At 45.7% G+C, this 288,358-nt stretch overlaps 3 protein-coding genes across 6 annotated transcripts; 2 read left to right on the forward strand and 1 right to left on the reverse strand.

Annotated features, from left to right (window-relative positions):
• Positions 1-19,938: 19,938 nt before the first annotated feature.
• Positions 19,939-31,626, reverse strand: PFDN4 (prefoldin subunit 4). 2 transcript variants are annotated; one of them, XM_080814440.1, is made up of 4 exons: positions 31,372-31,626; positions 25,165-25,272; positions 23,736-23,876; positions 19,939-20,340 (listed from the first exon to the last, which is right to left on the reverse strand). In XM_080814440.1, the coding sequence occupies exons 1-4, from the start codon at positions 31,393-31,395 to the stop codon at positions 20,209-20,211; spliced, it is 405 nt and encodes a 134-aa protein (XP_080670566.1). In that variant the 5' UTR covers positions 31,396-31,626; the 3' UTR covers positions 19,939-20,208. The 2 variants fall into 2 exon arrangements, with proteins under 2 accessions (XP_080670566.1, XP_080670565.1); XM_080814439.1 differs by lacking the exon at positions 31,372-31,626 and adding an exon at positions 30,904-31,017.
• Positions 31,627-55,873: 24,247 nt separating this feature from the next.
• Positions 55,874-73,053, forward strand: CYP24A1 (cytochrome P450 family 24 subfamily A member 1). Its single transcript, XM_080814393.1, has 12 exons — positions 55,874-56,546; positions 56,754-56,944; positions 58,161-58,254; positions 60,068-60,164; positions 62,597-62,688; positions 63,339-63,450; positions 64,917-65,062; positions 68,336-68,502; positions 69,522-69,600; positions 70,083-70,280; positions 70,377-70,496; positions 71,611-73,053. Exons 1-11 carry the CDS (start codon positions 56,289-56,291, stop codon positions 70,485-70,487), a joined length of 1,545 nt encoding a protein of 514 aa, XP_080670519.1. The 5' UTR covers positions 55,874-56,288; the 3' UTR covers positions 70,488-70,496; positions 71,611-73,053.
• A 54,127-nt stretch (positions 73,054-127,180) lies between these two features.
• Positions 127,181-220,780, forward strand: BCAS1 (brain enriched myelin associated protein 1). Of its 3 annotated transcripts, XM_080813847.1 has the most exons (13): positions 127,214-127,370; positions 137,434-137,510; positions 139,862-139,940; positions 160,393-160,964; positions 180,574-180,732; positions 181,686-181,730; positions 184,091-184,225; positions 188,766-188,942; positions 195,194-195,235; positions 202,787-202,960; positions 210,693-210,758; positions 215,913-216,176; positions 220,048-220,780. In XM_080813847.1, the coding sequence occupies exons 2-13, from the start codon at positions 137,439-137,441 to the stop codon at positions 220,120-220,122; spliced, it is 1,860 nt and encodes a 619-aa protein (XP_080669973.1). In that variant the 5' UTR covers positions 127,214-127,370; positions 137,434-137,438; the 3' UTR covers positions 220,123-220,780. The 3 variants fall into 3 exon arrangements, with proteins under 3 accessions (XP_080669971.1, XP_080669973.1, XP_080669972.1); XM_080813845.1 differs by lacking the exons at positions 184,091-184,225; positions 202,787-202,960 and having other exon boundaries at positions 127,181-127,370; XM_080813846.1 differs by lacking the exons at positions 184,091-184,225; positions 195,194-195,235; positions 202,787-202,960.
• Positions 220,781-288,358: the final 67,578 nt, after the last annotated feature.

Genomic DNA, 288,358 nt, shown 5'->3' on the forward strand with positions numbered 1-288,358 from the left:
CCAAACAAAGCTGCCCAAGGATTGTCAGGGGGCCTTCCAGGAAGAGATGATGCTTCAACTGGGTTTTGAATGGTAAGTGGAAATTTATCTCTGGGGAGGATATTTGGTGGAGGTTATTTGGTGGAGGTTCTTGGTATAGGATTTGGAATGCATTCCACAAACTATATGGCACCCTCTCTCTGTGTTAACCATGATAATAGGGCAGGACCACTCCTGACAGTCGGGGCTGTGTAACTCTCTGTTGTGAGGGGCTGTCTTATATGTTAGCAGCATCTCTGACCTCTACCCACTAAATGCCGGCAGTACCCACCCCAACCCCTCTCCAGCTGCAACAACCAAAAATGTCTCCAAACATTGCAAATGTTTCTCAGGGAGCAAAGTCAACACCACCATGCCCCAAATCACTACAGGAGGGGCCTGGGGACAAAATGATAAGTGAGACTTCTTCCCTAAAGATGCTGACCATCTCATCGCAGGGAGAAAAAAAGTGAATAGGACTTATTCTGAGCTGGTGTGTGTTACAGATTGTGTGTGTGTGTGCATGTGTGTGTGCACATACACATAGACATTTTAAGTTAGATAGGTCTGCATAGGATGGTGGTTCGATATGCAGGATCTAGAGAACTGAAGACAGGCTCCCAGCGTCTAAGTTTGAGCCCTACCACTTAGAAAATATGTGATCTGGGGGGACATTTCACTTAAGCACTGTATGCCCCCAGCTTCTCTGTTTGCAGAATATGGGGCAGAAACAGAACCGCCATCAGGAAAAACATTAAATAACTACAGATTGAAAATACAGTGTCCCAGACATGGTAAGGACTCAATCAATGAACTCAATAAATGTGAGTTGTTGTTAATTTCTCCCATTGCAGGCTAAAAGGGTCTTGAAAGGTGGTAACAAGTTGTGCATGATATGCCTTAAGGATAGTAGATAGTTCGTAAATATTTGAGGGAAGGGGGAGGGAATACATAAATAAAAATATTCGCTGGCTCTAAGTTTCTCATCTCTAAAACAAGCCTAGGCGTATCTATTTATCAGAGTGGTGGCGAGAATGAAATCTTTGCAAAGTATTCAGCACGGTGCCTTCAGTAGTGGCTGTTACTAGTAGTGGTGTTATCTTGCAGGGGTTAATCAAAAGATCTTAACTGGGTGAGGTTCTTCTGGAAAAGATCCTTTGATTCTGAACTCCTCTTCATAGACCTTAATCTTTCAAAAACATACCAGAAAGATTCCCTTGTGCTTACCAGCCAGGGAGCGAGGTCTCTGTGATGCCACTGATTGAAGCCGAGAGGGAGGAGAAGAGTTGGGACTGATGGCAAGTGTTTTGGCATTAAGCTAAAACACTCGCCCACTCAGGCCATCTGTCTGCTTATGTTCTGGTTTCACTGAACATTATGGAGATGAAGAATCAAGAAGATAAAGAAAAATAAAAACATGTGGAACTTCTGACGATGTGGAGGGCTGTCACTCTACCCAAGCGTACTCTCTGCACGTCTGAAGGACATGCGTTTCCTCATCTGAGGTCGGTGATGGAGGCAGGAGTACAGGTGGAAAGAGAAGGTGGGACGGAGAAGGAGGCTGCCGTCTTTGCATGTTGTGGCTGCTGGGCGTGCGGTGCAGATGTGAAAGTGTCTGGTCAGGAAGAGTCAGAGAAGAGCGATGAGAGGGAGCAAGAGAAGCACAGAAAACTGCCCCTTCCATCCTTCGCTTCATTTTCATTAACACTTTCCACTGTGGACTGGATGTACGTGTCTTCCCAAAGTTCTTATGTAGAAGCCCTCGACCTCCGGCGGGATGGTATTAGGAGGCGAGACTTTTGGGGAGGTGACTGAGGTTAGGTGACGTCACGGGGATGGGGCCCTCAGGATAAGACTAATGTCCTTATCAGAAGAGACACCAGAGGGCTTGCTCTTTTTCTCTCCCTACCATGTGAAGGCACGACAAGAAGGTGGCCATCCACAAGTCAGCAGGAGAGCTCTCGTCAGAAACCAACCACACTGGCACCCTGACCTTGGACTGCCAGCCTCTGGAATTGTGAGAAAATTAATTTCTGTTGTTAGGTCAGCCAGTCTGGGGTATTTCACTAAGGTAGCCTGAGTGGACGGAGAGAGCTCCTCCTCTAGATCTCAAGTTGAAGAGCTCATTCTTAAGTATCCTTTTGTCATCCAGCGGATGACAGAAGGACATTCAGCTAATTGTTCTTGTTGAACAGTGGCTTTTTCCAAAGTCGTCCTATATGATGGGTGGGAATGTTCCAATGACGTCTATTCCCCCCCACCCCCATCTCTACTGACCTGGAATCTCCCTGAGGACAGGACCACATATGTTTGGGATCAACCCTCTATACCTAGCATTAGCATACCAGATCAATATACATTTGTTTGGGGAACTTGGAGAACCGAAAGACTAAGACATATTATCCCACAAAGATGTCCAGCCTTGCTTACCGTCTTTCAACTGCTGAATCAGATGCTATTTCCACAATAAACACGGCATTCTGGGTCATATTCGCAGTCTCCAGACTGCTACCTCTCTTGCCTACACCGACTTCACGCCGCTTTGCACTTCCGATGCCACCAATGGCAAGAGGATTCAAACCCTCATTTCTTTCCTCGTATCACTCTTTATATCTGATTCATGTGTTTATCTTCCTGATCAATACCAGGAATTTGGCTCTGTACAGGGAGCTGTCCTTCAACACAAGCATTGTAAATATTTATGCATCTAGCAACAGTTTCCAAATATATGCAGCCAAACTGATAGAAATCACAGGAGAAATAGACAAACCCGTAATTGTAGTGAGAGATTTCAATATCCCTCTCCCAAAAATTGATGGGATAAGTAGACAGAAGATCAATATGGATATACATGACTTGAGTTAATTATCAACCAACTTGCTCTCATTGACATTATTGACACTCCAACCAAGACCAGAAGAACACACATCGTTTTCAAGGGCACGCGGAGCATGTCAAGGGCACATGGAAGTTCTTGAGGACGTCAAGGGGAAAAGGAAAAACTCAAGAGATCCAAGCCTGGACCACTACCTGCATTTGTTTTCATAGTCCATATAAGCTCATTTCAAATCCTGCTATGGTTAATCAAGCAGAGATTAATAAAGCAGTGATTACCTTTAGTAAAATAAATAGCAGACAATGAAGGAGACTTAAAAGGCAGACAAAGATGAAGACAATGTGGAACCAAGCCCACAAGCTCATTATCAAAGCCAAAAAGAGACAGAGAAATCTACTCATTATAATTACAAATAACAGTTTTCTCTGAATTAAGGTTTCTTCAAGAAGTCATTGCATTCCTAAGTATCCAATTAGATAAGTAATAACTCTGAAGCATCTTAAAACCCTTTCAAGATTTGGAGCGCTAAAGAAAATTCCATGTAAACATCTGGAAAGAGAATGGTACCTGTGTGTCTATAATTCCTGGCTCATCTTAGCTGTCAATAACTCTCTGTTTCTTGTTTATTTTGCAGATGGGTTCAGCCAAACAGCAGACATACAGATTCTTTGGTGCATGTGTGCATATGTGTGTGTGTACGTGTGTGTGTGTGTGTGTGTGTGTGTGTGTGTATCAATGTGAATGAATTCTGTTCTTTGAAGAAAACCATTTGGGGAAAATACACCTTGGAAATGATAAATTAAACATCAGAAATAGATATTTATGTGTAGATCATTTTTCATCTATTTTTTCTTCTATCTCTTTTTCAGTTTCCTCTCTCATCAGCTCACCTTTGCCCTCCAAAGATGCGATCAGTTACTGCTTTTCGTCTTAAATCAATATGTCTCACAGAAAAGGAAAATTGTTTTTTCTTATAGACTATAAATCAATCACATTATGCTACATAATACAAGGTGTTCACATTCTGTTTAAACGTGTTGTTTAAAAGATCCTGTTATAGCTATATCTTGGATAACTAGAAAATATAATAAAATACAACTGCAATTTGTGAGTTTGAGCCAATGATTTCTTGATGAACAATGAAAAACATAAGATTCGTTCTGCCTCATGATCTTCTCTCTTTCTTAGGGAACATTCTTCCTAATATCAGAGACATTCTAAAGAAGGTACAGGTTTCAATGCTTTGTAGAAGCACAGTGATTACAGTCACCTTCCTGGTCTTTCTCTCCTTTTCTGGGATTGGTTTTGAATGTACTTTGTGAACACTGATCACATGGAAACCATAAACACTCAGTGACGACTTCTCTTCCCCTTCCTCTCTCTATTTCCCTACATGTCTCACCCTATCTTTTTGTTTTTAGTTCACATTTTAACTGGAAACGACTTTTCATTTCCTAAGCCCTTTTTGGCATTTTAAGCTCTGCTAAGGGTTTTCCTTAAACTTCAATGCATTTCATTAGAAGGATAAAATAAAGCAATCTTACCATCCTTTATGGATAATTAGTGACTTAGAAACAAGCCTTGGAGCCATGAAGATTTCACTGGAAGGTAGTGAAATGATAAAAATACACCAAAGCATATACTTTGATGCACTTTAAAGAAATCATCATAGACTAATAATATGGTATCTCAAAGGAACAGATCAGACTGACGGGAAAATTACTTTTCAGGAAACAAAGTAGCTATGACATTTATAGCAACCTTTATAAAGGTTTGTAGCAAAAGAAAAATAAGAAATTTAATTCCATTATTTCCATGTGCCTTATAAGCAACCCCAGTCAAAAGGAAAGCTCCCACATGCACGTGCGCGCGCGCACACACACACACACACACACACAGCTTTAGAACGAATACATTTCCTTTGACTCCTAAGCATAAAGAAGAACGAATAACTTTCTAGCTGATGTTACTCCTTCCTTTCCTAGAAAAGGCAAACTTCGAATAGAATCAAAACCATGTTAACATGCCAAAGTGAAAACTGGTAGAGATGCCTTGTGCCAACCCATTTATATGACATTTTTCATCTCTATAACCCCACTTTCTATAAAACTTAACACAACAGTGTTTTCTTATGTTGTGTAGCCTTTGTTAATTCATTCAGACATTGCCAACTTGCCTCCTTTCCATTTCTCTTCAAGATTATTTATTTGTACAAAGCCATAAAGTGGATCCTATGAAACTGAAAGTCATTTCTTCAGTAGGTGATTCCACAGTTCTGTGGGTTTTTTTTTTTTCTATTTTTCTACTCCCAAAGTAAAACCAGAAATCACCAAATACTAAGGTCTTTTCAGATGAAATAAATAATTAAGCTAGTTTTTGTTTTTTTTTTTTTACTCAAACAGGGTCAATCTGGTTGGCTAGACAGGAAAAAAAAAAAGTCAATCTGATTTTGAAAAATAAAGGCTCATATGGTTATCACAGGAATTTGGTAGAAACGCTTACCTTGCAGGCTAGTGTCTTTGGTTGCCTTAGAGATCCAGTTGTCCTATAACACAACCCTCTTAGAGAGGTGAATGGGCAGCATGCTCAGAGGGACTCCCAATGAGCCTGTCTCTTGGTTTTCCAGTATTGCTTCCCATGGGGAATCCCCTCCCCTTGAGTATGAACTGGACTTACCGACCTGCTTCTAATGAAAAGAATACGACAGAAGTGATAGATTGTCATTTCTGAGACTAGATTACAAAAAACCTATGGCTTCTGTATTGGAGGCTCTCTCTCCCTCTTTCCTGCATTGCTTTCTCTGGAGGAAGCCAGGTACCATGTTGGGAGGCACACCCATGGAGGGGTCCATGTGAGTAAAACATGGGTGCATATCTTCTGAGGCCTGACAATGGCCACCTAAGTGACCTTGGAAGAAGGCCCTCCCCCAGCTGAGCCCTGTGCTGGCAGTATCACTGGCTGATGACCAGGGATAGTCATGGGAGACCTGGTCCAGAGGCCTCCCAGTCCAGATTTCGGACTTACAGAAAGTGTGAGATACTATATGTCTGTAGTTTCCAGTGGCTAACTTTGGGGATAAGTTGTTACACAGCTATAGATACCAGTACAAGATATAACTGAATCCCTTATACGATGTCCAAGATATGTCAACCTTATAAAGGAATCAACCATGAATTGTGTCGTGCAAAGGGGCGGTGCGGTTGTTCATTGAACTGGTTTCCATGCTGATGTAATTTTGTTAGGTATTCACCTCCTTCGTATGCCAAGAATTCATCTCATTTTCCTCTTGTTTCAAATGACATATAAATATAGGAGGAGAGAGAGATGTAAGACACTTTAAAAGGTTAAACAAGAAAACTAAGGAATAATTATAAAGTCTCTATCTGTCTGCAGTAGGCACACCCCCAGTCAATTCTTACCTATACAAAAAAGGACTTGTTAAAATAACTTACTGTAAAAACAAGTACATATACGTACGTACATAAAGTAATTTATTATACATGAAGAGTCGTATTAGGAAGCTGACTGCTAAGAGGAATGATCAAAAAGGACATACACAGAAGAAAAAAGCAAGGACCAAAACGACGCAAAGCTCGTACATTCACTCTACCTAAAAGGCATCTGCTATCAAATATGTAGATATTTGGAGGCTTTCTCCCTTTCTAGTGAGCATTCACCATTTGTCTCCCTGATACCAATTCCCACTTCTTTGTATCCCCCTCCCTGCTCTCAGCTCATGCATCTGCGTGTGGCTCTACCCGCACCTGAGGTCAGAGCGCAGGACCCAAGCTAGTGAATGAAACCCGTACAGCCCTGCTATTGGTCAGTGATGAGCACGTGACCTAAGCCAGTCCAATCAAAAGGAACCTCCGTTTCCTTTGAGCACTTCCAAGGAGGCTGTCATCTCCGCAGGTGGCTTCAACCTAGAGATGGAGGAAGGTAGAGCCACCAAAGCCATCCATCTGGGGTGATGCGAGGGGCTGGGTGCTATTGCCTGTATTCTCAGAATAAAGGGCATCAGAAAAAAATCCAGAGGACCCTGTATGAACCCTGAATCCACCCCGCCTGAAGCCCATCCTGCCTCTGAGTGTTATTATGCACCAATAAATCTCTCTCTCTTTTTTTTTTTTTTAGCTTAAATCAGTGAAAGGCAAAATTTTTGGCTGGCTGTTTGTTTTTGTTTTGTTTGTGTTTGTTTCAGATCACTTGTGATAGAAAATTTACTAATAATTTTCTTAATTATTTATTAAGGTATTAAGGCAATTAATAATTATTTATTAAGGTATTAATTAAATACCTCCAGGCCCAGGCATTTTGAAAATATTAGCCTTTTCAAGCTTGATGGATAGGGTTTGAGTGCTTTGGGTCAGCTCTCCTCAAAACATCCAGGATTTTTGTTCTATAAAGGATCCGCTGCTACCAACCAATTCAACAATGGAGGTATGATAATCATCCTAAGATATTTTATAATCATTTTTATAATAATCGTTACCTTTTATAATCATCATTTCTACCACCATTACCATCACTATCATCACATGAACCACAGACTGAGCACTTAACACGCATCAGGTACTGTGCTAAGCACTTAACATATATTATCCCATCATTCATTTTCCTACAAACAGGAGACTACTTAAAATAGAGACTCCAGAAGCCAAACACCCCAGATGTAAATCTTTTTTTTCTGCCAATTTCTGCCAGTGTGACCCTGTTTAAAATCTCTACCTCAGATTGCTTGTATATAAAATAGATGCTACAGTTTTCATCAGGAAGTTGTGAGGATTAAAGGAATTAATATCTACAAAGTGCTTAGCATAGTGCTTGGCACACACAAAGCACGACTTCTGTAACGTGTCTGTTAACGTGTCTGTTAACGTGTCTCGTCTCTTACAATAATCCAATAACGTAATCATTCTGATGTTCTTTTTTCCCAACAAAGAATTTGGTCTTTACTGGTCTTTACAGAAATATTTTCATCTTCTACCCAAGATGGCCACTTAAAAATTCAGTTCCTTTACTGAAGCAAAATTCTGTGAGAATAAGGATTCTGCCACTCTCATCTTTGTATCCCGGACATGACCTAGTACAGTGTCCTGGTAGTGATTATTAATAGGATGTGGACAGGGGCACCTGGGTGGCTCAGCCAGTTAAGTGTCTGGCTCTAGATTTCGGCTCAGATTATGATCTCAGGGTCATGCGACTGAGCCCTGACTCAGGCTCCACACTCAGCAAGGAGTCTGCTTGAGTTCCTCTCTCTCCCTCTCCCTCTGCGGCTCCCTGCCATGCTCTCTCTCTCAAAATGGATAAATAAATCTTTTTTATTTTTATTTCTTTAAAATATTTTATTTATTTATTAGAGAGGGTGAGAGAGAGACATGAACAGAGGGGAGGAGTACAGGGAGAAGCAGGCTCCCCACTGAGCAGGGAGCCCAATGTGGGGCTTGATCCCAAAACCCTGGGATCATGACCTGAGCCAAATGCACACGCTTAACAGGCTGAGCCACCCAGCTGCCCTAAATAAATCTTTTTTTTTAAAAGGAGGGGGACAAAGTAATTGAAAAAATATATACAAAGAATGTAAAGACAGACAACTGGACAAAGAACAGAGGCATAAGACTCAACAGCCCTGGGATGCTGTGTTAGTTATCTATTGCTACGTAACAAATTTCCCCCCAAAACTTAGCAGCTGAAAATAACATGCAGATATCACCTCCAGTTTCTGTGGGTTAGACATTCATCACTTACTTAGCTGGGCAACTCTGGCTCGGGATCTCTCACGAGGCTGCAACCAAGGTGTGGGCTGCTGATGCAACTTCATCCAGTTCTAAGCCGCCTCAGGTGAGCTGGATTGAGTCCCTCCAGGGCTATGGGCTGAGGGCCTCAGTTCCGGACTCAGTTCTAGGATCTTGGCAGGTGTCCTCCCTCTCAGTTCTTTGTCACAAGAGCCTCTCCAGCTGGCTTTATCAGAGAAAGCATTTAAGAAGAGCCAGAAGGGGAAAGAGAGAGAGAGAGAGAGAGAGAGAGAGAAGGACCAGTGAGAAAGAGAGCAAGCAGGATGGTAGCTGCTGTCTTTTATAACCTATACAGAAGTGATATCCCATCCCTTCTGTCATATTCTGTTCATTAGGACCACATCACCAGATTCAGCCCACGTTCAAAGGAAGTGGATTACTCTAGAGAATGAAGACCAGGAGGCAGAGGTCATTGGGGTCCATTCAGAAGGCTGCCTACCACAGACATGGCACTGAGGTTGATTTTGTTTTGCTCCTTGACCCTGATCAAGTCAGACATTCTGTGCCTCAATTCTTTATTTTTTTTAAGATTTTATTTATTTATTTGACAGACAGAAATCACAAGTAGGCAGAGAGGCAGGCAGAGAGAGGAGGAAGCAGACTCCCTGCTGAGCAGAGATCCCAATGCGGGGCTCGATCCCAGGACCCTGGGATCATGACCTGAGCCGAAGGCAGAGGCTTTAACCCACTGAGCCACCCAGGCGCCCCAATGTGCCTCAATTCTTTTATCCATAAAACTTGTGTTATAATTCCTTAAGATCCCTTTCAGCTCCAAACTATGATTCTAAGAGGTCCCAAAAAAGATCAAAAGTGCCCTTTAGAGTCACCTTTGAGGGGTGCCTGGGTGTCTCGGTTGGTTCAGTGTCCAACTCATAATCTCAGCTCAGGTCTTGATCTCAGGGTCATGAGTTGAAGCCCCACATTGGACTCCATGCCAGGCATGGAGTCTATTTAAAAAAAAAAAAAAAAAAAGAAAGCTACATTTGATTTTAAAATGGCTCCAGAAGCTTGCTTGCCAAAATGAAAAGGGCTTTAACTTTCCCCCTTTAGTTAACATCACGTCTTGTAAACTTCTGTGTCAAAGACTATAGTGAGGAAAACACTAGAATGTGCCATTGGCTCAGCTTCCCACGCCAAGAGGAGACCTGAGAAAAAAGGGGCTGTTGCAGTTATATGCCTGTTTGTAGCATTTAAGAAAGAGGGAACATGAGTTTCCAAAATTTAATTGAAATGGAGAGTTTTATTAGTTTACCCTGAAGTGTCAATAAAAAAAATGGGGCATGGCAGATGGTTTTCCTGTGATCCCGATAGCAAGTCCATCTTGAGGTTAATAACCCTTTTGCTTTATTGACTTATTGGCAAACTCTCTCTGGTGGTATTTAAGTTTGTTTAGATGTTTTCTTGACCATTATTAAAAAAAAAAAAATCCCTGCCCTCTACTGTTTTTTCATCTACTGAAGAAAAGCCATACTGCTTTTCTTTTGAGCGATGTATTGAAATCTCTTTTAATCCATCAAAACTACTAAGACATCAACCAAAACCACCTTTAGCCCTTTATTGATGTTGGAAAAAATAAACCCAGGGATTTATTAACTTTTCCCTTGAGTTGAAGATAGGGAACACATTAGTGAATAGTGTCCTTTGGTTAAAACTCAAAGGAAAGATGGGATTTTCCTTTTTTACTATTAAATAAAAGGTGTTTTTCCACCTTTATGGGTATCTATGATGTTCACATTCCTACGTGAACTGCCTATGAACTGGGCTGTGCAGACATTTGGTTTTTTTGTCCCTTAGTGTTCTGTTCTTCTCAGTGTCTTCTACGTCTTTGAATGATTTGACAACACTAAAAAATTGGGAGATTTCACCCTGAAAGAAATTCAAATTTCTGGCTTCCTTTAAACAACCAGAAGATTCAGCAAGTCTTGCCCACATTCCAACACAACAACAGCTGGGCAAAGCCAAAGGGTCATTTCTTCCTTTGGGTGGGTCATGCCCTTGCCTGTCTTTGCCATCTCCCCACTCCCCAGTGTTGTAAGAAACGAAAATACTAGCTTGAAATGAGAGACAACTGGAAATCCCTCTTCCATAAAAGTGACTTTATGGTTTAAAGGACAATGAAGGCAGGTGTGTGAACTGTGGCAAACGAGAGAATTCTGCCACAGCTATTAGTCACCCAGCCTGCCTCGTTCACTGATATGAACTCCACGGTCACGGGAGGGGGACATCCGGGTTACCCAGGCATAGCATTTCTGGACTGAACGTCTCTTAGTTCGGGGTAAGATGATCTCATTCGTCATGACGAAGGCCAAAGGCATCAGGAAACTGCGTTGGACCTTAACCCATTTTCTTTGCATTGACAATGGCTTTTCCTATGGGCTCCACATTTTCATCTGTTCTCCCATTACTTGGTCCTTGCAGTAATTACCCCCACCACTCTTGACAGAATGGGAAGGTACGTTATCGTCTTTGTGCCGTCTTGGTGTTGTGTTCATAGCAGCAACGATGCTGAAGTCAACCCATACTTTACACTGACCTATTGTCCTGCGTGGCACACAGCTGTCGTTAAGCGCACAGAAGGAAGACATGTAAGCATCTGTTGTGTCCTACAGAAAATTTAGAACTTGCTCAGTGCATTATTTCTGTTCCCCCGTTCCTGTGTGTGTGTTTCCTTTGAAAGACCTCCATAAAAGGTTACAAACACCAGTCACTCGCTAAAAGCTATGCAAATCCCACGAACAAACACCATCTAAGTTGTGTGAGGGATTTTTTTTCTTTTGTGCTTTGTCAAAGGTCTTCGAGGATGGTGCAGACTCACGGCAAGCAGGTAATTTAGAACTTTCAGGGAAACACGTGTTCTACGTGGTGCTTGGTGTTACCAGTCTCTACGTATTTAGATCGGCTCCGGCAGACTACTGTTTAATGTGAGACTAAAATTGTGTATTTTGAAGGCCCAAAAGCACGATTCATTATTTACATCAAGGTCTATTTAAATTCTAGCATTTTATAGCATTTCATCAATTCCTTCTTCCCACCTCATTCCAAATCGGGCAAAATGACACAAAACACCATTTCCATGAATTGCGGTCTCTTTTTCTGGATTGTTTTCTGCATTTTCATTAAATCAAGAAGTCTTCACTATCATTTGAACTCAAATGTCATTTCATGCTGACGGCTGAATCTTTTATGGTAACTACGGCGATTTTAAAAAGGATACGAGGAGGAGAATGTCTTCCCATTAAAAGAGAATTTTGTCTTCAAATTTCATCAAAGAGGAATTCTGTGTTTAGTTGCGTTTTTCAACCACAGGTTCTCCCCAGACTCCCTCGGAGAAATCTACCATCTTCATCCCTGGCATCCGACCAGCCCACCTGCATTCGACAGAGTCTACTTCTCCCTTGGGCCCAGGGGGCATGGCGCCCGCAGCCTTTGCTACCTTAGGAGACCATCAGAGTGTTTTCATTTCTTTTTAAAATTAGAAAAAAACAAAGACCATAATAATGAATATAAAATAGACTTTCAATATAAAATATACTTAAAATATAAAATATACTTTGTTACATTTGCCTTATGGAGGAAGATGCTCAGGAAGGCAAAAGTGCTCAGGGCCCAGGAAAGCCGTAGCAGAACGCGGCATTCAGGCTAACTATGGAAGTCACTCAGAATCGAGCCACGCGATAGAATTCGCAAACTGTGCAAATGTGATGCTGCTTAGTCCTATGGCCTCGAGCAGCATCTCTGGGCCTCCACTTTCTTGTAGGACTAATCCCCATAGACAATAGTTACCGAGACGTCACCATGTCCCAGGCCTGGTGGGGAATGTTTTGCGTGGCTTATCTCCCGCCGTCTCTTGGCACGGCAGCCCTGGGCAGTGGTTCTTGTGATCTGGGCAGTGTGATCAACCTGTCCAGACACAATGAGGTCATGAGAAGCAGGAGGGCATCTCGCTCTGCCCTAACCAGCAGTATGGCCTTGGACAAGGAAGGACGAGACTGACTTTCCTCATCTGACCCATGGGGATCACAACAGAATCGGGCATCGGTTTTGAGTACGGTGTGTTAGGGCATGTCAAGCACTTTCCATAGTGTCTGTGCTCAAATACTAGCTCCATGCGTGGTAACTATTACTATCTTTCCCTAGAAGGTGAACTTCCCTTAGCCTCCACTATTTCTGAACGTCTTATATGTGGAATCATACAGAATATCCTCTTTTGGGTCTAGCCTCTTTCACTTAACATTATATCTCTGAGATTCATAAAACTTTTTTTTGGCATGTCATAGTAATTTGTTCTTTTTTACTGCTGTATGCTATTCCATTGCCTCTGTTCTCGTGTTGATGGAAATCAGGTTGTTTTCAGGTTTTGGCTATTAAGAATGCAGTTACTGTGAGTATTCTTGAATATGACTTTTGATTGACACAAATTTCATGTCTGTTGGATACCTCCCTAGGATCAGAGTTGCTGGATTATATAAACATTGAGTACTGTGGTGTGCTGGACATCATGGTAGGCAGGGGCTGGGAATATAAGAGAGAACAATACATCCATATGGCCCCTGACTTCAGCCTCATAAGGAAGATATGACAATAACTACAAATGGGATAGCTGCACATGCCAAAAGGACCAGCTGTGAGAGTGAGGGGGAGGGTAGGTGATCTAGGAAGGGCACAGGTAGGTCTTGCGACCAAAGGGACCATGATGAACTTGGGGAATTGGAACAAAGGCAGTCTGGTTAGTGCAAAGAGGAAAGGGGAAATGGAGAGGTTGACAGAATTCAAACCAAACGGGCCACATGATATATTTTCCACTAATCTCACAAAGGAGGGGACATTAATCTTTTGAAGGGAAGGAAGAGTCCTGGGAAGAGACTGATCTAATCAGATTTGTAGTCTGAAAACATTTGCCTGGATTAAAGGAAGTGTGTAAGCAAGAGAGGAGGCAGGGGGACTCATTAGGAGACACGAGCCCTAGTCCTAATGACAATCGTGTCGGCCAATGCTCGGAGAAAAGATGCTGGAGAGATGTGGACCGTGGCAAGAGCCATCTTGTATACCAGCTTCGCCATTTTCGGTGTTGGTTTAATTACAGTCCATTTGCTACTGGCCAGCGCCTGCAGTCCGGACTTCATCAGTTTGAGCTGGATGACTTAAAACAATAATTAGTAGATTCTTAATTAGATCCAGGTCCTCTTTAGGCCAATTATTTTCCATTGTAACCACATTCGGAGGAGGATTCAGTGCGGTTTCTCCCCACGTTTGCTCATCCACTTCTGCGTTATCCTGGGTTTTATGGACATCTATCTGACCAACTCTAGCAATGATTCCAACATTACTCCCAACGGCAGCATGATTAGGAATGTCAGAGATATTATTACAAGACGAATCAGAGGGTATGACTAGTGTTCATTGTCTCTTTCCAGCAGAAACGACCCTTCCCAGGTCCCCAGCATTATTGTGCACAGCAGTACAGAAAGCCAAATTCAAGATTCCAGATGTTCTGTGGGCATAACCGGAGGCCTCCCCTCGTCTCACAGGATCAAACTAAGATGTGCTCCCAGTAGGAGGGGTCTTTTAAGGGGGCTCCTAGACCAAGGCCATCACTGCTCTGCTCTCTAACTCCCACCGGTTTCTAATGGATCTGAAGTTACTACGGGCTCTCCTTAGATCCAAGGGAATTGCTAGAAGATTCCACACTTGCCCGTTAATATAGCAGTGGGGTGGTTGGGTGCACAGATGTGAAGCCCCAGTGCTCGAATTTGAGTCTTGGCTCCCCTCCTTAAGGACTGTAGAAGCTTGAGCAGGACCCTTAATTTCTCTGGGCTCCATTTCCTCATCTGTAAAATAGAGATGGTGATCATGATAGCATTGTGCCTTCCAGGGGTATAAAGACTAGATTAATTCATGGAGATACAGTGCTCAGGCCGTGCCTGGCTGTCTGGACATTGGCGGGTTATTACCAGCCTCTCTGATTTACTTCCCTTGGACGGAGCTAGTTAACCGTTGAGTTGCTGCAGGAACTGACCATGAAATTCTGCTCTTCGTGTGCTCTGAGAAGCAGGCACTGAAGTTAACATCTACCACATTGCTCAAAGCTAGTGCCACTGGGGGACATTTTTTCAGCATTAATCCTCTGAAAACATTGTTTTTCTCCTGAGAAACTGACATATACCACTCATTCTAACGTGGTATTACTCATTTTTTCTGTCTTTGCCTTTGCTACCCAGAAGCTCAGAACGTGATAATGTAACATGCGGACTCTGTGGCCAATTTATTTCCTTTCCCCTTTTTCCATCAACATCCCATCTTTGTCTTTTCCTATCCTGGGAATGTCATATTTCTATTTCATCCATATACACTATACATTTGTATGTGTATTTGAACTTTCTGAAATTCTGTTCAGTAGCTGAAAAGACACAAATGAACTCGCAAAACAAAATACATCTCAGAAGTACAACGTGTGCGTTCATTAACTGCCTGTTTGCAAAGGAAGCTGTGAGGCGGGAGTGAGTTTAATCGCCACATCGCTACGATGAGGGGTGATGACAAAACCTACTTTAAGGGGTTATTAGAGGATAGGAAAGGATTAATCCACAAAAAGCAGTTAGAACCATGGCAGCATATCGTTAAGCACTCGGTGCTAACTGTGACTTGGTGTCACAGTCAGTGGAATGATTCGTAGACATCAGGATGGGAGCCCTCCCAGACAACGAGTTCCTGGGAAGCACTTAACACAAACCAGCCCTAGACTGTTCTCCAGAATTTTTACACCAAACCTTCCAGCCAGCTTCTAAATTTTGTCCAGTGTGTGTGTGTGTGTGTGTGTGCGCGCGCGCGTGCACGCACGCACATGCACACAATCTTTATTTAAGTCTCATGGTTTGGATTGTTGCTGTTTTCCTACTTTCAGATGTGGAGACTCACATGCTCTATGCCAAATGACACAAAACAATGTTGAAAGCGATGCAGTTAAATACTAGCAACGACCTCACAACAGGCATGCTTCTCCAGTTCGGATCTGTGCCATCATCAACAGGACTTCCTAGACGCGTGCTCCCACTGACGGAGCTCATGCACGAACCAGGATCCACACTGAATGTGACACCGCGGGTGCACAGACCAACTTCCTGCCTTTGCCTCCCCCTCCCATCTTCTTCCCCCTTCACAGTCAGTCACTGGTCCAAATCTGCGTGTTTCCTATCATTTCTCCCTAAAGGGAGGGTGTTGTAAATGGTACATCTCATGTTGAGTCTTTCTGGTATACTGCTTGTCAGAGCACGGTGGCATCAGCGACCCTTCCCACGCTGTGTTCTGCCCTTTTTTTTTTTTTTTAAGATTTTTATTTATTTATTTGACAGAGAGAGAGACACAGCAAGAGGGAACACAAGCAGGGGGAGTGGGAGAGGGAGAAGCAGGCTTCCCACTGAGCAGGGAGCCCGATGTGGGGCTCGATCCCAAAACCCTGGGATCATGACCTGAGCCGAAGGCAGATGCTTAACAACTGAGCCACCCAGGCGCCCCTGTGCTCTGCCATCTTGTCTCTTGCCTTTTTCTCATCACTTTCTCTCTCAGATTCCTGCCTATCCACTCTGACGGGCACTCATACATCCCCCGATCTCAAAAACAAAAAACAAACCCCAAAAAGGCCCTCCCATCTACACTGCAAAGGCATTAATGGTGGTCTGTCTTCTTCCCTCCACTCTTAACTTTCTTGTGGAAACACTTTTCACTTCTGTCTCCAAATCTCACATCGCTCACTGCGTAATTTTATAATCTGTTCGCCACCAGCAACGCGACCCCGTAGCTACCCTCCGCCCCTAAGCTGGGTGGGGCAGTCTCCTTGAATGCTTCCATATCTTGTTACTCTCCCCATCCTTAGGATTGTGCACCCAAGCATTCTTGGGCGGTGCTCAGTCTCCTTCCCCAACCCCCAGATGGACTGAATTGCTTGGGCCAGGCTAGGTCTTTAGCTGAGTCAGAATCACCGGGAGAGCTTGTTAAAACACTGAGCTCCACAAAAAAACATCAATTTTTATCCCACACCATCACACCTGATTGGGAAAATCTTGTTTTCAGGGTTGAGTTCTGTGAAAAATGTTGCATCCTAACATTTCCAGGATCCTGCCCTCCCCCGGGGTCTCTGATCGCAACTGAAGCCCCTGTCCCTTTGGCCAGTCCTTTTCCTAAGTCCCCTGCCATGATGGGGCGACCTTAGCCGTCCGATGCGCAGCCCGTGCCGCGGCAGGATCAGCAACACCAGGGAGCCTGCTGGAAATGCAGATTCTCGGCCCCCACCCCCAACCCACTGGCCCCAAACCCGCATCTTAATAAAACCCCCAGGGATATGTATGTGCCTTACATGTTAAGAAGCACGTCTCTCTGGGATGAGAATGATCCCCTCCAGTTCTGCTTGGGGTGGAGACCGTCCCAGCCTCACCCACCTGATAACCACCAAATTACTCTAAAATACTGCTCTACTCATATAGCCCACCTTTCTATTCAAAGCCCTTTAGAGACTCCCCCTGGCCTCCAGCTGTCCAATTATCTCCATCGGCATTCCCTCCCCCTCCGACCCCCCAGTTAGCCTGCTTTTGACTAGAGCTCTTAAGACTTTGACAAGCCTGGTGGTGGTTGTGGAGATGGGAAGAAATGGACAGGCTCGAGATGTATTTAAAAATTAAAGTCAGTAGCACCAGCTCTTATGACCCTCCGTACAAATAATCCACTCCCTCCTTCCTACGAAAACCTAGATAAAATATAGTGTGTGGTGCACTTGAGTTTGCAAACTGGCTGTCTGATGGTCAAATTTGGTCTATGAATATCTTGTTTAATCCGCAATGTTTAAAAAAAAAAAAAGAAAAGAAAGAAAAATTGCAGTCTAAAATTAGTGATTGAGGGCACCTGGGTGGCTCAGTGGGTTAAGTCCCTGCTTTCGGCTCAGGTCATGATCTCAGGGTCCTGGGATCGAGCCCCACATCGGGCTCTCTGCTCAGTGGGGAGCCTGCTTCCCCCTCTGTCTCTGCCTGCCTCTCTGCCTACTTGTGATCTCTGTCAAATAAATAAATAAAATCTTAAAAAAAAATAAAATCAGTGATTGACCGGTTGTATATAAAAATCAGGATTCTAGCGGCACCTGGATGGCTCAGACTGTGAGGTGCCTGACTTTTGTTTTTAGCTCAGGTCATGATCTCAGGGGGGTGAGATCAAGTCCCATATCCAGCTCAATGCCCAGTGCAGAGACTGCTAGAGATCTCTCTCTCCCTCTCCCTCTGCCCCCTATTCCCACTCACACACTTGCTCTCCACCTCTCTCTTTAAATAAATAAAATCTTTAAAAAAAAAAAAAAAAAGGGGATTCCTGTCAAAAAGTTAGCAGTGACCAATCCAGACCAAACTTCTATGTGGCAACTACCGGCTAGAGCTGAGTGTCAGCTGCCTCTTCAGATGCTGGGCATGCTGTTTACATCTTCAACTAGACCTACTAACAAAAACAAGGCTTATGGATACTTTAGAAATGAATTTAAAATGGGAATGAAATATTCCTGTTGTCCTAGAACTCCACAGTTAACTACAGAAAACAAGGTATAAAGTTAGCAGCAATATATAAGCATCTCGCCTGCCCCTCACCCACACCGTCGGATGTTTCCTTGTATTATTAGGCTTACTTGCTCAGGCGTTCACAAAATGTTAAGTACCCATCAGTTACATAATTCAGTTTCTGGCACATAAACAAGACAAGACTTCATTGTTACAATTTCCAAATGACGCAGCTATAGCCATCCTCCGGTGCTGGATCTTCCATTGGCCTTCCAGATGCATCCATGTAGCAGGCCTCTCCAGCTCTGAAACAGACCGACTTTAATTAGCTACATCTGGATTCCAGTTGGGTTTGGCCAATGGTGGGCACCAGCTGGGTTTTGGAGGGAGAATGAGGCTGGCTGCCCTGTCCCTGCAGGGGTGTTGCGGGCTGGCTGGGTCCCGCTTCAAACGAAGGCAGCCCTTTCCTGAGCTCTAGAGGGAAGGCAGTGGCTGCGCCCTCCTCAGCCTCCGAGGGGACACAGCCCTCCTAGTGGTCGCCCGCACCTCTGGAATCTCGGCGAGAGTTCTCTCAAACTCTAATCTGAGGGTCTACCTATCTCCTGCCATAACCTGATGGTATATGCCTCTAGTCTCACTCCTCTAACTGAGCACTAACCAAACGCATGCAGGAAAAGATATCCTCGTAAGAATCATTTTCTACAATCGGAGTATCAGTATTTGGGAACATTCAGAAGCAGCAATTTAGAAGTTTGCTTTTATGTCTTTAAGAATTTTAGGATTACATATTTTCTCTTTAAGCCCGAATCGCTTCTAAGTATTTAACCATAACATGACATACGCAATGTTTAGCCTTGAAGGTTAAAAAGTAACTGCCTCTAAAATTATGTAGAGCTAATCGTAACAATAGCCCGTTTTTCTATTATGAGCCTTCCATTGGTATTTTGGTGTATCAGTGCCATCTGCTGGAAAGTTAAGAAAATTAGGTTCTTCCAAATCCCAAAACATGTAGGGGCATGGGGCAGAGAGAGAAGAGTAGGAGGGTAAATGTACTCTTTAAGAAAAAAGCCTTATTGGGCGCCTGGGTGGCTCAGTTGGTTAAGAGACTGCCTTCAGTTCAGGTCATGATCCCAGACTTCCAGGATCGAGTCCCACATCAGGCTCCCAGCTCCTTGGGGAGTCTGCTTCTCCCTCTGACCTTCTCCTCTCTCATGCTCTCTCTCATTCATTCTCACTCAAATAAATAAATAAAATCTTTAAAAAAAAGAAAAAAGCCTTATCTTGAAATACGTAGTTGCTTAACTTCCCCGTCATTATCAGTATAAACCCCAGTTAATTACAAAGCTCTAAAATTTAGAATAAAGGAAACCCTAAATATTTCTTGCTCCTGATACATTTCTTGGTTTCTAGAATATTCCGCCATTCTGCTCTATGTATGAAACTCAACACACCCCAACACGTCTCAACATTGCCTGGTTCTTTTACCACGACCCAGGACACTGATGTATATGTAAGAGACACGTGCAGTATGTCTAGATATAACATGCACTACGTACATACAAATGCAAAGTGTACTTATTTTTAGCATCTCACGATGTTTTGGTGGTAGAGTGAGGAGACAGATGTGGGGTGGGGTCTTTCTAAAGTGCTTTCGCCACCTCCAAACAGCAGCTGGAAGAGACATCTATGGACAGCATGACCCAACCGTTCAATGTTCTCATAAAAACTGCCACACGTATTCTAAATGATAATATAGAAACATAAAAGGTTGCTTAACCGATTTTAATAACATGACATAAAGCCCCTACACTTGATAGAATCGTTATGCAAAATACATAGATGAATACTGTCTTCTCTTAAAAATATAAAATAAATAAGCAAGACATGTGAAAATAGGCAAGTTTCCATTAAATAAATGAAAATTTTAAAAAAAGAAAGTTTTGCTTTCCATATCATTTGAAGAAGGGAAATTATCATTTTAAACAATATTCAAGTTTATTAAACAAATTAAAAAAAAAGTATTATAAAATGTTTAACTGTCATCAGCTTCGAGGTTTATGTTGCTCCCGAATTTTGCATATAACTGAACTTTCAGATCCGCTAACACTCGCTGAATTGATTCCACTCTGGCTTCTAAGGCGTCGATTTCTTCTTGCAAATTTTTCTGGGGGAAAAAAAATCGTTTAAATTAATTCTATTCAGTGCATGGTTTCTGAGCATCTGGGGATGAAATAATATTTGAAGAATTTTAGGTCAAACTTTCTAAACTTGGGACAGGCGGCTAAATAACAGTGATCATTAAATCTAAACCAAAAGTCTGAATGTGGCCATTTTTAATTCATGATTTATACTTGCTTATTATAGAATAAATCAAGCCCGTCGGTTTTTGCTGATTTATAAAACAAAATGGATAAGAGAAAATTAATTCCTAAATCATTACACCCTAATAAAGAAAGAACTTCTATACAAACACTCCTGGTAAACAGTTTATCACAGGCCTGGCTTCTAACAACTTCCTCCACCTTCCAACAAAAATAACTACAAAACTAGAAGAAACAATAAAAACTCACACGGCCACCGATAATTAAGAATAACAACTTATAGTCAGAATCTGGGAGAAATTTGCACAACCGCGAGGTCCCTGGAACCACTCTGAGAGGGAATGCTGACGAGGGCCTCGTTTAGGACACAGAGCAGCACTGCCCACGTGAAATGCAGGGAACATCAAAAGTTCCTTTCTGGGGCGCCTGGGTGGCTCAGTGGGTTAAAGCCTCTGCCTTCAGCTCAGGTCATGATCCCAGGGTCCTGGAATCGAGCCCCGCATCGGGCTCTCTGCTCAGCAGGGAGCCTGCTTCCTCCTCTCTCTCTGCCTACTTGTGATCTCAGTCTGTCAAATAGATGAATAAAAATCTTTAAAAAAAAAAAAAAAAAAAAAAGTTCCTTTCTGGCCAGGATCAAAAAAAGGATTTCTCGGGATGCCTGGGTGGCTCAGTTGGCTAAGTGTCTGCCTTCAGCACAGGTCATGATCTCAGGGTCCTGGGATGGAGTCCCATATCAGGCTCCTTGCTCAGCGGGCGCCTGCTTCTCCCTCTGCCTGCTGCTCCCCTTCTCACACACAAATAAATAAATAAAATCTTAGGAAAAAAAAAAAAAAAGAAAAGAAAAGAAAGAAGGATTTCTCCTAAACATGACCCAAAAAATATGAAGCTCCACAAATGGCATATCCATGAATATCAGAAGGCAAGAATGCTAGCATTGACAGTGTCACTCTTAGAAATCTGGCTGACGAATCTCAAAAGTACGGCCCCCAGATTGCTTGGAAACTCGTTAGAAACACAAATTCTGGGGCTGCACTCCAGGCCTCCTGATCTGGAAATTCCTGGGATGTCAGTGATCCAAATTTTCAACAAGCCCTCCGGGGGACTGTGATGCATGCTAAAGGCTTGAGAACCACAGCTATAAGAAACAGAAATAAGACGGACTATTAGAAAGGAGATAAAATTTCTCTACCCAGAAAACCTAGTTCATGAGTGAAGTTACAGCACGCCAAGAAAATGATCGTAAAAGCACAAGTCCTATCAGGTGTCACTCGTTTCGTCAAAGCTCCTGAAAGGCTCCTTTTTGCCTTAGGGCCGAGTGAGCAAATACTGCGGCCCACGGGCCAGCCCTAGCCTGATGCTTGTCCGTGCAGTCTTCCCAGAACACAGCCACCGGCATGCATTCACGTGTCCTGCTTTCACAGCGATTGTGACCGAGCCCGGGGGGCTCCCAAAGCCAGAGACAGCTGCTGTCTGGCCTGACACAGAGCGCTTGCTGACCCCTGCAAAAGTCATCAATGTATCAACTCCACTGAGTTCTTCAAGATGGGGCCAAACTTTCAGATGCTCCCAAATCTGCAGCAAATTAGAACTTCACATAGTTGTGTCTGTGTGCCATGATCTTTTTATGCCCATTTACACACGACCATCCCGCATCAGCCTGGAACACCCTGCCCCCCACCCCCGCACCGGTTCTGGCAAGCACCCACTTGCTGTGGAGTCGTCTCCTTCCTGGGGAGCCCCTCCTGCCCACCCGTACTCCTCTGCTCTATGTTCTTCCAGCACCTCCAGGCCCCACCACCTTCCGTTCATTGCTAGTCATGCTTGCTGAAGTTCCTCTTTGCAATTACACCATCTACTCCCTGCAAGCAGGAACCAGGCCCATTTCGTTCGTTATCCTCCCCGTGCCCTGGCTCATGGCAGACCCTGACAGGGTAAGCACTCAACAAATACTTCTGGAATGAATGAATGAATGAACAAATGAATAAAGGTTCACTAGCTATGGCGGGGGGGGGGGGCGCGAACGGGAGGACGGCATGTCCACAGTTGTGACAAAACCATAAACCAGCTTGAAATACTTCCCACAAGATAAAAAGAACAAAGATAAAAAAGATTTAACAAAGGTTAAAAAAGAACAAAATTATAAAATTTTACTGTGGAAGAAAAGATTTAAACGCAAGGGGAAGCACCAATGTTTCTGCATAGAAAGATTTAGGAGTAAAATTGTTAGTTCTTCCCAGTTTATTAAATATGGGTTGAATTCAGAGGAATTTTTGCTTTCTATGACATTTGAAGAAGGAAGACTAACACTTTAAGTAATATCCAGATTAATTAAGCAAATTCAAAAGAATCAGAAAATGTTTGATTGCCATCAGCTTCTCATACACAATGTGACTGTCCCTTTCATAGACAGTTGGAGGGCATGTGAATTGGAAACTAATTTCACAGCATGCCTCAAATGCCTCGTATGTTGTCAATAAACCCATACTCTGACCCAATAATGACACCTGTCTGATTATTTCCTTTAAAGAATTTCCTAAACGTGAAAAAGACTCGGGTGTAAGAATGCTCACTGCAACGTTCCTGTAGGAAAATACTGGAAACAAATTCATGTTAACAGGAGGGCAGTGAACAGAATCGGTGTCCACCAGCATAACCTTCAACGGTTGTCAAAAATGATGTTTTTAAAGCATGTGTGCTTGGCCCAGAGCAGGCCCCCGATACGGATTTGCTGGGCAAATGAACATTAAATAGAACGAGAAAGTACTTCTGGTGGGAGGCTAACTGACCAAAATGTGAAGCAAATCCAGAGAGAAAAGAGAAGGTGAAAACATAAAAGAACCAATGAGAATGTTCATTATGGATGATTACCTCTGGGCAATGGGATTACAGGTGATTTTCCTTTTCTACCTTATCATATTCTATAGTTTCTGCACAGTTAGAGCACGGGTTCTGGAGTCAAAAGGCCTCTCCCTCTGTGCCACCTTGGTAAGTCCCCTGACCTTTCTCAGCCTCTACCCCTCAATTCTAAATTGGGATGAATGGTCCGTGTCTTCACAGAGCCCTTGTCCGGATTAAATAAGATCATGCCTGCAAGGCTTTCCACACCACGCCTGGGACGTTGTAAAAACCCGTGGAGTATTATTACCTCGCACACATTACTTCCCTACACCTGGAATTAGCGGGTTCTTTATAAAATTTACACCCTAATGGGAGTGTTAGCCTCCCTCACCCAGCATACCTTGGCTTCTTCTAACATTTCCTGTGTTTCTTCTTGAGAATGGCTAATGAAAACATCGCCAATTTGATAAGGTATCATTAAGCAATCATCATCTGCAAGCATGATGTCCTCACAAGCATCTTCTAAATTCTGGAGTTGTTTCTAGAAACACAAAGCAAACGGCAATGAAAAGCACACTCAAAACTCCCTGTCAGAGACAAGAAGCCAATTTTTTTAAATTATTTTTATTAATCTGTAAGGTATTATTTGCCCCAGGGGTACAGGTCTATGAATCATCGGGCTTACGCATCTCACCGCAATCACCATAGCACATACCCTCCCCAACGTCCATCACCCAACCACCCTCTCCCTACTCCCCAAGCCCCCAGCAACCCTCAGTTTGTTTTGTGAGAATAAGAGTCTCTTATGGTTTGTTTGTCTCCCTCCCGATCCAATCTTGTTTCATTTTTTTTCCAAGAAGCCAATTCAATCTGGGGACACCAACTCCGTGAAAGACCCTTTCACAAAGTACTGTCACGCTAGCGTTAAGACTTTTTTTACATTTCTAGATGGCGTTTCCTAAGGAAGCGCTCAAGGGCTAACTCATTGTCCTCTAGCTACTTCCAGACTGCTACGAGCACCTGTGGGGGACAGCAGGCCACTCAAAATGTCCTTCTCCCCTAAGGGTTGCCACTCGGTGCATTCTGCCTTCCTAGGGTAGAACAGAAACAGAGCAAACCGCCATTTCTCAGCCTTGGCGGATGAGAGGATGAAAGCAGCTACGAACATAAATTCCAGCCATGAACCGCACTCGAACTGGACCTCAGCTCAGAGAGTCACACGAGGCGAGGCTGGGCACAGGCCTGATATGCGGGGCAGGCAGGGGCTGGGGTGGCCCCTGCTGGAGGTGGCGGCAGGCTCTGGGATCCCTGGAAACGGCAGCAGGTCCATCGCCAGCCCCGTTCTCGGAGATGCGGTTCTGGGGCCTGTTCCCGGAGCCCCAGCCCAGGCCCACCCCCTCAAGCTGTCCGTTCTCACACAGCCCTTCAACAAGGTCTTTTTTCTTTAACTAACTGGATTGAATTACAGCATCTGCAATAAAGAGCCCAGACAAACAGAATCACGTATTACTGAATTCAGTTTTAAAAAGCTCTAGTATGGGACAAATGGGTGGCCCAGTCCGTTAAGCCTCTGACTCTTGATTTCAGCTCAGGTCATGATCCTGGGTTTGTGGGATCGAAACCCACATCGGCTCAGGTCGTGATCCTGGGTTTGTGGGATTGAAACCCACATCGGGCTCCATGCTGGGCATGGAGACTGCTTAGGATTCTCGCTCTCCCTCTCCCTCTGTCCCCCAACACCCCACTTGCATGTGCTTTCTGTCAAAAAAAAAAAAGCTATAGTATAAAGACCTTTCCTTTTTCTTAAATAAGATGCACTTCTTTAGTACCTTTTTAACTTCTATTTCCTCCTTCAGCTCTGTGATTCTACTCGTGTTCCGTGCAAATTTGTTTATCTTTTGTTGATCTTCAAAGGTAACGTTGACATCTTCTGCAGCCTGAGAAAACATTTTAATTTTTTGCAGAATTAATTTTACTGGAGAAGTTATAGGCAAGATTTTTCTCTGAAATAACTCAATAAACTATTTGCCCTTATAGAGTCAAGAATCACAACAGGCACAGGAAATCACAAACACAGGCTTTGCAAGTTTTTGCCCCACAAGCTCAAGATGTGTTCATACATCTGCCGTCTCTTCTGATAGTCTATGGAATAATGCCTAAGCTACAAAAACATTTCAAATATAAACAATTAAGTCCTGAACCCAGTCAGCCAACTTTAGCCTAGAGCAGAATTTCTTGAATTAGAACCTTCTTTCATCAAGATAACCCAGGGAGCAGGGGCGCCTGGGTGGCTCAGTGGGTTAAGGCCTCTGCCTTCAGCTCAGGTCATGATCCCAGGGTCCTGGGATCGAGCCCCGCATTGGGCTCTCTGCTCAGCGGGGAGCCTGCTTCCCCCTCTCTCTCTGCCTGCCTCTCTGTCTACTTGTGATCTCTGTCAAATAAATAAACAAAATCTTTAAAAAAAAAAAAAAAAAAAAGATAACCCAGGGAGCAAAAATGACGTGGTAGTGAGTTCTGGTAAAGGCATCATACCAGTTTCTGCTCTTAGAGTTAAAACCTGCATAAGCTTACTGAAGCCTTCAGAAATCCGACAGTTTCTAATGTTTAACGCAAATGATATACTGGCTAGAGGGTTGTTACGCATTTCAGTGGCTATATTCCACATGGTAAAAATTATGTTTCTTTAATGTAGAACTTGTTACATGTCTTCATTAAGAATAAGGATAGTATATATATGAATATATATAGTATATACAATATACAATAAAAGGGTTAAAATCAAATGTTCAAAAATAGTGATGAAATTTGTAGAGTACTTAGATGACATACAGTATCTATAAAATCATAAAATAGAACTTATTGAGCTCTTACTATGTATCAAGAACTTTCTAAGTACTTATCATCACTGTTACTCCTCCAATAAATCTTAGTAAGTAGGATCATTAGGAAGTAGCACCATTTTACAGATGGAGAAAGTACAGCACAGAGAGGGTAAAGAACTTCCCCAAAGTCACACAGCCAGTAAGTGGCGGAATTCGATGTCCACCCAGGTAACCCGACGCAGGAGCCCAGACAGGTCCACTAGCTCTTAGACACTGAAGGTGAAAATGCGTGTGGGCACGCAATCACATATATTTGTAAGAGTCAGCAGGAAGTCCTTGGCTTTCATCAGTCTCAAAGGGGGACCATATACTTAAAAAAAAAAAAAAAATTAAATACCAGATTCTCCTTAGAGTTTCCCCTCGTTTATAAAATAAGAACAAGAGCACTTGATTATAATGTAAAGGAGAAAAGAGAAGCTTCAACAAAGACTATTTTTGCTCTTTGCAATGATTTACAACGACCACGCCTCACCCCTTCACCTGGTCTCTCACGACCAGTCCCAGAAGCGGTGGACACTTTTATTTCTCCAGAGGTTGAAAGGCAACCTGCTGTGTCAAGCAAGACACGCTCAGCGGACAGAACACCAAGCCAGACACCCAGAGCTCAGCCCTCCCCTGACCCGGGCTCTCAACACGCAACAAACACTTAGACATGCATCAGGCTCAGCATCAGAGGCCCAGAGGACATCCTGAAAAAAATCCTTTACATCACGATACATACAGTTTTGAATGTTCAACCTTGTGCGTGATCTTTATGAATCTGGAAGTTGGGAAACATTGCGCTGCACCAGAGAAACCAAAGGCAAGTCCATATTCAGATATCCTGGCATTCCGGTGATTTTGCCTACATAAGAACTAGCGATTTCTGAAGCAAACAGGGAACGGAGAACTCTAGAGAGTTCCTGCTTGCCTGCAGAGTTTAAATACTGAGGCCCTGAAAACCTAAATGTAGATTTATAGAAGCATCTGTCATCCTGAGGCTTCAACGGGGTCACTCCCATGAAAGCAAGTACCAGGAAGCTGGCCTGACACACAACGGAGGCTAATATATTCTTCCTGAATTTGAATCTAAATCCTGCTTGATCAGACTCACGTACACACGTTTCTGAAAAGTTGTGGAGGAATTTGGGCACCTGTTTCTAACTTTCCAAAGCAGGCATTTCCTGTCCTAGCCCCACCGCACAGCACCCCCAGCATGTACTTGGGACCCGGAGTCTGTTTCCTTAACGGTGGTTTTCTCGCTGGGGATTACGGGCTACGGTCGGCGTGTGAAGTCCGTGGCTAACTGCGTGCCACCCAGTGGGGTTCTGTTTAGAGCAGAAAGTGAGAAGTCAGCACCTTCCATGACTAACGCCAGTGGCTTCTGTTTTCAGCTCACTGTTCTGGAACCGTCCTACACTGCGGTGAAGCTTCATTTTGGTGGGGAGGGGCTAGTTCTTTTTGTTTTTTTTCCCCCAAAGATTTTATTTATTTATTTGACAGACAGAGATCACAAGTAGGCAGAGAAGCAGGCAGAGGAAGAGGGGGAAGGAGGCTCCCCGCCAAGTAGAGAACCCGATGCAGGGCTCGATCCCAGGAGCCTGGGATCATGTCCTGAGCCAAAGGCAGAGGCTTAACCCACTGAGCCACCCAGGCGCCCCGAGCTAGTTCTTAACTGGAGATGCACAGACACTAAGAAGTCCCTTTACCCCCTGAACGTGTGTGCAGCCTGGCGTGTCTTGTGTGTATGTTCCTCTGCAAGGGTCTTCACAGTTTTTCTCAGATTCTCAAGGGGATCTACACCCCAAAGGTTAGGGACTCCTGTGTTAAGAGAAGCCAGATGTACTCATGGCTGCTCACAAAGTCACGAGAACTCAAAAAGGAGGGGTGTGTGTGTGTGTGTGTGTGTTTCTTTCTTGACGCAGCACAGAGTGGTTGAAATAGTACTGGATTCACATCCAAGCAAGCAGGAACTTGGACAAATTATTCAATTTTTTGTAGCCAACTCAGGTTTGTTACCTGTAAAATGGGGGCGCTGGCTCGTCCCACGTTGCAGGGGTGATGAAATGAAGACTCCAGAATGGAGTCACCTTTGAGTCAATGAGAGCTAAGTGCTTTCTTTCCTGAGCAATGTTTACCAAAAAGTCATTACAGACGAAGAACAAAGATCTACGAGAAAATTCTGCTAGGCCAGGGAGAAATATAACTGCTCAAGACTCAAAGTGGAAATTAAAATTCCCTGGACCCCGACTGTACCCTTTTCTTCAGACTCAGCATCTCACAGGATTCTAAGAGGAAAGCGAACCACACTCAGTCTTGCCCCGCTGGGTCTTGGCTATTACCAGCAGAATGTGGACTGACAGCGGAGTCCATCAGTGTATTAAAAGCCTAGAAGGAAATTCAGGCCAATTTCAGTCTGCCTTTATTTTTGTTTTTTGAAGATGTCTGCCAAGTCTCCACGATATGAAATTCCGCTTTGTATTTTTATTCACTTTTCACGCCCACAGTACAGTCATTCATTTAACAACTACTTGATAAACGACCCCCATATTCCAGAGAGCGGCTGCCACAGTCCAACCTTCACGAATGCCTGGCAGCTTACGTTCTAGAGGCGGTGGGCAAAAGACAAGGTGAACAACACGATACACGTGATGGGGAAAGCAAAATAGTGTAAGGGTCGCAAGTGTTGGCGGATAAGGAGTGAAGGGGGCTTCCTAGATAGAGGGGGTCAAAGATGGCCTCTCCGGGGAGGGGACCTTTGTACTCAGGATCAGGGACAGAATCAAACACAGTCCTCTGATGGCCAGGAACCAATCCTTGGGAAGCAAACCCTTGGAGAAGAGAGGACTGAACCACCTCACCTACACATTCTCACCAGAAAAGCCATGACCCACTGGGACGTAAACGTGTTACAAACGCAAAGTACTCCAAGTTGCAAACAGTTTTTCTTAAACTCAAAAGTCTATCCCTATGATAATTCACGCTCACTCACTGACATGCCTGTTTGTTCCCAGGGCAGGCAGAGGACCGGAGTGTATGTGCAGTTAACCCACCAGAAATTGTTCACAGCACTGGAAAACACCTGCAGGAGGCTGGTGCCTCTCTCATGTCAATGTCTTACTAAGATAAGGAAGAAAATTCTCGGGCTCTGGCTGCCACCCACCCCTCAATATGTTCATTTACTATCTTGGCTCAACCTCCCCGGATTCTCTGCCGGTCTGGCCACCCTTTCTTTAAACACCCGGGGTCTCTGCAGGTGATCCTCCCCCTCTCGAATGCCTCCTCCCTTTCCAACGTTCCCTTCCCCTCCTTAGGTCATCATACAGATCACACCTTCTCATGAAAGCGTTCTCTGGTCACCAAACAGACCTTACTCCAGCCCTCACGTCACGAGTCCTTTTTTCATAGTTCTTAGCAGAGCTGGAAATTCTAGTTTTCTGTGTGACTATCGAGTAATGCTTGCCTCTCCCCCAGAACTAAGTGCCCCAACGCTATGAGGATAAGAGGTAGAAGTATTATTATTGCTCACCACGGCTCATCACCTAAATCTGAAATTGTGCCACAGTACATGCTCAAGAAGTTTGCCGACTGAATGAAAATACGTTGGTAATCAAAAGTTTTGCCAAGTCCGAGGTTCAAATCGTTTCTCTACCATTCCCTCAACCTTTACTTCATCTTTCCGCAACTCCGTTTGCATACCTGTCAAATGGGGGGGGGGCGCCTGGGGATCCAACTAGTCTCATCTACTGAATGAAACACCATCACTCACAAAGGGCCCAGTTTAAATACAAAAGAGAAGTGGGGTGAATCTCACTAAGTTTCATACTAGTCTGAATCCCCTTAACCCTGAGCCCTACCCCAGTACTCAGTAGGAATTTGTAGACGACAGATCAATAGCATGAGCAAATCACCCTGGTTTGCCTGGGGCCAGGAACCAGTCCGGGTTTTCGCACCCTACAACAGAAGTAGGGGGCTCCAACTATGCATACTGCTGAGTAGGAGAGCCACGGGATTTGAAGCTGAAAGCAAGCAAGTCCCACTGGGCAGGGGGCTCTTCGCAGACCTGCTGCAAGTTAAAAACACAGGCTCTAGAGTCAGAAAGGGTGTGCTCACTTTAAACCTAACTTCGCCTGTGTACTTCGATCGTCTCATCTGTAAAATAAGGATGAAAGCAGTATCCGGGTGTAAGACTAGAACAGGCACACAACTCTGGTAGACCCGCGCCTACCCAGCACACAAGAAAAAGAAAAGCCTCGGTTACTACCAGATACTATTATTCCCTTGCCCCTCCCCCAATTCGTTTTTCTTCTCTCTAGGTATTTTTAAGCACCTGTGCAGACCCGGTGAGTTCTAAGCTGTCAACAGGAGTTCGGCCTGCTTGGTAGGATAAAAGGTGGGCTTTGGGGAAAACAAAATTAAAACCTGAGTTTGAACTCCAGCTCTGCTATTAGCTGAGTCATTTGGAGGCCACCAACCGCTCTGTTAAGTTTCTCCATCTGTAAAGTGGGAGGAAACCGTGTCTCTGCTATGTCGCTGGGAGCCTCAGAGAGAATAAGCAGACGGCTTCTCGGCCCTGACCCGTCGTCTACCCTCAGTATAGAGAGTTTCCGTCTGAAAGCAGAGGGACATCGAGCGTGGATGTGGGCGGCTCAGAGCTGGACACAAGGGCTCCGGGGCCAAATAACTTGGGGATGCTGTGCTCCTTACAGCTGTGTGACCTTGGGCAGGTGACTCCACCTCTCTGGGCCTCCGCTTCCTCATTTGCAAAGCACGGAGCCAGCAGCACCCCTGCTTGTCGACTGGTGAGGTTAAATGACAAGCCAGGTAAAATGCAGCCCATGGGACCTTCGGCTTCTCACACCGCAACGACAAGGCCTGCGCCGCGGGGTCCTCAGGCTCTCCACGGCCGTCTTCAGCACCGCGAAAGGCGACCCAGAGGTCCCCGAGGGTCCCGGCCCGCATGCCCCGCGTCGGCGGGCCGGGGGCCTCAGAAGACGTCCAGGGAGCAGGGCTCGGGGAGGCCTCGCCGCGGGGCCGCCCTCAGGGCCGGCGGCCTCGGGCCCCGGCCCCACGCCGGGCTTCAGAGCCGCACACCCCAGGCAGCCCGCGCCCGGCCCCCGGCGGCTGACCCCCGCCCGCTAGCCGAGCATCCCGCACCCGGAGCGCCCCACTCACCGCCTTCTTCATGGTGGCCGCCATCTTGGGACTGGACTACGGCGCGCGGCGGGGAGGGCCGCGAGGGCGCGCTCGGGCCCGGGGCCGTCCGTCGCTCCCTGTGGGCCCAGACCGCCCCCCGCATACGACCCTGTCTCCATATTCCTTCCTACTGCACCTTCGTCCCGCGATTCTTAACGGTCGGGACTCAGGGAGGAAATATGTCCTGGAAGGACTTGGTACATGCCAATTAAAGGCACAGGCAACGCCCTGTGGGCCGACAGAAAGTGGGGGGTGTGGCGAACCGCCCCAGGGTCGCGCGGCGGACGGCAGGGGGCGCCCCGCGCAGCGAGGCGGGGGCACGAGTGCACGGAAGGGAAGTTCGCTTTCATCAGTTCCACGAACTTTTTAAGAAATCGGCCTAAAAACAAATGCCTTGGCTCTAGGATGTGAGATGTATGTGCCCTGTTAATTCTCTGATAATATAAAGGAGGACGTACTCCTGTTAATTTATTCACCAAGGTTAACTGAGTAATTTACCCGATACCCTGACACTTGTGCCTCCCCAATTTTTTCCTTTTCCTGTGTGTGTGTGTGTGTGTGTGTGTGTGTGTGTGTGTGTGTGTGTGTGTGTCTGTGTCTGTGTGGATTCCTTTACACTCTTAACAAGTATTGAAGACTTCAAAGATCTTCCGTTTACGTAGGTTATATTCATCGATATTTCTCATTTTAGAAATTAAAACTGAGAATTTAAAAAAATATATTAATTCACTTAATAAATAAACCCATTCCATGTTAATATAAGTAACATCTTAAATTATATGAAATCTTTGGAAACCGGCATGAGCTTCCGAAAACAAGGAAGAGGAAGAAGGATGTAAGTGTTGGGCCAGCATCCAACAGTGGTTTATTTTGGTACAAGGGGCTCTGGGTGGTGGGGCTGTTCACCCAGACAGTCTCATAGACTGGGAGAGTGTCGATTGATCTGGACAGATGGACAGACAGTGGGCTGACTCCTGGCCACCACGGTATGGGCTCTTCTCCCGATTCTGCATCTCACCATCTCAGTCCTCTCCCCATACCCTCCTCAGCCCTGGTGTCCTTTGAGCTGATCTATTTCCCAGCAGGAGAACCAGTTCTATAAGTACAAATGGAGTCCTTCATGACTTCCATGAAGCATCCTCTCCTTTCCTTAAATTTGAGCATTCCCAGCCTCGCTTCTGGTTTTGTTCCCACCTGTCTGGACCAATAAAAGAAAGAAGCTGGTGGTGCCAATGGAAACCACCAGAGGCTGCAGGTCGGGAAGGAAAATCAGCAGTCGCCCCTTGAGAATACGATCCCCACTCAGGGTGACTGAACACATTCCCTAACACCAAGCTGAAAACTGGCCATCCATTGGCTGGATCCATGATATGGTGTTTTGGGGTTTTTTTTTTTATCTGTTTGGGGTTCTTTGGACCCACACTGTATTTTTTCTTTAATTGAATGAACATATGAAAATTAGGAGATTGTACTCAACAATATCAGATATTTCCTTCTGCTTACGTTTGTAAAACCAACATCCTAGTGTCCGTGAGTGTACATTCCTGAATGACGGCTGTTGCTGGCGATGATTAGGGAAGTCCTGTCGAGCTCACAGCCCCTCTCCGAGGCCCCTACAGACCCCACCTGCCTCATCCTTGTGCTTACCTGTCAGGCCCTCCAGGTATATGCACTTGTCACCGGCCAGGCTTCTGTCCTAGCAGATCTAAATGAGTTTTTTGTATGCACATGTGTTTGTTAGAACTCTGTACCATGCTAGATGCCATTGCAAAAAGAAAAGAGGAATCAGGCAAGTGGCAAGTGCGTCCCATCCAGAAGCTTACAGTTGGCACACGCATATATCAGCAAAGATTACATCACCTGGAGCTGCAGCCCTAGGGCCAGGGCTGAGGGGCACTAGGGAGCAAGAGCTCGTGTCTGGCTGGAGTAGCCAGTGAAGACGCTGGAACTGGTGGGGCAGCTGCTGGGATGCCTGGGTGGCACAGTTGCTTAAGTGTCAGTTTCTGGCTCAGGTCCTAATCTCAAGGATGTGAGACTGAGCCCTGTATTGGGCTCCGCACTCGGTGTGGTGTCTGCTCGGATTCCCTCTGCCCCTGCCCCTCTGCTTTCTCTCTCTCTCTCTCCCTCTATCCCTAAAATAAGTCAAGAAACCTTAAAAGGGGGTGGGGGGGCAGGTGCTGAAAAAAAAAATAGACAAAAGTCCTTATTGTCATGCAGTTTACATTCTAGTGATGGGAGACAGACCATAATCAAAACATAGAAATGATTTATATGGTATGTCAGAAAGTGTTATTACCGTGTTATTAATAGCTATATGAAAGAACACTTAAGATAATATGAACACAAGACTGGGGCGCCTGGGTGGCACAGTGGGTTAAAGCCTCTGCCTTCGGCTCAGGACATGATCCCAGGGTCCTGGGATCGAGCCCCGAGTCGGGCTCTCTGCTCAGTGGGGAGCCTGCTTCCTCCTCTCTCTCTGCCTGCCTCTCTGCCTACTTGTGATCTCTGTCTGTCAAATAAATAAATAAAATCTTAAAAAAAAAAAAAATGAACACAAGACTGTGGAACTACCCGTAGGAAAACTTCATGAGGAAGATACAAGGAAAGAAATGGTAAGTATGTTGACTGGAAAATTGAGGGGAAAAACCCGTGTCACCCATCTATTTGGATTGACATGTGAGCTACAAAATTCTCCAGACATGTCCTGGTTTAAGATTCGGTCACCAAAAAAAAAAAGAAAGAAAGACAGAAAAAAAAAGGATTCTGTCACAAAGCAACAAAGCAATGATGGGCCCATTTCATAGCAGTAGGTGCCTGAGTGCCCTCCAAAATCTGCACCCCCTGCTTCAGGGTCCTGGTTCTGAAAATAGGAAGCCTTGATGGGATTACCCTCCCACGTAGGTTGGCCACGAGGAGTAAAGGGCAACAAGGAGCCAACCCTATTATCACCTGGTAATTTGTTCCGGGCCTGCAGGGGGCGCCCAAGGGTCGTGTTAGCGCAGCCGTTCAAGGCAATGTGTGTACTATTTTGCCAGAATATGTACAGGAATATTACTTTCTTAATTTTTAAAATGTAATCTACTTTTAAAATTTAGAATAAATATATTTTAAAAGACTTTTTAAAAAATCTCTGTCTTCAAGTGAAAACCAGTCTCACTCGCTGTAGGAGCAGATCTTCAGTAAACTAAATCTCACCTCTGGGATGGGCCTTGAGAAATTGTTTCAGCTGAGATTCGATCCAAGGGGGAAGGTAACAGGCAAAAAGGGAGCAGGACCAGGTGCCGCACCTGAGGCCCTTCCTTACATGTCTGTCTCTGGCCACTCCTCCCAGAGCAGTGGGGAGGGGGGAGTGAAGAGAAACTTCCATATGGAATAAAGGTCGTTAATCACGGTTTACTTAAAGAAACAGAAGAAAAAGTTTGGACAGGAAAGAGAAGGAGGAGAAAAGCAAAAGATGACGTTGGGGCCAGCTGACACAGCTCCTCACCTCCAACCAGCTGTGGACAGGAGGGAATAGAGACCCAAGGCCCACTTCCCCTTTTTACAAAAAGCCAGAAATCTAGATTTTTTAAAAATATGAAGTCTCTTGTTGTTGAAATCGTCCCTCAAAACTTCACATATGCCAGACAGATGGAGAGCACAGGCCACCCACTCATTTGTGACCTCCAGTAAACCTCCCCATATGTATATATCATTGAACGTTCTTACTACCGAATTTTTCTCCTAAATAAAAGCATTTAAAAAAAAAATCCCTAGGTTTACTGAAATCAAAACCTGATACAAACTAGGAACTCTAAATCTTACTGAAAAATTTCATCCCCAAGCTGTCTGATTACTTTCTCCTCTTGTGCCTCCTTCTCACACTTGCGCCATGGTCCCCAGAATTTCCTCTACATCCCTTCATGAATAACTCTTGACGTCCAGTGCTGCCTTTAAATCTAACTCAAGATTTACTCCATGCTCTAAAGACTTCCTTGGTTCTCATTAACCTGTTCCATCTTTAAATTCTGCACTTGCCCCATAATTTGGTACTTTTTAAAGCCTCCACTGTATATGCCTTACCATCTCTTTCTTGAACTTTTTTTTTAATATTCTTACTGTGATGGGTAAAGTAAAGTAGTGTGAGTTTATTTATGGCTCACTGATTTTATAAATGATTTTGTCATGCCCGCCTTTGGAATTCTTCTGTGTCTTCCTATTACATTTAGGGTATAATTTAGATTTCTTACCAAGGCCTAGCCTCCATCTCTGATACCATTTCATACCATCCTACCCCTCAATATGCTCCATGCTTCTTAGGTGTCCATTTGTGAATGATATATGCTCTTTTCTGCCTCAGGGCCTTTGCACTTGCCTATCTTGCTATTCAAGATGCCCTTCTCCTGTTATTCAGCTGGCTAAATTCTGCCCATCCTCAACACTCAGCCTCTGTGTCCCTCCATCAAGAAATCTTTCTTCAACACATCCACCACCCAGAAAAAGCAGCACACCCCCCCCGTTATAAACCTCTCTAGCACATTTTTTTTTGAAATATGTTTCTTCATCTCTGTAATCACAGCAGCAAGAGGGGGAGTAGGAGATTAACAGATGCTAATGAAAAAAAGTGTGAACGAATGAGTGTGTAATTAGAGATTAATACTGTAATATATAAAACAATATAGATGTTGATAAATTCATTCAGCAACACCGTACAAGAGTCTGTAGTGTATTTCCGTTCACTGTGTGTGTGTGCATGTGCGTGTGTGTGCATGCACGCTAGATCTAGCACGAGCACTAAGGTCTCACACAGCGATCATGTGGACTTATGGCCGGAGCAAGCCGTCCCTTTTCCACCAGGTGGCGCTGTGACTCCAGGCTCCGACGTCTTCTCTTTCCTCTTTGCAACCCTTCAGGAACTGTCCACACTCTTGTCTACACTTAGCAAAGAAAGATTAAACAAAATCAAGGAAACCTCTCTTTGGGACAAAATATAATCATCTCTCACTCGTAGGAATTCTTACCTTAATTTTTACCTGGCAAAAAGCAAAGCATTTCCCCAGAGCCCTCGATCGTATGCATTGGGTTTAGGCCTTTATAAAACAGACCGTTAACTAGCCTGTTGATTTCAAGGGTGCATGCTTACGGCAATTTTGATATTGAGAAACGAGTCAGAACTTGTTATAAGTAACAGTCACAACATATCTTCAAATTAAAATATAAGTTCCCTGGTGTGATTCATTCAACAAGAACCTCATTTACACCCAGCACTGAGCCCGGCAGCCTCGTCACATAGATGCTGCTCTTGAAAGGATCTGTTTCGTGGTGGAATGGGCATCTACTATCTTTTGGATACTTTTCTCTCTATTTAGGGACGTTTCCAGGTCCTGAGTGTCAACCCTCCATCCTGGAAGTCAGAACTTAATTTCCCAGCATACTTGAGGCTTAGATGCAGGCCTGTGGAGGGAGGTGCCGCGAGCTTGGGGGTGGGGGTGGAGCTGGGGGACTGGGGACTCCATCCTGAAGGTGAGAGCAGCCTGGCGGAGGAGGCTCCCTTGTCCTGAAGCAGCAGGAAGCGAGCCCTGGGCCTCGGTGACTCAGACCCGGTGGTGCTGCGATTGTGGCAGCGAGCAGTCCGACAAGGTCATCTCAATGTCATTCCTAGCTGTTTGCCTCCACTGTGGATCCCTGGGCATCTCACAAAGGGTCTGTGCACATTTCAACTTCCTTTTTCAAATTCTGCTGTATCTAGCTACACATCCCTGCTGCTCGACACGACACGAAGAACCCCAAAGAGATGTTTCTTCTAAAGGAAAGTTATTCCTTTGTCCCTGGAAATTCAGCCGAGGTGATCAGGAGATGGAAATGCAAAATGGCACCGCATCCCTTAGGCTGCCCCGAGGACGCAGACCCCCTTGCTACTTCGCCGGCACACATGCCGGTGCCAACGGTGGGCGCTGAGCTGATTTTCAGTGCTGTTTTTGTTTTATAAATCACAAACTCAAGAAACCCGCAGGTGGCATTTGTGTCAGATTGACACAAGCCTTCATGAAGAGATGTCAGCGGAAGCCAACACATCCCCGAACCAGCGCAACCACGGCCACAGGCCACAGAATCCTCGTGAGCTGGGAGGGCTCCCACGTGCAAACGGGAAACTGGGTCGAGGGAGAGAGAAGGGGCCACTGCCTGGTTCTTGGAAAGCCAAGTAACCTGGCTTGTTTTTTGATGACGAACAAAGGACAAGACTAAAGAGGTCATGGGACTCCGTGTTGTCAATCATTAATGCTTTGGTGGTCTCCAAGCAAAATCCTTGGCAGGTGCTGAGGCCAAAGAGGGCCAGAAGCAGTCACTGCCCACACCCAGTCACTGCCGCCGGAAGAAAAAGGGATGCTAAGAACTGTGGAGAAGGCAGTTCCATGAAACGAATAAACATTTTTACTGTTTAAGAAGGATTCCACTTCTGGCCACCCATTCTGAGAAAATAGGCCTAAAAACTGTAAACAGACTATTTATACAAGAATGCTTAGGAAACCTCTGTTTATAAAAATGAAGCATCCCAACGACTCTGAACGGTTTGGCAAAAGAGACCAGTTTAAGTGGCCCATAGGGTCCTCCCCTTCATAAGCGCTTGTCCCAATGCCCTTTCTGAAAAGTAGCAGCAGAGGGAAATGTGGCAAAACCGATCCGATGCAAAATTGCAATTCCAGTTTTGTCTCTAAAAATCGTTTGTGTATAGATATAGATAGATACACTTAGAAACGTATCAAAGTGAAATATATAAAGATGTCAGCATGTAACAGTGATTTTGTAGAGATCAGGAATTGAATGTAACATTTTCCGTCTTTGTAATTTTCTGTATTGCTTAAAAATTGTGAAATGAATATGGATTAATTTGTATTCAGGAAGAAGTTAATATTAAGGTAATTGATATGTAATAGTGCAAGATATCCTGAAACCTGATGCAAGCTAGAAAGTAAACACATTGTGATTCTAGCTAGAATCTAAAAATCTAGAGGTAGATAGAATATATAGAAGGAAATTTACAGAACTATTCTTAGCAGTTGTCACATAAAATCTAATTATTTTATCTTATTTGCACTTTCTTAAATTTCTTTTAATGATTATATACTACTTTAATAATGGTTGGGACGGGGCATCTAGGTGGCTCAGTTGGTTAAGCGACTGCCTTTGGCTCAGGTCATGATCCTGGAGTCCCAGGATCGAGTCCCACATCCGGCTCCCTGCTCAGCAGGGGGTCTGCTTCTCCCTCTGACCCTCCACTTCTTGAGCTCACTCTCTCTCTCTCTCTCTCATTCTCTCTCTCTCAAATAAATAAAATCTTAAAAAAAAAAATAATGGTTGGGACACTTTTTCAAGACCAGACTACGTTATTAACTTGCTCAATAAAGAAGGCAAGATAATTTTCACATTCCACTAATCGCAGGAGCTCAGTCATCAGAAGAAAGGATTTGAATCTAAATAGGTCCTCCACACTCTTGTCCTAAGTTTCTGAGAAGGAACAGGAAGCTCCTGAGATATTAAATCATTAACAACAATTTTTAAAAATGCCTAGAAATTCAGTATTTAATGTAATGAGCACAAATCTTATAAAGCACGTTTGCTCTAAGAAGTAGCATTCGCAGGCGCCTGGGTGGCTCAGTCAGTTAAGTGGCTGCCTTCCGTTCAAGTCATGGTCCCAGGGGCCTGAGACAGAGTGCCACTTCGGGCTCCTTGCTCAGCAGGGAGCCTGCTCCTCCCCCTGCCTGCTGCTCTCCTGCTTGTTCTCGCTCTCTCTCTCTGACAAATAAATAAATAAAATCTAAAGAAAAGTAGCATTCCTTTATAATCTATAAATATATTTGTTATAAGAAATTATTTTGCTGATTTGAGCTTACTTAAATACACGTTTTTATAATGAACCCAGTATTAAATATGTAGCTGTATAAAGATGACCTTTGATTGTCTGCCCAGGAAGAATGAGCTCTTCTAAATATAAGGCATTTGCTTTTTCACATCCAATTCTCCTTCTGGCAATAACCCTGATTTTAGTTTGGAGAACTTCCTCTCACTCCCTCTGATGCTCAATATTACATGAAACTTGCAGAGGCATTTGGCCAAACGTTGTCATGCGTGTGTCGGTGAAAATGTTTCTGGATGAGATTAATATTTGAGTCGTAGACTGAGTAAAGCCCTTCCTAATGGGGGTGGGCCTCGTTCAGTCAATCGAAGATGTGAAACGAACAAAAAAGGAGACTAAGAGTGAACTCCTCCTGCCTGACCGCTGAGCTGAGACACGGGTCCTTTCCAGATTCCAGACTTGAACCGACACATCCGTTCTGCATTTCCAGCTTGCCAACTGTGGATCTTGGGATTTACCCCTGTAATCGTGGAGGCCACGTTTTTATGATATTTGTCTATCAATCATCTATCCAATGATCTATTCATCCACATTCTATTGGTTCTGTTTGTCTGGGGAACACAGACTAATATATTCCCAACTCGTCCGTGTGGTCTGGATGGGCTCGGACACTCTCCAGGAAGGGGAGCAGAAGAACAGGCTTCAGGGGCACCTGGGTGGCTCAGTGGATTGGGCCTCTGCCTTCGGCTTGGGTCATGGTCTCGGGGTCCTGGGATTGGGTCCCGCATCGGAGAGCCTGCTTCCTCCTCTCTCTCTCTCTCTCTGCCTGCCTCTCTGCCTACTTGTGATCTCTCTCTGTCAAATGGATGAAATCTTATTTAAAAAAAAAAACACAAAAAAAACAGGCTTCAGCCAATCAGCACACTGTGGCCACACGACTGTTCAGGACTCAGCCCATGACCAAACTTTGGCCCATCAGAGCCAAGGTTTCTGATTAGCACGGGCACCTCAGATCTCTCTTCCAGCTAGCCGTAAAACTGTAGGAACGAAAGTTCTAGAACAGAGGCCAGCATTTTGCATGTAAAAGAGTGAGCTCATTTGAAAATGGAGCCAACACAGACATGAAGCTGAAGAGTGGAGAGAAATGAGGGCCTGGATTTTAAAGTGCGGCCCTGGACCCACAGAACTAAGCGAGCTCCCGTTCTGAACTTTTCAATGACTTGAGTCAATTCTGTATTTGCTGATGGGATTTGGGCTTCATTTCCTGTGATTTATAATCAGAAGAGTGTGCCCTGGTACGTTCCAACTACAGCAATGTCATGGCAGAGCCTGATCCAAAGCCTTGCTACAGGGAGTCGATATTGGCAGGTGGCCCTGGGGAACCAGAGCAGGGAGCCGGGGGGGGGGGGTGCTGGGAAAAGTGAAAAAGGGAGACGGGAAGCTGTTCCCAAGGCCCTTTACTGAGCTAGTTACCCTGTGGGCAACTGGATTGATCCTTCCTGGGGACTCTTTGGGACACTGTGTACCCCGTATCACAGGATTGTTCTCACCACTAAGACAGCCCCTATCCGCCCATCCAAGGTTGGTCAAGGGTTGCCCTGAGCTGTTAACTTCTTTGTACGTCCAGGTTTGTTCTTGTCCAAGAATGGCTGCAGAAGCTACCGGAGGCCGGCAGCAAAACCCCAGAGGTGAGGCAGAGCTGAGTGAGGTGCACCTTTGCACAGCTCTTTGTCAGGCCTGTGGCCAGGGTGGAAAGATGGGTCCAGGGAGGGTAGATGACAAGGCGCTAAAGGTACCCAACACCATTAAGTATCGGTTATCAGCACAACAGATATGCCCTCTAAGACTGGGCTTCACCATGGGTTTATGAACTTGGGGAAAAAAAAAAAAAAAACCAGGGCTGAATCCTGTGTAGCCCAAGCAGGACTCAAACCCTGACATCTCCTGTCACTCTTACTTAAGACTAAATAATCCCCCTTGGGAATTCCCTGACGCCAAGTCTTAGGAAATCGTTCTGTTGCAGAACAGAGTCGGACCAGTTGTGTGTAGGCAGAGCAGGGCTTTCCCCTGCCTCGAAGGAAGGGCCTCGCTGTCATTCATCCCTGGAAGCGATCCATCTGGATCCGAAAGATGAGAACTGGGGAGGTGAACTTCAGATCAGGTGAAGAAAAAACTTCTTTTTTTACCTTGATCCAGAATTCAAGGAGGTAAGGGGGAGAGGCACCTGCCTCGTTCACTCACACATTCACACAGCATGTTACACACTGAATGTTACCAGGACCAACCACGTCATTTTCAGGGCCTAGTGCAAAACAAAGTGGTGGTGGGGAGGGGGATTGTTCTAACATTATTAACAGTTTCATTTTGGCAACAGCAGAGGATTATACCAAGTGTGGGGGATCTTCAGAGCAAGGGGCCCTAAATGTCATGGGCACATCAGTCATTGAGCTCAGGTTCAGCCATACATCAGCAAGCTAGACCCACCCAGAGTCTGTCCTCATGAAGAGTCTAGGCTGGGATTCATGCAGTTCCCTCTAGCAGTCTTCTTTTCCAGGTATCTTTCACAGCATGAGCACTTGTTAGAGTGAGTTTGATTCTATATTAAATAATTTTTCATGCCGCCTCCTCCTTAAACCTCTGGAACTTAACCAAAGAATCAAGGATACATTCCAGCGCAGAGTGGGGGGGGGTCCGGCTATGTTGAGGGACATCGGGTGTGTCTCCAGAAAGCACATGTGTCCCAAAGGGCAGCTTCCTAAGGGATTGTCAAATATAATTTTAATTATTGGCCACAGTTGGTTTATAATCTGATTTAGACCCTAAATGCTAAATAATGCAGGATACTCCCTCCCCCAACACACACCGGAATTCCCACTCTACCACACAGGAAGCTCCCACACTCCCTACCCTCTTATATCTGACGGCTTAACATAGCTACCTGGTTTGCACAACCTCTGAAGATTCTTTGAGCCCAAGACTGCTGAAATCCACGGTACTCTCTTGGGAATATTTACGGTGTTCCTCACTATATTTTCAGAGAACATCTCTGCAGCCCCCGAAACTTTTGCCAAACACCAACATCTGCAGAGCCAGCACCAAGCCCCACTAGTCCTGCTAAGTTGGGGAGTGAGAGCAGGTGCCACACATGAGAAGAGTGAAGGGGGCACAGGTGCAATCAGGGCACACTCAGGTGTTCATGCCCAGGTGTTCCTCGTAGGGGACTTCCTGTACTTACTGTACTTACCGTACAGTACTGTACTTACCGCGCCGTGGGATAACGCTGTTTACCTTAGAGGAACGTGTATTTCTTATCACTGCATTATATGAATTACTCTTATCACATTCTTTCCTGTAGGCACGTTCGCTTTAGCTTGTGCTGGGATGGGTTCCGTCAATTAATAACTAAAATTGTAGGAATCCCGTGAGGATCTTAATTCTGAAGGAGACGTCCCCGGCGGCAGGAAATGCTACGGGGCAGTTTTGTTTCAAATATAAGAAAAGAAAAAAATGGAATCCTCGGGTACATTTCATTTTAAAAATCTCTAATTCATGTTTTATGATGCTTTGTGTTCAATTTGACCATAGTGAAGACAGTCCCTGATAAGTAATAGACATTGTCTTAATTTCAAAAGTGATCCTTTTTTTTGTATGTACATTAAACTTCCATAAATGTTTTCTTTTTAAAACAATTCTATTGGGTTTTTTTTTCCCCCTGGGTTTTATGATTGCATGTGATTTTTATCGGCTTATTTTAAGATTTGTTACATTTCCTAAGTACCAGGGATGAGCTGCTAATGCCTTAATTCTTTCTCTCAATCCCACTTTAGTCCAAAATCGGAAATCACCTAACGAACATTCGAGAACGCAAATGTCACCCACTTGGGGCTCCTGGCCAACTGCTCTTCAGACCGGGAAGGAGATGCGTACCTGGCCCCACACACCGAGATAACATTGTCCTCCTGAGCAAAACAAATCAGTTTCAAAAGTTTCCAAGTTACCTAGGACAAAACAAGGAAGTTTAGCTGAGATCATTTAAAAAACAAAAACTGCTTACTCATTATCAACTCACCTCCGCTTAATTATTTCCTCTGTCTTGGCTCCCTAAGAAGTTTGGAGTTTTTTCAGAGGAGTCAAAATCTGAGGCATCGTGGGGTCCCATCTGCCAAATGCATTATTCTGACCGAGCACCAGGGTTAGGGTGACTTCTGCCAACAATCTTGGGTCTCAAATTTGGGTGCCTGAGAGGGACACCAAAATGTGTGATTCACCCAGCCATTTGAGAAATAAAAATGTCTAAGCATTTGGAGTCTTAAGAATTTGAAACAGGAGTGCCTGGGTGGCCCAGTCGGTTAAGCGTCTGACTCTTGGTTTTGGCTCAGGTCCTGAGATCCGGTTCTGTGCTCTGCGTGGACTCAGCTCAAACTCTCTCTTCCCCTCCCTCTGCACACCCCCCACCCAAAGATAAGTAAATAAATATATATATATATATATATATATATATATATATATATATTTTTAATATGGAATGCTTCACAAATTTGCGTGTCATCCTTGTGCAGGGGCCACGCTAATCTTCTCTGTATCGTTCCAATTTTAGTATATGTGCTGCTGAAGCGAGCACAAGTAAATAAATCTTAAAAAAAAAAAATTTGAAAGCAAGAACCCTAATCAGATAGTCTGCTGGTACTCAGATGATACCTGCTGCACGTCACTCTGGGTCTTGGGTCCCAAAGTCCTGGTGCTGATAATTCTTTAGTGGTGGGTTTCTATTTTGGAATCCCACATCCTAACCTTGGTCATCCAGCCATGCTTCTGCAAGCCTCTGTCCTATGCCAGATAAATCCCTTTACTAATTAGGCTGGCCAGCACCAGTTTCCGTTGTTTACAATCAAAGAATCTAAGTTGCTACCAAATCCAGAAGGTCTGTCTCCACCAGGCCCCAAGAAAAGGCTGCATACAGGAGCTGGTGAACCATCAGGCCCCTCACTCCACTTCTTCTCTGGGCTCAGCGGCTCCAGTCTTCTTTATCTCTGAGAATTTTCTTTCAGTTACAGGGGCGTGGGGAGTAAGAGAGGGGCTCCCCATGACTCCCGATCAAGAGACTAGCACGTGGCTATTTCCCAAATCCCAAATCAATGCTTCGGAGTGAGATCCAAGTGGCTCATTTGAATCAATTCGTCCACCCATCTTGGCTAATGTATGGCCAGAATCTATTGTCACGTGCTGTCATGGCTGCCAAGGGCTCAGGCCAGTGGCGTAGGGAGAGGAGCCATGTCTCACTCACTCACATGGGCTTCCTCGAGGCATGGTTCTGGGGAGCTCTGCACGGAGATCTGTGATCACGGCCTGGTACCCAGCACGAACCTCTCTGTGTTTCGTGAGATTATTTGTCAGCAGAGACCGTGATGTTCTAAGTGTTGTGGAAGAGAGTTCCTTGAAAGTTCCTTAGTGATAAAATAGTAGGGGATTGTCCCTTTAAGAAACCGAACTTGGTCATTTGTGCCTTCATTCATCGTCCATTGAAAGATCCTACTTGATTCTACCTGACCGAAAAAAAAATTAAAAAATTAAAAAATTGGTCTATTTATGTCTCTCGGACAGTAGGCATTAAGGCGGCAGAGGGACATAGAAAAATACTATACTTGGGGATAACAGGGAGAATTGTGATATGAATAGTTCTCAATCATTTGAATTTCACATCTCAATACACTTTTTTTTTAATATGGACGGGGGAGCAATATCGTCAGAGAGGTGCTGAAATTTTATTTTGCAGATATTAAACCAAGGAACCTTAAATCTAAAACCAACAACTAAAAACAAAGACTTTACCATCGAATAAAAGGCTGGAAGAGAATAAAAAACAACCTTTCTCCATATAAAGTTGCTCCTCTAAACTTGTTCTAACTTTATAAAATCCCTAGCCACTGAAGCAGCAGACCAACCAGCAACTCTTCCCAGTGAACTTGAATTTGGAATCCACTCCACGACGCAGTCTGCCTTACCAGAGAGTGAAGTTTAAAATTGGAGGGGGGAGGGGGTCAAAGACAAAACCACTTGCATTAGAATTCTTCCGTCCTACAACCATGGTTTTCAACAGAAGTGAGGGCATGTTCCCCCCATCTGAGTGTGGTGTCCTTCTGTGACAAGAAGTACCAGCTGGAAGCAAAACAGAGCCTTATACTACCTGCTGGCCAGGGGCCAGGCACTCTGCTAAGTATATACACACATTTGATACTATTTGATACATTTAATATGTTTGACACACGCATACAATCACACACACATTTGGTAATATTCTCTTTTTCACTGATGAAGAAGCTGAAGCTGGGAAACATAGTATCACTTGCCCATAGACACACAGGCTGGTCAGTTCTGGAGCTCGGATTTGAAGAAAACAGCATCTGCTGCCCAAGGCCACTTTTCAACATGACTTTTCTCCTTAAAGATTCAAATGAGAATTTTGACAACCAAGAGACACACACACACGTGTTTTCATTTTAGAAAAAAGATATTTATGAAATAACTCATTTTATTTTGGACTCCAGACTTGAGACTGTAGAAAATGTTAATAGCTCGGTTGCCTGAGTCATGGTGGTCATCTTGTTGAATAACAAAATATCTGAGTCACTTAGACTTTAGAAAAGAAAACGCACGAGGAGCTTTATTTGTGATTGAACGGTTTTGAAATCAAGTCACAAGCTCAGGCATGAGGATCAAATACTTCTTTATGTTGGTGAGATGAACTGATTATAAGTGTTATGTAAGGAAAAGTGTATAGGTTGACACCCCCCAGGACGTTGCTAATGGTGAAACCCTATGGACTCATTGATCACCTGCCTTCAGAGCAGAGCAAGGGAGCCTTTTCATTGCATTTTATCAAATGGTTGTTTATCTCAAGGATAAAAAATAACTTCCCTCCATCCCTCTGCCTCTGTGTACATTTCAACATCTGGATTTAATTCCTATATATTCACTTGCAGCCTTGACCTTGTGTAGGTGGAATTGTCATCGAGTTCTGTGAGTATGGACTCTTCTGTCCCTGAAAATACCCCTTGAACTTCTACAAAGATCTCCAATTCCTTGATCAGGACTTTTACAGTTAGAGAAAGGGCTTCGTTTGAGGATATCTCAGTGAAAGAAACAAATTTGGACCTAGAGCCACGCCCAATATCAGATTCTTTTCTGAAATCTGGTTTTGATAAAACAAAGGGTACAAGAGCAAGTGTGCATTAGATGTGATGGGAACACATACAGAGCTAACCTGGCATTTACTACCCATGTTAATACCATTAGGAGGCAGGTAGTATCATAATCCATATTTTATAGATTAAGAAACTGAGACACAGTTTCTGAGTGATTTGTCCAAGGCTGCATAGCCAGGAAACAGGAGAGCTGGATTTAAACTCCGTTGGTCTGACTTAAATTAGTCCCTTTTAACCACTGCGCCAATGAGGCCATTGAGATGGGATGGGGCAGGGGCTGGGTGCCCACAAGAGAGTACTGGATCCCAGAAAGGACTCCAGACTTCCAGCCATACTGAGGACATCCCACTAGCCCTGTTCATATTTATTAAGATGTGAAAAGAAAATGGATATTTTTCGTATTGATTCAAAAAGAAAAATGTCAACATTCAGAGAGTCTTCATGAAAAGTCTGTCTATTGCCCTGGGTTGGCAAGTCCCAGGACTGGGCTGCTGCTCAGGATCCTTGCAAGGTTGAAGAGGACACCCTGAAACGCTGGAGGGGAATACGGCCTCTTTTCTCTATGGTCTGGTCACCATTGGCCAGATTTCTTGTTTTAGAATCACGGATTCCCGTTCTCCACTCCCCCCCTTAGTTAACATAAGCAGAAAAGGAACTTGTTGACAGATATTGTGGAGTCCACGGAATTGATAGCAAAACTAGACAACTAGATCTGAAAAAGCAGGCAAGCCTCAAGGGGAATGAAGCCATCAAACTGTGGCCAGAATTATACCAAAAGGAAAGTCTGGTTAGTTAATAGTCACTGACGTGCCATAAGGACTACTGGCAGGGCGCGGAAGTCCCTCCCGGTCACCACCCAAGCAAATCTCAAGTCCACAGGCTCCTCGCGGAAACCCCCACTCAGAGCATCTGATTGGCTCAGCTTAGTCACATGCTCTCTAGTTAGGGTCAGCTGGGATAGTTTTGTTTTGTTTTTTTTTAAATTCCAGTATAATTAATGTCCAGGGTTATGTTAGTTCCAGGAGCACAATATAGTAATTCAGTAATGCTAGACATTACTCGGTGCTCATCATGATAAGCGTGTTCTTAATCCCCCTCAACTGTCTCCCCCTTCCCCTCACCCACCTCCCCTCCAGCAGCCATCAGTTTCCTCTCTATAGTCTGTTCTTCTATTGGTCTCTTTTTCCCTCTCTGTTCCTTTGTTTTGTTTCTTAAATTCCACATGTGAGTGAAATCATATGGTGTTTGTCTTTCTCTGACTGACTTATTTCATTCAGCACAATATCCTCTAGTTCCATCCCTGTTGTTGCAAATGGCAAGACTTCATCCGTCGTTCCAGCTGAATAATAGTCCATGCACTCTATACACCAGCTCATCTCTTGCCATTCATTTACGGTGGACACCTGGGTTGTTTCCGTATCTTGGCTACTGTAAATAATGCTACTATAACATAAGGGTGTGTGTATCTTTCCGAATTAGTGTTTTCACTTTCTTTGGGTAAATACCTGGAATTACTGAGTCATGTGGTATTTTTATTTTTTATTTTTTGAGGAACCTCCATACCATTTTCCACAGTGGCTGCACCAGTTTGCAAGCAAGGGGAACTTCTTTGAGCCCCCTCGGCTTCTGTAGTGGTGCCAATGTCCCTATGTTAGGGCTCCTTAAAATATTCTAGGTTCAAATATTCAGAATGGTGTATTTGCCATCTAGATTTAAGGAAAATGCAATGATCGTCCAAAGTATAAAAGGATATTATCCTCAAGACGGAACACGGCAGAGTATTAATGAAGCTGCATGAAGACGTGCTTTGACTCTCAGCGTTCCCACAAACTTACTGTGTGACCACGGGAAGGTCTCTCACAATTTCTGAGCCGACATTTCCTTGTTTGTAAAATGATAGTCAACCCGGTATTTACCTTCTGGATTTGTGGTGATTCCCAGAAATGGTGAGAGCAGGGAAGCTCACGACATTCGTAAGTTACACCTGCACATGTTACCTACTGTGTATACTCACTCTCCATTTCCACTCGAGGCAGAACTAGCAGGAAGAGAGTCCTATAGTAGGAAAGGGGGGGGCATACGTAGAGGTGAACCATGAGGGATTCAGGGCTGAATGATGGAGGAAACCCCCCAAATTATCTTCCCGGTTAACGTTTAGAGAAAAATCTATTAGCACCTTCTTCCAACATCCTTGAGAATGTAAACCCTTCGGTATTTTTTTCCCTAACTCACTGGACGGCCACGACCACTGGATGTTTTTTCTCGGTGTGTACTTTCCAAGGTATCTTGCAGAAGTTTCCCTTTAGGAACCTTCTCTTTGTTCTCATGCGATAGAGGCTTCTGAAGATATTATACATATAAAAAATGCTACTTGGTCCCCAAAATTCCACCACAGATAAACCCACCCAAAACACCCACCAAAAGCACTCCTTCTGGAATTAAGACATTCCCCTGTCTTTGCCTTCAGTTAATAGGAATTTAGCGAGGATTTACTTGCCAGTGTTTATTGACTGCTTGTTACAGGCCTTGAACCGATTCTATGAAGTAAGTTCTACCATTTACAGAAGCAGAAATTGAGTCTCAGGGAGAGGATGTCACTTGTTCAAGGTCATGCATTAAACCCAAGTTTCTCTTCCTCTAAACTTTAACCCACTACCTTACGGACAATGTATTTGACAGGATGAGTGAACAGCTGAAATGTGTATGGCGAGTGTGTTGTGGGGGCAGGTTCGTGTGTTGGGGGGTGTGCGTGTATGGGAGGGTGTGACCGAAGGGCCGCATGTGTGCAGGCGGGCGTACGTGCGTGGGTGGAGGGGGGGTGGGCATGCTCTGCGGCTGAGCCAGATTTCCTGCCTAGGGAGCCCACACTGGGTTCCTCCTGTCATCATGGAACTCTGAGATTCTGAGCTTTGAGGTGCAAGTTGGAATTTCAACTTGCCCTGTGAGAGTTTTGGAGGCCCCCGTTATTTTACTCATTCCCCTGGGAAGGTCCCTTCCACACAATCATCATGAGATGCTCCCTATTGAAATAATCCACTTCATCTCAAGTCTCTAGCTAGTTGAAAGAGCTCTTATGATGGTAACTTCTTTCCTGCTGGGTCATGACTGTCAGAGCCCAGAGACGTCAGGAGGTTTCCTGGTGTAGCCCTCTCAGTGGACTTCAATGAAGGGTGGTTGTCAGACATTTTTTATTTTGGCTCCACTTCTGAGGGAGCCCCTGACTGGAGCTCCTCGGTGTCCATGCGCCCATTAAGCTTTCCCGCTGCCTGGGCAGAAACGTAATTTCTGGAAGAAGAAGAGTGGGCTTTTCGTCTTTTCCCTTAATACCTTAAGGTAAGAAATTGTGACAGACCTACCACTGACTTTTAAGAGAACATAAGGACTCATTCATTAACAACAACAGAAGAAGAGGGGCGCCTGGGGGGCTCAGTCGGGTGAGCCTCTGCCTTCAGCTCAAGTCATGATCCCAAGGTCCTGGGATCAAGCCCCTCGTTGGGGCCCCTGCTCAGTGGGGAGTCTGCTTCTCCCTCTACCCCTCCCCCCTGCTCATGTTCTCTCTCTCTCAAATAAAGAAATAAAATCTTAAAAAATAAATAACAGAAGAACAGAAAGAAAGGAAAAAGGGAAAAAGAGAAAGAAAAGAGAAAGTGTTAATATGGGAGCATTCGTACCCATGAGGAAACCCTTATTTTTATAGACAATAAACTTGTTTTTGGTCAATAATGCAGAGTAAGTTTGGAGTTAGACAGACTTGGGTTTTGAACCAACCACCTTCTAACTTGGACAAAAGACTTACCCTGAGTTTCATTTATCTTTCCTGTACAATAGAATAATATTATGCACGCTTCTCAAACTTTAAAGTGCATACAAATCACCCGGAGGTGTGGGTAAAATACAGATCCTGGGGGAATCTGTGAGTATTCACGCAAACACACAAGATCCCAAAGTATTTTCTCCAAGTTGCAATAGGATCCGACTCGGACCGGCTTCCTCCTCGTTGCTGCAACCATCACCATTTGGCGCGGCACAAAAACCAGACACCGGGAGGTCTTCGTAGCTGTTCTCTGGCAGGGGAAGGTCAGGTCGCAGAATCTAGATCGTGAGGCTTAGCTGACATTTGCTACCGAAATTTGGTTTTCCTAAGGACAGAAGAGCTCTTCTAGTGTTTTCTTGTTTCAGAACAATTCCCTTGGCGCACTTCATGAATATTGAAAAGCAATCAGATATCCAGTCCCATTCATCCTGGAGTTGACTCACGGGTACTTTCCTCCAGTCTCCTGTGGTGCCTATCGCCTGTGGAAGTACGCACTGGTGGTTCCTGTTGACGCTCTGGCAAAACACAATCAGAGATCAACAATGCTCCATGCAAATCAGCAGCCATAAGAAGATATGTTGAGGCAGGCTCTTGACACATGGGAGCGAAGCAAAATGTGTTTCGCCTCCAAAATAATGAGCAATAATAATTCTACCATAGAGTTTCTCCGATTTTCACCCTGATGGAATTAGCCAAGTTATATCATGCAAGGAAAGGGTACAGTAGGTATGTGATGATGTAATGATGACGTCATTGTAAAAGTCAGTTATGAAACATAGATAGTACCAATAGAATTTTCCAAAATCGATGGATTGTTTCATTAGGCAGCTTAACTTGACTCTAGAGCCCAATAGTTATACCTGTATCTTCCAAAACTATTGTTGATAATAATAGCTAATACTGTTTTACCACGTAACAAATACTGTTTACAACATTAACTCATTTAACCAATTATGTCCAATTTCACGTGGAGATGTGTTATTAAAGAGTACACGTCTTCTTTGTACAGATTTCTGTTTTCTCAGACATTTCAAAAAAAGAAAAAATGAAATAAAATGTTCCTTTATATATAAAATTTGTCATTAAACCCATTATTTACTAGGAACTGTGTTTCACTAGAACCACAGCATCAATCAACTCAAAAAGTACAGCTATAACAAATAAGACATTTAATCTCTGTTATCTTGTAGTATATTATTTGGCAAATATTTATGGAAACTCTAAACCAATCCAAGCGTAGGTACAGGTACTAAGAAAACAGCAGAGAGCAAGACAGACCATCTTCCTGCCCTCAGGGAGCTGACATCCTAAAGCAAGCTAGAATTCAAGTTATAGGATTGTGGCTATGTAATACTATTATAGCTATAATTTATAAAAGTATAGAAGAGTCACTATGATTTCCATGTTGATAGATGAGGACAAGGTGAACTAACTCGGTCATATGTAGTGGGGTAGATTCAAACTCAGGTCTGGCTTAAGCACTCTAAGAAACACGTTTTCTCCTATAAAAAGGAAAATAATACTTATTTTACAGTATGACTGGGTTGGAAGCGATAGTAAAATATCTGGCACACGCATGGGAGCTCCTCAATAAATTATAATTTGTAGTAAGAGGAAAATGATTCATAAACTTGAGTGTCTACCTTGTGTTTTTCACCTCCTTCAAAATGGAACAGCTCCTTTAATGAGGAAACTTCTCAAAAGTTCTCCCTATGGAACTATGTTTTGGAAGATTTAAGATACATTTTTCTATAATATAACTCTAACTTACCAAGAGGACTGAATTCTACTCAGAAATCATGAACATACATGGGGCCCAACGAATATTTGTGAAGATCGTGTTTGTGTTCTACTCATTTCAAGTATCCATCTCAGCCTTCCTGAGATGCAGGGATGGTAACCCCCAATTTTATGAATGAGGAAACTAGGTTCACAGAGGTTAAATAACTTGCCCTGGGCCACACAGCTTGTGAGTGGTGGATTCATGGCTTCAACCCAATACGTGGAGACCAAAACTATTATTTATACAGAATTGCTTTCTATATGACACACAAATAAAGCCTTCCAGGATTTACCAACAACTCCTTCCTCAGAACACAGAGAATGCATTGATACTGGTCTTTCTCTTTTCACTGAAGAATGAGGAAATCTTCAATAATTAAAGGTCTATTATTTGCTTATTGGGTGTTGGCCAAGGTAAACACCTCTATGTCCTATGCTCCAGAAAAGGCAAAACCAAGGAGACAACATCTGTAATTTCAAGGAGGCTTTTGTCTACTTAGGCAGAGAACTCTGAGACAAACGTCATAGAGATTATGATGTTAATTTTTAGAGGGCCCAATTCCTGTACTTAATAACTGTATTGATAAACATTTGAGAGGTTTATTATACCTTAGGGACTTTCAATGCTTTGTCATCCTCAGGAAAACATCACTAGCTGGGTGCTCCCATTATCACCACTTTGAGATGAGAAACTTGAAGCTTACAGAGATCATCTTCTCTACTTTATCTGCCTACCAAGTTCCTGAGCTGGGATTTGAACTCATTAGCATTTCTTAGCTAATATTCCTTTGGCTTCATTCAGTTATACAGTTTCCCTTGTCAAAAGTGCAATACTAAGTTGAACACAAGGGATAATAATTGAGACATTACAAATTGCCTCTCTTGCATGCAGTTTGCAAAAACCAAGGCATGCAATATAGTAAGGCCATGAGGTAAATTTGGCTGAATGCTTTCCTGTGCTAAGAACTCTGTCTGCTTTGTTCTCACAGCAAACCTCATGAGGTTGACTATTATTATTCCTGCTGTTTCCATAAAGCGTGGGGGCTTTACTCAGGTTGTGATGTTGCTTCTAATACCATCCATGCTCAGATGTGGGAGGTAAGTCAGAAATCCACAGTCAGAAAGTCAGAAAGCAGATCTAGGACTTACACCAAGTTCAGTCACAACTTTGAAGCACGAAACTATACTACTACCATTTAATACATTTGAAAGAATTTTGTTTTTTTCAGTAGTGGAAACCAGCTATTGTCCTTCCAAGGACTCTTCCACTCTACCCTCATCACACATGCTCACACATATGCACACCCATGCAAGCCCATGCATACACACACACACACACACACACACACACACACACACACACACAAAACCACACTTTGTCATCCGCAGTGGCTCGGTGTGACGGCTGGAGTATAATTATCCATTCAAGACTTGGTAAGATTTCCCAGAACCAAACAGAGGGCCTGGGCCTGTCTCGGTAATGATGATGGGCATTTAAAAGATGCTTCCACATCTCTCATTAGTAATTCCCAGCAGAATCCCAGGCAGGATGACTCACAGAGGCGAAGTAATGAGCTAGGCATGAGGCCCGGTTAGGAAGAGTGTTTCTGGGACCGGGCTCAAAGCAGTCGTTTTGAATTGAGCTGCACCTTGTCAAGGATGGATATGTGTTGATGTCAACGAAGTTTGCAAGAACCAATCTTCTTCCCTCTGCAATCCCATATAAAAATGACCGGGGACTTCCTCCAATGGCCATGAGAAACCAATCTCCTGGAAATAAGAATGTCCTCACTGGCTGTTATGACACTAACGACTGCCTGTGCTGCCAACGGTCTACTGGGAGTTTATAAGGCAACGCAGTGCTAAACTCATATGAAAATCTAGAAAATATGAAATTATTTTCCTTTCTTCTTGGGTGCACCTGCAGAGAGAGAAAGAAAAGAAAGCAAAGGAAGGGGAATAACTCAATGTCCGACTCAACAGCATAGCTATTTCTTGACCACTCACTATGTGCCAAGCACCTCCCAGAAGCAAGATACACAACGGTCCACTAAATGCATCTTCTGTTTGGGGCTGTTCTTTTTTTAACCACCATTAGCACAGAAGGCAAAGTTGTATCACACAGCCCCACTCAAACTGATCCCATAACACCCACCCCCGCCTTGGTGAATACTCCCACTTAAGGAACATTCCCAGTATTCTGAGATGTTCTTGGTTTACCAAAAGATGATGTACAATGCACGATGTATATAATAAGGGCTAGAATCAGAAAATCTCGGCTCTGAATCCCACATGAGCCACATGTGACATCGGGCTTAACTCTCTAAGCTTCAGTCTTGTTGATTCCTTTATTTTCATCGTTGGGCTGAACTCCACGGAGAAACTTTTGTACAATGTCCAGCTTAAGTGCCTGGTTTATCATAAGCTCTAGAAAGCTCTCATATATATACTATATAAGATGTATATAGTACATATAGTATATAATCTACCATATGTGATATATAATATGTACTATAGAATGTGTATGTAAATAGATGTCAATGTAAGTAGATATAATGCATTTACCAACACATTGTAACAGTAGATAAAATACATTGCATTAACATAAGAACATTATAATTAATATGACACATCATATTAACAGAGTTATTTTTATTAACATTAGCAGTCATTAACATCTCAGGACAAATCTGAAATGACAGAGTTCAAGCTCAATGTGGACTGCTAAAGATTCTCAAGAAACAAACCAGAGGTTTACAATAAACTCTCCAGGGAAGAGTGGCCAAAAGTAGGGTCAAAAAAGACTCGGTCGTGGGACTCGGGCCTTAGTTCCTGCGCCCGGTCAGAATGACAGACCACAAATTACTTTAAAACGATCAACAAAAGTCTCCAACTTCTCTTCCTGAATTAGTAGAGCAAGTTCTGCTCTGGCCAGCCGCGATGGCTCTAGAAGTTGCGTGCGTGTGTGCGTGCGTGCGGCCCCGCGCCCGGCTAGGGGACTTTGTGGGGGCGGGTGGGGCTGCACGGGCGCGTCTTTGCACAGGGCAGTCGGTGTCCAAAACGGAGGCGGCCGGTAGACGTGGGAGAGGCAAGCCGGCTCCACAGCAAGCCTCGCTTTCACCGCGTTTCCTAACTCCCCAGAGGGGCAACAAAAACTATATGGGTGCTGACTACCGGCCAGGCTCTGTTGGTGGCGCTTTACCTAGGGTAATCCATTAAATCTTCCTAACAAGCAAAAAAAAATGGAGCCCCCAGGGAGGAAACCACAAACCCAGCGGGCTCGCCTGGCCCAAGTGGACACCCGAAGGTGAAAGGCCCTCTTTGGATGCCTTCCACTGAAGTCTCCAGCACCCCACCTCGGGAGGCGCAAAAAGCCAACCTTCCTCCAAGAGTTCCGTCCCGGCTGGCGAGCACTGGCTCCCGGGAGGGGTGCGGGCTCCGGGGGCTCCCCGGCAGGCGCCGGCAGCCTTCCCCCCGCCGCACTCCGAGACCTCGCCCGCCCGGCAGCGCGATTGTGCAAGAGCAGGGCTGCCGCGCGGCCGCCACTGTCGGGTCCTGCCCGCCGGGGCAGGGCGGGGAGGCGCGCCGGGCGCACAACCCGGTGAACTCCGGGTGGAGTCCGCCGCGCTCCCGCCCGGGGAGCAGCGCACCCGTCACCCGAAGCCCAGGCGCCCTCGCTCACCTCGCTGACTCCATCCTCTTTCCACCCCCAGCCCTGCCCCCCGCCCCGGGTCCCGCGTCCCTGCGAGCCAGGCCAGCCGGGGCCCTCTCCGCCCTGCTCAGCGTGCTCATTGGCCACCCAGGGCCTACCCTGTCTCCATAAATACGTGGTCCCTGGGCATGGAGCGTGGAGAGGGATCGGAGGAAACCGCCGCGCCGAGCAGCATCTCTCCACGCTCCCTGACACCGCCTCTTCGCCGCCCCAGACCTGGACGTCGGCCTCGCAGGTCCACAGGCGGACCCACACCCCTTCCCATCCTCTTCAAGGAGACACCCAACCCCCAGAGGCACCCCTCCAGCCCTTGGGGCCAACGCTCGGCCGGCACCCGCGCCCTGAGGCTGCCGCACGCGGCGGCACCAAGCATCCTTGCCCAGGGCCCTTTCTTCTCCCTGCTCCTCTGCCGCGCCCTCCACCGCACCTGCGGGCCCTCTTTGCCCCCGTCTCCCGGAGTCGCCAAAGCCCCAGATCCCGCCGGCCCCTCTTTAGCCAAGTCGCGGTTCTCGGTCCCCGAGCACTTCCAAGAGCCCGCTGTCCCCCGTTGCCATGAGCTCCCCCATCGGCAAGAGCCGCTCCCTCGTCGCCTTCCTACAGCAGCTGCGCCACCTGGGGCAGCCACCCAGACCTGTGACGTCCGCGGCGTGCGCACCCCCTGGGCCGCGGGAGGTGCCCCTCTGCCCGCTGATGGAACCCGGCGAGGCGCAGGACGCGGCCGCCCTGCCGGGCCCCACCAACTGGCCGCTGCTGGGCAGCCTGCCGGAGATTCTCTGGAAGGGGGGCCTCAAGAAACAGCACGACACGCTGGTAAATGCCTCGTCGCGCCCCAATCCCCTCTCCCCTCCCTGCCCTGCGCCCCAAACCCTCGGCGGGGCGCGCGCGGCCGGGGCGCACAGTGCGCTCGAGTGTGGCGGTAGCGGCGGCCCCGGGAGGCGGGAGGCGGGAGGCGGGAGGCGGGAGGAGAGCTCCCCGGAGTGCGAGGGATGCGCGCTGACTCGGTGCGGCCCGCTGCAGGCCGAGTACCACAGGAAGTACGGCAAGATTTTCCGCATGAAGTTGGGTTCCTTCGACTCGGTGCACCTGGGCTCGCCGTGCCTGCTGGAAGCGCTGTACCGCACGGAGAGCGCGTACCCCCAGCGGCTGGAGATCAAGCCCTGGAAAGCCTATCGCGACTATCGCAAGGAGGGCTACGGGCTGCTGATCCTGTGAGTCCGAGAGGCAGGATGGGGGCCGGCGGCTGGGGCTGACGCGCTCGGAAACGGGGCGAGGGTTTTCAGCGGTTGTTCCCCCCGTACGCAGGGGGAACACGAAAGCCTCCACCCGGTGCAGTCTCGAACGCTTGCCAGATCAGAGTGGGCTGAGAAGGGCGGCACTGTGCACCCATCACCTGCCTTCTTCCTGGCAACTGGGCAGGGCCGTGCCTTTTCAAAGAAAGGCCCAAAGCGTTACCCACATTGTGGTGTTCGGACTCTTGGGCGGGTTGAGGTTCGGAAGTCAGCGTGCCAGGCCAACGTATTATATACAAAGTTATCCCTTACGATTGCCTGTAATCCCGTCTTGTGAGCTCAAACGCCAGAAATTAACTTCTTTTGCTTTTGACAGCTACCTTCCTATCCGGACGGGACCCGTTCCCCCTCCAGAAAGACCCCAGTCTAGTCAGAAAGGTGGGACGAGGGGGGACATCAAGGTGGCATTCTTTTAGATACATAAATGCCATTATGTGATCGGATTCCTCTGCTTTTTAATTGTTAGCATTTAACAAGTTAGTGGTGTTTTTTTTTTTCTTCCAAATTGTAATGCCTCATAGTTGTATTTTTCAAGATATGATTACTGGAATTAAAAGCCATAGTAATGCGTGGTGCATCACAGGCTGTGTGGTCTGCTATGGGGTCAAGGAAGAAAGTGGATAATTAGAACAGACTTTTACAGCTCCAGTGAACCTCTGACTGTGTATTATTTGGAGGCAATGACAGAATTCTAGGGTTGAGGTGTTTGGTGACTGTGACTTTCTACCCAAGTCAATGGATTAAGAGAAGACAAAATTTTTCTCAAACAGATCTCGGTTGCTGATGAAGGGGAGGCTCGGGTGCCCACTCTTACTGCTGAGAATTGAGGCATCTGGCCTCCCAGATCAGCCCCGGCCAGGGCACCTCAAAAGCCCTGAACCCAAATTACCTGGACTTCACCCTTCTGGCGTCATCTTGGCGGGGAGGAAAGGTGGTTTTCATTCTGTTGTCAAACCGGCGCCAGATATTCCCATGCTCACGTTCTCCGGAGCGCTCTTGCCATAATTCTGTGTTCATTTGATTATATGGTTCACATAGTTGCAGAACTGGGGGTGAGGGGGGGTGGGGAAGTGTCTTTGCTTCTCCCTTCTTTTCCTTTCAGTTGGCCCTAAATATAATTCTGCTTCTCTCCTAGGGAAGGAGAAGACTGGCAGAGGGTCCGGAGTGCTTTTCAGAAAAAACTCATGAAACCGGTAGAAATTATGAAGCTGGACAACAAAATCAATGAGGTTTGCAGGCTGGGAGCAGCTTTCCAGGGTCTCCTGGGGAGGGAGAGATGTTTACGAAACTTCAAGTCATAGCTACAAAGTGCCAGCAATTTGATAGTTCAGGGTCTTCCTCTTCTCTCTACTCTTCTCCACATCCCCCTCCCCAAACCCTCATTCCTCCTTCCTTCACTCTTTTGTAAAGTAACATCTCAATAAGGGAATGATTATAAGCAGAGACTACGATAGACGACAGCCTTGAATTTGGATCTCAGCTCTCCATCCCCTAACTCTGTAACTTGACTTGACTATTCCCTTAGCTTCCCTAAGCTTCACTTTCCCGATCTCTACATTGGGCATGACAGTTCCCATTCCACAAATTTGCTGGGAGGATTAAATGAGATAATGCTTATAAAATTCCTAGGCTGTGCCATTTGAGCCGGGTTTTGCCGGATGAATAGGAGTCTTCAAGCCAGAGAAGTTGGAGAAAGGCCTTCAGGCAGAGAGAACAGCTTGCTGAAAATAGGGAGGCATGAGATAGCACGGTGCGTTCCCAGAATAGTATATTCAGTGCAGCCGAGGCAAGGCTTTCTCTGAAACGATGCTGGACAGAGGGCAGCTCTGAATGTTTCTGTACCATGGTAAGGCATTTAGACATTATCCTTTAGTCAACAGAGGGCATAAGAGGGAGGGATTTACTTCTAATCACTCTGGGTGTTTATTTGGAACTGAACTTGAACCCAGATAGGATCATATAAGTGTAAGTTACAAACCTAGAAGGTTCCAGGGGCCTGTTAATTCATATACAGGTGTAAGGAAGGCCCAGCAGGGATTTTAACAAACAGAACAGTGCGTGCCCTTTCTAGAAGGGACAGCAGCCTCAGCTCCAGCAAATGACTGCCACGTGGGAATACAGACCCAGGGTCTCCAGATTCTATCATCATTATTTTTTTAATAAGTAGTGAAAATTCCATAGGTTAATGTGAAATCTGGAGTTTTTCCAATGGTAACAATTTCACAGTCTTTTTTAATAAGCTATGTGGACAAACTCAAAATGCCCATTGGTTACACAGATGGGCTTTGTAGTCATACTTACCCTGTTCCAGGCCCCAGCGTGGCCACTTTCCAGCTACCAGTCCAAGGGTGAGCACCTCAGCCCCTCTCGAAGCCCGTTCTCTCCTCTGTTAGGCAGGAAATGAGAGTAGTGACAGTACTTTCTACCTCACAGGGCTGTAGTGAGGATCAGCTAAGATAACACACTTCACGCGGTCCTTGGTATGATACAAGCCTTGTTAAATGTGATATGTTAGTCATCTAAAACCCTGATTTTGGCAGCTGGCATCTAGAGCCCTTATGTAACTTGTCCCAGGTCACAGAGCTATTTAGTGAAGGAGCTGTGTCCCAAATTTGTGGATTTTTCTGCTTCCAAGTTCAACACGCTTGAACACAATACCAACCAGTAAAGAGATGTTTGCTGGCCCAGATACACGGGGCCTGATGGGTTGTGCCAACAAACACTTGGTTGATTCCTCCTTCATGGCTTCATCCCCATTCTGATTAGAAGACATGTTTTCCTTTTCTTAAATTTAGATCAGAAGCGGAAACCTAAGCTTTAGGGTGGTTTCAGGAAAAGCTGAGAAAATAACCTGGGACAAGGTTGTTAGGACAGAAGGTGAGCCCCCAGGGAGAATATATAATTAGTGTTGCTTCAGAAGGAATAACATCACAGGCAGTGAGTATACAAAGTAGCAAGACCTGAAATTAGCTTACTGAGCCCTTAAACTTTTGTTTTCCTTCAATGACTGAAATGTATCTTCTGTGGTTTCTTTCTTTTAAGGTGTTGGCTGATTTTATGGGTAGAATAGATGAACTCTGTGATGAGAGGGGCCACATTGAAGACTTATACAGCGAACTGAACAAATGGTCATTTGAAAGTAAGTTGTCTTCGCTGTCTTGTTTGCTTGATTTCCTAGTGACTCTGTCAATAACTCTTCTATAATCATGTGCTGTTGCTGACAACGAAGGGCCATTTGTGCAGTCTTCTCATGCTTTCAGGCACTCGAGTTATGCTTTGCACTATGAGTTGTTTATGTAGTCATTCAACAAACATTTATTGAACACCTACTATGTGCCCAGCACTGTGCTTAGTATTAGAGACACAGCATTGAACAAAACAGGTGATGTCTGTGTTCCCATGGAGCTTAGAGTCTAGTAGGGTTGACGATCAATAAGTAAACACACTCTAATATATATTTTGCCAAGGGGTAGGGGATTCAAGAAGGAACTTAGGTGCCTAGAGGAGGCAGGTCTCTTTGGGAAGGAGACGGTTAACGGGAGACCTAACAGAATAAGCCATGGGGCATCCACGGGAAGATGGTTCCAGACTGTGGAGACAGGAAGGCCAAATACCCCCAAGGTGGAAACATGAGTGATGTCTCCAAGGCTTCGAGTTTGCTGGTGTGAGTGGATGGTAGGGGAAGGGAAAGAGGGGCGAGGAAGACCAAGCCAAGGGCTGTAGGTTCTGGCCAGAACTTGAGCTTTTAGTCTGAGTCAGACGGGGAGCCATGGAGGGTTCCAAACAGGAAAGGGGATGATCCCTTTCTTTGAGGAACACTCCAGGAACAAAAAGCAGAGCTCTGCCTGGGCCAGGACGCTGCCCTGTGGGGATGCGGGCAAGGAAGCTGCTTCCATACAATGGGTAGGCACCTGACGGAGGAGGTTCGAGGCTGTGGGAGCATCTGAGAGCGCTGCCTCGGCTAAGCTTGGCCAGGGACTGCTTCGTGGCGCTGGTGCCGTATCAGCTGAGGCCTGGTAGATGAGTAGGAGTTCACCAGGTGGAGGTCAAGGAAGGAGCAGAGAAGATTCTGTTGAAGGAAAAGGAAGATGTTCAGAACGACCAGAGCATGACCAACAAGGGAGAGGCGTGGCGAGGGCAGAGGATGGGAGGAAGGTAGGGGCCAAACCATGTAAACCAGGGATGGGAATTTGGTTTTCAGCTTGGGAGTACCTGGGAGCGATATAGAGGGCTTTTAACCAGAAGGTGGCTCGGACTGATTTGCTGGGAGGATCACTCTGGCTGCAGATGGGAGGGCTGGAGAGGGCTCTCCAGGATGGAGCCTTTTGCTGGGACCTGTCTCCGCCATCAACTCAGCCTCACTTTAAAGAGAGACCATTTGACTATCTTAGCACATTAGAAAGCTCCGTGCAAAGAAGAAACCCACGGAAGGTGTTAAGGGAAAGGGGAGCAGAATGAAGTGAGGGAGTGATTACAGAGGAGAAAGGAAGTGTATGTTTTGGAAATTGTCCACTGGAAATACCCAAATGAAGGAGTATCGAATGCATGTCTTTGCAAGTCAAAGAAGATCGGTGGTTTAAAAATTATTGTCCAGCGTTATGAGAAGTCTCAAGGAGAGCAGTCCGTAGCTAGCACTCAGCAATGTCCCTGGGTACTCTCCATGTTTCTGCTCATCCATCCTTAACTGGTTGGCTTGTTGCAAAATGGCTGCTGCCCCTCCCGGCCTCACCTCTGCATCCAGCGAAAACAAGAGGAAAAGAGGGAGGAGCTAAGCCAGCTGTACTTGCCCCTTTTATTAAGAAAGCAAAGGAGTGTTTTCCTTAAGCCTCATTGGCCAGACCTGGGCCATGCGGCTTCTCAGGCTGCTATAGGAAAGCCGGGGAATCAGGGAACAGGAATATCACCAGAGTCTTAGATCAATCCACTCTCATTGCCTGAGGATTGATACACTGACGCTCTAAATAAGATCGGGGATCTCTTAAGGAAGAAATGGGGGAGAATGAGTATCAGGTAGGCCATTAACAGTGTCTGCTACACATAATATCGATGACAAACTCTTACAAAAGCAAGCATTAGGAGACATTCATTCGCATATAAAAATGGCTATATTTTCACCATGGCATTTCTGACCAGGAGGTCCTGCAGGGGGTAGGGGATAGGTCAGTGGATGTGGAGACAACTTCTAGAAGGTGAGAAGAGTGTCATGCCCCTTTCTCTCAGCCTTTTTGCCTTTCCTCTTAGAAAAGACCTTGCTCTGGGGCACCTGGGTGGCTCAGTGGGTTGAGCCTCTGCCTTCAGCTCAGGTTCATGATCTCAGGGTCCTGGGATCGAGCCCCACATCAGGCTCTCTGCTCAACAGGGAGCCTGCTTCCCTCTCACTCTCTCTGCCTGCCTCTCTGCCTACTGGTGATCTCTGTCTGTCAAATAAATAAATAAAATCTTTAAAAAAAAAAAAGAAAGAAAGAAAAGACCTTGCTCTTACAAAAGATGGATGCGAACTTTTAATAGCCCGCTACTCACAGACCCCAGTGCTGTTGCGGTTGCGTAACTCTTGATTATTTTAAATGACAGGCATCTGCCTTGTGCTCTATGAGAAGAGGTTTGGACTCCTCCAGAAGGATGCAGGGGATGAAGCTTTGAACTTCATCATGGCCATCAAAACAGTAAGCATCCCCTCGAGGAGAGCAATTTTCCCGATTTACAGAACTTCACGCACATGCATCCCGTTTCCCCAGGAGGGGCCACACACACCTATTTTATTACACTAGTTAAGTGTTCATTGCAACACATCATATGTTTTCACGTGTGTATGGGCACGTGTGCTCATAAACCAGGAATCACGCTACATCATCGTCGAGGCACGTTTAAATAGGTGTTTCAGTTAAAAGACGGTCGATTAAACTACTATTTGAAAAAGAGTCTGAAAATGTTCAGAGGTAATATTTTTGAATCGTCTCGATCCCACGTGGATGTGATAGATTCCGTGAAACTGGTGTCAAAATGGCAGGCGTTGGGAAATTAATGGAAATGGAAGTCAATATGGAAGAGATGGTTTTCCTTCTTTCTCCTTCTTTTTAAATATGTAGATCCTAAGATCACATTTTTTACTGAACGCATCCAGTGGAAAATCATCCCAAAGATCATTTTCATTGTGCCACTGGGGCGGGGGAGGGCTCTGTGCCCAGCATGGGATGGGGAGACTTCTTGTCTTTGTGGAAGCATGGGGTGTGGGTGGTGTAAGGGGCTCTTCTCCCACGTGACAGTGGTCTCTGAGAGGTAGTTCCTGGAATGAAAGGCACTGTGTTCCTCACAGATGATGAGCACGTTTGGAAGGATGATGGTGACCCCAGTCGAGCTGCACAAGAGCCTCAATACCAAGGTGTGGCAGGCCCACACGCTGGCCTGGGACACCATTTTCAAATCAGGTAATGTGGACACACACACACACACACACCACAGCCCCGTCTCTGGGGCTGCCGCCAGAAGGCTGGAATGATCTTCTTGACCTCACGGCCTTGATCCTTTGATGGAGTTGTGCCTCCTGATTGTTTCCAGCTTTGGAAACACGAGTTTAGAATCACCCTGGTATAGGAAATTCTATTTCTAAGGAAAAGATGGCTTTTTGTAGTCTTTGGGAGCCAGAAGTGGTTAAAATCAAGAGCTCTGGAATCAGAGATACGTGGATTCAAATCCCAGCTCTGTCATTGGGGTCGCAGGTTGACCGAATGTGCTGTATCGTGCTCGTCCTCAGTAGTCTTGTCTTTCAAATGAGCCAATAATGACAATAATGATACTTACCTCAATGCAACTGTTTCTAGGTCTAATACAGATAATGTAAAAACCTGGTTTATCTCAATACCCAATGATTCAGATCTATTTCTGCTGCATCACGAGGAGAATATTGGTCCTATGAGTATTGTTCTATGAGTTACCAATATGTACTAGTAAGACGATCTATATCATATCATACCATGTCATATCTTTTATACACACATAACCATATACTCATTTAATTCTCACCAACAACCCTATCAAGTAGGTCCTCCTATTAGCCCTGAGGGACAGAACTGAGACACAAAGAAGTACCTTTGTCTGGATGACATGCTGGATGATGGCAAAAGCCAGGGTTTGAAGCCAGACCGAAGGGCTCCCAAAGTTCTAACTTTAGCTGCTGTACTGCTTACGGTCATTGTTATTACTGTCAACATCACTGTTAGTATTATTCCAGTGGTGGCTTGCCTAGGGGATTGAAACGAGGGAGACACGGGTCTAGAACATTCTTTACGAACGTTAGAAATTTCTGCTACCATCGCCAGCATGCAGGGCACTGCCCTTGAGTGTGTGTGTGTTCATGTGTGTTTATGTTTGGTGACACTGGGGGAGTTTCTCTCCTCCCCCACCGCCCAGATTTGGGAGCCAAGTCCCACCCTGCCCGTACTCGTGACCAGATCAGCCAGACACCTGAATCTGGGTGCAAGTTCTGATCCTGACAGCAGACCCAAATCCCATCTCTGTCTCGTGACGATCTCTTCCAAACTCTAAGCTCTTACTACTTGAAACCATGACCTGAGAGCCGTAGCAGCAGCACCTGGGAGCCCATTAGAAATGCAGGCTTCCAGGCCTGCCCCAGACACCTGATTCAGAATCTGTACTTTAGCAAGACGCCCGGGGTGATTCTTCAGCACGTTAAAGTTTGAGGAGCACCGCTCCCCGGGCACCGATCCATCCTTGGTTTCTTAACAACAAGGCCACATTAGCTCCTTGAAGAAATGGTCAGTGTCCCTGAAAAGGCCTTTTAATGTCATGGGGAGGATTTTATCTGGGGTTCTCTGGCATTCTTCCTCATCTTCGCTGTCACCTGACTTCCTTTCCCTCTTCTCTTCTCCAATAGTCAAATCTTGTGTCGACAACCGCTTAGACAAACATTCTGAGCAACCCAGTGCGGATTTCCTCTGTGATATTTACCAGCACAATCAGCTGTCCAAGAAAGAATTGTATGCAGCCGTCACAGAGCTCCAGCTGGCCGCCGTAGAAACGGTAAGGGGCATGATGTCAGTTCGCTAAATGAACGGGCTGGAAAATCTTTTTCAGGATGAATTTTAAATACTCCTTCAACTCATCCAGTCCACAGGGATTATCTGAGCAGTGGCTTAGCAGAAATAAAAAGTTTCCTACGAGATGCTGTGGGAGATCCAGGGCACAGCCTTGGTCCTTCAACAGGTGATAGCAGGTGAATTTGTGCGCTCTAGAGGGGAAGGTCAAGTGCCATGATAAAGACACAGGCTGCTACGGGAATTCAGAGGCAGTAAAATGCCACATCATAGAAGGACTCTTAAAAATTGAGTATGTTCTAAAAGGTTGTGGACTTTGCCCCCGAAGTGCCTGACTATGGTTGTTCCTCTAAAAATATTGGCATCCTCTCTGCCAGTCCATTTATTTTTTTCTGATTAAAAGCATAAACATAGTGAGTCCAGGAAAACTTGCTTTTGACTTATATGAAATAACCAATTCGAAATACCAAGATTCTGTCCCCAGTGTGCTTGGCTCTCCTGGCAGGTACACAATCCAACCAGACTCCCCAAATTCTGACAGGGGTCCCTGTGGGTTTGACCGTCTTCTATCTGTTCTTTGCACCATCACTGGAAAGACGTGTACTAATATTCCTCGTGACCCAACAGTTCATACACCGATAATTGCTAAGAAAAATATGTCCCGGTTCATTTCTTTCCATGTTTCCCCTTTCTTTCGTGTTTTGCACCCAAAGAAAAAGTAGGGTTTTCTATATCGGGTGGGGGCAGCAAGGTCGTCATTTTTCCTCGTGCTCCAGAAGGCTGTTAAAAGGAGGAATTCATTTTGTTCACCGTCATACTGAGTCACTTAACCTAAGAGGCTCCTTAGAGTGATAAAAGTAAAGGTTCACCGAGTATCTTTTGTTTTCAGCGGGAATGTGAGCTCCCTGGGAGATGACTTGGTTTTGTCGGTTTCTGTATTCCTAGGATTAGAATAGTACTTAGCATAAAGTAGGTGCTCAACAAATACTTGATGAATAAAAGAAAGGATTCAGAAACGACTGAGTGCCCACTGTGTGCTTGGCACTGTTCCAGGTGCTTGAGGGACCACCATGAACCAGAGGCCAAGGGCGTGGCCTTCATGGAACTGAACTGTGGGGAGGGAAGTCCAACCAGAAACATGTAGATATACCAGTAAATAGGATTATTTCAATTAATGATAGGAGACATGGAGGAAACCATCTGAGTGACGGGCTAGAAGGAGATGGAGAGGGAACGGGGTTCTTCTCTGAGGAAGTGATCCTGAAGCCAACTGAAATGATGAGCGAGAGGCAGCCAGGGGGAGATCTGGTGGAGGAGCTCTCCGGGTGGAGGGAACAGCATGTGCAAGGGTCCTGGAGCAGAAAGAGGGTGGGAGCTGGAGACCTAGCAAGTGTGGTCAGGTAGACGTTGGAGAAGTCAAGGGGCCGTATTCACCAGAAGCCTTAGTAAGCCATTAGGATTTTATTACACCTGTGATGGAAAGCCCTTGGGGTATTAGGAGCAAGGGAGTAGCCTGATCAAACTTATGTTTTGAAAGGAGGGCTCTGGCTGGTATAGTGCAAGAAGGCTCTAAAGGAGGCAGAGCAGAAGCCCGGAGGCCAACTGCGAGATGGATCTCCTCCACGGAGGTCAAGCCGGGATAGTTAGTGCCTGCGAGGTTTCCCAGGCCATTTTCAGCCCCTGCAGTTACCCTAAAAGGCCCAGGCTGTCTTACAAGGCTTGGGCGAAAGCTACAGTTATCTGCCTCTTGGAAACTCTATTTGGTGCTTGTGGTAAAGGCCCCGCTGATATGGTTAAAGGTTTCTTTTTTAGTCCTGGCAATTCTGGAAGTCGCTTTTGGAAAATCAGAGAAATTTGAAAGTGTATCTAATTTGGTGGCTACGCCCTCTTCCTGTTTTGTAAATTGGACTCTTGTAATAATGCCGCCCACAATTCATTTGCAGCTGAGGCTACCGGTCCTCTGACATGAAGAAGCCTGCCTTGAAGGCATCTTCTTCCCAAAATAGTAAATGCCATTGGCTCTGAATCATCTCAAACTTTGCTCGTTTATGTCAGGGGTACATGGCACTTAGCAAAACCATCTTCGTGTCTGCAATGACCATTTTTACAGGAATATTCTGCTTACGTTAGCTAAAAAAAAAAAAAAAAAGCCTAAAAACAAATACATATGACTACCCTTGGTGACTATTATGAAGCTAAAAGTTACATTGGCTATTTCAGCCAGTATTTTTTCTCCACTTGTTGCCTTTGGAAAGGAAGTACAGCATGACACTTAAAAGACCATGAGCCTCTGTCAGAAGCTGTGGCTGGTTCCTTCAAATACTCCACTCAGTGCTAGAATTTCTTATTTTGGTGTTGGCACCCTCCTGCCAGGGCTCTTTGCCTGTGGCTGAAACCCAGGGTTTCATAGATAAGGCTTTTTCGTTTTTGTTGTAGCTTTTTAGGGTGTGATAAAAGAAAAACCCCTCCCTTTTAAATTCCAGAAATGCAGCTTCTTCTGCACTATGAAATTAAAAAGAAAAAACTTCAGGGGCGCGTGGGTGGCTCAGTGGGTTAAGCCTCTGCCTTTGGCTCAGGTCATGATCCCAGGGTCCTGGGATCGAGCCCCACATCGGGCTCTCTGCTCAGCGGGGAGCCTGCTTCCCTCTCTCTTTCTCTGCCTGCCTCTCTGCCTGCTTGTGATCTCTCTCTCTGTGTCAAGTAAATAAATAAAATCTCTAAATAAAAAGAAAAAAGAAGAAAAAGACAAAAACTCATTAGCAACACTGCCATGATCTCCATCCCTCTCTTCCCACCGAGGTATACTATTCATTTTCTGTATTAAACGACTTTTGATTAAATGCTTTTTTTTTTTTAAGATAATTAGAGAGTCACTGCAGGTCTAAGGAAAAAGAGAGGGGAGCCCCTTGGATCTTTCCCGCAGCTTCCCCCAGTGGTAACATCCTGCAACAATAAAGCCTTATCACACCTGGAAACTGACGCAGATACAGCCCTAACCAGCTCGCTCTCCTGCCACCAGTTCCACACGCTTCTTTTGTGTTCGGACCATTTTTGTATCAAACTGAATCGTGAGTGTCCTAATGCAGCTGATTATTTCAAAGAGTCTGTTGACTAAGCTATCCTCAATTGGCATTATTTTCTAAAACAAAGCTGACTTTTCAAATACCGTGAAGTGTAGGCATCAGCTTTCATTCAGCTCATAATGGTCTTGAGGCAGTTTATTTGCCGAAACTCAAGTTTATGTCCATTTGCCTTTCAGACAGCGAACAGCTTAATGTGGATTCTCTACAATTTATCCCGTAACCCCCATGTGCAGCAAAAGCTTCTTAAGGAAATTCGGAGTGTATTGCCTGAAAATCAGATACCACGGGCAGAGGATTTGAGGAATATGCCATATTTAAAAGCCTGTTTGAAAGAATCTATGAGGTGAGAACACATGCTTAAGCCAACACAGATACGCCGGAAAACCATTCTCTTAAATATACAATGAGGGGTCTCCACACCCACAGACGACACCCATCGTCGACTCAGAAACATTTAACAAACTGCAAAATAAATAAATACATAAGCATTAGGACCATATTCTTTCACTATTACTCATTTCCTAAATCATTTGGGCAAATTCTAATAAATCTCTAGAAAGTCAGTGTCCTCCCCTTTCAATCAGTAATAATAATAGTCTAATGAATGCTATAAGCTCTAATTAAGGTTAGGAGCATAACTGAAGGATATGAGAAGAAATTAAGCAAGAAAACCATATTATTATTTGATAAGACAAAGAGGCATCTTTGTCTTTGAGCCTCTGGGATAAAATGCTCTTTGGAAATTCTTTTTACACCCTTTCTGGAAAACAAAACTCACAACATTTTAGGATTGGGAAAAAGACAGCTTTCACTTCAGGAAGGGCAGAGAGGAGAAACTTAGAACAAAAGTCAGGCTTAAGGGTGATGCGGGAAACACACACATTTGCAGCTCGGAACGAAACAGGAGAAAATCGGCATTAAGAGCTTCTAAGCAGTTACTGGAGAGTTAACCAATACAATAAGGAATAAAAACAGGAGGTATAAATTTCGGGAAGAAAGAGACAGAACCTCTCGGGATGTCTGGGGGCTCCATCAATTAGGTGTGCTATCCTTGATTTCAGCTCAGGTCATGATCTTGGAGTTGTGAGATCAAGCCCAGTGTTAGGCTCAGCACTGGGCTTGGAGCCTGCTTAAGATTCTTTCTCTGGCCCCCCAATACATAAATTCATTAAATAAAATAAAACTTTCTTTCTAAAAAAAGAGAAGGAGACAGAACTTCTATGTGAGAGTTGTGATCATGCTCCCTTTTTGAGTTTGAACTTATGCAGGAATTATTTATTTAACCAGTATCTCCATCCCCACTACTATTTGATCTAGAGATTGGTCTGTGCTCACCTTTACATTTTAATTTTGTTTTTTCAGACTTACCCCAAGTGTGCCGTTCACAACTCGGACGCTTGACAAGGCAACGGTTCTGGGTGAATATACTTTACCCAAAGGAGTAAGTAGGATTCGTGCATTCTGTACCTTATTGAGCTTTGGACGATACACTTTCCAAAATATTCATCGGATCTCCATAAACACTTTCCCTGGGACAACATTCATTTTGGAAATATGTATATCTTAGTATATAGCTGACATGTTGCATTGTATGGTGTTGGGACTAACGGTTTGGGAAAAAAGAGACCTAAATTCAAGCATAGCCTTGAGTGAGTTACCTAACCTTTGTGAGCCTCAGCTTTCTCATCTGTAAAATGGGGATAATAATGGAACCCACCACATAGGGTAGCCTGAGAATGTGATGCTACATTTTAAACTTCTTTACCTCTTTATCACCTGGTATATTTCTAGCACTAAATACATACTGGCAATCATCATATTATAAACTCGTGGGTTGCGTTTAAATTTGCAAGGTGGTCCCTTTTGTCAGTTTTGCTGTTCAAATGTTTCCTTCTCGTTGTTTCTGTTTCTGTGTGTTTTTAGACAGTGTTGATGCTAAATACCCAGGTGTTGGGATCCAACGAAGAAAATTTTAAAGATTCAAGCCAGTTTAGGCCGGAACGTTGGCTTCAGGAGAAGAAAAAGATTCATCCGTTTGCACATCTCCCGTTTGGCATTGGGAAAAGAATGTGCATCGGTCGCCGACTAGCGGAGCTCCAGCTCTACTTGGCTCTCTGCTGGGTAAAGCTCTCATTTCTGCACTTGTGCTCTCTCGTATTCCACAAGGCAGGAGGAGGGGGTGGGTAATTCTGCCTTTTTGGTGCTCGTGTGTTCCAGATCGTCCGCAAATACGACATCGTGGCCACGGACCACGAGCCGGTGCAGATGCTACATCTCGGCATCCTGGTGCCCAGCCGGGAGCTCCCCATTGCCTTCCGCCAGCGCTGAGAGCCTCAGGTGAGCATGCAGCGGGCTGTGAGCGGCCCAGGGGTGAGCTGAGCTCTGCAGTCAGCGAGACTTGGGTTTAAATCCTTGCTCGCCACTGACTGGCTGGGGACCTGGAGAAATTCCTTAACCTTTCTGCTGCCGTTTTTTTTTAAATTTTTAATTTGTAAAATGGGGACCAAAATCATATCTCTCTAGAAAGTTGATATGTTACCAAATACTTAGCCTGGATCCTGGCATCCACTAAGTGCTCAGTAAAGGCAAGATGCCATTACGAGTCTTGTGTGTGAGTATCAGGGGTGGACAAACCCTTTCCGTAAAGGGCCAGCTAGCAAATAGTGTAGGCTTTGCAGGCCTTGAGATCTGCCCCAGGGCCACTGAACTCTGCCTTGCAGCTTGAAAGCAGCCTCACACAATTTCTTGACAAACGGGTGTGGCTGTTTTGTTTGTTTTCTATCGCTCCTACAACAAATTACTCAAATGAATTATGTACAAATTGCTTAAAACTTGTATTAAACAATAAATGTTTTACCTTGACAGTTTTGTAGATCAGAAGTCTGGCCCAGCTCTTACCAGGCTAAAATCAAGCTGCTGGCACGGTTACGTTCCTCTCTGGGGGTGCCAGGGGAGAATCTATTCTCTTGCTAATCTGGGTTGTTGGCAGAATTTAGTTTCTCAGGGTTGTAGGACTGAGGTCCCTATTTTCTGGCTGGCCGCTGAGAGCTAATCCCAGTTTTCCTCAGTTCACGACCTTTTCCTCCATCTTCAAAGCTAGCCAGAGCGACCTGAGTCCCTTTCCCGACTTCGAATCTCTCCTCCTTCTGCCATTCAGGATAATCTTCCCATCTCAAGGTCCATAAGCATAATCACATCTGCAAAATTCTTTTTGCCATGCCTTCGCAGGCTCTGGAGATCAGAGCGTACCCATTTCCTCAGGGCCATTATTCTGGCTACTAAGACCGTTCCAATAAAACTTTATTGATAAATACAGGTGGCCAGCCTTATTTGACCACAGGGCTTTGGTTTACCGACCCCTGGAATGTAAGTGTATATATTTACTAGCCTGTGTTAAATATCATTTATTATACTTCTTTAATATATAATTGGGATTTACTTTATTTTCCAGATTTTTTTTTTTTTAACCACGACCAAGAACAGCAATGTTTACCCTCCCACAAGAATGGTGCTTATGACTTCTACATTCCTGGAAAGCTAACTTCAATCACCAGATCATGCAACAGCACGTAAAGAACAGTTAGGCCCTGGTGTTTAAACTCTTTCTTCGGTACAATTGTTCTAGAAGCTGCACTGTCTGACCGTCTGTATAGATGATGGTATTTAATAAGATTGTATCTGACTCAGGGAAAGCAGATTGTTGGGACGCAAAGCACTCCGCGGGGTATACTGCTGGCTTCCTTGAACCGATGTCAGCACCATCGTGGCTCACGTAGAATTACTCATAATACTGCTTTCTCTTGCACCTTCCATGATGTGACAGGGAGGCCAGGCATTTTCCAGTTAGTCTGGCAAAGTCACTAAATGTTTCTGTTCCTTCCCTACCAAATTCACTGCTTGGTTCTTTACTTTCAAAAGTGAGTTTACATTTCACAATGAAAGACCTAACGCATGCTAGCTAAATCGTCTGGGGCTTGGGGTAATACTGGCAATCCGTTTATTGTAACTCTGTTTAATGTAATATTTGGGGAAACACTTGTTTATAACGTAAGCAAAGCTATATGTTAAAGTTATCTGGTCTCTGTGAAACCGTATTTTTCCTGTTTTGAAATTGTAGCATTATTGGGAAATCAGAGAATAACTCTATTTTAAGAAATACTTTGATGAAGTCAGAACCTCTTATCTAAGAAGGCCTTAATGATTCACCATGGCATCATTTTGTCAAAGAATTCTGAAATTCTTTATTTAGCTAATGGATTTCCCTTTAGCATTAAGAAGTAGATCCACAGTTTTTAAATTGTGTATGTATGTGTGTATGTCTGTGTGTGCTGTAATGACAATTTGCTCAAGTCATTTTTAAAAATATATATGGTATTTGATTTAGGATCTATGGTTTAGGACAATGTTCTAATGTCCAGTTGCAGTTTAAAAATATTCAGTGACTTCTCATGCTTTGCTTTCCCCTCTATAGAAAAGTAGTAAAGTGTGCATACATTAGAGATTAACTATATAATCCATTTTATGTGATTTGACTTCCTTGAGAAAATACAATTTCATAATGGAAAATGCATAGAGATTTACCCTGTACTTAAAACTTTGTAAAAATGTTTTTACATAGTTTATTTTTATATATGTTTACTACTACTTTTCTTAAAAACATACTATATATTTCTGTATATTTGAGAAAGATTTCTCTTTTTAGGTTATATTTTTAGGATATTTCAGAAGTATACATTTATATCCTTTTATTTGAATATGTACCTATCACTGAAATAAGTGCATGCTGTTTCCCTACTGTGAAATTATTTTTAGAATGGTAAATCTACATGTGTCGTCAGATCTCATTTGTATGACTTCTTAGAATTATCTGAAAATAAAAGTTTTGAAACATTCTAGAACAGTTTCCTCTTTGTTGCATTTGTTACATCAAAATTTAAAGTTTTAAACTTCATCTCACTAGAAAACTTTCCCAGGAAGGCTCTTTTACAAGCCCCATAGCACAAAATCTGGTCTGACAAAAAGCTGGACTTCCCTGACAGTTTTACAGAAAGATGATCATTTGAGTGGCGAAATAATTTTCCCTTTTTTTCCCCCAATATTTTTCAAGCCCATTTAGTTCTGTCTGAACCAAACCTGCCTCCAGATGATCGCAAACACTCCCAGCTGATCTCGTCTGTTCTTTGTACACTGGCCATTGTGGCCTTCTCAAAACCCAAAACCGATCATCTCGTCCTTGCTTCTGTGGTGTCCCATTGCTTTCATGTAAAGATGCAATTTCTTTTTTTTTTTTTTTTAAGATTTTATTTATTTATTTGACAGATAGAGATCACAAGTAGGCAGAGGGTCAGGCAGAGAGAGAGAAAGGGAAGCAGGCTCCCTGCTGAGCAGAAATCCCGATGTGGGGCTCGATCCCAGGACCCCGGGATCAGGACCTGAGACGAAGGCAGAGGCTTTAACCCACTGAGCCACCCAGATGCCCCAAGATGCGATTTCTTAAGCCACACTTCAGTGTCCTGGAAAATATGGCCTCACCGAACCACGGGCCCCAACCCATGTCCCCCACACCCAGATGCCTCTGGACCCTGCCACACTGGCTTCTGCCAGTTTCTCTGATTCCTTCAACACTATTGACCCGCGAGGTCTGCACCTGCGGCCCCTCCTCCTGCCGTCTTCCCTCCTGGCACGTTCCTCCTTTACCTGCTCTCCTACGCACCAGTCAGAGCTCTGCTCTAGCTTCCTGCAGGAAGCCTTCCTGGATGACTGAGACGCCCCAGAGGCTGGCCCTGACATCAGGATTCATTAAGGAAGTGATTCCGGAGGAGGGTGTAAGGGACTGAGCGCAGCAGGGTAGGAAAAGGAGCCAAAGCAGGTACAATCTGGGCCGGGGCGTGGGGGCAGGGGGAGGCGCTCCAGTCTCAGCCAGATCCCCCAGGGAGCTCTGGGCAAGGTGCTCACCCAGCCAGTGGGTTTATTCTCCCTGGGGCCAACCGTCTTCAGGCTGTCCCTGGAGGATGCACCCTCCCGGTACCTCTGGCTCTGAGAGATGTCCACACAGAGTGGCTCACGGAAGCCCAGATTCATCCTGTTGGCAGGACTCAGGGCGAGTCATAAAACCTCGCCGCTGAGGCCTGGGAGACCAGGTGGAGTGCGCTGCTGGTCACAGGGTAAAGGTGACTCGGATCTATTACGATCGTCACCAGTGACACAGGCCACTCAGCGGCCCTTACCCTACGACTTCTCCGGTCCCTGTTCTGCCTCCCTGGAGGCCAACTCAAGTCTTCAACTTGAGCAAATTCTAACGGATGCGTACAGCAAACCGGTTCATAATGATACACAGAGAGGGCAGTCCCCTCGCTTGGTGGCGTCCGGATACTTTGCTGCGAGTGGGAGGGAAGGAAAGACGGAAGGCAAAGACGGGGAGGAAAGAAGGAGAGAATGGAGAGATCGGGAGACTTGCTGGACGTTTGTGGCCAAGACCCCACACATGGCACCGCTCCTCGGAAGAAGAGAAAATGACTTGTGGAGTAACTGCTTATAGGCAGGTGCGCAGGGGAAACGTGTTCCGGCGCTGGAGGGAAGGCCAGCTGCGCGGACGGGTGAGGGACGACCCTTGTCTTCACGATGTGGCTTGCAGATGGGCTGTGATGATAACCGTAGGCAATTTTTTTATTGCTTGCTTGCTCTGAGAACCCAAGTCTCCGATGAAACGCCTTTGAGATGCACGTCCTGTAACTCCACGTTGGTGCCGTCAGAAAGCTACGGAGGGAAGGTTACTCACCTCACTTGGGTTTCTGCCCCAGGGGATCCATGGCCCAGTTGTGTGACTTGGTCCTTCACTTACCCTCCCTGAGCCGTAGCTATTCCGTGCAGGCTCACAAACCTCACGCAGAAGTGTTCTTGTAGGGGTAGAAAATTTGACGTGCGCCTGGCTTCTGGCTCGGTACAGAGCAGGAGCAGCGTCCGAAGTCGTATTTCTGGATCAAAGCGGCAAACGTGAAGCAGCTTCCCTTGGAAATTTTCTTTCCAGAGCACGTGCGGTGAAATGTTCTGGACCCAGATGGGAAAAATGGGACGTGATAACAACATTTAGAAATTTAATCGTTTTTACCTCGTTATGGAGCAGAACTTAAAACACTGGGAGTCGAAGGAATTAGTATGGTTTTTATTTCTGTTCAGGGTTTTCAGGAGACTGATGGAGAATTACCAGGGCAATTAAAAAAAAAAAATTATTCCATCAGATCCATGGTCTAAATGTGGGAGCTTTTGTGCTAAATCCTGGAAACTAGGGGCGCCTGGGTGGCTCAGTGGGTTAAAGCCTCTGCCTTCGGCTCAGGTCATGATCCCAGGGGCCCGGGATCGAGCCCCGCATTGGGCTCTCTGCTCGGCGGGGAGCCTGCTTCCTCCTCTCTCTCTGCCTGCCTCTCTGCCTGCTTGTGATCTCTGTCTGTCAAATACATAAATAAAATCTTTAAAAAAATAGATCCTGGAAACTACAAACCCATAGATTACATTTGATACATTCCATTTGGTCCACACATAGCTGCCAAGTACTGATTTTTCTAATTCCATTGATCTTTCTACTTGTATTAATTGGCATTCTGTCAGGAAGAATTTTTATTGGTTTGTTTCAACTTTTTATCTAAATTCCAGTTAGTTAACATAAAGATTTTTTTCTTCTTAATTTGTTTATGTATGTAAGAGTGAGCTTGTGAATTTTTTAAATAAGTCTTAATTTTTCACTATCATTATTTATTTTGACGGCCAAATTGTCCCAGATTTGGCTAGTGGGAGCCTTTTCAGATAAGTTCCTCTGTGTGTGGGAGTGTGTGTGTGTGTGTGTGTGTGTGTGTGTGTGTGTATAGGAAAAGAGACAGAGACAGAAAAAAACAAAGCAGACATAATGAAACACTCATGCTTGAGGGATCTGGGTGAAAGGTACATGGAAATTATTTGTACTGCTCTTGTACATTTGAAATTATGTCAAAATAAAAAGTTTAGGGGCACCTGGGTGGCTCAGTCAGTTACATGTCTGTCTCTGGATCGGCTCATGATCCCAGGGTCCTGAGATCGAGCCCCTGAGTAGAGCTCTCTGCTCAGTGGGGAGCCTGCTTCCCTGTCTCCCTCCCTGCTCGGGCTCTCTCTCTCTCACTCTCACTCTATCTCAAATAAACAAATCTCTAAAAATAAAAAAATAAATAAATTAAGTAAATAAAAAGTTTTAAAAACCTGAGAGGTGGTTAAGTGCGTGGTTCAGAACCGAGCACGGGAAGCAGGTTGATTTGGTTCAAATCCCAGCCTCTCCACTTGCCAGCTATGTAATATTTAGGCAAGTTATTTTGAGCTCTTTGTGCTTTAATTTTCTCATCTATGAAACAAGGGTAATGGTCACAGTGTACTTCAAAGAGCTGCTGAGAGAATAAATTGAAACAGTGTATTTAAACTCTTGGGCGTCTGGCCCCTTCTGCGTCCTCAATAAATAGGAGATGTTTTAAAATGCACCAACAGGGGCACCTGGGTGGCTCAGTCGGTTAGGAGTCCGACTCTTGATTTCTGCTTAGGTCTCCAACTCAGGGTCATGAGTGGGCTCTGTGCTCAGTGCTGAGTCCGCTTGGGATTCCCTCTCCCTCTCCCTCTGCCCCACCCCGCCCCCCAGCTCATTCTTGAGCACTCTCTCTCCCGCAAATAAATAAATCTGTTAAAAATATACATATATATATAACAACATGGACCATTCTGAGATCTGGCATAGGATTCCGGATGACTAGCTTCTATGGACACGCAGGAGAACTGGCCCAGAGGACCTACAGGCACACAAGGCAATGGGCAGAACGGGCAGGGCGCGGCTCGGCACCGCTCTCCCCACCCACCCTACTGCCTGATCCTACTCTTTGCCACACCTCACTTCCAAACTCCATTTTGCACATCCTAGGAATTGCCTACACTTTCCCCCTGGATCTTTAGGGAATCTCATTGGATTTCACTGAAACCATAAAGCCCAAACTCCTGGCTAGAACGACCAACATTTACTGAGCACGCCCTTGGGCCCTTTCCTGTATCTCATTCTTCACATACGGCTTGCCGAGAAGCCGGAAATCTTCCTATTTTTTAAACGGCCTTGCAGAAGTCAAATAGCTTGCTCGGGAAAACACAGCGAAGCAGGAAACGGACTCAGACCCTGATCCCTCTGACTCCATGGGCCTTGCTCATTCCCCCATACTTTGTGACGCTCGGAGAACCTGTAAATGGGTCAATTAATCTATCAGCAAGTATTTAGTATAAACCTGCTGAACAACATTGGTTGAAAGCCAAGGCTCCATTTATGGTTCAATCTAATTTGTTGAACTTCCCTTAATCTCCTGGATTGGACGTTGATCCAAATGACATAATCACTTATTGCCGTCCACGATTGTTCTGTCCTGCAGAACCTCCCTTTATCAGCAGCAAAATATTTGTGGAACTCTTAATCATCAGGACACCTTGCACGGGGGGCCTTCCAAGTCGCATCAACGCCCAAGCACTGATGCCTCGGAATTAATGTGAAGATTTGCACGGTGGACACTTTTCCTCCAGATTTGTTTTGGCTTTAGCAAAAAGGGGTGTGAAGTACTTTCTGCACATGTTGAGCAGAGAAAAGGGACCAAGGAGTAGAAAAAAAAAGTCTGGCAGCCAAAATTAATAGTGATCCAAGACTTGATGGCACCAACTTGAATGATGATTGCCTTGTCATTGTTTTTCATTTCTATTCGCTTTTTTAAAAATAAGGACATTTCCTCCCTTCGTCTATTTTCCTTCAGTTATGTCCTCGCTTTGGCAGCCCATATACGAATTCCCCTTCTGTGATATTTGCCCAGACCTCTTGAGACCAGAGGACATTCCCTGGAGGCCGGTAGATGTCCCCCGGGGGGACACCAACATCAACACCAATTCTCAAGTTGAGTTCAGAGACAGCAGAAAGGGAATCATGATTAGCTCACAGAGACTCACGACCCATATATAATAAATTCTGGATCCAAGCCTACAGATATGTAATAAGGACGCTAACCTTTATGAAGCACTGTCTCTGTGGTTGGCACTATATTAATGGCATTACATCGACTTTTTCCCCCCAGTGCTTTTTGTAAGGGTGCATTTAGGGGCACCTGGGTGGCTCAGTGGGTTGGCCATCTGCCTTTGGCTCAGGTCATGATCTTGAGGTCCTGAGATCAAGCCCTGCATCAGGTCCCCTGCCCAGTGGAGAGTCTGCTTCTCCCTCTGCCCCTCCTCCCACTTGAGCTCTCTCTCTGTCTGTCTCAAATAAATAAAGTCTTTTAAAAAATGCTTATGTCTCATGGAAGAATTAACTGAAAGAAAAATGATGCCTATATACCCCTCACAAGTTATGCAGCATGAATTTTGGAGGTAGGCAGACAGATAATTCTCATTACCGATAATGTGTATGTTTATAATTATCTTCTGGTAATACTAGTTCTTTTTAAATTTCTAGTCGTATTTTAAATTTGCTTTTTAAATGAGTTGATTTAAATTTTAAAGAGGAGATGATAATAGTAAATGTTATTTCATGAGGCATATGAATCAGGCGACGATTATGAAAATGGCATAAGAGTAGCTGGAAATTAGGAATTTCTGGAAGTTGATAAGCCTGTGATGAAGAGATGAGTAGACTTTTCATTTTACGGTTGAGGAAGCTGAGGCCTGGGGATTACTGATGCTCAAGGTCCACGGAACTAGTGTGTGATAGGACCAGGATTTCAACCCAAGAAATTTGACTGTGGAGGTCGGACACTCAGGTGGCCCATGGCTTCCCCACTTTCTGGTAATTACATCTTTGTGACATAAGGGCAAGTCCTGTAACTTGCTTCTAACTAATGGGATGTGTCAATGGTGACAAGATGTCACTCCCCTGATTGTGTTACAGAAGACCATAACAAAATCTATCATCCCAGGAGACTCTCTCCTTTGTTGGTTTTCAAGAGTAAGCAGGTATGTTGGAAGGCCCACATGACCAGGAACTGAGGGCAATCTTCTATGAGAAAGGAACATCCAAAAGGAACTTTAGTAAGTCCTAAATTAATCATCAGAACCAGCATCATGCATTAATTCATCCAACAAATATCTGTTAAACCCTTATCTACGAAATTGCATACTCGTTAAGAATAATGGCTTTCTGTTCTCATATTACAAGAGCTATTCCTTATTCCCACCTTGAAATTCTGTTTCTACGGTGTAGTTCACACAGGGACAGGCTCAACCCACCTTTCAAGCTTGACTTCATTAGTTCTGTTTTAATAGTGGCATTGCAGGAAATGGTCTGAGATCATTGTTCTCAAATAATTTCCAGGTAGGAAAGCCCCACATAGGAGTTAGCTACCTCTCCATTGGAAATAAATAAATTAAAGCAAGGAAGAAAACACAAGAAAGTAAGAAGAGAAGCACTGATGTTTTTGAGACATCCCTGAAGTACATTCTAGTTTCCGTTACATCACAGAAGCAGATTGTTAATTCAAACAAGCAACAAACATCGTAAGGCCACAAATCCCATGGTTGCCTTGTGGAGTTAGAGTGTTGGCTAAATAAAACTATAGAAACAGCAGAAAAAGAAATAGGTTGCCATTGTGTTTGTAATGAGATTTCTGAGACTAGTTTCATTTTTTTACTCTAGAGTTTCCGGAGTAAGGTGCTGAGTAAGACTTTGGGTGACCATTAAATAAACTTGCCAAATCTTTCCAAAGTTCGTGAGCAAGTGACCTGGAAAAAAAGTCATATTAAGGCTTTAAAAGTGGACAAGTGCCGGAAGAACTTAAAATGGTTAACTCATCAACTTGCCCAGAATGAACTTGGGATGAGCTTGTCTTGCATGTTCCTTGTAGGGACCAGAAAAAAAAAAAAAGTCAGAAAACAACTTCATTTCAGGGAAGGACAATTCCATTGTATAGGTCAATATCAAACTTTTTAGGTAATGAATGACTATGGTAGTTATTCACGTTCGAGCCAATCTGATGAAATCACATTTTATCCCATAATTTCTAAGTGACTGACCAGGAGATCTCAGAAGTTCACTAAGTTACGCTACCCTTCTAAAATGAGCTGCATCACCAGCTTTCTTCTGCCTTTCTTTCAGAAAATCTTTGTATTATCAGTACCTTAAAAGTTTCTTGTAAAACTCACTTATAAAACTATACAGGTGTGAACAGAATTGGCTACATAATTTGCAGGGTCCAATATGCAATGAAAATAAGGAGCTCCTTGTTAAAAAAAAAAAAAAAACACAACAATTAAGAATTTCAAGATAGTGACTTGCAGAGCATTAGACCAAGCACAGGGCCATTGTAAGCAATTTCACTTGCCCCATGCACCTGCCTAGCTAAGGTCCCACCCATGCTGGGCCAGCCCTGATACGGGCGCAGAGATGTTTGGCCATGTTTGGTCATGACATTAATTCCTTTAATGGTTACTGCTTTATTCAGATTTTCTTTTTTTGGTGGTGGTGGGGGGGCCAGTTAAAGGAATTCAAACTCTGGTTCTGGTGAGTGACCTAAGCTGCATAGGAAAAGGAAGCTGGGAAATCACCAAATGACTCCCATCAGGCTGCCTTGTAAATTACGTTATTCTAATTCCATCTTGGAGACTGCTACCACTGCTGTCTACATAGAGAATCTAATAATAGTGACATCTTTTATTAAAGTATTTCTTATGTGCCAAGAAGGTACTCCACACTCTGCGTACGTTATTTCATGTTAAACATACAGCAGTAAGTCATAACTGTCACTAACCTCAGGATACAAATGATTACTATGCTTGATCTTAGCCAAAAGGCTGAGAAGCAATAGGTTACAAATAATAAACAGGTTTGGGTAAATGAAGAAATTTGTCTGCAGTCATCTGCCTAGAGAGGGAGAGCCTAGATGTGGATCTCAGATTTGACCGGAAAGGCCAAAGATTTAAGAACTATATTTTATCACTTCATTTTACATGATTTTTTTAAACAGAATTATCCAGACCAACCCCACGGGATCAGGGTTTCTCCGCCTCATCATTGGTGACATTTACAGCTCAACAGCTCGGTCGTGGGGGTGCTGCCCTGTGCATTGTGGGATATTTAGTAGCATCCCTGGTCCCTACCTACTGGATGCCAATAACACCTTCTCTCAGTTGTGACAAAAAGCTGTCACCAGACATTATCAAATGTCCCCCAGGGTGGGGGTGGGGAGTAGTGAAATCACCATGGCTGAGAACCACTATTCTAGATCTCTCTCTTGCTAAATTTTTTTTTAAAAATTATATATATATATATATATATATATATATATATATATAGAGAGAGAGAGAGAGAGAGAGAGAGAGAGAACAGGGGCAGAAGGAGAGGGAGACAGAACCCCAAGCAGGCTCCCAGCTGAGCAAGGAGGTCGACGCGGGGCTTGATCTTGCGACCCTGAGATCATGACCTGAGCTGAAATCAAGAGTGGGATGGTCAACTGACTGAGCCACCCCAGTGCTCCTCTCACTAGAATTTTTCTCAAGAGACTATTTTAGTGCAAAATTTCAAGAGTTAGAGGCAAATTCCGTTCATCAGGATGAGAATTTTAAAAGGAGCATGTATTCATTGCACAAACATTTACTGCTTCCCTAGGGACCTGTACACACAACTTTAAAAATACCTACGTTGGCAGCGTGAACTTTCCAAGATATGTAGGAATGAGGTATTAATTGTTGGAGATTACAATCTGCTCTATGGATTAGCCATGGAAGAAAAAATTGGCTTCTCGGGCCAGATTAGGCTGACCAATGTATGACCCACAGGACCTACTCAGTTAATTGTAACAAAAGGCACAGTTGACAGAATGCATTCCATTTACCCAATGCAGAAGGAATCTCACTTGCCTTTGAAGAAAGTTTAGGGAATGTACACATTTCCATGCCAGTGTTGAAATTGCTTTGGGAATTTATTCCTTACTAACATATTTACCTTGCAATACAAACAGTTCCCATGGATCTTGTATCAGCCCTCAGAAAGTCAACTGAGAAAAATGACTTGTCATCATGATACTGTTGCCCAAACCTTGTTGTTGGTAATTCAGTTTTAGGCAGTGGCTTTGGGAAACACGGTTGTCTCAACAAGTTAATGCATTTTTATCTATTATGGAATAATTAGGCTGCTAATTAACTGGGTACAAATGTTTCGTGGGGAAAAAAATAGGGCTCCCCTCCCCACCCCCGTGCCTATCACAAATGCTACTTATTTGAATATATAGATGGTAATCCCTCAAGCTTCTAGCAATTTCTGGCAACTTGTAAAAATCTAAGCCATCAAACAAAATAATAGGAGCTATGTGTTCAGTCTGGCTGTTGACTTCATCTTTGAACACTATGGAAGTTGGGGTGCAGGTGGTTTGTTCTTATCTGCTTTGCCAGAACCTTGCCTAGTATCTGGTATACAGTAAGTGCTCAAAACCTTAGTTGAAAAAAATGAATGCTCTTTAAAATTCCATTAGCTTCGATCCCTAGAAGACTCACCAAAAAATGTAATTTGGGAATGAATATGAAACTTAGTTTCTTATCCCCTGCCATGTTCCAAATAATCTTTTAACACCTTTTGATATAAATACCTGAATCATCAGCTCATTCTTCGACCTTGAGAGTTGATTATATTTTTGCATCGGGGTTGAACTTAGATGCTCCCGTGGCAAGTACCCAATGCTTGAGTCACAGGACAGCTGAGGATGAACGGAGATGCTACCAAATTCGACCATGCGGAGGGGGAGTTTTTTAGTACACGTCTGAGCTTCTGGCATCCTGAATATGCATTCCCAGGGCTCGGCGGGAGCACCAAACTTACTATCCTTCCAATCTAAACTGATTGCATGCTTGGCTTCCCAGATGTGTTACCAAACTTCATGAAAGTCTTCAAAAAGTAACCACATCTGGAGTAATCAAAAAGGGAATATGAGCCAGGGCAGTGGTAGAGAACATACATGGAGAATGTGTGTGTCAGCCATTATGGTTGTTTGTTATAAGCATTGTCTCACTTTCATCTTCCTATCAATCATGAGCTTTGAGGTAGGATTATCCCCATGGATGAGGGACAGAAGCTTGGAGAGGTTAAGAGATGTACCAGGGGGCCAGAGAGCTAATAAGTGGCAGACTTGGTTTCTGAACCTAGTATTCTTTTGACCTCAGAGCATAAGTTCACAACCACCATGATTTATGTCCCCAAATGAGTATCTGAAAAAAAAAAATCAAGATGGTAGCTACCACATAAGTTCAATTTCATATTTAAAAGGGATGGGTAGCCTTTCACTTTATGCTCTCTTGGGTCACTCTCCATGAGGACATCAGCCATCATGTCATGAGGACACTCAAGAAATCCCATGCAGATGCCCACGTAACAAGAAACGAAGTCCTCTTGCCAACATCCAGGACTAACTTACCAGGCATATAAGTGGGTCAAGTTGGAAGTAGATCCCACCACCCCAGTCAAGCCCTCGGATTACTACAGTGCCAGCTGACACTGCCCCGGTCAAGCCCTCGGATAACTACAGTGCCAGCTGACACTGCCCCGGTCAAACCTTCGGATAACTACGGTGCCATCTGACATCTTGCAATCTCATGAGAGATTCTCAGATGGAACTGCCCCAGTGAACCACTTTGGATCCTTGATTTACAAACACTGTGAGATTAAAAAAAAAAAAATCCCTCTCTTTTTAATCCACTAAGTTTTCTGTGTGTGTGTGTGAAATTTGTTACGTGGCATTAGATAACTAATACAAAGTGGGAAAATATTTTCAAGGGAGTGATCCTAATGATGAACCATGGAACCTAACATGGATAAGGAGGGAAAGGAAGAAATGCAGGGCGTGCAAGAAAGTGGATGGCTGTACTTGCAGTAAAATCCCAGCTCCTCGTAACAATCAAGATGACCCTTGAGACACTCCGATGTACTCTCTCACCCCTCACACTCCAGCTCACTAGGATAGCCACACACTGACCTGCTGGTGCTCTTGTTATCATTCCTTCAGTGAACTAACCTCATTCCTGCCTGACAGCTTTTTGCAATGATAATTCCTTTACCCAGGACACTCTTATTCCAGATTATCTGGCTGCCTCCTTCTCATTCTTTGTCTCCACATAAAAATCACTTATTCAGAGAGAACCACTTCCTCTAATGCTGCCATCCCGCTACTCATCCTGAGCTGCCCTCTACCATCACCTTATTTTAGTTCCTTCAGATTTCTTAGCCCTTATCTAAAATCTGTCTTTGTTTGCTTGCTTGTTTACTTACTTATTTCTTCAGCAAGAATATAAGAAAAGAGGGACTTTGTCTCATTCACCGCTGTGTTCCCAGCATCTTGAATAGTATGTTGGCCATAGTGGGATCATAATAAACAGTCTACAGAATGGTTGGATGGATAAAAAGAAGCCAAGAGAGAGAATAGGTTGAGTGCTGGCTTGGACACACAGTACAAAGTACAGACGACCGGGAAGTGCAATTATACAATATCTGAGAATGCTGAGAGGAGCTGTGCAGAAGCTGGACAAAGACCACCTTTGGCCTTGGATGATTCTATACCACTCTTCGTGACTCAACCCCGGGAAGGAAGCCAAGCACAACGAAACCAGATCCTGGTTTCTGAGTGGAAGCGGCACATTCGCCACATTAGCAAGGGTGCAGCCCTGTCAAGGAAGAGAAAGGAAGGAATCTTGCATGGGTGGTTGACCCCCCATCCCTACGCTGTAGCTCAGCTTATCTTGGGAAGATTCTGAAGCCCGCAAGGTCACCGCGACTTCTTTGGTCCTCTGAACGTGGCCGCACGGTGACGTTACTGTTACCCGGAAAGCCATTCCTCCAGTTTCTTGGAACACATTGCAGCTTCAAAGAAATTCCACCAAAACATGGGTGATCTTGTATTCATTCGCTGCCACACGCTGTTTGACGTTCCACCCTAATTGGACACTGTGAACCTGATATTAACACATTATTGGCAACTAGAGCCCGGTAGCCTCACCCCAATTATGAAATTATAAGCCGTTGACACATCATATGTGGGCATTTTTAATCATTAAAGACAAACCCGGGAATAGTTGAGATTTTAATGCCCAACTGCAGTGTTGCTCAATGTCTACAGTTGGGCAACTCGAGACTTCAAAGGGCGTGAAATCCAATTCCTTGTCTTCATGAATCACCACCCCCTCAGAGTAGACCTCAGCACATTGCAGGACCGTTAAACACAGGCTTCATATCCGAACCTGGAAAATAAATTCCTGTTTCGAAAGGGAAACAGTGCTCCCTTATTCTGATGAAAGTCATGAGTTTATGTTTAGAAAACTGTTACCAGAACAATAATGAAATCATACTCCTATTTGGGAACTGGGATGATTAATAACCAATAATTCTGAATAGGAGGCTGATTTGTGCGGCACCTTTACCAGCCCACAGACATTGTGTGGAGCAACCGAAGTGGCTTCATTTCATCGAAGCCTGAAACACAGCTTTGGCATGTGTCCCAAGAGTCACTTGAGGGACAGAGCCAATGCTCAGCATAGAAATGGAAAACAGCAAACACAAAAATGTTGTGTAAGGCAATGAGGAAATAGCAACGATCTTCTTCTGGGAAAAGACTTACAGTATTTATGATTTTTTTCCCTTCCTTTCTTTTGGGGATTTTCTATTCTCTTGCTACAGGATGTAAGCAGTCCTTATGTATCTGAACGAACTCTACCGAAAGTCGTGGTTCCTTCTGATAATCAAGACCAATGCTCATATCTTGGAGGAGAATTCCTGAGCAATTTTTTCAGCTTCAAAATTGGAACTGTCCTACTGAATCCTCCGGATGCACTGGAGAAAGGAGTTTACAAAAGAGATTCTTGGTGGTTTTCAATGGAAGTTTATGATCTTCATTAGGCTGAGAAAGTCTCCAAGAATAGGAGAGATGCTGAGCAGAAGAGAGAGCAAGAGAGAAGATGATGAATAAAAAAAATAAAACAGAGAAGAAAAGGAAGCGTAGGAGATGCTAAGCAGGGAGGAGACTCACTGCGTAGAAGCAAAACAAAGTCGAAGAAGTTCATGTGCCGATTGGCCTGAGTCCTTTGTTGGTGAGAAGCCATGTAGCTCTGGCTGGGGCAAAGGCTTTTAAGATAGGATGTGGGAGGTGGAGGAGTTCTCTGGGGTCACATCCCCCTTTTCCATGTGTTTGTCCCCCCACCTGGATCCATCTTGCCCTCCTCTATTCCTGAGAGTCTGACCTCCATCGTAGGCACCACTCAGACTCCAGATCCTTCGCCAGGGGCTGCATTTGGGTTTAGCCGCTGGGAGAGAGCCAAGAGCAGTATATCAGAGAATGGGACGTGAGAGAGGCCAGATTTTGACTTCTGTCACTGCTCTGACCTCATATCAGGCACTGGCTTCCTCCCACTAGATGACAGCTCCTTCCAGATGGTCTCTCCCCACCCTGATTCAACTCTTGCTGGGCACCTGCAAGAAATAGTTCTTCTACTTGCCTTTTTAGGCTATAACCCTAGACTTCAGCCCTGGAGGGTTTCAAAACAGTATCTCAACTGAATGGAAGAAATGAAAGAAACATGTTTGTTACCGATAACCAACAGGGAGTCCCTCCCATCAGCTACTCTTAATGTGAACACATTCCCCACTGGAAAAAACAAACAAAAAAAAAGAATTCATGCCCTTTTCCTACAGTGGCTAGTAAATGACCTCATCATTATAGACTAGGGCCATGGCAGCAACCTAATTCTTTTGTTCTTAAAGTAAAGATAAAGCATTCTTCCAGACAAAAGAACTTCAGTCCCTAATACCATTTCTAGACTTGACCTCTACGAAAAAAAGAAATGATTTGTGATGAGGAAAAAAAAACAACACTTAGAAACGCAGTGAAGGAGTGAACTAGAACCCCAACTTCAAAGGGGTCAACTAGATGCACAATTCTGTGAAACATATGCAGAACCCTAGGGCCCTCCTCTGAGCCACCTTTACAGCCCAACATGCTAACCCATTGCTCAAGCCAGGAAAAGAAGCAATCTAGAAAAAGAAACCAAAAGGACTTGAATTCCCTCGCTGAGCATTTTGTTGCCAATTTTGTTTACATAATCCAAGGGTCTTCAGGGGTCCCTGTGAGATACTTCCTCCCACACAGCATGGCCCATGGCTAGTGACAAACACCCTGAGTGCAATGATGGCCCAAGAAGAATCACTATCCCCACCAGGGATGTGATAAAATTATGGGGTGAACTCATCAGGAATTCTGCATACAGGGGGAAAAAAAAAAAGACAAAATAAGGAAAACACTGTCCTCTTGGGGATGGGGCCCGAATCCTTTCTTAGGGACACGTTATCCCAAAATAGATGTATTACCTCCTTTCCCATCAGCCTCAACTAATACTGGATTTGAATGTCGAGGTCACAGTATCCAGATTGAGGAACAGTTTATGATCCCATGCTGGTAACTCTGAGGAAGACCAATAAAAATAACCCAGTAAAAAATGGCCAGTGGGCCAAAAATAAGTGGTAGAGAGAAGGCCGGAAATTGTGAAGGGAAATAGAGTAACTACTTTGTTAAGACCAAACGATCCCCTCTGGGTTGAAGACTTCTCTGTGTCCCACAGAATAAGCATCCCCAAATTCTGACTTGACAGTAATAATATTTCTCTTGAAGAAAGGACTATGCTGCTGCACACAGGAATCTTCGAGGCTGCCTTGCCAAAGCCAGTCATGAACTGCAGTAAACTGAGACCGTGGGGGTAAGATCATGGCGTCTTGTGCTGTTTTTTAAACACAGATTGGGATCATGACGGCATATTATGCGAATGCCCCAGAACACCTCCAGTAAGGAATGCACTGCATCTAACACCAGCTCCTCCCAGGAAATCCATATAAGTTCATCGTGTCTGGGGCCCAGACCGTCAAGATTCCTTTGCCTCTTTCCTTCTCTCTCTCTCCTTCAGCACACCCGGGCCAAGTCTGTAACATTCGTGTGGGGAGAGGAATTCATTCTTGACCTAAAGATGATCTCGGTCCACAGGATGAGAACTATGAGATGAACATCTCGGCAATGCTTCATTCCCCTTAGCTACCAGCTTTGTAAACAACCACGGATGATGTAGCCCTTTCCCAAAAGCGCTCCAGCGCACTCACCTCCATGACCTTCTGCTCAATTCCTTTCAGTCGGGCGCCATTTTGAAGCCTATTCTCTTTCTTTTCTCCCCGGAGCGTTCTTTGACTTTCTGGCAGATGTTGGCAATAATTAAAACCCACGCATCTGCTTTTGGTGGCCTACAACCTAGAAGACGCTGGTTGGAGCGCCTGCTGCTCTTTCTCCTCCCTTCTCCAAGTGTTAGAATCTCTCCCAAATCCCATGCTGCTAAAGACGTGACCATGAAACATTTTTCACGTTGCTAAAATAAAGCGCGAACCTGTTTCCACAAACTGAAGATGTGCGAGCCACAAATGGTTTGACTTTGACACAGCAGCAAATGTTCAAAAATCACACTCACAAATATTCTCTTTTTCCTTGGTGCAACGTACCAGACTGCTTATTTATGAAGAAGAAAATAACCAAAATCACCCGTAATACACTTTGACACTAAGAGCGCAGATCATAACCCATTAAAACATAATTAAAAGCATTAAGTCAGCAAGAATCTAGGGAGCGTTCTATTTACAAAAACTGGCACCTGAAAAAAAAAGGACGTAAAACCTGTCCGAAGGAGCTTTTTGCATTATGTCCATTTTACAGATGAGGAAACCAAGACACAGGCAAGAGCAACCGACCCAAAAGTCAGCGACAGAGCTGGGCTCACACGCCGGCAGGTCGTTAAGGCAAACCCTGGCCTCGCACACACACATAATGACTACGCTATGATGCCTTAGTCCAGAAAAGGGGTAAATAAGAAAATTTATTGAGAACTTGCTAAATGCCTGGCAATGGGTATCACACAGGAAGCAAAGAACAGGCCCAAGTCCTGCTGTCAGGAAGTTCTCAGTCTGGTTGGGGATGGAGTCAAAATGAGGAAGAAAAGGACATTCCATCAGACGTTACCTAACTGGGGGTGGTGCACAGAGCTTCGCGTGAGGTTCCAATCCCAGGCGGGGGTCTTTGATCATTGAGAATTGCTCCTACAGAGACCCTCTGATATGTTGCCTTCCTTTGAGGATGACATGTCCAAGAGCATGTGATTTGCTCAAATTCAAATTATTTAAAACACAGATTCCTCTCAGTTCAAAATGTCTTTCATGAGGGACCTCCTTTCCATGTCTCTTGCCCCTTTGGGAGCGGGAAGTTATTCAGTTATTCCCTCCCTTCATGAGTCAAAGACCCATGGTGTCCGGTCAGCCAGCCCCAGGATGGCACCACTTAGATTTGTCAAGTCTATAAACTGAAAACCTTGGGCATTGTCTAGCCCTAGAGGAGCTTCAGGAACGAGTTTATGTAACGGTGAGACCATAACCCTATATTCCCCTCAACGTCATTCATCTCAGCTACGTTAGAAACTGAAGGAGGGTCTGGTTTCCACAGGGTCTAGGTTGGGACTTGAAAAAGAAAAAAAAACTGCACGAAGAAGAAACATCAAAATCTCATGCAATCGATATTTAGCTAAATATGTACAAAACATCAAGCTGTGTCGATAATCAACTATTACTCAGACTCGTGTGTCTATGAGTGTACATACGTGCGCGTGCATGTGTATGTCAACACGGGACTTAGTGTGGGATGCGGGTAAGGTTAAATCTGTCTTTGGGTGTGGGAGAACAATCCAGATTTATGAGAAAAAGGAATCTGTGAAAAATCGTGGGGTCAAAGCCCAAACTGCATTTTGGGTTAGGCTTCCAAAGAGCAACCCAAAACTATTATTTTCTGTTTGCTGCCGGTCTGATTTTTAAAATGTCTCTTTTAATTAACTGTCTGAAACCAGTGGCCCATGTTTGTGGCAGGGGTTCCCTTGAATTCACGCCCCAGGTGTTCATGGAGCATCTACACTGCTGAACGACCGCCCCAGTCCTCTTCAAGACTTAACCTAATCTGTACCGTCAAAGCCCTCTTGGGTTCTGGTCTGGCACCAAGATATGGAGACAGAATCAACAGTGTCTTTTTGCCTGACTCTGGCAAGAGACAACTTGACTTCCCTTCCCGGTGAGGGTGAGGAATGTTGCCCGATGAACCTGTTCACCTCCACTCCCTCCATCTGGTGAGTGATTCAGAGGGAGACCTGCCCTCCTAGGTCTCCTCACTGGATTTGGCGAGCCAGATAAACAGGCAGTTTGCCTTTTGATGTGTCTAGACACAGAAATGATTCAGAAAGTCCCTCTCGGGAGCTCCCACAAGGGCACTGAGGAGCTCGGGAGGGAGAAGGCGGCCCTCCTGCCTCCCGGCCTCACCGAGCAGGCCCCGGCAGGGCCAAACGCTCTTCAGCTTCTCCTTCTACCCGTGAAGGAACCAGAGGCTGAATCAACAGCTTGAAAGAGCCTGTTCTTTTCCTTCCTAAAACACAACGATAAAACCTTCAGGTGCCCGTGAAACGTTCCCTCCGACAGCCCCCGTTTTCCTATTTATGCTGCCGTGATTCAAAGAAGACAGGGCTCGCCGGACGTTTGCCTAAGTCGGCGCGCTTTTCCAGGGGTCTTTCGGGTGTTTTCTGGACGCGGGGTCTGAACCTGGGAGTTAGGTGGGTGCAGAGATCTGTGAACCCTTGAAAGGCCATCAAAACTTGGGGTGGGGGGTTGTGCATGAGCCTTTCGGGGGATGGAGTCCCTCCCTGGGGGCTGGGAAGTCCAGAATCTGTCAACGCCCTGGACTGGCGGAGCTGGTCGAGCTTCTATTTCCCGAATCCGTACGCGAGGCGGGCATTGTCCTAAGCAGTCATTTAGTCCTCCCAACCCGGTTAGGAGTTGGCACCATCATTTTCATCAAACAAACCCCAAATTAACAAACCAATAAGTGGCACAACCAGGAGTCTGACGCAGGCACCTGGTTCTAGCATTCCTGCCCCTCACCACCATCCCAGGCTGCCCACAAAAGTGAAACGAGGCAAAGGGACCCATTTATTTCCATTTTAGTGGTACCCGGTCTGTGCGGGAACCTGGGAAGAGAAAGTCCAACAAAGAAATGCTGGATTATCTGGGTGATTTATTATTATTATTATTAAAATACCACACTCTGGGGGCACCTGGGTAGCAGTTGGGTGAGCGTCCACCTTCAGCTCAGGGTCCTGGGATCAGAGTCCCACATCGGACTCCCTGCTCAGGGGGGGTCTGGCCCCTCCCCCTGCTTGTGCTCTCCCTCTCCCTCCCTCTCAATAAGTAAATAAAATCTTAAAAAAATAAATAAACCAAAATAGCACACTATTTAGCAAACTTCCCTGTGCGTTCCAGGCATGCCCTATATAAGACCTCACGCTAGCAGCTGTCACCTGCAAAACTCATCTGACACATCCAGAACTACGTCTCTTCCCCGAGGACTTCAGTGTCCCCAGACAGATACTGGCTCCCCCCATCATGTCATTTACAGGGACATTGACATGTCATTACAGTGAGCCAGATGGGCCATTCCCAGGCACAAACATTCTCACGTTTGGTGAGACAGACAATGCCCAACGTTCTCGACTTTCCTCTCCTGCCTCTCCTGGGATGCGGTAAGCGGGCTCAGGGTGGGAGTTCTGTGGTGTTTACCCTGCTCTGGGGCCTCAAAAGGAGTGTGTGCTCTGGAATCCGATAGCTCGGTCTGCACTCTTTAGTGGCTGGAGGCAGGGGACATGTAGGACATCGGTGTGACTGTCAGGAGCACTATAGCCGCCCTCACATTTATGGATGCTTAGTTCAGGCTTCAGCTCCTGTCTGACGAGCGCTGTGTGTTTTATGTCATTTTATCTTCACGGCTCTCTGATGGGAGCCGCAATTCCTGCTTACATTTTACAGATGGAACAGGGTGAGGTGACTAGAACCAACCTCACAGAGAGTGACGCTCAGAGCCACGAAACGAGCCCACGCGACTGGTCACACTGAATATTTGCTCACTCTCTTGTGTCTTGGAAGTGGTGTGTGTGTGTGTGTGTAATCTGCGAGCCACATTTTAACAGGGGAAAACTCGGATTTCTATTCCCAATTATTTTATTATGTCTTTTTTTCTGACCTCACGTGTTTGAAGCATGGTAACGATTCTAGCATTTCTTTGAAAGATGATGTCTGTTCAGTGACTTCATTGATAAGCATTTTAAAGTAAACACCTCTGTTCACTAAATAGGAAAAATTATAACCTGGGGAAACTGCCTTGTCTTAAATGAAGGGAGTCACCAGAAACTGAAGGTCATGGGTTTATAACTCGCCTCTGACTCATTTTCCAGGGCTTCATGGAAATCCAGGAAAAAGATTTATAATTAAGTCAGGTGTTAAGCTGCTGGTTTTCTTATTGTTGTCTTATAGATGCTCGTGTGGAATCAAGAAATAGAATCAAGGGGTGCCTGGGTAGGCCAGTCAGTGAAGTGTCTGATGTTGGCTCAGGTCGTGATGTCAGGGTCCTGGGATCGAGTTACGTGTAGGTTCAGGACTGAGTCTGCTTGTCCCCTCCCTCTGCCTCTGCCCCTCTCCCCACTCATGCTCTCTCTCTCTTTCTCAAATAATAAAATAAAATAAAATAAAATAAAATAAAATAAAATAAAACAAAACAAAACAGAATAAAGAGTCAGGAGTACATGAAAAATGGAAGTTACGTCTCGGTCCGTGCCTTGTTCTGAGTGCAGAGGTGGGAACCGTTCCAGTGGCCGCCTTCGTGCAGGGAAGGAGTAGTATTTGAACATTAAAGATTGACCAGATTGTATTTTTGCCATTCTATTTTTGGGCTCTGCTGATCCAACAACCCTGCCCCTTATGAACCCGGACTCTGAACATCCTTTCTCTAGTTTACTATAAAAAGAAGATTCTTTAATAAAAAACAGAGCTCAGATGGGAGTTTGAAAGGTTCGTCAGTTCTTAGTTTTCCTCGTAGGTCCCGAATTTCTGGCTGAACAAGCACAGCCCCGTGGGAGGTAGGAAGGAAACAAAAGTAAAATGTTGTCTTTCTTTGAGGTCCTTACTCAGAACGGAGAGTTAAGGAAATTATCAAAACAAGGGTTCCTGACTTCCTTTGGAGAAAACAAACAAACAACAATCAAAACACTGACAGAAAGTGAGAGGAGAGGTACGTTGTCAGGAAAACAAGTGGGGTGCTGGAAAATTCTCTAACATAGGTCACAAACTGCCGGGTTTTGAGCCAAATGTGGACCCCAGAAATGCTTTGTTTGGCTTCCATGGTGTGCTTTAAACTTTGAACTAGTGGACAACTTTTAAAAGTCAGATTTCCTCCTCAGAATTGGGATTTGCACTTCTCTTCAAAAGCGAGAACCACGTGGTGTGGGGCCACCCCGTCGCTTGGGCCAGCGGGTCACAAGAAGCCCTGTGGGCAGGCCAGGCCCTCTCTGGGGCGCCCCAGGCCCCTCCATTCCCCAACGCCTCCCCCTGGGTCTGGCTCACTCGTTGGAATCTCTTGCCTTTCCCTCATGCATTGGAGTTCCCAGCAAGCGCTGTGGGCCGTGGGGAAGTCCTCTAGCCACTCCAGCCTCCATTTTATTTACCTCCAGAATGAAAAAAAATAAAGTTTAAAAAGTAACGTTTTGGGGGGGCCCCTGGGTGGCTCAGTCTGTTAGGTGCCCAACTCTTGATTTTGGCTCAGGTCATGATCTCGGGGTGCTGAGATCGAGCCCCCCATCAGGCCCCGTGCTCAGTGAAGAGTCTGCAGGAGTTTCTCTCTCTCTCCCTCCCTCTCCCCCGCTGCTCCTCCTCAGGTTTTCTCTTTCTCTGAAATAAATAATTGATCTTAAAAAAAAAAAAGGTAAAGTTTTTAGTTCTGTTCAGCTGTAGAATTCTGTAAGAGAAGTGCTCCCTACACTCCTGAAATATCTCACTGAGGAAGGTAGGAAGAGAGACTCGACGTCATTTTGCTGGTGGTTTCTGGGTTTGGGACTTTCTCCAGAGAGCGTGGATTTGCGTGTCCAATTTTTCTTTATTCTCTCATTTCATCCTCTCTTATTCCTCCCCCTAAAGAAAATCAGTCTGTTCTCTGGATCCTGCTTGACCCCTCCCCCAGCCCTGCCTTCTCTTCCCAGTGTCTACGCGCTCCCAGACGGACGATCTCAGCAATGATGTCAGACCAACTGACTGAAAACTCCATTTTTTTTTAAAAGATTTTATTTGTTTGACAGAGATCACAAGTAGGCAGAGAGACAGGCAGAGAGAGAGGGGAAGGGAAGCAGGCTCCCTGCTGAGCAGAGAGCCCGATGCAGGGCTCGATCCCAGGACCCTGAGATCATGACCTGAGCCGAAGGCAGAGGCTTAACCCACTGAGCCACCCAGGCGCCCCTGAAAACTCCATTTTGAGTTTGACTCAAACGCATGAGTCTGACTCATTTTGACTGACATGAGCTACTTCCCCCAATTAAGCTCTCGACCTCCACCCTAAAAGCACGGGGACCCTTGGACACAGGCTACTGGGGTGCCTACAAGCCAGGCAGACACCGACTGGATGTGCACTTTCCATTTATAGTTGATCATAAACTAGTATCACACGCACACACGCGTACACACACATAGCGGCGTGCGCCCAGCTTTGCCACGCGTTTCACTGATGCCATTTTGTGTTCTTTAAAAATGGAATCCATTGCTAATGCACACAACAAGAGACATTCCACATAAAATCCAGGTACCTGGTTCTTTAAACAGAAGGTAGTGGAATGTGGGCCGTGGTCCCGGAGGGCAAGAATAGGCCACGCTGCACGGCAGCTTCCCCCAGAGAAGGCTCTGTGCTCTCCGGGCTGCCAGAGGCCCGGGCCACCTACCCCTTCTGCAGTTCCAGAAAGCAGCGGAATCTGATCTGCAAGCTCCGTTCGGATCCCAGCTGCCTTTGGACTTCAAGGATACGATGCAAATCTGTGTATTAGACACCCACTCCGCGGAGGCACGATCCGCTCACCTAACCCATTTCATGCCCTGAAATAACGGATCTCCGTGAGCAACACAGCCCATTGCTCCAGAACCTTCTAGTCTCTCCCTTACCAAGAGGGCACAGAGAGAAATCACGCCCCTCGTGAGATTGTGGCTCATTTTCCCGCCTATTAACAACCAGCACCCTCACTGATGCAATGGAAACCTCTGTGAAGAAGCTCCCTGCCTTCTGTTGTGTTGTCCCCTATTACCTAAGAATTACCTAAGAAGCGGTAATTCATTAAGTTCTTGCCTCGGGACTACGAAAGGGTCAGGTTTTGTGTCCCCCACTGGCCCCGAGAAGCCCCTCCGCATTCCCACGGTCAGTGCCAAGGGACAGAACCTGACGCAGACTGAAAGGTCGGCCAGCCGTCCCCCCCAGCACAGAGAGACCTCCCCGGCTTTTAGGGCTTTCCGATGCGTTCTAGGAATAACACCTGAAGCCTCACGGGGCAGGTACTCAACCGGCTACGTTCATCACACACTTGGCAAGAGAAACAACGGTCCCGGGGGGCTTCGGCTGCTCAGTTCGCTTACTCCTCCAGATACGTTCTTAAAAAAACAATTAGAGGCGGTAGAGTAGAGCAGTTAGGGGCTCAGCTCCCCCAAGGAAAAGATGAACAAACAGGCTGGTCTCTTTGACCCCTGCTCTCAACCTTCTAATGGCTTCTCAAAGGGGAACAGTCCTACGAGCTGAAAACAGTTAGGCGTGCAATGCACTTCGCTCAGACCTTTGTCCGTGGCTAATCATCATGATAAGGGCAGCGACAATAACAACCAGTACTTACTGAGCACCTACTATGTGCCGGGCTGCTAACGGCTCTGCATACATGGTGGCATGCAGCCCTCACACACAGTTCAATGCCGTGGCTGCTTATTCCCAGGCTTGGCTAATGAGGTCCAGAAGCAGATTCAGAGACATTAGGTAATTTTCCCAAGGTCACACAGTGATGAAGTGTTGGTACCAGAATCCACATCTAACGTTTGCCGTCCTCCTCACACTGCTATTTACCCATTTAATGTTCATGAAAACTTCACCGAGCGGACACTACGAATAGCTCCATTTTACGGATGAGGAAGTTGAGGCACAGGAACGTTCATGAACTCGCCCCTGGTCACGTAAGTCAGACATTCTCTTATTCGCTGCCCTGGGTGCCAGGCACCCTACAGAGGCCTTACAGAGTACATACAGTCCCACTTGACCTTTGCAAACACTATGAGAAAGGGATTATCACCCTACCTTATAAAACAAGATACCGAGCCTCCAAGGCATGCTGTAAATTGCTTTTGGCTACTCAGCAATCATACAGGGTCATTGAGATCCAACTCTGGTTCTGGCTGACCTCAGAGCTTGAGCTCTCAACTGTCACAAAACCCAATGACCTCTTCCCTGTGTCCCAATGGCCCAGATCTCATGTAGACATGTCTCTTCCTCTTCTGTGTCTCCTTTCCCCATAAAGCCCCCAAACTCAGATCCCGTAGATCTGGCCTGAAATTGGGACTGAACTTTAGTCTCAGGAACTCAACTTAAAAGTCACAGCTCCCAAACAGAGAAGCCAGGGGTCTGCCAATGATTGCCAGCTGAACTTGATCACCTCCACGACTCACTGCGGAGTCATTCCGTTCACATATTGCAAAACTGAATCAGAGACAAGTTCTTCCATTCCTCTTGGACAAACAATTAAAAAACAACTCTCTTACCAAATATCTATAAAACCTGAGAAGAACCACGCTCGTCCATTTGAAAACTTTTTTTTTAATATTAGATAAGCATTGTTGGTTCCAGAATAAATAAGAGGTTGACCAGTTATATTTATAAACTGACCTTAAAAAAATTAATAGTTTTTCTCTAAAATTCATTAAAGTTCAAGAAGCTCTAAGGTTGGTAAACACTCAGAATCAGCCTGGATCATTTAGGGTTTGTTTGTGGGAGTAAAGCCATGATGAGTGGCCCAGAAAAGGGACTTATTATGTAATGAGAATTTATGCAGTTGTGGGAGCTGAGAGATGAGTCTCAAATGTCATAGTTCTGGTTCTGGTGCAAGACCCGAAGTCAGCAGAACTGGTAGGTGGGAAGATGGACAGAAAGTCGGGGACACCAAAGACAATCCAGAACCTCCAAGCTACACCAGAACCGTGTCTTTTCCCTTTGCCTCTCATCTCCCCGAGGGGAGGGGGCTGACCAGGGGGCTGGTGGAGACTCCATCCCACGCCGACAGGTGAGCCCCTAGATCAGCGGCAGCTCGAGAGAGCTGCAGAGATGACTGCACCACACTGACCATCAGGGCGCTTAAAAAATGGCTACTCCTTCGTTTCCCTCTTCTGAATCACAGTGGAATTTCTCCTGCAGGCAACCCCCTTCTGGAAATCTACAGGAAAGCAAATTCTGCAGGAATGTCCTACCTTAGCTAATCAACATAATGCAAATCTACCATCCACCTGTTGAGTTTCTATGCCTGAAAATTAATAATAATGGAAGCAAATGTATTGTTCCTTCCATCCATCCATCCACCCATCCATCCATCTAGCAGACACTGGGCGTCCCTCGTTCAGCACAGGGAGACACAGGCGAGCAAGATGAGCTCACAGTTCTCCTGAAGGCCACTTCTTTCATCTGGAGACCAGTCTCCCCGTTTCCTCGGGCACAACACCGCCCACCACCCTTCATGGGGTTCTCTACAAAATCATCAAAGTGACGCTTTTAAAATATGGATCACATTGTTCCTGACTTTCAGCCTCCCAGGGGCTTCCCATGGCATGAAAGAAAAAAATCTGAGTCCCGGCCATGGCCTAGAAGCCCTCCGCCGTCTCAGCCCGGCCGTGCCTCAGTTCCCATTTCCTGGGGCTGCTCTGCCCACCATACCCGGGGCGGAGGGGTGGGGGGAGGGGGGCCCCCGCTTTCCCTCCAGCTCACCCAGCAGGGCCCCCCCATGTCTGTGCACGTGCCACCCCCTCGGCCTGGACCGTCCCCACCAGGGCCTCCTGCCTTCGCCTTCCCCTCGTTTCAGTGTCCTTCAAATGGCACCTCCTGAACAAGGTGGTCCGTGCGCCACACAGAGACCCTTCCGGGACACCCTCTGCTTTACCAGGTTCCCATTTCCTCGTGACTGACTATGAATCTGTTCATTTTCTTACCCTGGTCTTCCCACCGCCAAGGATACTTCCGGAAGGCAAGGACTCTTTTAACCGGAGTGACTGTCCCTGGCTTACTCTCTGTCCCATTGCCTAGTTTTCTCTCTTTCACAACACTTAGCACAACTTAAACTGACTTACTACTCACAGAGATTGCTTGCTGCCTGTCCCTCTCCATTAGAAGGTAGGCTCGGGGGTGGGGGGGCTGGGGGGATAGGAGGGGGCCTTTAAAGTTCTAGGCAGCAGCTGACAGACACTCAGCTCTCTTCTGGAGGATTTAAGAAGGGCCCTCCTGAAGCCAGACATCCTCTCCAGCAACCTGGATGCTCCAGGGAGCAAATCGTGGCAACAAACTCTTTCCAGTGAGTGACATCTGAGAAGTGTCGAAACCGCCACCTCACCAAGAGATCCCAATTCACGTCGCTAATCGAGGCACAAACTGATATCAGGCTTCCTGGTCGGATGCCCTGATGCACAGACAACACCACGCATGGAGGGTTCCTGTCAAGATGCTTTGCCTGAATCCAGTCAGGAGGAAGGAATCAGAAAAACAAACCCAAACTGAGAGTCGTTTGGCCCAACAGCTGGCCTGTTCTCTCCAAAACTGTCAACGTCAGGAAGGCAAAGAAGGACCAAGAACTATTCTAGCATAAAGGGAAGGAAAGGAACATGACAGGGCCATATGGGACCCTGGATCTGGGATTAGAAAACTGATTGCTTTAAATAGCATTTGGGGGTGGGGCACAATTGAGAGATTTGAGTGTGGACGAGATTGGTAATAGCGTTGTGCCAACATTAAACACTCAGAATTTTGGGGCGCCTGGGTGGCTCAATGGGTTAAAGCCTCTGCCTTCGGCTCAGGTCATGGTCTCAGGGTCCTGGGATCGAGCCCCGCATTGGGCTCTCTGCTCAGCAGGGAGTCTGCTTCCCCTCTCTCTCTCTACCTGCCTCTCTGCCTACTTGTGATCTCTGTCTGTCAAATAAGTAAACAAAATCTTTAAAAAATAAAAATAATAAAGAGAGGGAGAAAGTAAATGTGACAAAATGCTAACAGTTTGAAGAATCTGGGTGAAAGGTTAAAAATGCACTTAACGGTGTTATTCTTCCAATGTTTCCGTCGCTTGAGATTTTCAAAGCGAAAAGTTGAAAACACTTTTGAGAGCACCCAATGGACGAATGGATAGAGACCACACGGTCTATACGCAAAACGGCGCGCAGCCCTGGACCTACAGAGAACAATCCAGCAGAACACACTTAAAAATCTGTTAAGGGGATAGATGTCATTTCTCAGTGTTCTGATCTCCATAAAAACAATTTTTTTTTTCCTTCGTCCAACCTACCACAAAGCAGCCCACAGAGAATTCTCCTGTGTTTCCACCTGGCTTCCTGGGAATACAAGCTCTTCAAAGGATACAAAAGCCCTCATGTATCAGATGAGTCATTTCAGTGTCTGTCAGCGCAAGGTTAGACATTCCACAGTTCCCAGTGGGCTGAGCTGGGAGTGCCTACGCTATTCTATACCAAGTTATTTACGTTACGTTTAATGCTTGTATTTTAATGTACTGCTTCGCTTGGTCACACACACACACACACACGCACACACATGCACACGCACACACGCACAGAGTCGTCCCATCGGACTCGTCCCGGGTGACGCTGATCTCATCTGTGAACTCGATGCCTCACCTGCTCTGCTTGTCCACCTCGCCTTTCAGCGGCCAAGTCACACTTTGGCCGGAAGGTCCGACCTTCCTGGCCTCTCTGAACCCTCCCTTCGGAGGTCAGTCGTAACGGCACAAACACGCAGCTCCCTCGGCGGGTCCGATCCACCCCACTGACAAGCAGCTGAGCCTGCCAGGTGACCAGCAGGGATGCGGTGGAACCGGCCTTTGTTCTCCCCTCGGCGGCCACCGTGGCTGGAGGCAGCAGCCGCCGGCACAGCTCACCCAGCTCACTAAATAATTAACTCAACCCCGACCCCGCGTGTGCTTACGACTTCTCATCAGAACACCGCGGAAAACAAGTCCTAACCCTTGGTACCGGAAACCCCTAAACCCAAAGCCTTTTTAGAGAAGGCTCGGAGCGGGAAGAAAATGCTGTTCCGAAAAAATGGACATCAAAGCGTAAGGTGCTGAAGACATTGCAGCTACAAAACAGACCAGGAGAAAAAGGTCGGGTTGGATTGCCCTGATTTCCTTCCAGCAACTCCAGCCTTACCTCCTCTCTCCCGGAAATAACCGCTACCCTGAATTCCTGAATTTGGCGTTCATCATTTCCAAGCACATTTCCTATGGTTGTTATTTAGGAACATAGTCATAATAAACAGACGGCATTATCTGCAGGTCTCACGAGGCATGTGCCTTTCTGTAATTTGCTTTTCATCCAACATTATGGTTTTAAGAGCATACCTGGCTGATACATTTCCAATTCAGTGATTTTAACTTCACTATAATATTCCATGGAATGATTTTATTCTAATTTATTTACCTGTCACCTTGTCGCTGGAACTTCTGTGTGTTTCCATATTTTATTATTTCACATCTCCCTGTTGTCGATGTTCCCGTCCGTGTCTCCTTGTGCACGGTGGGGGGAGGGGCGAGGGGGACTCCTCCAGGCTCCTGTGGGATTTCTGGGTCATGGGGATATACATCCTCATCTTTATTAGATCTCGTCACATTGACTTTCTAAAGTGGTTGCTGCACGTTGTGGTCCCCGCCGGTTCCCACACTTGTATATTTCTTTTTTTTTTTTAACATTTTTTAAAGATTTTATTTAATTTGACAGACAGAGATCACAGGTAGGCAGAGAGGCAGGCAGAGAGAGAGGAAGGGAAGCAGGCTCGCTGCTGAGCAGAGAGCCCGATGTGGGACTCGATCCCAGGACCCTGAGATCATGACCCGAGCTGAAGGCAGGAGGCTTTAACCCACTGAGCCACCCAGGCACCCCCCACACTTGTATATTTCAATACGCTTTTGTTCCAAGTTGTTAGCCCCCATAAGACTCTTTACGAACAACTTTAATACACTGGGGAAGAAACTGCATAAACTTACGACTTTAAACAGAATAGTTTTTATCCCTTATGCCACGTACACCTATTATGTTTGTATTTTATATAAAAAGCACTTACCCCTGAGACAGAATTACGGCATTGTAACACATATGTCAATATCGTAATAATGACGATGATTTAAAAATAAATGCTAACATTTATTGAGTATTGACCGTGTGTCCGGAACTTTCTGCAATCACCCTGATATTTAGATACTACTATGATTCCAATGTTGCAAAGGTGCCAACAGAGCTTAAAGCAGATGGGCAATTTGCCCGAGGCCACACGGCTGAGAATTGGTGAGCTCAGAATTTGGACCGTCCCCCTAACAAGCTGCGTGCTTTTGGAAATTTGGCTTACTTAGTCTGTCTCCATTTCCTCACCGGCAGAAAGGGGGAAAGTAAAAGGACCTGTCTCATAAGGATGGAACTATTGCTGGGATGAGAACAGACAGACACTTCCTAAGCACACGGTAGGCACTTAGCAACTAGTAACGATCACGATTTTTCTGCGTAGCAGTTTTATCATTTAAGAATATTATAAATCAGGACACTATTAAAAGGAAAAGCTATAATGAGAGATGTTTGTTGTCATAGCCGTCCTCTTCTGATTCAGATAGCTCTGACAGCTCGACGTCTTGATAGTTCTTCATCCACGTGCCCGAACTCATGTTGGGGCCGACTCGTCATCCTCCTCCTCGCTACTCGGAATACCAGTATCACTTTGCCCTTGACTCACACCAGGTTCAGTCCTTTAAAATTGACAGGAGCCAGCGATGAAATTGAAGTGTCTCTCCAGTTTAAGTGAGGGGGAAATTACTAAATGATTGCATCTGTCTCCGGAGATAAAAGAGAAAGAGGTTTTGCCTTATCAATAACTCTAAGTCCTAAGAAGAAATGTTTTGTTGCTGTCCTCTGAAGAACCAGCCATTCGGGACATCTGGGTGGCTTGGTTGGTTGGGCGATTTCGGCTCAGGTCATGATCTCAGGGTTGTGGGGTGGAGCCCGGCCACTTGGCCCTGGGTGTGCAGCCTGCCTGAGAGTCTCCCTCTCCCTCGCCCTCTGCCCCTCCCTATTGACTCTTGCTCTCTTTATCAAAAAAACAAAAAACCCACCAAAAAAACCCCCAACCAAACAAACAAAACCCCAGCCATTCTACATGGCCCAAATATTCAAATCACAGAATTTCAGGTCTACAAGAGCTTCATAGATGATCGAGTGAAGTGATTCCAAAGTGTCTTTCAAGTAAGTTTGGGAAATACCATGTACCACACACCGTCTTGGAGATCGGCCACATCACAGGCACCTTAAGGGCTCTGATAAGTCCCATAATCATAACGTAAACATCTGTTTAATTTGCTTAGCACCTTATTTCCCTGAATAATTGGCTCACAGCCTGTGTAATTAAGACCCCTGTGCCCATCCCTGGGAGCCAATAACCCACAGATCCCATTCCCCTTAGAGGTCCTCGATCTAAAGAAACTGACTTTATGCCATGAGAACAGCGAGGCCCAGAGGCAAGGGCAGATGGCAGCTGGGGTACTCGAATACAAGTTTAGTGCCTTCTCCATCATCCCACACATTCCTCTTTCTGGAAAAGAAAGTCTACCTCCGTACCCTGCCTCATCCCTCTGCTCAGAGAAAACAGGTCACATTTTCCTACAGAACTCAGCATCCGTGGCTGGAGACGATTGCTTTGTGTCTCCTCTTCCTCACTAATGATGACATTATAGTCACCTACTAAGTACCTGAACTAAATGACTTAAATCTAAGTCATTAGATTTCAAACTAGATTTTAAACTAAGCCCTGAACTAAATGATTTAAATCACTTCATTCTCACAACCTAGACATTACTGTCCCCATTTTCTAGATGGGCTAATTGAGGTTTAATGAGGAAACTAGTGGGGCTGACATCTGCCTCTTTGAAAGCCCTGCTGCGTCTATGAATGGTGGGAAGCCGACGGAGCCTGCTCATCAGTGATGGATAGGAAGGCTGGCAACGTACTCTAGAAAAGGCAAAGCACTTTACAGTTGGCTGTTAGCTGCTCTGTCAAGCAAAGAGAACATCATCTAAATTCATATGTGAATAAATCACTTCCATGGTTTCAGAAAAAGAAAAAGGTGCCGCCCGATTCCAGCTCGAGATTCTACTTTTCCAACGTGACAGGGGCTCTCTGAGCTGTGTTACTGTCAACCTCTCGGCCACGCCCTTCGCCTCACATCATGGAAGCACCTTGAGTTTGGTGTTAGGTCTAGACCTACATCCTGGGGTGGTCTAGACCCGCACCCGTGTTCTAGGGGCGTGCCCTTGGGAAACTTCAGGTGCGTCTTTGAGACTCAGTTTCCACATCTGTAAGAGGCACCTCGCAGAACACTTGGCGTGTACTTGGCCTTCAGGAAATGGTAGTTGTTCTCCTCTTACATACCCGGTGATTCTCGCCTTATTGTATCTTCCACATGTTGCTTGCAGGCCCCATAGATGCCCCTGGTCCCCCCGTGTGTGTGTGCTGACAATGGGGTGGTTTCCCCGTCTCTGTCAATAGAGACCAGCTTCGGGCCGGGACGTTCCACCACCTCTGCCCTCAGTGACTCCACTGACCTGGGAAACATTATTGCTCAAAAACTCCCAGGGAGTGTGCCACGCTCCAGTGGGAGGACATGTGTTACCGGGAAATCCTAGCTGGACTAGGAGCTCTGCACCCGCGGAAGGAAAACGGGCCGTCAGCTACCGTCCAAAGGCAGACTGCAGGAGAGCTCAGCGGTTGTCACGTGCCGGTCCTGTTTCTCTGTGAGTCGCCTGCCCAGAATTTTGAAAAAATCTGCTCGCTCTCATCTTTTAAGTTTATCCAAGGGACGAATGCCACGAAGTCTGACTAGCCTCGTTTGCTCTCAGTTCGCTCAGCTGGAAGCTGGACACAAATCCAACCTCCCGCATCACTCCTGCATCCTTGGGAGAGGCTTGCCTCACTTTGGGTCTTTTCATTTCCATCAGTTGGCTCCTCCCCAAGGTCTGCCTTGGGGCTTTGTTGTATCTTCCGTGAGAAAGGAATGACCCGGAGGAAAAGGGAAATATGTATTGGGGGACATCAGTGGGTTTCGGGGCGAGGCTGTATTACAGGTCTGGGGCGCATATTAGTACCCTAATTTTGCTCAGAGAAGTCAAGAAAGGTACCTAAGCTCACAGCCGGCGAGCAAGGATTTGAGCCCAGAACCCATGACACAAAGCGCAAACTCTTTGACCGCGTGGCACGGTCGACATCAGAGAAAGTCAACTATGGATTGAGTTCCTACCATCTATGACAATGAGGGGGAGCAGGAACCAATACAGCAGAACCCCATTAACTCGTGACCCATGTGGTTCAGGCCCAAGAAGGAGGCACCATAAAAGAAACACAGCCTGCCACCAAAAAAAAAAAAAAAAAAAGAAAGAAAATTTATGATTATAATTCAAGGTTTTTACATTGATCTCTCCATAATTGTGAGAAAACTCACAATCAAGAGAGGAAGACAGGTGTGTATTGGTTTCAGCATCCTAAGTGCTAACATGTGGGGCAGACAGGGACAGGCAAACAGAGTTGGGAGAGGTTGGTCCCTTGTGGATGAAACCAAGAGCCTGCCTCATCTACCCCCTCTGCTCTCTACCGTGCTGACCTCACCTGCTGCAGTCTCTCTCCTGGTATTGCCTCAGAGTCTCAAAATGGCTGCAGAAGTCCAAGGAGTACAGCATCCCCAGCAGGAAGGAAGGGGAGGAGCCTTCTTCCATAGCCGTCAAGAAAGAAGGCCTTCACCAGAAGCGCCCAGCAGATTTTCCCACATATCTCGTTGGCCAGCCTGGGTTATCTGCCCCTCCCTGGACCGGTGAGCTGGATGGCTTCCCTTCAGCCCCCGGATCAACCCTGTGCTCTATAACATCCCCCGCAGACCAATAAAGGACTACCAGGAAGGTCTTCAAGGTTCCCATCTTCCCGGACTAGTTTCGGCCACGGGGCGATCCCAGCAGCAGGTTGGAGGCAGAGAGACAGTGATGGGGCCGGGGCGGGGGGGGGACAACTCCCCTGAAGTCCAGAAGACCCCTTTGGGCAGAAGCACCCCCGTCCGGAAGCTCCAGAGAGAGAGAGTGGCATCGGGGCACCGGCCAGAAACCCATGCGGAGGTCTCATCCTCCCCCTCTTTGCTTCCTTCGTCCACCTTCACTCGAGGGCAGTTTGCGGTCACCACCCAGCGCTGCCAGGACGATCTAGGATTTCAAGTTATGTATCAGCGGCTCACGCCTAGCGGAGCCCTCCTCGCCGGGGGGAGTCGTCTCGTGTTGGTTCAGGGGAGAAGCGCTGCTCTCAGGCAAGGTATTTCCGAGCAGGCGATGGGGAGGCCTGTTGTCCCTCCATCCTTGGGTCCTGGTCCCTACGCAGCCTGCACTCCCGGGGTTCCCAGGCAGGACTGTGGCTGAAAAAGTGAGAATTGGGGAGAGCAAAAGAAAGGGGGGGGCGGGGAGTAGGAAAAGAGAAAGAAAGCGATTGTACAGAATCTCTGGGATCTGGTTAAAATGCCAATTCTGGTCCCGCGGGTCTAACATCCCCCACATTGTCTTCAAAATTGCTGATCCCCAGACTCACCCAACGCCCCTTCTTTACCTACTTACATTTGGAGTCAGAACTGAGGGCTGGCCGCTGCAGAGCACTGCTCTAGGGGGACAGCTGGGTCCAGCCCCAGAGTGGCTCCTTCAGCCCTGGGAGGGGGCGAGGCTGGAGAATTTACATCCCCCGGGGACCTCAATGAGGCTGGCCGTTTGAGAACCGGTGCTGCCACTGAACTTCGTCTTTGCGCCTTTATAGCATTAAGGGATCAAGGGAGCCTTTATTTATTCTAGCTGCAGATAATTTCGGGTGTGGGACATTTAAAAAAGACAAGGCCCACGACGGCCTAAAGTGTAATCCGACCGCACCACCTGCTGGTCATCCTAGGAAATGCATGAGGGGTCTGGCTGTCCCCGGTGAAAAGTCGCTCTCTGTACATTCATTTTGGCCAACGCAGTATGACACTAGACACGAATCCCGCCTTCCTCGCCTTTCTTACTTTAGGAAATAAATATGATTCATGTATTAAAAAAACAGTCCTCCGATTCTCACCTAAGTTGTGCCTGGCACATGGTAGTAAAACCGTGGGCTAACACTGGCTGACGTTTGCAATAGGCCCAGCTTTGGCACTTGGCAATTGGTGTGTTTGACCTCCACTGCCCTCATGAGTCCTGTGGAAAACCCAGGTGCAGGGCTTTTAAGGAACTCAGTTAAAGTCATACATCAAAGATGGATGGAGACGGAATTCAGACCAGGCCAACTGCCCCCAGAGTTCCCGGCTCTGAATCTCCGTGCTATGCTCCCTCACAAAAAATAGTTGGAAGAAGTGCCCAGTAAACGTGTTTTGGACTAGTTAGCTCGCCTCCCCCAGAAGCTTAGCGCTAGAAAGTGCTTCGGATGCAAACTTTTCCATCCCCTTAGTTTTATAAAGAAAATAAAAACATGGCACAGAGTGGTGAAGTGACTTGCCTAAGGTCACACAGCAACTTGGTGACCGATCAGCCAGGTCACTGGGCTCCTTCAGCCACACCACACATTCAACAACATTTACAGAGGGTAGATTGCCAGGTGTCCAGCACCGGGCTGTGCCCCATGGGAAAAGCATTGTTGTGAATATGCCCCCCAGCCCTGGACAATTAGGGGCTCTGATTATATTATGCTATGATCCTAGAAATAATGACTTAACTCATTCAAAGTATGGAGTCGAGGGCCCACTACATTCTCTATTCCACCATTTAAAAAATTGTTCTCTAGGAGCACTTGGGTGGCTCAGTTGGTTAAGCATCCGACTTTTGATTTTGGCTCAGGTCATGATTTCACAGTCGTGAGTTCAAGCCCCACGTCCGGCTCCAAGCTCAGCAGGGAGTTTGCTCGAGATTTTCTCTCCCTCTGCCCCTCCCCCTGATCCAGTTCTCTCCCTCTCTCTCTCTCTCAAAATAAATTTTAAAAAATCTTTAAAAAATTATTCTCTAGTCATTCCAAGAAGCTATTAACATTTTTGACATATAATATCTACATTATTATTTACTCAATATTTTCCCTTATATAAGCCATTCATTTTGTGTTTGTGTGTCCTTGTCCTAAGTAATAATATTTCTCAATCATGCGTATGACATTCTTAGATAAGTTTGTTTTATTTATTCATTTCAAACACACAGGATTCATGTGTGTAATGCCTAAAAGCATCTTATTCTCCACCACTGTCAACCTGCATTGCTGTCTTGGCAATGACATCTGTAGGTGGCGTGATGTGGGGCGTTACACTCACTAAGACTTATCACACTCGGTAGGGCATTAACCTCCCTGAACCCCGGTTTTAGCATCTGAGAAGTGGGGTTAATATCATTTCCTATCTGCTATGGCTATTATTAGGATCAGGTGAGATCACTGAAGCCAGAATTCCACAAGATGCCCCACACCTAGCAATGATCCCATCGATGTCAACTATTGTAATGAACTATAACAATAGCTCTTACGAAGGGTTACACTATTTTTTTTCAAACGAAGATCCCTGAATCTCCTGGCTAGCTGTACATCTGAACTTCATCATTGTCTGCGAGAATGTAGGCCTCTCTTTGGGAGAAGGAACTGTGTTACCCCATTTAACAGCTGGACATACAGAGGTATGAAAAGGTCATTATTGTGAATTCCCCGAAGTTTTTGTGCAACTCAGTGGGAATATGAGCATTTTCAAGTCTTGAGATCGGTAGGGGATTTTCATTCTTATTTATTTTTGAAATCTGTGGGTTGGGAGTTTATGCTATTAAAGAGACGCCTACTTTTTCCATACCAGGGAACAAAGCATTAATTCTTTTTTTTTTTTTTGACAGAGATCACAAGTAGGCAGAGAGGCAGGCAGAGAGAGAGAGGAGGAAGCAGGCTCCCCACTGAGCAGAGAGCCCGATGCGGGGCTCGATCCCAGGACCCTGAGATCATGACCTGAGCTAAAGGTAGAGGCTTTAACCCACTGAGCCACCCAGGTGCCCCCAAAGCACGAATTCTTAATGTCGGAGGAGCTGGACTCTGCTTCAGTGAGGACGGTCTCCTCCGTGATTCAGGAAGGACATTTCTCCTGCTCCAAGAATGAATTGTTCACATGGAGAAACCTCTTAGAATTCAGAAAGTCTTCGATCTATTCAGGAGGAGAAAATTCAACGTGACTGTATTCTTTGGGCTTCTGATGCCACAGATATGAAAATAAGGCAGGCTTCCAACCCAGAGGAGGACCTTATGATCCAGGGCATTTAAGTAATTATACGCAAACAGAAAAAGCCAGAATTATTAAAGCAGATTCCGATTCAGGCTACAAATCCTGTTCAAAGGGAGGTACTGTTCTTCTCTCCTCAAGGGAAGGTTGAGGGAAAGTGAATGGTTCCAGACACAATCCAAAAAGCACACTCCCTTTTGTCCTCCCCTCAGCTGGTTATGCGGTGGGACTACATACTTGAGAGCCAGCTGGGGCAAGAGGGAAACAGCGCTGCGATTGAACGAGCACTGCGTTTGGCACACATGCTTGCTTTAATAATATGTTTGGTGTTTCTGCTTGTACGTATTATTTGATCTCTGGTTATAAATGCCCCAGAGCATTAGCAAAGCGGCAGTCTCTGCCCCCACCGACCTGGGAAGAGGCGAGAGCCTGACACGGCTCCCCCCTGCAGGGATTCTCATCCTGGATGGACACGGAATGAGCTGAGTCGTGTTAAAATAATACAAAGTACCTCTCCACGTGTGCACCTGGGACCTTTGGAAACTTCATCCCTTGGAGGGCAGCCCCGGTGACCTCGGTGTGCAGGAACCCTGGAGCCAGCCGGCAGGTGGGAGCGACAGGACAGTTCCCCCCCCCCCCCAGGAAGCAGGCTGAGCTCGCGCTGTCCTCATAGAGATGCTCTGTGCCAGGCTGCAGGGCTGCCCGGTGGCCATCAGCTTTCCGAGCCGGACTTGGTCCAACGCCAGCCCGACTCTGATTGGCTGCCTGTCTTCAGGTCTCTTCTAGAAACTGCCTGCCCTTCTCCCCGAATTTCTGTCCTGTGAACTGAGCACGGGAACTCAGACTACTCACAACATCAACATTGTGGCTCACAAGAAAAAAAAATTTTTTTTTTTTTGAGAATCGGATACAGTAGAATATAAGTGAAATAAAATAGAGTAACCAGTAGCATTTTTTTTTCAGGTGTGTGTGTATGCACCTGCACATGTTTCTAGGAACAGGGTCCTAATCAAACATGTATGTCTTTTTAAAAATTATTTATTTATTTATTTTAGGGAGAAATAGAGAGCGTGCAGCGGGGAGGGGCAGAGGGAGAGAGAGTGCGAAGCCGACTCTACACTGAGCACGGAGTCCGATGGGGGAGGCTGCTTAATCTCATGACCCTGAGATCGTGACCTGAACTGAAACCAAGAATCCGTCACTCCGTGAACTGTGCCACCCAGGCGCCCCGGAAAATGTATGTCTTGATTGTAAGTGACCATCAGTAAAGTCTGAAAAACCCCTGTTCTCACCTCCAGGGTTTTGGTGAGGGTTAAATGAGATAATGCTGTATGGAGCACTGTATGAATTAGGTAGGTCGATGGGTGGATGGATGGATTGACAGACAGGCTCTCTAAAGTACAACTTGCCTCATTCAGTGCAGAGATGACAGAAACAGTGGGAAGAAAGCGGGACCGCTTCGGCTGCGGCACCACGAGTGGTAGAACTGGAAGGTCGGCGTTCCTAAAAGAGCATCATTTCCAAAGGGACTTGAACCCTCGGTTAATTCCCTAATGTAAGGAATGGGAATTTGTCCCCCTCCCTCCCCCATTTAGATTCCAGAAATGTAGCATCCCTTCTTTGTTTACGTTTTCAAATGAATCCAGTGGCAAATCTTCACCCACTTGATGACCGAGAAATTCAATCTCAGTCCTGGTTATGGGGTCTCTGCTTTTTTTTTTTTTTAATAATCATACAATATTAGAAAATGCTAATACTAATGTAATAGCTACTACTTATGACTTCATTATGTTCCAGGCACTGTGGTAAGCACATAAACATATGGTGTTAGATACCATGAGGTATGAGGTAGATACACTTACTATCCCTATTTCGTGGGTGGGAAACTGGGGCTTCGGCGTCCCCAGATGTTCACCATGAGGTCACAATCACTGTTTTCTGTTCCTGACCTGCTCTTCCTCCACCCGCGGAACCCAGATGCTCCAAGTGGTCTCAGAGATGCTCCTTTTGGCAAGTCTTCCCCCTGACTGCAGGCTCGGGGTCTAGACTCTCATTGCCGTTTTGAGAACCTCCGCTCCAGAAGCTGGATTGCACTGACATCCCAAAGTTTCCCCCAGACAGGAACAGGAGAGCAAGGCTGGTGCTGGACCCTGGCACCCACAGAAACAGCAATCCCGCCAAAGAAGGGTTGTCCCTTTCTTGGTATCGGGCAGCAGGGTAGAAGCACCTGCACTTTCTCAATCACGAGCCCCCGCTTCCCTTCTCTGACCTTCTCTGATCTTCTCTGCATCTCCATGGCCCCAGACAAACCTAAATGCTGTCCTTTGAATGTGTAGAAATCCTTCTCTTTGATCTTGAGACTCAAACGCATAGATAGTTGGGCTAATTTCTTGGGGGACCTCTCATGATTTCAAAACTCCTACCTTAAAAGTAAACACCTCAATATTTGAGATATACCATGGGAACAAAAACTGGCAGCGGGCACGGTTCATTCCTCACCTCTTTGCAAAGAGAACCAGGTTCATTACTGCAGATGGTGGTGCATCTCGCTCTGGGGATGAGGCACACTTGCTTCAAGTCAACGGCGGCTCATGGCAACGTGTTACATTTTGCCAGTGATTTGTCTGCAGGTGGACTGCTGGCCCATTTGGCCCAGGTCTGATCAAGGAGGAAGGGGAAACTCCTTTGGGGGTGCTTGGAAAGATTTTCGTCCCATCAGAGAAAGCCACACAAAGAAGATAAGACACCCCTTCTTGCTTTGGATGCTGCTGTATTAAATACCAGAATATGATATTTAGGTCAGTACAACCATGAGCTAATGAACCCAAGGACAAAGGTCAGTGTTCTGAGGAGAGTTCAATGGCATGCCTATAAGTTTTACTTTCCTTATTAAGGACATTATTAAGCCACATCATCATCCCTGGAGTGGCAATCCCGTGGACTTGTTAAGTTATAAATAAGTGTACTTATGGTTCAAACCACTGCTTTGGGGGCATTCTACTACTCGTGACCAAGTGTACTCCCTAAAGATACATGAATCTTTCTGGCAAAGAAAAGAAACATGTCATTAGAAAGAAAAATCTGAACAAACTTAGGGGACAAAATTCCTTGACCTAACAGTATCTCGATCATTTCTGCCTTTGCTTATTTATTTATACAGACTCATTGTTAGCAAGATGAAGCCCCAAAGCTCCCTCAAGTTTAAAGGGTTTGCATAATATTTTATTACCTATAAATATAAAGTCTTTGGGTCCCTTTGTGTCTCTGACAATATTCTTCAAAAACCTTTCAGATAATTCAACAAGACTTTATTGAGCACTCAGAATGTTCCAGAAGGTGCTGGACAGTGAGGGACCAAGACACCTGAGACACATGTCCAGTCCTTGTGGGCTCGCCATCTAGTGGAGAAACGGGGAAGAAGATGCCATGAGAGCAGAGAGGAGGGACGCTCTTCCTTGAAACATTCTCCGCTCCCTTGGGGAATTTTGCTATAAAGCAGAAACATGTCCCATCCTTGGTAAAGTTAAAAAACCAAGAAGGAAAGCTTTCCAGATATCTCTGAAGTACAAGAGAGGAAGGGGCATGACAAAAATTGGGGGATGAGGAAAATTATGTCGGAGATTCTAGGAAATTACCAAGGCTTTGGCTGAAGTGATTTCAGCAGAAGCTTCTTTCTGTCCTTCTTGAATCCCTCAAGGCAAGAACTCTAAGGTCAGGCTACTGGCTTGAATTGGGGATGAGGGGGAAATGCGTGCCTAACAACCATAACTTATGAATAGGTTTTTCTAGATTCTTAGGGCTTCCCCCATCATCCGCTGTTGCCTAGTTCATAGCTGGTTTGACAGCAATTGTCTTTTTTTTTTTTTTTAAGCTGGCCTTTGCTGAGATCCCCCCACCCCCCCACCAGGAACTTAACTGATTTTTTGCTGAATCAATAATTCCCTTTATTTTGATCCTTATAGTTTCCCGAAATCTTTATTATTCATTTCAATGACCACTAACAGGTACGATCGGCATAAGCGGGTATGAACGCAAGCAGAACTGGCTCTCGGGGAGTACACAATCCAACAGGTGGGAACAAAGGCTACCCAGAGCACAGCAGAGCCAGCCCCCATGTGCCGTCAGCTGCCGGAGGCACCCTCAGAGCATCTTACCAGCCCCGTGTGCTCAAACAAGAGAATCACATGTTGGCAGAGGACGTGGAGGAAAAGCGAATCCACAGGTGAATAATGAGATCCATTTTCCTTCAGTAAAACATTCCGTTATCTGGGCTTTGCAATATGCTCCCCCAAGAAAGACAGGGTAGTTCTTGGGATGGGATGTAGCGTGATATTCTTGTTTTCAAAGATTTGCCCAACTTTCATCAATACCTTGAGTTATGATCTCAACGGTCGGTCAACAACGCCATTGGTCTTACAGGACCAGCTCCTCCAATGCCTTCAAATCCACATGGCCCGTTGGCCATGCCTCTCCAGGGGAATTTCTTCTGCTTGGCCTTCTGACCCCCCTCAATCTGCTCTCTGCCCCCCAAGGCCAGGCTGATGGACTATATCAACACACAGTTGGTGTTGTGCTGTGCCCTTGGGCTTCTGGTTGGATTTGGCCAATGAGGATACCAGACAGGAAATTAGAGGAAGAAAGGAGAGTGAAGTGACCCCTGTGTCCTCCCATGAAAGGTCACTGCTCCTAAAGTAACCAGCTTTATCCCATTCTCTTTCTTGCTGGGTCCATCAGTGTTACCCTTTGGGTTTTCATGCTGTCTTTGTCCTCCGCCAAGCCATGCTCACAACTCGGTAATCGGTCCCTCAGGAGACATATCTTCCTTGAGTTTTTCTCATTTGAGTGTGCCATCTGTTTCCTATTGACTCTCACTGAGACCCCAGTGGATGGTTCTCTTGGATTCTGGCCATTGCCATGATTCCATAGTCACAGGAGGAGAAAACCAATGGGGGAAGATCCAGTCACTGAAATTCTTTCCTTTTAGAGGAGATATCATCAAGAATGCAGAACTGCCCTTCAGAAAACAAACATGGTGGCAAGGGTGTGGGATTGTTTGAGAAGCTCCATATAGCACACGCTCTGTGAACAGCTGTAGTTGGCTTTTAAACAAGGCAGTATACTTTGGTGAAAGTTTACACACTGTAACTTAGACAAGAGAAAATATGATTCCTGGGACATTGGTAGCAATAAATGTGTCATCGTGATAGCATGATAAGGAGAGGAAGCTGTGGCCCCTGGTCTTCAAACTCCTCTTTTCTCTCGGGAGTTTAGAATAGTGTTAAAAGTGGGCTGAATCATTAGAGAAGTAAAAGTCGCTGTAAATTACTCATTACAGACATGGAGCGCTCACCGTGTGTAAGGCACAACCATCACAGGCTTCCTCTGGCCCATCCCACGTGGTCTTCACCCATGCTTTCAGAGTAGCTACTTTTTTCTTCATAGTTTACAGATAAAGAATTTGAAGCAGAAGAAAGTGCAATGACTCATACGTGGTCACCAAGACTCAGAATCCACATTTCTAAAAGAAGGCTAATATAACTTGTGTCCCAGGACTGTGGTCAAGATGAATCAAAGTCCTCTCTATCTCCTATAGAGGTCCCTGCATGGTGGACACTCAAGGACATGAAGAAGGCCAGGGGGTCGAAGTTACAAGGGCATGGAGTTTGCTTTGCTGGTGCCCTTCTGATCTAATAACTATGTGGCCAACTTATCTGGAACTTCAGCTGAGGAGTAATAATAACACTGAACAAAACAACCACCACTTATTTTATGTCAAGATTCTACCAAGAGCTTTGTGCAGACTATCTTCCGTCAACCCCACACAGTCCTAAGAGGACGAAAGGGTTCTTATGCTTATTCTGGGTAGTGAATAAACTGAGTCCCAAGGAAATTCAGTGACTTGCCCAGCTAAGAGGTGGCAGAGCTCGCATTAAAACCCAAATCCGCCTAGCTCCTGTACCTTTACTCTCAACCTCTACTTCATGCCCTGTGTCCATTTTTATTGCATTTAACAAACATTTCAGTGTTTACTCTATGCTAGGAACTATTCTGAACACTACAAATATTAACTTTTTTAGTTCTCATAAAAACTTCGTGGTAGGCACCAGTGTCATCTCATTATTATGAGTGGAGAAAACTGAAGCCCAGAGAAGTTAAGTAACTTGCCCAAGATCACACAGCCTTTGCAATCCCAAGCTCACTTTTTCTCAATTTTCAGATGAAGATATTGTCGGGCACTACAGTATTTTGGGAGCAATAGGTCTGAGTTGTCTGCAGATTTATTGATGTGAACCTCTAAGCTATAAAGTTGAGTCCTTTGCAAAAGAGTGAAGGACATGTATTGGTTTTCAACTCTCAGCCTTACCATAAAACAAGTGGGGGTAGATCATGGATCTCACTGGAGACACCAAGAAGATGCGAAGAGCAGATCCTGTACTGGTTTAACTTCAGTTATCTGGGAGAACCATCACAACATTTGTCCTCAGGCAAAAGAATTCTGCACTGAATGTCTACCAACAGGCAGCCTTAGGCTGGGAGAAATGAGCTGGAGAAAAGCCCAGTCTCTTGTTGGACAGGGATACAGTGGATATGCTGGGCTGAACACTAAAGGTTAATTGCTCTGAGTAATACTGTGGCATTTAGCCCTGGTGCCAAATGAACTGAGACAATATTGACCAAGATTCAGCCAACATCAGAATGCAAACACAAATGAAAATCCAAGTCCTTAGGCAGAGGGAGTCCAGGCAAGAATCTGCATATCCAGGAAGATCAACCAAGGCAGAGGCAAGTCTCCTCAAAACCTCAAGGGCCTTATACACCCTCGTAAACCAGCATTATGCTACGAGAAGTGCCATATGGGCCCGGTCTTTGCATATGCAACTCTGTGTGCTAGAAACCACTTTCTCTACCCTGCCAGGCCCCTGGATTTCACCTGACCGACGTCACTTCTTATGCAGCTCTCACGTATAAGATGTTTCCTTCAGGATGGCTTTTTGCCCCACCATAGGCTGAGCTAGGACATCTCATCCTCAGCTACGTATCCCCCCTTTGCTGACCGCTATTTGACATTTTTTTTCCAGATTATACACATACGTTTCTCCCTGTTATATTCTGTGGCCCAGAGAGTGACTATATTCTTTTATTCTTTTTATCTTTGTGTCCTTTTATAATCTCAACATGTAGTACAGATGCTGGCGCATATATACTTGCTCAATGTTGAAAGCAGAAAGAATGGGTGGGTAGATGGATGGATGGATGGACGGACGGATGGAGGAAGAGAGGAATGGCTGCCTAGCTGGGGAGATGATGACTGGACTGACGGGTGGATGGGTGGATGAATTAATGGTTGGGTCCTTGGATGGATGGATGGGTAGGTGGGAGGATGGATGATTGAGCGGATGGTTGAATGGAAGCATGAATGGACAAACACATAGGGGCCTCTTGAAGGCGGTTGAGGATGGAATGACAGGATCTTCCATCTCCTGGGATTCAAAGAAACAAAGTCTTCTCAACTATACTTGGTCCATAAAATTCTGTAAATCCATTCCTGTGGAAGAAGTCCCCGGCCATCCTTCCCTTTTCTCAGAAGGTACATGGTGTCATTTTTGGATTTCTATTCTCCTTTGAGATGGTCTAGTTTTTTTTTTTTTTCTTTTAAAGCAGATTTCACTTGGGTAAAAATAGGTCAATGTGGGTCACATCTCTGATTGGTCCCAAGAGTCAAAACCACACGTGTACCCACGCCTAAGGAAGAATAACACTCAGTGGGAGTTTCCTATCCTAGTTCTCTGGCAAGGGAAAGCTACTGGAACACCGTTGGTTTCTTAAAGGAGGGTATGGGGGCTTGAGGGGCAAAACCATAGTGAAGTTGGTCGCTGGTCTACAGGGTAAAGAACATCAACCTATGAGAAGTAAAATCAGGTCTGCATTTGAATTTCAACTCTATTCCCTTACTAGTTGTTGAGAATTTAGCTAAGTTTCTTAACCTCCCTAAGCCTGACGTGGGTTATCTACCAAATGGGAAGTGGTAAGGATCGAGAAGGAGTGTGAAAGAATAGCTCGGAGACTTGTGTCCGGATTTAAAAAAAAAAAAAAAAAAGAAGAAGAAGTAGCACAATGTGCTGATTGTTCAACCAACAATAGCTTGACATAGTCGCTGGGAGGCAAAAGTAACTGAAGTAGTAATACAAATATTCTCACTTCAATGAATAAATGATTAATAGTTCACTAGGAGAGCATTTCACAAATTACAGACTACATGTCCGTGATGACAGAGAAGACAAACTTACATGGTATGTAAAGTGAGCCTTAAATAACGTTAAATCACAAAGAAGGAGAGAACGTCATTCCCTGGACAACTTGATTTCAATGATGATTTAGTGCTTCTCATTGCGTCAAGGAGAAAGTCTTGGTTTCTTGATGCCAGAATTTCTTTAACATCTTTTAGCAACACGATCAGGACTTGGGTGCAGATGTTGGACAGGCAAGGAAATCTTGCTAGAATGTCAGATTTTTCTTTACGGTTTTTGCATTATTGTTTAATGGTACCTCTTATTTGTGGAAAATAGCACTGGTTTTCCTTTCGTGGTGGCCACATCCACGTTCCTTTGTAAATAAGTAAGATCTGAGTCCGTTTAAAGAAAATATATATGTAAGAGTTCGGGTGGCGTGGAGTCAGGTAGAACCAGCAGTGAGTAACGCGCATGTGGGAAACCTTGAAAAAGGAGGAAGAAGGTGCAAATATCTGGTTATACTGAGTAACATACATGCCCACCTGCGAAAAACTTGCCGTCTTTTTTTCCAGGTTCTGTTTAGATCCGGCTGAGTAAATGGTATGGCTCCACAGAGATGGTCTCTTATCTTCTCAACTTCAGTTCTCTAGGGAGGCTATGACTACCCAGATGTCCCCCCGAGGTGGGGGGAGTTGGGAAATCTCCTTCCCCCAATGGAAGGAAACACACTCACCAAACTCCCCGCAGGCCACTTCTCCACAAGTGCAACAGGAAAATATGTGGACGTCCCTTGACAACTTGGTCAGGACTCACAGACTCAAGCATCTACAGGGGTCAAAAAGACCAGGGCACGGGATACACACTTTGGTATAAATGTTCCACCTAAAAAAGAACTTGATGGCGGGGCATTTTTTCAGTTTGTGTGTTTTTAAAAAGTACAATCATGATAAAAATTTAATCATTATATATATGTGTGTGTGTGTACACACACACACACACACACATAAAATAGTGATGTGTCAGGTGAAAAAAATCATCCTTGCAGTTTGAAAGACAGACATACTTTGCATGTGAAGTGTATGCAATCCTATTTCTATACATCGAGAAACAATGTATTATGGGTTAGATTATATAACTTGTGGCAGCTCAAGGATGACGATAAATAGGAAAGGATGCTGGGACTCGGGGCCGGACACAGAGGGAGAGAGAGTCGTGGGGACCCAGGTACACTGGAGAGCACGAGTTGCTTTAGAAAGTGCATCAAACATTTAGTCTCAATCAACTGCGGTAAAAGAATGTTGCCAAACCCTCATATTTTTTAATAAGAACTTAAAACTGTGGATTTTTATATGCAGCTCCCTGCTTATTAAATTTTGGCAATGAATTTCTTTTTAAAAACGTTCTTTCCTGGGGTGCTTGGGTGGCAAAGCTGGTTAGATGTCTCACTCTTGGTTCCAGTTTGGGTCATGATCTCAGGGTCATGAGATCGAGCCCCGTGTCGGGCTCCACACTCAGTGCAGAGTCTGGTTAAGACCCTCTTTCCTGGGGCGCCTGGGTGGCTCAGTGGGTTAAGTCTCTGCCTTCAGCTCAGCTCATGATCTCAGGATCCTGGGATCGAGCCCCGTATTGGGCTCCCTGCTCAGCAGGGATCCTGCTTCCTCCTCTCTCTCTCTGCCTGCCTGTCTGCCTGCTTGTGATCTCTCTCTCTGTGACAAATAAATAAATAAAATCTTAAAAAAAAAAAAAGATTCTTCTGCCCTTCCCCATTGGGCTCTCTCTCTCTTTAAAATAAATAAATGTTTAAAAAAATAAATTAATTAAAAAATTAAAAAACCAAAAAGCACTCTTTCCTCTGCAACATCATGGAGAATTAGTCACTGAGATTGTTACCCTCATCTGATTTATTTGTACTCTGCCTGGGATGAGTTATGAAACCCGAGCCGTGTGGAGCTGGAGCGCCGGCCGGGGAGAGGCTGGGTGTCAGGATTCAGTTCTTTTGGCCGCTGACAAAGAATAAAAACAAATGTCCAGTAAGCACACAACGACATTTTCAACCTTGTGTTACCAAGGGGAAGACATCCAAGACAGAATACTGATGAGAGACCGTCGTTGTTTACTAAGCAGATGCAACATATTTTTTTTACTGCTAATGCCCGATTTCAACCCGTACGCAAATAAACAGTCCTTCTCACACATTGATGTATTCATGCATCCATCCGTCTGTCTGTGGAAATTCAGATTTGAGTGATAGAGACTCAGTCCCTGGCTTCAGGAAGTCCTTTAATTGGAGAGGAATTTGGCCACACACACACACACACACACACACACACACGTATACTACACTATACGTATATGTGTATGTATATATATCAGATGCCTTTAGAACATGACTACCCTTTTTTTTTTTTTTTAAAGATTCCACCTATTTATTTATAGAGAGAGATCACAAGTAGACAGAGAGGCAGGCAGGGGGGCGGGGAAGCAGACTCCCTTCTGAGCAGAGAGCCCAATGCGGGGCTCGATCCCAGGACCCTGAGATCATGACCTGAGCTGAAGGCAGAGGCCTTAACCCACTGAGGCAGCAGGTGCCCCAGAACATGACAACCCTTTGATCCAACACTGTAACATCTTGGAAATGCTTCTGAGAGAAAATTCCAGAACAAGTCTGCATTAATGTTGCTACAAAGATGTTCATCCCTCTGCTGTGTTTATAACAGCAGAACATGTCATGTATCAAACACTCAAATGTCCAAAATGGCCAGGTGGTTGATTCGTCTGTGGCACAGCCACTCGAAGGGACCCCGGCCCTATTTTGGATGACGTATTTGGCATGGTATAGAACGGTGAACAAGCAAATAAGATGTTGACTTCAAAACAGTCTTTCAGAATCTCTAATATATGTGTGATATTGATATGAGAGAAGAGAAATACTAAAAGAGAGAATATTTCTCAGTGATAGGATCATAGACTTATGTCTTTCATATGTTGCTCCCTGTATCTTTAATAAGAACATCTATTCCTTCTGTAATGAGGGGGAGAAAAGGAGCAGTATTTTAAGTTTTGATCTTTAGAACTCCTCACACTGTTAGAAATTCTTGGGGGCCCCAATATGCTTTTATTCATTTCATTTAGAGCTACCAATGTTAACCATATTAGAAATTAAAACTAAAAATGTTAGGGTCGCCTGGATGGCTCAGTGGGTTAAAGCCTCTGCCTTCAGCTCAGGTTATGGTCTCAGGGTCCTGGGATCGAGCCCCATGTCGGACTCTCTGCTCAGCAGGGAGCCTGTTTCCTCCTCTCTCTCTGCCTGCCTCTCTGCCTACTTGTGATCTCTGTCTGTCAAAAAAGTAAATAAAATCTTTTGAAAAAACAAAAACTAAAACTTTAAAAATATTATTTCATTTTAAAATAATAATAATAAACTCATTCTGTGTTAACAAAAATAACATTTTGATGAAAAATAACTATCTTTTCCCAATAATTTCCAATTAATCTATTTGGTTTGTTCCAAAGCTGGGGGGGGGAGAAAAATATGGTATTGACATATTTAAAAATATGAAATATTTGAAATACCATATTGAAAATATGGTATTGACATATTAAATAGATTTGCAAAAATAGAGAACATTCTCCCTTTTGGCAAATCTCTTTAATTTCCACCCTAATGGAAGACAGCTGGATTCTCATATCTGCTCCTGCGTTCAGTATGTTTCCGTAAGTTGTTTGGGTTCAAGTACATGAAGAAAATCCAGCCCCATACAGTTCTGCACTTAGAAGAGGAAGAAGTATTTTAATAGTCTTTTCAAGTTATAAAGTGCACCGTGATCCTACACTTGACAAGGGATAGCGCCTGAAAATCAGTTGCAGGGCGAAATCTGGAACCTTATCAATGAACTTCTTGTTCTCTCTGCACCTGTGAGGGGATGAGAGTGGAAAAGACAAATAGCCTGTCAGTATTATAATGAAGATTGTGTGACTTCTTGGGCTCCTTGAGAGGGTCAAGGATATCCCTGAATTTCTGCACCACACTTTGGGAATCACCGTCTAAATCATACACAAGCAAGTGGGTCATTCCAGGGAGGTGGCCTAGGACGGCCAGCTCCATTTTTGTTGTTGTTTTTTGTTTCCAATTTTTAGATGACGTTTTGAATTATCTCACGGGCATCTCAATATAAAAAAAATTAACTTTCTCCAGGCCGTCATCATAGACTGATCCCACGGGCAGCAGGTTCTGAGATGGGAATTCATGAAGGTATGCTGCTCTGAATCACCCGAGAGGGACTGGGCAGCAGGAGGCAGACGGTGCTGTCTGGTCTCACCGAGCTCTCGGTCAGCTGGGGAGCTTCCCGCTCAGTCAACCCTTGACAGCTGCCCCCCATTGAAGCGGGTGGACCAGGACTTTCTCTCCATACCAACAAGTCCTTGGAGGCTGACTGCCACAGGAAGGAACAAGGTGTGCGGAGAGAGAGAGTCCCAGAAGGAGAGAGAGCTGTCTACAGCCCACCCTTCCAGAAGCTGGGGAATGCGCCGTTGGTCCTGGAGGGGTGGTCTGGGCAGGGCACCTCAGCCACACGGTTGTCCATGCCCGAGTTGGGATTAGAACCCGCCCCTCTGTTTGCCTCCCGAGCCTCCGTAAAGAGACCCTCTGAACACTTGCTTCATCTCATGTCGGCTCTGCACATCCACACATTGCCGATGACCATGACCCCGGGCTGATGTGACGCGAACGGGCACGGGAAGAAAGGACGAAGGCTGCGCAGCCGGCATTCAGCTCTCCGCTCCCCTTGCTGGGCGGATGCTCTCCACCTGTCCTAGGCAAATCCGAAAATCAGGCTCCTGTGCCGTTCGCTCTGGTGATGAGAATAAGCTTATGAATCAGGAAAGGGAGAGGAAAATATGGAAATCATGCCTTGAGAAGACCGTCTTGCATCGCAAGTGTTAATATTGATCAAGTGAAATATTTGACATGGAAATCCACACCCATCATTTAAGACCCGGGTGAGGAGTCATAGGTCCTGGGGTCGCAAAGGCTCATGACAGCCCCGGAGCCTTAGCGAGCACAGCAGCCACCTGGGCCTCTCCGGCACAATAACCTTCTCTCCGTTCTGGAAGCCCCACAGAAAGAAATCTCCAGTCGGCTTCCGTCTTGTAGCTCACGTTTGCTCTCATGCAGCGAGGAAAAACCAAGGATGTTTCCTATCAGGGCTGCTCAGGAATTCCCACCCCCTGTCCTGTAAGCAGGAAGAGAAAACAAGACAGACCTTGCCTGTCCTCGGGTCTGTGTTTACCACCTCTTACTTCATTCACTGCGAGAAGGAAAACCTCCTGAGAGTCCACGCGATGAAGGAAAATTATTCGCACCTCATCACCCCATATTTCCAACTCTCCTTGCAGGAGTATTTACAGATGCTTCTAATTTAAAACAGCTTTCTGACGGATGTCCCCCTGCAGCAGAGCCCAACAGCAACCTCGCAGGGTCTGCGGTTTTGTTTTATCCTAGGTTCACCGTAAGGAAGACTTGGAACCTGCTAGAAAAGCAGCAGAAGAGAGATTCCTCGGCTCTTGCCACCCCCAAGAACACGATTTAGCACGGAAGCCATTCGTTCTCATGATGAAAGGAAAGAACCCAATGCCTGAAATTGTGGGGGTCTCACAGGGTTCGATTTCCTTGCTAGTTCGTGAAGATTCAGGTGCTTTCTCAGTGGCCTCTCCGGGCTGTGCTGTCCCTCCCAGGGCTTTGACCTCCGCGCAGACTCTGAGACATTCCTCTTCTCCGAGCCTCGGTTTCCTCCTTACCCAAATAGATACTCGTTGTGTGAAGATTATAAAGAACACACTGGCTAACGTATAAGAAAAAGATCTGAAAAATACCCAATGATGGGGGGGTTGCAAAAAAACAAAAGTGCATATTGGATTTTTCTGGCTCAGCCAAAGCAGGGTGGGCAGGCAGGACCCCTGGCTCAGTGATCAAAAACACGGCTGATGTGGGCTCTGTGTGACACGGGGGCCTGCACATAGGAGGAGGGAGTGTCGGCAAGGCTGGCTCGGGAGGGGTCCCCGGAAGGGTGCTGGAGAGGATTCAGATTTCCAGGGGACCCTTTGTGACACAGCGACCGACTGCAATCCAGATTCCGGGAAAGCAGTTGGATCTCTGACAACTTGGCGAGTCTGTCAATATTTGCAGAGGGGTGGAGACTGTGAAGGAAGAAGATGAAGCAGCAAACCGAGTCAGGAGATGTTGATGGCGAACACCACCCAATGTGTGTAGGGCCGAGAGAAACTTTTCTCTTCGTGAGTTCCTGCAGTGTGGACACCAGGCAGTGAATTCTTCGACCAGAACATTCGTGCTTCCGAGCGCCGGCGGCTACCTCCCTCCAGTCAGGGCCCTGAGCTTGGGTGAATGCTCTGTGGTCCCCATTTTGAAATTCTTGAATAATTTTGTCTTTGAACTTGTGTTGGGGAAGCAAGAACAGCCGGACGCGGCTCCCCGATGGTATCCCACACTGGCCAGGATGGGCAGCAACTGGCAGTGCGGGAGCAAAGTGACCTGGATGTTCAGCGGGGCAACGCGGTGACTTCTTGTAAAACAAAACACGCCCTGACCCGAGGGTCCAGCGTTTGTGCTCCTTGGCGATTGCCCAGAGGAGCTGAAAATGTGTGTCCACGCGAACGCCTGCCCATCAATGTTTACAGCACCTTTGGTCACGATGGCCAAAACTTGAGAATAATCGAGAAGTCCTTAGCAGGTGAATACTATTATTGTTATGTTATTCAGCATAAGAAGATACAAACTATCAAGTCATGAAAAGGCGTGGAGGAAACTTAAACGTAGATGACTGAGAGAAGTCAGTCTGAAAAGGCTACATCTTGTATGAACCCAATATATGACACTGAAAAGGGAAAAAGGAGGGGATGTTAAAAAAAAATTACCGGTTTCCCAGGGCTGGGGGAGAGGAGGAATGCCCAGGCAGAGCACAGAGGACCCTTCAGTCAGTGGTGTTACTCCGTGGGGTACAAGAGCCCACCCGTGTCATTATACATTTGCCCAATCCCATAGAATGGATAACCCCAGAGGGAACTCTAACGTGAACTACGCACTTGGTGTGATTTGATGTGTCCGCGTAGGTTCATCAAATTGTAAAAGCTGTCCCACTCTGGTGCGATCATGGCAGAGGCTGTGCGCTGGAGGGATATGAGTTCTCTGAAAAAAGGGAAAGTCTTTTTAAAAAACTGATGGTCGGGGCACCTGGGTGGCTCGGTGGGTTAAGCCTCTGCCTTCAGCTTGGGTCATGATCTCAGGGTCCTGGGATCGAACCCCGCAGCGGGCTCTCTGCTCAGCAGGGAGCCTGCTTCCTCCTCTCTCGCTGCCTGCCTCTCTGCCTACTTGTGATCTCTCCCTCTCTGTCAAATAAATAAATAAATAAATAAATAAATAAATAAATAAATAAGCTGATGGTCCCTGAGGCATATCCGTGAGCAGAGAAGTCATGCACGGTGCACACCCCCCTGGTCCATCGTGTCCCGCTCACACACAGCATTCGTGATGCCCCACAGGCAGAGAACCCCAGAGGGACCCGTGGTGGGTGGGTGACCAGCCAACCTCAACGTGAGTTCAAGGTAAGTGTGTTATACCTACAGCTGAGTGTGTAGGGACGCTGACAGCCCTGAGAAGTCATGCTTGCTTCAAATCGGAAATCGTTTCAAGTGCACAAAGAAGGCAACACATTCTAGAACTCTGTCCTATCCTTTCTTCCTCATGTGTCACCTCCTTATAACAGCTAATGGGCTGAAAATGATGTCACGGAAAGGGAGAGATGGGGCGGTCCACAGCTTTTCCTTTTAAAAGTGAAGTTAACACCACTATGTTTGTGTGGCATTTACTCTGAGTAAGAATGAGATACATACGCTCGTACAAGCTACGAAATACGTCGTGGGATTCTCGGGATTCCGCCCGTGAGCACATTGCATTTAGACCCACGTTGCACGGTATTCGGATGAATGGTAAAATTCACATGAATAATTTAACATTTTAATTCTTCCTTACTTAGAACAACTTTGAATAGCAAAGGAAATACCAAAGAAGCCAAGAGAGAGAGACTATGGAAAAAAGGAAAATGCTTTATATATATATTTTTTAAGATTTTATTTATCTGACAGAGAGAGGGAGAGAGAACACAAGCAGGGGGAGCGGCAGGCAGAGGGAGAGGGAGAAGCAGACTCCCCGCTGAGCAAGGAGCCCCATCTGGGACTCGATCCCACAGCCCTAAGACCATGACCTGAGCCGAAGGCAGATTCTCAACTGACTGAGCCACCCAGGTGCCCCCGAAAGTGCTTTATACTTTAGCACCTCAAATAGTACTTTACCTGCTTTGAGAACCAGGGGCTCTGCATTTTCCCTTCTCATTGGTTCCTATAAATCCCAGAGCCAGCCCCGCCCCCACTGCTATGAAGTTAACATTGACCGGTGGCCACGATATGCCAGACATGCCGTTAAGCGTCCCACGCAGATAATGACCCTTAATGGCCTGGGTCGCTCCTACCCCCAAAGAGTAAGACGCCATCCACGTGGCAGTTACTGTCACAACGACTGCGAGTGAGCCGGTCCAAACAAGAAGGGCTTGTTAAGCACCTGCTCTGTGGCCAGAAGGTGCCCATCTCGTTTTGCAGAGCCCTAGGATCGGGGGTACAAAGATAAGCACAAAACAAACACAAGGTTGCTCACAGAGGAGGGGGGCCAACAGAGACAGGGGGCAAAGTGGCTGCTCGTTATCACACAGCCCGTCAATCAGAGTCACGATCCAAACCCAGACCCGGAGCCCAAGCTCATGAGCCCCTGGGGCAGACTGCCTCTGTGATGATGCTGGCCCCGTGTGCGTGCGTGGCAGATGCTTAATAATTAGGTTTATTACATTCCAGATTTAAAGATCCAGCGCTGAGCTAGAACTGGGTTTACTGCCTTCATTGTGGGGTGTCCGATTGTGAATTCACTATCTGTTTAAATAGTATGCCTGTCCCTGAGATGTTGCTCTCTGAAAGGGGCTTTCTCTGGCTCTCCCTGTTTCTCTCTCTCTCTGCAGCCTTGGCTTTGTTTCATGATGAGGATCACACTCTGTAATTCTATGTTTGTTTGTAGGACTCTGTGTTCAATTGCAGTGAGCCTAGAGTGGGGCGGGGACACGGTTCCTCCCCAGTTTAAGCCCAGGGCTATATATAGCCTGGTGCTCAGCAAGTAGTTGATCGAAAATGGGCGCTTGGGTGAGCACATTAATGAATAAAGCCACAATAATTATTAGTTCACATTTCTCCTGCATGTTTTCCCAAGAACACTGAATAGTATTTGTCATGTTTCTCTCCTTGCATTGGCTGTTAGGAAGCTCAAAGCCACATCTGTGAAGCCATCACAGCAAGCCTGTAAATCCACCTGGATATTTATTTCTGATTCTGAATGCACACATTGATGTACTCACTCTTACTGTCCCTCTTCTTTTGTTATTTTTTTACATTTCCAATATGCCGCTGCAATTTTTAAAATTTTTTCTTAAAGATTTTATTTATTTATTTGACACAGAGAGAGATCACAAGTAGTCAGAGAGGCTGGCAGAGAGTGAGAGGGGAAAGCAGACTCCCCGCTGAGCAGAGAGCCCGATGCGGGGCTCGATCCCAGGACTCTAAGATCATGACCTGAGCCGAAGGCAGTGGCTTAACCCACTGAGCCACCCAGGTACACCTCTTTTGCTATTTTTAACTGATGCTCCCATCTTGTATTACATATGTCCTTGTGAGACACTTTAACAAATATCGCCGCTGAAATTCAGTAAATTCAGCAGGCTGTCTTGAATTTCTAGCCTGCAGAGAAAAAGAATGTCCTTTTCCGTGCCATCCTCGGTCTTCAGAACAATAAGCCACCCTTAGATTCCCTGCTTTCCCGCGTCCAAAGCCCGCTGGGAGGGATGTTTCTGTGCCTGGGGGCGGTGCGGTGGGTGAGATGCTAGTTCCTTCCAACGAGGTGGCTGGGCGGTGGAGGTGGTGTTCTAGAAGAAATGAAGGTGAAAGGCAGACAGAACTGCGAAACCTTACAGAACGTGTTTTCCCGGCTCTGGCCATGGCCCGTGGTTACTGGGGAAGGGACTCAGCGACCCAGGTCAACCCGAGCAGGTACAGGGGGTGGGGGGACTGGCCAGGATGCTTGGAATGCCAGGCAGGCCTTAGTGCGGGAGAAAGCAGGTGCTCGGTTCTGATTGGAGAGGGGAGAACAGCCCCCGCAGCCAGGAAGAGAACCTGCTTCTATGGGAGGATCCCTGGGGAGGGCGGCCCCACCCAGACGGTGTTTGCCCTGCTCTGTGTGTTCAGCCAGCAGGCTCCGGAGGAGGAAGCAAAGGGCAGGGAACCGGGCTCAGCTGCCTGCCTAGCTCTGGGCCGCACCAGCTGGAGACAAGGCACCCTGAGCAGGAGCAGCTCCAGGGGACTCCAGGGGACCGCAGACACTCCCGCCAGGGGCTCGACAGGTAACAGCTTCCAGATTAGGCTTGTTTGTGGTGGGCAGCAACATATAGACGCTGGGCATCCGAGGATTGGGTTCAACCCCAGCTCTGCCACTGATTGACCGTGTGGCCTTGGGTGTGTGGGAGCCTCAGTTTCATCATCTGTGAAATGGATCCAAAGATAGCCGTACCAAATGGGTTATAGAAAGATTGTATGACCACGTAGGTGGTGTCAGGTGTGAAGCAACAGAAATAGCTCCAATTTGCTTGGAACGATGGAGAGCCATTTCAAGTGTAAGACTTGGGGTAAGAAATCAGCAGACAAAGGGGTGTGCTATGGGATTTGGGGACCATTGTCAGGACAAGAGTCCCCCATAGGAAAGCTGACTTGGAGTCTCTGCCAAGGGGCATGGTCTAAGGATGTGGAGGAGACGGGACGAAGGACTCCTTGTGTGACTCTGGTCCTTTACATAAATTGCCTTATTTAACATTCAAAGCCATCCTTCGAGGTGGGTGCTGGGTTCAGATCCCAGCTGCAGGACTCCAGAAGTTGGCATGGCCCCCTGAAACGCCTTCCTGCCTTGAAGTGTCAAGGTGATGAGAGGGTGGGTGTCCTGGGGCCAGATGCCTCGGGCTGGCTGGGCGTGCCGGGCGGGTTACTTCTCCTCCCTGGGCTTCCTTTCCTCTTCTGTAGAATGAGCACAGTCATAGTGTCGAGATCCAAGCAGATACCTGTGCACTGGTCAACGCTGGCTTTTGTTTCTATTGTCATCATCACCTCTGCCTGACAATTTGGGAGAGGAGGCAGGGCCAGTGGGGAGAACTTCCAGGTCTCCCAGGTCTCCCAGAATGGAGCTGAGATCCAATCCATTTGGGATTCGAGTGAAGGGAGTGAGGCACACACGGGTGTGCAGAATTTAAGAGACACCAAGAAACTCAGTCATCCAGATAGATCATATATATATATATATAAAATATATATATATATAATATATATATTATATATATATATATAATATATATATTATATATATATATTTGGGGAGGTGGGTAGGGGCAGAAAGAGAGGGAGAAAGAATCTTGAGCAGGAACCTGACACAAGGCTCGGTCTCACAACCCTGAGACCATGACCTGAGCTGAAATCAATAATTAGAGGCTTAACCAACTGAGCCACCCGGGTGCCCCAAGATAAATTATATTTTCAAGCAATATTTGAAAAAAATAAAATTAATGCCAAAACATCCACAGGGAACAAAATAACAGGTTAAGTAAAGACAGGTCCAGTAACAGCATTACTGTGTTTTTTTAAATGTTGTGTTAAAAATATAATCTTCGTCTCGATGGCTTGAGTTTTCCGGCTCCCCCTTAAATTTTGCCGGAGGGGCGAGTGCCTGATTCACCCACCATCCACGGGGGGGCCTGCTGGGACACCACTGGCTTCAGGCCTGGGGTGTATATGTCCTGCTTTGCCCCCAGAGAAGCCAAGAGAGGAGTGCGCTAAAGTCATTTTCTATTTAAGGGGGAGTAAGGGACACAAGGCCAAGGCCCCCATCATGGAGAATTCTTTTTTTCCGCAAGGTTTCTGAAACTCGGGAATGGTCGGGTTTCTTTTTACCAACAAGTCGTGTGCTTCTGGAGAGCCAGCGGCCCCTCGGGATCCACCCTGGCCTGTTTCCCATGACAGCAGATGCTCACACTGAGGGACGGGCCTCCTCCACCCTGCTGGAGGGACGCGTGCTGACGGTCGCGCTGTTGGCAGCTCCTCTTACCGTTGCCCGGCACTGGGAATAGTTATGGATGTGACAGCCTGATGCACCGGAGCCAGGGTCCACCTCTGCTCTGCCTCCTCAGGGCTTTCCGATCTGGGGCGGAGGGGGAGGCGGAGGGAGTGGGAGTTACTCTTGTTTATACATTTAACTCACCAATGTCCATTAAAGAAAGCAGGACCAGCCCCGCACCTGTCTCGCGGGATGTGCACTCTGGAGGCGAGGGGAATGCCTCCCTGCGCCTCAGTTTCCTTATCTGTGTAGTGGTGGAACCATGGGGTGCTCTAAGGAAAAACAGAGACAACGAAAGTAAAGGTCCTGGCCCCAGGGCCAGGACTAGGGTGAAGCAAGCAAGGCACTGGAGGACAAAATCCAGGGCTGGGGGAGGGGACGCTCATTTCCAAGTGCAGATTCTGCACTTGGAAAGAGAATGGCTGCTTGCATTCTGTACCTGGGAGCCTCTCTGGCCCTGCCTGACTCAGAGGGAGCCTTCAGGTAATGCTACCCGCTGCACGAATAGCTGGAAGATGCTTGGTGACGCGAAGAGTGAGAGAGTAAGCTCTAAGCCTTCTAGGCACATCCACCATTTATACGCACATAACTTGAGCGTTCCCACAGCAAGATATCAACTACCGAGTGTTCCTGAAATACCCGGTGTGATTCTGCTAAGGGGACCTCTTCTCCTGGGCCCACATGGTCCATTCCACGGCACAGGGCTTGGGGAGCACAGCGAAGGATGGATTTCAGTCCTCACGTGCCCCCTTGTGCAGGAGGCAACCTGTACCATCGTATGTTGGAGGCCCTCAGAGTGTCTACCGCTCCCAGCACTGTGCTGGGGAACGCAAGGAGACACAGGGTCATGGGACCTGGCAGAGCAGGTCTGGTCTCTTTACTCATTTGATCTTGCCTTTGGAGTCGGGGGGCAGAGAGCTTGCTCTGCTGGGTGCGCCAGATGGCTTTGTTGGCACGGCCCTCAACTGGGTGGTGGGGAGGACCCACGGCTTGCCTGCATTCCATGGCGTTGATCTAAGGTGTTTCTGCTTACTTGGTGACTAATCCTGTCACCACTGTTTGAGAACCTCCCCTTCCCACTGGACAGTCCTTTAGCTCCTTGCTGGAAGGCAGCTTTCAGAAATGCTTTCTCTAGGGCCCGTGTTTAGGGTTGACTCTGTTCCCTGGAGGGGGGCTTATTGTTAACCTCTCACTGCGAGGAGGTGACCTAAACACCAACCACTTGTGTGAAAGAGAAGGGAGGAGTTCCAGGACCACTTCCGGCTGACTAATTCGCCCCGGGAACGCACCACAGAGCTAATGGAATCATAACATTCATAAGAGAAATAAATAGTATCAGGAAGGACTAACGTTTTCTCACCTGACTACTGCCAAGCCCTTGTGCTGAATCTTTGCCCAGAGTTTGCCGATGACCCTTCGGTTGCGCATCCCTCCTCAGGTGTGCACTGACTGTAGATCAGACCACACTCCTTGACTGGGTGTGATTTTCATTTCTTACTGCACAGACAGCTGCGCAATATTTTATATTCTATAGTGTATCACATTACATAGAAACATTTAATAAAATAAGAGCATAACTTACATGGCAGAGGACACAGTAGAAGGTAAGAAGGAAAAAGTTAAGAGTTTGAGCAGCGGAAGCAGGCTGCCGAGGGTTAAAGCCCGAGTTACCCACTTACCAACAGATAACCTGTGTTCATCAGCTCGTGCCGTTGTAACAAAAATGCCATAGGCTTGGTGACTTAAACAACAGATACGTATTTTCTCACACCTCTGGAGGCTGGAAGTCCATGATGAAGGTCGTAGCAGACTCTGATCCTGGTGGGGCCTCTTTTCCTGCCTCTCTCTCTCCGCTGTCCTCTCGCTGCGGCCTCACATGGTTGGAGAATGAACAAGCTCTCTCAGTGTCCCCTCTTCCAAAGACGCTAATCCTCTGAGATCGGGGCCCCACCCCGCTAACCTCCTCTAACCTTAATGACTGCCTTAAGGACCCTGTCTCGGGACACAGCGGCAGTTAGGGCTTCACCATGCAAATCTGGAGGGAGAAGCAGGTCAGTCCATAGCACAATCTTAGGCAAGGAGCGTAGGCTTCCTGCAAGCAGGTTTGGTTGGGACGATATAAATGCGTGCCTCGTGGGGTTCTTGGGAGGACGTGATACACCCATATAAGACAGCACTCAGGGCAGGGTCCAGCACAGAAATCGGGCGCTGTAGAAATACGAGGTATTGTGATTTTGAAGGCACAGCACATTTGATGTGGTCCCTATTATAATGGCTAATCTTCAGTCCTTCGCTGCTGTACATGAACCGCAGGACTAAACACGGTGCGGACTGCACTCTGGTTATCTTCACATGCGAGCGGTGAGGATGAACCTGTGCCATCTTTCCTCCGCCCCTCACCCCTACAGAATGAGGGCCGAAGCTGTGCCCACAGCTGGTGTGAGTCACGACAGAAGGCTACTCTGTTTCACCACCAGGGACTAGACCCCCAGCAGCTCCTCCGAAACGTAGGTCACTAGGGAACACTGGGCCATAAGCATAACGAGAAAACTACCAAGCCCAGCCCCTAGAGCAGGATCCCTCAACCTCCACGCTGGTCACATTTGTGGGCAGGTCATTCCCTGCTGGGGGCTGTCCTGTGCCCTGCACGATGTTCAGTAGCGTCTCTGGTCTCTGCCAGCAGCAGCCCCCGACCCCGAGTTGTGAGCCTCAGAAATGTCTCCTGGAGGGCAATATGGTCCTCGCTTGGAAGAGTGGGGCTGGCTGGAGCCAACGCCCTGAACACCCACTCTCGGGAAGGGCAGCTGGAGGCCCAGGTTCCCCAGCATTTGCAGGCTGACAGCACAGAGGACCCACGAAGATGGCCCTGGCAAAATTGGGGGGCGCATTTCAGATGCCTGAGCTGATGATGATTATGGGGCCCGAAGGCAGAGACACTTCCTGTCTGAGAATCTATGTTGTGTGTGTCAGGTTAGGCAACATCTGGGGGAGATCCCTGGCCCAGGGGAAGCTTCCGCACCCTGAAGTGTCCAAAACAGTGGACCCGGCTGCCACAGAGATCACTTGGAGATCTTGAAAATGGACTGGTGCCACGGGCTCCACCCTGGAAAATCTGAGGGATCGGGTCCAGCTGGGATTTAAGTCCCCTCCCCTGTGTCTCCTGCACCCACGGATTGTTGCATCAAGGACACAGCGGAGGTGGAGAAGTAAAAGGACTTTCTATCCCAACGACCCGTCGCAAAGGCCGACCCCACGTTCTCAAAATGCTAAGGTCTCCAACATGAGTCCAATTTCAAAAACAAAACGCCCCGCCATATGGCCTGGCTGGTGTTTAATGTCAGAATAGGTCATTAAAAACAAAACAACTCACACCATTGGTTCATGAAAGAAAGGGCATCACCTTCAAATGTGTTTTTGTTTTTTTCCTTTTTTGTTGTTTTTCTTCTGTTTTGTTTTCCAACTAAAAACTGGTTCTTTCAGGGCGCCTGGGTGGCTCAGTGGGTTGAAGCCTCTGCCTTTGGCTCAGGTCATGATCCCAGAGTCCTGGAATCGAGGCCCGAGTCGGGCTCTCTGCTCGGCAGGGAGCCTGCTTCCCTTCCTCTCTCTCTGCCTCCCTCTCTGCCTACTTGTGATCTCTGTCTGTCAAATAAGTAAGTAAAATCTTAAAACAAACAAACAAACAAAAAAAAAAAAACTTGTTCTTTCAAATGAATACAGCTTTCTTGATGGAAAAACTGATCTGATTAATTTTTCACATTTGTTGGACACCGGAGAAAACCCCAGCCCAGAAAGGAATTGTCTGAACCATCTCGAGCCTCAGTTTTGCCGTCCATTAACTGGGGGGTAAAGAGGCCTCGCCTCCCAGAGTTCTTGAGCTGGGTTATAGGGAGCTCAGCTCATCCTAGTTTCCCCATGGTGGGGGTGGTGCTTTCCTGGTTTTAGCCTGAAAGTCCTGTGCCCCCGAACACGTTCTTTCCCAGGACAACCTGGACGGACACTCACCATCATGGTACTCTCCGAATGTGCCTGATTATGAGACTGCCCTGTGCCTTTACTAAAAATACAGATCCAGGGCTCCAACCTGACTTTTTGGTGAGAGAATGTTGGGAATCAGAGGTGGTGCCGGGGTCCTCCGCTGATTCCCACAATCAGAGAGCTTTGGGGGCCTGCAAATCCGCGTGGATGTAATGGTGACAACTGTAATTACGGCTTCCACGGGCGCGGAGCCCACTGCGAGCCTCACTCTCTTCCCTGCACCTCGCATAGAATAACTCATTTAATTCTTGCAACAACCTCTTAAGATGGGTGCTAGGGTCATCCCCATTTTAAAAAAATTTTTAAAGATTTTATTTATTTAAGAGAGAGAGAGAAAGTGAACATAAGTGGGGAGGAGGGGTCGAGAGAGAGGGAGAAGCAAACCCTCCACTTAGCAGGGAGCCCGATGCCGGGGGTCCATCCCAGGACCCTGAGATCATAACCTGAACTGAAGGCAGACACTTGACTGACTGAGCCACCCAGGCACCCCTGTTATCCCCATTTTACAGAAGAGGAAGCTGAGGCCCATCGAGGCTCAGTAACTTGCCCTGGATCACTCCCATCCTTATCCTACATGCTACATGGCTCTTTACCTAGAGTGTTCAGCACTGGGCTGGCACAGGGCTGGCTCTCCCTACGCATCAGATGTGATTATCATGATTGCTTTATTAGCTGTACTATCTTTTTTTTTTTAATTAATTAATTAATTAATTAATTTAACACAGAGAGAGAGAGAGAGACAGCGAGAGAGGGAACACAAGCAGGGGGAGTGAGAGAGGGAGAAGCAGGCTCCCCGCTGAGCAGGGACCCCCCCCCACCCTCCAATGCCGGACTCGATCCCAGGACACCAGGATCATGACCTGAGCTGAAGGCAGAGGTTTAACCCACTGAGTCACCCAGGTGCCCCTAGCTGTACTATCTTTAGAGCCGGGGAGGACTTGCCATGCTCAAGCCAACTTTTAACAGAAGACGTCATTGCTAAATGTGAAATTGTTCCCTTGCCCTCCCAGAAAGTCTGACCTCGCCTTGGAGACTGACTGTATTCATTTCTGCTGATACTGACGATGGCCAATAGGTGGCAGGAACCTTTTGTGTTTGTCCCTGTAAATCCTCTTTACAAAATCTGAAGGGAGAGCAGGAACAATTTCCCAACACCTGTGTTGTGAATGCAGGTGGGAAGCAGTGTTATCTGAATCCAGGTTCTCCCTGCCAAAGACAGGCGAATGCAATGTCCTTCTTTCCATCCACTGGGCCCTGAATTTGCGAAGAGGCTACTTCAAATGCTACTTCAAATGCTCAATTATCAGGAAAAGGGAGCCCCCAGCTCCTTGGGAGGAAACGTTCTCCTGCCTGCTCACATCAAACTTTTCGCAGCCCAAAGATTTTTCATGACCTCAGACATTTTTTGAAAGTAGCCCCCAGATTGGACTGAATCTGCGTTGAATAAGAAGAACTTGAAAAATTTGCAAACCCCTTGGTGACTCATTTGTAATTTTGTAAAAAGCCGGGCTCGGGTGGTGACATAATCTGCGTGTCTACCCTCGTGCGCGGCTTTGGTCGAGGCATCTCACCTACTGACCTCAGTTTCCTTGTCCGTAAAATTGGAATAATGATACGACTGCCTTACTGATTTGCTGCAAGGAGTCAACGAGTTTATTACAAGTAAAGCCCTTTGAATAGCTGCTCAGCCCCTGTAATCACTCACCAATTTTGTTGTTGTTGTTCCTATTTTGTCATGCCTGTGGTTGTCAGAGGTGTCATCTTAATTTTTATACACAGCGGGTTCAAATCCTGGTCAGTCTAATTGCCGCCAACACTTTGTCTCTCAGCTCCCTGAACCCCCTTCTTTGCAAACTAGGTATGTATCACTCAGAGTGATCTCCAGCAGCGATTGATAAACATTCTGGAAAAGGCTAGACAGTGAATATCGTAGGCTTTATAGACCATCTAATCTCTGCTGGGACTGTGCAACTCTGCCTTTGTAGCCTGAAACCAGCCCCCTGTTGACAAGACGCGAATGAGTGGGCGTGGCTGTCTCCGGACAGAATCCACTGATTGATACGGAAATTTGGAGTGCCTGTAAGATTCCTGTGTCACAATCTGTGGTTCCTCCTCCAATTTTTTTTTCTAACCATTTGTAAACGTATAAACTGTTCTTAGCTCTCCGGCCACACTGAACTAGGCGGCGGGCTGGGTTCGGCCCACAGCTGTTGCTCGCCCACCCCAATCTTGAGGATTCAATGCGATGTGCACGATGTGCACGATGCCCCGTTTATAGATGGAAGTGGTGGTCTCTTGTAACTATGCATGGCATGGATTTTATAAGTAGGAAGCCCTGCAGATTCACTAAAATCCTGTATATGTTAGCAGGTGCTCAGTTTTATTACCTGGTATGATGAGAAAACACGTAACATCCCCAGATCCTGTTATCGATCAAATTCCCCCAAGAGAGCATTTCGTGAGACCTATGACCCTGTTTTGGCCTCTGAAGTTTCCGATGACTCAGTGTGTCGATTACCAGGGCATGAAACCTCATACCCTGTGGGCCAGAACTCCATGGGAGTCCTTGGAGATGCACGGGTGGCTTTCAACCAGAAATCAAAAGTGCTGGCTTGTATTCTGAAAGCTCCCAGAGCTGATGAACCCGCCGCTCCTCAAACATACATTATTTGTGTGTAAAAAGAAACTTTTAGGTCTCAAGGCAGCAGGTCTCTGGGATGTCTGAAAGAGCCCTACTTCTGAGACCAGGCATCCTCTGGGTCAAATCCTCACTCTGCATTTCCCGGATGTCTCTCCTGGGTGAGTTTTGGGAACCTAATTCCCTCCTCTCGAAGGGGAGGTAATCATATGCAGAACATTCCAGTGGTCAGGAGCCCAGGTGGCCTGTTTGAATCTTGCCTCTGCCATCACCACGGGGATGACCTTTGGAAAGTGATTCGGCCTCAGCTTCCTCATATCTAGAACAAGGTGATGGCAACACCCGTTTCACAGGGGTGCTGTGGGGCTCAGTAAACCGACTCCGGGAGCGTGCTTGGGGACTCAGTGCTGGGACTGAGGATGTGCTACATTATTGTTGACTTTTATCATTATTATTAAAACATGGCTCTCGAGAGGCTCAGTAATGATGTGGGCACATGCCTAGCTGTGGGGGGGGCGGTGGTAGGGTGAGCTATCAATGATTATCCCCTCCTCCCACCACTAACTGATAATTAGACCTGATAAATCAAACACCGCATTGAGAACAGAAGAGACAACAGCAGGGAAAGAGACAGTCCCGGCCTCATGATGCTCACAGCGTATCGGGGAAGGGACACAGAAGCTGAATGTTCTGTTTTGCCCTCCCAGTCTGGACTCATTGTTCCTTCAACCCAGACCCACCCATCCTACCTACCTACCACAGTTGCCTCTTGCCCCCTCACCCGGCCTCTGTTATATCATGGATTTACTTAGGCTCATTGCGTGAAATCCTATGTGTTTGGTTTAACAAGCACTTAGATATTCTTTATACCGAGCCAGACGCTGTTCTTACCACTTTTCTTACCACACTACCACAAGCATTCATCACTGAGTCCGTGTAGCAGGCCTGTGAGGCACAGAGAGCCTCGTTAACTTGCGCAAAGACACACAGCAAGGAGAAGCAGAGGGAGGGGTCAAGGCCAGGTTGTCTTGCCCAGGCTCTGTGCTCCTAACCACTGTACCATGCTGAGGTGAACTATCAAAAGTGGCCTTAGCCGATGGACTTACTACCTACCCACCAGACTTTATTACCTACCCACCAGACTTGAGCTCTATATTTAATTATAAATATATCATTACAAGTACCTCTAAGTGCTATGAGAAACAAGAGCAAACAAACAAAAAGCCAGTGCCATGAGGAGTTTTAACAAGGGGTCTTTAGTTTGACAATCAGAGAATGCTAAAAATTGTAAGTATTATTATAATTATCTACATTCTAACATTTCCTCGATACAATAGCTGTGCTGGGCTAAAAGAGAAAAAAAAAATGTTATCTATACTGAATGTATTTTTCATGATGATAACGATTTCCTCCCAGCGGTTGAAAACTGGGGTTGCATTGGACTTAAACTTTACTGAATAATAGGAGTCCCAAACCTTTTCTCATCCCCCAAAATAAATACAAGCAATTGACCTAACTGGGGCTTGTGGTAATACACCCACAGTAACCGGTCCGTTTCCGACACTTAGTTTCATAGGCGGGAATAAGATTTTTGTTTTAATTCTTCCTTCTCTTTCTCCCTTTTTCTCTGTTGCAGGAACAATGGGTAACCAAATGAGTGTCCCGCAAAGAACTGAAGACCAAGAGAATGAACTGGAGGCAGAAACTAACAAGGTAGTGTAGTTAGGGTCACGGGGCCGTTCGCGACTGACTAGCAGCTAGATTTGGCGGTGACCGCAGAGTGAATGGCCTATTCGGTGCTCATCACACAGACATTACTGACGATGTGCTGCTGTTCCCATGGATTCCTCCGTTGTATTCAGAGCTCCAGCATCCATCCAGGAGCTTGTTAAAGATGCAGGCTCCAAGGCCTCACCCAAGACTTCCCGAATCCCAAATTACAAGGCTGGGAGTCTATGCAACCTGGGTCTTCAAGGACCTCCCAGGTGCATTGTATGGGGCCAGTTTGGCCCCTACCGCCAGGTGGTTCTCAGCTGTGGGTGATTTTGCCTGCCACCCCCCCCCCACCGTGCCCCCCTGCTCCACCAGGGGCATGGGGCAGTGTCTGGAGACATTTTGGGTTGTCCCAGCTCAGGCCTCCTGATCTAGCGGGTGGAGTCCAGAGATGCTGCTCAGCGTGCGCAGGGCAGCCCCCAGAACAGGCCATGATCTGGCCCCCAATGTCAGCGGTGCTGAGGATCGGAAACCCCAGGTTCAGGTCAGCAGCTCACAGCCTCGGCTCCACATTGGGATCCCTGGCCGGAGTAGCACCGTAGACCAGTTAGATCAGGATGAGCGTGGCAGTGAGGGCCGGCGGCGGCATCTTCAGCGCAGCGGGCCGGGGCTCTACCGGTTTAGGAACGCTTCTCTTAGGAGACTGCGCTGGAGGGCTGAGGCCAGGGACACCCCAGTGCCACTCCTTAGATCTCCTACCACCAAGTGGCCGAGAGCCTGCACTTCTGCAATCCATTCCATTGAAGACTTGGAGCCCCGTCCGTCCGTGATCATGGAAGCCCCCGTAGGAGGTTTACAACCCCCTGCGAACTAATATCAACCATATCAATGGAGATTTCCTGCTCAGAATAGAAGGCTGGGTTTGAAGAAATGGGCTCAAAACTCCGGTGCCTGCAGAGTGGATGTCAAGCCTGAGTGCTGAGTCCGTTGTCTGGGAAGCTTTGCAGGCAGACTCCTGCTGCCTGGTCCCACCTGACAGCGACTGAGACGCAGCCTGGGGAGGGGAGGGGGGGTGGCGGGGGGCTTCAACAGTCCCTCAAGCTCCCAAGTGACTCCTCATCTGGGAGCCTCTGGCCTCTGGGGGCTTGGCAGGGGGCAGTGATAGAAGGGAGGGAAGCGGGCGGCAGTTACCTTCAGGGGACCGGAGACCAAGGGTCCATGGGCAAATGGTGGGCTCTGGCCAACAGAAACCAACCAGATGTTCCCAGTCTGGTTTGTCATTAGCGGTTGGAAAACAGGGTTCGTGAACTCTCCTGCTTTTTAAACACCAGCAATTGATACCCAAAGACTTGAAAATAAAAACTCTGTGATCCAAAGAAATCAAATTGGCACACCCAGGATTGCACCAAAGGGGATGCCGGTCATGAGCTTGGGACCAAACAGTCGCACAGGTTAGGAGATTCCTTTCGTGATTTCTTAGGAGGGTTAATGATCGATGCAAGAACGCAGGCTTATTTTAAAACCTTAAGACCATTATAAAAACGTAAAAAAAAGAAAAGCCTTCTGTGTCCCTCCCACAAGGTTCCTGCCTTCAGGAGTGCCATCAGACTGTGGTTTTCTCTCTGGGCATTTATTCACAGATACTACCCTACCGATGCTATTCGCAAAATATGACACGGTGTGCAGAGTACTTAGCACATAATCAATATCCAATTAGTGTCAGCTATTGGTGGTATCATTTAGATGGCCTTGTTACTAAAATAGCATTACGTAACAGACATTCTCTCTGTGGAACATTTTTCTTTCTGTGTGAATATGTACATACGTACATACGCATATATATATACGTATATAAGCTTCTTAAATTTCTGCAGCAAATGTCAAGAATAAAAACAATCAGGGCAGGAAATTGGAACAGAGGTTCCAACAGTGAGGACGGAGGGAGAGGGTGTGGAGCAGAAGGAAAGCCACAGTGAACTTCCTGTATTTGACAAGTTTGTTGACTAAGGGCTGGGCTGAGGACGACACTGTGTTTTCGGGAGGGTGGCATGTGGTTAACCTCCCGGGACTTGGAGATCGGTGTGTCCAATTCTCTCTCCCCACTGATTAGACGAGTGTCCCTGTCAGCTGGGCGTCTCACTGCACAATGGGGTCCATCCTGCCTGTGTTGGTGGGGCTCCCTGAGATGAATGGTTTACTCAGTTCCCTGAGGCATGATGGGAAGCTGGGTAGTTTCCAGAAACATAGCCTTTCAGTTTAATTTGGTGATGCACCCTATGGCTTTGAGGTTCTTCCTTGAGTTCTAATTTTCCCCAAACACCTGACTACAAATGCCACATATTCTGTTGCAGGGGGCGCCTGAGTGTGAGTGTGGTCAAAACGGGACACCGGTGATGATATCGACCTGTGACATTCCATTCTATGACGAAGGTCAGTGCCACGCTGGGGAAGTGCGCTGCTCCTTGGGGGGTGGGGAAAGGTCTGCGGATCCTGTGTATGGTGAAAAGAAAATGCAAGGTTTGAAGCCACAGGCTCGCTTTGAAAACATTAGTGTTAGTGTCTTGGGGCCACTGGGACAGTGTCACAAACGGGGCGGCTTACACAGCAGAAATGTGTTGTCTCACAGTGCTGGAGGTCACAGGTCTTTTCTTTGGACTGTATTCAGCTGTATTAAAAAGGGAAACCACAGACTCAGAAATGAAGGTACAGACCATGAGCCAGTGGGGCAGTGGGTAGGTAGGAGAGAAGAGCACCTTCTGAGCTCTTCTGAGCATCAGTCGCAAGCAGGAACCCGTTCTCTGCCTCTGTCCGAGCTCCTAGGAGTCTCAGGTGTTCCGTGGCTTCCAGATGCTGTCCTCTCTGTGCACGTCTGTCTGCGTGTCGCATGTCCCTTCTATAAGAACACAGTCACATTGGGTTGGTGCCCACCCTAACTGACCTCATCCTAACGTGGTCATTGGCAAAGATCCTGTTTCCAAGTGAAGTCACAGGCACTGGGGGTTATAGTTCAACTCTGAGCAGCACCCATTGCTTCTGAGTATGCATAACCGCTGGAAGAGGGCGAGATCTCCAGCAGATAAGACAAAAGCAAAAGAGTGAAAACACTAAGAGGTTGGCATTTGGAGTGGGACAGACTGAGGTTCAAATCCCTTGCTCTGCGGGGTGCCTGGGTGGCTCAGGCGGTTAAGCGGCTGCCTTCTGCTTAGGTCATGATCTCAGGGTCTGCTCCCACAATTCCCGAGAGGATTAAAGGAGCCTGTCCATCAACCATCGATACATTACCCGGCACTTAGGAACTCCGCAGAAACTGGTGAAGTAGACAAGGAAACAGAATCTTCCCTACACAAGGCCAGTTTCAAAATGGGATGATACACTTATCTATTTTATTTTGTCCTGCATTAGAAGACTATAAGTTCAGTGCATCAAAAGTGGCCGGATTCTACTTTGCAGAGGGTATGTATATAAACTTCTATAAGAAGAAGAAGTGGTCAGGGGTAACTCTGGAATCCACCTGCTGGCTTTCCACCTACCAGCTGTGTGTCCTTAGGCAAGTTACTTAAGCTCTCTGGACCTCATTCTCCTTGTCTGTGAAATGGGATAACAATAGTACCTACAACTTAAGTATCAGCTTTAATAAAACACCTCTTTCCGCGCCTGCCATATCGTAAGTGCTCCGTGTATCATCTGTCATTATTATTTTATGATTACGGTTGCTGTCATTTGCATGTAAGTTTCTGGGTTTCAGTTTCTTCTTCTGAGCAATGAGGAAATGAGTCCTATTATTGGTTCTAGAGGTTTTAGAACCCCCACTGTGTTAGGGGAAAACTCCTTTCTTTATATTCTACTACTCACACCACGTTGGACACCAGATGTGTGGGGTTTCCATACCAAGCAATTCTGTGACGCTTCTGGGTGTCCTCCCTCTCAATGGGGTTCTGACTCTGCTGACCTAAAGGTAACATCAGCCCCCACAGGCTGAAGCTTCAGTCCCTTAAGACTGCTTCCCGCTTTCACACGCGGTGGGTGCTCTGCTTTCCTGCACAGATCAGCGATCCCCATGAGCCCCACTCAGGTTCAGTCATTTGCTAGAATGGCTCACAGACCTCGGGAGAACGGCTGACTTACTAGATGACCAGTTCATTATAAAAGGATAAAACTCAGCCACAGCTAGATGGAAGGGAGGCATAGGGCAAGGTAGGAGGGCTCCTGGGTTGGGGGAGCGGGGAGGGTTGATATGGAGCTTCTGTGGCCCAGCCAGGTACACCACCCTCCCTGCAGCCAGCTCTCTGAACCCTGTACTGTAAGGATTTTTGTGCGTGCTCTATTACACAGGCATGATTGATTAAGTCATTGGCCCTCGGTGATGGAACTCAATATCCAGCCACTCTCCCCTCCCCAGAGATGGGGGATGGGGCTGAAAGTTCCAACCCTCTAATCACAAGCCTGGTTCCCCTGGCAACCTGGGCCCCCATCCTTAGGGGCTTTCCAAAGTCACCTCATTAACATAAACTCCGAGGTAGTTAAAAGGGGCTGGCTTGTTATGAATAACAAAAGACATCTTCATGGCTCTTATCATTTATATGATAAGTTTTAGGCAGCCTGTGCCAGGAATGGGGATGAAGACCAAATAGGTATTTCTTTTCTATATCACAATATCATTCCTGAGGAGTTTATTAAAAGCTTAGATGGCAGGGCCCCTCCCATGGGTTCTATCTACAATAAGCTAAGGTGGGGAGCTTTCTGGAGGATTCTGACACACCGCCAGGAATGGCAATCACTGGATGAGAAAAGGCCCCAAGTTTTCCTCCCTTTAAACCCTGTGGGTCAAACTTACACTTCGATGTACACCAAATGGATTCTATTAACAGCAGCAGTCTTTGATGATGGGGTAAAAGCTGGCCATTGAGATGCACAGGCTTTGAAATGAGAATCGGAGGATTTATGTAATTTAAAAACTGTAGATATTTGTTCTCAAGAAATTGAGAGGCATTGAGAATATAATACGCCTCTTTATCATAGAGAAACCTCTTTCTCTATCATAATTATACGATCATTCCCCTATTTGTAGTATAGGGCACAAGGGCACAAGGGCAAGGAGTGTGTAGCAAGAACAAAAGAACATAGGGTTGGGAATTGAGAAAGGACCCTCCTTTCTCCCTCTCTTGGTCCCTCTCTCCTTCCTTTTCTACTTTTTTCCCTCCTTTCTTCCCCAACATCTCTCTCTCTATATATCTATATACATACACACACACACGCATACACACACACACATACAATTAATAAATTATATATATATGGAAGGAATACATATATATGGAAGGAATTCCTCAAAGGAAGAGAACAGGTTACAGAAATACAGGACGACAGTCTGGAATAGCATATTGCTGTTTGAATACCAATGCATGACAAGGGAAACAGAATCGCATTTTGGTGAGTCAATGGTTCCTTGCATTTAGCTCTAGTTCCCCGCAGCCTTGCTTTCAACTTATCTGGCACCCGCTGGAGAATCTGTAAAGAGTTTAGATTAATCCTCTGAGGTCAGAATTCTGCCTGTCATTCACTGACAACTTGAGTCCTATGCAACTTGCTTTGGAGTGATTATCCCATTTAATGAGGAAGGCAGCCCATTATTACCATCTTGCTGTTTTTTCCCAGATTATTAACTAAGTTATAATACCCAATGCAGTTTTTAAGGGGGTATAAAAGTAGGATTCTGGGGGCCTTTTTTGATTCTTTTGACAGAAGTCTCTGGCCAAATCTTTTGTTGCACATCTGTGTTCATCGCTGGTGGGGTATACAGACACATATGCCCATAGAGAAAAGTCACCAGAGAAAGAGATAAGTGGGATTCTGGGTGACTATGTTCCTTCTTTTTATCTATATTTTCCCTACGATGATTCAACAGTTCATCACCCTGCAGGAACGTTTCCTGGGAGGGCTTATTAAGAAGCAGGGATGGCAGTAGGAAGGAAGGGTAAGAAGCCAGGATGCGGGATTCAAACCATGGCTCTGCACTGTGAACTTCTGGAAGTTTCTCGGCCTCTGTCCTTTCATTTGCAAAATGGGAACAATATTCATTCCTGGTAGAACCAAGCTTCTAAGATCATCATGAGGCTGAAATGAGTTGATACATGTGGAATACTTAGAAGAGTGCCTGGCAGGTGGTAAACACATGGAGAAAGTCACTTGTGCTGGCTTGGATTTAATGTTGGTGCTCATAAAGGCTGTCATTACAGTTTGACGTTCACTAGATTATCTCTAGCGTAGCTTTTATCTCCGGGTAGGTCCAATGTACTCTCAAGGGACCTTCTAAGGGGGAACCAGGGAGAGAAGAGAGGAATAGAAGGAGATATCACAGAAGGAGAGACAGATGAGAAGATTTTGCAGTGCTGGCCTTGACAGGAAGGAAGGGACCCTGTGCCAAGGAACGCAGGGGTCCCTTCCAAGCTGTAAAGAGCAAGGGAGAGATGCTCCCCTAGAGTTTCCAGAAGCTGACGCATTTTCAACGTCTGACCTTCAGAACTGTAGGATAATATATTTGTGTTATTCTGAGTCACCACAATTGGGGTGACTTGTTATAGCAGCAATGGAAAACCAATGTGAGCACACTCACACTTTGGAGTCTAACGGACCTGGGTGGAGGTCCCAGCCCTGCCACCCACCAGCTGTGGAACCTTGGCAAGGAATCTGTGTTCTCAGAGAGTCATCTATAAAATGGGAATAATAATAACATTAGCTTTGTTGGGAGGTGTAGAACAGTGGCTGGCACAGGGTAAATGGGTTGAAATACAGGAGACAAGCAAACTAGAAGCAGAGCCCGATGAGCTTTGTGTCCTTTATCTCCGGCTTTCCCCTCATGTCCTCCGACGATCTGTGACTTTCCCACCTGTGTATTTATGCCTAGAACCTCACCGATCTTTGGAGAAATAAAAATGCCTCATTTCCTACTTCTTTGACTCCTTTCTATCAAATCTATGACATTAATTCTCACTCTAAAAAAACAAAAACAAAAACAAAACCACCGTTCAGTCCTCAATGCTATTGGATGGCAGAGACTAACACAGGCTGTATCGACCAGAACACAGCATTTTCCAGAAACAGGAGACTGTCTCTGCTTCACCTGGATACAGTTTCTAAAATATAAACAGCTCAGGGGCGCCTGGGTGACTCAGTGGGTTAAAGCTTCTGCTTTCGGCTCAGGTCATGGTCCCGGGGTCCTGGGATGGAGCCCCTCATCGGGCTCTCTGCTCAGTGGGGAGCCTGCTTCCCCCTCTCTCTCTCTGCCTGCCTCTCTGCCTACTTGTGATCTCGCTCTTTGTCAAATAAATAAATAAAATCTTAAAAAATATATATATATATATATACACACACACGTGTGTGTGTGTGTGTATGGCTTCCCTTTCTGTTCCTAGTCAATTGTTCCCCAAAAGAAGAAATGCCTAATTTTGCTTTAAAAAAATAAAAGCAGTGGAATCATTTTATGGGGCTGAAAATTCGTACTTGAGCCACCTGTCCCTGCCCATGCGCTGACATAACGAGAACAGAAGCACCTGCCAATAGTGACCCTTGGGCGAAGTGCAGTGGGAGCCCCAGTACCCAAAATCAGAGCTACCCGAGATGTGAGAATGTGGGACCAACATCACCAGGTCCCCATGTGAAGCGATCCAAAAGCAGGAAAAGGAAGGCCAAGATGGGCCACCGCCGTCCGCCCTTCCCTCCTCTGACTGGGACAGAATGGGAGCTCTTTCCCAGAAGGCCCCGCGCGCCAGGAAGCATCCTCTTGATCTCATTGGCCAGGACTAGGTCACGTGGCCACACCAGGCGCAGGGGATGCTAGGACCGCCCGCATCGCCGGGCAGCAAGCGGAGAACAGCGCGCCGGGGTGGATTGGCTGCTGGCGGGACCGTCCGCGGCGCCTGCCCACGTCGATCTCGAAGAATTACAGCTCAGGCCTCTCAAAAGCGGTAAGGGGATCGAGCTCACTTCCAATCGTTCCTTTTCCCTCTCGTCCCATAGCCTTGCTGTGGGTCCTCTCACCCCACAAGCTCTCTGGGCTCAGCTGCGCACCTGAAACCCTGCTCACGCCGCATCCACGCGGACACTTCCCTTTCTCCTTCCCCAGCATTGCACGGCCCCGCCTCTCAGTGCACGGCCGCGACTTCCGAAAACTGGCGCCCCCGGGTGACCCCCCGCTCCTTGCCCCTCTGCCCCCTTGCAGGTATGCCCTGGGAGGTCTAATCCTTAGTGTTTTTTTTTTTTTTTCCCCTCACCAAAAACTCCAGGGGGGAATTTCTGTTGGATAAAATTATCCTATTACACTATTATGGTAGACGGTCTCCAGATGGGCACATCCCTTCCTCCCCCACCCCCTAAATAATCCATGTTTCCCTATTGTGGTCTTCCCACGGATTCCCATGGAATCCCGGCTGACCTACATAACCCCTAATGCAGAGTGGAAAGGATGACACACGAATTCCAAGGCCAAGCCTTAAGGAGCCCTGTAGGCTCTGCCTTTGTCTCTTGCAGCACTAGCTTTGGGCTAAGCTAACCACGGGGTCAGTCCGAGTGCTCTGAGACTGCCCCTGCTGTCCCACCAAGAAGCCAGGGGACAAGAAAGAGAGGAATAGCCAGCTAGTCCCCTCATGTCCAACCAGCCCAGCCCAGGACAGACCCCTGGGCTACACAAGCATGTACTTCCCTGTAGCTCAACGGGTACAGTGTTTAATTCATTGTTATTGGACAGCCACCAAGTCTGTTTTGAGGTGTGGATGTGTCAGCCTTCATTCAGCCGTTACTCGGGGGGTGGGCATTCATTTTTCTGTTTTTCTTTCTCTCCATTCCAAACAATATTGCAGTGAACCTCTTTTTTTTTTTTTTTAAGATTTTATTTATTTATTTGACAGAGAGATCACAGGTAGGCAGAGAGGCAGGCAGAGAGAGAGACGGGGGTGAGGAGAGGCTCCCCCGCTGAGCAGAGAGCCTGATGATGCGGGGCTCCATCCCAGGACCCTGGGATCATGACTTGAGCTGAAGGCAGAGGCTTTAACCCACTGAGCCACCCAGGCGCCCCTGCAGTGAACCTCTTGCACAAACTTTTTATCCTTTGCATTTTAGATAGTTTCTTCCAGATGGGGGGGCTCTACAAAGTATGGCCAGAGTGAGTGCTTCTGGGTGAACTGCTTGGATCTGCCGCCTCGCTTCACCTCTTTGCAGTTGTGTGAGCTTAAACAAGAGACTTCACTTCCCCACTTCTTGGTGTTATGAAGAGAAAATAAGATCATGCTTGCAAATCCCTTCACTTGGTGCCTGAAACGATAAAAGTTGGCCATTACAATGATGTCTGTTCCTGGAAATAGGGGTGGTGCCTAATTTTTAATCCACATTAGAATCACTAGGAGGACTTTTTTTTTTTTTAATCCCATTACCAGACCCCACTTAGAATCAGTAAATCAGAAGCTCTGGTGGGTAAGACCCAGGCAGAAATCTTTTTTCAAGTTTCCCTGGGCACTAGTATTTTGAAAGCTACTCATGTTCAGCCATGGTTGGGAACCACTGGGAGGGCACTCACATAGAAAATTCTTTATTCACATTTTTTTTTTCAAAAATAAAACATTGGCATTTCTGTTTTAAATTCTTCCAAGACTTTTTTGTCCCTACCCCGGCTGACACCCTGGACACAGCATTCTGTTGTAGGGTGCATACAGTCGGATTTCCAGCAGCTTCTGTTGAGTAAAACGCAACTTGTTCTCTACCTCTCTGGACTGAGAAGAAGCCTGGACACCATATTCTGCTCAGCACATGCAGACATCTGACATGGTTTCAGGATCATGAGCGATATTAACTTGTCCCTCTCTGAGGGAGGCCAGGAGAGCCCAAGAGAGACCCAGGGAAAGCATGACAAACAGCAAAAAGAGAAACAGGATGGTCATGGGGCAGCTGCACATTATTTCATTTCTCTTCCCCAGGGTGCATTTTAACCAGATCATGAAACACCATAATTGGCTTCCACCACAGTTCTAATCCTACAGCAGACTTTTCAAAAGACCTTCTCTTCATATCCTTTTACCACACTTTTGCCAACACTTGCCCTGCCCCAAAATAAAATAATAATAATAATAATAAAAAATCAGGGAGACCAAGGAAATGGTAAGCTCCCCTAAACATTTCTGGGAGTTTAACAATTAAAGCAGCGGATCAGTGGGTGAGATGTGCTCTGTGCAGGGAAGACCTCAGAGGCCACGTGTTGCTGAGAACGAGAGGCCTGGAAACTCAAGTAGAGTCTGGCTCCATTCATAGGCACAAAAGCTGCAATGTAGAGCTGGTTCTCAGCTCTGAGCCCGGCGGCCCTGCAGAAAACCCCCAGCGGATAATCAGCTATTTCCGTGAAAGCCCCACTTGAGAATTTTCAGATGACATTTCCCTATTCAAAACAAAACAAAACAAATCCCTAAACATTGTGCTGGACAAACACAATGCCGGCCCTCTCAGCACATCTCATAGTTGGCCACTTCTGATACCGTACAGTTGTTCTCTCTACTTTTCATCTCTCAACAAAAATAACATAAAAAAAAATAAAAAATCATCGTCACCCTTAGGTGATCCCAGCTTGAAGCGACTAAACATTTAGATCCTCTAGCTAATGAAGTCTAAGTGTGCTTGCTTGGTTTCTGGACCCACCAGACCTCCTGCCCTTGACAATGCACTCCAGGATATGTTGTCACCATGGAGGGATCTCGTGGTAAGAGGTCCCCAGTGGCTGTGTCCCCTTTTGAAGTCACCTATATGGTCATTCATGAGCTCTTTTTAAAATGACCTCTGAGGCCTACATCAACTCCCGGTGACTTAAAAAGTTGGGGTGTCCAAGTTTGCTGAGCAGAGGGTCAGACTGTGGAATAAGGAGACGCCCCCCGGGTCATACCCTCACTCCAGGACGCAGGGCTCACTCGGCCTGGTGAAGCCTCCATCACAGGCACCGGCTCATTAGTCACAGTCCCCACTGTCACTGCCAGGCCTGCCCCAGGCTAAGTGGAAATAGGCCAACTATTCTTTCGGTCAGCCTTATATCCCATTCTAGACCTCTCCTTTCAGCCTATTTTTTTCTTTTCATTATTTGTGCATGTTTAAGTGACTTGGGAAGGTGCGGGCCTTAGTAGGTATCCATTTAAACATTCCCAACAGTATACATCATAAGGTAAGATGGGAAAAACATCCCCACCTTGAGTCTGGCTTTTTTCCCTTACTAGGTGATTTGGAGAATGATAACGTATGTGGAGGGTTTCACTGGATGGGCATGTGACAATTTATTTAACTGGGCCCCTATCGATACGCTTCTAGTCTTTTCTCAGGGGTACAGTGGCCCAGCAAATAGCGTGTATCTGTTCTGTGTCTTTGTGCCTCGATGCAATTATATATTGTAGGATAATATTCTATGATTAGAAATTAGAGTTCACAGGGCTTATGAACTTTTAAATTTTGGTATATATCACTAAATTCCCCTCCCCAGGGATTGCCATAATACTCTGCCACCAACGATATACGGGGGCTGTTCTTCTTTTCCCTCCCTGTTACGTTACTAAATATCTCCCTTTTCACCAGTTTGATAGGTGGAAAGCTAGCTCTCCTAATTTTGACCATATTTAACTATTCATGACGTTGAGCATCCTTCCATGTGCTTAAAAGCCAGCTGTGTGTCTTTCCTCTTAACTGTGTGCTCACCTTCTGCGTTTCTTTCCCCACCGCACTCCCCCCATGGGATGTTTATTTATACAATGTCTTCCTTTTCCAAAGTCACATCTAACTCTCCTACCACAAAATTCATCCTTTTAAAGTATACAGTTCAGCTCTTTGAATATATTCACAAGGTAGTACAAACCACGTCCCCGCTATCCCCAGAATGTTTTCATCACCTCAACCCGAGACACGGGAGGCAGGCTCAGTCATTCCCTGCAGCCCCTACCCCCAGCCCCTGGCGACCACGAATCTGCTGTCTGTCACTATGGAGAGACATCTGCCTCTTCTGGATGTCATGTAATTAGAATCCTGCGATGTATGGTATTTTATACCCGGATTCTCTCACTTAGCGCCTTGTTTTCAAGTTCACCCATGTCACAGCGTGTTGCCGTGCTTCGTTTTTTCCTGCGGCTGAATACAGCTCCACCGCCTGGATAGGCCAGGTCCTGGGTATCCATTCACCCATTGACTGCCGGACGTTTGGGCTGCTTCCAGTCCTTCAGCTGTCGTGAATAGTGCTGCTGCGAACATTTGTATTCACGTCCTCACCTGGGCACGCGTTTTCATTCTCTCGGCTGCGTATCCAGGAGTGGAATTACTGGGTCATCCAGTAACTCTGTGTTCAACTTCAGGAGGAGCTGCTAAACTGCTTTCCAGAGCAACTCCGCCCTGTTCCCTTCCCGCCACCCCCCAACATAGGAGGGTTCTGTGAGGTCCACATCGTCGCCACCACTGCTCATGGTTGGTCTTTCTCATCATGGCCATGGTTGGGTGTGAAGCGGAGCCTTTTGGTGGTTTTGGTTGCCTTTTCCTAATGGCCCATGAGGTTGAGCATCATTCCGTGTCCTCACTGATCATTCATATGTCGACTCTGGAGAATATCATGTCTTCTTGATTTGGCTGCTTTTCCCCCGTCCTTCTCCCCTGAGCCTCTTGTCTCATAGTGCTTTCTGGCTGGCTACTCCTAGTCCCCAGAGTCCCAAACTAATAATTGTCACTCTCCAGCAGTGTTCTATGGGGCACGAATTCCACCTACCCCACTCTCCATGTCCAAGGCTTATCCTTGGTGTTCTTGTCCTTAGAGGGCACTGACAGAATAAGACGTGACCTCCCTGGTATGTTTTTACCACTTAAGATGTCTTTTATGTTGTGTATCTGATCAATGTTCTGGCTGTTTCCCATCCCCGCCACCCTTGGGGGTGGGAGAAAGCCACACGATCACACTGCTGCTGGAAATGTGCATCACTAGTGCCCTTTCTGGGAAAGAAATCTGGCAGTGTCTCTTTTTAGGGATTAAATGCACATTGATTTGGGTGTAGCGGCTCCACATCTGTGCCTCTGTTTCATAGAAATAAAGCACTAGTTTAGGATTTTTGAACACAGAAGTTTATCTCAGCATTGTTTGTAATAGGAGGGGAAACAATTACTTGGGAACCACCAAAATGGTCATTGATTAAGGCAATGGTTTAAATATCTTTTGGTATATGCATACTAAGGAATATTATGCAGTTATTTAAAAAAATAAGATGGGGTACCTGGGTGGCTCAGCTAGTTAAGCAACTGATCTCAGCTCAGATCTTGATCTCAGGGTCGTGAGTTCAAGGCCGCTTTGGGCTCCATGCAGAGCATGGAGACTACTTAAAAAAAAATAAGATAGATTCAGACATATTGACTGAGAGGAATAACTGTGATTGCCAGTTCATTCAGGTGGCTTTAACAAAAATACCAGACTGGGGCAGATTTGTTGTCTAGTAAAACCTTCTTCCTGGTTCATAGATGGCCACCTTTTCACTGGGTCCTCAAGTGGTGGAAGGAGTAAGGGAGCTCTCTGGAGCCTCTTTTATAAGGGCACTAATTCCATTCATGAGGGTTCCAGCCTCATGTCCTAATCTCCCAAAGGCCCCACCTCCTAAGACCACCAGCCTAGGGGTTAGGATTTGTAGTTATGAACTTCGTAGCGTCATGAACATTTGATCCGTAACAATGACGGATAAAAGCAATAAAAAAGCTATATCTAATCTGATCCAATTTTTGTAAAAACCAAGAAGAACAAACACAACTCTTGTGGACCTGTATCTGGGATGCTCGTATGTATCTGTATGAGCTTGAACCAAGCTTGACAAACCATGAGGGGTCACAGATGCTAGTTATCTTGCCATGAGAGTGGAAGATCCATACAGAAAAAGAAAAGAGTTAAGAAATCAATTGTTTGGGGTAGTAAACAGATGCTAAATGTGTATTATAATCAAGTTGAGGAAAAAAATCAAACATTGAATGTGTCTTTGAGTGACCATATTGGCTCCCATTGGAGCAATGGTGGCTTAGTGCTTGAATTATCTTTGTACGTTCCAGACTTCTGCAACACATGAATGATGGGAAATCTGTGAGCGGAAAGGAGAGTGGGAATGGTGAGGTCCACTAATATAGTCTCACTCCGCAGTGACTAGCAAATCACTGTTGACTTTTGAGAGAGCACAGGGTGAACAATTACCTTTTGGCCACGTGATGTTGGAACCCAACATTAAAACCCAGCATTTCCATCGCTAGATGCGCAGACATGTTGTATCAAGCTGATAGTCAAGAACCTCCGGCTCTAAGATGCCCCCTTTCTTTTATTTATACTGGAATTTCTTGGCCAAGACATCATGGCTATTACATATTGAGATGAAAAGCATGAAATCTGATCAATCCGTGAAATTTCCAAATCTAACATCTTCCTCCATGCTCTAAGTATCTGCCACACGAATCCTTGTTTCAAGACCTAGAAAACAACAAATGCATTTGCACAACACAGAAAGCCACAGTTGTTTGATGTGTCATTTGACTCCTGCAGCAGGACCTCAGAAGGGTCTTTTTTGTAAAACTTTTTGAGGTCTTCATCGGTTTTCCCAAGGGCCTACTATAATCCTTTGATATTCAAATATAATTCTCTTTTGAAGAGCTTAGCGGGTCATCACCTAGTTTCCCTTCTACCTTCCTGTCTTCTTCCATGAACTCTTTGAACTCTGCCAGATTCTCACTCGACAAGAGCCACGTGTGTGATCTGAGCAGTACTTTCCATGACTCAGCAAACTCCTCCGTCTTCTGCAAGGTTTGCAATTCCCTTTGCAAATCATGTGCATTACATTTCCGCCCTACTTGTCCCTTCTCCGGATGGGTCGGGATATTGACACACAGGCCGGTGTGGCACAGGAAGGGATGTCTGAGTGGGAAATAACTTTTGTAAGCAGACACTTCCTTTGTAAATGAAATTATGATCGTGGCCTCTGCTTCCCTCTTTAACCCTAAGAACTAGGAGGATTTGGATAATGGATTGTTAGAAGAAAGAACACCGCCTCTGCCATCACCAGTTACTACAAGGGTTGCTACTCTCACCATTATTATAGTTAGGGTCCCTGGGCACTTGCTATGCCCCAGACGCTGGACTTTTGCCTTACTTTTCCCTGACTTAATCCTGTTATGTGCCAAGCACCGTTGGAGGCCCTGGGGACACAGCTGTCATCAAGACAGACCAGGTGTCGGTCTACTTGGGCTTAATTTCTAATGGAGGAGAAGCAAAATGAATTAATGAGACCATTTCAGGGACCAGAGAAGGCACTGCTGAACCCAAAGAAGAAATGGGGTGAGTGGGAGGGTGACTTTGGAAAGGACGGTCAGGGAAGTCCTGACCTGAGGCTTGAATGATGACAAGGTAACCATGGACAGATTGGAGGAGAGGAATTCCCAGGTGGAAAGAACAACTAGTGCAGAGAGCTGCAGGTGGGAATGGGGCTGGTGTATTAAGAGGAGGAAGCTGGGCTGAGCTGAGGCTCTACCGTGCTGGGCATGGTAGAGTTCTGGCTTGATTTTAATTGGAGTGAAGCCATCTTTGGATAGTTTTATGCAGATGAATGACATGATCTAACTTTTATTTAAAACAAAACAAAATCACACACCAGTGTCTCCCAGATGTGAGAAAACATGGTTTTTTTCTTCTTTTTTCTCTTGTGCATAGTTTCTTGAAGATCCACTAACCCCATTAACCAACCTTTGTCTGCTTTGTTCTCTCCCTCTCTTCTGTTTTTGCTTCTATGGCAAAATGTCAAGGGTTTGAGCTTTGGAATCGGGCAAACATGGGTTCCAATCCTGACTCCACCACCTAAGAGCAGGATGGTGTCTGAAAGGTGACTTTCCTTCTCAGAGCCTCAATTTTCCCACCTGTAAAATGGGCGTGGTGATAGTACCTACTGTATACATTTGCTGTAATATATAAATAAAATGCTTCTTGTTACAGACAGCATTTACCATAATGCCTGGCACGTGGGAAACATTCAGTGAATGAACAGTTGTACTAAGTCAAAATATGAACTTTGCCACATGGGAAAAAAAAAACAACAACCAAAAGATAATCCTTCCTCAGAATTTCTAAATATTGTAATAGAGACTTTGTGTGTGTGTGTGTGTGTGTGTGTGTGTGTGTGTGTGTTTAAAATACGCAGTAGAGCTCTGAGGAAGTAGCTTGCTCTGACTGAGAATACCTGATACGTAGAGAGTAGGAAACATTCCTGAATCTTCTCTGGCCCAGATTCTTAGATTTTTGAAGATAAATTAATTCATATCATTACTATTTTTTAAAGTCTTTCTGGAGCACTCAAATGTATAGGTTAAACCATCAGAATATTTTTTTCCTTGTGACTTATGTTTGGAGATATAAAATAGTAATTATAGTAATAATATATTGATAGAACAAAAAAAAATCCCACTAATTTTTCTCAAGAACTCACCACATACCCACAAGCAGTAAGCACCTTTTAGGAAACATTTCATTTCATCCTCATAATGATCCTTTAAAGAAGGCATTGTTATTTTCTTGCCCATTTTATAAGAAAATTGAGGTATAGAGATATAAAATAATTCAGCCAGATCCCAGACAGATCTTCCTCTACTTGGGATGGGGCTACTTCCTGATAAATCCATTGTATGTTGGAAGTGGATTTATGGGCACCTGGGTGGCTCAGTAGGTTCAGTGTCTGCCTTCAGCTCAGGTCATGGTCCCAGGGTCCTGGGATTGAGTCCCATGTCAGGATCCCTGCTCAGCAGGAAGTCTGCTTCTCCCTCTCCCTCTCCCTCTGCCCCCACCCACCTCCCCACTCATGCTTTCTCTCTCTCTCTCAAATAAATAAAATCTAAAAAAAAAAAAAAGAAAGAAAATATATTTACTATACATATATACATATACATATATTTACTATATAAATGAAATATATAAAATAATATACAAAAATACAGGGGCGCCTGGGTGGCTCAGTGGGTTAAAGCCGCTGCCTTCAGCTCAGGTCGTGATCCCAGCGTCCTGGGATCGAGCCCCGCATCGGGCTCTCTGCTCAGCAGGGAGCCTGCTTCCTCCCTTCTCTCTCTGCCTGCCTCTCTGCCTACTTGTGATCTGTCTGTCAAATAAATAAATAAAATCTTTAAAAAAAATACAAAAATACAAATATATATACTATAACCTACGAAGCCTAGCCTACCTTAAACGTGCCTAGAGCACTTCCACTAGCCTATGGTTGGGCAACATCGTGTAACACAAAGCCTATTTGGTAATAAAGTGTTGACTATGGCAGGTTCATGAAATATACTGAATGTTGCACTGAAAGGGGGAGACAGCATGGCTGTAAGGATACAGACAGTTGTATCAGCGTACCTATTGTTGACTCTGCTGGGAGCTGCCAAGACCCAGCATCACTAGAGGGCGTCGCCCCGCATATCGCTGGCCCAGGCAAAGATCCAAATTCGGAATTCCTCGTACAGTTTCTGCTGAATGAGTATCACTTTTGCACTTTGTAAGGCCAAAAAACACAAGTCCCTGCACTGTAAGTCAAGGAACATCTGTATTTCATATTTGAGAGTCAAACCGAGGTCCTAACAATGACACCAAAATGCCACTGGAGATAAGTTCTCAATCACATGTCTGCCTATGACGACTTTCTCTTAAAAAGCCACACACATAATACAAAATATATTTTCTGCACTAAGAAGATCAAAATTTTCAATGCTCTCACATATTTGGGAGCTGTCGTTTGCATTCTCACTTGATTCCTTTTTATCTCCCTTAAACTCTAACACATTTTTTTTTTCATGGAAAGTAAAATCTCTTTGGTATGTCGTCTGTGTGTCTGCTTTATGAGAAAGCTTTTTATTGCAACCAGATCCAAGATGAACTTCTCTCAAGATTGTTCATAGTAACTGAAAGCTTGGTTCCCATCATCCTGAAGGAACTTTTAAATTCTTTCTGTAATAACGTGAGGAAGGCATGTAAACAATATTCATCTTTGCAAGATTATAAAACTTGTAACTCCAATGGGTTTTCTTCCTATTCATTCACAGATCAGATGTGTGTGAGTATGTGTGTGCATGTGCGTGCCTGTATGCATGCGTGTCCATTTAAATCGATGTTTTAGGACATATCTCATTTCCAATGTTTGTTGAAGGTCTCAAAAGTTGTAATCTGTTTCCTGAAGTGGATATTTTCCCTTCACTTTTATTGTGAAGACAAAGCATCGGTGGCTTTTCTGTCTAGCTTCTGCTAACTTACTTCCTCCTGTTTCGTTCTCTTTACCCTCCTTCCTCCCATACTAACTGCCTCCTAGACAGACTTGAAGAGCCTGGAGACAGCTTCCCAGGAAGAGGATTGTTTGGTATTACTTGACAAGTGAAATGGATACTGGCCAATTCCATAAAATTCTCTCCAAATCACTGAGTATGTACTTAATTTAAACTGGCAAAAATGAAAAAAAAAAATCTGTTGGCCATATAATGGTAAATTTCAGCTTCAGGCATAGCTGGATCCAGGCATTTAAATTCTATCACTGGCTATTTGCTCGCTCAGTCTTTTGGCTCTGCTTTCATCTGAGTTTGTTCGCGGGCCGCACTTGTGAATGTGACGGCCAAGGCCACCACTTACAGATGCACTCCCACTGATTTGCCAACCCAAGCATAAAGAGTGTAACTCTGTTCTAATGGGTTCAGCAAAAGCCACAGAATTAGTGTAGCCTAGATCATGTGCCCACGTAGGAGGTAAGCATTTTAGCAAAGGAAATAGAATCTCTGGGTGTTGGACTTGAGTATGCACTCACCCAAGTTTGGAGGACAGACCTTCATTATTATGGAATGTCCCATCTAGAAAGTCCTAGTTCTTACAAGTTATTAGAAATACTTTCTCCGTTCTCTAACATCAAAAGGTAAAGTTTGCATCTGCTGTAATTTCTAAATGCGTTTGAGGGCTAGTCTAGATACCTGGATGAAAAGAATTTATCCTTTATTCAAGTAACATATTGGCCCCTTAAAAAAGTCTGGGGCGCCTGGGTGGCTCAGTGGGTTAAAGCCTCTGCCTTCAGCTCAGATCATGATCACAGGGTCCTGAGATCGAGCCCCGCATCGGGCTCTCTGCTCAGCGGGGAGCCTGCTTCCCCTTCTCTCTTTGCCTGCCTCTTTGCCTACTTGTGATCTCTGTCTGTCAAATAAAGAAATAAAATCTTAAAAAAAAAAAAGTCCGTCTGGGGCACCTGGGTGGCTCAGTGGGTTAAAGCCTCTGCCTTCGGCTCAGGTCATGATCTCAGGGTCCTGGGATCAAGCCCCGCATGGGCTCTCTGTTCAGCAGGGAGCCTGCTTCCCTTCCTCTCTCTCTGCCTGCCTCTCTGCCTGCTTGTGATCTCTGTCTGTCAAATAAATAAATAAAATCATAAAAAAAAATTTCCGTCTAGAGACTACATCAAACTAAAAAGCTTCTGCACAGCAAAGGAAACCATCAGCACAATGAAAAAGCAACCCACTGAATAGAAGAAAGTATTTATAAATCATTTATTCAGTAAGGGATTAATATCCAAAATGTATGAAGAACCCAACTCGATAGCAACAACAACAACAACAATCTGATTTAAAAATGGACAGAGAATCTAAATATATAGACATTTTCCAAAGAAGACATACAGATGGCCAACAGGCACATGAAAAGTTGTTCAGCATCACTAATTATTAGGGAAATTCAAATACAAACCATCCTAGGATATCACCTCACATCTGTCAGAATGACTACTAAAAAAAAAAAACAAAAAACCCAATGGGAAATAAAAAGTGTTGGTGAAAATCTGAAGGGGAAAGAGGAAAACTATATATATATATATATGTGTATGTATGTGTGTGGATAGATAGATGGAGATACATTGGAATACTACTTGGCCACAAAAAAGAAGAAAATCTTGTCATTTGCAAAAATGTGGATGGACCTTGAAGATACTATGTGACGTGAAATAAGTCAAGAGAGAGACGAATGCCATGTGATTTCACTGTATGTGGAATGTAAAAAGCAAAACAAATGAACAAACAAAACAAGGCTTAGAGGTACAGAGAGCAGAGTGTTGGTTATCAGAGGAGTCAAGAGGGCTGGGAGGGGGTTCAGCTGGGTGAAGGGGTGACATATGGCAACCAGACTTCCTGTGGCGGTCGCTTCATAGTGTATACCAGTATCGAATGATTACTACGTTGTACACCGGAAACTAATACAATGATAGGTGCCAATTTTAACCTTGATTTTAAAAGTCTGTCCTTGGGAAGATTTTTTTTTCCCCCCAAAGACGTTCTCTCTGAGTGTAACACTCTTCCTTACCACTAGCTCTTTCGGTTCCTGGCTGGAGAGTGAGGAAGGGAGGAAAAAGAGAAAGAGATTGGCGGATGCTCTTGGCATTTTGAAAAGCCCTTCCTTGTTTTGAATCTCAGTCTCTGCCTTTTTGTCAACTGTTTCCTCTTCTCCTGGCATGGACTGTCCCCACGATTCATTTATATTCACTGTGATGCTTCAGCTGCCTGCTGGCTTACTTGGCACCTGACACATCCGTCTAACTCCCTTATTCCCGCTCTCCCTTCCGCCTTCTCTCCCTGAGTACAAGGTTTACCACGATTATGAATTCTGGAGCACGGGGATAGGGAGAGGAAGAGCTGGTGGGCATACCCAGTGCTCCTACGAGGTGACTTCTTAGGGTCTGAGATTGTAAAGAACCCCTAGTGCTTGTCACTGGCCTGTGGACCGTCCCTTCTGTGCTCCTCAGTGATGACCACTGGACAGGGGTCCGGCTCTCCCTTTCCTGTCTCTCCTTTTTGTTTGTTCCTGACTCTAGACACTGAGAGTTACCAGAGTTTGGCAAAAACAACTGCTAATAAAAGTGTGTAACCAGGGCGCCTGGGTGGCTCAGTGGGTTAAGCCGCTGCCTTCGGCTCAGGTTATAATCTCAGGGTCTTGGGATCGAGTCCCGCATCGGGCTCTCTGCTCAGCAGGGAGCCTGCTTCCTCCTCTCTCTCTCTCTGCCTGCCTCTCTGTCTACTTGTGATCTCTCTCTGTCAAATAAATAAGTAAAATCTTTAAAAAAAAAAGTGTGTAACCGTGTGTGTGTGTGTGTGTGTGTGTTTCACACGTATTAACGAGCTATATGAGCAGACCAAAAGATTCTCCCCGTTTCTCTTTTTGTCTGTTTCTCTGTCTTCCTGTAAACATATTTTAAAAGTGACTGGCTACGGGGCTACTCAGTCGGTGAAGCCATGATTCCGGATCGAATCCCATGTCTGGCTCTCTGCTCAGCAGGGAGTCTACTTCTCCCTCTGCCTCTGCCCCTCCCCACCTCTTGGGCTCGCTCTCTCTGCTCTCTCTCTCACACACACAAATAAATAAAATCTTTTAAAAAAATAAAAGCGCCTAGCTACAGCTGTATAAAGCAAGACACAAAGCTGGCAACGCTGTGGGAGAATGCTTAAAGATAATCACAGCATCTGTCAATTCTCAAACATCTACTACAGAAAAGGTAGCGTGCCAGAGTCTTTGCTTACGTCCTGTCCCTGAAACATCACAGCAGTGCTGCAAGGGAGCCAGTATCATTCCCATCTTCCGTACAAGGAAGTTCAAAGATTTTTGGTGACTTGATCAAGGTTCCATAGTTTATCAGCAGAGAATCTTGATCTTTAACTTTCGTTCCAAGAGTCGTGGTCTCTCCTTTTTTCCTGAATATCGCCCTGCTTTATAAAACGCACCTGGGAAAGGAAAGCAGTTCAGTGAGACCCAGGCAGAGGTCAAAGCAGAAACAGCTGGATGCTGGAAGCCGGGTCCTCCCCGGAGGAGGAGGAGGAGCCCCCGTCCTCATGCAGCTCTGGACCCTACCCGACGCCTCTGAGTCCATGCTGGCCTGAGGTCTAATTTGCCGTCCTGTGTGGACGCTTGCCCTTCCAGCCTTCAACATGGGATCTCCCCCCACCCCCCCCCCCCAAAATCTAGGCTAACATAGGCCAGATGGTAAGACAGAGCGCAAAGGTCGGGATCAGGTCTCTGTCCATAACCAGACTCTGCGACTTAGCGGCTCACCCAGCAGCTATGCGGATGGGGACCAAGCCCTGTGGCAGCCACTTTTGTCACTCGAGGGTAATGATAACAGCTAACCTTAACTCATGTAATCTGCATCACAAAATTAGGAGGTAAGCTCTACCATTTGCCTCACTTGGCCAGAAAATTGAGGCACAAGATGGTTAAGTAACTCAGATTCAAAGAGACAATTTAGCTCGGTGGTTCTCACGTGTGAGTGATTTTCCCCCCCCTCCCCTGCCACCCCAAGGGACATAGGGCAGTGTCTGGAGGCATTTTGGATTGTCACAATGTGGGGGCATGGGGGGGGTGGTACTGACATCTACTGGGCTGAGGCCAGGGACGCCGCTAATCTAGGAGCTGAGGCACAGCAAAGAATGATCCTGCCCCAAACGTCCGTAATCCCGAGGCGGAGAAGCCTCGTTCTAGCTCCAGAGTCCACGCTGCCTCCCCAGCGAAATCGTGACAATTTGCTTCTCGTGAGATTCCTCCGAACCTGCCACCGGAGAAGTAACACGAGTGTCACTAGTCCGGTGCCCAGGGCGTGCCTTCCGCCGACCGGCTCTCCTCCTCGCTAACCCCCCCCCATTCCTCTCTCGCAAGAAGAGCAGGGTCAGAGTTCGAGATAAGCACGTTCTGCTTCTCGGAGTGAGCGCACAGCCACAGAGCCCCCGCTTCGTCGTGGCCTCTGTGTATCAAACGTCTGGAGTCCATTATCCATCCTTGGATTTCCTCGCCGGGTTGAATAACCGCTGTTTATGTTTGTGTTTACAGTCGACTTGGGAATAAGTGTCAAGGAGGATAATGTGGCCACTTCTTCCCCCGAGACAATGGAGATCGGCGCTGTTGCAGATGCCAACGGAAAGAATCTTGGGAAAGAGGCCAAACTCGAGGCACCAGCTGCTAAATCTCGTTTTTTCTTGACACTCTCGCGGCCTGTACCAGGACGTACTGGAGACCAAGCCACGGATTCATCCACTGGATCAGTGAAGCTTGATGTCAGCTCCAGTAAGGCTCCAGGAAACAAAGACCCAAGTGAGAGCGTGGCACTTCCGGTGGCAGCTGCGCTGGGGCACGACCCACATAAAACCCCAGGCCAGAGCCCTGCCGGGGACGGAGGCTTCTCTGCCACTGGGGGACCGGCGCCTGCCCCACCTGAGTCCGGAGGAGCGGCCCCCTCCAAGCCTAGGGACTCCAGCTTCTTGGACAAACTCTTCAAACTGGACAAGGGACGGGAAAAGGCACCAGCCGACAGCCCCCGGGAAGCCAAGGGTGCAGAGCATCAAGACCCAGCCCAGGAGGTTTCCGGATTGTCCAGGCCGTCCGATGATGTCCCTGCAGAGAGGGTAAGTGCTGGACAGGGGCAATCCGTTTTGTGAACACCAGCTCTGGGAGGGGGCTCCAAGGGGCTGAGACAAAGGCATCTACATCGCTCCACAGTCACCAAGTGGCCCCAACAAGGTCTCAAGCCGTCGACCCCTCTAGAACAAATAGCACATTGTAGTGGAGTGTCCCCCATGTTTCTGTGGGTGGAAACATCTGTTTGAAGAGCAGTAACAGCTGTGACATCTGTTTTATGTAAAAGAAGAGAGGAGGTGAGTTACATACAGATGAATTCGTCCTTCCATTTATCAAAGGTAGAGGAAGACGGATTACATTGATGATCAATGGAGTCTGCAGGGAAAGGCATTAGCAGAATAAAAATGGTCCCTAAAAGACTTCACTACCCTGCCTGGTCTCAGTAGGTTTTCCCCATTCCGTGTGTTTATAGGCTTTTGTTGGAATACATTTCATTTCTTCTTTTTAATAGCCTGGATTGATCTTTAACTATCTTTTGCACCAAAGTGTGGGTTTAAATAAAGAGCTTTTACAGTTCTGGGCAGACTCTTTTATGTACTAATTATTTTCCAACAAGCTGGAGTCATATCTTTGTAAAAACTAGATATTTTTTTAAGGAGGTGTCCGGAATCAGCTCCTTTTTTTCCCCCCTGCACAAAGAAAGGCAGATTCTTTTGATCTTAAAAAAGAGTATTGGCTTTTTATCTTGAGAGAGTTTGTTTGTATGTGGGCTGAGAAAGGAACTCCTTGAATGAAAAAGGAAATAAAAGTTGTTATAATGTATTTTAAAGTAATTGTTTTTTTATTCATTGGGCTTTTAAATAACAGTATTTTTCAAAATTTGGGAATGCAGTCAGCAGTAAGGTTAGAAGCAGGAAAAAATTAGTTGGGCTCAGTTTTTCATTACAGGGTTCTGTATCATGGCTGCCAACTTATTTGTCTAAATAACAACTAATTGCACTGCCCTGTTGCTAATAGCACTGGGTGTCTTTTATTGAGCACTTACAGTATACCAGGCTCTGTACTAAACACTGTACATATATCATCCTCCTTAAGGAAGTGACTCTCATGTTAGTCTGTGGTTTTAATGTACCCAGGAGGGTGTCAAGAATTATATTTTAAATATTAGGAAACAGTTCAACATTCTGGACAGTTACAACTGGGGAAAGATAGGCGCGTGTGTTCAGGTTCTTACTATCAGCATTCTTGCTGCTTCTGTGAATTTCTATGCCAAGAACTGATTTTCAGATTCTCTTTCAAAAGTTTAAAAAACTGTCCTTCAAATGGCCGCTTCCCTGAATGCTCCAGCTCAGGGCCAACTGAAGAGCTTTCTGTATAATTCAAAGTAGGTCTTCAAACGCATCCGGGCATCACATCTTTACTGAGTGTGACCCTGCCAGCTACAGGTGAGACAAGGCTAGAGGGATGGCCGTGACAGAGCCCTTGTCCTCAGGGACTTTGTGGTCCTACCAGAGAAGAGGTACAAAACCCCTGCGAATCTTGTGCAAGGTGCCAAGTGCTCTCCGTGGGGAGGCTGAGTGTTGCAGAAGATAAGCAGATACAAAGAGAATTGGCCTCGCTGACTCAGGGAACCTTCCAGCAAATGCACAGACCTGGAGCTGGAAAGTTACTGGTTTTGGGGCTAGAAGCTAGTCATCAGTATTCATGAATATGTGAGAAAACGATTTACTGCTTGACTCTGAGCAGAAGCTCTTGAGTTCTCATTGTTGGTCCTGGTTCCTAAGGCCATTTGAAAGTTACGACTTTGAATAAAGACATGTTCCCTTCATGTGGGCGTCCAAAGCCAACCCATTGCCCGAGTCAGGAAAAGGTGGAGTTATTCATGGGAAGAAGACGAAGGACTGAGCTTTGCCTGTCTTGGGGCAGGTGTCTAGTGACTCATCCAAATCCTCCCACCTTAATTAAGAAAACCAGTTTAGGATCTGATACCTGACCCTTGAACGTTTTTAACCATAAAAGCCCAAAGCAACCAGTCCATTCCTAGTCTAAGAAAACTGCAGGACACTTTAGAGTTGGAATTTATCCACTCAGCTTTTTTTATGAAAGGCTCTTAGGACCAGCACCTGAATTTGAGTGGAATGAGTTCCAAAATGAGATTTGATTCGGAAGATGGGGGCTTATGCTGGGAGCATGGCAAGTATCTGGTAGAGTCTAGCCGGTGGATGATAATTGAAAGTCACAGGGACCTCTCCAAAGACACACAAGTTGAAACTTACCTCCTTTTGAAAAAAGTGAGTTGACTCCCTTAGATTCACCAGTGAGGTTTGCATTTTGGTTTTGTTACACTACAGGTGCCCATGTTTTTAGCAACATATCACTGGAATCTGAATACTGAGGGTCCGCTCTGCACTATACGCATATAAAACATGGAAAGCCAGGAGGTGGTCATTTATGTCTCCTTTAGTCTGTGAACGTGCGGATACTCAAATCCATCTATCTGCAAAGGTCTTGAAAACCACCTTCTGATTACTGAAATGTCTCATCTGCCCGCCCGCTGCATGGTCTGCATTGGGTGGGGGAGGGGGAGGAATCAATTCTTCCATGAGCATAATGAGGGAATCCAGCCCTCAGAAAGTAACACGAACAAAACTTCTCCATCGGTGGCTTTCTCGGTGGGAGTCCTGCATTATGCATAAATGGGCGTCAGTGTATTGATTCCGGATTCTCAGTGTAGATTATGTATTGGGCTCAGCCGTGTCAGCTGTCCCTCCCCTCCCACCCACACAAACCTTTCCCCCCAGTCTCACTGCATGCTTCTTCCTGGATTGGAATTCCAACCACAAACCTGCAGAGCTGTGAATTGGGAGAAAGATGCCACCATTTCATTCTGGGAGAAGCACACAAATCTTCTGTGTTTTCAGAATGACAATCTTATTTTTGTGCCTCATAAAACTACATTCAGAGCATAGCATAATTAAAACAAGGCCAGAATTCATGAACAAATGAAGCATTTACTACATAGGCCAAAGAAAAGATAAATTATATGCCTGAAAGGTTTCACTGAGCTGTGATTCACACAAACCAACGTGTTGGCAGGGACGACGAGATTTTTTTTTTAATTTTTCTAGCCCCTCAACAATTGGACCAGAGTTATAAGATATGCATTTAAGAGATTCATTGCAAAAAAAAAAAAAAAGGTCCTATAATGAGAATTTGATCTTTATCCATTAACCAAGAAACCAAACACTATATGTCTGTTGCCAACCAATCATTCCAGAAGGGTCTTTGAAGGGGGAGGTTGGGCTTAACCTGTTACCACAGATTCAGGAGATTTAAACAAGAAATATGCCGTTCTTTAAAAGTTTAACCAAATTCTCCAACTGTTATTTAAACACCAACCTTGGCAAAGCATGTAAAAGATAAATCACAGTCTAGTTCTTCAAAGATCATATCATTTTAATATTAAGAGACGAGATTTGTTAAAGGGATGTGGTGAGAAGTGACACCAATCCTCAAATTCTTTCTGGCTGTAGATATTAAGAAAGAGACTCCGTGGTTTTGCTTCCTTGTGTCCTTTTCTCTCTGGAACTCACTTCATTCAGGCTTTTATCCTCCACAAAAACTGTTCGTGTCAAAGTGGCCATGACGTCGCACCTCCCCAACCCTCATCGTGGCCGCCAACCCCCTTGTGTGTCAGTCCTGTCCCACTGGCCTTGCCGGTCACATCAGACACCCTTCCTCACCTGGTCCCTCCCCGCAACACTGCCCGCAGTTCCTTAATCTCCTTTACTGGATCTTATCCTCTAAACCTCGGAGTTCCCCAGACTTTCATTCTTAGACATCTTCTCTGACAACACTTCCTTCCATAGAGACGCCCCCGTCCCAAGGGTTAAATATACAGCTCTCGGCTGACAAGTCCCAAATTCATGTCTGTAGCCTAGACCCACCCTGAAGATCGAGCCTTAGTTATCCAGCCGCCTCTTGACGTGGGTACTTGAATTTCGACATCTCCATTTGAAGGTCCGCCCAGCGTGGGCAACACTGGACTCCTCTCCCACACCTAACAGCAAGCAACAGCATGTCCACCTGTGTCGTCCACAGGCTTCCTCATCTCACGAAATGGCAACTCCACCCCGCCACTGCTATCAGTGGTAGAAATGGAATTCAAGAACCAGGATTTCTAGAATCCTACATGGTGAAAAGTAGGGAATTCAAACATAAGCATTGTAGTCAAGTAGCGTAAGGTTTCAACTCGGCCTCTGCTGCCTACTGGCTGTGTGACCTTGGACAAGTGACTAAACCTTTCTGAGCCTCGGTTTCTTCTTCTGTAAAATGGGGATATCAGTAGTGCTGAGCACATTTTCCCATTATTCACGCTTGCCACAGTTAAAAGAGGTAAGCCATGTAGAGAACTTAGCACCAACATGTTGCATTTTGAGAAAAAGAGTATTTAGCTATTATTAGTATCATGGTCCACCCACCCCCCCCCACATTAATCAATATTTTTGTCTTTTTATTCTGGTCTTCTGTAGTCCTCAGTCAAAGCTCACTGAGATAGCACAGTTGGGTCTAATTTGAACACTACATCACCAAAGTCAGAAAGTCCTGATTTGGATTAAAGGAAAGAAAGACAAGAGGCAGGAGTTATAAAATTCCTTGAGAAAGAATAGAAGTTCAGTGCCCTCGCCTACAAGCCACGGTTCCTTAGTCTGACGTTCAAGGGTCTCCACCAGCTTTTCTCTGTGTTTCCAACTGTATTTTCCACTATTCCCTTAAATGTACCCAGTCAGAATTCTCCCCATGTGACCCACGCGATGCCACCTGCTTCCCCACGTTTTCTCCACCTGTCTCTCTCTCTCACTCTTTACCAAAAATTCACTTCACCTTCAAGTGCCAAGTTCTCCATGAGGCTGACCAGATGTCCCAACTCCTGGGTGGTTTCTGGTGACATGAATCCTCCAATATTTGTTATTTATGCTCTATGTTAAGTCAGATTCAGTAACAAAATCGCTTTGAAGGAAGCATCTTATCGAAACATCAAAACTTAAGTAGGAATTCTTGTAATCTTTACCATTTTACAGAGGAAGAAATCCAAGCTTTAGGGAAACCAAGTCACTGACACCAACCTACATAGCTGAAGAGAATTGCCCATCCCCCAAGCCCATACTTTCCATGCTCAACATTATATTTTTACCAAATTGTTGAAATTTGTGCAGTAGGGTTGTGACTAGGTGAGAGTGAATTATTTGTTTGAGGAAATTGTTATTTAATTGTTTTTAAATGTTAGGATGTACAACATTGGAAGTAACAAGTTAAAATTAAAAAATTTTAAAAATCACCTAATTCCCATGTTAAAGCACCAAGTGAATTTTAAGCTGTGTTTTTATTTTGTTTTGTCTACCTTATGGCCTCAAGGCCATGCCATTCCAACAGGTAAAGAGAACTATCCACCCAAAAGACTTTGTCAGTAGGGAGGGAAACTGTTCTAAATTATGCAAATTATGAAGTAAGCAAGGTTTTTAGCTATGATACTGTAATTTTTGTAAATTATATGGATTCAGTACTAAGAAACGTTTGATATGAACTGTTTTCAGCAGCAGAGATGATGTCCAACTGTTAAGAGCCCAAGGGATCCAGGGCCGAGTCCAGATTCTTCAAATAATAATAATTGCCTCACTTTTTAATAATTCATTATTCATAGGCTCTGTAGTAAGCACTTTTCATATTTTATCTGCTTTGATTCTTCTAACAACACAAGAAGGTGGGTGTTTTTATTGCCATTTATTTATTTATTTATTAAAGATTTTATTTATTTATTTGGCAGAGAAAGAGAGATCACAAGTAGGCAGAGAGGCAGGCAGAGGGAGATGGGGAAGCAGGCTCCCTGCTGAGCAGAGAGCCCGATGCGGGGCTCGATCCCAGGACCTGAGATCATGACCTGAGCCGAAGGCAGAGGCCCAACCCACTGAGCCACCCAGGCACCCCTTTATTGCCATTTAACAGATGAGGGAGCTAGAGCTCAGAGAAGTTAAGTTACTTGCCCAAGACCACACAGCTAAGTTAATGGCAAAACCATAATCAAGATTCATCAGTTGCCAAAACCCAGGACACTCAGTCATTTCAAAACCTTGTGTTTTCATCCAGAAAAGGAAGATACTGCCTGCCTGAGGCGGGATTGTAAGGTCAGAGGATGATACAGGCAGTCAATAGTAATGATGCTAAATAAAACAGTATATTTTCTAAGTTCTCAGAAAGTGAGAAATAAAGAATGCAAAACTAGATAAAATGGTCTTCCTGCATGATGGAGTTTGGGTAGTCTATCATTTAGGGTGCCTTTGGCTGCAAGTAAAAAAAACAAAAACAAACCCACCCAATCACTAGTGGCATAGTTAATGAGGAGAAAGCATTATTTCTTGCGCATGGTGAGAATTCTAGAGCTAGGGGGTTTACGTTGGTTCAACGTCTTCATACTCCAGGACAAGTCAGTCTCCAGGGCCTGCCGTGAATTGTTGGCATGGTTCACAGGTTCGGCCACCTGTGGTTTCCACGTGGCCCCCAGAGTTCCAAGTAGGGTACCTCCATGGTCATAGTGTCCTTTCAAAGGGAAGAGGAGTTTCCTAAGAGTTCCCTGTTGTAAATGCAGTTGCATATCTGTGTCAAGGTCCAAGGAGGGCTTGTCAAGTTTCTTTGGTAGAAAGCAGACTCTGCTAGCAAAGATGGTATGTAATGGATGGAAACCAGATATATTTTTTCTATCCAAGTTTATATCAGGAAATCACCGAGTACATGAAAGTGCAGAGGCTGTTCCAGTATCCCCTACTCCTATGGTAATTTACTTGAACTTACTCACTGCACAAGTGTCTAATTTGACTATAGCCCACAGTAAGAAATAGATTTTACATCTTGATCTGGTAGACATGCCCATGAATGCAACAAAGAATTCAGAGAACACTGCTCTTTTCACAGTGTGGAACACACATTAGTATTTTGTATTCTTTTCTGTTCTATCATGTTTGATTTTTTTAAAAGATTTTATTTATTTATTTGACAGAGAGGGAGAGATCACAAGTAGGCAAAGAGGCAGGCAGAGAGAGAGAGGAGGAAGCAGGCTCCCTGCCAAGCAGAGAGCCCGATGTGGGGCCCGATCCCAGGACCCCAATATCATGACCCAAGCCGAAGGCAGAGGCCCAACCCACTAAGCCACCCAGGCACCCCATGTTTGATGTTTTTAATGCTGGTTTTGACCCACTGAATTACTTTCTAATCTACTAATGGTCACAACATGAAGTTCAAAAAATTTTCTTCTACCATAATCACCCTTCTCGCGTACAGAGACAGTGATCTTGAGGGATGTGGCTGTGTCTTAAGCAACTAAGTATTCCCAGTGCCTGGTACACTGCCTGGCATACAGTGATGTTCGATAGATGAACTTGACGAGAATAAAGATGGTACACATCATGTTGCGGCCTTGCAAAGAATCTTGGAATATATTCTCTCTATCTCACTATCAGTTCTGCTTAATGCAACTTTAAAAAGAAAATGACTTCAAAATGTATGCATGATACAGATGCCTTTGGTGAACTAAAGTACGCCGAATCATATATCTGTATCATTTATTTGGTATTTTTTAAAGGTTTTATTGATTTATTTAGAAAGATGTATATATAGAGAGAGCATGCGGGTGGCGGGGGATGGGGGGTGGAGGAGAGAGAAAGGGACAAGCAGACTCTGTGCTAAGTGAAGAGCCCGATGGAGGGCTCCATCTCAAGACCCCAGGATCATGACCTGAGCTGAAACCAAGAGTCAGATGCTTAACGGAGCCAGCCAGGTGTCCCTTGGTATTTTTAATTCGGTCTTTAGCATGTTATGGTGTTAATCATCATGGCTTAATATCAAGTGAATGGTGTTTTGCAATGAATATGCAAAATAAATTTTGAGTGTAATTTCCCTTTGGTGCTATCCAGTCTGAGTCCCTCCCTGCAAGGCTCTAATAACAGCCCTAATTTATTGAGCATTTGCTAACTCACAGACAGTTGAAGGTAACTTTCACGAGGTCCTATGGCTAGAAAGCAAGGGAGCTGGAATTCATCACCAGTGCCCACACGCTTAGCCCCTGTGCCCGTAAGTTCCCGAAGAGGAAATATTTGAAACCTTTTGAAACATCTTATATTTTTTAAAAATGTCTGAAGCTAATACTTTGGGACATTAGCTAATTCTGTGGAACATCAGTCTGAGATCCGCCTTGAAACAGGGCTCGCTCACCATCAAAATGTTTCAGAAAATAAAACTTGCCTTACCTTCTCTACTGAAGATTCACAATGGATTCAGCCTCCTTAGGGCCTGAGAAGTCCTACAGCGAACAGATTTACTTCGCTTTGTTGAACAGAGCATTTCTCAGACTTAATTACCCATAAAACTACTCGCAGTCTAACCGGTTGGGCGTAGCTTCTGAGGGACTATTCTGGGAAATGCTGAGCTAGGCATGTAGACCCAAGTTGGAAAATGGCCTCTTGCAGGATGCAGCAAACCACAGATAGATTTTATTTGAACTTCAGTGTTTTAATATTTTAATTGATGGATACTGTTTTAAAATGAACAAAGTTGACAATATCTTAAAATTATGAAATTCCAATACAGTTCCAGGTTTCAGATGTTTCTGGAAAGTGGGAAGTTTCATCCTGGACAGGATGTGAGTTGTGGCTGACCCTTGGAATGGGGCATTCTCTCTCTAGCTCCTCCGGTCCCCACTCCTCCCTTGTTCCCAACAGCGCGGCATGGGAGTTGTCCTTCACTCCAACACTTGCATGATTATTTTTTTGCGGCAAGGTTGCGAGTGAAGTGAAATATCTCCATCATAGACCACTTTACTCCCTTCCTACATTTATCCCAATTTGAAGCTACTTAGGGGGCCATCTGGTTACTAATCTACAAATCCAGCCTGAGAGTTAATGTGTCGGCAGGTGTTGAACAATAAATAAGAGGCTTGAGTGTGCTCATGTATTCGTTCAACAAACATCTGAGGACTTTCTTTGTGCCAGGAATGATTTTAGGGATAGAATGATGTACCTCATGAAAGCTTTCATTCCGATGAAGGAAGCAACAATAAATAAGAAAATAAACAAACAGGGGCGCCTGGGTGGCTCAGTCGGTTAAGCATCTGACCCTTGGTTTCAGCTCAGGTCATGATCTCAGGGTCATGAACTTGAGCCCCGCCTTGGGGGAGCACAGAGTCTGCTTGAAATTCTCCCTCTCCCCCAACCGCTGCCCCTCCTCCCACTCTCGCTGTCCAAATAAAATAAATAAATACATAAATACATAAATAACATCTTTAAAAAGAGAAAGAACAAATAAATAAATAAAAAGAGCTATGAATGAAATCATCAGAGAGAAAGTAGAGTGGAGAGGTAGCAGATAACTAAGTGGGCAGGGGGCAGGTCCAAGGAGTTCGGTCTAAGCTACAAATTCAGGAAAAAGGATGGGACTTTTTTTTTTCTTTTTCTGTACAAAGCCAAACGATTCTTAGAAGGTCTGCAGCCTAATTTTGGCAGCATGCAAAACAGTTTTCTCGCTACTGAGAAGTGTTTGTTAAACAGATGACTAACATATTCTAGGCTATGGGTCATTAGCTTTTATATTTTGAAGTACTTTTTTTAAAAACTGGATATTTTCCCTGTAATAAATGTGACAGGCCGTGATCACTCTCGAGCTTGCACATGTTAGAACAGAAAAGTCTTCCACAAATCCTTTTTGCCCAACAGGACTTGCCCCAGGAACCACTCTCCAGCCGCTCTTTGCCCACAGCAACTGTATTTTTCCATTTTACATCCTACAGAGTGGGCTTGAAGAAGGCGCCCCAAAACACTGACCGCTGCAAAAATAAAACAAAACCAAGAGGCAAGAAAAGCACATTTCAGTGCTTAATTCTCTACCCACATTTCGCTTGCTGTTGGAAATCAAGTTGACAAATTCACTTCCCCTGCAAGTGGAGGAGTTCTGAGAGAGAAAATGGAAAACCTTACCGGCAGGAAGCAAGTGTGAATTGCTTTCTTTGATAGATTCCTTTCCCCCCCTTCCAACTCTGACCACAATGAACAACTGCTTTATTTAATCTTATAAATACAACATCTCTGCATCCGTCAACCCCATAGATTAATGAGGCCCTACCTCGTATAGGTGCCGAGCTCCGAGATGAGTTCTTAATATCCCGAGGTTAGGTCTGCAGAGTGTTCAAGCAGGTGGTGATCTTACGATTTACAATAAAGAGCGTCATACCGGATCGCTAGTCCAGCCGAGTCTGTTTCTATTAGAGTAAGCAGATGAAATGAACACTATGGCCTCTCTTCCAAAAAGAGAAGGGAAAAATGGGTAAGTAGAACATTTTAAGATCTGTGTCACGCAGCTTAGGTTGCCCTCTTAGGAAACACGCCAGAAGACAAAGAAAAGATAGGTTTCACGTTTCAGTGTTTTTATGTTATTTGTATTGCCCTCTGGAGTCTTGGGTAATTTCTTAATTAGGAAGCTTGTCTCAACGATGGAACATCAGCAGTCTCGAATATTGTGCTTTTTGAACAAGCCATTTGACATCTAGTAATTTATTGAGAAAATGGGCAAAATTTTATCGACAAGGCTTTTTTTTTTTCATTCCAGCGATGTCTATAAGAGGAAAGTTGGGAAGTTTAAAACGGTCCAATAAGGTAGCTGTTGTGTTGATTACGGGACTCCCTTGCACCGGACTTCATAAGCCAGCATGACACAGACCTGGAAGGAGTGACCTGTGAAGACAGTGTTACAGGAGAAGAGCAGGGTTCAAAACAAGAAGGATCCTTGTAGGGGAAAAATCCTCTTCTGCCCGCTGGCCCACACATATGCATTCTTTTGGAACCCAGAGAGGGTGTGGAATGAAAAATTACACTTTTTTTTTTAAGATTTTATTTATTTATTTGACAGAGAGGGAGATATCACAAGTAGGCAGAGCAGCAGGCAGAGAGGAGGGATAAGCAGGCTCCCTGCTGAGCAGAGAGCGCAATGAGGGGCTTGATCCCAAGACCCTGAGATCATGACCTGAGCCGAAGGCAGAGGCTTTAACCCACTGAGCCACCCAGGTGCCCCCAAAATCACACATTGTTGATAGCAGTCGTTTTCGGTAATGGAATAATGGGTGCCGGTTACGTTTTTCTTCTTTGCTCATCCCTGTCTTTTCCGTTTTATAAAAGCAGCAAGCACAGGGCCCTGCCGGGCTGAGTTAAAGGGTCTGCGGCAAGCCAGGTAATGTCCAGGTCCTTCCAGCAGGGTGCGCTGTAAGGCTGGCGGCATCCCTGGTGGCCAGCCCTAAGGCTGCTAATAACAGTTTCCACAAGTTCTTTTTTTCTTGACCGTAATTCCGGAACTATGCAGTCCAGAACTAGGATGGCAAGTCCCTGTTCAGAAATAACACTGGCTTTTTAAATATACTTGGGACTGATGTGTAGTAATCTCCAGAAGGGGATGAGAAAGAGGAATTTGGCTGTGGACGGGTGGTCTTCGAAGCCTTCCATAACTGACTTCTTGGGCGCTGTGTTCTTTCCCTATTGTTGCCCTGAGCTTAAACAGTGTGGATGCCTTTTTATCAGCCAGTGTGAATTGGGGCGGGAAGACTGGGGAAAATAAAAATTAGCTGCAGTGACCAACTTGACCAACTCTCCTTAGGTGGTTTTGAGCTTTGTGGGGAAACAAAGTAAAGGTATTATATGTAACGTAGGAAACAGATATGTAGGCAGGGAATTTTGAAGGTCCCCCAGAACAGTTTTAGGAGACTGGTTTTGGAGTTCCTTTCTTGTTTATTACTTTGCTTTCCCTTCTGGGCAAATGGGAAGATGAATTCTATCTTCAAGAATTAACCAAATTCCATTTTTCTCCCTCGATCTGACAATGGCTCCGTGCAGGTGATGGGACTCTCAGAGGAAGACAGTCTGGAGACCATTGCTGCCTAGCACACGATGCCCTTTGTGATGCTAGGGCATCCAAGTGGGAGAGGAAACAGAGCTTTCCCTTTTATCCCGGGCAGCATGTGGCTCAAATTTCTAACAGATGGAAAGGAATGGAGTAATGGGTTTCTGTACCATTCAGTGTTCTTCGGACAAATTTTCTTGTGTTAAACTGTAAGCTAGGAGCTGATTCTCGGTACAGTGATTCAAACCGAAACCCGGGACACACCATCAGTGAAGAAACCTAGATGGGGGAGACATTTATCACTAATAGCTCCAGACAAGGCTTTCATGCCTTATGTTTTCACTTTAACAACGTAGACCTTGCTTGAAGAGGCCGAGATCCAGTTGATAATTCACAGTTGAAGGAAGGTGCCAAAAGTTCCATATGGGTTTTATTATAGACAATCAAATTATGATAAGGCGGCATTATTTTTCAACATGACAAATTGTGATCACTTAACTAGTGTCCCTGTCTGTTTGGCCTTTGAAGGCAACAGCAAGGGGGGTAAATAGACTTCTTCCACACAGATGGAAAACAAGCTGACACCGTGAACACCTGTTTGTATCAAAGAAGTTTCCAGATAGTTCCTGGGGAGTGTTTTTGCTTCAGTCTAAAATTTCTGTTCGTCGAGCATGATCTGGAGGCCTGATGAGCATAGCAAAGACATATTTGTAGTTAGGAACAAAGATAGTTCTACAAATAACTCAATATGTAAGGCATCATCTTTCCAACTGTATTTAGTTTCACCCTCTGGGAGTTTTTTAAAATTTGGAATTAGTCGCCTACATTTTGTTTTAATTTTGATTTTTATACATAATACCTGGCTCAAATTAAGAAATTCTAAAAATGGTCTACCTGTCTACCAATGCCATCCCCAGTAGGTAATTACCAGTTACATTTTTAAGTGCATCCTTCCAGGATCTCTCTGGACATACATAAGCAAATGCAAGCATAAATCTTTATTCCTTTTTTTTTTTTTTACACAGAAGATGATATAATATACACTCGGTTCTAGTCCATGCTTTTATTTTCAGACAACACTATTTCAATATCTGTACAGCTTCCTCATTTCTAACACTCGTGTACTATTCCGTTGTGTGAGTGTTCCAAGATCTAGTTTACCTGGACCCAAACAATGACCTTGGGCTGGTTTCCCGACATTTGCTAGTGCCCCACAGTAAACAACTTCATGAGTTTGGTTTTTCACATGCATGTGACTTGAAATTTAGAGTCAATGCTTAGAAGCGGAATTGCTAGATAAAAGAGTCTGTTCTTTTTTAAAAATTTTGGTAGATAATGCCAAATTGCCCTCAACTGGGACTAAACTAATTTACATTCTGAACAGCGGTAAACAAGACTGCTTGCTTCTCAAACCAGCCTCCCAATGGAACGCTTCCAAACTTTCGGACTTTTATTTTTTTCTCTCAATCTTTCCTTTAATGGCCTCCGGATTTTGAGTCACAGTTACAAAAGTCTTCTCCATCCAAAATTATAAAATATAAATATTTTTCTCGTGTTTTCTTCTAGCGTTTTTATCCATTTGGATTTTGTTCTTCCATAGGGTTGACTTAGGACACCAAGTTAATTTGCTTTCAGATGACCACCTGGTCCCTGTATGTTTGATTAAATAGTCCTCCGCTTTGAACAGATTTGAGGTGTCATCTTTATCATACCCTAAATTCCTATATGTCCCAGGATAATATGTGTCATATAGCAGGGAAGAAAATAGAGACAAGAGAAATTAAAATGGAACAACTTTTGGTTTTGAGCAAACACCTGAAGGAAGGGAGTTGGCGGGGGTAAGGCAGCATGGAGCGTACGTGCTTTTTGCCTTGGAAATAATTTGGGTCTGGAGTCAAATTCCAGTTCTACTCTACAACCATATGCAAGTTATCTATCCTTTTCATGCATCAATTTATTCATCAGTAAAAAAACAAAAAACCCCCAAACTGCATATAGTACATACTTCATGAAATCCTTGTAAGAATTACATGAAGCCTTTTGGGACACCTGGGTGGCTCAATCAGTTAGACATCTGCCTTCGGTTCAGGTCATGATCCCGGGGTCCTGGGATCAAGCCCCATGTCGGGCTCCCTGTTCAGTGGGGAGCCTGCTTCTCCCTCTGCCCCTCCCCCCATTCATGCTCTCTCTCTTTCCCTCTCCCCACCTTTTCTCTCTCTTTCTCCCTGACAAATAAATAAGTAAATAAATCTTAAAAAAAAAAAAAAAAAAAAAGAATTGCATGAGGCCTTTTTAACTAGTTTAGCAGGGCCTGACAAGTAAAGTTTGGTCATGATTATTATCATTGACCTTTTTTGCTCATTATACTTTCCTCAAAGAATTCGTGGCTGCAGAATATCCCATCACATGGAATGTGTTCATTCCTACATGTAGAAATGTAAGTTAATGTATCCTAGAGGTTAATCTTGTACACAAATACCGTGTACAAATTTATTGACCTATTCCAGAATTGTTGGACTTTTCATTGATTCTTCATTCTTACTCTTCCAGAACTATCCCCAAATTTTTAAAAAAAAATTTTCATCTTGAAATTATTGTAGATTCACATGTGGTTGTAAGAGATGATACAAAGAAATCCCTTCATCCAGGATCCCTCAGTGGTAACATCTCACAAAACTATGATACAATATCACAATCAGGATATTGACATTGATATGGTCCCATGGAGAACATGTCCACCTAATGCTGCCCTCCTCTCTGTACCTCCACTTCCCTTCCAACTCCACCCTCTTTCCCAACTTCTGGCAACCCCCCATCTGTTCTCTGTTTCAATAGTTAGGTCCTTTCAACAATGGTATATAAATGGAGTCACGCAGTCTGTACACTCTTTGGACAGGCTTCTTTCCTCCAGCAGAATTTTCTAGAGGCTCATCGAGGTCATTAAGTCTATCAATACAAATTGTTCCTTTCCTTCCTTTTTTATTGCTGAATACTATTCTCTGCTACCGAGAGATCACATTTTGTCTAGCCATTCATCCCTTGAAACACGTTTGGTTGTTTCTGGTTTGGGGCTATTACAAACAAAGTTGCTACAAACTTTCATGGACAGGTTTTTCTATGAATATATGTCTTCATTCCACTGGTGAAAAAAAAGGCCAGGATTGCAATTGCTGGGTTGTATTGTGGTTGTGTATTTAGTTTGTCAAGAAACTGGCAAACCCTTTTCCAAACAGGCTGTGCCATTGCTGCCCACCAGCAGGCCATGTGTGAGCGATCTAGTTTTTCTGCCTCCTTGTCGGCACTTTTTTGCTCAGTGCCTGCTCTTGTTTGCAGGTTGCTGGCTCCTCCATTTCCGAGTCTAGGATCTATGAGGCAAGAAGAAACCCCAGGCCCTCCCCACCCCAGAGTTCCTCCATTTCCTAGCTGGTCTGTCTTCTCCTCTCCACCTGGCAGAGAGAAAGCAGGGACTTCCCATTGTGCTTACTGGGAGGATAAGGAAATGTCATATTCTCCATCTTTCTAGAACCAGAAGTCATGTTCTCTTTAAAAGTCAGTCTAAGAAGAAGAAGAAAAAAAAAAAAAACAGTTCAAGGAAAGGGCTCAAGTTCAAGGTGAGGATTTCAATGGAAAGGCCATAATGCTCTCACTGGGGAAGGTCTCCAGGCAGACCCACAACCTCTGTGCACTGAGCAGGAGGGGCTCACCCTCACCCGTTAGCTGAGACTCGCGACCCAGCTGCACCTGGGAACTCAGGGAGGCAGAAGTCAGAGTCTTCAGGGATGTCAGGAGACGATGCCATGGGGCAGAGGAGGGAGTTGGAGGTCTCCTCTGTTCCTGGAGTCCAGTCCAGCCATATATCCCCCATTCAGAGTGCTTTGTCCTGGGTAAAGAGGTACTAATCATTATTCGCTTCCTCAGAGGATAGCCACTGTGGCGGGATTTCCCTGTCGGTCCCCCAAGGACCACCACTTATTTCCAGGAAGTTCAATAAATGTCCCCTGTGTGTCTAGCCTGGGATCTCAGAGATAATCATTGCCTCTTGCCCCCTGCAGGAAACGCCCGTCCGGGAGCTGGCCATGGCCTAGAACCAGGCCCTTCCCCTCCCTGTGAGGAACACTGGGAGCCCGTGGGCTGTGGGGCCAGAGGGCCTCAGAGCAGCTGACCCCGCCTGGATGTCAGGGGCCTTAGCAGAAGAGGTTCCTCCCCCGCCCCCACACGTCCGTTCCTGGAGGACTTCACCCAGCACCAAATCACCCTCTGTTCCCTTGTGTTCATTTGTTCTCTTACAATCTTCACTGCTTGAGGCATAAGTTACATCTATTGGCTCATCTGTATTTTTGTTTGGTTTTGCCTTGCTCCGCTGCTAGAAGGTCAGCTGTCTGAGGACAGGGCACTGTGCATCTCAGTCCCTGCTCTATGCCCAGTGACTCGGTCCATGTCATGTGCCTGGTAGACACCTGAGAGTTTCTTTCCTAATTCTTTTGCTCTCACAGGCATATCCCAGACTTTGTAGGGATTCAAAAGTCCAGTCCAGTTTAAAAACTTCAATCTTGGGGTGGCTGGGTGGCTCAGTTGGTTGAGCATCTGCCTTTGGCTCAGGTCATGACCCCAGGGTCCTGGAATCGAGTCCCACACTGGGCTCCCTGCTCAGCAGAGAGCCTGCTTCTCCCTCTGCCTGACGCTCCCCCTGCTTATGCTCACTCGTGTGCACTCTCTCTCCCTGACAAATAAATAAATAAAATCTTTAAAAAATTAAAAAAAAAAACCCTCCCATCTCATATCCGTTTTAACATTCATCCCAGTTTTTTCTGGAATCAAGCTGTGACACAACCTTGGACTTAGCATCTGGAGAGGGTAGGATTTTCCCTTCTACTTCTCCTCTGCCCCCAAGGTGTGTGCATCTGGGGCGGAGGGATGGAGAGACGAGAGTTCTAGTCTTTTCGCCTTTTGGTGCCATTGTCCTCTCTTGACTCTTTGCATTTTGTGCATTGTAGGCAACCACAGACGTCCTCTGGGGCGGAGATGGGCCTTCTCTGCCTTAAATTTCCCTGCGGGAACTCTCTCCTTTCTGCTGCCCTGGGGTCTCATTGCCCTGCTCCCCTCCGCCCCCCCCCCCCGTGGCGAGGGACAGCAAGGCTGCTCCAGCCCAGAAACCTTCCAGAGCCCCTGTTCCTGAAGCGGGCACTCGGCACGTCCTCCGTCCAGCTCAGGTGGCGTTTCCCTAACCACCGTGACTGCCGTAGCCCCTCCACCATAGTTGAACTAAATAACTTCCCCAGCCCTCTTCCCTCTTCTTCTTCTCTACATTTTTCATGCTCTTATCTCTGGCTAAAACCCCTCCTCCACCTCCACCCATCTCCCTGTGACTCCATGGCCAAGGGCAAACACTGCTCGTCCTCAGGTCTTCCCTTCCCTTGACTCCGGTCCTTCTCAGCCCCGGGGCATCCTGCAATCCACCGGGACTCTGCAGACCTCCAGAAAGTCTCCTTCAGTTGGTCTGAGCAGGGTCTGGGCAGGGGCATTGGCTTAACCGCTGCCCAGATGGTTCCAATGTGCGGTACAAGTAGGCGTCCATGGGCCAGAGGGACACACTTGTCTTTTACTCAGGGAACTGTCCTCTCTCCCAGCCTTTGTCCACTACAGACTGGCCACAGTAGGAAGGCCTTGTGGAATAGTGAGCATTCATTGGATGCTTACCAGGTGCTATGGCTTGTCCTGAGTCCTGTACGTGGACTCTCCCCTTTACTGCCCCGACCGCTCTAGGAGGCGGCCCCAGAGCCTGGGCTGACACCCTATGGTCTCTCTGCGGTTTGGGTCTAGTCCAAGATCCCCCCTCATAGCTACTGAACGCAGATGAGGAAACAAGTGATGACTTTGTCCTAGGCCACACTGTAAGTCAGACCCAGTGCAGCATTTCTCAGTGAGATTTATTCCTGTTACTGCTTTCGTGATGGCTCCTCTTCCAAAACACCTGTTTGGTTATTTATGTAATATTTTCTTTATTTCAAATTTTATTTCAAATGTTCTTTGTACTCAGCTTCACCTAAGCAAAAATATCCATAGTACCGAAGGTTTGATGCTGGGAATGTTTTTCTAAAGCACACTGGAACAATAACTTCGTGTGTGCGCACACCTGTGGGTATACCAGCCCTCATGGGCTCTAAACAGGATTTTCAGCCATCCTTCCCCCTTAACATCGTGGATCCAAAATATACCTGGAATTTTAAAAAAAAATTAATTCATATAAAAGCCTGGGTTTTTTTTTTTAAAGATTTTATTTATTTTTTGACACATACACACACAGAGAGAAAGTACAAGCAGAGGGAGAGGCAGAGGGAGAGGGAGAAGCAGACTCCCCGCTGAGAAGAGAGCACGATGCAGGGCTCGATCCCAGGACCCTGAGATCATGACCTGAGTGGAAGGCAGACGCTTCACTAACTGAGCCACCCAGGCACCCCTAGAACCTGTTTATTAAAAGAGCATCTCCTCCAACACAAACAGTTTTTACTGGAATTTGCTAGAAAACCTAACAAGTTTTTTAAGGCCATGTCTCTTAGCTGCTTTTCGTTTTACAAAGTTCCAGACCTTTATGAGGTATTTCATGAGAAGCAGCTCTCCCTTTGGAAAGAGTGCTGGGGCTAAGGGAACCCTAGGGATACATGTGTCATTATTACCTTTTCAAATATTCATCAAAATGGGTGTTTGTATTTTTATAGCCCTTCCACAAAAGCCCCATTTTTAATGCAGACGATTCTGGCCTGGCCTCTGGCATTAGACTAGGCTTGTGCCCATAACCCACATGCCAAGTGAGCGCTGAGAACAGGGGTATAGAAACTCAGAGGAGGGAATACCTAGATGCTGTGGACGGCAAGACCCAGAAAGACGTTGGTAAAGAGTGGATAGGTTTGAAGTAATCTGGCTTAGCCCAGGGTCATGGGCATAGAGATGCGGAATGGAGTACAGGTTTGGAATGCTTCCTACCCTCCTGAAGAAAAAAAACAGTTCCTGTAGCGTATCCCTTGTACCTTGTACTCCCAGATCCCCAAAACAGAGTTATTATTTTAAAACATCATACTTTCAGGGACATCTGGGCAGCTCAGTCAGTTGACCATCCAACTCTTGACTGCAGCTCAGGTCATGATCGTGGAGTGGTGAGATCAACACATCAGGCGCCACGCTCAGTGTGCAGTCTACTTGAGGTTCTCCCTCTCCCTCTGCTCCTCCCCTTGCTTGTGCTCTTTCTGTTTCTCTTTAAAATGGGTCAATAAATCTTAAAACAAAAAAAAAAAAAGTGCTTTTAAAAAGTTGATACGATTCACACCTTGGGGATTGTGGGAAGTCAGATGGAGGCGTCTCTGGGGATAATGTGCAGATCATTGGACTAGGTGACCATAAAGTTGAGAGATACTGACATCGTACACAACGTCTTTGTAGAATTAGGAGAAAAGGGGTTTTGTTCGGGAAGCAACGTGCACTGCTATGTTTGTTACCCTCTGGCTCCAAACAATGTCTCTCCAACTGACTGCAAATGCTGAATATGTTAGAAAGCAGAGGAGGGGAAGGAAGAGGGACTCTCATAAGCTCCTGATTGTTCTGCACACCCGTGGGCAGAAGAAGTATGGCTGGAATTAGGGGGGTCAGGGAGAAAGGGGTGTGAAGCAAAAATTATCACTGTGAGAGTCCACATTCAACCAGTGACGACGGGGAAAACTCTTCTTTTACACCTAGGACATAGTGGCCAGCAAGGGGATAGAAGGACAAGTGATCTGCACTGTGAGCTGCTCTGTCCCCGGGAATCCGGAAGAACTGGAGACTGCAAAGGAGGAGCCCCAGACCACAAATACAACCGAGAATAATAATTCCATCATGAGCTTCCTTAAAACTCTGGTGAGTGGTTGCTGCCCCTTCTTTCCTCAATCCCATCGCTCCAAAGTTGTGTTAATTCCGAGAATAATATATATTTGCTATTGTATTGGGCGGGGGGATCATGATGGTGCCGCTGGAACATTGGAGAACAAGGATGGGACGTGCTTTGCAAGGGAATTGGGTCACATGGAGCTTTCAGTGATGGAGCGCTTAGAGCTGGGAACTGTGGTGTAAACAGCAGGTGCCTAAACTATGATCGATGTTGCAACACAACTCTCCTGTGCTCCCATGTCTTATGGTCGTTGAACGTAAACACAGAGAAAAAGCTCCTTGAGCTGTTGACCTATCAAAGCAGTTTTGCCATTCAGATGGCAAATAAAACTGTAGAAATCGATTCCTATCTAGAGGCAGGAACCTATGTCCTGTAATACTTGCTTGTCTCTGACTCCTCAAGGCAGCCATGGCCTGGTCCATGCCAGACCTGTGAGAGGGCTGAATGAATCAATGAGTCAATGAATGCCTAATCAAATGGACAGCTCCAGGTGTGTTTGGGTTCTTTCCAAAGCCGAAGACTAGCCTCAAAAAAGTACAAACCAGTCAACAGAACATGCCATGAATACCAAAGTGTTGTGTCTTTGCTTGGATCAGTGGTAGGAGTGATGGAAAGTCTCTGGCCTTCCAGGAGGCAGTTTTGAATGTGGCCAAGCTCTTAGTGAATGTATAAGGTCTGATGCCTTTCATCATAAACCCTGACTTTTTCAAAAAAACTTGTTTATACCTAGAAATTATCCAGAAGTCCATGGCTGTCTACTGAACTTGGCAGAACGCTTTTGTACTGAAAAGGATTTCTCATTACATTCGTTACCTGCAGAGTGAACTGCAGCACCCCCCCAAAAAATGATGTCTCTATGAAATCAAATCACCCTAAAAAGATAGCTATGATTTTTAATATTTGGTTTTCTTAAACTTTTAAGGTTTCACCTAGCAAAACTGAAACAAAAAAAGATCTGGAAGACACGGTAGGTAGTTTGAAGTGTGTTCGTGTTTGGATTTGTGCATGCGATTGGATTTGGATTTGTGTCTGCCACTTGGTTTCTTGAAGTTTGTGTGTGTGTATGTGTTCAGCAATGCCATAGAGCTGTTAGATTGTCTTTAAAGTGTTTCATTAGCGCCAGTGGTATTTTGATGAACATTTTAGTGGAAAGCTTGAAATATTTGCTAACTCTGGATAAATAATGGCACAATCACCAATTTCTTATATAAAATAAGAACAAAATACTAACAACCACATATCATGTTGGTCTTTTTAATTGTGCGTGGAGAGACCCAGGGAATATAGGAATATAGCACAAATTAGCTACTGGAAATGAGGAAGAGGGGAGATACAATTTAAAGTAGAAGTAAACTGTTCTATTTTTGACTTTTAAAAAATACGTTCCGTGTTTTTCATGTAATTTGGAAAAAATAAATCTCCTCCACAAAGACAATTGTTGGTGAAATCAAATAGTCACCACTGGACGCTTGCCAAGGGAAGGAATGTTTAGAGTTAGGATGCCCTAGAGAGCCTAAATTTTTTCACTGTCATCCTAGACATCCAACCAATTCCCTTCAAAATAAATTTTATTTGGAACAACTACTTTCTAGAGATGTTTTCCTTTACCCTTGACAGAACTGATTATCGCTAATGGAACACATGGTTTAACTTTCACGGGAATCGTGAGGAAAGTTTAATTTGGTGACAGATAAATGTCTTGCGTCCTACTTTTGATAACTGAGGGTGCTTTGAGAGACGCTGGGACCCGGTAAATGGCTGGGCCAGCCCAATACATCTGTTACCAATATTTGAAGGGGCCAGGTTGTGAAAAGGATCCTAGAATTTGTCTCAAGACCGGCGTTTGAGCTCCAGGCCTGCTCTGTGGTAGCTGTGTGACATGATCCGAACCTATGTGAATCCACCATCTATAAAATCGGGACAATAAATTCTGTCTCCAACCCCAGCTTTGAAGGAAAGTGTGACAATGCCTGGCAAACCATGGAACTCTGTTCAAATGTAGGTGATCACTATTTCCATAATCACTGCCAGACGTATTGGACACCATGATGACATTTGTAATGTATCCATTGTTTCTTCTCAAATGTTCTTCCATTCGAAAAAAAAAAATATTTATCTGACTCATCTACATGCTTTTTCCTATAAAATTAGTCGTTTGCTATAAGGCAGCTGGGGTCAAGTTCAATGAATGGTTGGATCCAAATGTTTCTCTTTTGATTCTGTGTCTTACATTGTTTGAAGTCACACAGTCAGCACAATAGGCTATAAACAGTGGGGGATGTGGGTGTGTTGTGTGGCTTCCCAAGTGACCTGATGCGCTCATTCTCTTAGCTGCTCATGCACCAAGACTCCTCCCTCCACCCCCCAGAATGTGGTCCCAAGTGCACGAACCTAGCTGATAAGATCTCACTACCCTGCCCAGAGAGGTCAGGGTCACTGCCGGTGGAGCTGAGTCTCAGAAGAGGGTTTTGTGAATGTAGGTTGTCTAAGACCCAAACTGACCTCTTTCTACAAACCTGCATTTTTAACATCCTTTCTACCAAAGTTCTTGGATTCTTGCTTTCGAAACATCTACACTGTTTGTCCGTCTTCCCATTTGGCCCAGACGATTTTGAGCTCACTCCACGCTCCATGCAAAATCCCCCACCATTTGTAACTTGAGTCGACAATTCTGAATGGTTGTGGCTGGGCTGTTTCAGCTCCAGTCTCCCCCGACTTTGGCTCAGCGGACTGGCTCACGGTAGACGCTTCTCTTGCCTGGGAGATCTATCCACCTAGAAGTCAGGTGAAATTTTTGCAGATGATACGGCTTCCCCGAAGTTTCTAACACTGAATAAAAGATGGGTTGGAGAAAGGAAGCCACTGGAGACAGTTTTTGTTTTGACTCCAGGATGCAAAAATAAATTGTTTTCACGTATCTTTTCCTTTCCCGTGTGACAAGAGTATTTAGATCTTTAGAACTATCAAGTAGGGGCAGAGTTATCTTTTTTTAATCTGAATATTTTATATCATATGGATCAAGCTTAATGTCCTGTCTTTGTCTTTAGCAAATGGACTTGCGTTAATCTGGGTCACTTATATAGGTTGCCCCGTTGAAAAATCATGTACTGGAAATGGTCTGGGAATCTACCAGGTAATAAATTGTCTTTGAAAGTTTAAAAAAGATAAACATTCACGTGATGTGAACGTTGTGGTTGGGGGATGGGTGATGGTGAAAGTGGCAGTTAATTGTGAAAGCGTTTCAATGCACTTAAAAACGACAGGGGAATAAAGAAGGATTTTTGTTTAAAAACAAAGTTCTAAGCTGTGACTGCTGTTGCCCAAAAGGCATCCAAAGCAGAAAGTGTCTGTGATGGCCAACCGGGACAGAAGACCTGTGAGAGCCACGCTACAGGCGCCAAGAAAAAGCACCTGCATAGCCCCAGGCTAGGATTCGCATTTAGAAAGTTCTTTAGGCATAAGGTCTGTATCTTGTTAAATTAGAAAGAAAAAAAAAGAAGAAGAAGAAAAAGAACCCTGGTCTTCACCACATGTACACATGGCTGTGCTGTGTCCCCTCAGCTCAGCTTTGGGGAAGACAGCCTGGTGTGATTGGGATCATGCAAGGGAATTAAAAATGACGTGAATCAAATTTCAATGATTCTTTTAAGTCTCTGTAATTATTCATAAACATCTGACTAGTTTCTTCCTAGTGTGGACCAGGGTTCTGAAATTATCCTTCTAACTCGGTGTTTCTCAAATGTCTGAAGCATGCATACCATCTTCATCATTTTTGTCAGACGTAGCATTATTTGGTTGATCTTTTTATATTAAAAAGGACCCATTTCCTATTTAAAGAAAACTTTATATTACCGGATACGTGGAAAACTCAAGTCATTTTGCATAAAGAGTTAACCATGAATATGGCTCACAAAAAAAAAAAAAATTGTATTCTAACTACCTTGTTTGTGTCAAGCTCCAAATCTAATGCCTTTCTAGCCTTAATAAAATGCAATTTGCCAGCAATAGAAAGATGTTAAAGATGTACCAACACCAGACTAAGCTCTTCCCCCTGAATGTTCTTTAAGAAGATTAGATGAGAATTGGGGGGGAAGTGTATTTTTTCCATTTTAATGTTTTTTTTTTTAATGTTTTATCTCAGCACGACCTAAAGTTATATGTGATACCACCTATGGTATGCTTCCGACACTTTGGGAAATACGCTTCTAATCTCAAGAAAATCATTTTATCTTTCTCTGGTCTGTTCTACCCATTCTCAGTCTTAACTAAGCTCATACTGATCCCAGATAAAAACCCAAGCACAAGAAAACAATGAATGAAGGCAGAGCAGTTTCTATCTCCATTCCCTTGGGAAGTGAGGACAACATAGAAGTCAGCTGTGGAGATTTCTCTCTTTGAATGGCTAAGAAGACACCAGGGTTTGTCCGAAACCAGCAGTTAAGATCCTTAAATCAGGCCAGCATCCTTGGACATTTGTTTGAAATATCCGCCATTCTCCACTAAGCTGAATGAACTTAAGAAAAAAAAAAAAAAAAACACAAAATTTTCCCCAGCGGGATGTTATAGCCCCAGGATTGTGTAGGCAAGTAAAAACTCCATAGAAAGGTCTCCTGGCTGAATCTATATTTGCATAAGCAAACTGTGTTATGAAGCCACTCTTGAATTTCCATACAGGCTGATTTTGTTTTGTAAAGACAGCAGGGGTGGAGGGATGGAGATGGGGTGGAGGGATGGAGATTGCGTTGAGGGGGTGGTTGGGGATCAAAACGTGGTGCTACTGTATGTGGGAGACCATTCGGTAACAGTGTCATGTAAGTGTGTCAATGGACCTCGTGCAGAGAAATGCAGCTGAATTCCCACTTGGAGCTTCTGCGAGTCGGGGGTCTTGAAAGTTTACAAAGTGTACGACCTTCCCTCTCATACCTGCATTTCCGGTGGCATTCGTCTTATGCACGGCTAAGTTTCACGCCTCCAGAATCTCTTTCCTCCACAAAAAGGAGGCCACCCATGTTCTGTATTCTTTTTTTTTTTTTTTTAAGATTTATTTATTTATTTATTTATTTGACAGGCAGAGATCACAAGTAGGCAGAGAGAGAGGAGGAAGCAGGCTCCCGGCTGAGCAGAGAGCCCGATGCGGGGCTCGATCCCAGGACCCTGAGATCATCACCTGGGCCGAAGGCAAAGGCTCAACCCACGGAGCCACCCAGGCGCCCCCATGTTCTGTATTCTTAAAGTCCCCCCAGATCACTGGCTTCACATCCTGGCACTGAGTTGCATTTTGGGCAAAGATAGGATTCAGGGGAAATACTGGGAAGAATGAGAAGAGACGCCCCTTTCTGGACTGTAAGGTTTTGCCTTTTTATGTAAAGTAAGGAGCTAATTCCCAAACGTTCTCATTTGTGTAGCAATTTGCTAGCGCTTCTTGGCTTTTACCTCCTTTTCCTTCACTTTATGATTCTGTCATCCAAAAAGATAGGAAAATAGGGCCATTAACACGGACCAGACAGACAGACAGACAGTTGCATGGTTAGAGGAGGTGTGTGGCTCATTCTCAATTCCGTTGTAACCTCGGAAAGAAAAGAGGAAATCCAAGCAAATTCAGGGATTAAAACATCATCTTCTGGTTTTGCAATTCAAGAAGAAAAAAGTGCAATGGGGACCCATTGGGATCAACTCCTAGATTCCTGTCTCTTTATCTCCATTTTTCTTCCTATGAAAAGAAAATTTTCTTTAAAAAATTTTTTCTTAGTATAAAAGAGTGGGGAGTCCTGGAATTAATAAGTGAAATAAGCTTCTTATTATAAATAGAGTGTCAGCTTTTCTTTGCTGAACTTGGATCTTTCTCTCTTGGCTTAATCACATGCTATGCTTGAGAATCAAACTTATTCACATGTTCTTCAAACACTGAACATGACGACACGCACACAAGGCAAGGCATTGTTTTAGGATTTTTTTTTATTTTTTTATTTTTTTCTTCCATACCCAGAAATGCTCGTTTCCCCACTCAGGTTTTCTTGTTGCCCACCCTCTCTGTAGGGCTACTAAAATATTAGTAGGTGGCTTGTGTGATTCCTAAGCTCTGCCCCACATTCATTGTTTTCCACTCCTCGGTGTCATGTTTACCTCTAACTAACCGCTCCCCTCTCCCACGCCCAAGTGTGGAACAAGATGAACACTTACTAGGGAAGAAGGTAAGGTCGTTTGATACACACTCTCCAAATCTAGTATGTTAGAATTTCATGGGTAGTGTTGCCAGTTAAAATACAGACATTCCGTTAAGTTCAGATTTCAGATAAACAGCAAATGATTTCTTAGTATAAATATAAATATGTCCCAGGCAATCCTAGGAATATACATTCTTAGGCTTCAAAATTATTCTTCATTGATCTGAAATTCAAATTAACAGGGTATCTTATATTCTTATTATTGAGAATATTGGCTAAATCGGGCAATGCTATCCATGAGATTGACTCCAGAAAACACCGAGTTTTTGTGATCTCTTCCACAATGCAGACAAAGAGTATTAATACTCAGCTGGCAGAACAGCACCTGGGGCACTTCTTTGGGAAGTGGAGAGATGGCTGGCCAGGGAGGAAAGACTGCAGGTGGTCCATGGCTCCAGAGCCCACTAAGGAGGGGGAGGGCGGGCAGCCACAACATGGCAGGATCCTGTGTAGGCATTTCTCTCTGGTCCTTTCCATACAATTATTTAGTTATTTATTTAACACATATTTTGTGGCAGACCCTGGGCCTGACGGGAGCTACGGATGTAATGGCGTCCAAGGCGATGGCTCTTACCCTCAAAGCTCACGATCTGGGCAAGAAGATACATATTCGACAAACAATTACACTAATATGTTACAGTTATATTATTCTATATATAATACAGTTATCTCTTTGCAATGTTTTTTCCGAGTCTCGGTATTTTCCCAGCGCAAAGAGAAGAGGATGACCCATTTCCCAATGAAACTGATGAGTGTAGATGTGTTTCTCGGCCTTTTTGTCATTATCACCTTCCCAGTGTGAAACTTTTTTAGATATTTTCTCTCTGGATGGGTAGAGTAGCACAAGGAGTGGGGAGACTTTGGTTTGTTGGAGGTGGTGTAGTATAGAGGAGGGGGTAAGAGCTTGGGTTTGGGTGTCAGATTCCCCGGATTTTGATGTCAACTCTGGCCCCTTATTAGTGTAGTTGTGAGAAAGTTTTTTTTTTAAAGATTTTATTTATTTATTTGACAGACAGAGCTCACAAGTAGGCAGAGAGGCAGGCAGAGAGAGAGGAGAAAGCAGGCTCCCCACAGAGCAGAGAGCCTGATGCGGGGCTCGATCTCAGGATCCTGGGATCATGACCCGAGCTGAAGGCAGAGGCTTAACCCACTGAGCCACCCAGGCGCCCCGTGAGAAAGTTTTTTAACCATCTGGGACCAAAATTTCCTTCTCTGTAAAATGAACGTAATAATCAGTTCCTTCCTCATAGAACTACTGTTAGAACATTCAGTCATTTAGAACAGTGCCTGGCACTAGTATCTTTGATTGTGATTATTAAATCGAAGTTAAAAGTTGGAGACGATGTCCCTTACATTTATTTTAACCTATTTTAATTTCACAATTGGATTCGTCAAATAGTCCATGTATAATATGAGCAAATGCACACGTATTGGAGGTACATATTCAAACTGTTTTCACTGATGGGAACGAACATCATCAAAACCATTTGAAGACCAGTGGCCTCAGTATAAACTAACCTTCTCACAGGAAAGTGCCTCTTACCAGCACCTTGATTCCTAATGACGTATATGACGTAATGTATTCTTTTGCAAAAGGAAACTATCTTGACTTTTCCCAAAATTTTAACACAAATCCGCATTCATATAGAATCTTTGCAAGGACAGAAAATGATTAAAAAAAAGAATATTAACGTGTAATCCTAGCCTGGGCTTATTAAAAAAGAGATCTCACACTTTTGAAATCCTGAGGTCATTTTAATTTTTTTTTAACTCTCTAGGGTGCTGAAAAGCCACCTGCCACTTCATCTGACGTCAAGTCAGACAAAGCAAACTTTATCTCCCAGGAGACCAGAGGGGCAGCCAAGAACCCTCCGTCCACAGATACTGCAAAGGAAACTGCCAAGGAAAAGGGGGGACCCAGCTCTCTGCCTCTGGGCAAACTATTCTGGAAAAAGGTAAGTCCCATTTTCAAGACTTGTAGAGTATAGTTGGGGCTAGGGTGACTGGAGAAATTATATCATTTGGGGTCACCCGTGTGCTCACCAAGTTCAGAGTTTATTTTTTTCCCCCCAAATGACTCAACTAGCCATTGAGCTGAAACCTTGTAATTTAATCCTGGGAAGAATGAAGTGTCTGTTGTGTGAAAAGCATGTTTCATGGGAACGACAAGGAAATAAACAAGTTCGATTTTTTCATTCTTGGAGTTTCTTCGCTTCATGACAGACAGTTGTGGTATTTCGTGATTTCATTTTCTTTCCAAAATGGCTTAGTACTCTGGCTTTGTCCTGGATTTCTCTGACCACTGTCCCCACCAGGGAGCTGAACCACCTCTGGGCACCTCTCTTTCCCCCAGCAAGATAGAATCAGTCCTTATGAACCACTAAAGCTCACTCTGCTTTTGGGAAACCAAGGTGTCTACCATTCACCAGCAGGGCGGGCACACACCGTGCTCTGTGTTAGGAGCCCTCAGAACAGTGTCTCATTTTCTTCCTCCAGAATTCTGGCGGCTCGCGAGGGAGTGCAGTGCGGAGGGTGGGACTGAGTCAGCCTGCGAGCTAGTCCTGGATCATCGTCGCTGAGCACACCCCAGCTGCCACACATGTTCAGAACTCTTGCCTCTTTTAAATGTGGCCAAAAGATGAGCAAGACGTCGTGGGTGAGAGAGGGGAATATAAGTCATAGAGCTGAAAAAAAAAATATCAAATTAGGAATTTCATCAAAACACCCATGCCACTTAGCACGCAGTGCAAAGCAGGCCAGGAATACAGATACCGCTACAGTGTTCACTTTATTCTTTGATCCAGAATCCAGCTGGATTTCTGGAACCCTTTTCTGTTGGCTTTCTGTCATACAGAAATCTTCCTTCTGGGTTCTGCCCAAAACACAAACTCCAGTATTTAATGAAAACTTTGGGTGATGTCATTTGGCATTCTGTCCTAATCCTCCTTCCTTCCCAACCACCAATTACTTATTTTTAAAAACTTTTTATCAGCAATATAATGTAGGGGAAATTTCCCAAGTGAATCATGTGTGCATATTGGCGGCCAGGAAAATGACTAGGCAACCCACATTCAAACATCATTTATTTTAAAAATTATATATATTTAAAATGCTTTAGAAAAACTGAGCCAGAGCTCATTAAACTCAAGATTTAATATATATTTTGCCCAAGGGGAGTCTATATTTAGTTTAAAAAGTAATCCAATTAAAAGGAATAGTTTAAAAAGTAATCCAATTAAAAGGAATAATGTTACTGATCTTTAGTGTGTATCATAAATTCAGATCCTCCAAGGAGGGACACGCGACAGAATGGATGTGCAATAGATTTGTTGGAGGAAAACACCCTGCAGGATAAGGGGGAGGGGACAGGAGGAGGTAGAGAGAGGCCTCAGACCACAGTGGGGGACTGACATGGCAGAAGGGAGACAGTGAAGGAAGGAGGAGAAGGTTGGGAAAGCCACAGACTAGGGTGGTGCTAGGCCAATGGTGAATCCCAGAGCAGGGCTTGGCCACAGGGGTCCCGTGTTGAGTAAGAACGGCCCAGTACCCTGCCGCGCTCGGTCGCTGCCTGGCAGCAGGCAGCAGGGCGTGGTCTCAGCATTCACTCCGCCGCAGACGCCCAGAGGTGCGGGTCGGGGGCTGGCCTCCCAGCCGTGAGTCAGAGCGGCACCCCCGGAGCGGCCACAGATGGTCCACGGAATGTGGCCAAAACCTTATCAGAGGCTGGTTGGAGGAACGCTCACGGAAAGGTTGAACGTTGGGCATTGGACAGTGAGCCTCGAAGAGCTGCCTCGGTTTCCTAATTTGTAAAATATAGATACTAATAGAACCTCATCCTAGCAATGAAGAGTCGATGAAATCATTCGTGCAAAACCCTTAACACTGTACAAACAGTGGCCGACGGATGGGCCTTCCGACATTTGTCACCGTCTCCTTTGTGCTCCTTTGTGCCGGGCAGTGTGGCCACTCTGACTGCCCACCCAGGGCCACGTCTTCATTTCTCCATGCCCTCCAGTCTGGGGGAGCTCCTAAGCCACTCAGCCTCAAATACTTCATCTGCCCTTATCTTTGGGGTCTATCAGGCATGTATTCGTTCCTCTTTGAAATTCAAGCTATTTCCATTGAGAAGAAAAGACAAGAACCCTTGACGTTCTCCCCCTCATGGACTGGTTTCATGGAGTTCAGTCTCACTGGTTTGTTTTTTTCTTTTTCACTGTTATCTGGCTTTATTTCTTTAATCAATGATAAAAATAACGAAGAGAAGCAAAAACCCAAATCACTCGTAAATCTTGCTTTTCCTTCTCCCACCCAATCAGAGAGAACAGCTCTCTGGGGAAGTAAAATAGGGATGATTCACTTGGGCAAGGATATTTTCAGTCTCCTTTGTGCGCGGTTTTTTTGCGCCCAACGCTTTGTGCTGATGCGCTGAAAAGAGATTAGCGACCAGATCGCTGCCCTTCTGTAGCTTACATTCTCCGGGGGGACTTACGTGCTAGTGGAAAACAAAAGACCTTCATTTTCTTTTCTTTAAATTAGATAAGCTTTGGTTATAAAATCACTGTTGTAAAAATTTGGGGGAAAAAAGAGAAATGCTAGAAAATTTTGATTTTTCCACTAACCCAAGCTCTCTTTCTTCTCCTCTGTTGACTGGGAAGCTTTTAAACAAACGGACTTTGATGTGTATACATCTACAGTATGGACATCAGGAATATAATCCCCCCCTAATGTGCTATGGATGTGAAATGATAAATTATTGTGATTTATAGTCTTGATTGCTGAAGTCATTCTTATTATAAAACAAAAATAACACAAATAACCTTTGAGAAAATTAATTTTAAATGATGGTATATTTGCCTCAAAGTGTTTAAAATCCGGGTACCTAGACCACCTACGTGTCCCTTATTGTTCTGGGTTCTTTGCGGGTACCGTTTGCTCTGTGGCCTCACAAAAGTTACTCAACCCGTTTGAGTTTCTTTTTCTTCATCTGTTGAAAGAAAGGGTTGGAACAGATGATCTCGGAAAATTCTGGTATGCAGCAGGTCTTGCATAGCAGGACAGAATCAGAAAGATCAGACTGCATAGCCGTGGACAAATTCCGGGACCCCCCGAAGCCTCTGTTTTCTTTCATGTAACTAGGGACACGTTTCTCCCACCGCGTTGTTATGCCGGTCCACTAGCTGTAACAGAGAGACCCTCAGACGTAGTAAGTGCTCAGCGAACAGTTTTATCATTTCTTTAGGTGTGAACGGTTGCCGGGTCGGATCTAAATATCCGTGTGTGGCATCTGGCGCCAACAGCACCCAAGGTACAAAACGAGTCTGAGACTCACTTATCCCACTATCGAAACACCTGAAGTCCGTTGGAAGGAACAGGGGAGATACATACGCCTGCACGTGCAGGTGTGTACGCGTGCATGGGTGCGCACACAACTTGTAAATGATACATCTGGACTGTCTTCGTAGCAGCGCCTTGCTGCTTTCCTTTGGAGGACACACGTGGTGCTGTGGAAAACAGTGGGCATGCTGACACCCAAGAGACACGCCATCTGCTCTCAGCTCTGACAGCCCCTGGCTGTTCGGTTGTGATCAGGTCACTTAAAAAAATCCTCCGAGCCTTGCTTTCCTCAGCTCTGGAAGTGGTCAGTGACAGCCATCTTTTGTGACGGCTGGGAAGATGGAGTGGAAAAATGAATGCGAAGTGACGAGCCCCGTTTCAGGACAAGGATGTTGGAATCCAGTGTTCACGTGTGGGGAGCGAGTTACACGAGGCTATGCGTGTCTGAAAAAAGGCAGCAGTCGGTGTAGGGCAAAACAGACTGAGAGAACTTTAAAAAGCCTCCTGAATCATCTGTTTCAAGTACAGATTCCTACATTTGATCCCAGAATCCCTGAGAATCCCGGTTAAGAAAGTCTGGCATATGGCCGGACCATTCTGGAAGCACTTGAAAGGCGGGCTGAAGTGTTTAGGCTTGAGGAAAGGTCTTAGGGCCACTGTGAAATCAGTGAATGCAGAACAGCTGTCACATGATTGAAAGGATGCTTCCAGAAGACCCACTAGCGACGGGATGTCTGTTGGCTTAAGTGCTACCATGTGACAGTATTTTAAAGAAACATTCTTTTTTGAATGTGCTCTTCAAAGGACGGGAACACTGGCCGTGCAAGTTGAGACTGGCGCCTTTCAGGGGCTGTGCTTGGGTCCTCATTCTCGGCAATATAAATGCCCAAACGGGACCCTTCAGTTTCAAACTGGGTTTTCTGTTGTTACCATGAATGAGGCTGGACAGTTTGTAGACGGAGCGCGGAGAGCAGCCAGATGGCCGGTGCACCGAAGATGATCAGAAGTTTCTAGTTTTGAGATTCGAATGGGAATCCTGCTGTCTGTGTGCTTCCCGATTAGTCCCACCCTGAGTAGGTTCTTCCGGCTGGAGAGCTGAGAACCCAATAAACGCCTTTCGGTCTGCTGAGGTAGAACTTGCACTTGACAGTCCTCTCTGGTCTCCTGTGAAGTGAGCTGTGCAAGTTCCATTCTAGTCTCTGAGATTTCCCTCCCAGGCATGTTTCCGATGTGGAATCATTGATCCTCTGCCTTCTATCTGAGAGCTGATCTATCACCCAGGACCTGTCGGACTGCTCCCGGGTGCCTCTCGTTCCTCTGCTTGTGGGCCTTCCACTAGGTGGGAGACATAAGGAGAAAAGGCAGAAGCTGCCCGAGGCCTTCATTTGTCATTGTGGGTTGAGCGTGGAAACCATGCTGGGTGCAGGAACACATGACATGTGAGATCCAGACCTGGCTCAAAGAATGGGTTCAACAGAAATACTGTTGATGAATGGTCCGAGCTGAAAATCTCATCTAGAGAGAGAGCAAGTCTGGTGGCAGAGAGAGAAGCTCACACTGTTATTAAAAGGTGTGTTTCTGACCCTTGAAATCATCACAGCAGGGGGAAAAGTTGGCTCTCAGAACCATCTCCACCACTTCCTAGCGGCACCACCCTGAACAAGGGGCTTTAGCTCTCTGTACCTCCATTTCTCCCTGTATAAACAAGGATCACCATCCTTACCGCCTTTGGCCACTTTCAGGGAGAGGAGGTCTACAAAGCACCTGCATATACAATGTCTCTACGGGTATACAAGCCGTTTGCACAATGCAGAAGACGTATTTGTGAATGTTGATTGCTTTCTCCCCTCCTACTGCATGTTTTAAAGGTAAAAACAAACACAGGACTTGGAACAGAATGAGTATAAAAAAGAGCTCCTAGACTGGAATCCAAGAGATGGTCTATTGATACCCTAAAATTATTTGCAAAATATTTTGTTTGTGTTTATTTTTCTGGGATGAGAGTCCAGATCTGTTAAGTGAGTTGAATCTCAAAGCGGTCTATAAACACCACCCCTCCCCCACCAGATTTAAGAACAACTGCAACGATGAGCTCCAAAGTTGAAGCTTAGCAGACTGATGTGATGGCGGTGGCATTGACCTTTGATAGCATCGGGCCAATTGCTCTCCTAATCTGAGGGAGGACTGTGAATGCCAGGATTACTGTAGGGAGGACAGTGTTTGAAGTTGGGTGTGTTGGACCCCAGCTCTCTGGGCCTTCAGGGGAGGGTTTTAACCAGACTGAACTTGGCCATGATGGCATTCACCCACATGGACGGCCGACGTAGGAAGCAGCTTCTGATATCGGCCACTGCGCTGTGGTTGGGATAAGGCTGAAGACCCGGCTCATGACCTTGGTGCCTATTTACTTTATGAGTACCACGGATGGACTTCTCTGGACTTTCTGCCAGAATTTTCCTGAGCAGGAATGACATTTGCTTTTACCTACCAGTGACGGTGGCCTGTGTGATCGATCCTTTTCCCTCTTTTCCTCAGCAACTAGACAACGTTAGGGCAAACGTGTCGCTGACCCACAGCCCAGACTGTGGCTTGTGTTTTCTGTAGCAACCCCTCCTCCTCACTCCATTCATGTCCTGGGCTGCATCTGGCCATTTATTTTCCCTTTGTTGCGTGTTAAAAAATACAGAACTATTTATATTATCTTGCTGTACCATTTACTTTCCCTTAAGCCTCCTTCAAGTTCGTTTTGGAACCAGGTACGTGTAAGAAATTCCATGTCCAAGAATGGCACGGGAGACCTGCGAGCGCAACTAACTCTCCTTTTTTTGGGGTAACATCCTGACTCTTACTTTTGTTTTTATCTCCCCTTTAGTCAGTTAAAGAGGACTCAGTCCCCGCAGGTGCAGAGGAGAATGTAAGTGATGCGTTAAATGGCAGAACCATTCCGCGCTCATGTTCTGCATGCCGGACCACGCGTGGGGCATTCCAGCTCTGGGGGCCGTGTTCTTGCATGCGCCAATGTCTCCCATCTGCCGTAGACTCTTCCATCCCTTCACGTGGTCAGGGGCCAATGGGGAATAATGCCGGGTGGAGATTTGTCACACCTCTTGAATCCATGCGAACTAAACACAAAATCAGAGCAAGAGTCTTTACCATTTGTTCTCATTTAAAGGCTGAAAGAGTCTACCAAACGTAAGAACATGCTCACACATCCTTAAGGGGCAATGATGCTGCACGCTGGGCTCCTCCATCTCGATAGCTCGTTCACCTCTATTCCCATGGCAACCCAGATTCTCTACTAACTGTGGGTGGTACCCAGGGCAGGTCGTGGTGTCAAGCATGAGAGCATCTTGCCGAACTCCGTGTTGAGACTGTCGGTCTTGGGCAGGAGAGCTGCCCTCTTGGATCTACACCCGAGAGACGTAGGTTGAGCCTCACTGTCCAAACTTTCAGGACCGTGTGTTCACATCGGAAGGGGATGGCTTGGTAGAGGCACGTCAAAAATAGTTCTCCAGAACATCTTCCAGGGAGATTAATCAATTGTCCTCCTGAGTCAGCAGTTCTGGTTCTGAAAGAAGTGCAGTCTTTCTGGAAAATTTTGTGAGCGGGGATAAGTGAGTTCACAGCTCCTTAAGAGAGAAACTGATCGTGATCATTTTGCCAAAGTAAAGTATGTTTGGCTTTTTCTAGGTGTCTCTTGTTTGCTAGCCTTGGACAGGGCTTGTGTTTTCATTTTTATTTAATTGCTGGCCTTGAACCGATGTGGAGTTGCATTCCAGAAGTGTTGCCTGTGATGTGGAATGAAAATCAGAATGGCTATGTTATAATTCTTGTTAGGAGAAAGATCTTTCAGTTCTGCTTTTTTGGTTGTTGTAAGTGTTTTCTTTCCCTCCCCTCTCCCTGCCCCCCCTACCCTCCCTCCCACTCACCCACCTGCCTTTCCTTCTTCCTTCCTTCCCCCTCCCCCTCTCTTTTGACTCAAACTTAGTAGCTCAGCAAAGCTCAGGTCTTTCGTAATTCCCGAAAATTCTCATGAATTTACCAGCTCTTTTCCACAGAGTCAAAGCCTATTTCAGCAACCAGTAAGGAGCAACTCTGAGTCTTTTTCCCGTGAACTTTAAATGTAAAAGCTTTAGGTGAAGTCTGTAGCATGCAGAGGTCCCCTTTGACAGACAAATGGGAAGTATCTCCTTTTCTAATGTGACGTTCAGAACAGAAACCTAAATGTGAACCAGAGTTATAATTACCGATGCCAAAAGAGAACAAAAAGCTGATAAAGATACCAAGGAAAGCAGAGTATTTTCTCAAGTATTTCTCAAAGTATTTTCTCAATAAAGAAGCGTTCTCAAGATGGCTTTAAAGTACTTAGCCCTACGAGTAACCTTTCTGTTTGGAAGCTCCACCATTTCATTGTCTAAGAGCCTGTTTGTTGGAGGGCATGAGGCTAAAAGTACTGATTCTGGGCCCATCATTCCCAGGCTATGCCACTTCTGGGACCTCAGTTTACTCCTCTCTTAAATGGCCACAATAATATTACCTACCCCCTGGGGTTCTCGCGAGAAGTAAATGAACAGGGCATGTAACGTGCATACTTCAGTGTCTGAAACACGAAGAATTCATTCAGGCAACAGCACACGGCAGCTCACAAGCCACTTCCAGCCCATTTTCCGTGGCCCACGAGCTAAAAATGGTTTTTACATTTTGAATGATGAAAAAAATTTAAAGAAGAATGATACTGCAGGGCATATGAAAATTACACCAATTTGGGACACCTGGGGTGGCTCAGTCAGCTAAGTGTCCTGGCTCTTAATGTCAGCTCAGGTCATGATCTCAGGGTAGTGAGACGGAGCCCCACATCGGGCTCGATGCAGGGTGTGGAGTCTGCTTAGGATTTGCTCTCTCTCCCTCACCCTCTACCCCTCCCCACCCCTTCTATGCTCATGAACTCTCGCTCTCTCAAAATAAATAAATAAGTAAATAAATAAATAAAATAAGAATATCTGTTTAAAAAAAAAACTACACAAATGTTACATTTCAGTGTTTATGAATAAAGTTTTATTAGAACACAGCCATACTCATTCATTTGCATATCACCTATGGCTGCTTTTCTGCCTCAGTGGCAGAGTAGAGTAGTGGGGACAGGGCCCTTGGCAGGAAGAGTCTGCCGTCCCTGCAGTCACTGTTAAGGCACAGGAGTTGTAACAAGATGATTAAGTGCTTCCCAGCGATCAGTGATTTTATATATATATTTATACACACACACACACACACACATATGTAATTATATATTATATTACATATATAATATTGTGAAATTACACATCTGTCAGCCGACTCAGTGCCCACATGGAGTCAAGGCATGTGTCAAATAATTAGCTTAATTTCCTCCTCCCAAATAAGAGAGATGGCATTAATCAAAATAATGCATCGTACTCTAAACCTCCAAGCAGGACCATTAGGTGTTAGTAATCATTTTATAAGAGTCCTTTAACTAGCACCTCTGGCTAAAATATGGTTGGGTTTCTTCATTTTTTAATTTCTCTACCATCAGTTTCTATAACCCGTCTATCATCCAACGCAAAGCAAAAGAGAGAGTGACTTCCACGTTTCTCAAAGTTTTTCATGAAGAGAAAAGCAAGGCTTTGGAGACCCACAGAAGTTTAGTGCTTTTTCTAGCATGTGCTTCTGGTGCTATCAGAAATAAGACCTACTACACCAACTACTGAATCATTCTGCTGACATTTTGGTCATTGCTTAATTAAGTTAATGTTCTAACTAACTCATGGAGGGAAAAATCTTTCCTTACCAATGACCTACACGTTGAAGGAAACAGGTCCTTCTGTTGTTTACCTTAGTAAGTAACCTCCCAGTTGCCAGTGAAAGGAAACTCAGCCCAACCTAGATTTGTTTTAACTTATTGGCACTCCTCCCTGGGAAATAGCACTGCTTTCAAATCAGTCTTGATGTAGAACTTCCTTGGGGCTCAGCCTTCCTGGCCTGGCTACATTTCTTCTCACACCCCACCACACAGTCCAGAGTAAGGGAGGGACTGGGCCAGTGGAAACTCTGCCGGCGTGGAGTCAGTTCTCTTTCCCAGACTTACATGGGTTCCCAGGGTTCCCAGGAGTCATCTCTTGTCGGGCTGCGTTGTGGTAACCTCCAGGTCCCACACTGCATTGGCTTTCAACAGCAAAGATCCTTCTTTTCGTCACTCATGCTACATGGCGGCCATAGGCTGGCTCCGGCTGATCCAAGTGGCTCCTTCCTGCTGAGATCTAGACTGAGAAAAAGATCCCCTTCAACAAGGATGTGCAGCTGTCATGACAAGAGAGAAGAGAGGGCCAGGGGTGAACTATGAGATGGCTCCGAGAGCTGCCACTCAGTCCTGCTTTATGGCGTGTCTGCTCATGTTACATTCACCAAACAAAGTCACCCAGCAGTGGGCCCAGAGGTATGATCCCTTTATAGGAAGCCAGAGTGAAAAACTGAGAAAGTAATACATTCTGTGGCAAACTCCCATCCCCAAACTCATCATATGGCCAAGGAGGTTGACCATGTTGGTTGGTTTAGGTCCGCTCAAGCAACTTCTTCCTGCCACGTGGGCCTAAGGTTAAGGAGGGTTGTTCTCCCAACACACAACTGGGGGTCCATGAAGAAAATGAGGGAGAATAGTAACTAGATTGAAAAATAAAATCTTTCCCAGGTCTTTGTAATCAAATAATCACGTTCTAAATCAAATCAGACAGCGTCTTTAAAAGATTCCAAAGTGAAAACTGTTAATATCAATATTGTGTGTTATGGGGGCAGTGTAGGTGGAGGAAATCTATTTTGCTATAAATCGGTTTTCAGAACTCACAGTTACAGTGAAAACTGTATAATCCAAATTCCAAGAGTAAATATGGTACAATATTTGAGGCAAAAGTTAAATTTTTGCTCTAATGTATTGTCTGTGTTAAACATACTAACCATCTTCACTCAATGTGTAATATCCCCTCCTGAAATCAAGCCAGGGGGATTTGATTCTAAAGGATAACACAAATCTGATTTTCGTTATATCCATCATACCCAAAATTAAAATGTGCAGATATAGTTCTATATTCTAAATAGGAAGTGACTTTTTCCAAAACCCTAGCCTGGAAGGATGTCAGAAAACTATCCAAATAAAAATCAAATTCTATGTCTGTAGATGCAAATCAGCTCCTAACTCAGCTCAAATCCTTCTGGATTTCCACACTGGAAATCAGTGGATTTTCCTTGGCTGCTGAAAGCCAATCTCTTGGCCTGACTTCAAAGTTAATGGGTGTCTCTAGAAGTTCCCCCAACACCAGGCTTTTTTTCTTTTTTCCTACTGAAATAGTTGTGTTTTGAAGAGTGGACTCTGGCCTAGGATTTATGAGTTGACACCACTCAGATTTTTAAAGGACCAACAAGAAAACCATTGACAACCAAAAGATTGATTGATGAAGTTACTGCCACACAGTCTGATCATTTTATTACGTAATTTTCCCTCCAGGCTCTTGCATACAAAAAAGGAACCTGCTGCTTCAAAGACAGAATAATTCTGAACCTAGATTCAATGAGTCAGACTCTGGTCATTTACCTACCTAAGGGCTATTTTCTATTTCCTCCACCCTTCTCCCCTTGATCTTAGGCAAGGTTGGCAACTACCACACCCCCCAAAGTATCTGATTAGTCTAAAGTCATTATCCCATTTTTTTCAACAATAATTTGGGAGTAAGGATGTGACCACTTCTGACCTGTGAGATGTATGCTGAGGTAGGAAATCAAAATACAGAATTTCATTTGAAGCAAACCTTTTGCTATGGCCAACCTCCCTTTTTTAAGACATTAGGTTGAGGATGTGATGCCTGGAACCGTGGCAGCTATTTTATATCCATGAGATTACAAATAAAAGGATGAAAGCCCAGCATTCCCAGATCCAAAGGATAGAAGGAGCCCAGGTTTTTAAGGACATTGTGGAGCCATTGAACCAATCCTAGAACTTCCTACTCGCAAACTTGTTGTTCTGTGTCATTAATAGTAAAGTCACTATTAAGTATTCAGTTACTGGTACACAACTCCGTCCTCCCTGAAATGGCTACTTACCTGTGCTATGACTTTGGCCAAATCATTCAATCCTTCAGATTCTTCGTCTCTAGAATAGGATAATGTTAACTACTCTGAACTCTTCAATAATTCAGTAACTATTTCCTGAGATAATATATTTTAAAATACCTTGCATGAGGTCAGCCATAGTAAGGGGTAGTTATTAATATCATCTCTAAAAAGTGGGCATGCTCATGTCGGGTGAGTCCTCATAATTCAGGCCCATGGGAAAAAACAGCTCTCATAATAGCACAATTAACAACACTAGTATTAACTGAGTCATTGTTACGGGTCAGACACTGTTCTAAGAACTTTATGTGTGCTGCCTGATTTAATTCTGCAAACAACCTTCTGATGTGTACACTGTTTGGATCGAGAATTGAGAACACCCAGGTACAGAGATGTTGAGTAGAGACCTTGTCTAGAGCCTCCGTAGGGGCTGGAGTGGAGACACGGGGCCAGGCAGGCTGGAGCCACAGGCTGCTCTCATGAACTCTATGTCAGATTTGCCTGCATTTCAGGCTGACCCCTGGATTCTGGGGGCAGAAACCTTTTTTTCAGAAATGCAACTGAACTGAATCAGGCCCACATGTGGGAATCCATGACCGTGTGTGACCACCAGTCCCCAGTATGTCACCTGGCTTCAGTCTCAGCCTGGTTTCCCAAGATGGGCTGGGTCAGAGCCTGGCAGCCCACAGCAGGAGAAGCCCTCCCACAAACACCTGTGGTCCAGTGTTTTTCTTCTTTAGATGGGACAACTCCACTTGTCCACTGTAGCCGCTACCACTCCTTTGGGTCTTCTGGTCAGTCTCTGCTGATCTTACCTGCCTTCCTCGCCGCCTACGGACTTTTGAGTGAATGACTCCCCAACCTAGGTCTTTATCTACAAAGGGAAGATGCTAGAAGTCCTGTCAATAGGTTATAAAATGGAAGGTGGGGAGAGACGGCTGGGATTTAGTTGCCATATTTCGGGGTGCTCCCTTACATTGATTTGTTAATGGACACCTTCCTGCTTCGCTTGACAATACAGAAATCAAGGGTCCTTCTCGATTTTGATCACTGGGGTCATGTGCAAGCCAATGGCATATTCTGCATGAAGGAAAGGAAAATGATGTCTCCACAGGCCTACAGGTGTTTCTGGAAATACCTAAGCTCCCTTCCCCCACTCCCTGATGGCAAGAACGAGATGCAGAGGACACTGGGGGGTCCGGCACCAGCAAAGACAAATGCAAAGATGCCTTTGGCTCTAGAGTGCCTTCCTCTGAGGCAGAGGATGACAAACCTATCATCCAAGGAGCTGGGTAGTAAATGTTTCAGACTTTCATCTTTCATCTTTTGCCCGTCTTTCATCTTTTAAAAACATTTTGCAGCCCTTTAAAGGAAAATGTAAAATCCATTCTTTGCTCGGGGTTGTGCTAAAACAGTCTCTGGGACAGATTTGGTAGTCGTTTGCCAGCCCCTGTCTGAGGAAACAAATTTTGGAGCCTTCTCCAGGCCAATTAATCTGTTGCAGGGATCAGTGCAAAGCGGTAACCGGTCCAGATGTGACTAGGGCACAGCACAAATGGAAGGAGGCAATGCAAAAGAACAGAATTTGAAATCAGAGTGCAGGGGAATCGGACCCTTCCATCCAAACCCCCCATTACTGGCCATCCCTTCTCCCCAACAGACCTTTAGCGGGTTCTGAGCTCCCCGGGTACCTTGCCGGGGGGCCGCCAGGGACTTTGCCATGGTTTTCTTGCCAAGTGCCGTTTCCTTCTGAACTTCAATTAAGAGACAAAGGCAAATGACTGGCCCTGGGGTGGAGTGGGAAGTAAGTTAAGGAGGAGACCCCATCTGTGAAATTCAGCGTGGACTTCACGCTATCTTTTCCGCAAAGAGGACAGGTCTTCCCAGTTGCGGGGGATCTTAGGGCGTGCAGTGGAAGGTGTCGTTGTCACCAACTCTAAGGCCGGACCTTTAAGGAAATGACGACTCCTGATTTTTATACAGGCCTGGGGTAAGTCACCTTGATGGCAGGCCAAAGAGGTGGGGCTCCTGGAACGGAAATGGGAGGAGCCTACAGTCCTTAGGAAGGACTTCCTTTTTCAGCCTTGTACCTTGTGGAGCACGATTTTTGCTACTGCCAAGTCAGCATATTTGGCTTTTTTTTTTTTTTTTTTTTTTTTCGGAAATTGGCTGTTTGAAAGCACACTTTGCATCCATCTCAAAGATTTGCCTGTGTAGAAATGATCATTGGGTCACACCTGTAGCACGTGGACACGGGGGCCACCAGGACTCCCCCTACTTCATAAAGCCTGTTTTGGGGAACGTGTATGTTTTTCTTTTCACTGTCTTATTACCTGGCAAAATAATCCAGGTGGTGTGTGAATCACCAGTAGAGGTTGTAAAGTCCGAGGAAGTAGACTCAGCCTTACAAACAGTGGATCTCAACGAAGGAGGAGATGCCACCCCCGAACCCACAGAAGTAAGACTCAAAAGAGAAGAACGCAAACCACCAAGAACCCTCCTGATGACGTTTCTCAGACAAATGGTAAGCCCCCTGCTCCCAGCAGGGAAAGCTGGAATCCCCAGATCAGCTTCTGAGAGCGAAGGACCTGTCTCAGGTGGGGTGAGACGTAACTGTAAGGGGTAGAGGGGATGCACGGGCCATCAGTCCTGTGCAGGGAGATAGTGCCCTTTCCTCCTCCTGACTCATTCATAGAGCAAGTCTCAGTTTATTGCTAATGCTCCTTAATCTTTCCTTAACTCCTGCTAACTCCCTTTTTAACAAGGAAAGAGCTGATCTTGGGTCCTAAGCTTTGGCACACAGCAGCATCCACGCAGAAGTTAATATTGCTCGCTTTCAATTTAATTTATTTTTAAAGTTTCCTTCTGTGTATGGCAAATGATATTGTTTTTCTCATTATGGTAATGACATGCAGTTTCCTTTGAGAATACATTTATTTACATAAAGAACATAAGGCATTGTTTAAAAGACTAGGTAAGAAATAGGCCAAGTTATATATATTGATGTTGGAAAAATTCTGGAAGTGATGTGTGAGTGACACAAACTTGGACAATGCCGATCTATAAATAATTCCAATTATAAAGTGACAACGTAATTTTCTAATCATGAACGCGTATAACACAGTTGGTGAATTTGCCATGCTTTTAGCTTGCATAAAATGGGAAGAATGTGGGCAGATGTTTTTTGGTGTCTCTGAAGTGTCATGTACATTAAATAACAAAGCATCCAAGAACTTAAATAATATAATGCAACAAAACCCAACATGGTTGGAAGACAAAAAGCAAAAGCCCATGCAAAAGGTCATCGGTTTAATTCTCTTTTAATGAAAAACAAGAATTTCATTATAGTGCACCATTATTTTCAGGAGTATTTGGGAATTTAATCCTTTGAGAAAGCAGCCCTCTGGTTTCACAGGCTCGGCCCGGTAAGGAATTCTTTCTAGTCCACCACACAACATAACATCACATAAAACCCTTGCCAGTGGGAGCTGAGGCATATTAGAAATGACTCTCTTAGAAACTGTCAACAGGAATAATTTTCTTTTGTCATTGGACTCTCGGGAAGTAGGAAGTGTAGAGTCAGTAGTGAGCAGCCTGTATGGCCGGGACCCCATCCATGTTCCTGGTCATTAATTCTGCCATTCGGCACCAAAAATGGGGATCAAGATCTGAGATTTTTCAACCAATTTTTACACAATGTCAGGAAAGAAAAGAACATTTGGCCTTTTTCTGGCAACCCGACTACAGTACAAACGGCATCCCCAAATAGCTCATCATGACAGTGAGAGTGATCCAACTTCCCCATTTCTGGGTGGAGCTGAGAGAGTGCCACCCCCCTCCCCCGCCACCTAGCAAATAGTATGACTTTCTCTTCCAAATAACTAACCTGAGACTTCTTCACTTAACGACAAGAAAATGCAAGAGCCTCCAAATAAAGCACGGATGATGTCTAAACCACCCACCGCATCTTTTCAATTCAAATCCTTGAATTCTAATGAGGTCCCAGATTACTTCAATTCACCCTCCAGAGTTATCCTTTAGAGGTTTCTGGGGGATATTTTCTAGCAATAGAAACGGGTTCCTCTGAGCAGTTAGGGGAACCAGTTGGAAACAAAAGAGTCCTTTATAATTGATTCTCCATAGGATAGGGGTAAGGTGCAAGGGGACACCTCTTTCCGGCGGAATCCTCAGCGCATTCGTAGCATCAGGTCTACAGTGGCCATCATTCTAATTATGTACCATCCATAGAAGGGGTTACGCCTGGGAACTTGACCATGATTGCCCTCTATTAATGTTGAAACTCTAAAGCTCCGTCCCATGACTTAGGGGATTTTCCCTAAAAATTCCGGATACCCTAGTGATTCTTGTCTTGCAGTCTGTTTTGTTTTCGTTATAACAATATATTTACCATTGTGAAAAGTTCAAATACACAGAAAACGTGGGTCTTCCATATCATCACTGATCCCACGACTCTGTTGTCACACCCAGCTCACTCGTTTATGTCACTGGCCCTATCCCTGTGGGTATTTGGTGGTGTATCCCTGATACGGCCCACCCCATTCTTTATAACAACCATGGAATCACATCATCTGGATTTATCATACTGGGATTGATGGAAACTGGATTTGTTTCCAACTCGTTGCACTTCATTTGGTCATTTTTTCAACAAATGATTACTGAGTACCCGTTGTACTCCATACACTGGGATACAACAGTAAGTAGATGTGGCCCTGTCTTCATGGAAAATAAAACCCAATGAGGAAAACATGTTTACTTTTAACTCTTGGTCATATGCAGTGAGCACTCACCATGGGTCCCACGCACATGATCTCAGGTCCTTTGCTCACGAACCTGACATGCGCATGTGCTAATATTCCCACAGTGCGCTTTCCTGGAGTTGGCTTCAGCATTCGTCTTCAGGAAACACTTTGAGCTCACATTTCATGACTTCCAAAAGAATTTAAAGTCCGGATTTATGCGGGAGAAGATCAAACCAAACCAAATCCTCCTCTCAGGGCTTGAAACTCGAGACAACATCCGACTCATCACTGAGCTTTTGCTTTTTTATTTTTTGAGCCAAATAAGTGAACGTTCCAAATTGAGTTTAGGTATTGTTAGCAAAATATAGGTCTTTTCAAAATAACCGATTTAATAGAAGAAGAAACTCGGTTGCAAATGCATCAACCTTGTTTTGTGATCAATGTCTCCATTCATCAGCATTAATTTCCTACCTCTTCACCTTGGTCTCTCTTAAATTTCTCTCAGCAAACATGTTTTGCTGTCCCATAGCAATGTGACTCATGGTTGCATATTTTAAAAAAATAATAAATGCATTGCCCAATTTATTTCCAGAGAGATCTTCTTTCCGGAAATTAACCTCTCATAAAAAATAGAAGTGGAAAGACTATCATTTTGCAAATAATCTCCTTTCAGGAAAAATAAGTATGTTTCAGGAAAAAATAGAGTCCCTACGTCCTCATACGGCATCAGACACACAAAGATCTACCGGTTCACAAAAACGCTACGGGCTTCTATAGATCTTCAAAATAATTGCAAGGAGTCGCTAAGGCATCTGTCATGCCCTAAATAGAAAAAGATTCTTATATGTATTAATTCAAGTGTATGTCAAGAAATTGGATATTTGAAGTGCTAGTATATTTTTATCAAGTGAGTAGGTGGAGAACTCTATTCACGTGCCCACAAACCAGGTAGGCACATGAAACCATACGGTGGTAGATAGAAATACAGTGATAGAGGTTTGTAATTTGTCAATATTAATAACACCCTGCACTTAAAAAGTGCTTTCCTCCTCCGAACCATTGTCGCCTCCTGTTTTGTTTGATCCTCCTCCTGTCTCTTTCCTTAGACCATTCATTTTGTAAGAAGCTTTTTGTTGGAATAATGTTCTCAGGCACCGAGAAGGACTGTGAGCTTTAATATTGGGCAAATGTAAGACCCGAATGAGAATGGAGCCAGGACATCACGCGAGGTCTTTCGTGGCTTACCTTCGATCTGTAAATCGAATAAAACCTGTTGAAATGTGCCATCTGGAGGAAAAAGGAGGATGGTTTGTAATGGCGATCGTTAAAGAAAAAAACAAGACAGGGATCTTCTAGCTCAAGGTCTCGGTCTCCTGTTCTGCCCCGAGTCCTGACTATGAACGCATTTCTGAAAATCGCGTTTCTTTGGGCAATTCCTGTCTCCGGAGCAGCCTGCTTTCCCTTCTGCCCTGGCAGGGGATTCTGTGGTCACTTGGCACCCTCAGTTAATAATTATAGTCATGATGGTAATAGCTAGTGTTCACGTATCACGTGCCAACGCCTGGCCAGCACCGTGCTAGCCTAGCGCAAGCCTCAGCTCATTTCTTAGCCTAAAAACCCCAACAACACGTCCCTGCCCCCCACCGTGCAGAGACGACATGAAGACTCGGGGTACTGAAGTGACCCGCTCAGGGTCACAGAGCTGCTCAATGGCAGCACCAGCACTCAGCCTCAGGTGTGTTTTGCTGTTAAAGCTCACGCCTGTACTTAGACGTGACTGTGCCTTTCTGGGCTCCCGGCAGCTGGTTTTCCTTGAGAGCACGTGGAGGTAGAACAGCCCAAACTCCATATTTGTGATTCTCCTGGTAGCGTTTCCGGCGCTCATCTGAAGTCCCTGAAATTAGAACGAGGCAAGAGAGAGGAGAATTAATACACGACTTACGTAAAGCTGGGATGGATGTTTTCTGAATATAATCGTCACTAAAACGCGATTTGCCTTGACTGTGTCGTTTTGTCTGACGGTCCAGGTCTGTTTCAGTTGGGCATCTTGGTAAAACACGAAGGTTGGACCCATAGCCTTTGTTGATTCTGGAAATTTCTAGCAGGTCCATTTCCTTGGATTTGTGTAACAATGAGGCTGACCTAGTAAACAATCCTGCACTTTCTTTTTCTAAATGTTCTCAAGCAAGGCTGGCCCACGTAGAACAATGCAGAAGACCCAGAGGAAGAAAAAAAGATAATTGAAAGTATCTTCCCAATTCTTCTTTTAAATCGCAACTTCGGTTGGATTAGATCTCCACCAAAAATACCCTTGCACTCCTTTCAAAGAAATGCGAATGCCCACCCAACATTTCCATTAGAACCTTGAATATCTAAGTGATACACGTTGCAGAAGGTTCAAATGCTCCTCAGAGTATCAAGCTGTCAGAATGTGTGACACAATAAAAGAAATAAAAATGACTTTATAAACATGCAAAGCTTAGATGTCACAAACAGATTCCAACCCAACACTGCCTGCTGGATGCCCTGAGATGCTTCACCTTTTGCTCTCATGAACAAAAATAAGCCCCTGGAAGAAAGTTGTGCAGTATTGAACTAGAAAACCTCTGAAATTCCTTGGTAGACTTCAAACTATTCTTTACGGTATTAGGTAGTCCCTGAAAAAAAATCTGGGTTTCTTTAAACAGGAACTTGATTTTTGACAGCTGGAGAAAATGAGCTTCTGTGGTTATGGTCCTTTGAATACAAAGCCCAACATGAACTATTTGACTTGGTCTCTGAAAGAGAACTCAGCAAAGACGAGAGAATGATAGAAAGAAAACAGAGAGAGGAAGGGAGGGAGGGACTTCATAAGACCCTTAGTCTAAACTCAGCATGCAGTTATCTTTGCATATATACAGCTTTTTGTGCCTCAAAATGAATAACAGAGGAAAATCCTAGAAAAGCTTGAGAGTCTCTTTTTTAAAGTAGAAGTTCAACTTCTTTGCATTGATCTTCTGACAGCCGGAGGGGCTGTTTTCAGGATACTAACCTACATCACTGCTGCCAAGAAAGCCTTCTGATTCAATCCAAATTCTCATCCAAGGGCTCGAAAAGACAGGGAGGGGAAGAAAACAGATTGAAAACTTAAACTGGCAGAGGACCTAACGGATATCAAATTGAAATCACTAAAGGGAAGTTAAAAATCTCTTTCTCTTAGGCAGGAAGGTGGCCCCAGGGGCCATGCATACCTCTTGATCTCCATTCAGGTTTAGCTTAAAAAACCATTTTATGTGTTTGTTTGGCTGGTTTTGCCCCTCAGCATTCCCCAAAGGCCAGCTAGTGAGGATGTGACACCATAGTCTAAAGGACACTAGGAAATGTGTTTGGGTACGAAAGGCTCTTAATGATGGCCTGAATTCTGGAGGCCAGAGAACTGGCAAATGGCAAAACCTTTGGTTGCAAAGAGAAGGCTGTCAGAGTTGGTTACAGGGAGAGAAATAATAACCAAGAGAGTCAATTTCTTTTTCTAAATGTTCTCAAGCAAGACTGGCCCATGTAGAACAGTGCAGAAAACCCAGAGGAAGAAAAAAAACATTTTCCATCTAAATGGATCTAAAGTGTATGTAGAGGACAAACCTATCCTTATTTGCCTCTGGGCTGGACACCTTGGTGAAGCCCATGACTATGATGTCCCTAAGAAAAGCACATGGAACTTCCAGACACCAGGGGGTTCAGGCTGAAGAAAGATTTCTTCCATTGCTAACCAATCAAGGAGCATGTATCAAGGTTCTACCCTATGCCAAGCTCTGTGAAGGTTGTTTCTGAGGTAGGACAAGACCTAGAAATTGTCATACTGCATTAAACTGTTGGCAGTTTTCGTCAAGATTTCTCAATCTTAGCAGCACCAAGTAGTATTTAAAGACGAGCCTGGTTGACCTCTGAGGAAGGGCATGTTCCACAAACTTCCCTATTTGAAGTATATGAACCTCCATCTTGTCCAAGCCCTTATTCTCTTTCCTAATTAGAAGCTTTGTATTAGATGCTCAATTAAAAAAATGTGTCCACTGAATGGTGCCTCCTACCTTGGAGGGACAGTACGGGGAGGTGGTTAAGAGTATGGAATATGAAATCATTGCCCGGTGTCAGATCCGGCCTCCCCAACCTGCTAGTTTCATGACCCATGCTGGTTTCGCTGAGCTTTCATTTCCTTGCCTGTAAAATGAGGCAAATGAAAGTATTCTTCCATCTTAAGGTTCTGCATGATGGCTAACTGAACCAGGGAGGGTTATTATGTCATCGAACGCACCGCCTGACCCTTAGATAGCACTCCACTAAAAGTTGGCTTTCATGAATAATAATTTTTATTATCTTTACTAATATGAGTACCATACCTCAGGTACAGACATATAATATTAATCAGTCAAAAGTTATTTGAGTGCCTTGATGTTTTTACCTGTTCTCGATGCAGGTGTTAGAGTTTCTTGCCATCTGCTAGCAGAACAGCTAAGATCATTAACAGTGGGAGCTGAAGTCTTCCTTTGCCCCCCATTGCTTACCCCCTGCTTCCTACACTCCCTCCCTCCAGCACGGGAGGAGGAGATGATAAACAATGACCAAATATGTGGGAATTAAGCCCGAGGCGACATTGTTGCTAAGAACGGGACAATTCATTACCAAATTTCTCAGGTACTTTATCAAGCATTGGGCATAGAGCATTATTGAATTGACAGTTGAGACAGCAGACCCCAGTACTGGTCTGCATTTGTCTATGTCAATTAGCTTTTAAAAGTGATGCTCAAACTCATGTGTGCTTCAGAATCGCCTGGAGGGCTTGTTGCTCAGCCCCGCTCCTCAGCCGCCCCTGGGAGTTTCTGATGGAGTAGATCTGGCGTGGTTCTCAAGAAATGGTATTTCTAACAAACTCCCAAGGGATGCTGAGGCTGTGGCCCTGGGATCACAATTTGAGAACCCTTTGCTGAGCGTATGCTTTCAGGAGCCAAAGCTGTGAATTCAACCCATCCGGCACTATCCTGATGCCATGGCCACAGCAGTCACTAAAAAGGAAAAAAAAAAATAGGATATTCAACAAACCCCACCTCTCTGTGAGGAGAAAAAAAATACAAGGAAACATCCACCACCTTAAATGTTACCAGTGAAAGCCTACCGATGGTTTAATTGTTCATTCATTCAACACGTCCCACCACCTCCTGGTTCCAACATTGGCATTTTGGTCACCATTTCTTTATCCCAGAATTACCTAGTCCCAGGGTTTAAGAGTTTCATTGTTGTTGTTATTTGGGGAAGCCAACACTGGACTATAATCGGACTCTGGTTACAAACCACGTGGAAATTGTGTATCTCGTGAGTAATATGTTTCTAGCTGGTCTTCCATTTGTCCTGACCCCGAATCTCGATCATGAATGACTGAGGTCATCCATTTCAGAGCTCCCTGTGCGTTCTCCATGTTGCTGTGCTCACGGTAGCTGAAAGGCCATTGTCTGTTTGTTATTTTAGTCAGTGAAAGGGGATGGAGGGATCACCCACTCAGAAGAAGTAAATGGGAAGGACTCCAGCTATCAAGTAAGTGACCTGTGAGATCTGTTCGGTGGTGGGTTTAGCTTGCATGTTCTCCCTTCTTTCCAGCTTAGTTGCCAATGCAATTCTCAGCCACAGACAATCATTTACCATCTCTAGGTTAAGCACCTGCTGTATGCTAGGCACTATCTTGGGCTCTGCAGATATATGCATGAACAAGCTTGAGGTTCTTGGCTATTTCATATTTAACAAATGTTTTTCCGTCTTCTCCACCGGGCAAATCCCTTCCTATCCTTCAGGTCTTGGGCTAAGTGTCACCTCCTCCAACATATGTTCTACTTCTGCCCATCATCAGTGCATCTTGTTCTTTTACTTTATGGAATTGATCACACATTATAACAAGTCATTTGTCTATTAATTATGCCTCCTTTACCCCTTCCTTTCCGTGTCTGGGGCATCTGTGGAGCAAGGGGGGAGGCTCTTTGATTTTTCTATCACATTGCATAGTGCCTGGCATACAGTAGGAGCTCTTTTTTGAAAAAAAAAAAAAAAGGGGGGGGGGTGAAAGGTATGGGATCCCATGGGTTTTTTTTCCATTATTTTCTCCATTCTAAAGAAACCTAGCTATGACATTTTTATAACGACCCATATCTTTTTTTTTTAATGGGATCGTCTCATGCTCAACACCCTATTTTAAAACCTGCGTGCTTTCTTAACTTAAAAATACACCTTCACAAAAGTGTCCTCAAATATTCTTCTACTGATGTTTGCGATACAGAGAACTGGTTAAGAACATGAGTTGCAGGCTCAGACTGCCTGTGTTCGAACCCTGGCTCCGCTCCTTTTTATCTGTGTGACTAAAAACAGTTGACCGAATCTCTCTATGCCTCAGTTTCCTCATCTCTGCAACGGAGTTAGGAGAAGTACTGCTTCGTGGCATCGTCCTACTTAGATGAGTCAACACATGGAAAGCCCCTGGAACAGTCCTAGTACCGGGGACTCAGCAAATGTTAGTTGCTATGGAAACCACATGGGCTGCCGCACAAACGACCATAGACTCAACGGTTTAACAACAGAAATTTATTTGCTCACAGTTTTCTATGGAAAATCCAAGATCAGGGTGCTAGAGTGGTTCCTGGCAAGGAGAGCTCTCTTCCTGGCTTTCCTACAGCTGCTTTCTGTTATGTCTTCCCATGGCCGCTCTTATAAGGACACTAATCCTGTTGGATGAGGATCCCAACCTATGACCTCAATTAACCCTAATTACTTTCTTACTCCAAATACTTTCACACTGCGGGTTGGGGCTTCAACATAGGAAGCCGTAGCAGTGGCTATTATTTTGTTACTATTACTGTTATGCTACTGATAGGAAATTACCACACTAATGTATTGTTCATAGCACACAAATGGACAGCAATGACTATAAATGATTTATTATATTTCTGTTTCTATAATAATTGGATTAGACCATATATTACAACAGGGAATATGTTGCTCTTTGCTACATTCAAATTATTTTTGTTTTTCTTTTTCAACTTCTGACTATGCTCGCCCCCAAACCCATTCTCTCGACCACTTCTGAACCCAAAATCCCGAAGTTCACTACCTTGGAAATAAGACAAATTTACTTTATTCAGTACAAAACATCCAAATATAATTGTACATTTTGTCTGGGATCTGAATGTGAAACAGGGATGCCAGTCACCTTAGCGATTCTTAAATGGAAATGGAGTCCGTGAAAATCTGAGTGAGCTAGAAACTTCATTCTATTTACACTCACCGAGGAGTGTTCTGAGAATCCATTAGAGAGCCCTGGATCCAGACTTGAGATGGGTGTGTACTCTTGGAGATAGGATAAATGTTTAGTTTCGTTTTGGGGGTGGGAAGAGACAGTCTCTGTTCCTTTCCAATTCGCCCTCTCAGGGTTATAAAAATCTTGGTTGTTGATTCCAGGAGAAGAAGCCTCAGGCATCTCCTGGTCTAAGGTATGCTTCCAAGGTCTGAATCAAACGGGATGTTCCCATGACCTTGTCCTCCAGCTTTCTGCCAGCATCACTGGGTTTTAGGGGAGGATACACTCAGATGATTTGGATGAGAATAATTTTTGTTATAAATTCTGAGACAGAGTCAAATCCCAAGCAAATATTTTTAAATCATCTACATTTCATGATAAAGCAATCATCACACAGTTTAGGGTCTTAGCTTACTCTGAATATAAGGAACCAGCCATCTGTTATTCTCAGAAGTTAGTTTCTAAGCCATTAAGAAGAACATTTAAGCCTAATAGCATGGCGTAACCCTGTGGTAAATGGAGCTGATCCACTGAAAGCTCCCCTCCTGGAAAAAAAAAAAAAAAAAATCAATGTCCTGTGAAAGCTATTGATGTGTGGGCACTTCTCACTCCCCACCTCACAGTGATTTGCTGAGGAAAATAGTGTAGAAACATCTGGAAGGCGAGTTGCTGGCCATTCATTGAGCCCATTTTGGTGGAGACTTACTATGTGTCAGATGAGGTGCTGGGAATGAAGCCACGGGAGACAGAAGAGTTTTGTTCTCCGGAGCTCCCCCTCCGGCAGAGGGAGGCGGACGGAACACTCTCAAGTGAGCCAAGAAATCCCCAAGATTAAGGCAAACATAAAGAAAACACAGCAGTGTTTTGTCAGAGAGGAGTCGGGCTTCTTTAGACCGTCTAACCAGGGACTGAGTCTCCAAGGAGGCAACATCAGAGCTGAGACTTGACAGAAAAAAGCAGCAATCCTGTCAAAGCCGATGAGCACACTGAGAAGTTAACAGTGAATGTGAAGCCCCTTCTTTTGAGAATAAGCTTGTTCGTGGAAGAAGGGGAGGCCGTGTGTCTAGAGCAGAAGGAACAGAGTGGAAAGGGATAAAAGATAAGGTTGGAGAGGCACAGGGACACTCGATTTAACAAGTATTTCCTGAGCCCTTCGTCGGTACCTGGCTCTCAGCTCCACACAGAAAGAATCTGTCAGAAAGACTCGCTGTGGACAATGTTGGATCAGGATGACCAACTCTTCCCAGTTTACCTGAGACTTTGTGGTTTTAAAGTTAAGTTCCGTGTCGTGGAACCCTCTCTCTCCCAGACCCAATAAGAAGACGGGTCCCCCGATGTTTGGCCTTTCCCATGGGCCAGACACCATGTGATACAGGATTTCCATGATGGGCTACTTTTATCCTCAGACCACCATGAGGTACGATGTCTTTGTTGCGTCCACACAGATGAGGAAGCTGAGAGAGCAAATGACTTATTCCAGGTCATACAGCAAGAATGTGATGAAACCAGAGCCACGCCCTGCTCTTTGGACCACAAACAAATAGCCCTTAACAAATAACTGGATCTTACCATCTTCTATGCAAAAAAGAACAGTCAACAGAGTGTTCAAATGGCCTGTGGTCTTTCTGAAGAGCATCATGGTGGGGGTTTCCGTCTCACTGTACAGGGACATCCGCTCCCCACTCTCTGTGGCATTTGGGCTTCTGTATCTTACTTCGCATTTGCTACAACTTTGGCAACCAGGGTCTGATGGAAATATTCATAGCGGGCGGTGGCAGGACAGCTTCTTGGGGTGACTCGGTTTGGGATGTTTCCTTTCTCCAAGGAATTCTGCCCTCAGGAGACTCTCGGGACTGGGGAATCTTCTGTCTTCTTGCTTATTTCTAAGGGTTATATTGATCCTGATGAGAAATGATAGTTCTTTGCGTATTGTTTTCTCCATCAGACTGCAACTTTATCTGAGGAACTTTTTCACTCGGGAACAATCTACCACTTTTACAAATCAGAAGTTATAAACATATATTCGGTGGGTCAAACGTGGCCCATGGGGATACTGGGGTTGTGGCTTTTTTCAAGTTTCTATGCGAAAAATGGAAGACTGGACAGCACTGGGGTTGTAATCCTACACAGTGTCTTGGCTGGGTCTGAGCAGCTGTTACCCCTTTGGACAGGGCAGGCGACAATTCACCACAATTCTCCCCGCCACTCCAATTTTCTCCCCAACATCAAAGCCAGCATTGCTTGAACTGGTGTTTTTCTTACACTAGGGACATATGTCTTACATTGCTTTCCCGACTGGGGAAATAAGATCTCTTTGTGATTATTCTTACCCCTGGCCTTTGTCATGTTTTTATTTCATCTGTCTGCCCCCTACTGTAATTTCAGTTCAAGTAAATTATGGGGGAAAGGCTTTTACAGATTTTGTTATCTGTAATTTACCTAGAATTTTCTAGAATTTTGGATCGGATAGCTTCACGCTTCCAAACTGTAGGAACCAGGTAGGATTGCAAAAATCTCTCTTCAGTGTGAAAGAGGTACCTTCAAAACTTAAAACACTTATGTTCTCTCACCACTGTTTTATAGACAAAAGAAGAGTTTCACACCAGAAACTAAGGTAGACATAACCATGAAAAAAAAAAAAGACTAAGCATCCCCAGGAAAAGAATCACATGTGGTTGTTAAGCGGGAGAAACCCTCTCGAAGCTGGCTTAAGCATAAAAGGGCTTCAGGAACAGCTAGATCCAGGGGCATATGTGAGGCTATCAGCATCTGGGTTCTTTCTCTCTCTCTCTCATTATCTCTCAGCTCTGCTTTTCTCTCTAGTGTCTTCCTTTTCAAGCAGATTTTTCCCTGAAAATGATGCTGGCTCTGGAAGCTCCAGGCTTTTATCTTCACAGTTCGGAATCCAGTGGAGGGTGGACAGATCTCTCTCTCGGGTGGTTTAGCAAGGTTCTGGCATTAGCTCAGTTTTTATCTGCGTCCAGCCAGCCTGAACCTATCACAGCAGCCTTACCACATGCACGGCTCTGACTGGCCAGGTCTGAGTCCTATGCCTTTGTCCAGGGGCAATATTAATTTGTCTGAACCCATGGTGAATAAAGGAGAGAAAAGTGTGATTCTCCGAGGAAAACCCAAGTTCTAGTCCCAGAAGAAGGAGAGAAGAATGTTTGGTTGGAAAACATAAATAAATTAAGTATTAGATAAACATATAAATGTCTCCTACTGGGACCTTGAACCATTGTAAGTATTTGCACCTTTTCCTTATTTTTTTTTTTCATTCCACCCAAGACTCATGAAGGTAGACCCCATCCAACATTTGAACGCCTCTGTCCTGACATACTTAGTCCCCTGCTGTCGAGCGTGGTCTTCCGGCCCCTAAACATACATTTTGTTTGACCTTGCCGCAGACGTCGGAGTCCCCGGCGAAGGCTGTCACATCCCCGGAGCCGGAGCCGGCGGGAGCAGGCCAGAAGGGCAAAGAGGGTTCCTCCAAGGACAAGAAGGTGGCGGCTGAGGGGAACAAGCAGAAGAGCCACAAGCAGGAAGCCAAAGAACCGGCCCAGTGTGCGGAACCGGCCGCGGGCGAGGCGAACTCGCTGCAGAATGGGGACAAGCCCCACAAGAGGCAGGAGAAGCGGCGACAGTCCCTCGGAGGCTTCTTTAAGGGCCTGGTAGGTGGATTGTTGGTCTCTTTTTTCCAGGCTCTTGGGCCAGGAATGTGGTTCCCGCCTTCAAGGTGCGACTGTCCTGGACCTTGGTCAAGGAAATACTGACGGAGCTCGGGCCGTCTGGCAGGTGCTGGGCTAGGCTCAGAGAGCAGCGTGGGCAGAGAACTCCCCATGGGGGGCGGGGGACACTGTGCAGGTGCAGATGGCTGGGGGCAGGGATACTGAGTGAGCCAAGAGCAGGGAGGCAGAAGGCTGGTGCGAGGGAGCCCCCGGTGGGGTTGAAAGGAGTGTCGGGGGAAAGCTTCTCCGCAGAGATCACCTCCAAGGTGAGGCCTCAAATGAGCCTGTGGAGGAGGAGGCAGGGGGAGGCCTGAAGGCTCAGTGTGTTTCCAGTGATGGGGAGACGGCACAGAAGGGAAATCATCCAGCGGGAAGAGAGCACAGGAGGACAGAGGCAAGGTGGCAAGAACGGGTGATGATAGGGAACGTCCGTGTTCGTCCGTGGCCAAAGGGAGCCTTGAAGTGTTTATCAGGAAGCCGCTCTGAACGTGACCTTGGGCGGTGGGTATACAGAGGTGACTAAAAATTAGCTCCTGCCTTCCAGAGAGGCCTGGTCCAGGGTGAGTGGAGCCCAGACATTCAACAATTAATTAACCTCCAGGTTATTTGTGTGTGTGTGTGTGTGTGTGTGTGTGTATGTGTCTATATGGTTCTTCTCTGTCTCCTCCCCTGGACTGGTAGCTTTGGGAGAGCAGCGACCAACCACAGTGTCATGAGCAGACGTGCTGTCCTCCCCAGTGCGGGGGCTGGAGCATAACAGGCAGCAAAGCAGGGTCTGTTGGATGAGGGAAGGAGCGGATGGCGTGCAATGCGGCACTAGTGAATGTCTTCTTATATTTAGGCTAATATCGATCCTGGCAAGTGAGGAGAGTCTGAAGGTCATTAATCAAAACATAAGCAAGGGGGTCAAGCCTCCACTACGAGAAACAGGTGAAGTCATACCTAGGACCCGGGGGAGGTGGCTTGAGCCCATAGCGCAGGACAAGGAAATCACAGCGACAGTCGCCATGGGGCTGGGGTTAACTGGGGTTACCTGCAGGCTGTGATGTAGCTGCAACCCTCAAGCAATAGATCGCTTCCTGATTGTCCCCGTCGCTGAACACCTGTAGGTATTGGTGACTCTGATGGATGGAGGCGGGGGAGTACGATGGTTCCTCTGGGCCCAAGGTTGGTTTCCAAACAGCATCTATGGGAACCTGTTAGAAATGCAGACTCTCGGGCTCCGTGTTTATCTTACGGATGGATGGCACCGTAGTCCGTCTGGTCTGTGTGTCTGAGCACGGGTATGGAACTTCAGGATAAGACGACGCTTGAAGTCATGGTTTGAGGCTGTTTGGAAATGGGAAGGACTGGTACAGAGCCCCTCTGCCACTCCCAAGGCTCTGGGGCCAAGCCCTCTCCGGGTTTTAAGAGATGGTGAAGACCGGAGACTGACCATCAAGGCGGTGAGCGGGGAGAGGGAGCCTAAAAGACTGATCAGGCTTTGAGTGGTTTTGTTGGAAAATCGGCCTCCATTCTCTGCTCCAGTTCCTTGGAGAGGAGTGTAAATCCTTTTCTAGACAGTTCCAAACTGACTGTGCATTTTTTTTTCTGCCCCAAGTTCTAGTCGAACCATTCCCTGCCAAGCCACAGTGGCTGGGGTGGTGCACCGTGTGGGGAGGGTGCTGTTCTGGAAAGATGCTGAGCTCGTGGGCCCAGTGAGTTCCCCACTTTCATGGTGGTTTTTGGTTGTTTTCTGGGTTTTATTTTATTTGTTTTATTTAATTTTTTGGTCAGAGGCTCATGGAATGTTCTCTGTCTATCTCTTTACCCACGAAATCCCTGGAACTAACAGGATGGCTCTCATCCAGTAGTTCTGAACCTGTGGTTTTCTATGCAGGAGACACTCAGCAATGTCCAGAGACCATTCTGATGGTCACCACGGGGAGTAGGTGCTGTGGGGACATTGTGGGTAGAGACCAGGGATGTTGGTAAATGTCCCACAGTGCACAGAACAGCCATGGGGCTATAGTTAACCTTCAGATTGTGATAGTCATGGGGCAGGTACATGGGGCTAACTGCCCTAAACCAATGCGGTGTTCCTGATTGTCCCTGTCCCCGAATATCTGTGGGTATCAATGACCTTTGATAGATGGGGACGTGGGGGAGCCCAGAGTGTCAGTGGGGCCAGAGCTGAGAAGCCCAGAGGTGACCAGAGAGCACCTAGGGCAGTGGAAAGAACAGAGCAGTGCCCAGGAGCCTGTGCTGTGAATTTGGGCAGCTTCCCTGGAGTCCTGGGCCTACCACGTCCTAGCTGTGTGACCTTGGGTTAGTCACTTAACCCCTCCGAGCCTCAGGTTGCCCCTGTGCAAAGCCAAGGTGATAAGGACAGCAACCATTCTAGGGTTCCTGGGGAATCAAGTGAATGCGTGTCCTCAGGGGTCCAGTACCTGACAGGAAGCAGGAATGCCATAGTACATGCTACCATTTCCCCGGCAAGTATGCCGGGACCTTGTGTTTGGACTGGAGGCTGACCCCCAGCAACTGTCCCCAGCTGGGACATCAGCCCTCATTGCTGTCACCTTAAACCCATGTGGGACTCCTCCTCCTGCATTCACCCTCCGTCTGTCCAAGCGCAGCCTCCCTTTCTCCCTGCCCGAGGCCATCAGCCCCAGTCGGTTCCCAGATTCACTGCCTGCCCATCCCTGCTTGATCCTCGCCCTCCAGGAGCCGTCCTCTCTGCTCTGCTCCTTCCTTCTCCGCTCCTTCGTCGTGCTGCCTGGATTCTAATGGGGGCAGCCTCCTTGGCATTTTGTGCCACGTCTGAAAAGAACTGGAAGGAAACCTTTGGAACTCATCAAGGGCCACTGTTTACAAGCATTTGGCTTTTGAGCTGAGGGACTCGGTTGACAGAGGAAATGTCAGAACGTCTCGTGTGTATGTGCATGTGTGTGTGGACATACACATAAGTGTGTCTATGGAAACAGCTATTTGATCAACATGGGGCTCTGATTGGAGGAGGAGTCGCTTTCCCGCCCCCTCTTTGGCCCCAAAATCACGTACTCGATGGTGCCCTCGTCTGTCCCAATGCCTTGGGTCCCGGACGCCCTCAGGTAGTGTAGGAGTCCGTTTTACAGAGAAACGGAGATCAGAAAGAAGATAGGGCCTGTTCTTTATTCCCCTGCCTGTCACCTTTGGCCCTGTCCATTGGGCACAGGCTGACCCGAGGCAGGGCTTGGAAAGAGTGGACAAGGCCCAGGCTAGAGCCTGGAGAGCAGGTGCTCTGAGGTTCCGATTCCAAGTCAGGGGGGCCCGTCCTACGCTCCATAAGCCGGTCCTGACTTCTCTTAGAGCCTGTTTGCACATCTGTACAACTGGGCTAATCATCACTGCCTGTGTCATTGGGCTGGCGAGAGGACCAGACGAGGGTGAGCTTGGCCTGGCGAAGGGCAGTCCTGAGACCGTAGGCAGGACGGAGGTGACCTCAATGCCTCTGATTGCCAAAATCCATGCCTCATGGGGGCCAGAAGGGGGACTCGCTTTACCTTGGAGCAGGCCTCCAAGATAAGTCGTATCTCCCCCACTGGAAAGATGAAGAAACTGAGCTCAAAGAGTTAAGTCATTCCTCCAAGTTGTCACAGAGCCGGAAAGCGATAGAACTGGGCATGGCATCCCACATCTGGTGGGAGACCTTTCTTTCATCCCCCACTCATGCAAAAGGGTCTATTTGTTTAACATAAGACCTGGCACGGAGTAAGTGCGAGATAAATGGCAGTCACCGCTCGTGATACTTCAGACTTTCATTAGGGTGCAACTTCTTTATATTTTTCTCCAGGGACCAAAGCGGATGTCGGACGCCCAAGTGCAAACAGACCCCGTATCCATCGGACCGGTTGGCAAATCCAAGTAAACAAATCACTACAGTTCCCACCAAGTTGTCCTGCCAGCAAGAAGTCTTCTCCCTACTCCATTTCCTCCCCGAGCCCACTCCGTGTACATAGTTTTCTTTTAATGGCCATCCAATGAAATTCTGCCTACAAATTAAGCCTGAGCTGTTGTATATTGAGGTGTATTATTTACGTCTCTGGTCCAATCTTTTCCGGGAAAGAGTCGTCAAGATGGTTTAGCCGGTGAACCAGTCAGGTCGGGAGACTTGATGGTTGCCAGGCAGGGGTGGAGGGGGCGAGGAAGGCATTCCGAGTAAGTTATGTAAAATGGCAGGGGCAAGTAAGTTGCAGAAGAAGAATGCCGGCTGGAAGGAATTAAGCTTTGTAGGAAATACACGCTCATCCTCTACACTCAAAGAGGAGAGACAAAAATCCGTTTAAGTTCACATTTCGAGCATTTCGAGGAGGGACAGCATGGGCTCTGTTGGGGGGGGGGTGTTGCCAATTTCCTGGAATGGAATGTGTGGGGAATGAAAAAGGAGTGAATAAGCGTTGCTTGTCGAATAGGGTCCTTGAAAGTTATTGATGAGAAGGGAGAAGATTGACCGCAGAGGGTTTGAAATGATTTGGGGAAACAATTGCTTTTTGAAACTCAGTGAGGAGGGCAACGATTGCGACTTCAAAAAAAGAAAAAAAAAAAAAAAAGCAGAACGAGCGAATGAAGTTGCAAGTCTACTTTGCAACACAAGGGGGCACTGAGGTCTCCATTTTAATCCTGCATCCTGTAGCCCTAACAAAGATTTGGTCTCTGCGATCTCACATTATTAATGCTTCTCAGATGGCGGAGGGGCTTGCTTCATCTGTCCTGTCTGACACTTATCTCAAGTCTGTCTGTAATTTCCTAATGTTCTCAGGATGTTTTCTGATAAAACCCTCCCCATAACCCCAGTTAATACAAATTTCTGGAAGATTCTTCAAATACCCGAGGTTTTCTTAATACGTGTACAGAGGAGTAAATAGGACCGTGAGTCTATTAAAATGTAATTCAAAGTAGCATATGATTGACTGATACCATGTATACTGTATCTTTCTTTTTCTGATTTAATAAAAAAAAATACATTTACATCTAAAGCATCTTTTAATTTTCAACTTTTAAAGCAGGGCCCTTGTACTCTGTGAGACAGCTTTATTGTCCACAGAATAACATCAGTCTTCTTCCTCCATCTTGTCCTCCCTCCCAGATGGTCCTAGATTTCCGTGTATATGGGCACTTGTGCACATAGAAACGGCTGCACATATATTTGCATAGATACACGGGCTCTTATATAAAAGTACTGCCTTAGCCCAGGCTGCCTAGGGCAGAGCCTGAGGCAGAGATTCTGGAGCCTGTGCTAAACCGGAGGAGGACTTCGGGTGGAGAGAGGAAGCGACCCGCAGGGCAGGGAGGGAGCTCCATGAGGATTGGCCTCAGCTGGAGTGGAGTTTCATCCTGATCCCCCAGGTGGCGCTGGAGCATGACTTGCACCTTCCACTTTGACCTTGAGCCAAGGGGAGCTGACCCTTGCACCCTTGTTGCTGAGTTCCCGCACACCCTGGGAAGTGGTGGGGCAGGCAAGGTGCTCCCACCGCGCTGGGAAGTGGGAAGCTAGAGGATGCATGCCTGGGCCATGTCCACTATAGATAGGCACACGATATGCAGATAATGTGTTTACACTGACGTAGGGAACACGTCCATACATATAAACATACTTTCCATACAGAAATGGAGAAACGTATGTACACATCCATACTCAACATATTACACACAAGAATAAATGCATGCACGCATTCAAATGCATACGCATACAAATAGATCCGGACATACACGCTCGCTTGTAAAAATCCATCACACGATGATCTGATGTAAACATTGAATACGGTCTTCTGACAAGTTTTCACATTAAGTAAATAAAACCATGGCTTTGGCAAAAGAAAAAAAAAGACATTTGGAAAAGGTGTTCAGGAAGACGATGGTATCCCTGAAAAACCAGATGTGGGGGGGCCCGTCGCAGCGGGGGTCTGCTAGCTCCCAGCTTGGATGGCCCAATGCTAGGTTTCAAATAAAGATCAGAGGCCCTTTCCTTAGCTTCTTCAGACCTGCTGCTCAAACCTGGAGATCAGTGTCTGTGGCTCACCCTGCTGAAAATGACTTCATGCCACTTCCGGTCTGAATGCTTAACTTGGCATGCATCAGGAAAAAAATCCTTTGGGGAAGCCCTTACTGGCAGGGTGACTTTCCTCCACCAACACCATCAGGGAGCATGGGCTGATTCAAGAAAACCAGGCAGCTGCTTATTCTTTTGTCCCCGAGCACCAGGGGGGGTCGCCTTGTGTGACCTTTGGTGAGCTCCGGGCAATACTAGTCCATTGAGAAAGGTGACAGTTTCATTTGCAAGTTTCACCTCACTGGGCACAGGGGCTTTTGGCCCTGATGAGAAACGCCTCCAGGCAGGACTGAGTCACTAAATGCAGAAGCAGCCTTCCCATCCCCCACCTCCCCGGAAAAAAATTTTTTTAAAAAATATTTTCAATGATGTTCTTTGCTGAGAACCTCTCTGCACAGCCAACACTTTCTGTAACGGTTCCATAGTGCCCTGGCCAAAAAAGAGAGCAAGCTTTTAATGAAATTGTTTGGGGTTGTCGTTGTTGCTGTTTTTAAAGGCAAGAAAACTTAAGCCAGAGCAGACTCAGACAATGACTTATCTGGGGGATTGGAAAGCTAGCTGTAGCCTCAGAACCACGATAAACCCCCATCTTCGAGTTTTGAAGGTCTGTTGTTTGTTTGATTTTGTTTTGTTTTTTTTAGCTGGGAGCTCATTCCCGATGCATTTACAGTCAATACTAATTTCCATGCCTCCCGCTGAACTCCTGTTAAAAAAAAAAAGAAAAGAAAAGAAAAGAAAGAGCAGAAACTCCCCCAAGTGAGCTCTGCAAAGCTCTTGAGTCTCAAAAGCCTTGAGGGACTGGAGTTCCTCCAAATATGGAGCCCAGGAAGGCCCCTTGGATGGCAAGGCTGAGTACACGGAAACACGAAGCAGGCCTTGCCGCTGAGAGGGAATTATGGCCTGCGGGAGGGGGCTGGGGGGCCTCGGTAAAAATTTGCAAACTCATTTATTCATTTATTTTTTATTTTTAGGTGCACAGGGAAGGGTGTCTTCTCCGGTGTCAAGAAGAAGTGGCCCTTCCAAGAATTGAGCTTTTGAGCTGAACCGGCCGCCCCTGGGGGGAGAAGCAAAAACAAAACAAAAACAAAACTCGGCTTCCCAGTTCCCTCGGATGGTGACTTTTGGACCGATATCCATAAAAGCATCCATTCAAAAGCGCGCTTGTACTCAGCAGCCCGTGAGGTCCCTCGCGAATTCATCGTCTAGGGAAGGGGAGGCATGCCTCCAGAAATGCCCAAAAGGAAGGGAAAAAGAGAGAGAAAGTTAAGTTCTTCGGCTTTTGTTGCATCCCCCTGCCCTTTAAGCAAATTATCTGGGATTTCGACACACACACACACACACACACACACACACACACACACACACACTTGAGCTGGACTGCCCTTATTTGTTTGCAAACGGTCCAGATGCAAGGGGGCCCCATTAAATGAGACTCCAAGAGCCTGGAATTTATGGCCTGTTAGTTCCTTCGCACAGTGCCTGCCCCCCAACCCCCCGCCCCCCCCCCCAGAAGGGAGCTCATTTCCACATCCCGGGCCTGACAAATGTCATTTCTTATGTCAAACACTCCCATGTGGATCTTAAACCCTAAATAAGAAAACCAACTAGCTTTCCTGCTGTAAAGAACATTTTGGAAAGGAAAATGATTTCGGGGATTGGCTCACCCAAGTTGCAGGACCAGGGCACGCGCTTTGCAGAATGGTAGGGAAGGTAAGGGCTGGTTTTAACCAGCCTCCCAAGCTCCCTTTGGAAGCCTTCTTAAAAGGCCATTGCACGGTGAGTAGAAATCAGGCTCCTCCGCAGTCTAGATCTTCCTCACTCCATCACTGAACGCACAGTGCCCCTGGCCCACTGGAAATTACCGGCTCCATTTGGGAGAAAAGAAATGACTTACTGAGCAGCAAATTCTGTAAATTTGTAATTCAGATCTTAGCGCAGGCCTGAAAGCCGGTTGGGATCCAGCCCTTTGCATAAATCGGTGTTCTGGAGAGCTTAACCCTTGCGGCTCTGTTTCCTCCCCCCCCCCCCCCCCAGAAAGCTGCTCATTTTAGCATCCCCCTCCCCTGGCCCTTTAATCGGCCAAAGCAGACATCGGGTGCGCATTTCACAGAAGCAAGGATAACTATAATATGCCTCACATTCTCGCCCTTAGCAGTTTATAGAACACTTTCTGAATATGTCGTCTAATTCAAAGCTGTGTACCTCTAACTGAACTTAATTGCCGCCTTTGTTGTATTTTATTATGAGGGCACAGGCACGCACGCACCTGTATGCCTTTTTTTTTTCTCTCTCTCTCTCCAAAGGAGCACTTCTTGACAAAATGGCCCCCAGCTGCATTTCTGGCAATGGTTGCCTTTGAAGGAGCTCATGGCTTAAGGGATTGACTCTTGTTCGAGGATGTTTTGTTGAAATCTGGCCACATGGGGGAGTTCTAGGACCTAGGGTGCTACTACCATCTCCAGCCAAGCCCTATTCCCTCGCTCCCTAACCTGGAGGTTGGGCCAAAAAAGCTCTTAAGAATGTGTTTGTTGATTGACTTCTAGAAAGCAGTCAAGTTTAATTAGGAGAACTAGAACAGGAGGGGCCAACCTGGGCAAGTCAACTGCCTTCCACGATTCCCAGTCGGCCAGACCGAGACAAAGTCGGTTGGTTGGTTCTTCCATTCTTATCAGCTTAGGCTTGGAAGAAGCTTAAGGAAGGACAGTGTGATTGTAAACTATTTAGGTTGGTGTCACGGCCAAGCATTGATTTACGTTCTCCTCACCAGCTCTTCATGCTCTATAACATAGCCTTACCTCTCACGTCGCTGCACCCAACCAGCGGGCAAGCGACTTAACGTTACTCTCAGTTTCCTCCTAAACAATGGGACAGTAATTGTGCCCATTTTGTGGAGCCAGTGGCTGGCGCATCATAAGCGCTTCGTAAAGGAGAGCTATTACGTCATAGGGAAACTTCAGCACCATAGCAGAAAACTCCTACTCCAATTGGCTAGTAAAAATCGTAATAACTATAGGGATATTTATCATGTCATTGAACAGATGTTATATCACAGCCTGGCTCTGATTCTCTGGACTCTGCCCTGCCATGTTCCACGGGCTGACTTCACCCTAAGACCAGTGCCAGTTGATGGCCACAGTTCCGGACAAGGGGATTATGGGATTACCATAATCAGTTTTGATTTATCCTTTTGGCAAAATCAATTATTTAGAGGCAACTACAATGATGCAATAAATAGCAAGGCAATTTTTGACATCAGTGTCTTTAAAGTTAGCAGTTCCTCAGACCAGCTGTGCCCTGACAATTCCGACCAATGGGTCACTTACATATATGAAGCCTCCCCCTCTCCAAAACAGGGCCATTAGACTGTGAGCTCATCAACGTCGGGGACTTTCTTGTCTGTGTCCCTCACTGCTCTGTCATGAATATTTAGCACAATGCCCGGACACAGTAGATGCTCAACAAATTTTGGCTGAATGGTTATATTAGTAGAAACTTTGTGGCCACATCCATAGGGAGGGGTCGCCTTATGCTCTAGTATGAGTTTATCTCAGCACCAAGTGGTCAGTCACTTTAATCAGACATCCACCCCCCCCACCCAGCTGCCTCGCCTAGTGGTTCTCAGGGTGTGGTCAATCAGCATTGGCATCACCTGAGAATTAATTAGATATGAGAATTCTCAAGCCCGACTCCAGACCCACTAGATCAAAAACTCAAGGTGGAGCCCAATAATGTGTGTTTCAGCAAACCCTCCAGGCAGTTCTGAGGCAGACAATTCGCGAAAGGCACTGGTCTAGGTAGAGCTATCACTCCCCTGATGATCCGTTGAAGAAGACCAGCCCTGAAGATGCATAGCTAACACTGGACTTAGTACAAGCCAGCCATTGTGCGCCACATAAATTACCTTGCTTACTACCCATTTTACAGATGAGGAAATTAAGGTTCAGAGAAGAGAAGCAATGTTGTTCAAGGGCACATATGTTAGAGCCAAGGTTGAAACCCAACCTAAGCTCTTACTGGCATGTTTTCTTGCCTGTGGGAAAGTCGGGCAGGCAAGAGGATGATCATAATATAACCTATGATAAGTGAATGTAGGGTGTCGTGGAACTCAGAGGAAGGCACTGCTACAAGACTACAGGGGATGGAGGTTGGCCATTAGAGGTGGTGACAGTTGAGCTAACTCATAAAGAATGATGAAGAGTTGGCCAAAGTTCCCAGCAGAATAGGAAGTGCCAAAGCCCAGGGTCTACCGAGAGAATGGCAAGTTGTTCAGCATGGTCAGAGGGAGGCTATGGGGAGGACAGATAAGATGGTGGAGGCTGGAGAGGAGGCGCAGACCAGATCATCAAGGACATGAAGTAAGGAGCCCACAGTAAAAAGTTCGAACTTCTCCTGAGAAGTAGGAAAAAAAAAAAAAAAAAGATCTGAGCTGAAGGGTGGCAGAGTCCCATCTGTATTTCAGTTGCAGGTAAGATCTAACATAAACTCAATTCAATTAATACTCATTGAGTGAGCTGAACTATCTAGTAGGTAATACAAAGTATAATCATTTTCTTCTTAAGCCTCTTTTAAAAGTATAAGAAATACCCACTCAGATAAAACCTCTAACTGGCACTGGTCCCTACGAGAATGTTTAAATGCCCATTTCCAAGTGTCATAAATGTAGGTCTGGAATCTGGCCCCTGATCCACCCAGACGATCCACACCTATGACCCAAGGCTGGGAGATCGTGAGCAAGATATTTCACATAGAAAGCCTTAATTTGTTCCTCTGCAGAATGGGAATAATAACAGAACTTAATTCAGAGAGTTGCTGAGAAGAGTAAACGAGACAATGCGTTTATAGCTTGTAAGGATAGCGCCCGGCAAGTAGTGATGCTGAGGACACAGACATCTGCCTGCGGTAGAACACATGACTTCACTTTCATGGGCTCAAGGGCCACCCAGTCTTTAGGATTAAACTGTGTGCCAGGCCCTCTCCATTCTGGCAACCAGTCAGCTGACTGGCTCATCCAAGAAAAAAGGAAAGAAGGAAGAGAGAAGAAAAAGAAAATGTTGATTTTCCTTGATGTCCATCTCATTCTAAAGTTTCCGGGGAGTAGACTCGAGTATGCCTTTGGTTTTCCTCGGTTCTATCTTATAATATTAACCAGTTTGGGGACTCCTGGGTGGCTCAGTCTGTTGGGCGACTGCCTTCAGCTCAGGTCATGATCCTGGGGTCCTGGGATCAAGTCCCACATCGGACTCCTTGCTCAGCGGGAGCCTGCTTCTCCCCCTGCCTGCCGCTCCCCCTGCTTGTGTGCTCCCCCTCTCTCTGACAAATAAATAAATAAAATCTTTAAAATATATATATATTAACCAGTTGGCCACGGTAGCGGATGCTGTGGATGCCCCATTTCATTTCTCTTCAGCTCACTTCAGAGGTCACATACAGCACCGAGAACTCCCACCTCAAAGATCCCCCCACTATTGGCTTTTCTTCTCAATGGCTTTCTCTAGGGGCTGTGGGGACTCATTCAGCCCACCTGTAGGGCGTTCTGGAAATGCCTAAAATTTTACGCCCTTAGGGACAACCTTCAACCAATGAGGAGACGGCAGAGAAATATCTCAGCCCCCCCACCCCTCAGAGGGACGATTTCGAGGTGTCTTCTACATGCTCCCACACGGTCCCCGGCACGACTGAATCCTAGCTGTCCGCAGTAGTGACATTCTCCTGAACACACTCTCCCTCCTTTGTGCTTCCTGGGATCACGTCCCAAACAAACTACCTGCATCCAAGTTCTCGTCTCAGGGCCTGTGTCTACGGCACAGACATCTGTATCTCACTTAGGGTCCTTGTGCCAAGTAGTTTAATAGAGGGGAATTCATAGGTGCTGGATGAGGTAAAAAAAAAAAAAAAAAGCAAGCACACGACGAGGAGACCACCCAAGAGACTGGACACGGAAGGAAACTGCACCACCACCGGGGCCAGACAGACAAGAAGAGGTCATGTTACCAGAGCCAGGGGAGGTGGACAAGTGGAGCACCACATGGGGCTGAGGGAGGCTGCCCGGGGGGGTAGCTGGGGTCCAGAGGGGGCCTGGGGTCCCCAGGGGGGAAGCACTACTTCTCTGCGGATGGGAGAGTATAGGAAAAATAGCTTGGTGGCAGCGCCCCCCGCTGTCTGAACCTAACCGGAAGCCAGTCGGCAATGGAACCTGGGAAATGAAATTTGAAAGGGGAACGCAAAAAACCAACGGGCAAATAAATGCCCAGCACGGCCTAAAGCCCGGCTTAGAGAGAAAACTAACATCAGAAAGCAACGTTGTCGGAGCCCCAAGCCAACCCTGGAATTAGACAAGTGAACATGTAGCTGATGGTCCCAGCGACATCAAGTCACCTAACTTCCTCAACGTCACTGTGGTGTCCATACGATGGAGGATGACAAGGGAATCGACCACGCGGCGTTGCGAGGTGGGTCTAACGATCTATTCCACACAAAGCAGTGAGCACTGGGCCTGGCACACGAGGGCCTACAACATGCTCGTGCTCAACGGAACATTTTGAGATTCAGCGGCTCCTTGAGTACCTGGCAGCCCATTAAAGTTCCTGCTCAGACTTGTTTCTTCCCCGCTTTACCACTCAAAGGCTCGACTTCAATGCCTAGAATCTGCCTCGAGTCTCTATTTCATTGCCTTAACAAAACAAAACAAAACAAAACTTTCCACTTTCACTGAAGTTGTGCCAGAACTGAGGGAGCCATCGCTCTCTCCTCCCCTCCCAGCCCTCTCCCCGCAACCCCCACACCCCCTCCCTATCTGTGCTGGCCAGTTGTTCACAAGGAGCTTAGCAGTTTTGAGGATATAAAAACAGGAAATTATGCACCAGTCCTGACTAAGGCTAAAAACTTATGTGCAAACCCTTCCTCACCCAGATTTCTTCAGCTCTCCAAAACGAGGGCCTTGAAAAATCGGGTCCCTGGCCAAGATCTTTGGATTTGCTTAATCATTTCCTCTGCAAATGTATAACCTCTTTAGCCATGAAGAAGAAATGGTGAGAAAGAGGGAGGTGGGAGTTGGAATATTTAAAATCAACCACAAGACAGGACAGGAAATTCTGGAGGGGGTAAGGGGGCGGGAATGTTTCTTTAATCCCTCCGTGCCACAGCAGACTAAGACAGCAAGTTGGGGGAAGTGAACTTTCTAGGAGATTCTTTTACTGTTGACTCTGACCCAGAGTGAGATGTCATAGGCCTCTTCATTCAGGGATGAATAGAGAACATGAGAGCAGAGAAAACTCTGAGATGCATCCCCCGTGACCCTTTATTTGACTCAGGCAACAAAGATTTGCTGAGCGCCTGTTCTGCCCTGTGCTGTGTAGAAAGGACTAAGATGGGCTCCCAAACAGGCAAAATAACATCCCATGTGCTCAACGCCCACTGAATGCTAACATACCTATTGGAGGCTGCCTACCAGAGAATTTGAAATGGGTGACCCCCGAAGTTGTTCTGTTGTTAAAATCTCTGGAACGATAATATAAGTGGCTTCCTTGGGCTTCCTTCTTGCTCTTGGAACTTTCCCCAGCAAATCAGAGCTGTGTACTTTATTAATCCGTAAGGTAAAAGTCATTGTCTTTAGCAGTGATTTTTATCCGAAATGGAAGACCAACCCATTAACGTTAATCCAGGAAACAGAATGGGATGGGATGAAATGGAATGGCACAGAGTAGAACGGAATGGGAAAGAATAAGATAGGAGAGGAGAGGAGAGGAGAGAGTATTTCATGATGTATTATGGGTAATATGGATAATATTGATTAGCGAAAGGTTAGTTTTTATTATGAATATGTGCATATAGATTCATGATGTGTTTCTTACTATGGTTTATAATCAGGAGAGTTTAGAAGTCTCTGGTCTTTAGTGTAGTTTAGCGGTTAAAAGCCCATGAGCTCTGGAGTCTGCTGGCATGGGTTCAGATCTTAGTAGTGTACTAGCTGCCTGAGATTAGACATGTCAATTAAACTCTCTAAATCTCAATTACTTCAGGGAAGTACAACATAATAAAGAAAAATATAAAACGCAATATTGGATATTATACTCACTCGGGCTCCAGGGCCATTTATTTTCAGAAAGTGCCATTCTGTCCCCTATAAATGGCCTTTGCTCCCAGACTCCTGCTAATCTTCTGGGGTCCACTCCTTTTAAGTAGAATTACTCCTTCTCTATTAACTTCTCTCTCCCTCTGATCACCTCTCATTCCCTCAACCTCCAGCTGCTATCTTTAGCATTATCTGGGGAAGGCCATCCATAGCCATTTAATATGTAAAATTTCTTTTTGGAAAAATGTCCAGATAGTTAGTTGCAGACCATCTCACCTACTAGAACAACTACAAAAGCTAGACCAAAAAAAAAGGTACGAAGGCATCCAAAAACAGAGACGCAATGGTCCACTTCAATGGAAAACAACAAGGAGACTGGCAGTTGACTTTTCAGCAGAACTGATGGAAGCCGAAAGATAAAACCCTTTAAAAAAAATTAAGAGCTGAAAGAAAATAACCAGCAACCTATAATCCTACACCTAGTAAAAATATCCATCAAAATTTAAGATGAAATGAACATATTTTCAGACAAAAACTGAGTGAATACATGACCAGCAGACTTTACCTAAAAGAAAGATAAAGGAAAGTCCTTTAGGAAAAAAGAAGATAATCTCAGAAGGAAAACTAAAATTTTAGGAAAGGATGAAGAGCAGCAACAGAAGAAATGTGTTGGCACATCTAAATGAATACCGACTGCATTAAAAGATAATAATCATGTCTTGCCAGGTTTAAAATATAACTGGAATTTATATTTACAGTAGGAAAAGGGAATTAAACAGGATCCCAAGTTTCTCGCATTGCCAGAGAAGTGTTAAAAGCAGGAATTTTATTAAACTACAATAAGACAAAGATCATCCCTGTGATCTGCAAGATAACAACAAAAGAAAATATACAAGTAACAAGCTAATAGAGAGGAGAATGACCTTAAAAAGATGTCATCAATGTAAAAGCTCATAATAAAGAAAATGGAACTCACAACAGATGGAACGGAATGAAACAGCTAGTAATGCATTAGTATTATGTTAGTAATGTGTTAATAATTACATTAAATATAAATGGACTAAATGCTCACATGAAAAGAGATTGTCATACTAAATGAAAAAACAAAACAAAACAAAACCCAACTATTTTTTGCTTGCAAGAGATAATCTTTAAATATGAGCATACAGACAGGATGAAAATAAAAGATGGGAAAAGATACTGTATGCATACAGTAATCAAAAGAGAGTTGACTAGTTACTCTACTATCAGATGAAGTTGATTTTAAGGTGAGAGCAGTATAATAAAGAAAGTGAATTTTATAATGAAAAGGGTCAGTGCCATTGAAAGATAGAACAATTCTAAGTCTAGAGACACTTGCTAATACAGCTTTGATGTGTATAAGGCAGAAACCACCAGATCTAAAAGGAGAAAAAGAGAAATTCACAATCATAGTGGTGGGCTTTGACATTCTTCTATCAGTAACTAACGAACAAGCCAACAACAATAAATCAGTCGGAATAGAAAAATTTTGACCAATACTATTTAACACACTTAACTGACAGTTACAGAACAAAGCAATGATGACTACAGAATATATATTCTTTTTCAAGTGTACATGGAACATTTACCCAAGTGGACATGTGCTGGCCTGTAGAGTAGGTCTCAAATTTAGAAGGTGGGTGGCAGGGGCAGGGTTTGCTGCTGGACTGGATGTGAGGATGACAAGAGAGGAGTCAAGGTTGATGATGAAGAACCCAGTGCTCTAAAGTCCAGAGTGACTGATTCATGCTGCATAGTTAGCATTTTGGAAAGATAAGGGTGTGTGTGTGTGCGTGTGTGTGTGTGCATGTGTGTGTTTAACAGTCATAACATAGTCAGGAGTATTTACATGAGTGAGTCAACCTGGGAGTCAACCTGTATTCAACTGAACATGAAGGAATTATTCAAACTTGGTTTCTGGAATATTCCCAGGGTGAAGTTATTTCCTGTTTTTATCACTGTCTTCTCAGTTTAAGTGTTTGCTTCTCTTAAGAACTGGGCTGGCATCATCTGTTTCAGTTTGGAATGTCAGACATACAGAAAAAACTCCATAAAAATCCCACAAGGTTGACAGACACTTCTGAGAAATGAAGTGGACAGCCCAATTCCTGGCCTCTCTTATCAGAGATGGATTGGTTTATGCATCTGCTGATTGAGTATCATCTGTGAGTCTGGCTCTGGGAAAAAGATAAACAAGAAAAGCAGAGAACACTTCGGTATAGGTGAGGAGGCATTCTCTCCAAAAGCCAAGTATCAAGGATATACTTTGGGAAATCCCACACATAATTGCATTATGTACCCTTGTGTGATGTATTTGAAGTAGTAATTAAGAACATTCTGGAACTCAGTTCTCCTTCCAATTAGCTTCAAGACATTGGACCGGATATGAAACATTGTGTCTCAATTTCTTTACTGTAAAGTGGGAGTGATGTTACTGATAATACCATCATTATAGAGGTAAAACAGACACTATTCACAGCCTGCTCAGAGCAGTGCTTGGGATTAAGCTCACAAAATTAGCATTTGCAACTTCGTCATTCTGCTGTTTCAAATAGTCCTTTCCTTTTTTGAAATTATGAAATCACAGCATTTAAAAAAAAATGTTAGGAGAGAATAATAGTGAAAGAGTCCGTCATAATCCCATCTCCCTGACTCAATCATGGTAGCTTCAAATATTTTTTATATTGATTATGTCATTTTTTTTTCAAAGATTTTTATTTATTTATTTGACAGACAGAGATCACAAGTAGGCAGAGAGGCAGGCAGAGAGAGAGGAGGAAGCAGGCTCCCTGGCAGGCGGAGAGCCCGATGTGGGGCTCCATCCCAGGACCCCGAGATCACGACCTGAGCCGAAGGCAGAGGCTTTAAACCCACGGAGCCACCCAGGCGCCCTGATTATGTCATCGTTTTGAAAGTGTCTGGCTTACAGCAGATGCTCAATATTGCATACTGATTGTCTGACCGTCCAAGTCAAAGCCAACTATTCTGTTTTATGCTTTGCATACCTAATTTAGTACATAAGATGATGACTGTAATTATATCATATACATTCTTTTAGGTTTTTTCATAAGCTGGACAATTGCAATCTTTATGGCTCCTGGAGCTCTCATCCCCTCGATGGGCAAGTGCTGGATAAGCCACTTCTCTTTCGCTGTCCTGTTTGGAGAATTACTGCAGACCACACTCTTCAAACATCACCCCAGTGAACAGCTCTCTATATAGCATTTTGCCTTTTTTGGTAAAAATTTCTTCAGAGAATCTCAGAATACCGAGTTGAACATTCCAAACTCACCCTTTAAGTGAACTAAGAAAGGAGCCCCCAAAGATGAAACCAAAATGGGATTCCTTCCATAAGATTCGGTGGTAATAAAATGAGTTCCTTGAGATGATGAAATCTTGTGGTGACCCTGTTACCATTTTGAAGCATCACTTTTCACCCTTTCCAAAAAAAAAAAAAAAAGATACAAAACCCACAACTCTGCCAGCACATCAATAGAAGATATGACTATTTGGATGTTTTTTGTCAAATGATAGTAACAAACTCACCCTTTGTGGATATACGTCAGAAGAAATCTCATCGGACCTCTGGTGCATCCCAAAATTGGCTTTAGAAAGCGGCAGAGAAAGATTTTCAGGTAGGCACATGTCTCCTGAAGCAGCAACCCCAACATCAGATGGCGTGTTGGGTGACGAATGTGTCCCTCCTCCTGCTGGGGACGCAGGGCGGGGGGGCGGGGGGTGACTCGCAACCTGTGATTTGACTGAGAGGCACTTACCTCATAAGGCAGAGACAGCCACGAGGGCTCCTGTCTCAGAGCAGTGATGGGTAACTGCAAGCCTGGTGGTCCTCTGTGGGGTCCTTTGTGGGGTCCTTTGTGGGGTCTCCAGGCAGCCATGGGCGTGAAAGCAGCTCTATTACCTTGGCTGGTACAGAAGTTAGTAACTGCCCCGGGCAGGCCTCAGGCCCAAGGGTCCCAGCCTCCAAAACCCCTGACTCCACGCGTACCGACACCCTCTCCAGACTGGTTCTTCTCTTAGTTTGGATGATCCCAAAGTTCACTGGAAATGGTAAGAACGAATGCGGAGAACCATGGAGCAGGCCGTTGCCATGGCTTCTGGAAAGAAGATGTCGGCTTCAGTCAGCGTGGTTGCTGGAGAGCAGGTGAGAAATGGCTGTTTGCAGGACTTACTTGAAGGAAACATGACAGGATGATCTCATCTAGGTGACCTCCAGGCACACGCCTGCAAGGCGGTGTGGACACACTTTCCCGAAGGCAGTGGTGCTCCACCAACGTGCTCCTGGTCTCCAAATGGAGACCAGTCTGGGATTCTCACAGAAACACTAGAAGGTTAAAAAGAGGGTCTTTCTCCCCAAACTGGCCTTTTTGGACTCCACCCCCTGAATCAGGGCCCTAAGGCAGCGTGAGAAGAAAATAAAATCAGATAACCCTGAGAATAAAACCACCGACTCAGTGATCACTACACGGTCGCCCCGAGTTCCGGTGCGTCTTCGGAGGAACCCACTGAGGCGGGGAATCTTCATCCCCTTCCCACACGGGGGAACACTGAAGTACAAAGAAGTTATAGAATTTGCCGGAAGCCACAGAGCTGTTCAGAGAGAGCAGGGATCGCATAGGGGTGTGTCTGACGTGGGGCGTTTGCAGGATTCATCATGGGGCCCTGCTGCTTCCCGCCGTGTTGGGGGAATCGAGGGCGCCCCCCCCCACCCCATGAGGGAGAGGACCGGCCTTCTTCTCTCTTCACAGAACTGGCTCCGGGTCAGCCCTCGGTTGCCAGCTCGCATCCCAGCCCACTGAGCTCTGTGTTTGCTCTTTGAGGGTTAAGAACACACAACAGGCCTTTGGTTGGGCGTGGGGAGGAGTTGACATTTGTCGTCCCGCGTTGGGGAAGTTGATCGTTTTAGGTCCTCTCACACTATGTGGAAGCCTGACATTTGACATTTGGGTAAAAGGGGAAAAAAATGTCTCCAAGAGCCTGCTTAGGGCCTGCTTGCCTGATCCCTTGCCAGACAGGAATCCTTCCTTGGCTCTCTTCCCTTGAAATGATTTTCAAACCACAGTTTTAAAAGCAGTTCCTTTGGGGAATTAGGCAAGCAATCGTGTTTTGGGGGAGAAAATGGTCCCATCCACAGAAATGCACAAAAAGTAAAATCACCCGCTTGTCCTTCACCTGGAGAAGAGCACCGCTGACAACCGAACGTTTTCCTTCTTTTTTCCTTATGCCTATATCCTTCGTTGTGTAAGGGCGACTGCACAGAAAGTTCCATAGCATGCATTTTTTAAATCAAACATTGCATGACCAGCATTGCCCAATGTTTTAAAAATTAAAAACATAGAAAATATGATTTTTAAAAAAGATATCATCTATTTATTTGAAAGAGAGTGAGAGCGAAAGAGATCACAGAGGGAGAGGCAGAAGCAGATGCCCCCTGCTGAGCAGGGAGCCCGATGGGGGGCTCGATCCCAGGACGGCAAGATCATGACCTGAGCCAAAGGCAGACACTTACCAGACTGAGCCACCCAGGTGCCCAGAAAACACAATTTTTAATGACTGCCTAATAGTCTGCCCCCACTGATGACTATAACATTTAATGAAATGGACATTCTTTTGTATCCTATTTCAAGCAACTTTATCCCCATATGAATATTTTGCTTTTATATGGGTATTGTGATCCTACACAATGAAACCATTTTAATTTCCCATCAAAATCCTTCTAGACTTTTCTACATCGGAAGAGTCGAGATGCAAATTCCAGGTGTGATCTTTGCTCAGAAGTAAACACCACGCTCTATTGTAGTGGCCAGGCCCCAGAAGGAGAAGCCAACATGTCCTTTTATCAAGCTTTTTGGTCTTCCCAGTTAAACGCGAACCAACAAAACGTTCCCTTGCTTCTTTCCCCGATCCGAGCCTTTCTGTAGCCCCTCTGTGTCAGTTTCTGCCCCTGTACCCCCCATTTACTCCTCAAGATGTTGCCATTTTTTCCACTTCTACTGCTCTGCTAAGACAGTCCTTGCAAAATGCCACAAGCATTGTCTTGTGCTCTCAACTAATTTTTAATTGTGTGAGTGATACAGAAATGCATGTTTCTGGTGAAAATAATTAACAACTTCAAGATAAAGGGAGATTCCCTTTAAGTACTTATCTCTGATGTTGGAAGCTTTTTCCCTCAACAAGGACATCTGGTAACGTCAGTGTGGCCGGAGGCTTCAGATCTTACTTCTGTGCACAGACACAGAGAGATTACACACTGTGGATTGTTTTTCTAACGCATCTTATCTTTTTTTTTTTTAAGATTTTATTTATTTATTTGTCAGAGAGAGAGAGAGAGAGAGAGAGAAAGAGAGCGCACTGGCAGACGGAGGCAGAGGGAGAAGCAGGCTCCCTGCCGAACAAGGAGCCCGATGTGGGACTCGATCCCAGGACGCTAGGATCATGACCTGAGCCGAAGGCAGCTGCTTAACCGACTGAGCCACCCAGGCGTCCCCGCATCTGATCTTTTTAACTGTTCGTCAGGTCACCACGGACCATGGTTTATTTCCCTGGAAGTGTACTGATGGTCACTGAAGTTGTTCCTGGTTCTTCACTATAACAAACAACGATGCAACCGAGAGCTTCTACCATCTCTCTGTGCACAAATTCAATGGAATTTTGGCCATTGAGTGTGCCCCTTTCTCTTTCAACACTACTAGGCGTTGACAAATGACTTCTCCAAGTTGGCAGCACACCTTTCAGCAAGAGGCTGTTTCAAGCCTTCTACTATAGGCTCTTTTTTTTTTTTTTTAAGATTTTATTTATTTATTTGAGAGAGAGAGAGAGAGAGAGAGCAAGGGGGAACGGCAGGCAGAGGGAGAGGGGGAAACAGGCTCCCCACTGAGCAGAGAGCCTGACATGGGGCTCGATCTCAGGACCCTGAGACCATGACCTGAGCTGAAGACTGAGCCACCCAGGCGCCCCTCTACTATAGGCTCTTAGGTGACATTGTGTAGCCAAGATGCCTCTTCGGTTCCTTATCCCACCTCTCCTTCCCTGTGCACCCTCGTCTTCCCAGTCTATGTTTTCTATATATCCTTCGCGATGTTCCCTAGGCTGTCCTGAAATGTGCTCGTGGCCTGGAATGAGTCACCTCTCGCTCTCCCTGAGTGACCTCGTGTGTTCTTACAAATTGTACACTCCCTCCCTCAGGGGTCACAGACTCAAACCCTTAGAAGTGCCAGGCAGGTAAAATAAATATGGGGGAGTCCATGCAGCTCCCCCCACCAGCCCCAACCCCAGCCCAGTGCCAGTGGTTGTTGTGTCATTGGAATCTATGTTGAATAATCTTGGATTTTTTTTTTCAAGAGGAATCAAAAATCTAGATTCATATGTAAATGCTCTTATTTTCTATGAGTTGGAAATTAATATAAAAGAAATTTTAAGCCCGTGTGGCCCACAAAACATACCTGTGGGACACATTCTGCTGCCAACATACCAGATGGCAACTTCTGCCTTTAACAAAATCACTCTGTTGCACAAATTCCCCCTTTCCTGTCTGGGGCCTGTCCCTTACCTGCTCAGTCACTAAATGCTCTGAGGCTGCCTGAGAAATTGTTCCAGAATTTAGCCTACCCTCTGTCCTCACTGCCATTCCCTTAATTCCAACACTCGCCAAGTCACACCCCGGCTGTGACTAGAGCATCCTAGCTAGCGCTCCTGCCTTCAGTTGATATCTCCCTGCCCCTGCCTTTTGCACAAACCCTCCTCCACATTCTAGAACATTCTCAGCATGGCTAATGGAAAGAGAGGAGGAGGAAGAGGTCTCCTCTCTGCTCAGACAACCCTACTGAGGCCATAATGCCCATAAAGCCAAGTTGCCCACGGCGGCCACATTTTGTCCACACTTGCCCCAGCATCATGAAATGTGACCCAGCAGTATCAAATGTGAGTTCATATAAATATTCAGGTATTGGGCTTTTCCTGAAAGATCTCACTGGCTGGCGGAGCTGGGTCTGCCATCTCCCATGGAAGCAACTGGCCGGAGCCCAGTAGTGACTGTTGCGGTGGGGACAGCTTTGCAGCCAGCCTCAGGCACCCGTGTACTACCTGTCCCGGAAGGAGTTTGCAACCCCCGAGCCACAGGCTAAAATTCAACTGTTAATGGGCACATCGGATCTGGCATGTCTGGCCCCTCTGCCCACCCCCAGCCTCACCTCTCAGCCCGACCCTTCACCCCCTTTCTTTTTCCCACCACTAATAACGGCTGACTCACCAAGAAATTGTTTCAGACCTGAACCTAACTGCCGCTCAATGGTGTGACGGCTTTAGTTACTTAAATCAAGATAGACACACTCTGTTCAGAGAGGGCTTCCCTTTAGCTCAGTAAATCTCTCTTCAAATCACTAATGAAGTTGAACTTGCCCTAGACAGTGTGTTTCAGGTTTAAGAACTCCTCCTGAAGCTCTTTATAGTCCTCAAGAGTATCCCCACTCAGCCTCGGATTCTAACGGAGGAAGACTGGACTGCTGATGGACAAAGTCACACCTAATTCATTTACCTCCCAGGAGAACAGTGTGGAAGATGGTGCAGGAAGAAAGCTGCCTGCCCTCACGGAGAACATGCACACACACGCACGCACACCCCTGAACTCACTCACTTCCTTTGTTGGTATACATAGTTAAAAATATGCGTGGTCGTCATTTTTGCTACCTGGTAATTATAAATAAAAATCTTTCATAAAGACTGTGGAGTAGGATTATTTTTGCAAAACTAGATAAAAAAAATTTTTTTTTAATTTGTTCATTTTGTTTTAAGATTCTTTGAAGGGGTCAAGCCTACCCCACATGTGTTCTCCCTTCTTTTTACTGACTTCAATGCGAGGGGTGGGAGGAGGGCTTTAAAGACATCAGCTTTAAGAACTACATTTCCCAGACTCTTTTGCGCCCGGACTTAGCCATTTAACCTGCCTCTGGCCCATGAGATGCCGTCAGTCATCATGTGGCCTTCCCAAGAAGCTCCTTAAAGGTGATGGGAGGTGAAGACTCAGGTGATGTCTTTTCTGCTCCCTGCAAAGCCATGTGACCATTAGAAAAAGACCAAAAAGTTTGGCCTTAAAATCCATACACACCAACACCAGCAGCCACCTACCTCTGGGTGCCATACTGAATGGGAAAAATAATCTTATTTAAGCCTCCGGCATCAAGTTTACTCCTTCAGGTAGGTAAACTATATTCCATTCAAAACTATTGTGAACCAGATGGGGGGTGGGCAATTTCTCCCGCTGGCTGGCCCACCAAAAATCGCAGGCAGGGTCCAATTCAGAGATAACTGTATATAATATTACTTTATTCATAGTACCTTGAAACTTTTTATGTGCTTTTACCATTTTTTGTCTCCTGGCCCAGATGCAATTCAACATGAAATTTATCAACTATGCATATAATAAGCAGTGATCGTGGAGAACTGAGCCAACTGAAAAATTTAAACCCAAATGTAGATTTCCACTTTGGCTGAAAGCAAGATGTTCCTTTCGGTGGTGGGAGGCCCTCAATTTCCCACTTCACTCTGGGTGACTCAACTCGAAAGCACTCCCATTGACATTCTGGAGTTTTCTGTAATCTCCTTTCCTTAATAAATTCAAGATAACTCCGCAAGTCGCGAACGGCTTATAATAGTGTGACTGTTTCCGGGCGAAAACAGGGATGCAGCCCCGGCCAGGAGCTCTGTCTGTGGATATCGGCATAATTGCTTCAATTCCCCACTTGTTTCTGAGTGAGTGTAGGCCTGACCTCCGGGCATGGCTGAGCATTACTCAGTCAAACCGAGAGTTTCAACGCTAAATGTGACAGTGTGTTCTATATCTGTTTTCGCTCTGGCAGATTATTCAAATACCATCCAGCTGAAGTCAAGTTGTCCCAGAGCCCGCTGAATCGTTGCCCCAACGGTCCGTGTAGGAGCCCTTCCTTAAAGAGCTTCCTTTGCTATACTGTAATCTGTTTCTCAGTGAATATGTGATGATTGGATGTTTTCAGCCTGATTCTGTTCTCCTACCTCATGTCCCCTGGAGATCCCGCCGCCTCCTTATAAAAGCCATATGTATCTTATCTTTTCCAGTGCAGTTGCTAAAACCAGAAAGCAGGCTGGAAAACCTTTCCCCAAACTGTACTGTTTTTCATCATTTCTTTCTGACACCTCCAGATAACTTGTTAGCGTACCGTCTCTCTGTATTCAGCAGAGCCCCACTGGGTGTTTGGGGACTGAATGACATCACCCAGGCGTTTATAATTAGAAACAAAAATGCCTCTTTCCAAATCTATAGCACCAGGAGACAACTGGAGAAATTTCAAAAGTGGCCGGTGAAATCCCAAATGAAAGAGGTCTTTTTCTGACCAGGAAGACGCTTGCTGGCTTTCAGGACGCTACTGGGAAAACACTGCAAGCAAGTAGCAAATCGTCTTCCCAACAGTTGATCCCAAGCCCACATGCCTTGGCTCTCCCCAGAGAAGCCGTGTTTCTTGAAGTTCCCGGAAGACTCCAAAAAGTGGTCTGAATTTTCACCACCGTGGAGACGGGGCTCAGGGGCTTTTGGTTATTGAGTTTTTATTTGTCCAACAAATTCTTATTGACTGAGCGTGAGTGCATTCCCAGGGACATTCTGGATTTTTTTCTGTAATCTTTGCTTCCTTCATACATTCAAGATAGCTCCACAAATCACAAATGACTTGATGACTGAGTTTTCGTTTATTCAAGGAATTTTTATTGGGGGTCTCTCTCAGCAAGTCCTGTGCCTTGAGGACCTTTTCTGCTGTCATCCAGTGTCTTGGCCTTGGAATAGTACGACCGGAGCTCTACTACCCAACACACTAGCCAGGAGACACATGCAACTATTTAAACTTAAATTTAGATTAGCAAACGTTACAAGAAGCTGCAAATTCATCTCTTCGTTCGCACTGGCCACATCTCTGATACTCAGTAGCCCACGAGGCTCGTGGCTACCGTTATCAGACAGCAGCCATCTAGGACATTTTTGTCATTGTGGAAAGTTCTTTGTGGGCAGCACTGAACTGATCATCAAACTTGCCTTGGACATTCCTGGATGAGACGTAGCATGAATAGCTCCCTCTTTCCCACCCAGAGGGACCTGGTTGGAAAGGGAAATTGAACAATGACAATGAACTTGGCCACTGTGCTTGCAAGGACTTCTCTGGGATCCAGAACCCTGTGTCTTACTGAAAAGCTGGCCGTGTCAGCAATCCCCCTGCCTTTTTTCATTATTTTTTGCCTTCCCACCTGTCAAATCCACCAGTATTAGTAAAGGGGGAGGGGGGAGAGTGCAGGAGAAGAAACGGCCAGTTCTCCTCAAGCGAGTGATTTACTTGAAAGCAGTTTCAGTTTTGTTTCTGATTTCGCCCGCCTGAAGGCGTTCGGATTGGCCCCTGTGCCCGGAGGGATGCCCATGGGTCCAGAAAAGGATAAGGCTTTCCCTCCGAGCCTGCTCCGCTCGGTCCGGTGCGCCCCCGCCCGCCTCGCCCAGCAGAGGGCGCCGCAGCTTAATGTTCTGGGTGAGGAATATTTACACACTCATTAGGGATTTTTTTTTTCTTCTTCCAGTGAGACTTTTCTTTTTGGGGGGGGGGGGTGAGCAGCAGTCCGAGGTGCCAGCTCATACGGGTCACCTGAAGGATAAGTCGTCCACACTGGGAGATCAGAGCCGCTCGGGCGTGCAGCCAGCTCGTTAGGGATCCGCGCGCTCCTGGACAGGGGGCTGGGGACGCCGCCGCAGCCAGTGTCGACACGGCAGACACCATTTTGCAGAACTCTCCAGAAGGGAGGTCTACACGGGGTCAGACACGGTCTGTGCCGCCCAGCGGGTCAGGCCTGCCCCGCTAGAGGGCCGCCCCCGGAGGAGCACCCGGACCGGGGCCTCGCTCTTCGCGGGGCCCTGAGGCGGTCCCCGCGGCTCAGACACCTGCCGGGCCACAAAATGGTGGTGGCTGCGCAGGGGTGCCTGCAGCGAGCAGCGGGGGCCTCTCCCGCCGCTGGCTCAGCCTCCCCTCTCCTCGCCCTCAGTCGGCACCCACGCCTGTCTCGCCCTTTCTCTCTTCGTCTGTTTCCTTCTCTTTCTCTCTCCCTCTGCCCCGTCCTCCCCCTCCCCCTCCTCCATTCATCCCCTTCTGCCTCCTCCCCTTCCTCCTCCTTCCCTGGCTGCTGCTCCTCCTCCTCCTCCTGCCCCTGCGGAAGGGGCTCGAGGGCGCAGCCGGTTCCGTTCCTGCTCCTGCTCGCGGGGGCCGTGGGGGCCGCGCACGCCTCACTGCGCAGGATCCGGGGTGGGTCAGTGTGGATCCGAGGGGTGAGGTGCGGGGCCAACGCGCCGGTGTGGGTTATGTCCTTTGCCTGTCTTGGGGCACCGGACATGGCTGATGAGATCTGAAAGCTCCTTCCTAGATGGGTGCTCATGGCTCTTCTTCAGATTTTCGAGAAACGTTAAGAAGCGCTGTCTAAGCGGCAAACGCCTGCGTGACTCCGCTGTGCCTTTGGGGAAGCAGACGAGCGCGCGCGGACTCTCAGCTCCGTGGCTGGGACCCGGCGGCCGTCTGTCCCGGGCACCTTCGTTTTCCTTCTCTGTCATCACCGCTCGCTCCCTAAGGAGGGAGTAAGACAAGGCGTGAAGAAGGCTGAGCGAAGGCGCTGATGTGGGTTCCGCGAACACAGCTATTACTATTTTTTTTTTTTTGCCACAAGCTCCCTCCAGGAGGCCTGGAGCTCATCTGCACACCAGTGCTTGCTGGACGGAGCTTTGTGTCACCTGAACTGAGGAATCCCGTGGGAGAGGGTTGGCCCCACCTCACCTGTGACTTCCTCTCTGTGACTTCTGTAAGCCATTGTTCCGTAGGTCAGTTTCTCTCTGAATGAAACACAAGAGCTTTCCTTACCGCCCCTTCTGAGACCGTTGATCAAACACACTCACTCAACACACCTTGTGATGAGCCAAGGACTGGGAAGAAACACCAGGCCAACCACCACCCGCCTCACCCCGCACATCCCAGGGTACCCAGGCATCGCCGGCATAAGCCTAAATACCAACCGTGCCTCTTTTCCCTCCCCAAAGTGTCGTGATGGGTGATAAATAAGGTCGCTCTACAGAAAACACAACAGACTTGAGTAAGTTCAAAGTCAGGGGTAAGAGGCAAAGATACGTAGATGATATAGATGATAGATAAATGGATGGGTGGACAGAGGGACAGATGGATAGATGGATGGACGGATGGATGGATACAGTTAGAAAGAAGATTAAGAGAGTCTCCACTTCTTCATCTGGAAAACGGGTCGTGGAGGGCCCCCCGCCTGCGGGGTTACTAAGCTGACCAGGAGGCAGGTGTGTTGGCCGGGCTGGGTGCACAAGCCAGAGTGGGGATTCTCCATCCGCGACTGGTCGCCCCATTGAGGCACTAGCAGAGAAGGGCTTCACCTCCCCAAGAAAGAAAGAGAGCATCTCCAAAGAAAATAATTTCATCGGAGCCTATAATGTTGGGTGTCATTTCAAAAACTGTATTTCCATTTTATGATTTCATACTTTTTTCCCTGGAACATCATTGCGGCTAGGAAGAGGACCCCACTGGGACATTAAGGCCTCTTAGGGGGCTCTGCCAATTGTTAGGGCTCAAGCTGCCACCAGCTATTGGATGATGCATCACCCTATTATTCTAGGTCCACAGCAGGACAGGTGGGGGAGGGCTAGGACAGAGGGATGCACCATATGACAAGGACAGCGATGAAGAAGAATAAGCTTCTGCCTAAATTGGGGGATGGGAGAGGGGTAGGGGACACAGAGTCCAGAAAATGGCCTTGCCAAGAAGGGCTCAAGCCTCCCACCCGCGTCCTGCTCACACATGACCCAAACAGAGCAGATGAGGCAATGGCTGAAAGAGGCAGTTTTCACTTGAGAAACCCGTATCTCCTGCTCCAGCAACTTCCCAAATGTCTTCTCAAATTTTACACAGGCTTCTAAAAATGGCATCAACCGGCATCCACCACACAGGACCATGGCAAGCTATGCCATTTAATCCTGAGGCAACACTGTGGAGCCAACCCCATTATCCCACCTCTGCCCCACTGAGGAGGAAGCTGGAGCCTGGGGAGTCTGTGATTGGGACATCCCACTGTCTCAGGCTGGAGAACCAGGATCTGAGCTCTCCTTCTATAAGGCTTTCTTGTCGCTGATAACTTTCACTCTCAGGGCAAGTTACTGGGTCTTTATAGCTGAGATTTTTCTCACCTGGTTGTTAAACCTCAAAGTTAAGCAAAATAGGAATTTGTTGGCGCAGAGAACTTAAAGAACGAGGATTGATAGCTTCAGGCATGGCTTGATCCAGACTGGGAGGTCTGAGCCATATACCCACCAGGGTGGTCTCTTCCTGCTTTCTTCTGTGTTGGCTTCACTTCTTCACTCTTGGGTGGGTTCTTTTTCTGTAGCAGTCCCTGGTGACTTCACATTTACAATCTCTCACTTTTACACACCAGCAGAACTAAAACACTTCCTTATCGATAACTCCAGCAAAAGTCTCACTCCAGCCCCATCAGACCGACTAGGACCATTTGTAAATCGATCAGATTTGCCAGGCCTAGAAATCAGTGGCCATTCCTGAAATCAGGATTCAGGGTGCACCCCCACAACCAAAGGAGCTCGAAGTGGGGGTGGTAGTTAGCCAAAGGAAAGCCAGGGAGCTTTTCACCTATGGAAGAGAAAACGGAGAAAACGGAGATGAGCACAGAATCTGTGACTGTCCCTGATGTGGTTAAGTGCTGGATGTCCTTTGGCTACTTAAGGGAGCACTTAACCCAAAGTCAAAGACTGGGGATCACCAAAGCATTGACGTCAGACCTTCAAGCTGGTAGTTCTTCACCTTGATAGGACACTGAAAACTCCTACAGAGCTTGAAAAATTCTTCCATCCCTGCACCCTACCCTCGGGATTCTGATTCAGTGGATCTGGGGCAGGGTCCAAGCAGCAGTGGGTGGTAAGTGCACCCAGGAGAACTTAATGAAGCGCCAGGGCTGAAAACCACTGCTTTAAGCGAATGCATATGCTTGGCTGGTACCCACAAACGTCCTAACCATAGCACCAAATCCTTTAAGCGCCAAAGAATTAAGAAGCCATAATTATAGGTGAAGCCTTAATTCAGAATTTCAAAATCTCTCCCCATTATTTCTCCCAGTGCTCCATGGGCTGACAACAGAATTTTGTCGGTCAGCTAAAAAAAAAAAAAAAAAAAAGGCAAAGCGAGAACTCAGCTTAGGTGTGTGCACACATGCGTGTGCATGTGTGCATTTGCGTGTGTGTGCAAACACGTGCTCGCCCCTCGTGATTATACAAAACCTTGCTCTGGGTGGTTAAGTCAGCGACACAGATGACACAGGAACTTAACTAGTGCTGAGTCATAAGCCTCCTTGTTTTTTGTAACTTTCTTCTTCCCTCCCACTCCATGTCACTCACAAACACTGGAGAAGAGGCTGTGGGTATTTAATGTTGCTAGTGACAGACAGAGAGACATCGTTTGCCTCTGGAGGTGATAAGCTAAGAAGTAGACGACATCCCGTAGGCCCCACATTGCAAGTCCGGAATGTGTAGCCTGTACCTAACCACAAGGAACCATTAGACAAACACAAAATGAGGAACATTCTATTATAACGGGGCAAGGGACAGAGGAGGGGGGTGTCTTCTCTTCAAAAATGCTAATGTCACCAAAAAGTCACAGAAAAGCTGTGGAAATGTTCCAGGTTTAAAGAAGGCTAAAAAATTAAATAAAATAAAAATCAAACCCAGATCCTGCATCTGGACTGTAACTATGCCAGAGGGGAGAATGCTATTAAAAATCATGTAAGGGGGGGCGCCTGGGTGGTTCACTGGGTTAAACCCTCTGCCTTCAGCTCAGGTCATGATCCCAGGGTCCTGAGATCGAGCCCCCCATTGGGCTCTCTGCTCAGCAGGGAGCCTGCTTCCCCCTTTCTGTGCCTGCCTCTCTGCCTACTTGTGATCTCTCTCTGTCAAATAAATAAATAAATAAATCTTTAAAAAAAAAAAAATCGTTTAAGGGGCGCCTGGATGGCTCAGTGGGTTAAGCCTCTGCCTTCCACTCAGGTCATGATCTCAGGGTCCTTGGATCGAGCCCCGCCTTGGCCTCTCCGCTCAGCAGGGAGCTTGCTTCCCCCCATCTCTTTGCCTGCCTCTTTGCCTACTTGTGTTCTCTCTCGCTCTGTCAAAAAAAAAAAAAAAATCGTAAGGTTAACAGATAAAATAAGAATATAGATGATAAATTAGATCAAAGATCAGTTGTACATCAGAATAAAGGTGTGAAGTTAACTGTCCTGGGGTGGGTAAGGGACTATCTCCATGCTTAGCAAATAGGAACTCAACCTGGGGTATTTGAGGGTCGAGGACCATGATGAGTATAACAACCACAGGGGTTCCAAAAACAAATAAATTATGCATGTTTGTGTGTATGTGTGTCTGGAGAGGAGGAGAGAGCACCAGACAATCAAGCAAATGGGGTAGAACATTAGTGGGCACATCTGGTAAAGGGTATGCAAGTAGTCTTCATATCATTCCATATTGCAGTTTTTTGGGTAAATTTGGAATTATTTTCAAATAAAAAACGTTTTGAAAGCTGGGGACAGAGAGAGAATATAAACAGTAAACAGGAACCGAATGTGGAAATATACTTCATGACTCATCAAGATTAAGAATTCCAAACACACGTGCGCGTGCACGTGCGCGTGCACACACACACACACACACACACACACACACACACATACACACAGGGCGCCTGTCAAAATTCACTCCTCATTCTAATAAAATGAGGAGTTCCTGTCTGCACCCGGGACAATGCGACAGTCACACTGTGAAGGACATCTATCCTTGAACGCTTTCATAAATTCTCCCAGATTAGGGGCTTTCCAGGAAGCCACCAGACGGCACAGCCACACCCCAACGGGCTCGCAGGACTGAAGAAATGTACGAGACTCAGGCCACCAAGTCACAACCCTCTCCAAACAGAAATCGGTCTTGTCACTGCCAACCTGAAAGCTTCCCACTGGTGCCCCGTGCCCCTTAGAACAGAATGGAAGCTTTTCCCTGCAGGCACTCGGTGTCTGCTTATCTGTCCGACTTCTTCTGAAAGACTCACTCCCGCTCTCCTCTCTCCTGAAAGCTGTTGTCCTGGGCCTCCCGTCACTGCCTGCCCCTTCTTGTTTCAATCTCAATTCAACTGTCATCTGGCTCGTCCCATTTATTTTGTTCATAGAAATGACCACGAAGTGGATTTTTTTTTTTTTTTTTTTAAACTTAGGCTGTTTCTTCTCTGCAGAATGCAGAAACCTCATGTGAGCGTTTCCTGCTCTGTTTCAGGCTCTGGGGCATGTCTTTACCCTTCTGCCCCCAGGAGCATGTGTGGTTTGGCTCAAGTTCTCGCTGCTGTGGGGTTATGGTCAACTCTTGTCCTCGGACAGCCTCCCCTCCCCACGCCCCTCCTTCCTTTGCTTTATTTTTGTTGATGGTGCTTGCTGCTGTCTGATCTCACACACACTCACTCACACACACACACACACACACACACACAATGTATTTGACTAATATATCTATGAATAGATGAATTTGAAAAATGAAATGTGTATTCTTCTGATTATCATTCAAACTCCCCCATCCTCAACCCCTAATAGATTATAAACTCCACAAGAGTGAGGAATGTATCTATTTTTATCACTACCGAGCCCCAGCACCTAAAGCCAAGCCTGGCGCCTAATAAATGCTCCAGAACTATTTCTTGAACGAATCAGAACACATGAGCAGGACTGGAAACATAGTTGCTGCTCTATAAATGAATGTTGAAAAAAAAAAAAAAAGGTAGAAGACTTCAGCTACTAGAGTTCAAGACTTTCCACAGATCTACAGTAATCAGGACGGGGTGCGATTGCTGTAAAGATCGATATATAGACAATGGAACATCCAGAAATATACCCACACAAAAATGATCAGTTGATTTTGTAAACAGGTACCGAGTTAATTTAATGGGAAAATGGTCGTCTTTTCCACAAATGATCTGGAACAACTGAATATCCAAATGCAAAAATAATGGAACTTGACCATTTCCTCACGGTAGACCTAAAATATTAATTTGAAATGGGCTGTAGAGCTAACAGACCTAGCTGAGAGAGCTAAATCTCTAAAACTCCTAGAGGAACACAGGCAAAAAATCTTTGTGACTTTGGGGTAGGCAAATATTTAAGATACAAGATCATCCATATGAAAGAAAAAAATGGATAAATTAGTTCTCATAAAATTAAAAACACTAGGTTTTCAAAAGACACTTAAAAAATGAACTAGTAAGTCAAAAATGGGCAAAATATTTGCAAAGCATGTATCTGATAGAAGACTTGTGTCTAGAATATATAAAGAACGCCTTACGACTCAGTAAGAAGACAATTTTTTTAAATGGGCAAAATATTTAAACAGACCACTTCATAAAGGAAGATATAAGAATATCAAATAAGGACATCCATGGGTACTCCGGATTGTCAGCCACTAGGGAAATGCCCAGCAAAACCACATGCATTATTACCACACACCCACTAAGATGGCTAAAATTTTAAAAATTGATAATACCAGCTGCTGGCGAGGATGTAGAGCAATTGGAACTTTCGTGCAATGCTGGTGGGAACGCAAAATGGTGTAGCCACTTGGTCAAACAATTTGGCGTCTTACCAAGTGAAACACGCAGCATACAACCCAGCAATTGCCCTTGGAGACATTACCCAGGAGAATTAAAACACACGTCTACACAAAATCTTGTGTTTAATCATTCATGTCAGCTGTGTTCATAAAAGCCAAAAACTAGAAGTAACCCAAATGTTTATCAACTGGTAAGTGAATAAACAAATTGTGGTCCATTCCTGTGACAGAATATTACTCAGCAGTGTAAGGAAAGGATTACTAATATGCTCAAGAATGCAGGTGAATCTCAAAAACATGTTCAATGAAGGAAGGTTACGATTCCATTTATGTGAAATTCTAGGCAGGGCAGAATTACAGAGACAAAGCCAGTCAGTAATTGTCATGGTTTTGGTAATGGTTGCAAGGCTGTATATGTATCTGTCAGAATTCAAAACAAGACCCATTGGTCGATTGCGTTGTATGTAAATTACACGCCCATACAATACACTGCGTGTTGGATGAAACAGGATGCACTTTTGTCAAAGGTGGTATTTCTTCTCTTTGCACCACCACATAAGTCCCAGCCTCACTACGGTTGCCTGTCGATGCTGACCTCCCTGTTACAGGGCTCGCTCATCATAATCCCCTCCGGTGTTACCAGGGGACACGTAACGATGACTAACCTTCATGCCTTGGCTTGATGCCTTATCTCAGCCTCTTCCTCCATCAAATGGGATCATACCAGTGCCTGCCTCCTGGGCTTGTCTGGAGGAGGTGAGAGGAGAAGTCACCTACAGGAAGCAGCCCTGGGTAGGTGCTCCCCGTTGGTACGAGCAAGCCCTGTGCTAATGACAGGTGAGGTGTTTAGCAGTGGGGCAGGTTCTGGGCTGGGCCTTTTGGAGAGATTATTCCATTTCACTCCACAGAGCAGAGCTTCTTACGCCCACCCCCCCCGCTTCTGGGCAAGGAGGCTAAGGATTACACTGGCGGGAGGACGTGAGGTCGCCCAGCTGGTAAGTGGTTTGAGTCTGGATTCAAATCTAGACCTGGCTGATGGCACTTCTGGTCATTGGTTGGTATCCTCTCCTTCCTCGTCTCTCCCTTCTCTTATTCTTGACTCGCCAGGGAGTCAGTTCCTGTTTCCACTGGGCCCTTCTGCCCCTGAGCCCCCGACCCACCTCTGCACACATCCTCTATTAGTGTCCAGAGACTTCCAGTCCACTCGCTCTCCCTTTTCATCGCTCTGTCATTCTCCAGGGCATTCACCGTTGCATTTTATTCTTGTCATTTTCGCTGATTGTCAACACACACACACACACACACACACACACACACACACACACGCATGCACGCACGCACGCGTACACGCACACACGTGCACGTGCACTTCCCACCTCCCTATTCCCATCCACTACCCAGCCCCATAGGGTATGTAAGCTCCCTTTACGAAAGGACAGAGAGCTGCGTGGAGTCGTTTTTGCTATTTTTCCCGTGCCCACCACTATACTGCGAGGACCTAGACTGTCCACATGGAACCGGTACAGTCACGCAGTTTTAGGAGGAACTTGCAAGGTCATCATCCAACACTTGCATTTTTATAGATGGGGAAATCCAGAGAGGTACAGTGACTTCCCCAAGGCCCCACAGCGGGTCCCGGCAAAGTCACAGAGCAGGCATTGAATGTCAAGTAATGGTTCTATGACCTTCACTCCAAGGTCTAAGAAGGTAGGAGGCACAAGACACAACTTAATCATTTTTTAAAATTAATTTTAATGTCATGCCGTGGGGCTGGCAGTGGGGGGCCCTGGGGCTTTTGGCCTAATCATTGTGTTGCCCTCCTGATGCCGTCTCTAAGAAGATCACAGGCCTCGCAGTCCCATCCACAGCTCATGCTGCCTGTGGGTCATTTAAGGTAATATATGCCTTATAAATCTTGCAATCCCGTATAAAGCATGATATCATTACAGTGACTGGTTGTGTGTGTGTGTGTGTGTGTGTGTGTGTGTGTGTTTTCAAGGTCTCATTTCATTCAAGGCAAATGCTGAAAAAAAATTCCACACTTTTTGGTAACCCTCTTTTTTGGCAATTCTTCATTTTTATTTCCTGCGATGCCAGAAGCCTCATCAACTAGGCACCACCCGGGCCTCTCTCTGCTTCTGTGCTGTCCTGGGCCCTCTCCCTGTTTAGTGTCTGCATTCTTCCAGATAGATCCCCAACCCACCTCCTGCCTGGGGGCACACAGCTCTCTGGAAGACCGAGAGAGGGAGAGACTTGTGAGGCACAAGCTCTAACAAGAGGAAAGGGTTATGCAACGAGCTTACAAAATTTTCCTTTTGCATCTCGAGGCAGCTCAGCTCCGTCCCTGGTTGCACACTGTTCTGGGGATGACTTGGCATGGAGCGTTATCGCTACGAGCAAAACAAGTCCCAGGCTTCTGCCCCTGATGGCGAAATCCCCGCTCACTCAGTGGGCAGCCACGAGAAATGGGTACCTGGGGATACTGAGGTCACGGGACTCCGGGGCCATAGCCCACACGCCAGAGCCTTACACAGAGGCTCATTAAGGACAGAGGTCTGGGAGTCGGTGCTTGTCATAAACTTAACATGCAAGCCAAGAGCCATCTCAAAGGGAGGGGGGAAGAACTATTAGCCAACCAGTGACTCAGAGGGAGAGGGTGAGTTTCCGCTTCTGTATAAAAACTAATGATTAAAGAAATGCTTTGAGCTCATCACAGATACCAACATTTGGTAGCATGGACTGATCCCAAATTATGCCACAAATGCGTCTTCAATAGCGATTAGAATAGATTTTTGTTTCCCCTTGGAAAAAGCATGGACCGCGGAAGCAGACGGATTCCTTAAAATCAAAGTCTACCCTTGAGCATAGATGAGAGTCAGCACTTGAGTCTTGGATTAGAGGATTTCTCTTGTGCAAAGTGTGGTCATTAACCAAGATGAGTATTTACCTGTCTACTTAGAGTTCACATCGGAAGAAGGTTGACGTCATAGCCAAGACTACCTTTGTGGCAAGTGACAGTGACATAACTCAACTTGGTTTAAGAATTACAAAGGGGGACGCCTGGGTGGTTCAGTGGGTTAAGGCTCTGCCTTCGGCTCGGGTCATGGTCTCAGGGTCCTGGGATCAAACCCTGCATCGGGCTCTCTGCTCAGCGGGGAGCCTGCTTCCTCCTCTCTCTCTGCCTGACTCTCTGCCTCCTTGTGATCTCTCTCTCTGTCATATAAATAAATAAAATCTTTAAAAAAAATTACGAAGGAAATTATCATCTTAGGTAACCGACCGAAGCATCCAAATTTACTGCTGACTTCAGGCATAGCTGGATCCAGGATGTAAATGCAGTTAGCAGGAGCACACCGTTCTCCATTTCTTGGCTTTCTTTTCCTTTATGTTGGCATCATTTCCAGGTACGCTCTCTCCACGTGAGTGCAGCGAAGCTGTCGTCTGTAGCTTCAGGCGGAGATGATCCTCATGGACTCTGAGTCCAAAGGAAACACACATACACACAAACACAGTTTTTCCCTTTGGTCCTAACAAAAGTCCCAGGTACGAATGCCACTGACTATGCTTGGGGTCCATACCCAACCCAGAACGCATTCTATGATTACAAACCAGGCTGCCATGACAGCTCTTCTCCACGTTTCCCTAGGCATTCGTGTCAGGTCATTCTGGAACACAGAGATGACTATTACTTTGAATGTTGGCGTACACTTAGGCACCCTGGTCTGAGAAAAACATGAATTTGTAGACCGTGTTTCCGCACTAGGGAACAAGAGGCTTCTCCCTCCTAAGGAAGGAGCAGGCATGTCCTCCCAGCTCAAGCTCCTTGGAGAACTGACAGGCATTGCCAGCATCGCCAACATGACTGTTTTTCTCTCTCTCCTGTTACTACCCCTGCCCAAGCCTGGGACTGCAGAGTTGGGTGTCATGTAAATTCAATGTGCAAATGAGACACTGGTGAGAAAAACTGAGAGGAGAGGCAAAAAAGAGAAAAGTCTTGAGTGAGCTCCAAAGTCCCCCCCACCCCCACCCCAGTCGCTGGGTCTCACTTGGTGGAAGGAGTAAATCCACATTCCCCGGCCCCTCCCCTCCCCCAACCCCCAGCCTATGGGAGTTGCATGGAGAGTGTCGACCTATAGAGACCTCAGCCAGGAACAGGGAGCCCAAGTGACCTTTCCACTCTGCCCCCTTTCTTCCTTTAGAAGGAAATCTCCCCTGACGTGGGTTCTCCGTCTCCATAAATCACAGGCCACGAGTTCAGGCCTGGAGAAAAATCTTAACACTGGCTAATATGACCAGCAATAACAAAATTTCTTGGAATTTAAAAAAAAAAAAAAGTTTTTTTGCGGCTTCCCATTTTGATTGTTGCCCCCTTTTCCTCTTAGCCTCAAATGAATTTTTGTAAGCGATAGCACATACAACTTCTAAAAAACGGACAGTGAAGCATTTCTCAAGATCTTGCCCAGTCTTTTTTTTTTTTTTTTTTTTTAAGTCTACAAGAGTCAGAATAGCCTTTCAAAGTTAGGCTGTTCCTCCAAACCAAATCCCACATCTCTTCACCCTGAGTCAGATGCAGGCTGGACACCTGCCCTCATTCTAGTTACGGGCTTTCTGACCCAACTCGAGGCATGGCTTCAAAATTGCTGTGGAATTTGAACTCACAGACATTCGTCCTGACTCAGCCACTCTGAACTCTGCTCTGCCATCAGGACCTGGGCATTTCCTTCTCTTGTTTCCCCAGAATCTGCCTGGGAGTGTCCAGGGGAAGGTTGTCACCAACAGACTTGCAATAAAAGTAATTGAATAAATGGAGAGCGTGTCTATCTCTGGAATTAGATTTTTGTGAGAGTAAAGAGATCAAATGAGATGAGGGGCAGGGAGAAGCCGGGGGAATCCAATATGACCATGTCCACTTACTTGAATTTCACTCCTCTGGGACTCATCGTTACTAACAATGGCCCTTTTAGCTATGGAACACAGAATGACTAACCTTTTTCTAGCCCGTCAGTGAGAACTACCACCATAGACTGGTAAGTATTTCCGTACAAAATCCACTTGGAAAGGATATTGTTTCAAGCCTGGACAAAGCTTATATTGTCGCGTTCCAGGTCCAGTTATTTTAGGCAAGGAAGGGGGATTTCCACTGCTCCCTGTAATCAGTCGTGAGCACTCCGCTCTGAGTAACCACTTCCTTGTAATCTGTCAGAGCCCGAGATATTTAAATGGAGGGGGGGAAAAATCCCCTGATATTAAGCATGAAATTCCTAGCCAAGAAAGCCACTATAGGAACACACCAGTGAGCTCACGCAGGAGCAAAGACGTGACCTCATTCAGCGGAGGGAATGCCAAAAAGTTGGTTCTAAAAGGAAGGAATGAGGAGCGCCTGGGTGGCTCAGTGGGTTAAAGCCTCTGCCTTCAGCTCGGGTCATGATCCCAGGGTCCTGGGATCGAGCCCCGCATCGGGCTCTCTGCTCAGCGGGGAGCCTGCTTCCTCCTCTCTCTGCCTGCCTCTCTGCCTACTTGTGATCTCTGTCTGTCAGATAAATAAATAAAATCTTAAAAAAAAAAAAAAAAAACTTTAAAAGGAAGGAATGAAACGGGTTAATGCAAGTTCTCGGGTAGGATACAGAACTAGCAGCCGTGCAATGTCAGTGTGAATGGTGTTAATAGGTCTCATTTACAGCAAACCTGACGCGTGCCAGACACTAGTTCACCCGAACCATTGTCACACGGGTCTTCCGTACAAGTTTATAGTGTTTAAAGGGTTGTTGTTTTTCTTAAGAGACAGTTAATGTATATTAAATGCGTGATAGGACAGGTGGTAACAGATACGGCAAAAATCCGAAGTCACATGCTGGACAGGGAGCCCACCAGAACACACTGCTTCTTGAAAAACAAACAAAAACCAAAAAACCAGAAACAAAAATGAAACAAACAAAACACACCACCACAACAACGTGAAAAAGAAAAAAAAAAGTTACCCTGTAGTAAACATTAATCTGTACTACGTATTTTGTAAACATTAACTCTAATCCTCGCAAAACCCCTGTGAATGAAGACACAGTCCCATTCCCATTTTATAGATGAGGAAACTAAAAGCTGAGGGCGGCTGAGTCATCGGCTCAGGGTCCCGTGGCTCAAGTGGCAGAGCCAGAATCGGACGCCACTCCCACGAGAGGCCAAAACCCCCGGCAGGTGCTAACCGTGACGTAAGGGCCACCGTGCCAAGCCCAGCGCTGGGTCATCTGCATGAGGCCACTCACTCCTCCGGGCGAAGGAAATGCCACAGGTCACCGGGAAAGCAGCCATTTCCTGCGCCTACAGATTGAGAACATCACCGTCAAGGTCCTCGCCATCCCTGGGCTCAGCCTCTAAGAGAAACAATTTGTCTCTGCAGTGACAGATGATGACTTAGCCAGCCTGGCCCTGCCCTTCTCGCTCTTTCTATAAGCCAGCGACGCTTCCTGGGTGGCTTGGGGCATGACCTCAGAACACAGAGACTTCTACGTAACCTGAGCTCCTCACCCTTCACGAGGACAGCCCGCAGCCAGTAACCCACTGTCCCGAGTGTGCGAGGCCGGCCCCTTGGCCCGCAGGTGAGGCTAACGCTGTGGCGCCATATACGTTCCGGGGCTCCCTGTGGGGTCAGGCCAAAGCTGGATTCCACTTGAGAAAAAGCTCCGCAGAGCGTCCTCCCTGTCCTGTCTTGCTTCCCCCGGCCCCCACCTCCTGGCTGCTTTCCCCGGCTAAACCATGGACCCCCAATCCTCGTCCCCACTCCTGCTCTGAGAGACCCTGTAAGACAGTCACCCATGAGGTGCCAGGGCACGGGCACCGGCATCCCACAGCACAATCACCCACCATGTGTGTAGGCGACTGGGACACGTATTAAATGAAATGAACTGGGGCGCCTGGGTGGCTCCGACCGTCAAGCGTCTGCCTTCGGCTCAGGTCATGATTATTCCCGGGTCCCGGGATCGAGGCCCTCATCGTGCTCCCTGCTCAGCGGGGAGCCTGCTTCTCCCTCTGCCTCTGCCTCTCCCCCTGCTTGTGCTCTCTCTCTCTCTCTGACAAATTAATAAATAAAATCTAAATAAATAAATAAAACGAACTTCAGGAAGTGGTGGCTTTTGGAGGAAACATTTACACGAACGTAAATACCAGGGAATAAAGACCTTAGCAAAACTATTTTTTCTTCTCCTGCGCTTATTACAAAACCTCTGTGTGCTTAGGCCCACACGCAACGTTATTCAGGCATTGTTCTATTGCAGTCTGAGAACAAATTCATAAGGTGCATACTCCAATTAACTGCTTTTCAGGGTCAGGAAAAGCGATGTTGGAAAAAGTCAATTAATTTGCCTGGGGTTACATGGCCTGTAGGGGGTAGAAACGGGATTTGAACCCACATCTCCTTATTTCTTAAAGGTGCTTCTTTCCCATTCCTCTAGATCAGGGGTCAGCAAGTCACGCTCCCTGAGCACTGTCTGGTTTTGTAAATAAAGTTTTATTGAAACACAGCCAGTGCACTTTACCCATTGTGAATGACTGCTCTCGGCCAACAAAGGCAGAGCTCAGCAGTCGGCGCAGCCTGGAGGACCACACAGCCGAAAACATGTATCTCCATCGCTTCACAGAAAAAGAGAAATGATGAGCTTTTTGTTGGTGCTGGGCTGGTGTTCAGGCTCAGACAAAAATGTGAATCTTCTTCCCTTCAAATCCAGGTCCTCCACTCCACTGTGACTTACAGCAGACGCTGCGTGCACTCACTCACCTCCCGAGGAAGGGAGAATCGAATCGTACGGGTTCCGCTAAGTTCTCATGCAACAAAATCCCATTATCTGATGGGCCGGCATTCCCTTGCTGGTTTACCTACTAACTCTTGTAAAGGAATTCTATCATTTCCTTGACAGATGATTCTTCTTGAGAATCACAGGGAAGTTCCCTCTGGAGATTTCACTCTGGAATTCACATTGTTCAAGTAGATCTCGTTACCCTGTGAACCCCTGCCCCTCACCAGAAGTTCCTCTCCTCCCCTTTTATTTACTGAATGTCCATGCTTGGAAAAGGTGATTCCCCACCCACCCCCCTTCCAGGGGTTTCTAAAGCATGGCCTTCAGACTCTGAGCTCTTTTCACCTTTTCCCATAAGTCAGTCACTTCTTAATTATGTTTTGCCCACTCAGTCTTTGAACTGTATCCAATCTGTTTGCATTCTGGGATGATTAAAATACAATGAGTACCATGGGACTGACTGAGAGGAAGTATGTTTGATCCATTCAGGTTCAAATGGCAAGTAGAAGTTGAACCCAACCAACTATATTCTCCACTTTCTGAAGGCCTCTCCCAGTTATAGAATTTTCTAGAAGTGTTATTGCTAGCTTGAACTAGCTCTGTTATTCAACACCTTAAGACGCCTGATTTTTAAATGTAAACGCTTACACCAAGTACAACTGGGACAACCTTTCTGCAGAGAAATTTCACCATGTACATCAAGGCTGACTTTTAAGTGTATACCCCTTTGATTCAATCTCCTCGCCTCTAGAATGAACCTCAAGCCTTAGAATCTAATGGAATAATCAGACACGTGGATGTAAGGCTATCCATCATGGTATTTTTTAAATAACGGGAAAAAATGGGGGGAAATCTATTTTAATGGAAAGGAATGGCTAGGGACACCTGGGTGGCTCAGGTGGTTAAGTGTCTGCCTTCTGCTCAGGTCATGATCCTGGGGTCCTGGGATCGAGCCCCACAACTTGTTCCTTGTTCAGTGGGGAGCCTGCTTTTCCTTCTCCCTCGGCCTGCTGCTCCCCTCTGATAAATAAATAAATCTTTAAAAAAAATAAAAAAGAAAGAAATAGCTAAAAAAAAATGTTTATGCCTTTCTCAAAGAATGTATTACAAGCATAAAACTCATGTGTTTGAAGAATTTTTTATAATATCCCAAACTGTTTATGAAGCAATTTTAAGCAAAAAGCTATATAGTGAAAAATACCAAATTTTTAAAACACATATATCTGCTAGTGTGTATATATTTTATAAATGCAAAGTAAATATTAATTTTTTTATTGTTTTGTTTATTGCTCTATGCCAAGAACCTGGACCAGGGTTTCTCAGTCATGGCCCTACTGACATTTGGGCTTGGGGCATTCTCTGTTGCGGGGTCCTCTGCTAGGGAGGACTTCTAGGGAGGACTTCTCCTCAAGAGATGCCAGTAGTGCCCCTCCCCCCGCCCACTCCCCAGTTATGACAACCAAAATGTCTCCAGTTATTGCCAAATGTCCCTTGGGTGACAAAATCACCTCTAACTGAGAACCATTAGCCGGGAGCATCTAATAGGTGTTTGATAATATTCTTGAATAATTCAATAAATTAGAAAAATCCGTGGAAGGGCAACTGGGTGGCTCGGTTGGTTACACGTTTAACTCTTGATTCGGCTCAGGTCGTGATCTCAAGGTCTTGAGATCCAGCTCTGGGTCAGGCTTTGAACTCAGTGGGGGAAACTTCTGCTTTCTCTCTCTCTTTCCCTCTGCTCCATCCCCCCACACATGCGTGTTTTCTCTCTCTCTCTCTAAAACAAATAAATAAATTTAAAAAAAAAAAGTAAAGGTATATGGAAATTTCAGTAGTTATCTCTTATAAACATGATTATTTTTAGTACTGGACTGTGTTTTTCCAAATTTTCTACTATACCACGTGCAGGTCTCATTCATAATCCCTCACCTGCAATTTCAGAATCCACAAGACTTATTTGATGGTAAATCTGGACTCCTCTGGGTGTATGTGAGGCTCTTAATGATCTCAGATGTTGAGAATATTCATACAATTCTCTGAAGTATTAAACAGTTAATTTTATATTCAGTATAAATAAAACACTTCTAAAATCTGAAAAAAAAAAATCTGGCTTGCAAAATGCATCTGGCCCTTAAGCTTTGAGACATAAGATTTTGAGCCTGGGTTACTTTTACAATCACAAACAAACAGAAACATATGAAAATGATCACAACACCCTCTACTCAACGGAATGAAATGAATTGAGGAGGTATTCTTACGTAAACCCTCACCCAAAAAATTTTCTCCAAAAAGTAAATGATGGGGAAAAAAGAAGTTATGGGTAGTTGTAGTAATCTTATTTTACAGATGAGGAAACAGATTCTCAGAAGGTTCTATACCAAAGGTCCCACAGCTGGAGCACGCGGGCCGTGGACGTTGGTCCCAGGTCTGTGTGACTGAGCCCATCTGGCATCACATATGACCGCTTTCTTGTTTCTGGACTCATGGCCCAGCCCCTGGCATAGAGTGGGCATCGATGATGCTTCCAAGATGTCAGTTAGAGGACTGAATGAATGAGCACCTTGTGGAAATGAGGTTAATTTCATAGAAGGCGACGGTCATCTGAATTCCATCTCAAAGAGGAAATAAAGCAAGGTGTGGCTTGGCAGGGGCTAGATAAGACCTGGGGCCGATTGATAAGTGTTCAGTTGCAGTGGGGAAACCGTCACAGGTGATGACATAAACCGCCATGCCATCTGTACGATGCCTTTATCGGTTGTGCAGACACGGGCTCTGTAGCCAGACCCGTTGGGTTCCAGTCCAGGTTCACCATTTACCAGTTCCAAGTTAATCAAAGGTTCTGTGCCTCAACATTCTCATTTGTAAAATGGGAACCGTAATAAGACCTTCATCACAAGTCAGCTATGAAGAGGAGACGAATTAACACAGAAAGAGTGTTTGGAGGGAGTCTGGTCCATGCTAAGTGCCGATTAAATATCCTCCCCTCCTTTCCCCCAGTGCATCTTCTTAAGCATTTGCTACTTTGATTGTTCTCGGCCCCGTGGGTGGAGGCTAGCTCAGAGTTGTTTGTGCACAGTTTTGTGCCACAGTCAAGGGTTTGTACTCAGATGGGCTCAGGCTCACATTCCTGCTCTTCCAGGCAGGAGACGGGTGACTGGGCAAAGTCATTTCCTCTCTCTGTGACTTGGTTTCCTCATAGATACAACCTCAAGAACAATACATCATTATGGGAACTTTGTGGGAACTAAATGAGTTTCTGTGTACCCTGCTGGGCTCAGGCATTTCTCAATCATGGTGACTTTGAGTATGAGCAGCCCATCTCAACGGTCAGAAACGGCGAAGCAGAGACCTTAGGCATCAAGCATCCAAACCCGCAGAATCCTCCATCCCTTCCATGAGAATGAATGAAGTATTTGATGCGGACCACGGGAAGGATACAGAATAACAGAATACAGAATACGGAACACGTAACAGAATACAGAATACAGAAGAGGCGTATGGACAAATCATGTATTACTTTTAATAGTCAACGTATCCATTCTTAGTTTCTTTCTATCCCTGGCCAGCAAATCAGTCTTCCATTAACACAGTGACATAAAGTTTCCATTTTATATAAACGGGGTTAAGTATAAGTAGTGGATCGCTTTAAAGAAAAACACGAAAGGAATACTAGATGAGCCGGGGCCAGATACGGTGCAAATGGCAAAGTTCATATGTGGACAGCTGTGTGGGAGATGTGCTATGCTAGACCACATCTGGTGACTGAAATAGCCCCGCAGGACGCCGAGGGCCTCTTCCAGGGCTGCAGGCAGTGATGGGATGTGTGATTCACCCTGCACTATTTATTACTGAGCCCTGCCTTCCTCTGAGTACACGCTGACCTCGTCCTTCATGGATTTCCTAACCATGAATTAGAACCATGTTATCTACTGTCTCAGGCTCCAGTTTGGAATCCTTCCTAATTTCCCACTTTATGTTATTAACTGGGGCGTGTGTGTGTGTGTGTGTGTGTGTGTGTGAGAGAGAGAGAGAGATCCTTGTGAACAAAGGTCATACTTTCCCCACTCGCACCACCTACTTCAGTAATGGATTCGCAGGAGTGGCTCAGTCATGAGAGTTTACCTTGTGTGGTGTGTGTCCCTGATTGTTGGATGCTCCCAACAGCTTGGTAAAGTAGATGCAATTCCATGTCAATTTCTACCAATGGGAAAGGTTTATAGAGGTGACATGCGCCCACGCAGAAGCAGCTAAAACTGCAAGTTGAACCCAGATAGCCTGAATGTCAAGCCTAGATCTTCACTATTACACCAGATTGCATCCACTTGAAAAGATGCCATGGATGGATGGATGGATGGATGGATGGAAGGAAGGAAGGAAAGAAGGAAGGAAAGAACAGGAGAGGCATAAAGAGGCAACAAGACCATCTTTGAGCTACTTATAAAAGTTCCATGGTTGGGGTTCTCTGATGGGCTCAGCATTGGACCGATGTTCTCTTTAATCCTCATATAAAATCTCTGCTCAGAAAAAAAAAAAAAGGACTTGGAGACGTAGTACAGGTTTGCTCTTAAGACATTTGCTATTTAGACCAAAGACTCTAGAGTCAGACAAAACAGGGTTCCAACCTTGGGTCCACCATGAAACGCTGAGTCATCTTGGGCTGGTTATTTATACTGCCCGGGTCTGTTTCCCCATCTATAATGGGGATAATGATATCAGTCTACTCCTTCAGGGTCCTAGAAGGATCAAGTGAGACTGTGTGTCCCCTGTGCCTGCTTTATGGCATTTTCGCCATGTGTGGAGACCATGTGTGGTCAGCATCATTATCGCTTTGCTGTTGTTGCTATCATTATCCATATACCTTGTAAATCTCAGAGCCAAACTATCGGTCCAGGTCCATTTTACAAGGGTGAGGAGGTTGTGAGTTACATCAGGGAGAGTCGATGGCAGCATAATGGCTCCCTTGAGGCGGTTGCCCCCCTAACCGGAGAGCCTGGGCGTTGGTGACCTGCAACAGCAAAGGGAATTGAGATTAAGGAACTAAGCTTGCCCTCAGCTGATTTGAAAGCAGGGAGACGATCCTGGATTATCCAGGTAGGCTCCGTGTCGTGGTAAGGGTCCTTAGAAGGGGAAGGGGGGTCAGGAGAGCACGGGGGGTGGGGAGATGGTCGTGACTGTAGAAGAAAGACACAAGGAGCTCCAAGGGCAGTAAGATGGGGAAGAGGGCCACGAGCCACAGAAGGTAGGCAGCCCCTGGACTGGAAAAGCCCAGGTGATGGATTCTCCCCTGGAACCTCCAGAAGGAACGCGGCCCGACCAACACCTTGGTTTTGGCCCGATGGGGCCTGGGTTGGACACTTGACCTCCAGCACTGGAAGGTAAGTTGTTACTGTTGAAGACACTCGTTTGGAGAAAACGTGCTACCGCAGCCCTCGGAAACTCTGACAGCAAGCACATTCTGACCCTGGCCTTGGAGTCAAAGGAATTCAAGGGTCTTAACTTGCCTCGTAGAGACAGCTTTCCCTCACTTGACCTCTAGAGAATAAAACTAGAGACACCTCTGCCTCTGCTTCTCCACCTCCCCCTCTTGTGGGGACCCCCCCCCCGTGCTCACTCCAGGGGGTCTACACAGCGTGCTGGAGGGAGTGGGCTTCCGGCCGGTCAGACAGGCCAGTGGCGGATCCGAGGCCCCAGGAGCTTCCACGGGGAGCAGATGGAAGCCGTTCCCCGCTGAGTGGACAGCGCTGTCATTTTGTGCAGCCGGGAAATGGCTTTCTGGACTCCAAGCTTCAGGGCTCAGAGGAGGAATGATTGCTGTTACTTCCTTCAGGGGAGAGCTCTGGTTAAAACAGGAAATGAGTCGTCGGGGCATTTCTAACTCACAGACATCAGGGCACCGTGGTTTCTCATATTCCTTTGCAAATCGGACTGGGCTCTGGGAGGGCAGGCGAGGCCGACTCCCAGAACCCGGGCATCTACGAAGGGGTCTCTTCCCACGTTTCTTCTGTTCCTCTCTCATTATTTAAATGGCAGCATCATCTACATACAATACAATGATCTTAAGCGTTTAGTTCTGAGTTTTGGCAATGAGAGGCGCCCCTGTAATTACCATCCACCCAAAACAAATTAGGGAATAGTTTCATTATTCCAGAAAGTTCCTCTGCCTTGTTCTAGGCAATATCAAACACCTCCCTCCATCCTGCCCATGAGCCAAGTCCTGATCTGCTTCTGGTCCTGATAGATGAGATTGATTTTTTTTTTTTCTAGAGTTTCATCTAAATGGCCCCAGACAGCATGTGCTCATTTGGGTCTGCTTTTTTCCACTTTGCATAATTCTGAGATCCATCCACAATGGCTCTATCCATCGTTCATTTCATTTTATTACTGAATAGTATTCCATCATATGGATTTACCTAATTTAAAAAAATCTTTTTTGTTATTAATGCCATTTGGGTTGTTTCCAGTTTGTGGCTGTTATGAATAAAGGCGCTGTATACATTCATGTGTAAGTCTTTGTATGGACTTTTGTTTTCATTCCTCCTGGGGAATACCTAAAGTAGAATTCTCCCCTTCGGGAATTACAGAACTGAACCACGGTAAAGTCTTGGGTTGCTCCCCCAATACCAATATTGACTCTTTCTTCTTTTTCTTTTTCTTTTTGTCTCTTCTCAGGTGTGTGAAATTGTTTTTGTTGTGGTTTTAAATTGAATTTCCCTGTTGACTAATGATGTCAAACACCTTTTCATGTCCTCATTGGCTGTTTTTTACATCTTTTGTGAACTGAGTCTTTTGCCCATTAAAAAAAAAAAGTGTGTGTTTGTGGGGGGGATGTATTTTTTACAGAGATTTCATTTATTTGTCAGAGAGAGAGAGAGCGCGCTCACAAGCAGGGGCAGTGGGAGAGGGAGAAGCAGGCTCTCCGCCGAGCAAGGAGCCCAATGTGGAACTCAATCTTGGGATCCTGACCTCAGCCGAAGGCAGACGCTTAACCGACTGAGCCACCCAGGCATCCCTGTGTTTATGTTTTTATTATTATTTGAGGGGTTCTTTGTGTATTCTGCATAGTTCTTTATCACATATATGGATGGCAAATTTTTTCCCCAATCTGTGACTTGTCCATTTTCTTAGCAGTATCTTTGGATGAGCCAAACTAAATTTAAAATGTTAATATTGTCCAGTTTTCTCATTTTATGCTTAGTACTTTTTGTGTCCTAAGAAACCTTTGTGTAAGCTGAGTTTACAAAAATATCCTTCTAGGTTTTCTAGAAGGTTTCCAGTTCCAGCTTTTACATTCAGTTCTCTGCTCCATCTAAAATTTATTTTTGTATCTGGAGTCGGTGTGGAAGAATGGACCACGTGTTGTAGACCGTATAGACCACACTCAAGGCCAGTGTTGTAGAGAGAGTAGGGTGAGTGTTCTACGCTCAGCCTCTAGTTCAGGAGTCGGCAAATCCTTTCTTTACATAGAAACAAGCCAGGTAGTGAATATTTTCGGCTTTACAGAACACGTAGTTCCTGATGCAACTTCTTAACTTTGCCTTTATGGTGCAAAAGGAACCACAGACAATATGTAGACACCAAGGCTGGGCGTCAACGGCAGCATTCATGCACAGCGAAGCTTGAATTTCATACGATATCCACATTTCACGGGATAGTATTCTTTTTCTGACTTCTTAAACCAGTTTAAAAATGTAACAAATCATTTTTAGCTTGTGGGCCATACAAAAACAGACAGCAGCCGGATCTGACCTACCGCCTCAAGCCAGAGTTTGCCAAGTCCTGGGCCACTCAGCAAGGCGAGCGTTCAACAAACAGCAGGACACGCTGTGATAACAGCATGAAAGTGAAGATCTGCGTTCTGTGGGAGAGTGAGTGAGAGGCAGTGGATAATCTACTTTGGAGGAGATCAAAAGGAATTATAGCTAAACCACAATGAAATACCACTTCACACCCATTAGGGTGGGTATGATTAAAAAAAAAAAAGAACAGAAAAGAAAGAAAAGGAAACAAGTGTTGGTGAAGATGTTGAGAAAGTGAAATGTGTGTCCATTGCTATTGGAATGTAAAATGGTGTAGCCTCCGTGGAAAACGGTAGAAAGTTAAACATAGAATTAACATATGACTCAGCAGTTCCTCTTCTAGGCATCAGCCCAAGGGATTGAAAGCCGGGACTCGGACAGATGCAGGTACATGAATGCGGGCAGCAGCACTATTCACAAGAGCCCAGAGAGGGACGCAAACCAAATTTCCATCAGCAGATGACTATCCACACACTGGAATATTATTCAGGCATAGAAAGGAGAAAGAATGAAATCGATTCACGCTACTACCTGGACGAACCCTGAAAACATTATGCTAAGTGAAATAGGCCAGATACAAAAGGACAAATATTGCACAATTCCACTTACATGAAGTACCCGGAATGGGCAAACTCCTAGAGACAGCGTAGTAGAGATTACCAGACACTCAGGAGAGGAAGGAATGGGCAGTTATCTAACAGGTACAGGTGCTTGAGACGACAAAGTTTTGGAAATAGCTGATAGTTCCAATGCACAACATTGGAAATATATTGAATGCCACTGAATCGTAAGCTCAATAATGGTTAAAATGGTAAAATTTTATGTCATATATATTTTACCAAAATAAAAATATCTTTTTAAAAACTTAAAAAGGAATTTTAACTAAAGGTCTTACTATGAGTCTGTCAGGCATCACATACTAATTCTTTTAATCCTAATGGCACGGTGAGGTAGGGTCTGGTATTAGCATCATGCCCATTTTATGGATGAGAGAACTGATACACTAAGAGTTTTGACAACTTGCCCCAAATCACCTTGTTAGCGAATTACAGAACCAGGATTCGAACCCCAGCAGTCTGGCTGTAGGGTCTGTATTTTGAATTACCACCCTACACATGCCTCCAAGACCAGTGGTTCTCAGCCTCGGCTGAGCGCTGGAGTTTCCTGGGGAGCACGTTTGAACCCCCAGGTTCAGGCAGCATTGGAACCTTTGAGGGTTGGACAAGACATCAGTAGCCACAAGAATGACCCAGCTGTTTCCACGGGGCAGCCAATGTTGAGAAGAACTGCTTCAAAGGGCAGGCTTCTCTTCGGGGATGGCATTGCAGCCAGTATGAGCCAGAGTCAGCCGGGGGTGGGGAGGGGCAGAAGGAACATTTCAGCCCATAGATTTTACCGGTTACATATCTTTATTGAACCACATTGGTCTTTTTCCTCTGTGAGGACAATGGCAGTGCATCCTAATAGAATCGCAGCTCATATATGTGGAACAAGGACGCCCCCAACCATGAGACTAAGCGCTTCTCATACATCATCTCCGTTCATGTTTGTGATAATCATAGGAAATAAGTTCCATCATCCCCATTTCACAGATGGGGCAAAAGGAAGGCCCAAGGCCTTATGAGAGTCAGTCACTCGCCCACGGCCACGCTCGTTGTCGGTAAGCAGGGCTAAGTGGCTGTGTGGGGGTGCCCAGATCCATGTCTGCCAAGCTTGGTGCTCCAAGCTCCTTCATAGGGAAGATTTCCAAGGGGGTCCCAGGCAGAAACAGTGGGAAAGGACGTGTCCTACCCACTCGTGGTTGGTCTGGTTTCATTTTCTGCACAAATCCATCTGTGGCCAGTCCCCTCTCTCATCCCCGCCCCTTCTTAGATGCAGACCCTTGGTGCTCCTTCCAATGCCACCATCACCTGGAGAGAGCTCCGAGAAAGAAGCTTGGCAATGCCTCTGCAGAATCTCACACTGGGGTGGAAAGGAAGCCTGCAGCCAGGAGCATCGTGTTGGAGAAATGCAGTGTACTATCAGCTAGAATCCAACAAGGGATTTACAGCTCCCTCTTCTAGAGAGAAGGTGTGTGTGTGTGTGTGTTTCTAGGTCTGGATTCTGTGGATTATGGCCACCACCAAAAGTAGATCTGAATGAGAAGAGGGAGCACCCCAGAGGAACACAATACAGAGGAGTCCCAAGATTTTTCCCCCAATCTAGAAAGCCCAAGACCATGTTTTGCAGATTCATCACTCTGTCTCTAGAACAGAGTCTGGCAGACGGGGTCACTCCCCATCAAAGTTTGTGGAGCAAATGGATACATGCAGAGGGGTCAAGGATGACTCCCTGTAGGAACAGCCTATGAACTAAGATCCCTGGCTGAACTTGACGAAGGGAGGACGGAAGGGATGTTCCGAGAGGAAAGAAGAGAAAAATATAAGTTTCAAGTTCAAATTAAGCTTTTCTATTATTCTTTGTGACCCGTAACTGATAAGGAAACTGAGATTCAGAAAAGTTTCATTATTTTCTCAATTATCATGCAGCTAGAAAGTACCAGAACCTACCTGTACCCCTGGGGATAAAAATACATTATATGTTTATTAAAATAAAAAAATTAAAAAAAAAAAAAAAAAAAAAGAAAGTACCAGAACCTGGATTTGAACTTGAGCCTCCAGACTTCTCTCCCAGGGCCCTTTCTACTGCACATGAGCAAACAGACAACCTGGAGGAAGAGAGAGAGATCTGTACCTCACTGCAGCACAAGGGCCCTAACCATCACTGCCAATGACAAAAGTCACAGTAAGAACAACATTAGGTAATTTACTAGGAACCTACTATGTGCAAGATGCAACTCTGTATATTTGAAATGCATTATCGCAAGGGATCTGTACCAACAAACCTATGCAACAGAATCTATGATCATCCTTGTTTTATAGTTGCAGAAACAGGGTTGAGAGGCATGACGAGCCTTGGTTTCCACAGCTACTAAGAGGCAGAGCGGAAGTTCGACCTCGGGAGTGTTGGACTCCACTGTCGGGGTACTGTTTCCCTGGCCTGGAGGTCAGTTTGGTCCCGGCGTCAGGCAACTGGCCTTTGGCTGTCACCAAGTCGATGATAATAGTAATTATGACCTCTCGGGGGCTTGTAACATTTCTATTTTAAGAGAACTTGCACAGTCTTTTGACAAAATGTTCTGTTTTCCCAAACCAGGTGTTTTGATATGATGTCTCCACGAGGGGGGCACTCAGCTCCCGAAACCTCTGGCCTTTCTCTGCCCTTTAAGTCTCCACTCCCGGGGAGGCCGAGTGATTTATCTGGCAGGAGAACTGGGGAAGAAGAGAGCTGTCCTCTGCTCCTGTGTCCTTATGGAGGAGGGAGTTATCCTTGAAGCTCACGTTCTCCAGCCCTGGTACTGGAGGGACCCATTCGTCCTGGGGTCAGCGTTGGGAAGCCTCTGGCCTAGAGACAGCAGGACCTATTAACAATAAAAGGTGACATTTTGGTTCCCATCTGTGCTATCGACTATATCCTCCCAATCATATGTTGAAACCTAGTCCCCATTTTGTTGTATTAGGAGGTGAGGACTTTGGGAAGGAATGACGTCCCAAAGACGGATGCCCCATGAATGGAATTAATGTCCTTATGAAAGACACCCAGAGGGACGCCTGGGTGGTTCAGTCAGTTGAGTGTCTGCCTTCGGCTCTGGCCGTGATCCCACAGGCCTGGGATAGAGTCCTGCATGGGGATCCCTGCTCAGCAAAGAGCCGGCTTCTCACTCTGCCCCTCCCCTGTGTGCATGTGCACGTGCTCTCTCTCTCTCAAAAGATAAATAAATAAAATCTTTAAAAAGAAAAGAGAAGAAAAGAAAAAGGAGACCCAGAGACCTCCCTTGCCCTCCTGTCAGGCGAGGACACTCTGAGAAGTCAGCCAGCTGGGAGAGGCCCTCTCCTGATGGGGCAGGCACCTGGTCTCCCACCGCCCATCTCCAGAACCAAGAGAAGGAAATTTCCGTGGTTTATAAGCCACCCAGTCTATGGGATTTTTGTTACAGCAGCCCCAATGGACTAAGACAACTCGCTTATCCTTTTGTCTTATTTCTCAGTGGGTGGAGAACTCCAACAGGGAAGGTGTCGTCTTTGGGACCCCCTCAAAGAGCCCAACACAGGGAGGCTTCTTTGAGTGAGGTATAATGTCTGGTTTATAAGTGGGAGTAATAATTCAGCCCTGGGGACGTGTTTTCTCTTTTCCATTCATTTATGAGTCCCATGTTTACTTGCTAAGCACCTACTATGTGCCTGGCACTCGGCTAGGTATCCTTCAAGTAAGGCTGAGCCATTGAAGGTGGGAGCAAAAGGCCAAGGCAAGAGGACTTCTCACTTCCAGCCTTGCCCCGGGAGACTGAACAGGAGGACGGTAGAGGAAGTGTCAGTGGTTTTTGAAGAGCCTAACATCCATTTTCCATTCCTTCCATTGTAACATCCTCGTTTTCCTTTGGGGGATTAGCTGCTTTACTGTGAGCGACTGCAATGGAACTGTCAGTCAGGCACCCTGCCCTCCCCTGGCCAAGAGATGAGTCCATGGTCAAGATGAATCATCAAAGTCTAGAGGCGAGAATGGTGAGTCTTCCCTGGGAGCAGAAAACACATTGCAACACCGCCCCCCCCCCCCCCCGCCAGGCCCACCCACCAAAGAGCGAGTCCTTGAGAAGTTTTGCTCCTTCGACACAGGGGACTGCTTTAGCTCTCCCTCCCTCCCTTCCTCCCTCTGTCCCTCCCTCTCTCTTCCTTCTTAGCTCTCAATTCCCCCTCCGTGAGTTTCTCAACACCAGCCCATTAAATTTTTTTCAGCACAAGTCAGCCAGCGTTGGTTGCCTTTGCAAGAGAAAATGCCATCACGATAGCCAACACATGGGCTGTAGGAATGAGAACGTTGTGTTCAGTGCCTTGGGGAAATTGAGGTTAAGAGGAGACTTTGAAATTTAGGGTCAAGGAGCCCCTGTGGCTTGCTGATTACGGGCACGGGCTCTTGAGTCAGCCCGTCCTGGATGTAAAACGCAGCTCTGCGTTTGTTTGTTATTGACTGACGCGGGACACATTACCTAACATGTGTCCCAAGCCTCGGGTTCTCATCTGTGAAGACAGGGGAATAACAGCACCTAGCTCCCAGGGCTGGCCACGCAGGGAAGTACATACTAACCTTTGGCTGCTATTTTAATGATTATTCTTCAAGATTTCTTCTGAGAAGTCATACAAAACAGGAATGCAAATTGCAAAAAAGATGCTGACCAAGAAGGCACTAAAGAAAGCCTTTCTCCAAAGAGGATGTTTATTTCAGAGAGACACGGGGGGACGTTCAACCAGCTGTCTTCCAGGAAACCATCCGCAAGCCAGGGTGAGTTCTAAATTTTAAGTGACCAGCCAGTGTCAAAGGATTAGAAAGGGAAGAAAACAAGGTTGATGTAAAAATCCAACCACAAACTGCATAAACTCTAACGTCTCCAAGATTTCATGAGGATCCTGAATTTGGAGGTGTTTCCCATCTCCATCAGGAAAAGAATCAAAATCATCGTCCATATTCTATCGGCAGCTAACTAGGAACTTAATAGTAAATATCAGAAACCAAATACTCAGGCTCTCTAGGATCTTGGAAACAGGAAGATGTAAATAATTAATTCACACTCAGGGGCTCAAGGCCTTTGCACTGAAGTTCTTTCTGTTGCTAATGTTTGCCCCAACACCCCTGTCCCCCCCTTTCCCCGTACACCTCAACCTTCTTATGTCAGCTCAAATGTCACCTCCTCCGAGAAGCCTTCCCAGTTCTCTGTAATGGAGCTATACTCTCAGAGTGTTGTCTCCGTTTCCTTCCCACCAGCACCAAGTTTGTGATGAGATGTTTCTGCGATTGTTGGTTCAGTGGCTTTCCCCAAGTAGACCACAGTTCCAGGGGGCAGAGGTCTTGTCTGTTCACATCTGTAGAACAAGGTAGATTGGTTCCAGACTCACAACGGCAACGCTATCTTTTTTCATTTAATGGCTTTGGTAAATTTCTGTTAATTAGCAATCACCCAACGAGGACCTCAGTCCTTAGCACATGCTATCCAATGATGACCACATTCATTTGTTCAATTAGTTATTAATTAATTAAGAATCTATACATGTTTACAATCTGCCAGACACTGACAGGGGCAGTGAGGACACGGCCATGACATAAAGGGGGGAAACCCCAGCCTCACAGAGCTTGCACTGCAGTGGGATGGGGTCATCAGTGAATATGTACCTGGAGTGCTTTTGAGAATGAGTAGGGAGGAGAGATAGGGAGCGCTGGGCCAGAGGGTAGGGGCGGGGGCGGAGGGTACAGAATTTTAAAGCGAGATGTTGGGAAGGCCTCCCTGAGCAGAGAGGGAACGCAGCGTGGGGCATCTGGGAGAGGGGGATCATTCCGGAAAGAGAACGGCAGGTGCGGGGAACCTATAGGGGCATGTCGGTGGCTGGTGTGGCTGGAGTGGAGGACGCAAGGTGAAGAGCGGTGGGTGGGGGAGGTGGTCGGGGGGAGGGGGGAGGACTTGAGATTGGCTCTGAGATGGGGAGTCACTGGGGAGCTCTGGAAAGAGGGGTGGGTGGCATTTAGGGTTATTTTCAAATAATCCCGCTCTGGAGACTAAATGGAAAACAGCACAGGGACATGTAGGGGGACGCTGGCTGGACCCCGGCAGAGAAAGGACACGGCGATGAGTCACTTCAGTCTCCTCAAGGGCACAGCCACCAGGAGATGCTGATGGCTTTAACGGGGAGTGTGAGGGAGGAAGGGGGAGCCGGGGGTGACTGTGGCAGTTTTGGCCTGAGCGACCCAAGGAATGGAGTCTCCCTGAGCAGACGGGGGCGACTTTGACAAAGCAGCCTGGGGGGCAGCGGGGCGCTGGGCAGTGGGAAGTTCGGGAGCCAAGTTCTGACGCGGGACGTATGAGTGTGTTTCCACACATCTGAGTAGAGAGGTCGACAAGACAGACACAGTCCTTGCCCCCTTCGTCCTGGTGAGGGAGAGACCAAGGCACCACCAAGCCAAGGCGTAACGCGATTTATTAAAGAGCAACGGGCGCCGTGAAGGGAACGCGACGGTGGTGAGTGGCTCCTAGTCATAGGGGATCAGGGTGACCTTTGTGAGGAGATGACGTGAGTGCTAAGACCCATGACAGAGGACCCCGGGAAGGAACGGCCTTAGAGAGTTTGAGAAACAGATAGAAGACCAGGGTGGCCGGGACAGAGCGAGCGCGAGGGTGGCCGGGACAGAGGGAGCACGACGGAGAGGGGAAGGGATGAAGCGGAGGGGCGGGGGCTTACCTGTTTGCTCCAGAAGCTTCCTCACGGCCTGGGTCTCTCTTCACCTGCGATGGGAAGCCAGTGGGAGGCTTTCAGGCAGAAGAACAGTGTCACCTGATTTCCATTTTTTTTTTTTTTTTAATTTGACAGACAGAGATCACAAGTAGGCAGAGAGAGAAGAAGGGAGGCAGGCTCCCCGCTGAGCAGAGAGCCCGATGCGGGGCTCGATCCCAGCACCCCAGGACCATGACCTGAGCCGAAGGCAGAGGCTTTAACCCACTGAGCCACCCAGGCGCCCCCTGATTTCCATGTTTAAAGGAGTAACTTTGGAGTGTGGCTTCACCTGAGAGACACACACACACACACACACACACACAAGTGTAGAAGCCGGAAAGCAGCCGTGGGTCTCTGGTGGTCGGCCCGCCAAACTCTAGCATTGAATCGGAAAGGTGGGCGGAAAGGGAGGAAATCAGAGAGATCTGGAACGTGTTGGGGACCTAAGTCAACAAGACGCACAGACTGGGCGTAGAATCCGGGATGATGCTGACGTTGGTGTGAGGAGCTGGACCAAGGCCGCCAGGGCTCCGGAGAGGAGAGACGGCGCGAGGAGAAGCCAAGTCCGCCTTGGTCACCGGGAGTGTGAAACTGACGAGGGAGTAGGAGCAGGGAGATGACACTGGCTTTATTTTTAAACGTGAGTAAAATATCACACACAAAGCAGTGGGCACGAGGGAAGTATCCAGTGCGACGGGTTTCCCAAAGTGATGTACCAGGTCCTCGGCTCCCCTGGAGGTCCTCGTGGCCCTGCTTGTCACCGTCCCCTCCCACGGTGACCCGCGTCCTCGCCGGGCACAACGATAGATGTGTTTTATTGGCAGTTTTAAGCCTACGATTACAAGATAATAATCAGAGGTAAGGATGGGCATTTGCTCATGTGATTCGCAGAGAAATTCCTCCTCTGTGTTTTCTCTTAGACTGCATGAGACTTTTTGGGCTGGTTGTGTGTGATTCTGAAGTTTGCTGGTTTGTCTTCTTCTTTTCAGGGCGAGGCACGAACATGGAGTGCGGGTGAAGTCGCCCCGGCTGGCCGTGGCCTCCCGTCCAGACCCCTCTTCCTTACCTCTGTGAGTCGGGCCGGGCCGGCAAACCACAGGACAGGGGCCGGCGGCAAACCCCACTCCCGCCCACCCCGGCCCCGTCCCCCGTCGGGTTTATTCCCCCCCCACCCCAGACCCCAGCAGATGGTCCTTCTTAAGGCCTTGCCGTCAGCTTCTACTTGTCGCAGTGCTCGTTTTCAGGTGTCTGTGAAAATACAGCCAACATCGTTCGGTCCTGAAAATTAATTTCTTCTCTCTCTCTCTCTTTCTCTCTCTCTCTCTCTCTTTCTCTCTCTCTCCCCCCACCTCCCTCCCTCCGTCTCATTCTTGCAGTGATTATTTCGTTTGGAAATAATTCTCCTCCCGCTCCGCCTCCGTACACCACCAAATCCCAGCAGAAGGACCGAGGCTGCTCTTAGGACTACACGGACAGACAGACAGACGGACGGACAGGTGGGAGAGCCACCCTAGCAAGACGCGCTCACACCTGCAGAACAAAAGGCTCATCTTTATTTATCTATTTTTACTCCTCAGGAGACCCCGGTCCCTAGAGAACTGTTTTCACCTCCTGGGCCCTGCACACATGTTTTCTCCATGTTAAATAGTAACCCTGGAGTCTCCCACATCCTGTGCTCTGGACTCGGTGGCCACATTTTTACACACACACACACACACACACACAAACATGCACGCACAACCCAATCCGTACTAGCCGACGGCTGGCAGAAGAAAACGAATTTCATTGTGACTCTTTCTCCTTGTGTCAAATCGCTTAACTGAGATACAATTCACACGCCGTGAGACTCGCCCGTTTTAAGTGTTTCATTCAGTGGTTTCCATTTACTGACTGCGTTGTGCTTTACCTGATTCCCCTTGGAAAGCAGGACGACAGAGTGGCCATTTGGACCCCGCATGCTCTCTCCCCACTTTGAAAGGTGACATCTAGATAGCAAAGAGCAGATTCTGTCCACACACACACACACACACACACACACACACACACACACACATCCCAGGTGGTTTTCTTCCTTAGGTCGTTTACAACCTGCTTCCTGGGTTGTGAGTCTGAGGCTCAGGCCTGATTCTTAGAAGCGTGTTGACGAGCTTCTGCCCTATCAAGAAGTGTCTTTCCTGTTTTCTGTTTGTTTGGGTTTTTTTGTTTGTTTGTTTTGTTGTTGTTGTTGTTGTTGTTGTTATTTAGAGCTTTCTGCTCTTTCCCTGATCTGCTGGGCTTGAGACACCTGAATGAAAGGGATCTGTGTGGCAAACGACACAGAAGTATGTGGTGTTTAGAGCCAGACGAAAACATTCATAGCATTAGGACTTTGGGGGTTGGTAAAGAGGAAGATGGTCAGGAAGATGAAGAGGGCACAGAGGCCTAGAACTTGGTCCTGATATGAAAATTAACCTATAGGGGCGCCTGGGTGGCTCAGTGGATTAAGCCTCTGCCTTCGGCCCAGGTCATGATCTCAGGGTCCTGGGATCGAGCCCCACATTGAGCTCTGTGCTCAGCAGGGAGCTTGCTTCCCCCTCTCTCTCTGTCTGCCTCTCTGCCTACTTGTCATCTCTCTCTCTCAAATAAATAAATAAAATTTTTAAAAAAAGTGTTAACCTATAGTTTGGCTCTGACTTCTCAGAGTCTCTGTTTCCTCATTTGAAGAACAGGAATGAAAATAACCACTTCAGAGAGGAAAAAGTAGCACAAGACAAAACCAGAGAGGGAGACAAACCGAAAGAGGCTCTTAATCGTAGGAAACAAACTGAGGGTTTGTTGCTGAAGCGGTCGGGGGTAGAGGGATGGGGCAACTGGGCGACGGACATTAAGGAGGGCACGTGATGGAATGAGCTCTGGGTGTTATGTAAGACGGATGGATCACGGAACTCTACCTCTGAAACCAATACTACCTTATATGTTAATTAATTGAATTTTAATAAAGAAAATAAAGAGGTAAAATAAACTTAAATTAAAATAAATAAAATAACCACTTCAGGAGATATCCCCGAGGATCGCACGAGATCATTTATGTGAAGACTCCGTAGAACACAATCAGTTCTTCTAAAAAAAAAATCTATAAATATTCATTGAACACGCAAACCTTTTTTTTTTTTTTAAGATTTTTACTTATTTGACAGAGAGAGAGATCACAAGTAGGCAGAGAGGCAGGCGGAGAGAGAGAGAGGGAAGCAGGCTCTCCACTGAGCAGAGAGCCCAATGCGGGACTCGATCCCAGGACCCTGGGATCCTGACCCGAGCCGAAGGCAGCGGCTTAACCCACTGAGCCACCCAGGTGCCCCAAATATGCATCTTAAAGAGCTTCACTAATGGTATAAAAATTCTCTTTCTGTCAAAGTACATTAATAAAAATGCAGTGGCTGCTGTCAGAAAAGTACATCCCAGTTCAACCAGCCACTCAGCCAATAAGCAGTAAGGCCTGCTGGACGCCGGACGTTAGGGATTGTAGTAGCAGACAGTCAGGTAGAGGCAAGTGGAGGAGAGACAGACGTTCAATATATAGTCAAGCAAATAAATATCTAAGTACAAACTGCGCAAGGGCTGTGGGAAAAACTCTCCCAGTGTGTGTGTGTACGTAGATGTGTTCAAAAAAATTTGAAGAGAATGTAGATTTTGCTAGTAAATTTATGCCTACAGGCATAGAAAAGTTTTTGGGAATAATGCATGAGAAATCAGTTACAAGTGTTTCTTTTTGTGATAGGAACCAGAAAAGTAGATAAGGAGATGTCTTCCACTTTTTATGCTCTAAGTATCTATAAAATTTGAAGTCTGGAACTATACGCATGCATTTTTATTACTCTTTGCTTGTATAAATATCAGTGGGCCTCCTCTTACCGATAGACTTAGGTCTGATTTGATTTTCTTCATTAGACTGTTCTCTATTCAAAAGCGAAACCTGTTCTTTAAAATGAATAAAAGATTAACTGCTTAGCATATTTAACTTGCCAGGCTAACCCAATTAAATATTAAATAGAATATTATTGTACTTGAGCAGACAAAGGTCACTTACAAGAGTGCAAGAATGCAGCAACCCACACTAAGTCGTTCCCAGCCCACTCGTGCCCACAAATTTTGCCTAGTCGATAACACTTTCATTCAACACATTGTTATTGAGTGCCTACTGCGTACCAGGTATTGTAGATAAAACAAAGCACTCAGGGAGTCGCAGCCTACATTCCAGTTGAAGGAAACAGACAAGAAACAAACAAATCAAGTATGTAGTATTCATTGTATAAAAGTATATAATAATACAAGTGTCATAAAGAGAATGTAAAGCAGAGTTGGGTGCAGAGGGACTGACGGAGATGGACCGTGCTTTCTGGTTATTTATGGAATACATTTCGTGGTTGCACTCAGCACAGAGAAGGGCCGGGAGGCATGTCAACAGTGACCTGGGTGAGGTGAAGGAGGAATGAGCCATACAGGCGAAGGAGGGAGGAATGCGCTCTGCCCGACGGACCAGTAAACGCCCTCAACTGGGAGTCCGGAGACCAGCAAAGTTTAGCGGTGAGCACCCAACCGGTATGCTATCCTGTCCACTTGTCAGTAGTGCTCCAAACATCTCATAATTTAAAATTTATTTTTTAAAAAGTAAAAATTAAAGGCGCCTGGGTGGCTCAGTTGTTAAGCGTCTGCCTTGGGCTCAGGTCATGATCCCGGGGTCCTGGGATCGAGCCCTGCTCCACGGGGAGCCTGCTTCTCCCTCTCCCACTCCCCCTGCTTGTGTTTCCTCTCTTGCTGTGTCTCTGTCAAATAAATAAATAAAATCTTTAAAAAAAAAAAAGTAAAAAGTGAACGCTGATAGTTTTATTATCTTTGTGTATATAGAACTCAATATACCATTCCGGGCATTGCATTTCTTTTTGAGATATTTAATAAAAAAGAATCAATTTGAACTATGAAGACCACAGAAACAGAGCTTTATCTATTTTTTAACATATCTTCATATTTCAAGGGGTGCAGGGCAGGCTTATTCTGAAGAGCACATGGGCTCTTGATCTTGGAGTCGCGAGTTCAAACCCTGAATTGGGTGTAGAGATTACTTAAAGACAAAATCTTAAAAAATAATAAAAAATAAACATAAACACATCTTTATATTTCAATACTTTTTTTAAAAAGATTTTATTTATTTATTTATTTGAGAGAGAGAGAGAATGCAAGTGAGCACGAGCAGTGGGAGGGGCAGAGAGAGAGGGAGAAGCAGGCTTCCAAATGAGGGAGGGCCCTGAGATCATGACCTGACTCGGAGGCAAACAAATAACCAACTGAGCCACCCAGGCACCCTGTATTTCAAGATGTTTTTACACTGCCTAAAGCCATATCCATTCATAGTTGTTTTTTTTTTTTTAGATTTAATTTATTTATTTGACAGAGATCACAAGTAGGCAGAGAGGTAGGCAGAGAGAGAGGAAGGGAAGCAGGCTCCCCGCTGAGCAGAGAGCCCGATGTGGGTCTCGATCCCAGGACCTTGGGATCATGACCTGAGCCGAAGGCAGAGGCTTTAACCCACTGAGCCACCCAGGTGCCCCATTCATAGTTTTTGAAATACATTTTTTTATCTATTGTCTTAACAGTGTCTCATGAAATACCCGTGGGTTTTTTTTTTTTTTTTATTGTAGTACACGTCCATTGTTATCCACAGAAGTTAAATTAGTAACTATACTTCCGGGCCATAAGGACAAGGATTCTGGGGTGTGTTGTTTTCATCCCGCTCTAAGATGTTTGCCAGTAGGAGAGGAAATGCGACAGGCGGATGAAACCAGGTACTACTTAAAGAAAAATAACAAAACATAATGATGGCGATGATGGCGAGGGCAAGCCCCATCTGACGGCCCACCTTGGAATGCTCCTCCCGCTGGGTCTTCACCTGTCAGAGGGGCTGGCTTGAAGTTCTCTCCGAGCCCTTTGATTTATTCTCTTTCCCCTTTCCTGCTCAGATTTTCAGTTCTAACTCTGAATTCTGATGGAAATACCTACTCAGTCACCAGTCATTGTTCCTATAATGGGCTGAGCATGAAGTTAATTTTCTCCTCTTTCTTCAAACTGGGTTTCTGTGGGCAGGCTGCTCGAGAACACTGGTTCGTTCAACCACAGGGGATCCAGGCCCACCCACCCTTTCCCGGGGACACTTGGCGGTGTTGGGAGACATTTTTGCTTGACGGTGCTGCTGGCGGCTCCGGGGTGGGGGCCGGGGATGGTACACAGGACAGCCCCCTTGTGACAGAGAAGGATCCAGCCCAAAATGTCAATGTGCTGACGATAAGAGGCTCGGATCTCCAGAAATTGGAAAAGACAAAAAAGTGGATGAATGGATGGAGGTCACCACTGTCTTCCAATGTCCACACGGTATTTCCCACTTCAGAAGCAACACAGAGACTTTTGTCGTCATTGATGCTGCTTCCCTTCCACTGATTACGCTCCATTATCCCTGAAGCCCTGGGGGTGGGACTTAAGCCCACGTGAAACCCAAGCACAGGACGACAAAGTGAAAAATGGAGGCAAATTCAAACATGGGCCATAACTACCAGAGGACTCCTTCTGCTCTAAGCCTCTGGGGGTGGGGGGGGAGTCTTCAGATCCTTGGTTTCATTCAACTGACAATAGGTTCATCTGCATATGGCATTCAGCAGCAAAGTAAACTTTTTTTCCTGCGTCTTTTGTTTCCAAATCAAAGGGAAACAAAGAATATCCCGGCTCCATTCAGGCATTTTCAATGACTCTCAAATAAACGTGGGAGCAATTTGGAGCCATTTAACATGTAGAGTGATGAGAAAGCGTACTTATTAACCTTGTAAACATTCTACACAAGTGCGAGGCAACCTTCATAAAGAATATCCAAGTGTCCTTTGAATATAATAGCCCCTTGGCACTTGGAAACGTTCATAGGTCTCCGAAACAGAATAGAGCAGAACAGACTGAAAGAAGGCAATCTTCAAGTCTTCCAGAAATGTCGCCATTAACACATTATTTTTCAATCTCTTTACGCTCCGAAGCTTAAGGTTTCTCACCCCACGATCAGCTCCACTTACAAAAAAAGCCCTTTGGACCCATATTTAACCAACCACCAGAAGGGATTCAAAAGCAGGCTAATTGAACACGGGGGTTTTTGAAACTCTATAATGATAACCCAGGATTTTTCTTGAAAACACCCAACAGCGGCCGGTTGGCAGGAAGCAGGAATTAGACGAGAGAACTGATGGAAACCCGCCCTCCACCCTGGAAAAACAAAACAAAACAAAACTGCCAGTAAGAAGCGGTGAGCTTTGAAATCGCTGCGTGTTCCCTCATTCCCCGTTCACACTGCCTTAGGCCTCACGGACACCTGCGCCATCCACCTTTCGGGGAACAGGAAACCCACTCTGTCGGGTCATCCCGTCCCTCCCTCTGGGTCCCCGTCACCCTGGGTTCTGTCTGCGTGTTTTACAATCCCCTCCTCTGCTCCAAAGACCAACGAGGTCCGTCTCCAGGAAGGGTCCTCGGCCAAAAGCGTTCACCGCTTAACCGTATTTATCCCTTTCTTAGCCTTTTACCCGCTGGCTTCAGATTTCTCTGTTAACAGGCCAGCGATGGCCAACCTCCCCCGAATATCAAGTTCTGAAGAGGCTGGAGAGCCACACAGGGGAAGAGTTCGTGGGGAGCCCGATGGGGTGTTTTCTGTCTAAATCCTTGGGCCTCCCTCCAGCCTACCAAGGCAAGTGACAGGAAATTAACAGCCGTAATCAAAGCCTCCAGCCTTTTTCGCTAAGGGGGGGATGGAGGAGGGGATACAGGCATTGTGCCCAGTAGAACCTAGAGAGAGAGAGAAAACCTCTCTCTGCTCGAATTTCTGAAGTTTGTTGCCAGTGAGTCAGTACATACCTGACAAGGGGGAGGAAAACAAAGGGTTGTCTAACTGGTTTGGCTGTTTCAGCCAGCTACTACTGAGAGAAGTAAACAGATCCTTAGCATTTCAGTTACGTCTAACTTGGACATTATTTTCAAGTCAACATTTGTCGTTTCAGGGCTCTGAATCAGATAGATGGACACACACAGTCTTGGATGAGCAGACTCCCTAGCAACCAGCCAGCAGAAGCTACACCTCCTCCGGGCAGTCCTCCAGGTGTTCGATGGAAGGAGCTGGGGGAGGATTTGGTAACACTTGAGTCAGGACTTCGCAGTTCTCTTGTCAGACTGCAGCTGAATTGAGAAATGTTCTTCCTTTGCCCTCTGGGCTCCTCCAGTCGGCCGGGATTTCTGCCGATTGCCGCACATTTCAGTGAACTGGACGCGCGGGCGTTCTCTCTCTCTCTCTCTCTCTCTCTTCATTCAGGAAGTGGCCCGCCGAGCCCGGCCGAGCCCCGAGATTCTTTCTGCTCTGATGATATAAACAAATTGCAGAGGAAGTCAAGTCAAACTTTCCCTTGCTTCTTTTGTTCTCCGACTAGCAATTCCGAAAGCAGAGCCAACTTTTTCTTTTTGGAAGCCTTTGAAAGGTTGCTCTTAACTGACAAGGCAGAAACCCTCATGGGTTTTTTTGTTTCGTTTTGTTTTGTTTTTTTGTTTTAAACAAAGATCCTCCTAAACTTATTTTGTTAAAAAAAAAAAATCGGAAATTTCCTAGAAGTTTCTTTTAAGGCTGGTTTTTTTTTCCTTTTTTGAGCCTTTCCAACCCAATTGCTTCCTTCACAGCACACAACTCCCTAATTGTTGTTCTTCCCTTCAAATTTCAACCAGGAGAGCAATAATGAGCTTTGCATGGACAATGGCTAAACCCGAATGAGGCTCCCGGTGCCCTCATTCAGGGCCAGGGAAAGCTAACAGTCGTGATTCAATAAAGGTGCCAGCCCAAAGCGCGGCCCAGACAGAAAGGAAACAACTTATCTGTTGAATCTACAGATACTGCTTGAAAAATCACACATAATTAATCCCTTCTCTGAGTGGAGGCCATTTGAAGCTTTATCACCAGCTTTTAGATTTCATCTCTAGGTTTCACTGATGGCTCCGGGAGGGAACATTTTCAAACCAAGGTCCCTGATAATCCAGACATGCTTACCACGCCTGTACTGGTTGTCTAATAAGAAGAAGCTTTGCACTAAATAACTGAGGGAAAACAGAGTCGAGATACACCAACAAATCTCTGCAGAGGGGCCCTGAGGTGGCTTCCCAGATGGGACATTCTGTTCCGTTAATTCTGGTGCAAGAAACAAAGACAATGTGACAGCTTCATGGATATCAGTATGCCTACCTCAGTCGTCCTCAGGTGGCCTTCTGTGTACAGAGGTGGGTAGTCAACATTTTTTTTTTTTTTAAGATTTTATTTATTTGAGTGAGAGGGAGCGAGAGAGAATAAGCTGGGGAATAGGAAGGGAGAAGCAGACTCCCTGCCGAGCAGGGAGCCTGACATGGGGCTGGACATGGGGCTGGACATGAGCTCGATCCTGGGAGTGAGCCAAAGGCTAGAGACCTGAGCCAAAGGCAGACACTTAACCAACAGGGCCACCCAGGTGCCCCTTGGGGTAGTCAACTCTCAACACAGCCCTATTTTCTAGGAAAGCATGGTGGAGCTCAAATACAGGCTCACAATATTTACTGAGCCTCTGTGTTCCCTTCCGTAAAATGGGAATTCATTTTACCATGACAGTACTCTTACATAGGTTAGAAAAAATACATACCGAGAGAGAGAGAAAGAGAGAGAGAGAGAGAGATCTCACTTCACTCAATGTGTGGTGTGTGTTAAGTTCTCAGTGAAAGGTAGTTATGATGATTAAAATTCATAACACTATGTGAATTCTCCCGGGTCAGGAAAAACTAGCCTTGGCAGAACCTGAACTTTACAGATATTTGCAAAGTTACTCTGCTGTCAGAACATGTTTGCTCAATCATGATCGTCTCCTCCCTCTTTATCTATAAATACACAGACACTGTAGATATTTATAGAGTAATAGGTATATAAAATCATTTGTGCAAGTTGTAACTGACTGTGTAATTATTGAATAAACAGTGGATGAAAGGGAAATGTGAGGTTTTGAAAGCCGGCTTTCATTCACATTTTATCTTACATTCATTACCGGTGATGATTTTTGAGACATCCATTTTTCCCTTGAGCGGCATCAGATGAGAATGTCATTTCATTTGCATTGCAGGGTAAACAGAGAGAAAACCGGAGGCAGCAACTGGCTTGGACACTTCCACGATATGCGGGTCATTGTTGGAAGTTGTGTGCACCTTCACACTCCGTAAGTCTTTTTGAAGTTTGCCGTAGAACATGTAATACTTACAACGTACCTGACACTATCTCCGAGCAAATAGAGCCACCTTGTACTGATGCAATCGCTATACATTTATAGAATTCTACAATTGCCTTCCACAAGCTTTGTCAAATGCCTACTGTGTGCCGGGCGCTGGGACACAAGGAGGAATTGTCATCAACGCTGGATTGCCCCGTTTGCAGACTCGACACGCACTTACAAGTCCGGAAAAGCGTGGCCGCCAACCACCACAATCCTTCCTTGTCCTCTGGAGGAGACAACCAGATAATTCAGAAAAGTTATTTTAAATTTCAACATACGCATGCTTTTGTCACTGAGAAACTCAACTCAATTTTTTATTCTAGTTTGACTTTTTTTATGTTAATTTTCATGTGGGGGCAGGTCCTGAGATAATATGGATTATTGTTCAGAAAATACTCCTCCCCCACTCCTCCTTTGGGTAGAATATACTTCCCCGCACCACCGACAATGGACTTGGCCATGTGATTTTGTTGGCCAATAGGCTGTTAGCAAGCTTGATTCCAGCCAAGCCCTGCAGTGCATCTGTGTGGTGGGTCACGCCCTTCTGCACTTCCAACATTGCCGTGAGGAGCGTAGGTCTGTTCATCCAAGGAGGATGAAAAACGCCTGGGGCCCATCTGGTTGTGACCCACAATTGAAAGCCCAGCCCAGCGCAGCCTAGATCATCTGAACACCAACCAACTTGCAGAGATGTTTTTGTGGGATTAAGTAATTACTGCTTTAAACCACTGAGTTCAGGAATCGTTTGTTACATGGTATTATTGTGGCAATAGTGGACTGATGTAGGCCCCATAATACTTACAGGTCTTTTTTTTTTTTTAAAGACTTATTTATTTATTTATTTATTTGACAGAGATCACAAGCAGGCAGAAAGGCAGGCAGAGGGAGAGAGAGAAAGAGAGGAGGAAGCAGGCTCCCACCTGAGCAGAGAGCCTGATGCGAGAGGCTCGATCCCAGGACCCTGGATCATGACCTGAGCCGAAGGCAGAGGCTTTAACCCACTGAGCCACCCAGGCGCCCATACTTACAGGTCTTAATCTGACCATGGGCATACCAATACAGTTACTAAACTGCAGAGGTTGGGGGGTGGGGAGCAAATTTAATTTTAAAAGATCCTTCAAACACTTGCCTTCCTGAATTGATTTTGTTATGTAAATCGAGGTCAATTAAAGCCTTTGATGCACTAAATGAAATTTGAGGCCCATAATGTTTAAATAAAGCAGCATGTGGTTGAAGAATAAAGGAGGTATAAGGCACTCATTTATTTATTCAGCACTAGATAAAGCTTTTATTCCACAAATGCTTCGTCCAAAGAAATGGTTCCCTCGTTAAAGAGATGCTCATTGAGCTCATTGGTACTAGAACTTGTAGAGGCAGTATCCAGTCCAGTGCTCCCCACAGGCCACGCCTTGTTCTTAGTGCTTTACGTACATCAGTTTATTTAATCCTCAGTGCTTCATGTCACAGTTACTGTGGTCATCTCCAACTGACAGATAAGAAAAATGAGGGCTAATAATACATTATATGTTAATTAAAAAATTATAATTAAAAAAAAGAAAAAAAAAAGAAAAATGAGGACCCAAGAGGGTAAACGACTTCTCCAAGCTTCCACGACTTGTAAGTTACATATCTGGGATTCAAACCCAGGCTCTCTGATTCCAGAGCCCACACTCTTCCCCACCATGCTAAGACATATCTAGTTTTTGTTGACAGGGAATTTATTGAGTAAAAGGAGCAGCGACGATTTAACAAGAAGACAAATCAGTCATACAAACCACGGGCAGAACCAGGATGGAAAAGAATAGGAAACTATGTTTAAGAACAATAGAGAGGACCTGTTTTGGAGGTCAGAGAAGGCTTCCCTAGGTAGGTGAAGTTTTCTGAAGGATGAAAACGATCAGACAAAAAGTGGCTGGGAGAGAGAAGAATGTTCTGGACAGAAAGAACAGCAGGGAGGTTGTTCTGAGGCAATACACAGTGTGGCGTGTATTAGGGACTGACAAATGGCCGATGCTTTAATGAAGTTGAAAGTCAAGTGTGTCTCTTACTCATTGCCATGGGACAGGGGTTAGTCAACAGAGTTTTTGTGAAGTGCTTAATAGTAATTATTTTGGCTTTATAGGCCACAGTTACTCAACTATGACATTATGGTGCAAAAAAACCGTACACGTTAAGTAAACAGAAGAGAATGGTTGTATTCCAATTAATGTTTATGTGACATTGACATTTGAATTTCCATGTGTCAGTTCTACAAGCAGTAAGTATGTGTGAGAAGACACACAGGATGTTTCTATTTAGTGCATTTCCAATGTTTCAGGTTGGAATTATTATGGAATATTATGGAAATATGATGATATTTGATGATTCTTGACCTTGGAACTCTGGTGAGTTCTCTGCCAAAAGAGAACATAGGTCATCCTGGAAAGAACAAGAGATGGCTTTCAATAAAAGTAATGACAAGCTCTTGGGTTATTTCATTGTTGTATGAGGATTCTCCAGCAAAACAGAAACAGTAGAATATTTATGTATCTATTATAAGGAATTTGGTTCACACAACTGGGGAGGCTGTGAAGTCTCCCGATTTGTCATCTGCAAGCTGGAGATCCGGGAGAGCTGGTGTGATTCAGCCTGAGCTCAGAGGCCTGAGCCCCAGGAGCACGGGGAGCAGGAAAAGACTGATGTCCCAGCTCAAGCAGTCAGACAGGAAGGGCCAAATTCTGCCTTCCTCTCCCTTTCTGTTCTGTTCAGGCCCTCTGCGGATTAGATGATGCCTGACCACACTGGGGAAAGGCAAGGTGCTTTCCTGAATCAATGGATTCAAATTTTATCTGGAAACACCCTCCCAGACACGCCCAGAAATAAAGTTTAACCAAATATCTGCGTAACCCATGATCTAGTCTCATTGATGTAAAATTAACGTAGAGGAGTAAATGATACATGATCATGGCGGGGGTGGGGGAGGGAGGGACCCACGTGCTTGCTAAAATACTGCATTGACAACAGTAACAAACAATGCATGTTCCATCTTTACAGAGGAAAACAACTACAAACTGGTCAGTGGTATGGTCATTCTAGGAGTATTTGAGCCTTATCCCTGCCCAAGAAAGCTTGTATTGTCGTGAAATCTTAAAGAGGGCGTGTATGAAAGAAAATTAACAAGATGTTTTCCCAAATTGGACCTAGTAACTCTAAAAATTTACATCACCTAACTAGGGATGAGTAGAGAAGCTAGAAGAAACGTTCCAAATTGACAATACTAATAATAGTATTTTTCAGCTGAAAAAATTTTGTCACTTGTAATATTGTCTTTTATGCAAATTAAGTATGAACTTTTCTAACTAACTTTGTATTCTTTTTATTAAGGAAAGCCCCCAAACTGCAAAATCTTCAAGGCTTGCAATCCTGGAACCAGCTCTGAGTAAGCACCTACTGTATGCACCAAGCATATCTTGATGCTAGAAACAGAGCGCTGAACAGAACAGACAGCAGTGGTTTTAAAATATGTCCTTGAATTCCATGAGTTCATTGCCACTCCCGTGCTTCAAAAGGCAGAGAGGTTGTTTCCTTTCGCTTTGCGTGTAGGCTGGACCTGATGACTTGTTTCTGGGGAGTGGAATATTGTGCAAGTGACATTGCGTGGCATTTAAGGCCAGTCATAAAATACATGGCTGCTTCCCTCTCGTTCCTTCTGGAAGCCAGCTGCTGTGTTCTGAGAGCGCTCCAGCGGCGATATGGAAAAGCCCACACCGTGAGGAAGGAAGGCCTCCAGCCCATAGCCATGCGTGTGCACCTTCTTAAAAGGAGATAATCCAACTGTATTTAGTCAAGCCTTAAGAGGTTGGCAGTTTCGGCCAACGTCTTAACTGCTTGTAAGAGGCCTCGTGCCAGCACCATCCATTCGAACTGTTACCAGTGATTCTTGACCTCAGATACTGGATGAGATGAGAAAGTTGTGAAGTTGTGAAGTTGCTACATTTGGGGGCAATTTGTTACACAGCGGACAATCAATAATATGCTGACCAAAGTCCTGGCTTTAGGTCTCTTATGTTCTGAGGTTCATTTAACAGCCATTGAATCAATGTTTTTTGAGAGGATGGTGAATGACGGTAAGCTAAAGAAACGTATCAAATCATCGTTAACTGTTCGTTCACTTATCAAATATTTACTGAGTGGCCCCATATGTTTATCCGTGTTCTAGGCATCAAGCTAGAACAATAAGCAAGAAGGATGGAAAAACCCTCCTCTCGCGGAGCTTCCAGTCTGGTAGAAAAAAAGCAAGTTTTTGCCCTGTGTCTGATACTTACTCACCGCAGGACTCTGAGATCAAGTTTCCCTCTCCCAGATATGTGCAGTACCTCATTAAATTCTCACACGGGTCCCTGCCTCTGCCCCATAACCATGCTACAGCCTTTCCCAGGCTCCCTTGCAACACAGCAATATGACACAATTCAAGCCAGTACAGCAAAGGCAGGAGATTGGGGTGTCAGGAAGGTTTGTGTCTTAGGAAGGAAAAGATGTCCCTAGTTCTACTGTCTTCATTTCCCGACTGGAGAGTGCTAGGGGTTATACACCCTGCAAGCACCAAGGAAGGTTGAGTTGGGGACATCCGGGTGGCTCAGCCGGTTAAGCGTCTGCCTTTGGCCAGGATCTCTGGGTCCTGGGTTTGAGCCCTGCATCAGGCTCCCTGCTCAGTGGGGGGTCTGCTTCTCCCTCTTCCTCTGTCCCTCCCCCCACTTCATGCATTCTCTCTGGAGCCCTTTCTCTCTCTCTCTCTCTCTGTCTCAAATAAGTAAAATCTTAAAAAGAAGAAGGAGGAGGAAGAGGAGGCCGGAGAGAGCTGCGTAGCTCTGACATTCTTAAGCCATTGAAGCATTATAGTAACTGCCTGCCTGCCTCTGAATTTCCTTTTAAGTGAAAGAAAAAAAATAGCTTGTTCATTGAAGTCTCTGTTGGGTTATTGTTGGCAGTTGCTACTTACAAGCTAAGAGCATTCCCAACTGACTCAATGAAATTTAAGTGGAGAACCAAGGTCACAAAGCCAATGAATGGAGCAATCAGAAATTAAAACCATATTTTATGAATGTCCGGATCTATATATTCATCAGGATGCTATACTGTCATCACGGTTTCCACAAGTAAAAAGAAGAAGAAGAAAAAAAGAAACGATAGCGAATGTATTTATCTAGTTTCCCTGATTTTATCCAGAGTAACAAGTCTATTTGATATTGTCTTAAACCACAGGACATTAAATCTACATTCCAATTTTAACAAATATTTAATTGCAAATTTAGGGGAGGTCATGGACAGTACTAAGGAATTCCTTGCTATTGACGATATTGTTGGAAATGTGCTAAGCGTGGATAGATCTCTGAAAGGCGTTAATAAAAATTAATAAAATTCCTTGAGGGTCCCTTCTACAAAATATTTATGGGGCGCTTACAATGTGCCTCATGATTTAGTTCCAGGATCTCACGTGGTGTCTCTGTCACCCAACAAGGGGAGCCCAGGCACCCCATTTTACAGTTCAGAGAGGTTCAGTCGCTGGTGCAGAATGATCCAGCTCACGGTAGGCTCGGGATTGAGCCCAGCTCTGCCACACTCTGGAGCCTGGACCATTGACTGTCAGGGAGAGAGAGTAGTAGAAAGTGTCTGTATGTGAGAATAGTGTAAGCGATCCGGGGTATGGCCGCGGTTAGGATGGTTTACACATGAAGGAATAAAGTTTGGGAAATGCTGTGGTGGAAGGATATTGGAGTGAAATAAACATGGGTCAGTTTCTGCTCCAGCCCCGCTTGGATGTGACCTTTAGGCAACTCTCATAATCTCTGGGAGTCTCGGTTTCTTACTCCGTAAAATGAGTATAATACTAACATCAACCTCCCACTTGTTCTGGGGCGGAGGCGCTGGACTGCAGATGGGCTGTGAGGCCAGGCCTCGGAGAATATTCCGGGTTCTCACTTTGGTCATTGTTCCACACTT

The sequence above is a fragment of the Martes martes genome (assembly GCF_963455335.1).
Source record: "Martes martes genome assembly, chromosome: 9".
Classification (NCBI taxonomy): domain Eukaryota; kingdom Metazoa; phylum Chordata; class Mammalia; order Carnivora; family Mustelidae; genus Martes; species Martes martes.

Bases quoted from the DNA above. Each gene is read 5' to 3' on its own strand.
- PFDN4 (XM_080814439.1), bottom strand. From the start codon at position 30,957: ATGAGGAAGCGGAGGCCCAGAGAGGTGGAGTCACCTGCCCAAGGTCAC. The intron at 25,273-30,903 runs GTAAGGAGCACA...ATGTTTTCTCAG, and splicing joins CTGCCCAAGGTCACACAGCT to GCTGCAGAAGATGTCAACGT. The intron at 20,341-23,735 runs GTATGCTGGGTG...TTTTTCCCCCAG, and splicing joins AAATGTTAGAAGAAGCCAAG to AAAAATTTGCAAGAAGAAAT.
- CYP24A1 (XM_080814393.1), top strand. From the start codon at position 56,289: ATGAGCTCCCCCATCGGCAAGAGCCGCTCCCTCGTCGCCTTCCTACAG. The intron at 56,945-58,160 runs GTGAGTCCGAGA...CTTCTCTCCTAG, and splicing joins GGCTACGGGCTGCTGATCCT to GGAAGGAGAAGACTGGCAGA. The intron at 69,601-70,082 runs GTAAGTAGGATT...GTGTGTTTTTAG, and splicing joins AATATACTTTACCCAAAGGA to ACAGTGTTGATGCTAAATAC.
- BCAS1 (XM_080813847.1), top strand. From the start codon at position 137,439: ATGGGTAACCAAATGAGTGTCCCGCAAAGAACTGAAGACCAAGAGAAT. The intron at 139,941-160,392 runs GTCAGTGCCACG...TTGTGTTTACAG, and splicing joins CATTCCATTCTATGACGAAG to TCGACTTGGGAATAAGTGTC. The intron at 216,177-220,047 runs GTAGGTGGATTG...ATTTTTCTCCAG, and splicing joins GAGGCTTCTTTAAGGGCCTG to GGACCAAAGCGGATGTCGGA.